Source organism: Capricornis sumatraensis, chromosome 3, assembly GCF_032405125.1.
Source record: "Capricornis sumatraensis isolate serow.1 chromosome 3, serow.2, whole genome shotgun sequence".
Taxonomy (NCBI): domain Eukaryota; kingdom Metazoa; phylum Chordata; class Mammalia; order Artiodactyla; family Bovidae; genus Capricornis; species Capricornis sumatraensis.
Genome location: NC_091071.1, coordinates 85,317,001 through 85,605,358, shown reverse-complemented (window position 1 = coordinate 85,605,358; position 288,358 = coordinate 85,317,001).

The window sequence follows — 288,358 nt, the reverse complement described above, 5'->3', positions numbered from 1 at the left end:
GATGCACGTGATTTTAACAGAGGAAGTTACCCTAAAGGGGGACAGCCATCATTAATGTTGTACTCCTGTTCCCATAAATTGTCCCCTGACTTCCCAAAATCATAGTAGTTTAGGTAATTTCTTTTATTTTCCCTCTTTCTGCTACATAGTGTAAAACATTTCTATTGCTAGCAGATAGAAGTAATTTGCCGAAGTAAAGGAGAGCTGAGATTCCTGAACTTCCAGCACGGGTATCAAACAGTATGATAGTTAACAGGAGAAACAACACTATGTGTATATATCTTTGATGGAGATTCAGTAATAAAGCCATGCACTTGACAGTTATAGAAAAATATTTAAGATTTTCAATCTTTTATATTTTTGCACTACTATGATACACACAAAAGTGTTTGAACCAAAAAGGATGATCCAGACAAGATAGGAATGGAAACATGTATGGTATTCATATATAAATAGTATAATAAGCCATTTCCAAAGTAGAAGAGATTAATAGAAACCAGAATGAATTTCATTTGTTCATGAAAGCTCAGATTAACTGGTATTTGTAGTCTAGCCACACCCTCACCCCCCATAAGTCATTAAAGCTAAAGGACAAGCAATGGTGGTCAGTGGTCTTGGTTTGAAACTAGGTCTCATTTGTCTTTTATCTCCCTACCTCCTGTTTTAGGAAAGCTATTCTATACATGATCTATGCAATTTTCCCAGGATTGCACGTTGGAATTTTAAGCCAAAGACCAGAATGATAAAATACATACTTTTATTGATCTGGGTCCATGCACACTTTGTACTTCAAAATGAGGGTAGTTGGTGGAGAACAGAGTGGAGATAACTAATGTTTTAAGCTTAATTCCTCAAAATAAGCATCACACCTTAAAGTTGCCTATTTTTATGTTTGTGAATCATTCTAACATAAACAACCTCATTTGGTCATCATGACAGTGTTTAATGGCAAATACTCTGAGCCAGGCCTTGTGATTAGTGTTGGAGATACAGTGTTTTGTTTTTTTCAAATGACATGGTTCTCAGACTCATGGACATTATAGTCCTATAAGAAAGCTAAAAAAAATTGTATACCTTTGAACTACAACAAGGTATGAAAAGAAAAGAAAAGGATTCCAAAAGAAAGAATACTAGGAGGGAACTAATTGATTTTGAAGAACCATGGAACCTCTCCTTGAGGAGGAGCTAATAAAGATGAAATAAAGAACAAGAAGGACCCAAACATATGAGAAGTTTGGGAAACAGTTTCTAGATATAGGCAGTCACTTTAAGGATGTTTCAAAGTCATGCACCTAACTAAGTAACAGAGTTGAAATTTAATAGAAATTTCTGAAAATTACAATTGACATTTGTTTAGCTCTTTTTCATAGTGCCTTTGGGTATATACTCTCATTCAATAAGCACACTATGAGGTGGGAAACAGGAAATGATTGATAGGTAGAAATTTTACCATCCTTCTTTTGACTTAAATTTTATTACTAATTGGGAAAGAAAAAAATCTGAGATTAAGTTAAAGGCATTCTGAGTGGCATATGAATTTTCTGTGGGTAAAATATTGAATAAGATATTTCCCTTTTGAACAATGATGAGAGTGAATGTGTCATCCAAATATTCAGAAGCATGTGATTAAATGCTAATCATTTACCTTAATTGAGCCTGCACTGTGTTTAGAGATTTGTGTGAGGTATTTTAAGAAGGAAAAAATGACTGTATGGAGAAATAAGTGAAGTTTTAAAACATTCTAAAAATCTTGGTGGACACACAAGTATATTTACATATTTCTAAGTAATGTGTCTCTGTGTACCAATATGTATATATACGTGGAAAATCCCATGGACAGAGGAGCCTGGTGGGCTATATAGTCCATGGGGTCACCAAAGAGTCAGGCATGACTTAGTAAATAAATGACAACAACATATATATGTAATAGTTTATATATATATATATACATTAGCCATAATATATTTTAATTCATATATAAATAGACATTTCTCCAAAGAAGAGATACAGATGGCTAACAAACACATGAAAAGATGCTCAACATCACTCATTATCAGAGAAATGCAAATCAAAACCACAATGAGGTACCATTTCACGCCAGTCAGAATGGCTGCGATACAGAAGTCTACAAGCAATAAATGCTGGAGAGGATGTGGAGAAAAGGGAACCCTCTTACACTGTTGGTGGGAATGCAAACTAGTACAACCACTATGAAGAACAGTGTGGAGATTCCTTAAAAAACTGGAAATAGAACTGCCTTATGACCCAGCAATCCCACTGCTGGGCATACACACTGAGGAAACCAGAATTGAAAGAGACATGTGTACCCCAATGTTCATCACAGCACTGTTTATAATAGCCAGGACATGGAAGCAACCTAGATGTCCATCAGCAGATGAAGGGATAAGAAAGCAGTGGTACATATACACAATGGAGTATTACTCAGCCATTAAAAAGAATACATTTGAATCAGTTCTAATGAGGTGGATGAAACTGGAGCTGATTATACAGAGTGAAGTAAGCCAGAAATAAAACACCAATACAGTATACTATCGCAAATATATGGAATTTAGAAAGATGGTAATGATAACCCTGTATGTGAGACAGCAAAAGACACACAAATGTATAGAACAGTCTTTTGGACTCCGAGGGAGAGGGCGAGGGTGGGATGATTTGGGAGAATGGCATTAAAACATGTATAATATCATATAAGAAATGAATTGCCAGTCCAGTTTCAATGCAGGATACAGGATGCTTGGGGCTGGTGCACTGAGGGATGATAGAGGGAGGGAGGTGGGAGGGGGTTCAGTATGGGGAACACGTGTACACCCATGGAGGATTCATATTGATGTATGGCAAAACCAATACAATATTGTAAAGTAATTAGCCTCCAATTAAAAAAACATTATACTGTCAAATATATATATATATATATATTAGTTCATATAGTATGCATCAAATTATTTTCCAATTAAAAATGACAATACATCTTAGCTTACTAAGTTCAGTTCAGTCACTCAGTCGTGTCTGACTCTTTGCGACCCCATGAATCGCAGCACACCAGGCCTCCCTGTCCATCACCAACTCCCAAAGTGTTGCTAATTAAATGAATGGATCTTAGCTGAAACTATGATTTTAAGAAAACATTGTTATTGTTCAGTCGGTAAGTCATGTCTGACTCTGTGACTCCATGGACTATAGCACGCCAGGCTCCCCTGTACTTCACTTTCTCCTGGAGTTTCAACCTCAGATTTACATCCATTGAGTTCAGTTCAATTCAGTTCAGTCGCTCAGTTGTGTCCGACTCTTTGCGACCCCATGAATCGCAGCACGCCAGGCCTCCCGGTCCATCACCAACTCCCTGAGTTCACTCAGACTCACGTCCATCGACTCAGTGATGCCATCCAGCCATCTCATCCTCTGTCGTCCCCTTCTCCTCCTGCCCCCAATCCCTCCCAGCATCAAAGTCTTTTCCAATGAGTCAACTCTTTGCATGAGGTGGCCAAAGTACTGGAGTAGGTGATGCTAACTAACCATCTCATCCTCTGCCACCCCCTTCTCCTTTTGCCTCTATTTTTTGCATCATCAGGGTGTTTTCCAGTAAATTATCTCTGACTTAGGCCAAAGTATTGGAGCTTCAACTTCATCATCAGCCCTTACAGTGAATATTATTAGGGTTGATTTCCTTTGGGAACAGCTGGTTTGATCTCCATGCTGTCCAAGGTATATTAAGAGTCTTTTCAAGCAGCCCAATTTGAAAGAGTCAATTTTTTGTGCTCAGCAGTTGTGATGGTCCAACTCTTACATCCATTCATGACTACTGGAAAAACCATAGCTTTGACTATATGCATCTATGTCAGTAAAGTACTGTCTCTGCTTTTTAATACATTGACTAGGTTGGTCATAGGTGTTCTTCCAAGGAACAGGCATCTTTTAATTTCATGGCTGCAGCCACTGTCAGCAGTGATTTTGGAGACCAAGAAAATAAAACCGGATCTTTCTTCCACTTTTACCGCTTCTATTTGCCATAAACTGATGGGACCAGATGCCATGATCTTAGTTTTTTAAATGTTGAATTTCAAGCCAGGTTTTTCACTCTCCTCTTTTACCCTCATGAAAAACACCACTATAAATACATTAATGTGTTGGGTCACATCCCAGTTGTGAATATGATGGGTGATGGTAGCAAGGTCCGATGCTTTAAAGAGCAATATTGTATAAGAATCTGGAATGTTAGGTTCATGAATCATGGCAAATTGGAAATGGTCAAAAGGAGATGGCAAGAGTGAACGTCAACATTTTAGAAATCAGTGAACTAAAATGGACCGGAATGGGTGAATTTAATTCAGATGACAATTATCTACTACTGTGTACAAGAATCCCTTCGAAGAAATGGAGTGGCCATCATAGTCAACAAAAGAGTCTGAAATGCAGTACTTGGATGCAATCTCAAAAACAACAGAATGATCTCTCTTCATTTCCAAAGCAAACCATTTAATATCATGGTAATCCAAGTCTGTGCCCTGACCAGTAATGCTGAAGAAGCTGAAGTTGAATGGCTCTATGAAGACTTACAAGACCTTTTAGAACTAACACCCAAAAAAGATGCCTTTTCATTATAGGGGACTGGAATGCAAAAGTAGGAAATCAAGAAACACCTGAAGTAACAGGCAAACTTCCTTGGAGGGCAAAATGAAGCAGGACAAAGGGTAACAGAGTTTTGGCAAGAGAACGCATGGTCATAGCAAACACCCTCTTCCAACAAAACGAGAAGACTCTACACATGGACACCACCAGATAGTCAACACCAAAATCAGATTGATTATATTCTTTGCAGCCAAAGATGGAGAAGCTCAATATAGTCAGGAAAAACAAGACCAGGAGCTGACTGTGGCTCAGATCATTAACTCCTCATTGCCAAATTCAGATTTAAATTGAAGAAAGTAGGGAAAAACCACTGGGCCATTCAGTTATGATATAAATCAAATCACTTATGATTATACAGTGGAAGTGACAAATAGGTTTAAGGGACTAGATCTGATAGACAGAGTACCTGATAAACTATGGACAGAGGTTCATGACATTGTACAGGAGACAGGGATCTAGGCCATCCCCAAGAAAAAGAAATGCCAAAAAGCAAAATGGAAGTCTGAGGAGGCCTTACAGATAGCTGTGGAAAGAAGAGAAGTGAACAGCAAAGGAGAAAAGGAAAGCTATAAGCATCTGAATGCAGAGTTTCAAAGAAAAGCAAGTAGAGATAAGAAAGCCTTCCTCAGTGATCAATGCAAAGAAATAGAGGAAAACACAGAATGGGAAAGACTAGAGATCTCTTCAAGAAAATTGGAGATACTAAAGGAACATTACAGGCAAGGGTGGACTCAATAAAGGACAGAAATGGTATGGACCTAACAGAAGCAGAAGATATTAAGAGGTGGCAAGAATGCACAGAAGAACTGTTAACAAAAGATGTTCATTACCCAGATAACCACAATGTTATGATCACTCACCTAGAGCCGGACATCCGGGAATGTGAAATCAAGTAGGCATTAGGAAGTGTCACAACGAACAAAGTTAGTGGAGATGTTGATATTCCAGTTGAGCTATTTCAAATCCTAAAAGATGAGGCTATGATGCCAGCAAATATGGAAAACTCGGCACTGGCCTCAGGACTGGAAAAGGTCAATTTTCATTCCTATCCCAAAGAAAGGCAATGGCAAAGAATGTTCAAACGACTGCACAGTTGCACTCATCTCACACACTAGTAAAGTAATGCTCAAAATTCTCCAAGCCAGGCTTCTCAATATGTGAATCTTGCACTTCGAGATGTTCAAGCTAGTTTTAGATTAGGCAGAGGAACCAGAGATCAAATTGCCAACATCCGTTGGATCATCCAAAAATAAGAGGGTTCCAGAAAAACATCTATTTCTGTTTTATTGACTATGCCCAAGCCTTTGACTGTGTGGATCACAACAAACTTTGGAATATTCTTCAAGAAATGGGAATACCAGACCACCTGTCCTGCTTCTTGAGAAACCTGTATGCAGATCAGGAAGCAAGAGTTAGAACTGGACATGGAACAACAGACTGGTTCCAAATAGGACAAGGAATACCTCAAGACTGTATATTGTCACCCTGCTTATTTAACCTATATGCAGGGTACATCATGAGAAACGCTGGACTGGATGAAGCACAAGCTGGGATCAAGGTTGCCAGGAGAAATATCAATAACCTCAGATTCGCAGATGACACCACCCTTTGTCAGAAAGTGAAAAAGAACTAAAGAGCTTCCTGATGATAGTGAAAGAGGAGAGTGAAATAGTTGGCTTAAAGCTCAACATTCAGAAAACTAAGATCATGGCATCTCGTCCCATCACTTCATGGCAAATGGATGGGGAAATAGTGGAAACAGTGACAGACTTTATTTTTGGAGGCTCCAAAATCACTGCAGATGGTGACTGCAGCCATGAAATTAGAAGAGGCTTGCTCCTGGGAAGAAAAGCTATGATCAACCTAGACAGCATATTAAAAAGCAGAGACATTTCTTTGCCGACTAATGTCCGTCTAGTCAAGGCTATGGTTTTTCCAGTAGTCATGTATGGATATGAGAATTGGACTATAAAGAAAGCTGAGTGCCAAAGAATTGATGCTTTTGATATGTGGTTTTGGAGAAAACTCTTGAGAGTTCCTCGGACTGCAAGGAGATCCAACCAGTCCATTCTGAAGGAGAGCAGTCCCGAATATTCATTGGAAGGATGTTGAAGCTGAAACTCCAATACTTTGGCCACCTGATGGGAAGAACTGACTCATTTGAAAAGACCCTGATGCTGGAAAAATTTAAAGGTGGGAGGAGAAGGGGTCGACAGAGGATGAGATAGTTGGATAGCATGACCGACTCAATGGACATGAGTTTGAGTAAACTCCAGAAGTTGGTGATGGACAAGGAGGCCTGGCGTGATGCAGTCCATGGGGTCGCCAAGAGTCACACATGACTGAGAGACTGAACTGAACTGAACTGAACTGAATATGTTGGAGCAATTGGAATGCATGTGTCCTAAACTGGCTCTTTGATATTTATTGAGATGAGTTGAAAACTTATGACAACATATAAACTTGCACATGGTGTTTGCAGCGTTTGTATTGATAATCTCCAAAACTTGAAAGCAACCATTAAGTCCCTCAATAATTGAACAGACAAATAGACTGTGATATATACAGGCAATGGAATATTATTTAGTGTTAAAAAGAAATGTGCTGCTAAGTCATGCAAAGACATAGAGGAACTTTAAGTGTATATTACTAAGTGAAAGAAGCCAATCTGAAAAAGATACAGAAGGCTCCATGGTTGTAACTATATGACAACCTAGAAAAGGAAAAACCATAGTAATAATAAAGAGATCTGTGGTTGCCAGGTTAGATGGTGAAGAGATGAATAGAGCACACAGGATTTTAGGGCAATGAAAGTACTCTGTATAATATTATAATGATAGATATGGCATCACCTATTTGTCCACACCCATAGAATGTGCAACACCAAGAGTGAACCCTAGGGTAAACTATGGATATTGGGTGATTATATGTGTCAATATAGATTTATCCCAGGTAAATAATGTACCATGCCGGTGAGGGAAACTATGCATGTGTGGAAAATCTCTAGGCCTTCCTAATTTTTGTAAACCTAAATCTTGTCTAAAAATTGCAGCACTGAATTTCAAAATCATCAGGCTGCATACTTATCCAAGGTAATTTATTCATATAGTTAAAATTGTAAAGTATTTGTGAGCATTTTGTGTGTTCTGTGTTCAAATACAGAAGAATGCATGTTACTGTCCCTCATATTCCACATATTCTTTGTATGTCATCTTAAATGTCCTTTTTATACTCTTGAGTCTTTACAGTCTTTTCTCCATTCACCAACTATAGTAATGCTTTTAAAGCATACTGAACACACACACACACACACACACACACACACACATATATATAATGAATTTAAAGAATACCTGTGTACATATGTGTAGAAATGTTGAGCATGATTGGTTAATTTCAGTTGTTTGTATAATATGTAATTACAAACTCAAAATACTGCCTTGGCAGCCCATCTCACTCAGAGTAAAATCCAAAGTATTTTAGGGACCGGGAGCCATATATTTTGTTTCCTTATTTCATCTCTTGTCACTTCCTACCTGCACATATGCTGTTCATGGGACACACAAAAATGCTCATGCCTCAATCTTTATACATTTTGTTGTCTCTGCCTGGCTTTCTCTTTCCTTTAGGAATCTGGTCAAATATCATCTTATCAGAGATTTCTTTCTTCAGCATAAAAATGGAACACAACTCTCTCAGTATTATTCTCTTCTTCAGTTGTGCTAGTCTTCATAAAATGCTTATCACCATCTGACAAATATATCACTCTTTCTATTATAATATAACCGTCCCCAAACAATGTCTTTGTCCATTTTGTTTCATGCTACAATCTTAGTCTAGGGAAAAGTCGGTCCCCAATAAATATTTGTTGAAGGATTAAAAGAATGAAATATGAAAACAATGTGTTATAAAGAGAAGTATTGATAAGTTTTTACTATCATGATTGATACTTCTTTACATAAATATGTTTTCTATGTAGAAGTAAAGCTATGCTACCTTTTTCTCCTTGAGGAACAGTGATAAAATCAGCATTTACAGTGAAGAAGCAAACAAGTAAAAAAGATTTTACCTATGGTTTTTCTTTTGGGTAATATCAGCTAATGGTATTGAGTCTTGGAAATTTACTTAGTGTTTTCTAAAGATGAAAACGATTCAACCTGTCTAAGTCATGAAAAAAAAATGAGTTTATTCAAGTTAAATAGAAGAAAAAGTGGACTTGATGGATAATATTTCAAATGATATAGAATAAACAGAAGCTACCAGCCTAGAGCAAAAATGAAACAGTCATTTGGCAAGGTGGAGATCTTTACTTAAACATCATTCATCTCTTGTAACAGGAGAGGCAAACAACAATGAATGCTACAGTAGGTAAAGCAGCCTGTCTTCAGAGATGTACACACACATTCATTTACCTTTTAATTCCCCAACAGGGGGAAAAGTTCATAGACTAATAGATCAGTTAAAAAAAAAAAAAAAAAAAACCTGAAATGCTGCCTGAAACTCCCTAATTATCAAGAGAAGAAACTGACACCTAGAAGAGAGAAGAATGACCCTTGGCTGATGAAAGGAGGAGCCAAGCCTTTCTTTCCTGGTCATCAATTCCAGCTTCACCACTGTACCTTCTTCATCATAAAGCAGAATAGAATGCAAAAGCAATCAAAATATATTTTGCAAGTGATAGATATGTAAGGGCAAGGACAAAGCAGTTTGTATCTAGCAATAAACAGATAAAACACAGTAAATCACAATAAACAATAATAAGAGCTGCTAGAAGGAATTGTAATACATTCACTTATTTAGAAGGGCCAAAAATGTTGTTAGGCCAAGTATTTGTTGATCTTAAACATGTGCCATCAAGAGGTACTGAATTTTAAGTTTTCACGTGGTCCAAAACTTTCTTCCTATTTGGATAGGCCTATTTGCTAAAAAGCTTTGGTTTTTATTTTGTTGTTTTGTTTGTTTAATGCTTCACAAGTTTCTCAAAGCCATCCTGGCCATCACAGTCCTATTTTTATGCTATGTGTAAAATTTGTCCATAATAACTGATGTAAATGTTTCTGCTGGAATTCACATTTATGGAAATGCCTCCAGTTTAGTTGGAGATAAAATTAAGAATGACAAGAATGTAAGGTCTATTTTTCAAAAGATCTTTTAACAGAAGAGCAAATAATTATTTCCTTGAGTGATTTACATTGAATATTTATGTTGATTCTAGCAGAAAATTGTGTCTAGATGTTTCTTCAAGGCTAATCATCTCTTATTTAAGAGGTTGGTATAGAGCAACAAATCCCTGTTTCTTCATGTTGAGCTGTTTGACCTCAGACAAGTTACCTAACTTCTCTGTAAATCAGTTTTCTCAATGGCAAATAGGTATAATGATAACATCTACCTCACAGAGTTGTGAGGATTAACTGATTTAATATAGGTAAAGTACTTAGGTCACGACTGGCACATGATAAATGAAAAACCTCTTCAGAGCTTTCCAAAGGGCAAAGGCTTTTATTGAGATCCCATCACCCTTCCCTCACTCTCCCTAAAGCACAGCAGTGATGCCCAGAAAGCTCTTCAGAAACCTCCTGACTGCTCATCTTTGTTACCAAGTCTGTTTCTCAGTGAAGCCAGCCTGAGCCATCCTCTCTCAATGATTTTTCTCTGGAGCCAAGAAAAATCATTACCTTTCAATCTTTTGACTATTAAACAAAGCTGTCTTCCTGTAATATGGGAGACCTGGGTTTGATCCCTGGGTCTGGAAGGAAATGGAAACCCACTCCAGTATTCTTGCTTGGAGAATTTTGTGGACAGAGGAACCTGGTGGGCTACAGTCCATGGGATTGCAAAGAGTCAAAGATGACTGAGCAACCAACACTTTTCACCTTCAAACAAGGCTATTAATTCCTAAATTCCTAAAATTTAAAATTTTATAACTCTCTCTTGGTTCTCTTTCTGTTTCTTGATCAACTTACATGAAATGGGGGGAGATACAGAATTCAAAAAAGTGGGGACAGAAAGAGCACAGACAGAAGCCAGAGTATGCCTTAGGAAGACAAGACTGAGCTCTAGGACAAATTTGTCTTTGCCTCCATATGCCCTTTTATTTGGAGGGGGGCTATGTTCTCCCTTTTTGAACCACTGCCTTCGACTTCAAAAAATCAAACACACCCCCACCCCCCAAAAGACAAAATCTGCTGCAACTTCTTGATTTATCAGTGTTGGAATTCTTGTTTTAGAAATTCACAGTACTGGGGAATATTTTGCTGGGGAATATTGAGACTTTTACTCAAAAGTTTTGTCACTCTACTATAGCTTACTTCTAAATCTTGATTCTCTATCACAACAAAGAAAGGGAACCACAAAAGAGAGAGAAGATATTAAGAGGTATAAAGAGAAGACAGAGAGAGAAACAAGGAAGAACAATTGGAAGAAGAATAAGAATCTAGGCAAGAATTTGGAAGAAAGGAGATGCAGATAGTTTGAAAAGGCAGGATGGTGAAAAACATAGCAAAGGTGTTTGGTGAATAGCTTTGTAGTTCTAATGTACAAGAAAAGTTTGACTTTCTGAAGTCCCAGTTGATGTAAATTCAAAAGAGGTTATCTGTTTTAGCAGCCAGATAATCCAGGAGCCCCCACAATTCTATCTGTAAATAAAGGCTGCAAAGTCGTCCAGTTTTTCATCCCTGGAGGAAGTGGTGCTAAACTATCACTTCCCAGGACTGCAAATGAGGCTACATGTCTTGCATGAATGTCAGCCTGGAGCATGAGGCTGGAGTACGTGTGTGTGTGTGTGTGTGTGTGTGTGTGTGTGTGTGTGTGTGTATGCTTGTGTGCTCAGTCATGTTCTACTCTTTGTAACCACCATGGATTGCAGCCTGCCAGGCTCCTCGGTCTATGAGATTTCCCAGGCAAGAATACTGGAGTGGATTGCCGTTTCCTTCTCATATATGTCTATATGTGCATGTATACACACACATATACATGCATACACCAACGGATCAAACTACCTGGTTAAACATTTTCCAAATTGTCATAAAAATGAGTATTATTTACTGGAATTATGTCAAAATTTCAAAATTGTTTTAAGTATGTAGGGAAAAATAGTGCATCAGAGATTGTGCTCCAGAATAACTGGAGCCATAGTTCTAAGAACTACTTGCAGAATGAATAAATATATTAGTTGGAGAAATGTCTGAAGCATCATAATTTTAAATAATTGCACTTAATCTGAATTATAAATATATAACACTGTAAAACAGAGGAACATCCACAAATCTTCAACAAGTGAATGAAAACAGAAAATCAAGTAGCTTATTTGTAGGCATAATGATTCATGAAGATAAACTACTGAAAATAATTACATAAAGTTGAGAAAAAAAACAAAGCATGCCTTTCTAGAAGTTAACATTTTGAGATAGACATACATTTTTAAAGATTGACATCTGTTGCTAATTAGATCCATACATGACTGATTTAAATTGATTTCAACAATATTTTGGCGCAAATAGGCCAAAAATTGAAGAAATAAAATGTTCCATTAAATTCAGAGCAAGATTTTTTTTAACTTTAAAATTTTTATTTTTATTTTTTCCAACTGAGAGTAGGAAACAAAATTGTAGTTCACTCTTAATTTTATAGGTGCATAAATAATGCTGTAATTAGAGCTGTGAAAATTGTCTGGTGGCACATTTTCTTTGTAGTTTGAAGGAGTGAAAAATCCTATTGGTAGTATTTGATATGCATTTCATCAAAGTGTGCTAAAGGGATACACTAAATTCTTAATATTTCTCCAATGCTTTGAATGTGACAACTGCTAGTTGTTATCATTTTAGAATGTGGTGCTGTTTAAAAATGTTCCGGTTTGCATTGATAAAAGGTTTACACTTTTATGTCTTTCATGTTTAGAAGATTAGAAAAGTGGATAGGATATGAGTACCAACTCAATACCTCAGTCAAAGCCTCTACTCCCTAATTTTTATATCACACCATAAGTTTTCTCTGCTTGTAGTAGACATTAAATGATTTGTGACTAGTTATGACTAGTTATCATATGATCCAATTCTCTAGTTTCAACAAAAAGATTACCTAAACTATGAAAGAAAAATGGCTACCTGGTGATCTAAAACAGAGGTCCCCAACATTTTTTGGCACCAGGAACCAATTTTGTGAAAGATGATTTTTCCATGAGCCAGGGAAGAAGGGAGATTCAAGTACATTTCGTATCTTCTGCACTTTATTTCTATTGTTATTACATGAGCTCCACCTCAGATCATCAGGCATTATATCCTGGAGGTTGGTGGCCCTGGTCTAAAAAAATTTAAGAATTGTGCATTAGTATTTATTAAGCAGATGGCTGATTATCTGGTGTGTTTTAATATTTACTGAGTCAACTAAGCAAAGCTCTTGAAATAAGATAATTTTGATTTTAAAATCAAATTTCTTGATTTGGTCTTTCTAAGTTTTATTAATTTAAACTTAAATGTACAGAGGACATATTTTGTAATATTTTCTTATTAAAAGTAATATAAGAGGAAAGACTGTTCTTAAACAAAATTAACTCGTGCTGTACTGGAAAGGATACATACTTATAAATTCTAACTGATCTTATCCTAGTCAAAGAAATATATGTATTTTAAGCAAAATGTCATTGTTTTTAAATACAAAAAAGGCAACCAGAGAAGACTTTAGCATACCTGTTAGAGGGAGATGGCCAAGATGGGGGAGGAGACAGGCTGAGTGCAAAAAGACAAGTAACAAGTTATGGTAAGGATATGGAGAAAGGGAACCTTCATGCACATGCATGTTCATTGGGAATGTTAACTGGTGCAGCCACAAAAAAACAAAGTAGAACTACCATAATAAGATCTAGCAATCCTGCTTCTGGATCTTCACCCAGAAAAAATAAAAACACTAATTCAAAATGATATATACATCCATATATTCAGTTCAGTTCAGTCGCTCAGTCGTGTCTGACTCTGTGACCCCATGAATTGCAAAACGCCAGGCCTTACTGTCCATCACCAACTCCCAGAGTTCACTCAAACTCATGTCCATCGAATCGGTGATGCCATCCAGCCATCTCATCCTCTGTCGTACCCTTCTCCTCTTGCCTCCAATCCCTCCCAGCATCAGGATCTTTTCTATGAGTCAACTTCTCGAATGAGGTGGCCAAAGTATTGGAGTTTTATCCTCAGCATCAGTCCTTCCAATGAACACCCAGGACTGGTCTCTTTAGGATGGATTGGATGGATCTCCTTGCAGTCCAAGGGACTCTCAAGAGTCTTTTCCAACAGCACAGTTCAAAAGTATCAATTCTTCAGTGCTCAGCTTTCTTCACAGTCCAACTCTCACATCCATACATGACCACTGGAAAAACCATAGCCTTGACTAGATGGACCTTTGCTGTCAAAGTAATATCTCTGCTTTTTAATATGCTGTCTAGTTTGGTTATAACTTTCCTTCCGAGGAGTAAGAGTCTTTTAATTTCATGGCTGCAGTCACCATCTGCAGTGATTTTGGAGCCCAAAAAAATAAAGTCTGACACTGTTTCCACTGTTTCTCCATCTATTTTCCATGAAGTGATGGGACCAGATGCAATGATCTTAGTTTTCTGAATGTTGAGCTTTAAGCCAACATTTTCATTCTCCTCTTTCACTTTCATCAAGAGGCCTTTTAGTTCCTCTTCACTATCTGCTGTAAGGGTGATGTCATCTGCATCAGTTCAGTTCAGTTCAGTCACTCAGTCATGTCTGACTCTTTGCGACCCCATGAATCGCAGCACGCCAGGCCTCCCTGTCCATCACCAACTCCCGGAGTTCACTCAGACGCCCGTCCATTGAGTCAGTGATGCCATCCAGCCATCTCATCCTCTGTTGTACCCTTCTCCTCCTGCCCCCAATCCCTCCCAGCATCACAGTCTTTTCCAGTGAGTCAACTCTTCGCATGAGGTGGCCCAAGTACTGGAGTTTCAGCTTTAGCATCATTCCTTCCAAAGAAATCCCAGGGCTGATCTCCTTCAGAATGGACTGGTTGGATCTCCTTGCAGTCCAAGGGACTCTCAAGAGTCTTCTCCAACACCACCGTTCAAAAGCATCAATTCTTCAGTGCTCAGCCTTCTTCACAGTCCAACGCTCACATCCATACATGACCACAGGAGAAACCATAGCCTTGACTAGACGGACCTTAGTCGGCAAAGTAATATCTCTGCTTTTGAATATGCTCTCTAGGTTGGTCATAACTTTTCTTCCAAGGAGTAAGCGTCTTTTAATATCTGATGTTATTGATATTTCTCCTGGCAATCTTGATTTCAGCTTATGCTTCATCCAGCCTAGCATTTCTCATAATGTACTCTGCATAGAAGTTAAATAAGCAGGGTGACAATGTACAGCCTTAACGTATTCCTTTTCCTATTTGGAACCAGTCTGTTGTTCCATGTCCAGTTCTAACTGTTGCTTCCTGACCTGCATATAGGTTTCTCAAGAGGCAGGTCAGGTGGTCTGGTATTCCCATCTCTTTCAGAATTTTCCACAGTTTATTGTGAGCCACACAGTCAAAGGCTTTGGCATAGACAATAAAGCAAAAATAGATGTTTTTCTAGAACTCTCTTGCTTTGTTGATGACCCATCAGATGTTGGCAATTTGATCTGTGGATCCTGTGTCTTTTCTAAAACCAGCTTGAACATCAGTAAGTTCACGGTTCACGTATTGCTGAAGTCTGACTTGGAGAATTTTGAGCATTACTTTACTAGTGTGTGAGATGAGTGCATTTGTGCAGTAGTTTGAGCATTCTTTGGCATTGCCTTTCTTTGGAATTGGAATGAAAACTGACCTTTTCCAGTCCTGTGGCCACTGCTGAGTTTTCCAAATTTGGTGGCATATTGAGTGCAGCACTTTCACAGCATCATCTTTCAGGATTTGAAATAGCTCAACTGGAATTCCATCACCTCCACTGTTTTGTTCATAGTGATGCTTTCTAAGGCCTACTTGACTTCACATTCCAGGATGTCTGGCTCTAGCTAAGTGATCACACCATCGTGATTATCTGGGTCATGAAGCTCTTTTTTGTACAGTTCTTCTGTGTATTCTTGCCACCTCTTCTTAATATCTTTTACTTCTGTTAGGTGGATACCATTTCTGTCCCTTTTCGAGCCCATCTTTGCATGAGATGTTCCCTTGGTATCTCCAATTTTCTTAAAGAGTTTTCTAGTCTTTCCTATTCTGTTGTTTTCCTCTATTTATTTGCATTGATTGTTGAGGAAGGCTTTCTTATCTCTCCTTGCTATTCTTTGGAACTCTGCATTCTGATGCTTATATCTTTCCTTGTCTCCTTTGCTGTTCGCTTCTCTTCTTTCCACAGCTATCTGTAAGGCCTCCTCAGACAGCAATTTTGCTTTTTTGCATTTCTTTTCCATGGGGATGATCTTGATCCTTGTCTCGTATACAATATCATGAACCTCCATCTGTAGTTCATCAGGTACTCTATCAGGTTTAGTCCCTTAAATCTATTTCTCACTTCCATTGTATAATCATAAGGGATATGATTTAGGTCATACCTAAATGGTCTAGTGGTTTTCCCTACTTTTTAAAATTTTCTGAATTTGGCAGTGAGTTCATGATCTGATTCAAAGTCAGTTCCTGGTCTTGTTTTTGCTGATTGTATACAGCTTCTCCATCTTTGGCTACAAAGAGTATAATCAATCTGATTTCGGCATTGACCATCTGGTGATGTCCATGTGTAGAGTCTTCTCTTGTGTTGCTGAAAGAGGGTGTTTGCTATGACCAGTGCATTCTCTTGGCAAAACTCTATTATCCTTTGCCCTGCTTCATTCCATATTCCAAGGCCCAATTTGCCTGTTATTCCAGGTGTTTCTTGACTTCCTACTTTTGCATTCCAGTCCCCTATAATGAAAAGGACATCTTTTCTGGGTGTTAGTTCTAAAAGGTCTTGAGGGTCTTCATAGAACCATTCAACTTCAGCTTCTCCAGCATTACTGGTTGGGGCATAGGCTTGGATCACTGTGATACTGAATGCCTTGGAAACGAACAGAGATCATTCTGTCGTTTTTGAGATTGCATCCAAGTACTGCATTTTGAACTCTTTTTGTTGACCATGATGGCTACTCCATTTCTTCTAAGGGATTCCTGTCCACAGTAGTAGATATAATTGTCATCTGAGTTAAATTCACCAATTCCAGTCCATTTTAGTTCACTGATTCCTAGAATGTCAAAGTTCACTGTTGCCATCTCCTGTTTGACCACTTCTTATTTGCCTTGATTTATTAGTCTTATTTAAATAGTCAAGATATAAAAGCAACCTAAATGTTCATCAGTGGAAGAATAAATAAAGGTATGGCATATGTGTGTATATGTATATATATAAATATATATACATATACAATGGAATATTCCTCAGCCATAAAAAATGAAATCTTGCCACCTGCTTCAACATGGATAGATATAGAGGGAAATAAGTCAGACAGAAAAAGACAGATACAATGTGATATCAATTATATGTAGGATCTAAAAAAGGAAACAAACAAATGAAGAACAAAAAAGTAAAACAGACTCATAGATACAGACAGCAAATGGGTGGTTGTCAGAGGGGAGGGAGTTGAAGAATAGGTGAAGGCAATAAGAGGTACAAACCTCCAGTTACAAAATAAGCCACAGAAATGTAATATACAAATAAGGTATATGGTCAACAACGTTGTAATGACCTTTTTATGGATAGATGATTAATAAACCTTACTGTGGTGATCTATTTCATAAAGTATGCAACTGTCAGATCTCTATGTGAATTACCTGAAACTAACATAATAGTGTTAGTCAACTATATTTCAATAAAAAGGAAAAATGACACCTGTTAGAAAATAAATATAGAAACATAGATTTAAGTAATTTTATATTAAACTATTCAATTAAAAATATACCCCAACATATACTTTATAATATTTACTTTTTTATTTATATAAATATAGGTATGCAGATTGCTGTGACCATTCTGTTTCTTCCTTGGGTGCTGGTTATATAAGAACTTTTTTTAACCCTGATAAAATTCATCAAGCTTATGATTATAAAATGTGTATTTTTCTAAATGTAGGTATATTTTAATGGTTTATTTTTAAAAATCTTAATAATGTTATACTTCTCTGCTTCTACATATTTCTAAGTGACTTTAGCCCTACTTCAAGTTATTTTCTTGAGGTAGTTTTTAAGCCTCCTTTATTTCCTTGCTTACTTTGTGTCATTGCCTCTCTCTGTCTGCTTAATGACACCTACTTTGAAACCATCTGAAAACATAGGATTGACTGGAAAGACTACTGGAAAGGCTACATTTTTTTTTTTTTCTTATCTCAAAGCTGAGGGCCTTTCTTTAGTCTCATTTGACTGTCCTTAAGACCCTTTGTTATTCAATGTCTTTTTCAGTCTCATTTTCTGCTTTTGAGTTGTAAGAACAGTTGACTTTTTTGAAACTGGGAAGAACTTAATGTCTGGATCCTCTATGTTATCTTCAATTTGTTTACAGACCAGCTATTTTATTCCCTCACCTTATTGCTTTCTGAAATACCTTGCTAAAAGCAGCAAAGGGAAGCCAACACTCCCCAAAAGGTTGACTTTTTAAAATTTTATTTTATTAAAAAAATTTTTTTATTGGCGTGTAGTTGCTTTATAATGTTGCTTAAGTTTCTGGTATATAGCAAAGTGAGTCAGTTACATGTATACATATATATCCTCTTTTTAAAATTTCCTTCCCATTTAGGTCACCACAGAGGATAGAGTAGAGTTCCCTGAGCTATACAGTAGGTTTTCATTAGTTACCTACTTTTATGTGTACTAGGATATATATGTCAGTCTCAATCTCACAATTCACTCCACTCCTCTCTTCCCCCCTTGATACCCATAAGTTTGTTCTCTAGGTCTCTATTTCTGCTTTGAAATGTGTTCATTTATATCATTTTTCTAGATTCCACATATAAGCAATATCGTACAGTGTTTGTGTTTCTCTTTCTGACTTCACTCTATGTATCAATCTCTGTCTGTGTGTGCTAAGTTGCTTCAGTCATGTCCAACACTTTGCAACCCTATGGACTGCAGCCCGCCAGGCTCCTCTGTCTAAGGAATTCTCCAGACAAGAATACTGGAGTGGGTTACCATTTCCTACTCCAGGGCATCTTTCCAACCCAGGGATCAAACCCACATCTCTTTATGTCTCCTGCATTGCCAGGTGAGACTTCACTACTAGTGCCACCTGGGAAGCCAAAAATAGCCTCTAGGTCTATGCAAATCACACTGTTTTGCTCCCTTTTATGGCTGAGTAATATTCCATTGTATATATGTACCACTTCTTCTTTATTCATTCTTCCATTGATGGACATTTAGGTTGCTTCAATGTTCTGGCTATTGCGAATAGTGTAATGAACATAGGGGTTCATGTGTCTTTTCAAATTATGGTTTTCTCCAAGTATATATCCAGGAGTGGGATTGCTGAATCATATGTTAGTTCTATTTTCAGTTTTTTGAGGAACATTCATACTGACCATAGTGACTGTTCAGTTCAGTTCAGTTGCTCAGTCTTATCCAACTCTGTGACCCCATGAACTGCAGCAGGCCAGGCTTCCCTGTCTATCTCCAACTCCCAGAGCTTCCTCAAACTCAGGTCCATCAAGTTAGGGATGCCGTCCAACCGTCTCATCCTCTGTCGTCCTCTTCTCCTACCAGCTTCAATCTTTCCCATCATCAGGGTTTTTTCAAATGAGTCAGCTCTTCCCATCAGGTGGCCAAAGATTGGACTTGACGCTTCAGCATCAGTCTTTCCAATGAATATTCAGGACTGATTTCCTTTAGGATAGACTGGTTGAATCTCCTTGCAATCCAAGGGACACTCAAGAGTCTTCTCCAAAACCACAGTTCAAAAGCATCAGTTTTTTTTGGTGCTCAGCTTTCTTTATAGTCCAACATCCACATCCATATGTGACTACTGGAAAAACCATAGCATTGACTAAAGGGACGTTTGTTGGCAAAGTAATGTCTCTGCATTGTAATATGCTGTCTAGTTTGTTCATCTTTTAATCTCATGGCTGCAGTCACCATCTGCAGTGATTTTGGAGTTCCAAAGAATAAAGTCTGTCACTGTTTGCACTGCTTCCCCTTCTATTTGCCATAAAGTGATGAGACCAGATACCATGATCTTAGTTTTCCAAATGCTGAGTTTTAAGCCAACTTTTTCACTCTCCTCTTTCACTTTCATCAAGAGGCTTTTTAGTACTTCTTCACTTTCTGCTATAAGGGTGGTGTCATCTGTGTATCTGAGGTTATTGATACTTCTCGTGGAAATCTTGATTCCAGCTCGTGCTTTATCCAGCCCAGCATTTCACATGATGTACTCTGCATAGAAGTTAAAAAAGCCGGGTGACAATATACAGCCTTGACACACTTCTTTCCCGATTTGGAACCATTCTGTTATTCCATGTCCAGTTCTAACTGTTGCTTCTTGACCTAGATACATATTTCTTAAGAAGTAGGTCAGGTCGTCTGGTATTCACATCTCTTTCAGAATTTTCCACAGTTTATTGTGATCCACACAGTTAAAGGCTTTGGTGTAGTCAATAAAGCAGAAGTAGATTTTTTCCTGGAACTCTCTTGCTTTTTTGATGGTCCAACAGATATTGGCAATTTGATCTCTGGATCCTTTGCCTTTTCTAAAACCAGCTTGAACATCTGGAAGTTCACAGTTCACGTATTGCTGAAGCCTGGCTTGGAGAATTGTGAGCATTACTTTGCTAGCATGTGAAATGAATGCAATTGTGTGGTAGTTTGAGCATTCTTTGGCATTGCCTTTCTTTGGCATTGGAATAAAACCTGACCTTTTCCAGTCCTGTGGCCACTGCTGAGTTTTCCAAATTTGCTGGCATATTGAGTGCAGCACTTTCACAGCATCATCTTCCAGGTTTTGAAATAGCTCAATTGGAATTCCATCACCTCCACTAGCTTTGTTTGTTGTGATGCTTTCTAAGGCCCACTTGACTTAACATTCCAGGATATCTGGCTTTAAGTGTGGGATCACACCACCATGGTTCTGGGTCATGAAGATCTTTTTTGTACAGTTCTTCTGTATATTTTTGCCACCTCTTCTTAATATCTTCTGCTTCTTTAGATCCATCTCACTTCTCTCCTTTATTGTGCCCATCTGTGCATTAAATATCCCTTGGTATCTTTAATTTGCTTGAAGAGATCTCTAGTCTTTACCATTCTATTGTTTTCCTCTTTGCCTTTCCATTGATCACTGAGGAAGACTTTCTTATCTCTCCTTGCTTTTCTTTGGAACTCTGCATTCAAATGAATATATCTTTCCTTTTCTCCTTTGCCTTTAGCTTCTCTTCTTTTCTCAGCTATTTGTAAGACTTCTTCAAACAACCTTTTTGCCTTTTTGCATTTCCTTTTCTTGGAGATGGTCTTGATCACTGCCTCCTGTACAATGCCAAGAACCTCTATCCATGGTTCTTCAGGCACTTTGTCTTTCAGATCTAATCCCTTGAATCTGTTTGTCATTTCCACTGTGTAATCATATGGGATTTGATTTAGGTCATATGAATGCTCTGGTGGTTTTCCCTACTTTCTTCAATTTAAGTCTGAATTTGGCAATAAGGAGTTCATGATCTGAGCCACAGTCAGCTCCTAGTTTTCTTTTTTGCTAACTGTATAGAGCTTCTACATCTTTGGCTGTGAAGAGTATAATCAATCTGATTTTGGTATTGACCATCTGGTAATGTTCGTAAGTAGAGTCTTCTCTTGTATTGTTGGAAGAGAGTGTTTTCTATGTTCAGTGCATTCTCTTGGCAAAACTCTGTTAGCCTTTGCCCTGCTTCATTTTGTCCTCCAAGGCCAAATTTGCCTGTTACTCTAGGTATCTCTTGACTTGCTGCTTTTGCATTCCAGCCCCCTATAATGAAAGAACATGTTTTTTGGGTGTTAGTTCTAGAAGGTCTTATGGGTCTTCATAGAACTATTCAATTTCAGCTTCTTCAACATTACTGGTTGGGGCATAGGATTGAATTACTGTGATATTGAATGGTTTGCCTTGTAAACAAACAGAGATCATTCTGTTGTTTTTGAGATTGCATCCAAGTACTTCATTTCGGACTCTTTTGTTGACAGTGATGGTTACTTCCATTTCTTCTAAGGGTTCTTGCCCCCCATAGTAGATATAATTGTCTTCTGACTTAAATTCACCCATTCCAGTCTATTTTAGTTTGTTGATTCCTAAAATGTTGATGTTCATTCTTGCCATCTCCTGTTTGACCACTTCCAATTTACCTTGATTCGTGGACCTAACATTCCAGGTTCCTATGAAATATTGCTCTTTACTTCCATTACCAGTCACATCCATAACTGGGTATTGTTTTTGCTTTGGCTCTGTTTCTTCATTCTTTTTGAAGTTATTTCTCCACAAATCTCCCATAGCATATTGGGTACCTACAGACCTGGGGAGTTCATCTTTCATTGTCCTATCTTTTTGTCTTTTCTTACTCTTCATGAGGGTTCTCAAGAGAAGAATACTGAAGTAGTTTGGCATTCTCTTCCCCACTGACCACGTTTTATCAGAACTTTCCACCATGATCTGTCCTTGGGTGGCCCTACATAGCATGGCAGATAGTGGCTATACCAGTTTACATACCCAACATCAGTTTAAGAAATTTCCTTTTCCTGCAAAAGCACTCCAGCATTTACGGTTTGTAGAATTTTTGATTATGGCCATTCTGACTGGTGTTTCCTCAATGTAATTTTGATTTGCATCTCAAATAATTAGTGATGGTGAACATATTTCATGTACTTTTTGTCTATCTGTATTTCTTTTTTTATAGAAATGTCTATTTATAACTTCTGTCAATTTTTTTATTGGGTTGTTTCCAACCAGTTCGCCTAGGACTATACACTCAGTAGGGACTTTTTGAGATTTGATTTGTCTCAGCTACTGTTTTTTTCAAATATTTTGCTGCTGTGAAAAGGATTTTATATTTCCTATTGGCTAAATTTGTTTTTGTTCTTGTTGTTGATGCCCTGTAACTGACAAATGAATCAGTGTTATGACTCTTGTTTATTCATTTTTGCCATATAAGTTTAACATTGTTTCAGACTTAAGTTTCCCTTGTAAAGTATTTTTCCTTTTATTCATTTTCCTAGTCAGTCAGTTCAGTTCAGTCGCTCAGTGGGGTCTGACTCATTGTAAACCCATGAATTGCAGCACACCAGACCTCCCTGTCCATTACCAACTCCCAGAGTTTACTCAAACTCATGTCCATCGAGTTGGTGATGTCATCCAGCCATCTCATTCTCTGTCATTCTCTTCTCCTCCTGCCCCCAATCCCTCCCAGGAACAGGGTCTTTTCCAGCGAGTCAACTCTTCGCATAGTATTGGAGTTTCAGGTTTAGCATCAGTCTTTCCAATGAACACCCAGGACTGATCTCCCTTAGGATGGACTGCTTGGATCGCCTGGAAGTCCAAGGGACTCTCAAGAGTCTTCTCCAACACCACAGTTCAAAACCATCAATTCTTCAGCACTCAGCTTTCTTCACAGTCTAAATCTCACATCCATACATGACCACTGGAAAAACCATAGCCTTGACTAGACGGACCTTAGTTGGCAAAGTAATGTCTCTGCTTTTAAATATGCTGTCTAGGTTGGTCGTAACTTTCCTTCCAAGGAGTAAGTGTCTTGTAATTTCATGGCTGCAGTCACCATCTGCAGTGATTTTGGAGCCCAGAAAAAATAAAGTCTGACACTGTTTCCACTGTTTCCCCATCTATTTCCCATGAAGTGATGAGACCTAATGCCGTGATCTTAGTTTTCTGAATTTAAGCTTTAAGCCAACTTTTTCACTCTCTTCTTTCACTTTCAACAAGAGGCTTTTTAGTTCCTTTTCACTTTCTGCCATAAGGGTGGTGTCATCTGCATATCTGAGATTATTGATATTTCTCCTGGTAATCTTGAATCCAGCTTGTGCTTCTTCCATCCCAGCATTTCTCATGATGTACTCTGCATAGAAGTTAAATAAGCATGGTGACAATATACAGCCTTGATGTACTCCTTTTCCTATTTGGAACCAGTCTGTTGTTCCATGTCCAGTTCTAACTGTTGCTTCCTGACCTGCATATAGGTTTCTCAAGAGGCAGGTCAGGTGGTCTGGTATTCCCATCTCCTTGAGAATTTTCCACAGTTTATTGTGATCCACACAGTCAAAGGCTTTGGCATAGTCGATACAGCAGAAATTGATGTGTTTTTCTGGAACTCTGTTGCTTTTTTTGATGATCCAACTGATGTTGGCAATTTGATCTCTGGTTCCTCTGCCTTTCTAAAACCAGCAAGAAATCTGGAAGTTCACTTTTCACGTATTGCTAAAGCCTGGCTTGGAGAATTTTGAGGATTACTTTACTAGTGTGTGAGATGAGTGCAATTGTGTAGTAGTTTGAGCATTCTTTGGCATTGCCTTTCTTTGAGATTGGAATGAAAACTGACCTTTTCCAGTCCTGTGGCCACTGCTGAATTTTCCAAATTTGCTGGCATAGTGATTGCAGCACTTTCACAACATAATCTCTTAGGATTTGAAATAGCCTAACTGGAATTCCATCACCTCCACTAGCTTTGTTCATAGTGATGCTTTCTAAGACCCACTTGACTTCACATTCCAGGATGTCTGGCTCTAGCTAAGTGATCACACCATTGTGATTATCTAGGTCATGAAGATCTTATTTGTACAGTTCTTCTGTGTATTCTAGCCATCTCTTCTTAATATCCTCTGATTCTGTTGGGTCCATACCATTTCTGTCCTTTATCGAGCCCATCTTTGCATGAAATATTTCCTTGGTATCTTTAATTTTCTTAAAGAGATTTCTAGTTTTCCCCATTCTGTTCTTTTCCTCTATTTCTTTGCATTGATCACTGAGGAAGGTTTTCTTATCTGTCCTTGCTATTCTTTGGAACTCTGCATTCAGATATCTTTCTTTTTCTCCTTTGCATTTTGCTTCTCTTCTTTCCACAGCTATTTGCAAGGCCTTCTCAGATAGCCATTCTGCTTTTTTGCATTTCTTTTCCATGTGGATGATCTTGATCCCTGTCTTCTGTACAATGTCACAAACCTCCATCTATAGTTCATCAGGTACTCTGTCTATCAGGTTTAGTCCCTTAAATCTATTTCTCACTTCCAGTGTATAATCATAAAGGATTTGGTTTAGGTCATACCTGAATGGTCTAGTGGTTTTCCCCACTTTCTTCAATTTCAGTCTGAATTTGGCAATAAGGAGTTCATGATCTGAGCCATAGTCAGCTCCTGGTCTTGGTTTTGATAACTGTATAGAGCTTCTCCATCTTTGGCTGCAAAGAATATAATCAATCTCAGTTCAGTGTTGACCATCTGGTGATGTCCATGTGTAGAGTCTTCTCTTGTGTTGTTGGAAGAGGGTGTTTGCTATGACCAGTGCATTCTCTTGGCAAAACTCTGTTAGCCTTTGCCCTGCTTCATTCTGTACTCTAAGGCCAAATTTGCCTGTTATTCCAGGTGTTTCTTGACTTCCTACTTTTGCATTCCAGTCCCCTTAATTAAAAAACATCTTTTTGGGGTGTTAGTTCTAAAAGGTCTTGTAGGTCTTCATAGAACCATTTAACGTCAGCTTCTTCAGCATTACTGGTTGGGACATAGGCTTGGATTACCGTGATATTGAATGGTTTTTTCCTAATACTTATCATCCAAAGTTAAATAGAACATCATTTATTATTCTAGCTTTTATATATAACTGTTGGCATAATGACATTTAAACCTTTTCAAAAGAAATGGTAATCCACTCCAATATTCTTGCCTGGGAAGTTCCGGGACTGAGGAGCCAGGTGGACTACATACAGTCCATGGAATAGCGAAAGAGTTGAACAGAACTTAGTGACTAAAAAACAACAGACAACAGCAACAGAGTATTAAAGCAGAAAAACACAAAGGAATTTTGAATCACATCATCTATTGTCCCACTCAGTATTCTTGCTTGGGAAATTCCATGGGCTGAAGAGCCCGGGGGGGCTACAGTCTATGGGGTTGCAAAGTGTCAGACAGGACTGAATGACAGAGCATGCAAATAGATTAGGAATGTATAAGATGTTTAAAGAGAACTTATTCATTTTTAGACAGTGGTGATTTACAGCATTTTGACATTATTTCTTAAAAACTTTTAATTGTAAAAACTCTTTATTTTCATCTTTCATGTTTAACAAAATTAAATTAGTCACAAATATTAGTTTATGTAAAACAAATTCAGAAATTTTTTAGATTTATCCACTTTGAAGTCAAGGTACATTTAGGCAGTTTAGAGGAAAGCCTGTGTACATTTTAGAAAGATAGCAATGACAACCCTGTATGCAAGACAGGAAAAAAGACACAGCGGTGTATAATGGACTTTTGGACTCAGAGGGAGAGGGAGAGGGTGGGATGATTTGGGAGAATGGCATTCTATCATGTATACTATCATGTAAGAACTGAATCGCCAGTCTATGTCTGACGCAGGATACAGCATGCTTGGAGCTGGTGCATGGGGATGACCCACAGAGATGTTATGGGGAGGGAGGTGGGAGGGGGGTTCATGTTTGGGAACACATGTAAGAATTAAAGATTTTAAAATAAAAAAAAAAGGAAATAGAATTAAGTCAATGAAGAAGGTGCTTCTGCAAAACTTATTCTACAGAGAGGCCTTTTCAAGTACATGTCAGAATTAGTTGACAGAACAAAGATGTCATAAAGGTGATCTGTTTTTCTTCTTCCCTATTATTAAAAATATCCCACCTAAAATTACTGGGTAAAGTAAGCATGTATATAATATTAAGTTCATTTTATAATTGATAAACCAAGATGGTTATTCTGCAGAGGTACTTTAGAAATGTTTCAAAATCAGTTTAAGTGCTCATTTTTCATGAAAAGAATTAGAATCTGTAGTTCAGTTCAGTCACTCAGTCATGCCCAACTCTTTGCGAACCCATGAACAGAGCATGCCAGGCCTCCCTGTCCATCACCAACTCCCAGAGTCCATCCAAACTCATGTCCATCGAGTTGGTGATGCCATCCAACCATCTCATCCTCTGTCATCCCCTTCTCCTCCTGCCCTCAATCTTTCCCAGCATCAGGGTCTTTTCAAATGAGTCAGCTCTTCTCATCAGGTGGCCAAAGTATTGGAGTTTCAGTTTCAACATCAGTCCTTCCAATGAACACCCAGGACTGCTCTCCTTCAGGATGGACTGGTTGGATCTCCTTGCAGTCCAAGGGACTCTCAAGAATCTTCTCCAAAACCACAGTTTAAAAGCATCAATTCTTCGGTGCTCAGCTTTCTTTATAGTCCAACTCTCACATCCATACCTGACCACTGGAAAAACCATAGCCTTGACTAGATGGATCTTTGTTGGCAAAGGAATGTCTCTGCTTTTCAATATGCTGTCTAGGTTGGTCATAACTTTCCTTCCAAGGAATAAGCGTCTTTTAATTTCATAGCTGCAGACACCATCTGCAGTGATTTTGGTGCCCAGAAGGATAAAGTCAGCCACTGTAGAGTAGCTTTAAAAATGCATTTATTGTAGAATTACTGAAATTCAGTGACTGTGAGGGCTACTTGATAATAATGACAGACCTAAGGCATAGAAAAGCAGAAAAGGGAAAAGCGTAAGAGAAATAGAGCTAAAAGGAGAAAAAAAGATTTTTAAAAGAAATTAAATATTAGCCACCAGAAGTTTCAAAAATGTTAGCAATATTTTGGATTGATGTCAGTTTTTCAAAATCCAGCTACCTAAGTTACGTTGGTCCCTAGGAAGCACCTTACATTTCAGTACCCAGAACACTGCCTTTCACCTATGTGCCCATTTCCAAATCTTTGTTTCCAAGAAAACCTTTTGTAGAAGTCAAGTGCACCTTGTGTGGATGAGAGCAGATGGGAATGCTCTAGGAACATATATGTATTGTCTTTTGTCACTTGTTTTGAATGAGAGACTTCCATTATAATAACCTTTGCAGTTTGGGGAGGAGAAGCAAAGAAACCTGAAAACTTTGTCTAGTGACAAGAAACTGTACCATTAATGCCCCACTCAATACAAACTATGTATGATATTATAGACTGAATATCATGTGGGAATCATCTCTTAGATACACAAGATCTTCAGTGAAAAGTATTTCATGGGGAGTTATATTAATAATGAGAAGATTTTTTTAAAAATATGAAGTTATTATATATACTATACAAAATGGAAAGGTATTTCTAAAAGTAAAATAAGTATAGTTAAAAAAGATAACTTTCTTTTTAGTTTAAATAAATTGAATTTTTAAAAAAGGGCAACATTAATTAAATGTAAATAGGCAAGGAGAAAGCAAAATATCTCAGATGTAATAACCGTAGTTAAGGAAAGAAATCATAAGCAATATATTTTAAATTTATTTTTAGTTTAAAATATATTATTTTTTTAAAAAATTAAGAACTAGACTTCAAAATATGACCACTATTCTTATACATACAAGGCTGAAAAAAAGGGATTTTCCAGTTGAGAGCAATAGTATTTAGTTTACTAAGGATCTTAAATCCAAATAGGCTTAATTTAAACAAGAAGCCATCCCCATGGTCTTTCCTCTCCTGCTGTAAAGTTCACAGAGGATGTGCAAGGATCTATGGCTTATCAACAGCCCTACTACATGACTGAGAAGGGTGCTCTTGGACTTTGCCTTTGAGATGTTTAACTGGAATGCTTTGACCATAAATTTACCAATCATCAGTTTTTCTCATGAACATATTAATGACTACATTACTGGGTGCTGCTGAGAATCAAAGAAATAACTTATCACTATCCCTAGAACATTCTAGGTATAACCAAACTAATAAACAAGTGAGATTAGTAAGATGAACAAAAAACATCTTTATTCTCTATCAATTCCAACACAATGTATCTTGATTTATGGGTGAAATCTAGGAAAGACCCCTGTCTTTTCTAGACATTCTCAAATAATGAAAAAAAAAAAATTCCCCTTCAGAATTTCACGATGAAAAGCTACTCTCATTTCCACATAAAACGTATGTTCCACATAATAGTCAAACTTTCAAAATTTATTTTAATTTAAAATCTTCCTTCTTTGTTAGCTCAGGCTTGCTTAAGGCAGGAACTTGGAAACATGGAAATAGGGGCAGGATGTCTTTTCACATTCTGTTAATTGGAGAGAATTACTTCTTTTTAACAGTTCTTCATTCTTTCTGCAGGCCATCTTCAAACTTCTTGCCCTTTAGAACTTTTCCTCAGGACTGAGGTAGACACAGATCTACTGTGACCATCTTACTGCTCCCTGCAAACTCCTAAGAATATTTACAAAGCCCTCTTCATGGCCTCTTTAGAATCTCCTTGATTAGGCCTGAGCTGAGGAGGAAACACCTTGACAAGCCTCTCTGCTGAAATTCGCTCCCTTGTTTGCTACTTCTTTCCAAGATCTTTACAAGTTGTTTTATAGGCTGGAGATGGGTAATTAGCTGCAGGTCACACAACTGTACATATTTGAAGAGACAATCTAGTTTCAGTTTGGAGGAAGGAAGTATGTTCTAGTTCCCTGAGAGTTTAATAAAACTTAGTGACAGCAACACTTTATTATTATCTCTCAGGATTCTGTAGCTTATGACTTAGCTACGGAATTCTTGCAGTCTCTTATAGGGTTGTGTAAAGTTGCAGTTCAGGCCAGAGTTGTCTGAAGGCTCCACTAGACAGGAAGCAGGAGCTTCCAGGGATGTTAAGGATCATATCTGGAACTGGTACCAAATCGTGAGAGAAATTGTGTTGTTTGCAGAAGTAACAGGGCCTGTTCATGACTTGGTTAAGGTAGTAGAGAAATGAACACCATCTTTTGATGGAAGAGTGGAAGGGTGACCTTGATAAGTACGTATGACATGGGAAATATCTTTATAGCCATTTTTGTTTGGAAAATTCAATCTTTCACAGAGTCCTTGCTGCCTATATAGTTGAAGCATTATTTGAAACTGAGAAACATTTTCATTTTAAGTTCCTGATATGTAGGCATTCAGAGGATGTTACCTCTTCTTACCCAGCTTCCATAAGTGTGTTCAATCACTCAGTCATTTCTGACTCTGTGACCCCATGGACTATAGCCCTCCAGGTTCCTCTGTTCATGGGATTTCCCAGGCAAAAGTACTGGAGTGTGTTGCCATTTCTTTCTCCAAAGGGTCTTCTGGATCCAGGAATCAAATTGCATCTCTTGTGTCTCCTGCAATGGCAGGCAAATTCTTTACTAGTCTGCCACTTGGGAAGCCTTCCACCTTCCATACATCCCTTTATTCCTTTCACAGTGCTAAAATGATTTGCTTATCTCCTTAGCTACCAACCTTAGGAGCATATCAAAGGATGAAAGTCAAACTGTTCACAGTCTTGGAATGGAAGAGAAGATAATTTTATTTTCCTTTCCCCTTAGAGTTTATTATAGTTTAATTTATTTTTAAGTTAACATTTTTTTGTGTGTGTGGAGTTTCATAAATTCTAACTTGTGTATAGGTCTGTGTGTGGTCATGACTATCACAATCAGAATTCAGAGCATTTCTACAGCTTCTGCAAAAACTCTCATTACCTCTTTGTAGTCATTTTCTCCCTTAAGATCTATCCAAGTTGTTGCTGGAGCCATAGTTCATTATTTTTTTTATTACAGAATCATAGTCTATCATAAATGTACCACAGCTTATCCACTTGCTTGTTAAGGACATTTGTACTTGTCCAGTTCTTAACATGGAGAAGGCAATGGCACCCCACTCCAGTACTCTTGCCTGGAAAATCCCATGAATGGAGGAGCCTGGTAGGCTGCAGTCCATGGGGTCGTGAAGAGTCAGACACGACTGAGTGACTTCACTTTCACTTTTCACTTTCCACTTTCATGCATTGGAGAAGGAAATGGCAACCCACTCCAGTGTTCTTACCAGGAGAATCCCAGGGACGGGGGAGCCTGGTGGGCTGCCGTCTATGGGGTCGCACAGAGTCGGACACGACTGAAGCGACTTAGCAGCAGTTCTTAACAATTGTGAATAGAGCTGTCATGAACCCAAATATATAGGTTTTGGTATGAGTATAATTGTTCATTCATTTTGAGTAAATTCTTAGAAGTGAGATATACGTTTAAATTCCTGGGACACTGACAACCTCCTTCCAGGGCAGCTGTATGATTCTCAATTTTGATACATCAATGTTCTGCATCCTCACTAGCACTTATTGTTGTCAGTAACATATTTTTAATAAACTTGGTTTGGATTTGCATTTATTGAATACCTAATAGTGATGAATATAACTGTAAGTGCTATTTTACATTCTTTTATGCACTTTGGTCACGTGTATTTTCAAAAATTTTGTCCATTTTTAAATTAAATTTTTTATATTCTTCCTGTGGAGTTTTGAGTGCTTTTTGTATATACTAAGTACACATTCTTTTTTCAGTATGTAATTTGCAAATATTTTCTCTCAGTCTGTGACTTATTCATTTTATTCTATTAACATCATATTTAGCAAAGCGACTTTCTTTTTTTCTTTTTTTTTTTTTTACACTTTGTCTTGTCTAAGAAGTTCTTGCCAATACCAAGGCATAAAGTTGCTTTTTCTACATATTTGTCTTTAGTTTTACATTTTAATTTAAAGTTTATGATTTATTTTGAGTTAATTTTTATATAAGGTAGGCAGTTTTAGGTTGAGATTCTATTTTTTGACATTTATTCAACTATTCAGGCATTCCAACAGTTCTTGAAAAGATGATCTTTTCTACCTATTTGCCTTTGTAGTTAAAAATAAATGGGCATGTTTGTTTAGGTCTGTTTCTGGACTCTATTCTGCTCTATTCATCTAGCTCTTTTCCAGTTCCATACTTTCATATTTATTGTAGATTTGCAGTAAGTCCTAAGTTTAGTTAGCCTAATGCCTCCAAACTGATCTTCCTTTGTTAAAATTTTTTGGCCAATTGACATCTTACTCTAGTTAATTTGTCTTCCCATATAAATTTTAAGGTGCATCTATCTACATCTATCAAATTCCTGCTAGGAGAGAATTGATCATAATTGTGACCTTCAGTTTGGAGAGAATTGATGGTTTTAAAATGCTTAGTCATTTGATACAGTTACAATATTTTCATTGTCAGCATAAGTAAATATATTTGCAATTTTGCTTAACTTATTCTAGTTGCTTTTAAGATTTTTTAGCTATCTTTAAAGCAGATACAAGAATTTGGGGAATTGGTTAGTTTCAATATCAATAAACATAGTCATCTTTTTCACCAGCAAAACTCAAGTAAAAAGTTACAACAGGAAAAATAATCACTTTCATAAATTCATGAAAATGTAGATATATAAGAATGATGAGTACATATAAAAATTTTATAAAAAAATTAAAATATTGAAAACATAATATATCTGAATGACTAATATCAATCAATGTAGTAGAACACTTGTTCCTTTAATGTATCCTAAAGATGTAATCCCAAGCAAAACTCCAAAGTTCATCTGGAGAAATAAAATTGCAATAATAGCCCTACAACTTTGAAAATTAAAAAAACAACAGATTTTCTCATCTATGTGTTAAAAGATATAAATATGTAAAAATTTAAGGTATATCTTACTGGTGTATTGATATAAATATGCAACACTGAGCCAGATGAAAGAATGAGAAAAAGGCTTATGTATCAAAGGGAATTTTCTGTTTTAAGTGGAGAAGTATATCTTTTGATTGTGTGTGCATGCTTTGTATATACACATTCATATGTGCATTCATCATATATCTCTATCTAAATATATTTCTATTTGTATCTGTATCTACATGTATATGCAATTTTCTTCCAAGACTTTTTCATGACAGTGAATAATTTAAAATAAAACAAATTTATTCAGTAAAGCAATAGTGAAATTAATGCTCTTATCTCTTTCATAAGAAATACTACACAGAACCTAAACAAATATCATAAATTTTTATGTGCTTATATTGTTGAGTAAAAACAGCAAGTCAAAGATAAGTATCTATAATACAACATTATTTATAGAAATGCCAAATTATGTTTGTATCTATTAATGTACAAATATAATTCAATTCTATTTCTGTGGGGGGAATAATGCATGTTCTTAAGCCAAAGTATATGTATAGAATGTATTTTTATGTATATGTAGATTACATAAGGAAAGGAGTAAGGCTTAGATTTATGTCATATGAAAGGGAGAAAAGGTAAATATTTACTTTTTCCTTTCTGTAAATTTTTTCATTATTGCAACATTTTATAATAAGCATGGATTCATAGTATAAATCTTAAAAAAATAATATCCTAAATGAAACAACTAGCAATAAATTTTGCGCTTTCCTCTAGTTTTAAACTTAAATATAGATAGATAGAGATTAGATGACCAGATATATTTTCTTCTTTTGATGATCTTCATTTCAAGGAGGATTGTATGAGCATTGGGCTTATTCATGTAAATTATGAAAGCAGATTCCCATGAAATTCTTATTAAAATTAATGCACTGTCATCTTGTCATAGTTTTATGATCAATGGGAACCTCTGACCTCTGTAAACAACATATCACTAGTAATTGTAGCCAGTAGAGTTGAGGCAGGCTTGGCTGTCTTCATTTTAATTTTACTTCTGAACTTTTATCATTATCTTTCATCATGTCTAGCAGGTGGAATGAATAACAGCTTCCATCTGTGACATTCAGTGGCTTATGAAATTCTGAGGCTGATTTAGAATGATGCTATTGGCCTACATCCCATATGTTATTGTGTTGCTCATAATAATAACAACTCTGGCTTATCATTTTTTATCCCCATACAAGATTCAATCTTATAAAATCATACTGCAGCTGTGCCATATGGACAATATAATTATACACATTTCCATTTTTAATTCCAATTTACAACTGTGAATATCCTAAATTATGTACCCTTCTAATCTGCATGTATATCTCAAATAACAGTATAGCTGTGTTTAAAGGTACATTTAATAATAACAGACTCATATCTTTAGTGATATTTTATAAGTTACTATTTGAATAAAGCTGGCATGATTTTGCTTTAGAGAAACTAACAACAGTTGGTAAGTTGATCAATTTCTGACTCCTGACATTTTGATCCATGATGTGAGCATGGAATGCTTATCATGTAAATCTCCTGGGGACCAAGAACAGTACTCATCAATGCATCATTTTGGTGGAAGGGAAAATGAAGCATCAGAGGAATAGAAAAAGTCAGTTAATTGTAGGCCCATGGAGAGGATTAAACTCTAAATTCTTGACAGGGAATTAGTAAGAGGAAAACAACCATGTATTTGTGTCCCTGAATAACCATGTTCTATTTATCTTGATTCAAATAATGCATAATTATGGGTTTCTTCTTTTTTTTTTAACCCACTTTCCTACTAAAATGTGAGCAAACTTATGTAAATGGATGCATCCGTAGATTAAAATCCTACAGATTTTTGGTATATTGATATTGATTATGTCTAATAACATATTGATTAAAGTATTTCATAATAGAATGAAGATCACAAGACTCAAAGTTTCTTCTTTCAGAATTAAAAAAATTAACTCTGTCTTTGTTATAGGTTATAAAACCTATGAAAATTCTATGGGTTTCACAGAGCTTGAAACACTGGTATTTTATGCTTTTCCACTAGAGCTTTCTTTGATGACTTTCATATCTGGGTTCACAAAGTGTTCCTGTTCAATTTCTTGCTTTAAACAAGAATTTTTCAGATTTGTCATGCAATTACTTTGGTAGAGAGAGAAGGAATAAAAGGTTGCAGTGAAAACTGTGATTTTGTCTTTAAATTTTTTTTTCTAATAAAATGTATATAGCTTAAAATTTCCAATATATTACTTTTTTCTTTTAAATTGATTTTTAACTTTTTCTTTTGATTTCCATGCCACTGTACTGACTAATGAACTAAAATTGATTTCCATATTATCTAACCATTAGTCTCTATTTATGGCTATCTGAAACTTAATTTTTACCTAATGCTGCTATTTTATTTTTGAGCAAGTTCCAGGAGTTGGTGATGGACAGGGAAGCCTGGCGTACTGCAGTCTATGGGGTTATAAAGAGTCGGACACAACTGAGTGACTGAACTGAACTGAACTGTTTATTCCCTAGGGGAATGAAGGATTTTGGCAATATTGATCAGAACTATGATATACCAATATTAAGATTGAGAAGCAGAATAAAAACAAAACTCTTAAAATACAGTCACAAAAATATAGATAAAAGCTTTTCCCAAATCTTGATAAATCATACAGGAAAGTAGAACAACTACTCAACTCTGGTATGGTAGTCAGATACAAGTTTTAAAGCCATTGAGGATTACTAAGAGAACAAAACACAATAATGCAATTTAAGACTTTTGGGAACAGCCCTAGTGACATTCCATAAATTTTCCAAGTAAGAAAAACATATTATTTTATAAATTTAGTTACAAAGGATCTGTCTACAAATCTTCCAAACCCTGGAAATTGCTCAAGTGGGATGAGACTGGAAACAGTGGCTGCAGCTGTGGGCACAGGTCACTAAACAGGTCTAGGATATTGTCAAAGCAGAGCCTGCTGTTATGCCAGTATTGGCCTGCCATATTGGCAATGCTTACAGAAGATCCAGTGTTAGAGAATAAGTGGTAACATGTGCTGGAGAGTTTCTCTTTCCTGATCACACTATATAAGGAAAATATGCTTCTGGTATATGTTCATGTGATGAGTGAGTCCTTGGGAAAAATTTCAGGGAACCCGTGACTATGGAGTGTGGAAATTAGCAAATAGGAGAGGGAAATATGAACCACAGAAAAGAGTTAAATCAATGGTGTAGACAGCTTTACAGTGTGAGACACCATGGTGTTTTACCACCGCTGTGTTATATAGTCTAATTAGTCTAATCAGTTTGTTTAATATTAGTCTAGTCCACTGATGTCCACAGTAACTCTTTACTCTCTAGATGAGTTATCTTCATTTAGTCTCTTCTGCTCTCTTGGTATTCTATATTCTATTCTGAAATATAACTAGATTTTTGCTGCCCCCTCCATGTTCCAGTCAGTTTGCTAGGCTTTCCCCAATACATTCTACCTTCTTTCGTTTCTCAAAATCGCTTAATCATGTTTCTGTATCTGCTATTATTCAAAACTGTTTAGCACAAATGTTATTTTTTTACTTCCCTATAGTGAATTGGAAATAATGAGAAAAAGGAATGTTAATTTCTTATTAGCCCCTTTCCTTTAAGAGGCCCCAAAGGAAAAGGATGCAAGGCATGCATGTATTATTTGGTCAAAGAAATATGGCAAATGAAACTAACTATTCTGCAAGTGTCAATGAATTGCTCTGTGACTTAAAATCCTTATCAGATGCTGAGACTCTTAATTTTCCTACTGAATGTCGAAAATATAAGACTGAAGATAATAAGTTAAAAAAAATCTATGTCTGAAATGTCTCCTTCAAGGTCAATTAGTTTCCCTGGCAGCTCAGACAGTAAAGAATCTGCCTGCAATGCAGGAGACCTGGATTCTATCCCTGGGACTGGAAGATCCCCTGAAGAAGGAAATGGAACCCCACTCCAGTATTCTTATCTGGAAAATCCCATAGACACAGGAGCCTGGCAGACTACAGTCCATGGGGTTGTAAAGAGTCAGATACGACCGAGTGACTAACATTTTCACTTCACCTTTCATTTCACTGAAAAATTGTTCACTGGACAGGGAGCCATCATGTAGCTCCTACTCCTTGTGTAGTTTTGGAAAATATTACAAACATTTTAAAACATAAAGGTACAAAATGATTGATATTGACAGTTACACTTCTAAGTGTGTATGTATGTGTTTGTGTTTGTGTGTGTGTTCAAATGAGATGTTTGACCCATGTGTGCCTCTTATGATAAGACCTTGCAAACATCAAGGTGTTTCACAGGGTGAAATTCCTCTCCCGGTATGGCCATTCCAGGAAGGATCAGAGACTATCCAGTTTGACTACACCTTACTGACTGAATTTTAAGAGAAACACCAGTATGGTATATTAACACATATATATGGAATTTAGAATGACAGTAACAATGATCCTATATGCAAGGCAGCAAAAGAGACATAGATGTAAAGAACAGACTTTTGGACTATGTGGGAGAAGGCAAGGGTGGGACGATTTGAGAGAATAGCATTGAAGCATGTATATTACCATATTTAAAATAGATGACCAGTACAAGTTCGATACATGAAATAGGGCAGTCAAAGCCAGTGCTCTGGGACAACCCAGAGGGATGGGGGAACACATATGACTGATTAATGTTGATGTATGGCAAAAACCACCATGATATTGTAAAGTAATTATCCTCCAATTAAGTTAATTTTAAAAACTCCCTTGTATAAAAATAAAAAAGTCTCCACCACATTGCGGTCTTTTTAAGACCTCCCACTTGAGGGGATATATGTATACCTATGGCTGATTCATGTTCAGATTTGACAGAAAACAACAAAGTTCTGTAAAGCAATTATCCTTCAATAAAAAAATAAATAAAAGACCCCCCCACTTGACTACTCTGACTGATAGTTCTGACATCCCTCAATATTCCCACAGCATTCCAGCTAATTCTTTAAAAGCAAATACACCCACCAAAAGCCAGCCAAGAAGTGTGAATGTGTTTGAGGAGTTATCTTATATTGGATTTCTCAAGGAGACACACAGACAAAGAAAAAAAGAAAACAAAAAAAAATACTGACTGTTTTTATACCAACCACCTTCCTTCTTCCCCTGCCCTTTTCTTGATCTTATGCTTTTCATGGTAAATTCACACTCCATGAAAGATATTAGTACATGTTCACTGTACAGGTATTTGGTTTCATGAAATGACTGAAGTTTAACAGAATCTAAAGAAATAATATTTATTATGAACTATTCAATTTATTTAAACTAAAACAAACAAAGAAAGCTGTTCACGTGTTTCTTCCACCCTTAACCTTTGGCAGCTACCAGTCTGTCTGTGAGGTTTGTTTGTTTTTGATTCAACATGTAAGGGAGATCATTCAATATTTTTTTCTTTTTAAAAAACTTTATTAGATTATAGTTGATTTATAATGTTGCATTAGTTTCAGCTGTATACAAAGTATATCAATTCTAGATGTACACATATCCACTGGTTTTAGTTTATTTTCTCATATAGGTCATTACAGAGTATTGAGTAGAATTCCTTGTGCTATGCATTAGTTATCTATTCTGTATATAGTAGTGTGTATATGTCAATTCAAGTCTCCCAATTTTTCCCTCCCCCAAGTGTTTGTCTTCATCAGACTTATTTCACCTAATATAATGCCCTTGCAGTCTGTCTATGTTGGCATATGGCAAGATTTCATTCTTTTTAAGGGTGAATAACATTCCATTATGTGCATATACTACAATTTCTTTATCCATTTATCCACTGATGGACAGGATTGAATATCTTGGCTATTGTGTAATAATTGCATGTAATGCTATCATGAACATGGGGACGCATGTATCTTTTCCATTTAGGTTTTTCATTTTATTCAGATAAATATTCAGAAGTGGAAATGCTAGATCTTATGGTAGCTCCATTTTTAATTTGTTAAGGAACCTCCATGCTGTTTTCCATAATGGTTCCAACAATTTACATTCTCTTCTACAGTACACAAGAGGTCCTTTCTCTTCATATCCTTGCCCACTTATTTACATGTTAAAACTTACAGAAAGAAAACCATCTCGTCCTATAATTTTATACCCAGCAAAACTGTAGTTTCTTATATCATCTAATATATGAGTTGGAGTATTTTTCCTAGATTTGGAATTATCTGGTTATTCTCCTTTCTTCAACATTAGGTCACTGAAGTAAATGACCATACTCCCACTGGGAAAGGAAAATAGAAATTGTTGTGATAAATAATTGGCATGTTGTCATAGTGTTCTTCCTCCTAGAGTTCTGGCTACCTCTTTAAATAATTGCTCTTGTTCTGAAGACTGACTCATATCCAGAAATGGAGCAAAAACCTCATGATTTTATTGAAGTGGCCACAATCAATCTCCAGTTTCTCCATTTTTATTCCATATAATTTTACATGCTAAACTGTACCTCTTATTTATTTAGCTGCCCACTGTCTTTGATCCTAAGGATATGGGGTTCTATTAACCATATCCTGTAACTACCTGTAGATCAAAACCCCTTGGGTACTTCTCTAAATTTTCTGGATATGAAGGTAATTGTTATTTATGGTTCTGGCTAAGTGGTACCTCTCATCCTCTATTTGGACCTTTGTCATCCCAATGTGTATTAATTAACATATATCTCTGATTGCCTTTCCATCATCAGCCCTTCCTAATGGAAAAGAGCAAACTCTAAATGTTTAGTGACATTGGTGCTTTACACATCATCACATTATTGATTGTAGTGGTGAATGGGTTGTCACTTTGACCCTTCCATGAAACATAATCCTCTGATGCATGTTGTGGATTTACATAATATAGCCAATTCAATATGTCTACTTTCTGTATCTTCTATTTCTTCCTCTGCTGGCTGCCAAAGCAATTCAGACACTTTCATTTTGCTGAATGTTTGCTATCACATTTTCCAAGCTTCTAAGTGCCGTCCAATAGCAACATTTGCCCCATCCTCCAGGACCCTTGCTATAATGGTAAAACTTACATACTAATACAATATTTCCAGTCAGTGGATTCTTATTTATACAGTAATACATCTAGTTTATTTACTGAAGTAACCTTCAAACTCTGGGAGTAATCCTTTGGCTAGGGTTTGTGCTAATTCTTGCTACACAATTGGTGTCTTTCCTCCCTTATCAGGCTCAGCACATCACCAGAAGTCAATGCCAGATCCCACTGATAAACCATTTAATAGAGTCCTCCACTGGGATCAAATAATTATTCCAAGGTATCCAGAAAACTCTAGCTCTAAAGGAAAACTCCCATTTCCTACTACTTCCATTTAACTGACCTGGTTTTGATTTTTATGTCTGACTCTTACAGGTGTCTGATCTTTGATAAAACATTTAAACAATATCATACTTAGTTTTTTATTTTATAAAATAGGACATTTCCTACTATGAAGAATATTATCTTAATTTAAATTTGAAAACAAAATATTTTGTAAACTTTTAAACTGTATGGTCTATTAGATAAAGTACCATATTGGATTCCATGTAAAGAAGAAATACATTTACAATGAAGAAATCTCATATAGAATGTTTCTATGCTTGTGGAATATGAGAATTTATTTAGAAGCAAGTCTTGTTAAGATTGAACATTAAGGAAAAAGCAAAATTTTAGAAAGTATATATAAAAGCCATCCTGCTTTGCAACCTTTATAAAGGTTAGTCTCACATATAATAATAATAATAATAATAATAATGCTTGACCATTTAACTGACATCTTAACTTCCTTTGTTAGTTCCTCCCAAACTAAACTAATGGCCGTAAGTTGGTCTCAACAGACCCTATATATTACTTCTCTGGTAACATTTTATTTATTTGTGCAATTCTATGATTTGGGACTTTTTTCCTTATCATTTAGTTGACTAGACCTGTCATGTGAGCTTCTCTATATTCAGCTTCAAACATAGACACAGAATGAATTAATTAATGAACTAACAAACTGGTAAAATCTTAATCCATGTGCTTAGAATAAAGTCATTATAAGGAAACTGAAAATAATTATCTAAATCCCCTATGTGCAAAGTTATACACAATAATCCAATGACTAAATAATTTTTATCAAAAGAATTTTAATAGCATTATGAAGATGCTTTACAAGTAAATTTTTATGTTGCCCTTGGAAGATTTTTACATCAAATTGCTAGATCTGACAGTCTAATTTAGTTTTGTAGAGATAATTTAAGTACATCATCTAGAAATATTTTAACTAGACTTTTAGAGAATAATATCAACAGATTAGTAGACATTATATGAGGAAATACTGCCAATCAGAAAATTATATATTAATTGGTAACTTTGTAACACATTCACTTTGTACTTTGAGCATAAAACGTTTATGCTTAACACATTTATCATCAGGCAGTTTGGTGATTCAGCTCATGACTGCAAATGAAAGAGAGCTGTTAAAACAACTTAATTAATTGAATGTTGGGAAAAAAGATAAGAGTCTTTGATTTTAATGAGATTATAATTATGTACCTCACACTGAAATATCTTTTTCATTTTTAATTAATATTTGAAGTTTCCAATAAGGACAGTTTGGGTTTGTGTTGGACTAAAAGTTATTACTATACAGTAAGATAAAATTTTAGACATATATGATCAGTGTCTTAGATTTTTAGGTTTTGGGTCACCTGTGTGGATCACAATAAACTGTGGAAAATTCTGAAAGAGATGGGAATACCAGACCACCTGACCTGCCTCTTGAGAAACCTATATGCAGGTCAGGAAGCAACAGTTAGAACTGGACATGGAACAACAGACTGGTTCCAAATAGGAAAAGGAGTAGGTCAAGGCTGTATATTGTCACCCTGCTTATTTAACTTCTATGCAGAGTACATCATGAGAAACGCTGGACTGGAAGAAACACAAGCTGGAATCAAGATTGCGGGGAGAAATATCAATCACCTCAGATATGCAGATGACACCACCCTTATGGCAGAAAGTGAAGAGGAACTAAATAGCCTCTTGATGAAAGTGAAAGAGGAGAGTAAAAAAGTTGGCTTAAAGCTCAACATTCAGAAAACGAAGATCATGGCATCCGGTCCCATCACTTCATGGGAAATAGATGGGGAAACAGTGGAAACAGTGTCAGACTTTATTTTGGGGGTTCCAAAATCACTGCAGATGGTGACTGCAGCTATGAAATCAAAAGACTCTTATTCCTTGGGAGAAAAGTTATGACCAACCTAGATAGCATATTGAAAAGCAGAACATTACTTTGCCAACAAAGGTCCATCTAGTCAAGTCTATGGTTTTTCCAGTGGTCATGTATGGATGTGAGAGTTAGATTGTGAAGAAAGCTGAGCGCCAAAGAATTGATGCTTTTGGACTGTGGTGTTGGAGAAGACTCTTGAGAGTCTCTTGGACTGCAAGGAGATCCAAGCAGTCCATTCTAAAGGAGATTAGCCCTGGGTGTTCTTTGGAAGAAATGATGCTAAAGCTGAAACTCCAATACTTTGGCCACCTCATGTGAAGAATTGAGTCATTGGGGATTGGAGGCAGGAGGAAAGGGGGACGACAGGGGATGAGATGGCTGGATGGCATCACTGACTCGATGGACGTGAGTGTGCGTGAACTCCAGAATTTGGTGATGGACAGGGAGGCCTGGCATGCTGAGATTCATGGGGTCGCAAAGAGTCAGACATGACTGGGCGACTGAACTGAACTGAACTGAATAATTAGTGATCGTTGATTTACATTTAATGGATGAAAATAGTCAAGTTACTGAATCAAATGGCTATACTTTTTTAAAATTCTATTTATTTTTAATTTAAGGATAATTGTTTACAGAATAGCATTCAGTTCACTTCAGTTCAGTCACTCAGTCATGTCTTGACTCTGCGACTCCATGAACCACAGCACACCAGGCCTCCCTGTCCATCACCAACTCCCAGAATCTACCCAAACCCATGTCCATTGAGTCAGTGATGCCATTCAACCATCTCATCCTCTGTTGTCCCCTTCTCCTCCTGCCCTCAATCTTTCCCAGCATCAGGGTCTTTTCAAATGAGTCAGGTCTCCGCATCATGTGGCCAAAGTATTGGAGTTTCAGCTTCAACATCAGACCTTCCAATGAACACCCAGGACTGATCTCCTTTAGGATGGACTGTTTGGATCTCCTTGCAGTCCAGGGACTCTCAAGAATCTTCCCCAACACCACAGTTAAAAAGCAACAATTCTTCAGCACTCAACTTTCTTTATAGTACAACTCTCACATCCATTAATGACTACTGGAAAAACCATCACCTTGACTAGACAGATCTTTGTGGACAAAATAATGTCTCTGCTTTTTAATATTCTATCTAGGTTGGTCATAACTTTTCTTCCAAGGAGTAAGTGTCTTTTAATTTCATGGCTGCAGTCACCATCTGCAGTGATTTTGGAGCCCCCCAAAATAAAGCAGCCACTGTGTCCACTGTTGCCCCATCTATTTGCCATGAAGTGATGGAACCTAATGCCATGATCTTAGTTTTCTGAATGTTGAGCTTTAAGCCAACTTTTTCACTCTCCTCTTTTACTTTCATCAAAGAGACTCTTTAGTTCTTCACTTTCTGCCCTAAGGGTGGTGTCATCTGCATATCTGAGGTTATTGATATTTCTCCTAGCAATCCTGATTCCAGCTGTGCTTCCTCCAGCCCAGCATTTCTCATGATGTGCTCTGTATATAAGAAGTTAAATAAGCAGGGTGACAATATACAGCCCTGACATACTCCTTTTCCTATGTGGAACTAGTCTGTTGTTCCATGTTCAGTTCTAACTGTTGCTTCCTGATCTGCATACAGGTATTTCATTGGTTTTTTACCAAATATCAACATGAATCAGCCATAGGTTTACCCAAGTTCCCTCCCACCGGAATATCCTCCCACCTCCTTCCCCATCTCACCCCTCTAGGTTGCTACCGAGTCCTGGTTTGTGTTCCTTGAGTCATACAGCAAATTCCCATTGCCTATCTATTTTACATATGGTAATATATGTTTCCATGTTACTCTCTCGATACCTCCCACATTATTTTTCCCTCCCCCGCTGTGTCCGTAAGTCTGTTCTCAGTTTCTGTGTCTCCATTTCTGCCCTGCAAGTAGGTTCATATGAAAATCTAGAATGTACCAATATTCTAGATTCCATATATATGTGTTAGTATATGATACTTATTTTTCTCTTTCTGACTTACTTCACTCTGTATAATAGGCTTTAGGTTCATCCACCTCATTAGGACTGACTCAAATACATTCCTTTTTTCACTGAGTAATATTCCATTGTGTATATTTCCCTCAGCTGCTTTATCCATTCATCTGTTGATAGACATCTAGATTGGTTCCATGTCCTAGCTATTGTAAATAGCACTGAAATGAACGTTGGGTTACATGTATCTTTTTCAATTTTGATTTTCTCAGGTTATATACCTAGTAGTAGGGTTGCTGGGTCATATGTCAGTTTTGTTCCTAGCTTTTTAAGGAATCTCCATACCGTTCTCCATAGTGGCTGTATCAAGTTGCATTCCCACCAACAGTGCAAGAGGGTTCCCTTTTCTCTACACCCTCTCCAGCATTTACTGTTTGTAGATGTTTTGGTAATGACCATTCTGACCTGTGTGAAGTGATATTTCATTGTAGTTTTGATTTGCATTTGTCTAATAATGAGTGATGGTGAGCATATTTTTCGGTTTATTAGCCATCTATTTGTCTTCTTTGGAGAAAAGTCTGTTCAGGTCTTTTGTACAATGACTATTCTTTAAATTCTATGTTTTTCGGTATAACAAAATCTAGATTATTTTCTCATAAATGCAATTCCATTCTTTGTCTTCCTATTGAAGTCACTGTCTATAAAGACCAACACATCATAGAATAGCAGTTAGTGCCCACTGACAAACCTTATAAATAATACTAACTAGCTACAGAAATGAAGATCCTTTGATAATAAAATTGCTAAGATCTTAATTTTTTCTCCATATGATACTGAATAATGCTTCAGAAAAATCTCATACTTTTTACCCTGTAATTAATGTAACAAATCTCCATTATTTCTGTTGGCTTTTCAATGCTACAATCCCTCTGCCACTCCCGATCCTGCTTGTTTTAATCATGCTTCCTAAATATTCTTTTCTCTACTTAGATAAAAGACATATCTTAATTCCCATCTTCTTTGTTGTGGTTTTACTGATTCCTTTCTTGAATAACCATTAATTTTGAGTTAGATTATGAGTTCTTAGGAAACATTGATTCCACATTATATAGTTTTCATGTACACCTGTCAGCTCAGCCTGGCTATTTATCCCTATATACATGAATGTTGGAAAAATTGGAGGAGAATAATGGTGTCAGAAAAGTCTGCCAGGAAGAGTGAGTGTTCTTGGCCAGGCCAGTGGCAGTTCAGTGACATGAGGTACTTTAAAACAGAGATTTAAAGAGAGTTAAAAGCATCAAAGAAAATGTTTTCTTGGATCAAATTTTTCTTAACGGGAAAGAAATGAAATACATTAATGTTAATAACATTGATTAAACAGTATGCTAAAATTACCTAATGGTTTTATTGAATTGTGCTTTATCAAAACTAAATAGAAAACTGAGTTCTTCTACTCCTTCCTTTTCATCAACCCCCTTCCACATCAGTGACTAATAGATATAAATAATAGGAATTTTAAAGTTTCTCTATTTTCTTGCATTATAGAATAAGTCTATAGAGTTAAGCAGTAGAGATATTGGAGAAATTACAAGGAAATTAATAAGTGACTCATGGTTATACTAAAAAAAAACCCCAATAACAACATTATTGATTCAAGAATAAAAATTTATTTTATTATATACTTTATTTTGCCCATCAGAAAGTACCTGTTATTATTAACTTATTGGTTCATTCATTTTGTTTTTTATTTCATAGATATATGTGCTGTTTTTAAAATTCAGGTATATTCAGGATTGTTTTATCTTCTTGGAGAACTGATCTCTTTGTCATCAATGGCTCTAGAGATCATGAGTGAGTACTCTAATCAATGCTTTATTTTTTTCTTTGTGTTTCAGTTTAGGAAATTTATATTATCTGTTTCACTCACTATTTTCTCTTGGCTGTATTGGTCTACTGATAAGCCCACTGAATGCATTCTACATGTCTGTTTCTATGTTTTATTTGTAGAATTTTTCTCTGATTCTTTCTTATATTTCCTATCTCTCTCTTGAAATAATACATATGGCTTTTCATGTTACACATTTTAAACATAAGAATCTTTAACACATTGTTATAGCTATTTCAAGATTTCCCCTTCTTGATAGTTCCAACATATTGGAGTTTAATTATGCTAGTTGCTTTATCTCTTAGCATTATGGTTCATTTTTCCACATTTTTTCTATTATTCAACATTTTGCTAAGAATTGCGTACCTTATGTAAAGCACCTATTGCAAGACAATGAAAAACCATAGGACATTTTTTGTTTGACAACTATACTTTATTTCATGAAATGGATTAGCTTTTCCTTCTATTAGACTTTTGGTGTTAAATTTGTCTCTATCCAAGGGTTTAGCTGTGTTTAGGGTTTGTTGTTGGTATGGTTCCTATAATGTATTTCAAGTCTTGAATTATTTTTGTGATACCTTGTGTTTGTCATGTGCATTAGTTTGACAAAGGATTTTTCTTAACATCTGCTTTCTAGTAAGCATTATATTTTTTCTTTGTGGTGCACTTTAAGAAAATTTACTTACTCTAGTAAGTCCCCCTGCAGTATTACATTGTTGCTTGTTATTCAGCGTCTTTACCCTAATGGTGAAGAGAAGTAGTTTCTATTGTGGCAAAGTTTCAGTCTTAATCAAGCATTGTGTTTCTGAGTGTACCTCCTCATAAGTGTGATCATTTCAGCATTTTTACCCATTGCTCAGCTGTAGTTCTGAAGTTAGCATACATTTCTTCATATTTACCAGATGTAGAGAATGGTTTTCTGTTACTTTTCCCCATATGCAAAGGATTTTTACCCGTACCTGTAGGGAAAAGTATTTCCTTCCCCCTTTCCTCTCTACATATTTGTCTCTAGGGGAGAAAAGGGAGAGAGAATGTGGGGAGTGGTATTGCTTTTCCATAGCTACAGGTACTCCTCTCCCAAGACATGAAGCACAAATGGCTCTATGTCACTCCTGTCACCAGTGTTCTTTTGTGAGCTCCTGTGAGTTTTGTGGAGTAGAATCTGAGTGTGTATTTCCCTTATATCTGTGGCCTCTGTGATTTCTGTATTCTTTTGTTGACTGACACTACATTTTTACCTGAATTCTTACTACTGTCTGGCCTCATTTTCCCAGGTGTGTAAATACTCACCTCTTTTCTTTTACTGCAGACACTTGTTTGTCCTTGGATTTCAGGTTAGTTGTTTTTCCTGTGACCTCCAACTTATGATGAATTGTAAAAACTTGTAAGAGTGCAGATTGTCCCAGTTGGTTGGTTTGATGAAGAATGCAAACAATGTTTTATTAATAAAACCAGCTTCCTGCAGTCTAAGAAGAAACTAAAAGTAACAACACTCTAATGAGGAGAACAGATATCAGTTTATTAACTGAAACATATATATAATAACAATACACATTAACAGCATAATAACCACAATTTCTTGCTACTAGTTCAGGAAGTATAATGATATAATCTATAAAGAGGTATATTAATCAATAAAAATATATCAGAAAATGATAGTCTCAAAATTAGCATAAAAGAACATTGAAACAGCTGTTATTAATATTATTTAAAGAAAATAATGTACATAATGTGTGAGTAAATGGAGAATACAAGTTCAAAAATATAGATATTGAAAAATGGAATAATTTAATTCAAAATAGAGTTTTTTGCCATAAAAGTTCCAATGGACTTAACAGCTTTGGGGCATCAGAAGTCATAGAGCTGACATTTTCTAGTCTTTAGCAATGGAATATAGTTTTCAATTTATAAATTGGATTTATTAATCAATCAACTAATGAATTATGTGTATTATTTTTCTAGCACAAGGATAATTTTAGTAGATATAGAAATGAAAGAAAATTTACTTAAAGTGCTAATAATATATTTGCATAAATAGTGATGAAATATATGAAACAATTAGCAAACCACTAAATACATGTGTGTGGTATTGTCAAAGTGCTTTAGAAATTCAGAAGTCAAAATCTGAATGGGCTAGAGTATTTAGACAAAAATATTTAATAGTTAACATTTGGAAGATAGATAATTTGCACTAATAATTGAATAAACTCTCATATAACATTTACAGTGTGTTATGTCTTATTTTAAAATGTTCTCATAGATTATATGATTTAGTTTTCATAGCAAATTTAAAAGAAAGTAATATTACTAACTCTGGATTGCAGATATGGAAGTCTCAAAACAGGTGACTGCCAAAATATGGTGAGTGACAGCCTTAAAGTTCAAATAAAGGCTGTCTGGATTAGGGGTGAATGCTGTTAAGTACATCAATACACTGTCTCTACACTAACCAAAAGTTAGACAAAGGGACGTTGGGACCCAGAAAAGTAGAAGAATAGGAATTTATCTGCCATTTGTAGGACAGCAAAGAGATCAGTCTGACTGTAATAAATTATTAAAGTGGGGACTTGTTGGGAACTACTGGCTAGGTAGGACAAGATCAGGCTATTGAATGCCTTCTTTACTGTTTGGCAAAACTGCTAAGAGGCTTCTATAGGCACAAATAGCATTTCCAGTCCCTTCAATCACTTTCAATTGATTTCTAGGCTCAGATAGAAAATGGAAACTGCATTGGTTTAAGAGATGAATGATCCTTAAGTGATTGACTGAGCTAAAAATATCAGCAGAGAAATTCAATTCACAAAGCACTACCTCACATGACACAGAGCAGGCTATTAGCCCAATTGGTATTTTTAATAGAGTTGCCTTCTGTGACTTCAGTATTGCTTTTCAGAGGTCATTGCCTGAAGAATCAAAATTATTTATTTTTATTTTAAGGCTAAACCAAAACACTCTGCCTTTGAGAAACTAAGCTTTCATAGGGAAGAGATGCTTTTATTGTTGTTGTTGCTCTCTATCTGTAATAATTTAAGAGCTCTAATTTTGCTTTAGTGCCCTAAAACCAGCATGGGGAAAGCACTGCTAATACACATTGCATTGATTTATTTCTAAAGGGTACGTATCCTATTATAGCCTAGCTTTTTGTGGCTACCAATTGTCTTTGACACAATGAAAACTTCAGCTCGTCTACAAGCACTATCTTTTTTGTGTCTATGTGTATAGCCATTAGCGTATATGTATGTGGTAATACTACTAAAAGGAATTATGATCATCATAAATGCTATGGATTTCTCAAGGAAATAATAATATGATTTCATTTTTGAGAAGCTGTAATATGTAGCCATGGCTCAGTAATTTGCTCAGTGACACACTGTACTCAGCAGTAAACATTTGTATTCATGTCAGTTATTTGAATTTGTGTGAGGAAAAATGGAAAACCATCCAAGATTCTGGGGTTTTCCAACTGTTTCTGAATGCTATTTTGGATAAATTAGAAGGTAAATATGGTTTCAATAGTTTGAGCTTAGAACTGATAACAGTAGTTAAAAAGAGTATCAAGTAAACATCTTAGGGAAGAATTTACCTCCCCTTGTCAAGATCAGTAAAGGTTTCTTAGCCTATACTATAAAACTAGGGTAATTTTACATTCTTAGCATAATGTCAGTCTTAGAATAGGAACATAGCAAATAATTATTGAATAAATGTATTAGTGGAAAAAGAATATGTGAAAATAATAGATGGATCTTCAGTTATATACATTCATACTGTAAGTATCAATTCTTAACAGGCCTCAGGGTTAGTAAAATTGCTTCTGTTACTAAACTGAAGGACATATGCTGTAGCAGCATCCAATTATTACTCAAAGCATATTTGTGATTATACTCAAGCATTTGTGCAAATATTGTGCAATCAAACTTTTTAAACACATATTTCAGGAAAATATCTTTTAACAAAGCTGAGATATTTCTTTTTGTTAGCATGTGTTGTTTGCCCTGCTATGTTTTTTTTTTTTAAATTGATGTATAATTGCTTTACAGAATTTTCTTGCTTTCTGTCAAACCTCAACAGGAATCAGCCATAGTCATACATATATCACAACCCTTTTGAACCTTCCTCCCATCTTCCTCCCCATGCTACACCTCTAGGTTGATACAGAGGCCCTGTTTGACTTTACTGAGACCTGCAGCAAATTCCCGTTGGCTATCTATTTTACATATGGTAATGTAAGATTCCATGTTACTCTTTCCGTACATTTCAACCTCTCCTCCCCTCTCCCCATCTCCAGAAGTCTATTCTCCATGTCTGTTTCTCCATTATATATAGTGATATAGTGAAGTCCCTCAGTTGTGTCTGACTCTTTGCAACTCCATGGACTGTAGGCCTAACCAGGCTCCTCTGTCCATGCGATTTTCCAGGCAATAGTCGTAGAATGGATTGCCATTTCCTTCTCTAGGGGATGTTCCCAACCCAGGGATCAAACTCAGGTGTCCCGCATTGTAGACGGACATTTTGCCATCTGAGCCACCAGGGAAGTTTCTCCATTGCTGCCCTGTAAATAAATTCTTCAGTACCATTTTTTTCCTAGATTCTGTATATATGCCTTCAGTTCAGTTCAGTTCAGTCACTCAGTCGTGTCCAACTCTTTGCGACCCCATGAACCACAGCACGCCAGCCTTCCCTACCCATCACCAACTGCTGGAGTCTACCCAAACCCATGTCAATTGATTGGTGATGCCATGCAACCATCTCATCCTCTGTCATCCCTTTCTCCTCCTACCCTTAATCTTCCCCAGCATAAGAGTCTTCTCAAATGAGTCAGCTCTTTGCATCAGGTGGCCAAAGTGTTGGAATTACAGCTTCAACATCAGTCCTTCCAATGAGCACCCAGGACTGATCTCCTTTAGGATGGACTGGTCGGATCTCCTTGCAGTCCAAGGGAATCTCAAGAGTCATCTCCAACGCCGCAGTTCAAAAGCATCAATTCTTTGGCACTCAGCTTTCTTTATAGTCCAACTCTTACATCCATACATGACTACTGGAAAAACCATAGCCTTGACGAGATGGACCTTTGTAGACAAAATAATGTCTCTGCTTTTTTTTTTTTTTTTTAAATATGCTGTGTATGTTGGTCATAACGCTCCTTCCAAGGAGTAAGTGTCTTTTAATTTCATAGCTGCAGTCACCATCTGCAGTGATTTTGAAGCCCTAAAAATAAAGTCAGCCACTGTTTCCGCTGCTTCTCAGTCTATTTGCCATGAAGTGATGGGACCGGATGCCATGATCTTAGTTTTTTGATGTTGAGATTTAAGCCAACTTTTTCACTCTCCTCTTTCACTTTAATCAAGCTCTTTAGTTCTTCTTCATTTTCTGCACTGAGGGTGGTGTCATCTGCATATCTGAGGTTATTGATATTTATCCCAGCAAACTTGATTCCAGCTTGTGCTTTCTCCAGCCCAGCATTTCTCATGATGTGCTCTGTATATAAGTTAAATAAGCAGGGTGACAATATACAGCCTTGACATACTCCTTTTCCTATTTGGAACCAGTCTGTTGTTCCATGTCCAGTTCTAACTGTTGCTTCCTGATCTGCATATAGGTTTCTCAAGAGGCAGGTCAGGTGGTCTGGTATTCCCATCTCTTTCAGAATTTTCCACCGTTTATTGTGATCCACACAGTCAAAGGCTTTGGCACAGTCAATAAAGCAGAAATAGATGTTTTTCTGGAACTCTTTTGCTTTTTTGATGATCCAGCAGATGTTGGCAATTTGATCTCTGGTTCCTCTGCCTTTTCTAAAACCTGCTTGAACATCTGGAAGTTCATAGTTCATATAATGCTGAAGCCTGGCATGGAGAATGTTGAGCATTACTTTACTAGCGTGTGAGATGAGTGCAATTGTGTGGTAGTTTGAACATGCTTTGGCCTTGCCTTTCTTTGGGATTGGAATGAAAACTGACCTTTTCCAGTCCTGTGGCCACTGTTGAGTTTTTCAAATTTGCTGGCATATTGATTGCAGCACTTTCACAGCATCATCTTTTAGGATTTGAAACAGCTCAACAGGAATTCCACCACCTCCACTAGCTTTGTTTGTAGTGATGCTTCCTAAGGCCCACTTGACTTCACATTCCAAGTGTCTGGCTCTAGATGAGTATGAGTGATTCATATATGCACTAGAATACGATATTTATCATTCTCTTTCTGACTTACTTCACTTTGTGTAATAGGTTCTAAGTTCATCCAACTCATTGGAACTGACTCAAATGTGTTCCTTTTTATGGATGAGTAATATTCCATTGTGTATGTGTACCAAAACATCTTTATCCATTTATCTGTCAATAGAAATCCAGGTTGCTTTCATGTTCTAGATGTTGTAAATAGTGCTGCAATGAACAATGGGATACATGTGTCTATTTCAATTTTAGCTTCCTCAGAGCATATGCATTGGAGTGGAATTGCTGGGTCAAATGGTGGTTTTATTCCTAGTTTTTTAAATGTATCTCCATACTATCTTCCATAGTGGCTGTATCAATTTACATTCCCACCAACAGTGCAAGAGTTTTCCCTTTTCTCCACACCCTCTCCAGCATTTATTGTTTGTAGACTTTTTGATGATGACCATGCTGACTGGTGTGAGGAGATATGTCATTCTAGTTTTGATTTGCTTTTCCCTAATAATAAGTGATGTTGAGCATCGTTTCATGTATTTGTTAGGCATCTGTATGTCTTCTCTGGAGAAATGTCTGTTTAGGTCTTTTTCCCGCTTTTTGTTTGGGCTGTTTGTTTTTCTGGTATTGAGTTGTATGAGCTACTTGTATATTTTGGAAATTATTCCTTTGTCTGTTGTTTCATTTGCACTTATTTTCTCCCATTCTGAGGGTTATCTTTTCACCTTGCTTATACTTTCCTTTGCTGTGCAAAAGCTTTTAAGTTTAATCAGGTCCCACTTCTTTACTCTTGTGTTTATTTCCATTAATCTAGGAGGTGGATCACAGAGAATCTTGCTTTGATTTGTGCCATGGAGTGTTCTGCCCATGTTTTCCTCTAAGAGGTTTACAGTTTCTTGTCTTACATTTAGGTCTTTAATCCATTTTGAATTTATCTTTGTGTATGGTGTTGGGAAGTGTTCTAATTTCATTCTTTGACATGTAGCTGTCCAGTTTTCCCAGCACGATTTATTTAAGAGACTGCCTTTGCCCCATTGTATATTCTTGCCTCCTTTGTCAAAAATAAGGTGCCCATAGGTGCATGGGTTTACTCATGGGCTTTTGATCTTGTTCCATTTTTCTATGTTTCTGTTTTTGTGCCAGTAGCATACTGTCTTGATGGCTGTAGCTTTGTAGTATAATCTGAAGTCAGGAAGGTTGATACCTCTAGCTCCATTCATCTTTCTCAAGACTTCTGAAAGGTTGTTGCTAAATGAAAAGATGCCAGGATTGTTGGCCTCCAGAAGAGAAGAATTCAATCCAGGGCCAGAGACAAGGCTTGATCGCTCAGAGCTTTTGTGTAATAAAGTTTTATTAAAGTATAAAGGAGATAGAGAAAGCTTCTGACATAGGCATCAAAAGGGGGCAGAAAGAGTACCCCCATGCTAGTCTTCAGCTGAATGTTATATAGTCTGTTAATGAAAGAAAAGAATGTCTTAAAACTCTGAATGGCCCTAGGCCCCTCATCCATAAGATGCATTTTGGGATAAGCTTGGCACCAGAGGATTCATCCCAGGCCATAACACTATTGACTTGAATCTTGTAGAAGGGCAGATTACCATACAAATAGTTTCATTTACATAAATTAGGGGAACAATATCTGAGTATAACATACTGGTTTGTCAAGTAGGTTCTGAGCTATTAGGTGGAACCAACCTGAAGACAGAGTCTGGGGTAAATGCATAGTACATTAACATAGCTTAAGACAAACATTTCCATAAGAAAAATGCATTGGTTAACTCAAGGTTTGAGAATAGTTAACTTCAGGTGAAACCAGTTGTCATTATGGGAACACAGTATTTTAAGAGAAACCTTTTAAATTTGTGTAGAGAAGGATAAAATATCGCTAGTTTGTTTCCTCCTGCTGCTTAAGAGAGAGAAAATTTCTGACACTTGCAGCCTATTTCTTCTGTTTGGAGACCCCTGGCCTTCCTACCTGTTACTCTCTCACTTCTTTGGCTATTCAGGGTCTTTTGTGTTTCCAAATGAATTGTGCAACTTTTTATTCTAGTTCTGTGAAAAGTGCCATTGGTCATTTGATAAGGATTGTATTGAATCTGTAGATTTCATTTGGTAGTATAGTCATTTTCACAATATTGATTCTTCCTACCCAGGAACATGGAATATCTCTCCATCTGTTTATGTCATCTTTGATTTCTTTTATTAGTGTCTTATAATTTTCAGTGTACAGTTCTTTAGTCTCTTTAGGTAAGTTTATTCCTAGATATGAATGTGATTCCTTAATTTCTTTTTCTGATTTTTCTTGTTAATATATAGAAATGCAAGTGGTTTCTGTGTATGGATTTGGTATCCTGCAACTTTGCTAAGTACACTCATTAGCTCTTGTGATTTTCTGATACTAGCTTTAGAGTTTTCTATGTACAATGTCATGTCATCTGCAAACAGTGAGAGCTTTACTTCTTTTCTGATCTGGATTCCTTTTATTTCTTTTTCTTCTCTGATTGCTATAGCTAGGACTTTCAGAACTATGTTGAATAATAGTGGCAAAAGTGGACACCTTTGTCTTGTTCCTGAACTTAGGGCAAGTGCTTTCAGTTTTTCACTTGAGAATAATGTTTCCTGTAGGCTTATCATATATGGCCTTTACCATGTTAGGTACGTTCCTTCTATGCCCATTTTTTGGAAGAGTTTTCATCATAAATGGGTGCTAAATTTTGTCAAAGGCTTTTTCTGCATCTATTGAGATGATCTTATGGTTTTTATCTTTCAATTTGTTAATATGGTATATCATATTAATTAATTTGCATATATTGAAGAATCCTTGCATCCCTGGAATAAACCTAAGTTGATCATGGTGTATGAGGTTTTTGATGTGTTGCTGAATTCTGTTGGCTAAAATTTTGTTGAGGATTTTTGCATCTATGTTCGTCACTGATATTGACCTATAGTTTTCATTTTTTGTGTTGTCTTTGTCTGGTTTTGGTATCAGGGTGATGGTGGCCTCACCGAATGAGTTTGGAAGTGTTCCTTCTTCTGTAATTTTTTGAAAGAGTTTTAGAAGGATAGACATTAGTTTTCTCTAACTATTTGATAGAATTCTCCTGTAAGGCATCTTGTCGTGGGCTTTTGTTTTTTTAGAGGTTTATGATTACAGCTTCAATTTCAGTGCCTGCAATTGGGTTGTTCATAATTTCTGTTTCTTCCTGGTTCAGTCTTGGAAGATTGAGCTTTTCTAAGACTCTGTCCATTTCTTCCAGGTTATCTATTTTATTGCCTATAGTTGTTCATAATAGTCTCTTATAACCCTTTGCATTTCTGCATTGTCTGTTGTAACCTCTCCTTTTTCATTTCTAATTTTGTTGATTTGATTCTTCTCTCCTTTTTACTTGAAGAGTCTGGCTAAAGGTTTGAAAAATTTTTTTACCTTCTCAAAGAATCAGCTTTTAGTTCTATTACTCTTTGCAATTGTCTCTTTCACTTCCTTTTCATTTATTTCTGCTTGGATCTTCATGATTTCTTTCCTTCTACTAATTTTTGTGTTGTTGTTCTTCTTTTTCCAGTTGTTTTAGGTGTACAGTTAGGTTGTCTATTTGATGTTTTTCTTGTTTCTTGCTTTCTTGAGGTAGGATTGTACTGCTATAAACATTCCTCTTAGAACTGCTTTTGCTGTGTCCCATACGTTTTGAGTTGTCATGTTTTCATTGTCATTTGTTTCCAGAAATGTTTTGATTTCCCTTTTGATTTCTTCAGTAACCTGTTGGTTATTTAGAAACATGTTTAATCTCCATGTGTTTGTGTTTCTTACACTTTTTGTATTGTAATTGATGTCTAGTCTCATAGTGTTATGGTTGGATAAGATGTGTGATACAATTTGAATTTTCTTAAATTTACTGAGATTTGATTTGTGACCCAAGATGTAATCTATCCTGGAGAATGTTCCATGTGCACTGAAAAGAAGGTGTATTCTGCATTTGGATGGAATGTCCTGATGATATCAATGAGATCCATCTTATCTAATATACATTTAAGACTTGCCTTTCCTTATTAATTTTTTGTTTTGATGATCTGTCCATTGGTATGAGTAGGGTGTTAAAGTCTCCTACTATATTAAATTAATGTCAATTTCTCCTTTTATGTCTGTTCAGTTCTGTTCAGTACAGTTGCTCAGTCGTGTCTCACTTTTTACAACCCCACGGACTGCAGCATGCCAGGCCTCCCTGTCCATCACCAATCCTGGAGTCTACCCAAACTCATGTCCATTGAGTCGGCGATGCCATCCAACTATCTCATCCTCTGTTGTCCCCTTCTCCTCCTGTCCTCAATCTTTCCCAGCATCAGGGTCTTTTCAAATGGATCACTTCTTCACATCAGGTGGCCAAAGTATTGGAGTTTCAGCTTCAACATAAGTCCTTCCAATGAACATTCAGAACTGATCTCCTTTAGGATAGACTGGTTGGATCTCCTTGCAGTCCAAGGGACTCTCAAGAGTCTTCTCCAACACCACAGTTCAAAAGCATCAATTTTTCAGCACTCAGCTTTCTTTATAGGCCAATTCTCACATCCATACATGACTACTGGAAAAACCATATCCTTGACTAGACAAACTTTTGTTGGAAAAGTAATATCTCTGCTCTTTCATATGCTGTCTAGGTTGGTCATAAATTTCCTTCCAAGGAGTAAGTGTCTTTTAATTGCATGGCTTCAGTCACCACCTACAGTGATTTTGGAGTCCAAAAAAAATAAAGTCTGCCACTGTTTCCACTGTTTTTCCATCTATTTGCCATGACATGATGTGACCAAATGCCATAATCTTAGTTGTCTGAATGTTGAGCTTTATGTCTGTTGTGTTTCTCTTATGTATTGAGGCATGCCGATGTTTGGGACATAGATATTTACAGTGTTATGTGTATTCTTGGTTTGACCCCTTGATCATTACATAGTGTCCTTCCTTATCTCTTGTAATCTTCTTTATTTTTTAGGTCGATTTTGTCTGGTATGAGGATGGCTACTGCAGCTTTCTTTTGCTTTCCATTTGCATGGAATATGTTTTTCCTTCCTCTCCCTTTCATTCTACATGTGTCTTTAGGTCTGAAGTGGGTTTCTTATAGACAGCATATATATGGATCTTGCTTTTGTATCCATTCAAACAGCCTGCTCCTTTGGTTGGAACATTTAATCCATTTACATTTAAAGTAATTATTGATATATTTTTCCTATTGCCATTTTCTTAATTGTTTGGGGTTTTGTATATCTTTTTCTTCTCTTCTATTTCTTGACTATATAAGTCCCTTTTACATTTGTTGCAAAGCTGGTTTGGTAGTACTGAATTCTCTTCACTTTTGCTTGTTGAAAAGCTTTTTATTTCTCCATTAATTTTCAATGAGATCTTTGCCAGGTACAGTAATCTTGGTTGTGGATTTTTTCCCTTTCAGTACTTTATAGACACCCTGTTATTCCCTTCTGGCCTGCAGAGTTTTTCCTGAAAGATCAGCTCTTATGTGTATGGAGTTTGCCTTGTATGTTGCTTGTTGATTCTCCCTTGCTGATTTTAATGTTCTTTCTTTGTGTTTGTCTCTGTCAGTTTGATTAGTATGTGTCTTGACATGTTTCTCCTTGGATTTATCCTGCATGGGATTCTTTTCGACTATTGGACTTGACAATTTCCTTTTCCATATTGGAGAAATTTTCAACTATAATCTCTTCAAAAAAATTTCTCATACCCTTTCATATTCTCTTCTTCTTCTGAGACCCCTATAATTTGAAGGGTGGTGTGTTTGATATTGTCCCAAAGGTCTCTGAAACTATCCTCATTTCTTTTCATTCTTTTTACTTTATTCTGCTCTTTAGAAATATTTTCCACCATTTTTTCTTCAAGCTCACTGAATCATTCTGCTTCAGATATTCTGCTATTGATTCCTTCTAGAGTATTTTTAATTTCAGTAATCGTGTTGTCTCTGTATGTTTATTCTGGAATTCTCCTAGATCTTTGTTAATTGATTCTTGCATTGTCTCCATTTTGTTTTCAAAGTTGTAATCGTCTTTACTATCGTTGTTCTGAATTCTTTTTTCAGGAAGTTTGCCTATTTCTTCTTCATTTATTTGAACTTCTGTGTTTCTAGTTTGTTCCTTTGTTTGTGTAGTATTCCTCTGCCTTTAATTTTTATTTTTAAAAACTTATTGTGTTTGGGGTGTTCTTTTCCCAGGCTCAAGGAAAGTAGAATTCTTTCCTTGAAGAAGGTTGAATTCTTTCTTCCTTTTGGTTTCTCCCCTCCTAAAGTTGGTCCAGTGGTTTGTGTTAACTTCCTACAGGATGACATTGGTGCTGAATTTTTGTTGTTTGTTTTTTCATTTGTTTGTGTTTCATCTGATGGGCAAGGCTGAGTGACGTGGTAATCCTGTCTGCTGATGATTTTGTTTGTATTTTTGTTTTGTCTGTTATTTAGATAAGGTGTCCTGTCCAGGGTGTTACTGGTGGTTGGGTGATGCTGGGTCTTGTATTCAAGTGGTTTCATTTGTGTGAGTTCTCACTATTTAATACTCTGTAGTGTTTGTTCTCCGGAGAAGGCAATGGCACCCCACTCCAGTACTCTTGCCTGGGAAATCCCATGATGGAGAAGCTTGGTAGGCTGCAGTCCATGGGGTTGCTAAGAGTCGGACACGACTGAACAACTTCACTTTCACTTTTCACTTTCATGCATTGGAGAAGGAAATGGCAACCCACTCCAGTTTTCTTGTCTGGAGAATCCCAGGGATGGGGGAGCCTGGTGGGCTGCCATCTATGGGGTCACACAGAGTCAGACACGACTGAATTGACTTAGCAGCAGTAGCAGTAGCAGTGTTTGTTCTCTGGTAGTCTAGGGTCTTGGAGTTAGTGCTCCCACTCCAAAGGCTTAGGGCTTGATCTCTGGTCATGAAAAAGATTCCATGAGTGGTTTGTTATGGCATTAAGTGAGATTAAAGCAAATATCCAAAAATGAGAAACAAAACATCCAGTTCCAGTTCAGTCACTCAGTCGTGTCCGACTCTTTGCAACCCCATGAATTGCAGCATGCCAGGGCTCCCTGTCCATCACCATCTCCCGGAGTTCACTCAGACTCACGTCCATCGAGTCAGTGATGCCATCCAGCCATCTCATCCTCGGTCATCCCCTTCTCCTCCTGCCCCTAATCCCTCCCAGCATCAAGAGTACTTTCCAATGAGTCAACTCTTCACATGAGGTGGCCAAAGTATTGGAGCTTCAGCTTTAGCATCATTCCTTCCAAAGAAATCCCAGGGTTGATCTCCTTCAGAATGGACTGGTTGGATCTCCCTGCAGTCCAAGGGACTCTCAAGAGTCTTCTACAACACCACAGTTCAAAACCATCAATTCTTCGGCACTCAGACTTCTTCACAGTCTAACTCTCACATCCATACATGACCACAGGAAAAACCATAGTCTTGACTAGACAGACCTTAGTTGGCAAAGTAATGTCTCTGCCTTTGAATATACTATCTAGGTTGGTCATCACTTTTCTTCCAAGGAGTAAGCGTCTTTTGATTTCATGGCTGCAGTCACCATCTGCAGTGATTTTGGAGCCCCAAAAAATAAAGTCTGACACTGTTTCCACTGTTTCCCCATCTATTTCCTATGAAGTGATGGGACCGGATGCCATGATCTTTGTTTTCTGAACGTTGAGCTTTAAGCCAACTTTTTCACTCTCCACTTTTACTTTCATCAAGAGGTTTTTTTAGCTCCTCTTCACTTTCTGCCATATGGGTGGTGTCATCTGCATATCTGAGGTTATTGATGTTTCTCCCGGCAATCTTGATTCCAGCTTGTGCTTCTTCCAGTCCAGCATTTCTCATGATGTACTCTGCATTTAAGTTAAATAAGCAGGGTGACAATATACAGCCTTGACGTACTCCTTTTCCTATTTGGAACCAGTCTGTTCCATGTCCAGTTCTAACTGTTGCTTCCTGACCTGCATACAGATTTCTCAAGAGACAGGCTAACATCAACCCCACACAAATGGAAGTTTAAAAATCTGGCAAATAATAATGAAAATAATGGCATATACACATATAGACCCATGAACAAAGACAAAGCTATCCAACAGAAATAAAATACAGTAGATTGACCTGGCAAACAAAGGAAATAAAAAATAATATTTACGAGTTAAGAAGAAAACTCACTGACGCACAAACTTGAAAACTAAAGTAAGATGCCAAGTGGGGGGTAAAACAATAAAAACAAAACTAAAATTAAGTTGAGAGGAAAGGAATGAAAGAAAAGACAGAAAGAATCAATATGCAAAGTTAAATAGAGGTAGATGAAGAAGATTTATATATGTTAAAGATTCACTGCAAGGGAAAAAGAAAAGTAGGAAAAGCAATGGAATAAATGTAGAAAAAGTATGAAAGTGAAAGAAAGTTAAGTCACTCAGTTGTGTCTGACTCTTTGTGAAAAAGTAAACAGGTTTTAAAGATTAAAATTTAAAAGAGAGAAAATTAAAAGAAAAAAAAGAAAGAAAACTCCATAGAACTGCAAAAGCCCAATGTAGAGGCAGAGGATTTAACAATAATAAATGTGACTGAGGGAAAAAAAAAAAGCTTTAAGCTTAATTAGATTTCATAGTGCCAATAAAATTGACAACTATAACAGAGGGGGCAAAAAGAGAAAAAAAGAATAAAAAATCCAAAAGAACCTACAGAACAAGTCAAAACATAAGAATAATAAATGCTTTTCTTGAGTCACTGCTGTCCGAATCCTTTCTCTCACTGGGAGTCACAGACCTCCTCACCTCCTTAGAATGCCCTGCAACAGTGTGCTGATCTCTGGACCTGCTGTGTAGGTATCTCAGATTGTAATCTGGTCCTGCTCCTGTGTGTTCTTGCCTCCAATGTCCACAGCTTCAGATCTAGTGCATTTTCTTTTATGGGAGCTCTCAATGACCTTTTATATATTCCATAGACAGAGTCTGCCTAGTTGATTGTGTAGATTTAATCTGCAGCTTGTACAGCTGGTGGGAAGGTTTTGGGTCTTCTTCCTTAGCCACACTGCCCCTGGGTTTCAATTGTGGTTTTGTTTCCACCTCTACATGTGGGTCACCCACTGGGGTTTTCTCTTGAGGCTGCCATGGAGTACTTGGGTTTGTCCTTGTGAGGGCCAAGTGTGGAAGTGGTGAAGCTGTTTGGGTCACAGGGGTTCTGGCAGCACCAGATACTCAGGGGAGTTGGTATCTAGGGCAGCAGAAAATATAGTGCTCTAGGAGGGTATGACAACCAGTATTGGTCAATATGCTCCAGTATTCTTACCTGGAGAAACCCTCTCCCTGACAGAGAACCCTGGCAAGCCACAGTCTACAGGGTTGCAAGGAGTCAGATGTGACCAAATCGACCCTGAGCACATAAATACAAGACTTTTTTTTGCCTGTGGCAGCTCTGCCCCAGTGAGAGTTGAGCATGGAGGTGGCACAGCTACTTGGCTTGCAGGGACCCTTGTGGTACCAAGTGTGCAGGGACATGGACTGCTTCCACTGCAGGAGTTATGGCTCTATCAGAGTCTTTTTTTGAGCCTCTTGTAGCTGGCGATCAGAAGGCCTCTTTGGTCAATCTTTCTTTATAGCTCCACCCCCATTTAGGCACTTAGAGTGTTCCCTTGCCTGAGTCAATCTCTATTGTTCAGGGAGTCAGGCACATAGAGGGGACCCCCTGGCTGGGGTCCTACTCTGTAGATTGGCATGTCAGGCACTTAAAGGGGCACCCTGGGTGGGGTCCTACTCTGAAGTTCAGTGCATGATGCATTTGATGAGCCAGTCTCTCCACTGTTTAGCTGCCAATGCTGGCATGTGGGAAGAGAGAGGCTATGGTGATGGCTCCACATCTTGCCCATGACTCAGCAGTATCACCTTGCTTCCATGGCTGCCTGGCTTTCACCGCTGGCATTTCCCACCATGATGCCCTCCTTCACATCCCCTCAATCTGCCTCTCCACAGTCACTAGCAGCCCTCACCCTGGGATTGCTCCACAGTCCTTAAACTCCACCTCCCAGCCACCGCAACTTCCACGGGACCAGTGTTCCCCTCCAAGGTATTATGGCTGTGGCAAGGACTGCCTGATTCTCATGCCATTTAGGCTGCCCCAGATCAGCTGTTTCACTCAGCTTTAAATGTTTCTCCTTTGACCCAGACAATTGCCCCAATATGGGGATCGGACGCCTGCTTCAATTCCCCCACCCACCGAGGGCAGGTCTAGTCTTATTAAGACTCCTCTTTTCCCACCCCATTCCTTCGTCTTACCAAGCTTTGCATGGTTTTGTATATTCTTTTCTGCTGGTCAGGTACTTCTGTCCACTCTCAGCTGGTGTTCCACATACACTTCTGTGTCTGAAGATGCAATCCTGATGTATCTGTGAAGAGAGACATACTCCACATCCACCTACTACTCCACCATCTTGTTTTATATGCCCTGTTATTTAAATTTTTCCTTTGACTCATAGCAATCACATTAATTTAAATAGTTAATTTATTTGTGTCCCCAGTCTATGCTATCTTTATTTATATATTTGCCTTGTGATTTAACTATTACTTCTATGTTTTTTTTTTTTATTATAAGCTGATTTAGCCAAATCTCACTGTCATATTATTTTGTCTAAGTTATTCATTATTTTATTCAAAAGCCCCTTGGGACATAGGTGGAAACTCGATTTATGAGAAATTCTGTATTATGTAGGTGATTAATTTTAGTCATTTTATGATTATCTTTTTCTATCTTATTCTAATAATTCTGAAAATTGATAGAAAAATCAGATTCAGAAATATAAAACTTCCAGTGAATATTGTCATCATATTTATAAGTCCTATTTGATTTTAGTCATAAAATGTTTTGTGTTATGACAGTGGAATTCAGTAGTTAGTAGTACTTAGTTGAAATTTGAGAACCTGAATTGTGGCAGGTACCCTGAGAAAGCCCTTTCAACTCAAAATTAATTATAAATGGTTTTAATAATAATAACCAAACAAATATACCCAATTCAACATCTTGGTTCAGTCTTTTTATTTTGTAGCTAAATGATGACTACCCATTGGTATGCATGCTGAGGATAATGCCCAGTCTATTAGAAATACACCTTTGCTGACTTTTCTCAGTCTTTCCAAATTTCATATAAAAGTCTCTATGTCTTTGTCTTCAGATGTTTAAAAATGTCATTTATACACATGAAATGAATGCTGGGTTTTTACAGCTCAAAGACAGGGTTTTTACAGCTCAAAGACTTTTCCTTATATTTGGAATACAGAGTAGTACTGAGTGGAGAAGGCAATGGCATCCCACTCCAGTACTCTTGCCTGGAAAATCCCATAGACAGAGGAGCCTGGTAGGCTACAGTCCATGGGGTCGCTAAGAGTCAGACACGACTGAGCAACTTCACTTTCTCTTTTCACCTTCATGCATTGAAGAAGGAAACGGCAACCCACTCCAGCGTTCTTGCCAGGAGAATTCCGTGGACATGGGAGCCTGGTGGGCTGCCGTCTATGGGGTCGCACAGAGTCAGACACGACTGAAGTGACTTAGCAGCAGCAGCAGCAGCAGCAGCAGCAGCAGCAGCAGTAGTACTGAAGTAAGGGTTGTTGTAATTAACAAGGGTTATGTGTAAACTTTTGGCAGTGATGGTTAATTCCATTATATTTATTGCAGTTATGTTTTATAAAATATCAAACTGTACCCTTTACATGTGGGAAATTTATTCAATTGTATCAATTATATCTCAAAGTGAAAGTGAAATCGTTCTGTCATGTCTGACTCTTAGCGACCCCATGGACTGTAGCCCACCAGGCTCCTCCATACATGGGATTTTCCAGGCAAGAGTACTGGAGTGAGTTGCCATTGCCTTCTCCAGGGGCATCTTCCCGACCCAGGGATTGAACCCAGGTTTCCTGCATTGCAGGCAGACGCTTTTACCATCTAAGCCACCAGAGAAGTCCAGTTATATGTCAATACAATTATAAATATATATTCTAGCAGTTTTTGCACAACAAGCTGATTATTCATAGATAAATATATATAGACCATTCTATCATCTAGATATATCTCTATCTGCTCATCTAGCTATCGTCTATCATCTAGAGAAAGACAAAAGAACTAGAATAGTCAAAACATTTTAAAATGAAATAAAAGGTTAGTGAACATTCATTAACCTAATTTCAGAACTTCCTATAAAGCTACAACAGAACATTTATGGCAGTGGTGAAATGATAGACATATACTTCACTATTAGAATCTTCTTTGCAATATATTGTTAGCTGTATGTCTGTGTGTGCACATATATTTGTGTGCATAGATATGGATGTTATAATTTTTTCTAAGAAATAATGCTTGTTCCATTCCTCAAATATTTCCTTAAAAATGGATCAAGTGTCTGTAATAGTAACTATTATTTTTATGACTCTTTCCTTGGAGAAAATAAATGGCTTTTTCTGATCAACTAGAAACTGACCATGCATAGACCAAAATTTCATCCTCCCTGGGGATAGAGCTGCTTACAGGACACAGCCATCTTCTCTACAACTCTTGGGGCAGGGTCCCACCTCGACAGGCATATCTTTACCTAGTATTACTTAAGACTGGATTGGTGGGTAAATTTAATTAACAATTAATGCTCCTTAACATCTAGCTTTTAACTGTAACGAAGATTATATTTTGATCTCTTCTTTGATTTTATCTTATGCAGTGGGTACAAAACTCAGATTGACAAATAGAATACTATTTGCATGTGTGTGTCCTTTTATAGAACCAAAAGTTTTATCCTCTAGCTTGGTGATCTACAAATAAGAAACCAGTTCTAAAGGCAGGGCATTTAGCTGGGACCAAAGAATTGCAATTTGGAATATGCAGATTTGGGTCCCCTGACTACAGGAGAGAAACTCAGGGTTTTGATGAGTAAAAGAGAGGAAGATGAGGTAAGTTGTTTTTAAGAAGAGTTCATTGGTACAAGATGAGGTGAAGTGTTGATTGGTAAAAGAGGAGAGAAAGCTAGACTTGTATTTCATGGATTGGTCAGGTGATGTGGTCATTAGATAAAAAGTTCATTTTTATCAGTCCTTTCAACAGGAAATTCTTATTCTTGTTGACTGTTTGGAATGTTGGTAATTTGGTCTCATCACAAGCAAGTTCTTCCAACTGTGCTCTTTGTAATGATAACTTTGGTAGCTTAAGTTCTGGTGAGATACAGTTAAGATAAGAACTAAAATATGACCCCAGAAAACATATTGACATGAAGAAAATTAAAACATCAGCCAGTAAGCAGTATCAATATGGTCTTTTTCCTTAAAGTACACACTTAAAATTCTATTTCTTTGATGGTACTTTTCATAATACTTGATAGCCTTTTATTTCTCTCCACATGGTAAAAGTGAATGGCATTTCACATCATTAGCACTCAGTCTGAATTAATGTTTTCCATTGTTATTCTTTTTGCTTTTTATTGCCAATGTTTCCATATAGAATTACATAAAATGCAGTGATTTTCTTTGAATAAACACAGCAATCACAAGCTTCTTAAGATAGAAAGGGCTCAACATTACTGCAGGGTCTCAGTGCAGAACTGCCTTAGAAAATATTTCTCATAAGAATTGATCTACTTTAAGTGATGAGATCTAATCATCCAGGAGGCTCTTCTTTAGGAAGCCCATTTTTCTATCAGCAGGTTAAACTAGTCAGAAATTGGTCTCCCGTAAACTGAACTAATCTTGAAAGAGACTTTCAATCCTATTACTGGCATAGAAGATTTTCTACTTTTTTTTTTTTGTCCAATTCTCATCTAGATCTGATCCAGAACTGCAACAGAATCCTCTATTTTCCTTGAAAAGAATTCTACTCTTTTGGACAGGGATTTAAGTAGTGTAGAAAGGCAAAAATTAAACTTTTAAGCGTTATAATACCTTTCTATAAATTAATGAAAAAATGCAAGGCACTGGTTGATATTATTTCTTCACAGTTACTTAGTACACAATTTTTCTAAAAGGACTCACTTTCACTTATATCTCATTTTGTCTTCATGACTGGCTCCACTCCCAGTATCATAGGGACACCTGGAAAACAAGGAGAACACATTTAGATTATCAGCAACCATTGAAATGTTAAGCCATCATATTTGTATTGTCCACAATTCAGGAAATAACAATCCACAGTAACCCTGTGGATACTTGTGTGTGATATGGAGGGCATGCAGGTGGAGGTAGAGAAGAGGTAAGATTAAAGAATAAGTCTTTTCTAAGTATATGCATTTAAAAAAGATTCATATATCTATTCTTTTCATTACTGATCTTTCCAGAATCCTAAACAAAATAAAAGGAGCTATAACCTCACTCTGATTTCTAAGTTTTGATAATTTATATTGGTGAGATTTATTGCTTTATAAATATATAGTAATAAGAAGAGAAAGTAAATTTTCCAAGTACATTGGGAAAATTCCTTAAATTAGTGTCTTTCTTAAACAGATTGCCAAAATTAAAATTAGCTTCCACTGATTACATTACATGAAGTTGATTCATATATATTTTAATAGGCTCAAACAGATATTCCCATAAAATTATATTATCCTGTGTTCTCTTGACAATATTACACACACACACACACACACACACACACACACAGACTTGTTTAGTATTTGGGAGAAAATTAATGCAGGGAACCCAAAGAGCCTGTTGTTGCTATTTTGGGTATTTCCTTCTGTCCCGATATTAGTGCCAACTCAAAACCACTAGAAAATATTGCAATCCTTTGAGGCAGTGACTCTGTTTTTGTTTTGATTTTATCAGTACACCTTTCACTAATAACTATGAAATATTTATAGCAGTATTTTTATTCAAATTAGCTGAGGGGGAAATATTTCTAATAGGACATTTTTTGTATAGGCAGCATCGCTTTTTACCAAAAACCTTCCTGGAAACTAAGTCATTATATGAACTGCCATGAACAAAGGAGAACTTTCTCTGAAGATGAATATTGTTATAAATATTTTGGACTAAGGCGGCTCAGACAGTAAAAAATCAGCCTGCAATGCAGACTGGGTTTGATCCCTGGGTTGGGAAGATCTGCTGGAGTAGGAAATGGCAACCCACTCCAGTATTCTTGCCTAGAGAATCCCTTGGACAGTGGAGCCTGGCAGGCTACAGTCCATTGGGTATCAAAGAGTCAGACATACCTGAAGCAATTTATCATGCAAATAATGAATCTAAATCCAGTAAATGAACTAAGATATTGATTTTAAAATAATATACACCAGTTCTATTAAATGAACCACACTGATTAATATCAAATTCAATGTCCTATGGATGACATCATTTACAATAAAAAACCTCTATTATTTAATATATGTAATATATGATAACACTGAAGTAGTGTTATCATGTTACTCTAGACAGAATAAACACTCAATATATATCTCTTTAAAAAATTAATTTATTTTAATTGGAGGCTAATTATAATATTGTAGTGGTTTTTGCCATACATCAACATGAATCGGCCTCAGCTGCATGTGTGTTCCCCATCCATAACCCCCCTCCTACCTCCCTCTCCATCGCAACCCCAGGGTCATCCCAGTGTACCAGCCCTGAGCATCCTGTCTCATGCATCGAACCTGGACTGGTGATCCACTTCACATATGATAATATACACGTTTCAATGCTACCCTCTCAAATTATCCCACCCTTGCCCTCTCCCACAGTCCAAAAGACTGTTCTTTACATCTGTGTCTCTTTTGCTCTCTTGCATATAGTGTCATCATTACCCTCTTTCTAAATTCCATATATATGCATTAGTATATCGTAATGGTTACTCCTTGGAAGGAAAGTTATGACCAATCTAGATAGCATATTCAAAAGCAGAGACATTACTTTGCCAGAAAAGGTCCGTCTAGTCAAGGCTATGGTTTTTCCAGTGGTCATGTATGGATGTAAGAGTTGGACTGTGAAGAAAGCTGAGTGCCGAAGAATTGATGCTTTTGAACTGCGGTGTTGAGGACTCTTGAGAGGCCCTTGGACTGCAAGGAGGTCCAACCAGTCCATCCTAAAGGAGATCAGTCCTGGGTATTCATTGGAAGGACTGATGTTAAAGCTGAAACTCCAATACTTTGGCCACCTCATGCAAAGAGTTGACTCATTGGAAAAGACCCTGATTCTGGGAGGAATTGGGGGCAGGAGGAGAAGGGGACGGCAGAGGATGAGATGGCTGGATGGCATCACTGACTCGATGGACATGAGTTAGAGTGAACTCCGGGAGTTGGTGATGGACAGGGAGGCCTGGAGTGCTGTGATTCATGGGGTCACAAAGAGTCGGACACGACTGAGTGACTGAACTGAACTGATACCATATTGGTGTTGTTCTCTCCGACTTACTTCACTCTGTATAATAGGCTCCAGTTTCATCCACCTCCTTAGAACTGATTCAAACACATTCTTTTTAATGGCTGAGTAATATTACATTGTGTATATGTACCACAGTTTTCTTGTCCGTTCATCTGCCGATGGACATCTAGGTTGCTTCCATGTCCTGACTATTGTTAACTGTGCAGCAATGAACATTGGGATACATGTCTCTCTTTCAATTCTGGTTTCCTCAGTGTGTATGCCCAGCAGTGGGATTGCTGTGTCGTACGGCAGTTCTATTTCCAGTTTTGTAAGGAATCTCCACACTGTTCTCCATAGTAACTGTACTAGTTTGCATTCCCACCAACAGTGTAAGAAGGTCCCTTGTTCTCTGCACCCTCTCCAGCATTTATTGTTTGTTGACTTTTTGATAGCAGCCATTCTGACTGACATGAGATGGTAACACATTGTGGTTTTGATTTGCATTTCTCTGATAATGAGTGATATTGAGCATCTTTTCATGTGTTTGTTAGCCATCTGTATGTCTTCTTTGGGGAAATGCCTGTTTAGGCCCACTTTTTGGGGTCCATTTTTGGATTGGGTTATTTACTTTTCTGGAATTGAGCTGAATGAGCTGCTTGCATATTTTTGAGATTAATTCTTTGTCAGTTGCTTCATTTGCTATTATTTTCTCCCATTCTGAAAGCTGTCTTTTCACCTTTCTTATAGTTTCCTTCATTGTGCAAAAACTTTTAAGTTTAATTAGATCCCATTTGTTTATTTTTGCTTTTATTTCCATTACTCTGAGAGGTGGGTCATACAGGCTCATGCTATGATTTTTTGTCAGATTTTTGTTTTGCCTATGTTTTCCTCTAGGAGTTTTATAGTTTCTGGTCTTACATTTAGATCTTTAATTAATTTTGAGTTTATTTTTGTGTATGGTGTTAGAAAGTGTTCTAGTTTCATTTTTTAACAAGTGGTTGACCAGTTTTCCCAGCACCCCTTGTTAAAGAGATTGTCTTTTCTCCATTGTATATTCTTGCCTCCTTTGTCAACGATAAGGTGTCCATAGGTGTGTGGATTTGTCTCTGGGCTTTCTATTTTGTTCCATTGATCTATATTCTGTCTTTGTGCCAGTACCATACTATCTTGATGACTGTGGCTTTGTAGTATAGCCTGAAGTCAGGCAGGTTAATTTTTCCAGTTCCATTCTTCTTTCTCAAGATTGCTTTGGCTATTCGAGGTTTTTTGTATTTCCATACAAATTGTGAAATTATTTGTTCTAGTTCTCTGAAAAATACCATTTGTAGCTTAATAGGGATTGCATTGAATCTATAGATTGCTTTTCATAGTATACTTATTTTCACTATATTGGTTCTTCTGATCCATGAACATGGTATATTTCTCCATCTATTTGTGTCATCTTTGATTTCTTTCATCAGTGTTTTATAATTTTCTATATATAGGTCTTTTGTTTCTTTAGGTAGATATATCCCTAAGTATTTTATTCTTTTCATTGCAATGGTGAATGGAATTGTTTCCTTACTTTCTCTTTCTGTTTTCTCATTGTTAGTGTATAGGATTGCAAGGGATTTCTCTGTGTTAATTTTATATCCTGCAACTTTACTCTATTCATTGATTAGCTCTAGTAATTTTCTGGTAGTGTCTTTGTAGAGGGTTTTCTATGTGGAGGATCATGTCATCTGCAAACGCTGAGAGGTTTACTTCTTTTTTTTTTTTTTCCAATCTGGATTCCTTTTTCCATTTTCTTCTCTGACTGCTGTAGTGAAAACTTCCAAAACTATGTTGAATACTAGTGGTGAGACTGGGCACCCTGTCTTGTTCTTGACTTCATGAGAAATTTCAGTTTTTCACCATTGAGGATAATGTATGCTAGGTTTATCATATGTGGCTTTTATTATGTTAAGGTTCAGTTCAGTTCAATTCAGTCACTCAGTCGTGCATATGTTCCTTCTATTCCTGCTTTCTGGAGGGTTTTTTTTTAATCATAAATGGGTGTGGAATTTTGTCAAAGACTTTCTCTGCATCTATTGAGATAATCATATGTTTTTTATCTTTCAGTTTGTTAATGTGGTGTATCACATTGATTGACTTTGATATTGAAGAATCCTTGCATCCCTGGGATAAAGCCCACTTGGTCATCATGTATGATCTTTTTAATATGTTGTTGGATTCTGTTTGCTAGAATTTTGTTAAGGATTTTTGCATTTATCTTCCTCAGTGATATTGACCTGTAGTTTCCTTTTTTGTGGAATCTTTGTCTGGTCTTGGTATTAGGTTGATGATGGCCTCATAGAATGAGTTTGGAACTTTAGCTTCCTCTGCAATTTTCTGGAAGAGTTTGAGTAGGATAGGTGTTAGCTCTTCTTTAAATTTTTGGTAGAATTCAGCTGTGAAGCCATCTGGTCCCGGGCTTTTGTTTGCTGAACGTTTTCTGATTACAGTTTTGATTTCCATGCTTTTGATAGATCTGTTAAGATATTCTATTTCTTCCTGGTTATGAAAAGTTTGGGAAAGTTATACTTTTCTAAGAATTTGTCAATTTCTTCCAAATTGTCCATTTTATTGGCATGTAGTTGCCAATAGTAGTCTCTTATGATCCTTTGTATTTCATGTTGTCTGTTGTGTTTTCTACATTTTTATTTCTAATTTTATTAATTTGATTCTTCTCCCTTTGTTTCTTGATGAGTCTGGCTAATGGTTTGTCTATTTTATTTATCTTCTCAAAGAGCCAGCTTTTGGCTTTGTTGATTTTTGCTATGGTCTCCTTTGTTTCTTTTTCATTTATTTCTGCTCTAATTTTTATGATTTCTTTCCTTCTACTAACCCTGGGCTTCTTCACTTCTTCCTTTTCTTGTTGCTTTAGGGATAGAGTTAGGTTATTTGTTTGACTTTTCTCTTGTTTTTTGAGGTAAGCTTGTATTGCTATGAACCTTCCCCTTAGCATTGCTTTTACTGAGTCCCATAGGTTTTGAGTTGTTTTGTTTTCATTTTCATTTGTTTCTATGCCTATTTTGATTTCTTTTCTTCTGTAATTGGTTGGTTATTCAGAAGTGTGTTTTTTAGCCTCCGTATGTTTGTATTTTTAATAGTTTTTCCCTGTAGTTTATATCTAATTTTACCACATTATGATCAGAAAAGATGCTTGGAATGATTTCAGTATTTTTGAACTTACTAAGGCTAGACTTATGGCCCAGGATGTGTTCTATCCTGGAGAAGGTTTCATGTGCACTTGAGAAAATGGTGAAATTCATTGTTTTGGGGTGAAATGTCCTTTAGATATCAATTAGGTCTAACTCGTCCATTGTATCATTTAAAGTTTGTGTTTCCTTGCTAATTTTCTGTTTAGTTGATCTATCCATAGGTGTGAGTGGAGTATTAAAGTCTCCCACTATTATTGTGTTACTGTTAATTTCCCCTTTCATACTTGTTAGCATTTGCCTTACATATTGTGGTGCTCCTCTGTTGGATGCATATATATTTATAATTGTTATATCTTCTTCTTGGATTGATCCTTTGGTCATTATGCAGTATCCTTCTTTGTCTCTTTTCATGACCTTTATTTCAATCTGTTTTATCTGATATGAGTATTGTTACTCCTGCTTTCTTTTGGTCTCCATTTGTGTGAAATATCTTTTTTAAGCCCTTCACTCTCAGTGTCAAGAGACACTGTATGTGTCTCTTGTTTTGAAGTGGGTCTCTTGTAGGCAGCATATAGTGGTCTTGTTTTGTATCCATTCAGTCAGTCTTTGTCTTTTGGTTGGGGCATTCAACCCATTTACCTTTAAAGAAATTATTGATAAGTTTGACCCCATTGCCATTTACTTTGTTGTTTTGGGTTCAAATTTATAAATATTTTCTGTGTTTACTGTCTCAAGAAGATCCTTTAGCATTTGTTGAAGAGATGGTTTGGTGGTGCTGAATTCTCTGAGCTTTTTCTTGCCTGTAAAACTTTTGATTTCTCCTTCATATTTGAATGAGATCCTTGCTGGGTACAGTAATCTGGGCTGTAAGTTTTTCTCTTTCATGACTTTAAGTATGTCCTGCTATTCCCTTCTGGCCTGAAGAGTTTCTATTGAAAGATCAGCTATTATCCTTATGGGAATCCCCTTATGAGTTATTTGTTTTGTTGTTGTTTTTTTTTTTCCCTTGCTGCTTTTAATATTTTTTCTTTGTGTTTGATCTTTGTTAATTTGATTAATATGTGTCTTGGAGTGTTTTGTCTTGAGTTTATCCTGTTTGGGACTCTCTGGGTTTCGTGGACTTGGGTGGCTATTTCCTTCCCCATTTTAGGGAAGTTTTCAACTATTATCTCCTCAAGTATTTTCTCATGGCCTTTCTTTTTGTATTCTTCTCTGGGACTCCTATGATGCGAATGTTGGGGGATTTGACATTGTCCCAGAGGTCTGAGGTTGTCCTCATTTCTTTTCATTCTTTTTTCCTCTCTGCTTAATTTATTTCCACTGTTCTATCTTTCACCTCACTTTATCTTCTGCCTCAGTTATTCTATTGTTGGTTCCCTGTAGAGTGTTTCTGATCTCATTTATTGCATTATTCATTATTGATTGGCTCTTTTTTATTTCTTCTTGGTCCTTGTTAAACACTTCTTTAATCTTCTCAATTCTTGTCTCCAGACTTTATCTGCTACTCCGTTTGGTTTTCAAGATTTTAGATCATTTTTAGTATCATTCTGAATTCTTTTTCAGTTAGACTCCCTATCTCCCTCTCTTTTATTTGGTTTGGTGGGCATTTATCGTGTTCCTTTACCTGCTGAATATTTCTCTGCCTTTTCATCTTGTTTAGACTACTGTGTTTGGGGTGGCCTTTCTGTATGCTGGAAGTTTGTGGTTCCTCTTTATTGTGTAGGTTCCTCCCTGTGGGTGGAGTTGGACGAGTGGCTTGTCAAGGTTTTCTGGTTAGGGAAGCTTGTGTTGGTGTTCTGGTGAGTGGAGCAGGATCTCTTCTCTCTTGAGTGTAATGAAGTGTCCAGTAATGAGTTTTGATGTGTTTGTGGGCTTGGTGTGACTTTGGGCAGCTTGTATATTAATGCTCAGGGCTATGTTCCTATGTTGCTGGAGAATTAGCATGGGATGTCTTGCTCTGGAACTTGTTGGCTCTTGGGTGGAGCTTGGTTTCAGTGTAGGTATGGAGTCTTTTGGATGAGCTCTTGTTGGTTAATGTTCCCTGGAGTCAGGAGTTTTCTGTTGTTCTCAAGTTTTGGATTTGAGCCTCTTGCCTCTGGTTTTCAGTCTTATTCTTACAGTAGCCTCAGGACTTCTCCATCCATACCACATTGATGATAAAACATCTAGGTTAATGGAGAAAAGATTCCATAGTGAGTGACACCCAGAGAGGTTTGCAGAGTTACATGGAGAAGAGAAGAGGGAGGAGGGAGATAGAGGTGGCCAGGAGGAGAAGCAGGGGAGTCAAAAGGAGAGAGACAGATCTAGCCAGTAATCAGTTCCCTAAGTGTTCTCCACAGCCCGGAGTACCTAAAGAGATTCACAGCATTGGGTAGAGAAGAGAAGGGGGAGGGAGGAAATAGAGGTGACCTGGGGGAGAAAAAGAAGAGTCAAAAGGGAAAGAGGGCAATCAAGCCAGTAGTCACACTCCTAAGTAAAAATGGGTACTGAAGATTAGATTCTGAAAGGTACAAAATTGATAACAAATACCAAAAAGCAAAGACTAAAAATCTAGAGGTTAGATTCTCAAAAATACAATGTTAAAAAAAAAATCACAAAATTATAAAAAGTATATATGAATTTTTTAAAAAATAGGGTCTTTTTTTGCAAGGTAATAGTAGGTTATAAAAATGAAAATTAAAGGACTAATAAAGGACTTAAAAATAAAAAAGATTAAAAATATGATAATACTAAAATATATCTAGGAGTTTTTCTGAAGCTGTCACTGGCAGTGTGAGGTCAGTTCAGTTTCAGATAGTTCCTTGTTCCAGCTTATACTTCTTCTTGAGGTTCCTTCCGATGTAGTTGGTGCTAAGTACAGGGTTTTAATCTGTTGCATCTGTTAATTCCAAAATGGTTCCCTCTGTTTATTTTGGCTTCTTCTGTCTGCAAGTCTCTTCAGTGTCTAATTTCTGTCCTGACACAAGGGTGCGGAGGTGGTCACTTATTTAGGCTTACTTGTTTAGTTGTGCTGTGGGGAGGGAGAAACACTGCAAACAAATATCACTGGCATGTGTGGGGAGTGCTCTCAGTGTCTGGGCCACACTGCATTTGCCACCACTCATGGTGTGTGTGCTTTTTGGTCTACACTGCTTAAGCTCCAGATTGCTCTGCAGGGGAAGTTTCTAAAGTGGGCCCTGGGTTATGTGCAATTCCCAGGTCTAAGCTGCTCAGGTTCAGGTTCTTGGGTACTCCACAAAGGTACAGACTCAATTGGGCCTGTGTTTTGTCCCCTTCCCAGGTTCAAGCAGCTCAGGTGACCAGGTGCTTGGCAAGTGCACTCTACCTTGGTGGGACGGTGTGTCTTATCACCTCCCTCGTCCCAGCCACTCGGTTTCCTGGGTGCACAGTGGGAGTGCCGTCTTAGGTGTGCCATGTGTCTACTCTGGGGAGCTGATCTCTGGCTGTGACCCTCCTGGTGGATGTCAGTCATCCATGACCCCAGGAAGACTTGGTTAGCAACTGGGAGCCTGCTTGCAGTCCTTTGTTCTGTGAGTGGGCCAAGCAGTGCCTTAGGTTAGAGCTTTTTGTGGGAAAGTTCTCTCTCTTTTTTTTGTTTTTTCTGTCTATCCCACAGTTTGGGTTGCTATCTCATGTTAGCTTCCTCAGATTGTCCTCAGGGCATTCAGGCCTGATCCTTACCCTAAGCATTGCAGCCTGCACCTCCCTGTTCAGCCCCCGCTTGCTGGTGGGGGACACAAGTGCCTGGGCTACTTCTCCACTGGGAGTTGTGATTAAGTGTATAATCTGTGGGTTTTATTTATTAATTTTTTCCTCCTGGTTATGTTGCCCTCTGAGATTCTAAAACTCCCCACAGACTCTCCAGTGAGGGGGTTTGGAAACTTCTCCTCCTTCATGACTCCCTCCTTGGGATGGGTCTCCATCCCTAACTCTTTTGTCTCTCTTTTTGTCTTTAATATCTTGTCCTACCTCCTTTCAAAGACAATGGGCTGCCTTTCTGGGTGCCTGGTGTCCTCCGCCAGCATTCAGAAGTTGCTTTGTGGAATTTGCTCAGTGTTCAAATGATCTCCTGATGAATTTGCAGGGGAGAAATTGGTCTTCCCATCCCATTCGTCTGCCATTTTAGGACCACCTCCCAGTAAATATCTTTTAATAGTATTAAGAGATTTAAAGAATACTTTTGCCATCTCAAAATTTAGACAGAATTCCAAGTTGGTTTTGGTGATAGATTTTTATTAAAATTCTGTCCAATTAAGTCAGAATTGATGGTTTCATTTTCTATAGGTGTATTTCCTTAGGTTCTTTGAACTTACACAATACAGCCAATTTATCTGCTCACAGATTACACACATTTTTGCACTCAACACATGTGAGCACTTGACAAAAGATCTTTTTTTAAAATCCAATCCATTTTTTAAATTGATGTGTTTAAATTATTTACATTTAATATCATTTTGACAAGATTTAATTTAGTTTTATAATTTTATTTGTTACCTATTTTTGCTCCTCTTTTCCTCTCTTCTCTTTCCCCTTTTGAGATATTTGGACAATTTTAAACATTCCCTTTTAATTTGACTATTTTACTTTTGGTTACATCTCTTTGTATATTTTTAATGGCATCTTTATAGGTTAAATTATAAATAGTTAATTTTTACAGCCCAATTAGAGTCAATATTCATCTCTTCAAGTATAATGCAGCAGTCTGAGCCACCATACAGGTCTCTACCCTCTCCTGATTACCTCATAGTTTCTTACATATTACATCTACAAACACTGAAAATCCTTTCAAGCCATATTATACATGATGCATTTAGCACCCAAATATATTTTTAAAGAATTCAAGAGCGACCTATTATATTTACCCAAACATATCATTGGGTTTTTCCTTTGTTCTTAATTTTCAAGTATCTTTCTGGAGACATTTCCATTTTTATGTGAAACTTTCTTTTTTAAATTTGTTTTTTTCTTTTTTGGCATGATAAAGACTAGAGATCTCTTCAAGAAAATTAGAGACATAAAGAATTATTCCATGTAATGATGAGCACAAAAAAGTACAGAAATGGTAATGACCTAACAGATGCAGAAGAGATTAAGAGAAAGTGGCAAGAATACACAAAAGAACTATACAAGGAAAGTTTTAATGACCAGGATAACCACAGTTGTGAGGTCACTTACCTAGAGCTGGACTTCCTGGAGTGTGAAGTCAAGTGGGCCTTAGGAAGCATTACTACAACAAAGCTGGTGGAAGTGATGGAATTCCAGCTGAGCTATTTCACATCCTAAAAGATGATGCTATTAAAGTGCTATACTCAATATGCCAGCAAATTTGGAAAACTCAGCAGTGGGCACAGGACAGGAAAAGATCAGTTTTCATTCCAATCCCAAATAAGGGCAATGCCAAAAAATGTTCAAACTACAGTACAATTGCCCTCATTTCACATGCCATTAAAGTTATGCTCAAATCCTTCAAGCTAGCCTTCAGCAATTTGTGAATTGAAAACTTCCAGATGTTCAAGATGGATTTAAAAGAGACAGAAACCAGAGATCAAATTTCCAACATCCATTTGATCATAGAGAAAGCAAGGGAATTCCAGAAAAACATCTACTTCACTGACTACACTAAAGCCTTTGTGGGGATCACAACAAACTGGAAAATTATTAAAGGGATAAGAATACCAGACCACCTTAATTGTCTTCTGAGAAACCTGTTTGCAGGTCAAGAAGAAACGGTTAGAACAGGACATGGTTCAAAATTGGGAAAAGAGTATGACAAGGCTGTATATTGTCACCTTGCTTATATATCTTACATGCAGTGTACATCATGTGAAATGCTGGATAACTCACAAGCTAGAATCAAGACCTCTGGGAGAAATATCAACAACCTCAGATATGCAGATGATGCCAGTTTAATGGCAGAAAGTGATGAGGAACTAAGAGCCTCTTGATGAAGGTGAAAGAAGTGAGTAAAAATGCTGGTGTAAAACTCAACATCATAAAAGTAAAGATCATGGCATCCAGTCTCATCACTTCCTGGCAAATAGAAGGGGAAAGAGTGGACGTAGAACAGATTTTCTCTTCTTGGGCTCCAAAATCACCGTGGATTGTGATTGCAGCCATGAACTTAAAAGATATTTGCTCTTTGAAGCAAAGCTATGAAAAAATTAGACAGCATATTAAAAAGCAGAGATATCACTTTTCTGACAAAAATCTATATAGTTAAAGCTATGGTTTTTGCAGTAGTTATGTGTGGATGTGAGAGTTGAACCATAAAGAAGGCTGAGCACTGAAGAATTGATGCTTTTGAACTGTGGTATTGAAGAAGAACTGCAAGGAGTTCAAACCAGTCAATCCTAAAGGAAATCAACTCTGAGTACACATTGGAAGGACTATTGCTAAATCTGAAGCTCCAGTACTTCGCCACCTAAGGGGAAGAACTGACTCATTGGAAAAGACCCTGATTCTGGGAAAGATTGAAGGCAAAGGAGAACGGACAGCAGAGGATGGGATTATTAGAAAGTATCACTGACTCAGTGGACATGAATTTGAGCAAACTCTGGAAGACAGTGACAGATAGAGGAGGCTGGCATGCCTCAGTCCGTGGGGTTGCAGATTAGGATATGACTTAATGACTGAACAAAAACAAACGTATGTATATATGTATTTTGGCTATGCTGGGTCTTCATTGCTGAATGCAGGTTTTTTCTATTTTCAGTTCTCGGACTTCTCATTTCAGTGGCTTCTCTTGTTGTAGAGCACAGGCTTTATAGCAGACAGGCTTCAGTAGCTGTGGTGTGTGGACTCCGTATTTGTGGCACATCGATTTAGTTGCCTAGTGGCATGTGGAATCTTCCCAGACCAGGATTGAACTCAACCCTGCATGGCACTGATATCCTAAACTACTGGACGAACAGGGAAGCCTTGCAAACCTTTCTTTACCAACTGAGAGCAGATCTGCTGGCAGAAATGTTCCCTTAGCTTTATCTTCTCAGAGAATATCTTTTTGTCATTTCATTCATGAAATTCAATTTCACTATATATAGAATATTGCATCAAAAGTTCCTTTTAATTTTAGCCGTTTTCAAATATTCTATCACTTCCTTCAGGCCTCTATAGTTTTGCAATGGAAATCCATAATTACTCAAATTACAGTTCCTGTGTAGCAGCTTTCTCAGTTTTGAATTTTTGATATTTTGGATTAGATAATTCTTTATTATGTGGGTGCGTGTGTTTGTGTGTGTGTTTGTTTGTGTGTGTGTGTGTGTGCTTATGTGTGTGTGGTGGGGTGGGGAGGAATGGGGGCCTGTGCATTGTAAGATATTAAATGGCATCTCCATCAGATAGGTGATTTAGAGTTGTGGGAGTTGAATGATATCCATCTTGCTTTACTGTGAAGAAGTTGGACTGTGTTTAAAATTGTAATCTAAAGAACTCTAGTTAAATATATATCATATTTCCTCTCTTGGAACAAGCTCAGTCCACAAAAGGGTCTAGAAAATCATCCTGTCACCATTGATGTTCCTTTAATCTGTCAGAAGCTGCCTCAAAATAATTAAGTTTTTTGAGAGAGGATGGGGAATCAATAAGACGTTCCAAATGTTTTGTTTGAGCCATAAAAAATCCACATGAAGGTGCCAGGCTCTTTAAATGTTAGGAGTTTTGTTGCCTCCTTAAGACAATCCATAGGAGCTTTCCTGCAGCTGTCTCTGTCTCTACCTGGTGCCTAATCTGGGGTTGGAGAGTCGTGTGAACCCTTCAGGTTCTCAGTCTACAAAATCAAATCAACGTGAAATAACAAAAGCATTGGAAAAAGTATTCCAGAAAAATATTTGCAACAAAAGCACCTATTAAATTCTCTACATTCATTCAGTTAACTTCCTTTGGGGTAACACATCTATATTACTTGATTACTGCTTATTCAAACAAATCTAACTTTAAACATGCTTGACATTTTCCAAGTGTAGATAACATATGAGTTGAACTTTCAGTCACATTTATATTTTTCAGTTTCTCTTGTATTAAACATTTGACTCTAAGCAGATCATGTTTAAGAGCAAAGAGAGATTTTCTCACAATGGGCTCCTTTTCTGTACTTCTTTTGTTTATTTTACTGTAAATGGAAAAAATAAACAGAAATCTAGTGTCAGTATGAGCAAAATTTAAAATATGATAAAAATTTAAAAGTCAATAATGTTATATTAAGTCTAAACATAATCCATAAACTCTACTAATATGTATGTTTACAGCTATAGAATGTTTATTATCAGGGTATTCTAGAATTTTTTCATTGTTTGCTATTGTTAATACATAGTGAGATTTCAATTTCTTATCATGTCCCCTAGGAATCACCAGATAGGGATCAAGGACAAGCAGCACAGTGCCTAACATATAATAGACACTAAGTAAATGTCAAACCTACATCAATATGAATCAATTAAATGGAGGATTATATTGATATCAGCAAAAATAAGTTTAGAAATAATAGATCATATACATTTATGAAAGCATCCTCTCCTGCTTGTTGCTATGTCACATTAGCTTTGATGGATACTGAGAGGAAATTTTGAGGGTATAAGCACTACAGCTGAGTTGTTACATGAATTACTCTGCAATTTCTCTATCACTGATTTAAAATTTGACTTTTATGAAAGTAAGTTTAGATAAAAACAGTTCAGATAAAGACAGAATTACTTGTACCCAATTCAGGAAGTGAATTCTTACAGAAACAAATATGCTATAGTGAATTAGCAGGAAGGTCGGTTAAATTGTTAATTATTAATAAATCAGTTTATTTAGCAAATGTATTAAAAACCTGCATATGCTTTAGACAAATAAGATATAACTTTCCCTAGAGGAACTTAATTGTCAGGTAATTAAACACACAACTGCAATTAATGGGATAAACACTAAAGAAACAATAAATAGAATGATGCATTTTCATTTCAAAGGTCATGAAAAATCTTACAAATATAAACTTTCCAACAGGGTCTTCAGTGAGATACAGAAGTTTTCTAGGAATTTCTATGGTAAGGGAGGAAAATATGGAGTTCATTCCAGGTAATATGTCAAAGAAACATGACACATTTGAGGTATCACAAATTGTTCAGTGTGTTCAAAGGATAAACTGCAGGAGGGGAACAGAGAGAGAAACAGGCATGGCCCAAATAATGAAGATTTGCTGATATGGCATACTGGGGGAAAAAGAAAAGAAAACTCTGATAGCTTCATAAACATAATTCTCAAATATTTATCTGTAGGCTTGGACTCTGTCTTGATTTTCAGGTACATGTTTTCAATGGCTTTCCAAGCATAAATTTCAACTGGAACTCATTCTCTCTCTCCCTCTCTTCCTATACCAGATTTTTCCAAATCATAAACCAACTCACATAATTGCAATTGAAGATTTTAACAGGTAAGGCTCTTATCATAAACATTCATGTATTTGTGTATGTATTCAGTTCAGCTGCTCAGTCATGTCCAACTCTTTGCGACCCCATAGACTGCAGCACGCCAGGCTTCCCTATCACCAACTCCCAGAACTTGCTCAAACTTAGGTCCATTGAGTCTGTGATGACATTCAACCATCTCATCCACTGTCATCCCCTTCTCCTCTTGCCTTGAATCTTTCCCAGAAGCAGGGTATTTCTAATGAGTCAGTTCTTTGCATCAGGTGGCCAAAGTATTGGAACTTCAGCTTTAGCATCAGTCCTTCCAATGAATATTCAGGACTAATTTCCTTTAGGATTGACTGGTTTGATCTCCTTGCAGTCCAAGGGACCCTCAAGAGTTTCTCCAACACCACAGTTCAAAAGCATCAGCTCTTTGGTGCTCAGCTTTCTTTATGGTCCAAATCTCACATCCATACATGACTACTGGAAAAAACCATAGCTTTGATTATATGGACCTTTGTTGGCAAAGTAATGTCTCTGCTTTTTAGTATGCTGTCTAGGTTGGTCATAGCTTTTCTTCCAAGGAGCAAGCGTCTTTTAATTTCATGGCTGCAGTCACCATCTGCAGTGATTTTGGAGACCCCCCCCACCACCAAATTAAAGTCTCTCACTGTTTCCCCATCTATTTGCCATGAAATGATGGGACCATGATCTTAGTTGTCTGAATGTTGAGCTTCAAGCCAACTTTTTCACTCTCCTCTTTCACTTTTATCAAGAGGCTCTTTAGTTCTTCACTTTCTGCCATAAGTGCATTGTCATCTGCATATCTGTGGTTATTGATATTTTTTCTGGCAATCTTGATTCCAGCTTGTGCTTCATTCAGCCTGGCATTTTGCATGATGTTCCATGCATATAAGTTAATAAACAGGGTGACAATATATGCTCTTGACGGACTCCTTTTCCAATTTGGAACCAGGTATGTATTAGTAGCCTATTTTGTTGTTATTTTCAAGTGTTCCAGCTTCAAAAAAAAATATTTCACAACATAATTTTCATAAAACCTTGGGTTTGAAAATCTGTGAGAGAGAAATACTAGGAGACTGTGGTGATAACATATTGGATCAGGAAGGCATTTCTGCCTAGCAATGATAAGATTTATTCTGTGCAATGAGTTTTAATTTTAGAAAAGGGAAACTGGTTACATCCTTTCATAGAAGCTTTGGTGGACTGTTCCAAATCTAAAGTTTCCAAGTATATGAATGCTTCTCCTTCCTTGAAACCTGGGCAAACTTCTCTAACAAAAAGCAAGCAAGCAAAAACAAATAAGGGGCAATTGTAGACTTAGCCTGAGTTACAATGGATTTAGGGCAATTTCGATTATATTCAGAAACTAAATTATGAACCATAAGAGCATGTTGGAGTTCTGTTTCTATTGAACAGTGCCACTGTGATGCTAACATATTTTCCAACATAAAAGTTTTGTCCTAAAAATGCTAGATAGCTTTTATCATCAGATAGATTAGAGGAAAGAGATACTGCCTCATTTTGGGTAATCCATGCTGAGAGGAAAATAGACAAACTCACCAGGTCTTGTGTGATAGAGTCATGAATTTTCATCTTTGCACTTTCAGTGTGGTACGGTAGTGTAAATGTTTGTTGGAAATAATAACTCTATAAGAAAATTTTATTTTCTTGAATATATTTTGAAGACAAGAATCTGATTACTTCCAAAAAGTTTAAAATGCTAAAATTTAAAAAATACATATAAAGTAGTTTTCAGTGGCATATGTTGTGTTTTCTTACACTTCAAGGTATCTTTTAAGAGATAAAAAGTAACTAAACTAAATGTTTTCAGAGTTTTCAATATTTGTTTCACTCCATAACATGTTTAAAGCTAACTGGTATATTCTTTTATATACTAAGCATCTATGAGAATGTTCTGCATGTTCCAGATACTTTGTCACAGAATAATGATTTTATGAAGCAAGAGATTTTCAATATTTAGATTTTTTATAGGTTTTGCTTTTCATGAAGCCACAATATTTTTTGTGTAAATTATAAGTTTTCCTTATGATTAGTATATTATTGCTAATGATTTTAAGTTTGCATAAGTATTACCATTTTGATGAATTTTTTCCACATTAGATATAATTTGAGTTGAACGATAAATCTTTGTTTTGATTGTATTTAGTTTTGAATCCCAGCCTTTATTAAATAAACTATAGGCATAATTCACTTTCTTTCTATTAAATCATTATTTTCTAGATCATGAAGTCTATGGTCACTAAGGCCACAACAATGTTATCTTTATAAGTTTTTTTTTTTTATTGTTTCACATAAGCAATATCTGCTTAAACTATTACTAGGTGAGGAATGACTTTTGTTCACTCTTCCCCCTAATACTCCTTGTATGTAATGTTGATTTATCTTAGTTTGATTTATCATTTTTATTATTGCTGATTAATTATTTTTATTATTTTATAGTTATGTTATCTCTTCAGTTCAATTGAATTATCAAATGCAATGATGGTATTGAGTCTGAATTGTTATCTTGGCAATTGTAAGTGGACATTTTAACATTTAGCTAGAAAATACCAAGCATGGTCTTAATATGTATTTAAAAGAAGTATTATATCTCTATCTAACTATAGTAAACTTAAAGTTATATAATATTTTACATATATCAGCATGTTTGATGTTAAAAGATTACCTTATTATGAATTATAGAGCAATAGTGCTCTTATTTCTGTATTGATAATCAGCAAAAGAAGTAACAAGAAGACTGAGTGACTTACTAAGTGACTTGCTTGTTTATCTAATAGTAAACAAGTCAGAGAAAGAGTCAGTTTTAACAAAGCTAAAATAAGAGCTCATAGGGCCACAATGTTAAGGAAACTTAAAGAAATTTACAGATTGGAAGAAAACTAGGCAGTATACACTTTTAAGAACTAGAGAGCATCTAGTTACTCCCCTTCTGAGAGACAACATTAACTGAGTTCTGAAAAATTATTGTCATGTCACTCCATTGTTATTGGATATACGTTTTTTTCTGAGATGATAGATATTTGTACTTTTACATGAAATTCCCTGACTGTTAATTATTGGTTCAAATACCATTAAGACCTGAAACAGTGGAAACAGTGTCAGACATTATTTTTTTTGGCTCCAGAATCACTGCAGATGGTGACTGCAGCCATGAAATTAAAAGAGGCTTACTCCTTGGAAGAAAAGTGATGACCAACCTAGATAGTATATTCAAAAGCAGAGACATTACTTTGCCAATTAAGGTCCGTCTAGTCAAGGCTATGGTTTTTCCAGTGGTCATGTATGGATGTGAGAGTTGGACTGTGAAGAAGGCTGAGCGCCGAAGAATTGATGCTTTTGAACTGTAGTGCTGGAGAAGACTCTTGAGAGTCCCTTGGACTGCAGGGAGATCCAACCAGTCCATTCTGAAGGAGATCAACCCTGGGATTTCTTTGGAAGGAATGATGCTAAAGCTGAAGCTCCAATACTTTGGCCACCTCATGCGAAGAGTTGACTCATTGGAGAAGACTCTGATGCTGGGAGGGATTGGGGGCAGGAGGAGAAGGGGACGACCGAGGATGAGATGGCTAGATGGCATCACGGACTCGATGGATGTGAGTCTGAGTGAACTCCGGGAGTTGGTGATGGACAGGGAGGCCTGGCGTGCTGTGATTCATGGGGTCGCAAAGAGTCGGACATGATTGAGCTGACTCAACTGAAGACACATGAACCTTACCTACCCAGAGGTAAATAATCTGTACACTCTGAGAAATGCTCCATTGAAATAAAGTTGCTATGCTATCACAAGAACAAGTAAGGATTTCCAACCAGTCAGCAGACAGATTGTAGGGGTGATATCCCAGAAGAGGCAAAGCTGAGTTGCCTTTAAGGAATGAAGAGTAGTTTAATTAGGGGAAAAGAAAATGAAATGTCATTCCCGATGAGAAAGAACTACAATTGTAAAATAATAGAAGTAGAAAGATTATGATATTCAAAAAGTCTAGAACTTGTAGACTGAAAGCACTGAGTATAGTTAGCAACAACAAGAGATTATCAGGAACAGAGGCTTTCTATTGTTTATACTATACATGCTAGGCCTCAGCATAGTCCTGTGTAAAGGGAGCTATCTGAAGCACTCTCTGTTTCATAGGAGGCCATATTCCATTCACTTAGCCCTGACTCTGAACCTGTCAGGCTGAGCATCTGAACAAAGGGAACTAATTTATAAGACTTATAACCTTTTTGGATTTTTGTATATAGCCTTTCTGGATCTATGGAAAATTAATAGATCCTGTGTCCTTTTATTGAAATACTTAGTTAGAAATTATGACCATATAGACTTGCTAGGGAATTATGAGTATATTGGCCATATACAGAAACTCTAAGACTGAAAATAAATGGCACAGTAAGAAGAATGTAAATGTGCATATAATGGAGAAAGTAATATGTGACACAGTACAAAAAAAAAAAAAAATTAAGTGTATTGTAAGTAATAAGCCGAAAGGAATATTTTCTACCATATAGTCCTAAAAAACTAAAGATGTAATTTACTTTATATAACTACTATATTCATGAAATCTTGACAGCTAATTAAATTTCGATTAAATCATATGATGGATAGACTTAGGTTGGTACTACAAAACTTTTGAGTGAGTCTGCTTCTAAGACAACTCCATTTAAAACTTTGATAGTCAATCCTTACTTCTTTGGTTTAATTAGTTTTAATTAATTAGCTAATTAGTGTATAATTACTACATGGACTTCAGAAAATTCTTTTTAGAAGATTTGTATATATTTTACTCAAGAATTAAGCTATTTGACTGTTAGTGGTACATTTTTCTAATGAACAGAAAAATTATAACACTCCAGGAGAGAAGTGGTATTCACAATGTACCTACTAAATTATTTAATTGTTAGCTTAAATTAATTTTCTAGATGACTATAGGGCATTTTTCTAATTTATAAAGAAATCAAGGACAAGGGAAAGCAAGCAATTGATTCAATATTAAGCAACAGAGGGTTTCTAAGTGGTCTGACTTAAAGATAATGCTTTTCAGATCATTCTGTGTCATATTTCATTGGTAGAAATAAGCATTTGTGCCCTTAGAAAGAAATGCACTTTTAACATGGTGTGGTTTTTCAACTTTTTTGGAAAGTATTTATCTTCATTTAGAGTTACTTCTGACAGAATTGAGCTCTTTCTTTCTGCTGAATTTGAAATGCTGAATTGATATCATAGCTACAGTAATATTCTGTGTGTGGGGGGTGTCTAACAATAGTATATGTAATAACTTCTAATGTTATTAAAAATATGTTAAACGTAAACACATGGGTGACTCTTAAGGTAATGCTGCTCAACTCTGCCTATGTTTTATACTCATGGTGTTATTATAAAAATATACCCTTGCCCAGGCACCACTCCAGAACATTTATATCCAATTCCTGAAAAAAATAACCCAGGAATCAGAAGTTTTAATTGTCTTGATGATTTAATGTATCAGCCAAAACTGAGAATATCTTCTTTTCCATCTGAGTCTGAGTAACATTGTCCAAAAACTTACATGAGATAATAATGTAGGCAATTGGTAATTTCCTTTTATTTTTGAGAACTCATTGTGTTGTGCAACAGTAAATTGAAATTTGATGGAGTTATCATTTGTTATAATCTATTGGGTTACTAGAGTCCCCTGAAGGGGAAAATATTTCAAATTGTGTTACTTATCCATCCAGTATGTGACTTTCCAAATGACTTATGAAATTTTGTCATTTTAAAGCAAATTAAGTGACAGACAATTCATTTCATTATGATATAGGCATTTTCAATTGTTTAAATTATAAGTATGCATAGTTAAATGAATTCTTTCTAGTTTTTTAATACATTTATAATATGAATCTGATATAATACAAATATATTTTATTATATAACATTATTTCAAAAACATTAATTTTAATGGGTAGTTGAATCTATTGTTAAAAATGCATATGTACTTACAAACAGAATTTTAAGAAATGATGTATGAACAATCTTATTTTCTCCCTGCAGGGAAAATAAAATCCTCCTGTGAAAATACACAAATGAATTAGGAAAAACAAATATAATTGAAAGAGAAAAAAATGACTAGGTCAGATCTGTAATAAGTGGAAATCTGTAATAAATAGATTTGAAATCAGAATGTGGGTTTAAAAAAAAGAAAGAGATTTGGAATCTTATTAGTTTGCATACAAAATTTACACAAATGTAGATAAAGCATATTTGGAATTCACAAAATAAATCATTTTTATTCTTATTTATGCATTTAGAAGTTCCTAAATAGAGTTTAACTTCAATTTTATGATGCAGTATTTAATATCTATACTGTTTACCATTAATATTTTCCCAAATTCAGTAAGAGATATAATTTAAAACTTAATGATTTATAGCCTCTGATATTCTAATAATAGAACAAGGTCCACAGATTCAGTATTTATGATTATTTCAATGCATAAAATTCAATATCAAACAGTATTTCTGATTAGCTGAATGCTGCTGCTGCTGCTGTTGCTAAGTCGCTTCAGTCGTGTCCTACTCTGTGCGATCCCATAGAGGGCAGCCTGCAAGGCTCCTCTGTCCCTAGGATTCTCCAGGCAAGAACATTGGAGTGAGTTGCCATTTCCTTCTCCAATGCATGAAAGTGAAAAGTGAAAGTGAAGTCACTCAGTCGTGTCCGACTCTTCCCGACCCCATGGACTGCAGTCTACCAGGCTCCTCCATCCATGGGATTTTCCAGGCAAGAGTACTGGAGTGGGGTGCTATTGTCTTCTCCAATTAGCTGAATAAATTTTGTAAAAATAATGTATTTATTAAATACTATATGTTACTCTAATATCATGCATTATTAACATATTTCTCCTGAGTTATTTCCTATATATCATTTGCTGTTTGTCATGATTGCTGTATATATTTTTTCATGAAACATAGATTTTAAAAATGGGAGATAAGCATTTTTGCTTTGGAAAAGTCAAATAAACTTATTATTTTCTTATTAAAATGGTAACATTTTAGAGACATATACTAAATATTCTGTAGGAGATTGATTTTAAACATTTGACTGTTAATGAGAGACTGACATTTTCATGGCAGAATATGAGTTTTCTAGCATTTTAAAAGAACATCCAGTTACACAGTACCCCATGAATAAGAGAGAATTTGTAGAAGTCCAGGAGTCTAGCAAAGAAATTCCAGCACGCCTTTGGGGTAAGAAAAAGATCCAAGATTGGATGCAAATTGAAGAGAATAAGAGGAACTATTTCACTTTACCTATGTCACCTCTCACCCATAGTGACACAGCTCAGTGCCAAGAGAGACCTCCTTGACCTGTGGTTTTACTTGCAGGGGAAAGTAAGAGAGTGTGAGTGAGTGCTTGGCTTTCCCAGCTGAGTGGGACAATGCCAAAGAGACCAACTTTTTTCTCACAGAATCCAGAAAATCCAGGTGTGCTACAGGGCACAGCTAGGAGAACAGTAGAACAGGTTCTTGATGGGCGTCAAAGGAATGCTAATCCTACTAGCTGTGTAAAGTACTTCATAAGAAAGCCTGCCCACAAGTCACAAAGGACCTCTTTGCCTACAGTGCCTCTTTCCCCCAAGTGACCCACAGGATCCCTCAATATACCATGTGCCTTATTCACATATTCCACCACCTCATGGTAAGTTCCCCATATGTGCTGCCAACAGGAATGAGAGCGCCTTTACAGATGACTAGTGAGCATGTGTAGAAAGCTGGCCTGATTCTGCAGAGTTAAGAGAAACCACACACAAATTTGATCGAGCATTCAGTGGGTAACAAAATGAAGAACATCAGCACCCAGGATGCCCTTGAAGAATTGAGAGAAGTCATGCAATCTTAAGAACTTCTTCAAAGAAGGAAAAATAAATAGGAGCAAGAGAATCCATTAAAAAGATTTGAGAAAGCCTCAGTAGTCTAACAGGGCTGATGGAAAGCATTTCTTTCACAAAGCCTTTCAGTAAACACTGAAGATGGTTACTGCTTCTTTACATGTAATAAAAAACAGTGAAAGTCTTCAAGGAGCATGAAAAATCAAAGAAATATGATATCACCAGAGATATATAGTAATTTTCTATTAACTGACTCCAAGAAAATGAAGATTTGATATTTGCCCCCAAATAATTCAAAATTGTTGTTTCAAGGAAAGTCAGTGAGCTATGAAACACCACAGGAAAACTTTTGGTAAAATCAAGAAAGCAATATATGAACAAAATGAGAAGCTGAATGAGAGATGAAAATCATGAAAAACAACCAAACAAAAATTGTGGAATTAAAGAATACAGCTAATGAAATTAAAAAATACAGTAGAAGGCATCTGTGGTTGTCCAGTGTTTAAGAATCTGCCTGCTACTGCAGGGATCATGGTTTCAGTCGCTGGTCTGGGAAGATTTCACAATCCACAGGGCAACTAAGCCCATGTGCCCCAACTCTTGAGACCAAGCTCTAGAGCCTGAAAACTGCAACTATGAGCTCATGCGCCTCAACTACTAAAGCCTGTGTGCTCTAGAGTCAGCACACAACTACTGAAGCCCATGTGTTGAGAGCCAGTGCTGTGCAACAAGAAAAGTAACCAGAACAGAAACCCACAAGCCAGAACTAGAGTAGCCCCTGCTGGTTGCAACTAGAGAAAAGCCTGTGCATGACAGTGAGATTCAGTACAGCCAAACATAAACAATAAAACAAGTACTTTATATAAAAATAAATAGAAAGCACAAACAACAGATGCAATCAAGTAGTAGAAAAATTCTGTGAAGTAGAAGACAGGTCCTTGGAGATTATCCAATCACAGGAGAACAAGCAGAAAAACAAAAAAGAGTGAAAGCTGGTTAAGAAAACCTCTGTGAAATTTGGAAGAAGAAAAGAGAAAAAGAAAGGCCAGAAAAGATGTTTAAAGAAATAATGGCTGAGAACTTCCCAAATCTGGGGAAAGTCTTAGGTATCTAAGTTCATGGAACTCACAGATTCACTAACAGCTTCAACTCAAAGCAGTCTCCTCTAAGGCACATCATAATAAAATTGTCTACAATCAAAGACAAAAATAGAATTCTAAAAGCAGCAATGCAAAAACAAAACAAACAAACAAACAAACAAAAAACGATAGCCTCACAAGGCTCGAAATCTGATCAATTATATTCTTTGCAGCCAACGATGGAAAAGCTCAATACAGTCAGCAAAAACAAGACTGGGAGCTGACTGTGAATCAGATCATTAATTCCTTATTGACAAATTCAGAATTATATTGAAGAAAGTAGGGAAAACCACTAGATCATTCAGGTATGACCTAAATCAAATCCCTTATGATTATACAGTGGAAGTGACAAATAGATTCAAGGGATTAGATCTGATAGACAGAGTGAGTGATGAACTATGGATGGAGGTTCATGACATATAGGAGAAAGTGATCAAAACCATCCCCCAAAAAAGAAATGTAAAAAGGCAAAATGGTTGTCTGAGGAGGCCTTACAAATAGCTGGCAGATTGATGCTTTTGAACTGTGGTGTTGGAGAAGACTCTTGAGAGTCCCTTGGACTGTAAGGAGATCCAACCAATCCATTCTGAAGATCAGCCCTGGGATGTCTTTGGAAGGAATGATGCTAAAACTGAAACTCCAGTACTTTGGCCACCTCATGCGAAGAGCTGACTCATTGGAAAAGACTCTGATGCTGGGAGGGATTGGGGGCAGGAGGAGAAGGGGACGACAGAGGATGAGATGGCTGGACGGCATCACTGACTCAATGGACGTGAGTCTGAGTGAACTCTGGGAGTTGGTGATGGACAGGAAGGCCTGTTGTCCTGTGATTCATGGGGTCTCAAAGAGTCGGACACGACTGAGTGACTGAACTGAATTGAAAGGCAAAGGAGAAAAGTAAAGATATACCCATTTGAATTCAGAGTTCCAAACAATAGCAAGGAGAGATAAGAAAAGCTTCCTCAGTGATCAATGCAAAGAAAGAGAGGAAAACAATAGAATGGGAAAGACTAGAGATCTCTTCAAGAAAATTAAAGATGCCAAGGGAACATTTCATGCAAAGATGGGCTCAATAAAGGACAGAAATGGTATGGTCCTAACAGAAGCAGAAGATATTAAGAAGAGGTGGTAAGAATACACAGAAGAACTGTACAAAAAAGATCTTCATGACCCAGCAAATCATGAAGGTGTGATCACTCACCTAGAGCCAGACATCCTGGAATGTGAAGTCAAGTTGGCCTTAGGAAGCATCACTAGGAACAAAGCTAGTGGAAGTGATGGAATTCCAATTGAGCTATTCAAAGCTATTTCCTGGAAGATGATGCTGTGAAAGTGCTACACTCAATATGCCAGCAAATTTGGAAAACTCAGCAGTGGTCACAACTTGGAAAATGTCAGATTTCATTCCAATCCCAAAGAAGGGCAATGCCAAAGAATGTTCAAACTACCACACAGTTGCACTCATCTCACATGCTAGTAAAGTGATGCTCAAAATTCTCCAAGCCAGGCTTCAACAGTACATGAACTGTGAACTTCTAGATGTTTAAAGAATTTAGAAAAGGCAGAGGAACCAGAAATCAAATTGCCAACATCCATTGGATCATAGAAAAAGCAAGAGTTCCAGAAAAACATTTATTTCTGCTTTATTGGTTATGCCAAAGACTTTGACTATGTAGATCACAACAAACTGTGGAAAATTCTCCAAGACATGGAAATAGTAGACCACATTACCTGCCTCCTGAGAAATCTGTATATAAGTCAAAAGCAACTGTTAGAACTGGACATGGAACAACAGACTGGTTCCAAATTGGGAAAGGAGTATGTCAAGGCTGTATATTGTCACCCTGCTTATTTAACTTATATTCACAGTACATCATGTGAAATTCTGGGCTGGATGAAACAAAGCTGAAATCAAGATTGCTGGGAGAAATATCAATAACCTCACATATGCAGATGACATCACGTTTATGGAAGAAAGCAAGGAGTAAGAGCCTTTTGATTAAACTGAAAGAGGAGAATGATAAGGCTGGCTTAAAACTCAACATTCAGAAAACTAAGATCATGACATCCAGTCACATTATTTCATGGCCAACAGATGGGGAAACAATGGAAATAATGACAGACATTTATTTATTTATTTATGGCTCTAAAATCACTGCAGATGCTGACTGCAGCCACAAAATTAAAAGATGCTTGCTCCTTGGAAGAAAAGCTATGACCAACCTAGATAGCATATTAAAAAGCAGAAACATTACTTTGTCAAAAAATGTCCATCTAGTCAAAGCTATTGTTTTTCCAGTAGTCGTGTATGAATGTGAGAGTTGGACTATAAAGTCCAACTGTATAGCTCAGCTCACTGTAAAGCTGAACGCTAAAGAATTGATGCTTTTGAACTGTGATGTTGGAGAAGATTCTTGAGAGTCTGTTGGACTGCAAGGGGATCAAACCAGAAAATCCTAACGGAAATCAGTCCTGACTATTCATTGGAAGGGCTGGTGAGGAAACTGAAACCCCAATACTTTGGAAACCTGAGACGAAGAACTGACTCATTGGAAAAGGCCCTCATGCTGGGAAAGATTGAAGACGGGAGGAGAAGGGGACAACAGAGGATGAGATGGTTGGGTGGCATCACCAACTCGATGGACATGAATTTGAATAAGCTCTTGGAGTATGTGATGGACAGGGAAGCCTCGTGTGCTGCTATCCATGGGGTCACAAAGTTGGACACGACTGAGCGACTGAACTGACTGACTGACTGACTGCCTTCATAAGGCTATCAATGTATTTCTCAGCAGAAACTTGCAGGCCTGGAGAGACTAGTTTGGTATATTCAAAGTGCTAAAAGAAAACAAAAACAAAAAAAACCTGCCAACAATAATTCACATGGCAGGTTTTCCTTCAGAAAGTATTTTCTCAACCTAACAAAAGCCAAGGGAGTCCATCACCACTAGATCTGCCTTATCAGAAGTGCTGAAAAGAGTTTTTGAGCTGAAATGAAAGAGTGCCACTTAGTAATATGAGAACATATGAAAATATAAAACACACTGGTAAATTTAAAAATATAATCAGATTCAGATAACTCTGATAATATAATACAGTGTTATGTTAACCACTATATTATAAAGGTTATAGGATAAAAGTATTAAATATAACTATAGTTATAATAATTGTCAATAGATACACAATATTAAAGGATGTAAACATAAAATGTTGGAGGGGAGAAAGTATAAACTTTCTGAATGTAATCTTAAACTGTTAATGTAAAATAATAAACTCATATCTATAAGATGTTTCATTCAAAGCACAAAACAGAAACCTATAGTAGATAAACAAAAGATAAAGAGAAGGGAATCAAAGCATACCACTACAGACAGTTACTATTTCACAAAAGAAGATAGCAAGAGAGGAAGACAGGAACTACAAAACAGTCAGAAATCAAGTATTACGATGGCATTAGTAAGTCCTTACCTATTAATAATTGCTTTCAATGTAAGTGGATTAGAATCCCCAATCAAAGGGGGAGAGTGATTGGATGGATTAAAAAAATCAAGACCTATCTGATGTTGGCCAGGTGGTTTCTGTTCAGTTGCTGTTGTGTCAGATTCTTTGTGACCCCATGGACTGCAGCATGCCAGGCTTCCCTGTCCTTCACGATCTCCCGGAAATTATCCAGGTTATCAGGTAGCTGAAGATAATGTTTTTTTTAGATTAAGAGTTAAGAGTAACTTGAGAATCACAGAAACTTTCAAATCAGGACAAGTGAATTTTATTATAAGGTCGGGCCTGCATTTAATTGTCATATACAGAAGTAGAGTTTTACCAACATAAATAATTCTCTTTTTGTTACTAATAGTTAAAAGAAAAAAAAATAGTTATTTATTTATTTTTTACCCAAAATGCCTGGCATAGAAAGAAATTTAACCATGAGTCTCACCAAAATTGAATATTGCTCAATAAAGTTAGTGAATAAACTGTCAAGTAAATAGAACCATCTATGTGTGCAAGTGCCATTCAGCAAAATTTCACATGAACATACTTGAAATTAGGAAAATTGATTTTATTACTTGTTTCAGTGACAGTGCAAACAAGGGAAAACATGAATATCTTATTAAAGACAGAAGCTTTCATAGGATATAGAAATTGTGAGGTGATTTGGTGAGTGTCTAAGCAGGTAGAGGTTTCCTTTTGATTGAAATCTGTCATGTATCAGGGGTAATTTTATCATTCAGCATTTCCGTAATGAAAATAAATAATTGGTTCAGAAGTAGCAATTACTCATTTTAGCCAAGAGAGGGCATTGTTTGACATTTTGAAGATAGTACAGTGACCTTGATTTTGTCTGTGATTAGACAAAATAGTGAAATGACTTTGTTTCATCTCCTTAGGTTCATAGTTTCAGAGTACCCTTGTAAGATTGTTTATGTCCAAATAGAGAACAAACTGGCCAGCTTGTAGTACAATTGGCATTTAACTGTGAAGATTAGATCAGTTCCAGATATCAGATCTAATTTTATCTTTCTCATTAATAACAAGTCTTCATTTTCTTAACACCATGATATGAGAACAGCTAAGAAAGGTCATGTCACTGGCCTCACAAATTACCACTGTAGTTGCTATTTGGTGGATTCTAGTCTTCAGCAGTGGACTCATTGATTGCTATTATTATCTATATTACAGTGGGTTGGTATTTGCTTTCTGTTTATTGGTAATTAATTTTTCTTCAAAAAAGTAATTTTAATCTTCCCACTTCATAAGCAATTCTCTTTGATTGTTAAACATCTAGAAAATATAAACAATGGATAATAAAAACCATCTCTTAATTCCACTGTGCAGAAAATTGTTACTATTTTCATGTGCATAGTAACTCAAAAATTAATAGTGACTCAACTATGGAGTTTTAAACTTGGCTTGATAGGGGATCCTCTAGAAAAAACTCCCGCTTATGATGAGGTGTAGGCTGGTAGATTTTTCTCATGTTTATGCATATATGCATGCATGCATGTACACAAGTTTTTGTCAAAGTATCTATAGAGTTGAATAACTTTTCACCAAGTGAACATCCCTATGTAATCACCAAATAGATCAAGACATAATACAGTACGCCTAAGTAATATTCTTTATGCCTCTTTTGAGTCCCTCCATCACAACCTTTCAGCTCTTCCACAAATGTAACCTTAAACTGACTGCTAATGCTACAGAATTTTCTTTTCTGCTTTTGTGTATGTGCTGTCACTTCAGTCATGTCTGACTCTGTGATTTCATGGACTATAGCCCACCAGGCTCCTCTGTTCACAGGATTCTCCGGGCAAGAATACTGGAGTGAGTTGCCATTCCCTTCACCAAGGGATCTTCCTGACCCAGGGATCAAACCCATGTCTCATGTCTCCTACATTGGCTAGCGGGTTCTTTATTACTAGTGCCATGGTCAGATCATGCTTTTAATTTCATATTCCTGCTTTTAATTTCATATAAATGTATTTGTGAATAATGACTTTTATTTTTTTCTTTTTGTCTGTTGTACCAAATAGACCTCTGGTACAATGTGAAATAGAACTGACAGTGGCAGGCAGCCTAGTCTTACTCTTAATTTCAGGGAAGGGAAGAATGTTTTTAATTGTTCACCAGTAATTACAATGTTAATTATGTTTCCATCTGTGGTCCTTTTCTTTCTAACTTAATGACTTCCTTCAATATTTATTCATTGAAGTTTTCGGTGATAATTTCTCTGTCTTTATTTGCCTGTATTTTGCCTTCAGTTTTGAAGGGTATTTTTTATGAATACACAATCAGGGTTGTCAGTTATTTTAGTCATTCCTTTGAAAATGTCATTCTTCTCTCTTCGTTTTATCTGGCTCTTTGTGTGTGTGTGTGTGTGTGGTTGTTTTTTTTTTTTTTTCTTTTCTTTTGTTTTTGCTTTCTTTTCTTTTGCCTATAGGCTTGATTTTCAAGTTTCTTCATGCTTACCCTACTGAAAGTTTATAGTAAATCTTAAAATTGTGGCTTGATTTTTTTTATTAGTTTCAAAATTTGCCTTACTACTATTTCTTAATGTATTTTTTGTGCCTCATTTGCTCTCTGCTCTCCTCCCTGGAGCCTAAGTTTATGTATTTTAGCTACATATGCTTTGTTATATATGTATACTTTATGTTGTTTCATATTTTTAACTTTATTTTTAGTGTGCATACTTTTCCATGACCTACAGAGTTGGACATAACTGAAGTGACTTAGCAACAGCAGCAGCAGCACTTTTAATTTTTGTAATGTAACCTTAATATTACAGAATTTTCAATAGAGTCTATTATGTCCTTAATTTCAATTTCTGTATTTTTAAGTTCTAGAGCTTTCATTTGATTGGTCTTTATGATTTTCATGTTTCTGCTGGTAGTCTGCCTTTTCATATTTAATTTGTGAATATTAATCATAATTATTTTAATGCTCTTCATTAATACCAATATAATTGAGTCTCCAGCTAAGTCTATTTGGTTGGGTTTTTTCCCCCAAGATATTGACCCATTCTTGAATTTTTGAATGCTTGTTTTTTTAAATCACATACCTTTTTTTTTTTTTTAAGCATGTAAAGGCAACTCAAACTTTACTGAATTTTATCTTTCCCCAGAAACTACTAATCTTTATTTTTTCAAACTTTGGACGGTGAAATCAGGTGTTTGCTTAAGCCATGACAGGAGGAAAGGGTTCCTCTTTCTTTGTGTGGTTTTGAGTCCCAGTTTTGCCCTTCAGCCTCACAAACTGTCAGTTTCTGCTATTATTTCCTTTAGCTTCCCAGGATCTTGACTAAGAGGTTGTGACTACATTTGGAATCAACACATATCTTGAAGAGATAGCAGTATCAATGTAAGGCTCTTCTCTATGAATTTTCTTTGTCTTTTGGAAAATATTATTGTTTCTTTGCTATCTCCTTCTTGATTCTGCAACTCTCAAATGCCTTAATTTTTAAAAATTAATTAATTTTTTTATTGAAGAATATTTGCTTTAGAGAATTTTGTTGTTTTCTGTCAAACCTCAACATGAATTAGCCATAAGTATACATATATTCAATCCCTTTAGAACCTCTCTCCCATCACCCACCCATTCCACCCCTCTAGGCTGATACAGAGCCCTGTTTGAGTTTCCTGAGCCATAGAGCAAATTCTCATTGGCTATCTATTTTACACATGGTAATGTAAGTTTCCATGTTACTGTTTCCCTATATCTCACCCTCTCCTCCCCTCTCCACATGTTCATAAGTCTATTCTCTATGTCTGTTTCTCATTGTTGCCCCATAAATAAATTCTTCAGTACCATTTTTCTAGATCCCGTATATATGTGTTAGAATATGGTATTTACTGTTCTCTTTCTGACTTGCTTCACTCTGTATAATAGGTTCTAGGTTCATCCACCTCATTAGAACTGACTCAAATGCATTTTTTTATGGCTGAGTAATATTCCATTGTGTATATGTAATACAACATCTTTATCCATTCATCTGTCAATGGACATCCAGGTTGATTTCATGTTCTACATATTGTAAATAGTGCTGCAATAAACAATGTGATACCTGTGTCTTTTTCACTTTTGGTTTCCTTAGGGTATATATATATAGGAATGAAATTGCTGGGTCATATGGTGGTTTTCCTGGGCTTTCCTGGTGGCTCAGAGGTTAAAGCATCTGCCTGCAATGCAGGAGACCTGGATTCGATCCCTGGGTTGGGAAGATCCCCTCGAGAAGGAAATGGCAATCCACTCCAGTATTCTTGCCTGGAGAATCCCATGGATGGAGGAGCCTCGTGCGCTACAGTCCACAGGGTCACAAAGAATCGGACATGACTGAGCGACTTCACTTTCATGATGGTTTTATTCCTAGTTTTTAAGGAATCTCCAAACCTACTTCCATAGTGGCTGTATCAATTTGCATTCCCACCAACAGTGCAAGAGTTTTCCCTTTTCTGCACATCCTCTCCAGCATTTACTGTCTGTAGACTTTTTGATGATGGCCATTCTGGCAGTGTGAGGTGATATGTCATTGCAGTTTTGATTTGCATTTCTCTAATAATGAGCTATGTACATCATGAGAAACACTGGGCAGGAGGAACTACAAGCTGTAATCAATTGCCAGGAGAAATATCAATAATCTCAGATATGTAGATGACACCACTCTTATGGCAGAAAGTGAAGAAGAAATAAAGAGCCTCTTGATGGAAGTGAAAGAGGAGAGTGAAAAAGTTGGCTTTAAACTCAACATTCAGAAAACTAAGATCATGACATCTGGTCCCATCACTTCATGGCAAATAGATGGGAAACAGTAGAAACAGTGTCAGACTTTATTTTTCTGGGCTACAAAATTACTGCAGATGGTGATTGCAGCAATGAAATGAAAAGACAGCTTACTCCTTGGAAGGAAAGTTATGACCAACCTAGACAGCATATTAAAAAGCAAAGCCATTACTTTGCCAACAAAGGTCAAGGCTATGGTTTTTCCAGTGGTCATATAAGGATGTGGACTATAAAGAAAGCTGAGTGCTGAAGAATTGATGCTTTTGAACTGTGGTGTGGGAGAAGACTCTTGAGAGTCCCTTGGACTGCAAGGAGATCCAGCCAGCCCATCCTAAAAGAGATCAGTCCTGAGTGTTCATTGGAAGGACTGATGTTGAAGCTGAAACTCCAATAGTTGGTCACCTGATGTGGAGACCTGACTCATTTGAAAAGACCCTGATGCTGGGAAAGATTGAGGGCAGGAGGAGAAGGGGACAACAGAGGATGAGATGGTTGGATGTCATCACCGACTCGATGGACATGGGTTTGGGTGGACTCCTGGAGTTGGTGATGGACAGGGAGGCCTGGAGTGCTGCGATTCATGAGGTCACAAAGAGTCAGACACAACAGAGCAACTGAACTGAACTGAACTGTTGAGCATCTTTTCATGTATTTGTTAGGCATCTATATGTCTTCTTTGGAGAAATGTCTGTTTAGGTCTTTTCCCATTTTTGATTGGGCTGTTTGTTTTTCTGGTACTGAGTTGTATGAGCTACTTGTATATTTTGGAAATTAATCCTTTGTCTGTTGTTTCATTTGCTCTTATTTTCTCCCATTCTGAGGGTTTTCTTTTCACCTTGCTTATACTTTCCTTTCCTGTGCAAAAGTTTTTAAGTTTAATCAGGTCCCACTTCTTTACTCTTGTTTTTATTTCCATTACTCTAGAAGGTGGGTCACAGAGAATCTTTGATTTATGCCATCGAGTGTTCTGGCCATGTTTTCCTCTAAGAGATTTACAGTTTCTTGTCTTACATTTAGGTCTTTAATCCATTTTCAGTTTATCTTTGTGTATGGTGTTAGGAAGTGTTCTAATTTCATTCTTTGACATGTAGCTGTCCAGTTTTCCCAGCACCATTTATTTTAGAGACTGTCTTTGCCCCATTGTATATTCTTGCCTCCCTTGTCAAAAATAAAGTGCCCATAGGTGCATGAGTTTACTTCTGGGCTTTTGATCTTGTTACATTGTTCTATATTTCTGTTTTTGTGCCAGTAGCATACTGTCTTGATGACTGTAGCTTTGTAGTATAATCTGAAGTCAGGAAGCTTGATTCCTCTAGCTTCATTCTTCTTTCTCAAGACTGCTTTGGCTATTCGGGGTCTTTTGTGTTTCCAAATGAATTGTGAAATTTTTTATTCTAGTTCTGTGGAAAGTGCCATTGGTCATTTGATAGGGATTGCATTGAATCTGTCGATTGCATTTGGCAGTATAGTCATTTTCACAATATTTATTCCTCCTACCCAGGAATTGGAATATCTCTCCATCTGTTTATGTCATCTTTGATTTCTTTCTTTAGTGTCTTATAATTTTCTGTGTACAGTTCTTTAGTCTCCTTACATAAGTTTATTCCTAGATATTTAATTCTTTTTCTTGCAATGGTGAATGGAATTGATTCCTTAATTTCTCTTTCTGATATTTCATTGTCACTATATAGAAATGGAAGTGATTTATGTGTATTGATTTTGTGTCCTGCAACTTTGCTAAGTATACTCATTAGCTCTAGTAATTTTATGATACTATCTTTAGGGTTTTCTATGTACAGTATCATGTCATCTGCAAACAGTGAGAGCTTTACTTCTTCTTTTCTGATCTGGATTCTTTTTGTTTGTTTTTCTTCTCTGATTGCTATAGGTAGGACTTTCAGAGCTATGTTGAATAATAGTGGTGAAAGTGGACAACCTTGTTTTGTTCCTGATGTTAGGGGGACTGCTTTCAGTTTCTCAACACTGAAAATAATGTTTGCTGTAGGCTTATCATATATGGCCTTTACTATGTTGAGATAGGTTCGTCTATGCCCATTTTGAAGGGTTTTAATCATAGATGAGTGCTGAATTTTGTCAAAGGCTTTGTTCTGCACCTATGGAAGAATCCTTGCATCCCTGGAATAAACCAAACATGATCTGGTGTATGAGTTTTTTGATGTGCTTTTGAATTCTCTTAGCTAAAATTTTGTTGAGGATTTTTGCATCTATGTTCATCAGTGATGTTGGCATATAGTTTTAATTTTTTGTGTTGTCTTTGTCTGGTTTTGGTTTCAGGGTGATGGTGGCCTCACAGATTGAGTTTGGAAGTGTTCCTTTCTCTGCAAATTTTTGAAAGAGTTTTAGAATGATAGGCATTAGTTCTCTAAATATTTGATAGAATTCTCCTGTGAAGCCATCTGGTCCTGGGCTTTTGTTTTCTGGGAGATTTTTTATTACAGTTTCAATTTCAGTGTTTGTAATTTGGTTGTTCATAATTTCTATTTCTTCCTGGTTCAGTCTTGGAAGATTGAACTTTTCTAAAAATCTCTTTCTTCCAGGTTATCCATTTTATTGCCATGTAGTTTTTCATAATAGTCTTTTATAATCCTCTGTATTTCTTCATTGTCTGTTGTAACCTCTCCTTTTTCGTTTCTAATTTTGTTGATTTGATTCTTCTCTTTTTTTTCTTGGTGAATCTGGCTGAAAATTTATCAGTTTTATCTTCTCAAAGAATCAGCTTTTAGTTTTCTTAATCTTTACTATTGTTTCTGTCATTTCTTTTTCATTTATTTCTTCTCGGATCTCTATGACTTCGTTCCTTCTACTAATTTTCGGTGTTTTTTTTTCATTTGTTTCTGTTTCCAGTTGTCTTAGGTGTAAAGTAAGGCTGTCTATTTGATGTTTTTATTGTTTCTTGAGGTAGTATTGTATTGTTATAAACTTCCTTCTTATATTTGCTTAGGCTGCATCTCATAGGTTTTGTTTGTTTGTTTGTTTATGCTGCATGGTTTTCTTTTTTTTCTCATTCTTTTTTTTTTTTCTTTTGCTCTTTATTTATTTTTTTTTACTCTACAATACTGTATTTGTTTTGCCATACATTGACATGAATCTGCCACGGGTGTACATGAGTTCCCAATCCTGAACCCCCTCCCACTACCCTCCTCATATCATCTCTCTGGGTCATCCCAGTGAAAGTGTTTTCATTGTCATTTATTACAAGAGATCTTTTGATTTCCCTTTTGATTTTTTTCAATAACCTGTTGGTTATTTAGAAACGTGTAGCTTAATTTCCATGGGTTTGTGTTTCTTACATTTTTTTCCCATATAATTGATATCTAGTCTCATAGTGTTGTGGTTGGAGAAGATGTTTGATATGATTTGAATTTTCTTAAATTTGCTGAGATTTGATTTGTGACCCAAGATGTGGGCTATCCTGGAGAATGCTCCATGTGCATTTGAAAAGAAGGTGTATTCTTCTGCCTTTGGATGGAATGTCCTGCAGATATTGATGAGATCCATTTCATCTAATGTACATTTAAGACTTGTGTTTCCTTATTAATTTTTTGTTTTTATGATCTGTCCATTGGTGTGAATGTGGTGTTAAAGTCTCCTACTAGTATTATGTTACTGTTAATTTCTCCTTTTATGTCTGTTAGTGTTTGTCTTATGTACTGAGTGCTCCTATATTGGGTGCATATATATTTACAATTGTTATGACTTCCACTTGGATTAATCTCTTGATCATTATGTATTGTCCTTCCTTATCTCTTGTCATCTTCTTCATTTTAAGGTCTGTTTTGTTTGATATGAGGATGGCCACTTCAGCTTTCTTTTGCTTCCCATTTGCATGGAATATATTTTTCCACCCTCTCACTTTCAGTCTATATGTGTCTTTAGGTCTGAAGTGGGTTTCTTGTAGACAGCACATATATGGGTCTTGTTTTTGTTTCCATTCAACCAGCTTGTGTCTTTTGGTTGGAGCATTTAATCCATTTACATTTAAAGGAATTATTGTTATATGTGTTCCTATTGCCATTTTCTTAATTGTTTGGGGTTGATTTTGTAGATCTTCTTTCTTCTCATGTATCTCTTGACTATATGAGTCCCTTTTACATTTGTTGTAAACCTGGTTTGGTGGTACTGCATTCTCTTCACTTTTGCTTGTCTGCAAAGCTTTTTATTTCTCCATCAATATTCAATGACATCCTTACCAGATACAGTAATCTTGGTTGTAGATTTTTCCCTTTTAATACTTTATAGACATCCTGCCATTCCCTTCTGGCCTGCAGAGTTTCTCCTGAAAGATCAGCCATTAAGCGTATGGAGTTTCCCTTGTATGTTAATTGTTGCTTCATTTTTGCTGCTTTTAATGTTCTTTCTTTGTGTTTAGTCTTTGTTAGTTTGATTAGTATGTGTCTTGGCTTGTTTCTCCTTGGGTTTATCCTGTTTGGGACCCTTTGTGCCTCTTGGACTTGATTGACTATTTTCTTTCCATGTTGAGATACTTTTCAACTATAATCTCTTCAAAAATTTTCTCATACCCTTTCTTTTTCTCTTCTTCTTCTGGGACCCCTATAATTTGAAGGGTGGTGCATTTGACATTGTTCCAAAGGTCTCTGAGACTATCCTCAGTTCTTTTCATTCTTTTTAATTTATTCTGCTCCTTAGGAGTTATTTCCACGTTTTTATATTCCAGTTCACTGATTCTTTTTTCTGCTTCAGATATTCTGTTATTGATTTCTTCTAGCATATTTTTAATTTCAGTAATTGGATTGTTTGTTTGTCTCTGTATATTTATTATTTAATTCTCCTAAGTCTTTGTTAATTTATTCTTTCATTGTCTCCATGTTGTTTCCATGGTTATTGATCATCTTTACTATCATTATTCTGAATTCTTTTTCAGATAGTTTACTTATTTTCTCTTCATTTATTTGGACTTCTGTGTTTCTAGATTTTTCCTTCATTTGTGTAGTATTCTTTACCTTTTCATTATTTTTTTTAACTTATTGTGTTTGAGGTCTCCTTTTCCCAGGCTTCAAGGGACATTGAATTCTTTCCTTGAAGAAGGTTGAATACTTTCTTCCTTTTGGTTCTGCCCTTCTAAGGTTGGTTCAGTGGTTTGTGTAAGGTTTGTCTACGTTATGATTTTTGCTGATTTTTGTTTGTTTGTTTGTTTGTTCCTTTTTCCTCTGATGGGCATGGCTGAGGAGTGAGGTGGTAATCCTGTATGCTGATGGGTGGGTTGGTAGTTTTGCTTTGTTTTGTTTTAGATGAGGCATCCTGCACAGGGTGCTACTGGAGGTTTAGTGATGCTGGGTCTTGTATTCAAGTGGTGTCATTTGTATGAGTTCTCACTATTTGATATTCCTTAGGGATAGTTCTCTGGTAGTCTAGGGTCTTGGAGTCAGTGCTCCCACTCCAAAGGCTCAGGGCTTGATCTCTGGTCATGAATGAAGATTCCACAAGTGGCTTGTAATGGCATTAAGTGAGATAAAACAAATATCCCAAAACAAGAAACCAAAATCAAGCCGAGACAAATGGCAGTTACAAAATCAGGCAAATAATAATTAAAATGATGGAATATACACATATACATATACACCCATGAACAAAGTCAAAACAGTCCAACAAAAATAAAGTACAGTAGATTGACCCAGTGAACAAAGGAAATCAAAAGTTATTTTTACCAGTTAAGAACAAAACTAACTAAAGCACAAACTGGAAAATAAAACTAAAGCAAGGTGCCAAGTGGGGAATAAAGCAATAAAAACAAAACTAACAAATATTTTGAGAAGACAGGAAAGGAAAAGAATAGATATGCAAAATTAAATAGAGGTAGATGAAAAAGATTTATATACATTAAAGATTAACTGCAATGGGAAAAGAATAGTAGGAAAGGCAAACAAAACAATAAATGTAGAAAAAATATTATCAGTTCAGTTCAGTTGCTCATTCTTGTCTTACTCTTTGAGCCCCTATGGACTACACCGTGCCAGGCTTCCCTGTACATCACCAATTCCCAGAGCTTAGTCAAACTCATGTCCATTGAGTTGGTGATGCCACCCAACCATCTCATCCTTTGTCATCCCCTTCTCCTCCTGCCTTCAATCTTTCCCAGCATCAGGGTCTTTTCCAATGAGTCAGTTCTTCACTTCAGGTGGCCAAAGTATTGAAGTATTGGCTTCAACAACAGTCCTTCCAATGAATATTTAGGACTGATTTCCTTTAGGATGGATTGGTTGGATCTCCTTGCAGTCCAGGAGACTCTCAAGAATCTTCTCCAACACCACATTTCAAAAGCATCAATTCTTCAGCCTTCAGCTTTCTTTATAGTCCAACTGTCACATCAATATATGACTACTGGAAAAACCATAGCTTTTGACAAAGTAATGTCTCTGCTTTTTAATATTCTGTCTAGGTTGGTCATAATGTTTTTTCTAAGGAGCAAGCATCTTTTAATTTCATGGCTGCAGTTACCATCTGCAGTGATTTTGGAGCCCAAGAAAATAAAGTTTGTCACTCTTTCCAATGCTTCCCCATCTATTTCCCATGAAGTGATGGGACCAGATGCCATTATCTTAGTTTTCTGAATGTTGAATAATTCACAAAAGTTCTGAATTAACTTTTTACTCTCACTTGATGAAAAACTATAACAGGTTTAAAAAATTAAAAATTAAATTATAAAAAAGAGAAAAGAAAAAAACAGAAGAAGAAGAAAAAAAGAAAACTCCACAGAACTGCAAAAGCCCAAGATAGAGGCAGAGGTTTATAAGAATAATATTGTGACTGAATATACACATATTATATACCCCCATAAGCAAAGTCAAAATAGTTCAACAAAAGTAAAGTACAATAGGTTGACACAGCAAACATAGAAAACCAAGAATTATATCTACTGAACAAAACTAATTAAAGCACAAATTGGAAAACAAAGTAAAGCAAGGTGCCAATTGGGGAATAAAGGAATGAAGATAAAACTAACAAATATGTTGTGAGAAAAAGAGAGAAAGAAAAGAAAGAAAGAATAGATATGCAAACTACATACAGGTAGCTAAAGAAGATTTATATACATTAAAATTTAACTGCAAGGGGAAAAGAACAGTAGTATAAGTAAACAAAAGAATACATGTAGAAAAAATAATAATATATTTAAAAAATTAAAATTAAAAAAAGAGAAAAGAAAAAAAAGGAAAACTCTACAGGTTTGCAAAAGCCCACCATAGAGGCAGAGGTTTATAACAACAATAAAAAATGTGAATTAGGAAATAAAAAAAGCTCAAAGCTAATTAGATTTCATAGTGCCAACTACAATAGAGGGAGGGAAAATGGAAAAATAAAATCCAAAAGAATCTACAGTATAAGTCAAAACATAAGAATAACAAAAGTTTCCCTTGAGTCACTGCTGTCAGAGTCCTTTACCTCTGGGAGTCACTGTTCACTTCACCTCCCTAGGATACCCTCCAACACTATGCTGATTTCTGGACCTACTGTGGAGGCAGCTGACTCTAATCTGGTCCTACTCCTGTGTGTTTTTGCCTCCAATGTCCACAGCTATCAGAACTAGTGTGTTTTCTTTTGTGGGAACTCTCAGTGTTCATAGACACAGAGTCTGCCTAGTTGATTGTGTGGATTTAATCTGAAGCTTTTACAGCTGGTGGAAAGGTTTTGGGTCTTCTTCCTTAGCCACACTGCCCCTGGGTTTCATTTGTGGTTTTATTTCCACCTCTACATGTGGGTCATCTACTGTCACTTGCTCCTGATGCTGCCCTGGAGGACTTGGGTTTTCCTCTGTGGGGGTCAGGTGTGGAGGTGGTGCAGCTTCTTTGGTTTCAGGGATTCTGGCAGCACCAGGCACTCAGGGGAGTTGGCATCTAGGGCAGCAGGAAATATAGTGCTCTAGAAGGGTATGTCAATCAGTATTGACCAATGTGCAACAGTATTCTTGCCTGAGGAATACCCTCTGACAGAGAAGCCTGACAGGCCATAATCTTCAGGGCCGCAAGACCCTGAGTTGGATACAACTGAAGCCACCATGAGTGCACAGATGCAAGACTTTTTTTTGCCTGTGGCATCTCTGCCCCAGTGAGAGTTGAACATGAAGGTGGCACAGCTGCTTGGTTTGCAAGGACTCTGGTGGTGCCAAGTGTGCAGGGTCACAAACTGCCTCCACTGCAGGATTTATAGCTCTATCAGAGTCTTTTTTTTTTTTTTTTTTTTTTGAGCCTTTCGTAGCTGGCAATCAGAAGGCCTCTTTGGCCAGTGTTTCTCCATAACTCCGCCTATTCAGGCACTTAGAAGACTCCCTCGCCTGGGGTCCTTCTTTGTTGTTGGGTGCCTCAGGCACATAGAGGGGCCCCCCTGGCTGGGGTCCTACTCTATAGATCAGCATGTCAGGCACTTAAAGGGGCACCCTGAATGTGGTCCAACCCTGTAGTTCAGTGTGTTTGATGGGCCAGCCTCTCTATTGTTCAGCTGCCAATGGTGGCATGTGGGGAAAGGGAGGCTATGGTGATGACTCCACTCACTACACGTGACTCAGCAGTATCTCCTTGCTTCCATGGCTGCACGACTTTCTTCCACAGGCATTTCCCACCACAGTCTCCTCCGTCACATCCCTTTGATCTGTCTCTCTCCTTCACCAGCAGCCCTCGCTTGGGATTGCTCCACAATCCCTAAACTCCAGCTCCCAGCCACTGTGCCTTCCAGGGAACCTGTGTCCCTGTCTGGGTTGTGTATGGCTGTGGCAAGGACTGTCTGAGTCTCATTCCATTTAGGCTGCCCCACATCAACTGTTTCACTCTCCGCCTTAAATGTTTCTCCTCTGACTGAGACAATTGCCCTGCTGTGGGGGTCGGACCCCTGCTTCATTTCCCCCGCCCACCAAGGGCAGGTCCAGCCTTACTAACACTCCTGTTTTTAACCCTAGTTCCTTCCTCTGACTGAGTTTTGTGTGGCTTTATATCTTCTTTTCCTCTGGTCAGGTACTCCTGTCTGCTCTCAGCTGGTGTTCCACATGCATTTCTGTGTCTGAAGGTGTATTTCTGGTGTATCCACAGAGAGAGATGTACTCCATGTCCACCTACTCCTCTGCCATCTTGATTTCCATTTTTTTTTTTTTAAATTTGTCGTCGTCAGTAGTCATTTTCAGTGAGAAGGTGGCTTAAAGAAAACTCTTCTACCATTGCCTCAAGCAGTAATCTACTGGGTTGATACTTAATTCCTTCCTTCAGAATCTTCAATTTCAATAGATTCCAAATTTAGTAAAATTTGATATGTTAATCATTATAATAAAAACAGCAGAAAACAATCTCTATTCAGAAAGTCCACAAAGTCCATGCCTAAATTTAGTACTTTATTATACAGTGCTCAGTAGGGTCTAGAGCTGTAGAAATGGTGAGACAAAGAAACAAATCATTAATAGCTTACATCTGAGCTATTTTTGAAAACTCAAATGTCTCTGTCATAAGCCCAAAGATCCCTATAATAACAATGATATCAAGGACAATTCTTTCCTGGAAAGGAGAAGATTTACAAAGAACTTTAAAAGGCACAGCTGGCATTTATAAGCTGGTCCAGTCAAACTGTAAAGTAAGATATATTTTTGTGTATATGGTAAAGGCTTATGGATAAAAAATATTAAATATGTATCTTCCTTCTAGAAGTTTATAATTTACTTGGTGAGCATAGAGTAAAATAAATATTAATAACAAATATAAGATAATAAAAGATAAAATAATTAAGAACATGTAAGAGCAATAAAGATTACGTACTCTTGCCTGGAAAATCCCATGGATGGAGGAGCCTGGTAGACTGCAGTCCATGGGATCCCGAAGAGTTGGATACAACTGAGCGACTTCACTTTCACTTTTCACTTTCATGCCTTGGAGAAGGAAATAGCAACCGATTCCAGTGTTCTTGCCTGGAGAATCCCAGGGATGGGGGAGCCTGGTGGGCTGCCGTCTATGGGTTCACACAGAGTCGGACATGACTGAAGCGACTTAGCAGTAGCAGCAGCAGGGATGGATTCATAGTAGAAGGCTTTAAAGATTAGGCAGGATTTAAGTTCAATTTTAAAAACCTGTAGGATTTATTTTGAGATGAATAAAAGTATCATTTGACCATTCAGTTCAGTTCAGTTCAGTCGCTCAGTCATGTCCAACTCTTTGCGACCCCATGAATCAGAGCACACCAGGCCTCCCTGTCCACCACCAATTCTTGGAGCTTACTCAAACTCATGTCCATCGAGTCCATGATGCCATCCAGCCATCTCATCCTCTGTCGTCCCCTTCTCCTCCTGCCCCCAATCCCTCCCAGCATCAGTCTTTTCCAATGAGTCAACTCTTTGCATGAGGTGGCCAAAGTATTGGAATTTCAGCTTTAGCATCAGTACTTCCAATGAACAACGAGGAGTGATCTCCTTTAGGATGGACTGGCTGAATCTCCTTGCAGTCCAAGGGACTCTCAAGAGTCTTCTCCAACACCACACTTCAAAAGCATCAATTCTTTGGCGCTCAGCTTTCTTCACAGTCCAACTCTCACATCCATACATGACCACTGGAAAAACCATAGCCTTGACTAGGTAGATCTTTGTTGGCAAAGTAATGTCTCTGCTTTTAAATATGCTATCTAGGTTGGTCATAACTTTCCTTCCAAGGAGTAAGCGTCTTTGAATTTCATGGCTGCAGACACCATCTGCAGTGATTTTGGAGCCCCAAAATATAAAGTCTGACACTGTTTCCACTGTTTCTCCATCTATTTCCCATGAAGTGTTGGGACCAGATGCCATGATCTTCGTTTTCTGAATGTTGATCTTTAAGCCAACTTTTTCACTCTCCTCTTTCACTTTCAACAAGAGGTTTTTTAGTACCTCTTCACTTTCTGCCATAAGGGTGGTGTCATCTGCATATCTGAGGTGATTGATATTTCTCCTGGCAATCTTGATTCCAGCTTGTGTTTCTTCCAGCCCAGCTTTTCTCGTGATATAGTCTACATAGAAGTTAAATAAGCAGGGTGACAATATGCAGTCTTGACATACTCCTTTTCCTATTTGGAACGAGTCTGTTGTTCCATACACAGTTCTAACTGTTGTTTCCTGACCATTCAGTTCAGTTCAGTTCAGTCACTCAGTCGTGTCCAATTCTTTGTGATCCCATGAATCACAGCATGCCAGGCTTCCCTGTCCATCACCATCTCCTGGAGTTTACTCAAACTCATGTCTATGGAGTCGGTGATGCCATGGAGCCATCTCATCCTCTGTCATCCCCTTCTCCTCCTGCCCACAATCCCTCCCAGCATCAGGGTCTTTTCCAATGAGTCAACTCTTCACATCAGGTGGCCAAAGTATTGGAGTTTCAGCTTTAGCATCAGTCCTTTCAATGAACACCCAGGAGAGGTCTCCTTTAGGATGGACTGGTTGGATCTCCTTGCAGTCCAAGGAACTCTCAAGAGTCTTCTCCAACACCACAGTTCAAAAGCATCAATTCTTCAGCGCTCAGCTTTCTTCACAGTCCAACTCTCACATCCATTCCTGACCACTGGAAAAACCATAGACTTGACAAGATGGACCTTTGTTAGCAAACTAATGTCTCTGTTTTTAATACGCTATCTAGGTTGATCATAACTTTCCTTCCAAGGAGTAAGCATCTTTTGATTTCATGGCTGCAATCACCATCAACAGTGATTTTGGAGCCCCCCAAAATAAAGTCTGCCACTGTTTCCCCACCTATTTCTCATGAATTGATGGGACCAGATGCCATGATCTTAGTTTTATGAATGATGAGTTTTAAGCCAACTTTCCTACCATTACCTGGACTTTAATGCTAGAGTCTATAAGATAGCAGAAGTAAATTCACATTCTGAAAATTTACTCTCAAACTGGTTTACTTTCAACTGAAAAGAAGTGACAGGGATTAAGGAACTCTGTAACAGAAAATCTGTTATTCATTTCTCCTTGCTTCTCCCCACTAATTATGACTATACTCTCTGGAAATAATTCAAGAGCCAACCCAAGAAGAACCATGATAGATGAAAGGTGGAAGCCTAAATGTTTAGGGCACCTAAGACTAGAAGAACAGTATAAATGCAGGACATCTAATGACCCCTACCCAGCAGAAAAAATTACCTAGGCCAACATTATCTCAACCTTCAATCTAGTAAAGATTTTTTTTTTTTAAGTGTCCCAGAATCTAGCTGTTTTCCTCCAGGTTGAAAGAAATTTCCACCAACAACACTAAATGATTCTAGCATTACTGACAAGGGAAGTACATTAGGAATTCATTGAGAAACATCCAGAGATAAAACTGTCCTTTCCTGCTGAGGCTGAGACATCCCTCATACGCTGAGAGGGATCTCTTGGTCCTGTTGGATCTGAAGCACTAGGGACCCCAGCATGAGGAAATTTTTCAGCTTGTTCAGGCAGCACCAGCAGATGGCAGAGGGAACCCTAGAGGTACCAAATAAGACCAAAAAGCTCTAAATATGTTTTAATAATTAAATTATCACAAGAACCATAACCCACAAAAGTATGTACAGACTTGCTTTCTAAGACTATGGTTTCTGCTGTTGTTTAGTCTCTCAGTTGTGTCTAACTCTATTGCAACTTCATGGATTATCAAAGAGATTTTTCAGGCATGCCTGTTGGAGTGGATTGCCATTTTATGGTTATCTGCTGAAATAAAAAAATCAGATAGGACTCTGGCCACAGGATTGAAAAGGTCAGTTTTCATTCCCAAGGAAGGTCATTGCCAAAGAATGTTTACACTACTACACAGTTGCACACATTTCACATGCTAGCAAGTTAATTCTCAAAATCTTTCAAGCTAGGCTTCAACAGTATGTGAACTGAGAACTTCCAGAGGTACAAACTGAATTTAGAAAGAGCAGAGGAACCAGAAATCAAATTGCCAACATCTGTTGGATTAGAGAATTCCAGAAAAACATCTACTTCTGCTTCATTGACTGTGCTAAAGCCATTGACTGTGTAGATCACAATAAACTGTGGAAAATTCTTCAAGAGATGGGAATACCAGACCACCTTAACTGCCTCCTGAGAAATGTGTATGCAGGTCAAGAAGCAACAATTAGAACCAAACATGGAACAAAGGACAGGTTCAAAATTGGGAAAGGAGTACATCAAGGTTGTATATTGTCATCCTGCTTATTTAACTTCTGTGTGGAGTACATCATACAAATTGCCAGGTTAGATGAAGCACAAGCTGGGATCAAGATTGCCAGAAAAAATATCAATAACCTCAGATACGCGGATGACACCACCGTTATGGCAGAATGCAAAGAAGAACTAAAGAGCCTCTTGAAAGTGAAAGAGGAGAGGGAAAAATCAGGCTTAAACTCAACTTTCAAAAAACTAATATCATGGCTTCTGGTCCTAACACTTCATGGCAAGTGATGGAGAAACAATGGAAACAGTGACAGACTTTATTTATCGGGCTCCAAAATCACTGCAGATGGTGACTGCAGCCATGAAATTAAAAGACAGTTGTTTCTTGGAAGAAAAGCTGTGATCAACCTAGATAGCATATTAAAAAGCAGAGACATCACTTTGATGGCAAACGTTCATATAGTCAAAGCTATGGTTTTTCCACTAGTTATATACGGTTGTGAGAATTGGACCATAAAGAAGGTTGAAAACCAAAAATTGATTGTTTTGAATGGTAGTATTGGAGAAGACTGAGAGTCCCTTGAATTGCAAGGAGATCAACCCTGAATTATTCATTGAAAAGACTGATGCTGAAGTAGAAGCTCCAATACTTTGATCACCTGATGTGAAGAGCTGACTCATTAGAAAAGACCCTGAATCTGGGAAAGATTGAAGGCAGAAGGAGAAGGGGACAACAGTGGGTAAGATGCTTGTATGGCATCACCAACACAATAAACATGAATTTGACCAAGCTCCTGGAGATGATGAAGAGCAGGGTAGCCTGGCATACTGCATTCCATGAGGTCTCAAAGAGTTGGACACAACTCAGTGACTGAACAATAAACAACAGAATTTTCTGTTAGCAAACATGTCCAGCATACAATCAATACTAATTCATATCAACAACCAAGAAAACACAAATTGGATCAGAAAGGCAATCATATTATGTCAATAGAAAATACTTTATATGTTGGGATTGGTGGTGGTGGTTTAGACAGTAAGTCATGTCTGACTCTTGTGACTCCACGGACTGTAGCCCACCAGGTTCCTCTGTCCATGGAATTTTCCAGGCAAGAATACTAAAGTGGGTTGCCATTTCCTTCTCCATGTTGGGATTATCAACAAATATTTTTAAATATTCATTTAAAAACTACTTGCACTAGCAATTATAATTTAAAAAAAAGGATTTCACTGAATAAATATATTATAAGAAAGAATCCATTGGCAATTATGACACATGAACAATACAATAATCAGAATAAAAACAGTTGAATGAACTCAAGAGTAGAATGGAGATGGTAGAAGATACAGTAATTAAAGTTGGGGATGGACTGATAAAATTTATCTAATCTGAACAGCAAGAGAAAACAGACCAGTAAGGACCTGTGGAATAAAAAAAAAAAAAAAAGAAAAAAATCCAATATTCATATCACAGTCTTAGACATGAGAAAGTAAGGTTGAAAGAGTAATCAAAGAAATAATTACTGATTCCTTTCCTAAACTGATGAGTGATATAAAAGTGCTGATTCAAGAAGATCTGATAACCCAAAATATAATAAACCCAAAGAAATTAATTTTAAGACACATCATAATTAAACATCTGAAAACTAAAAATAAAAGGAAAAGCTCTTAAAAGCATCCAGAAATAAATAACAAATTGCCTATGGAGGATCACAAATTCAAATTACAGGTTTCTTATCTGAAATCAGAAGAAAGTTGAATATAATATTTCAAGTGCTGAAAGAAAAGAATTCTATCAATCTGTCTATCTCAAATTCTGTATCTGGTAAAACTATCCTTTAGAAATGAAGGATAAATAAAAGACATTTTCAGATTAAGGAAAACACAAATAATTGATCTTCACTAGATCTACCCTTAAAGTCGGGCTAAAATATTCCCTCAAACAGAAATGAAATTAAAAAAAAACATCTTGCAACATCAAGATGAGGAACAATGATAACAAAAATACAGGTGTGTACAGTAGAACATCTTTAAATCAAATTTTGTGATTCAAAGTAATAATGGCATCTAATATTCAAGACAATGATATATATATAGATTTGGGGGGGGGCTTAAGGCAATGGTGTTCAAGTATTTTTCTTTGTTGTTGTTGTTTATTTCCTTTTTTAAAAAATATAAATTTATTTTAATTGGAAGTTAATTACTTTACAATATTGTATTGGTTTTGCATGATCAACATGAATCTGCCACGGGTGTACACGTGTTCCCCATCCTGAACCCTCCTCCCACCTCCCTCCCCATGCTATCCTTCTGGGTCGTTGCAGTGCACCAGGCCCGAGTATCCTGTATCATGCATTGAACCTGGACTGGTGCTTCATTTCACATATGATATTATACATGTTTCAATGCCATTCTCCCAAATCATCCCGCCCTCACCCTCTCCCACAGAATCCAAAAGACTGTTCTATACATCTGTGTCTCTTTTGCTATCTCACGTACAGGGTTATCGTTACCATCTTTCTAAATTCCATATATGCGCGTTAGTATACAAGATTGTCGGGAGAAATATCAGTAACCTCAGATATGCAAATGACGCCACCCTTATGGCAGAAAGTGAAGAGGAGCTAAAAAGCCTCTTGATGAAAGTGAAAGTGGAGAGTGAAACAGTTGGCCTAAAGCTCAACATTCAGAAAACGAAGATCATGGCATCTGGTCCCATCACTTCATGGGAAATAGATGGGGAAACAGTGGAAACAGTGTCAGACTTTATTTTTGGGGGCTCCAAAATCACTGCAGATGGTGATTGCAGCCATGAAATTAAAATATGCTTACTCCTTGGAAGAAAAGTTATGACCAACCTAGATAGTATATTCAAAAGCAGAGACGTTACTTTGCTGAATAAGTTTCGTCTAGTCAAGGCTATGGTTTTTCCAGTGGTCATGTATGGATGTGAGAGTTGGACTGTGAAGAAAGCTGAGTGCCAAAGAATTGATACTTTTGAACTGAGGTGTTGGAGAAGACTCTTGAGAGTCCCTTGAACTTCAAGGAGATCCAACCAGTCCATTCTGAAGGAGATCAGCCCTGGGATTTCTTTGGATGGAATGATGCTAAAGCTGAAACTCCAATACTTTGGCCACCTCATGCAAAGAGTTGACTCATTGGAAAAGACTCCGATGCTGGGAGGGATTGGGGGCAGGAGGAGAAGGGGACGACAGAGGATGAGATGGCTGGATGGCATCACGGACTCGATGGACATGAGTCTGAATGAACTCCAGGAGATGGTGATGGACAGGGAGGCCTGGCATGGTGCGATTCATGGGGTTGCAAAGAGTCGGACACGACTGAGAGACTGAACTGAACTGAACTGACTGATACTGTTTTGGTGTTTTTCTTTCTGGCTTACTTCACTCTGTATAATAGGCTCCAGTCTCATCCACCTCATTAGAACTGATTCAAATATGTTCTTTTTATTGGTTGAGTAATACTCCATTGTGTATATGTACCACAGCTTTCTTATCCATTAGTCTGAGGATGGACATCTAGGTTGCTTCCATGTCCTGGCTATTATAAACAGTGCTGCGGTGAACATTGGGGTATGTGTCTCTTTCAATTCTGGTTTCTTTTGTGTGTATGCCCAGCAGTGGGATTGCTGGGTCATATGGCAGTAAAAGAGAATAAAGGAAACAAAATGCCAGTCAGATTTACACACTTTTCTTGAAGTAGTAAAAGGTTGACACCAGTAGACTATAATGAATTACATATATATTTGGCAATACTCAGACAGGCCATTAGTAAAAATATAGAAAGAAACAAGATAAATTATTTAATAAGAAAGCCTTTAAAATTTTCACACAATCCGCAGGAAGACAAAAGAGTAAGAGGGGAATGAGAACCAGGAAAAACAAACAGAACACAAATAACAAAATGGCAAACTTTGTAAGCTCCACAATCTGAAAATAATGCAGATATCCTTCAATCGATAAAAGGTTGATTAAACAAGCTGTGGTATATCCATACTATTTAACACTAATAAGCAATTAAAAAATAGTGAATGGAAGAACTTAGATGAATCTCAAGGGAAATGTATTAAATTAAAAAAATTCTATCCCCACATACTTACTGTGTGTGATACCATTTATATAGAGTTATTAAAATTATAAAACAATAGAAAAAGAGAATAGATTAGTCCTCACTATGGATTACAACTGAGGGTATTTGAAGGAAGAAGTGTGTGGCTGTAAAAGTGAATGTAAGGGATCCTTGTGGTAAAATAATTCTTCTGTATCTTGACTGTGGTGATGAATACATGATTTTACACTTATGGGAGAAAACTGCATGGAAGTAAATATGTACAGATACAAATGAATATAAATAGAACTGAGGAAATTTGAATTGGATTGGTGATTATATCAATGTCAATATCCTGTTTGTGATGGTGTTCCATAGTTCTCAAAGATATTATTGTTTGGGGAAATGGGATAAAAGGTACACAGCATTCCTGTGAATTATATTCCTCATCTTACTTGCTGAGTTCATCCTGCACTTATTTGGAAGCAAAGGATTGATGCAGGCTCATGAATTTAAACACATGATTGAAAGATGTTTGCTTCACATAAATACATTTTCAAAGTATATTGAATCTCTAGTTGCAATAGCTGAAATGTTTTAATGTAAACTCTGTTTGTTCTGAAAATAATTATAAGGTATGTATTTATGTCCATCTCTTAATAGTACATATAAGTTTTAAGTTATGTTCCAGAATTTTGAAATAACTCCAAATATCTGCAATAGTAGCATATTTGTTAGGAATTTACATGCAAACAATTGATATTTTATGTGAATAGTTTTGGGCTTCCCTGATAGTTCCGTTGCTAAAGAATCTGCCTGCAATGCAGGAGACCCTGGTTTGATATTCTTGGGCTTCCCTTGTAGCTCAGCTGGTAAAGAAACTGCCTGCAGTGAGGGAGACCTGGGTTTGATCCCTGGGTTGGGAAGATCCACTGGAGAAGGGAGAGGCTATCCACTTCGGTATTCTGGGGCTTCCCTTGTGGCTCAGCTGGTAAAGAAACTGCCTAAAGTGAGGAAGACCTGGGTTTAATCCCTGGGTTGGGAAGATGCCCTGGTGAAGGAATAGGCCACTCACTCCAGTACTGTGGACTGTATAGCGCATGGGATCGCAAAGAATCTGACACGACTGAGTGACTTTCACTTTTTTTCTTTCAAAATATTAATTGGGTTTCCCAGATGGCACTAGTAGTAAAGAACCCACCTGCTAGTGCAGGAGATGCAAGAGAGGAGGGTTCAATCCATGGGTCAGGAAGATCCGGTGGAGAAGGGAATGGCTACCTATTCCAGTATTCTGGCCTGGAGAAATCTATGAACAGAGGAGCCTGGCAGGCTACAGGCCAATGGCTTACAAACAGTTAGATATGCTGGAGTGACTAAACACATGAATAGAATTATAATTAAGTTTTCTGATTAGCATGATTTATTTGAATTTTATTTATTTCTCTTCAGAAGTAATAAATTTTGAATCTACATATATAACCAAGGAATGTGTTAAAAATCTTAGAATTTGAGATCAGTCCCTTTAAGACTGGGATCCTTTTTATTTTTTTATGTAAAAATATTCATGCTCCAGTATACATGATCAATATTTAACTTATAAATCTAATTCAGAAAGGAAATCATATTAAACATCACATTAGTCGAGACATGTGTGTTAGGCTAAGCAAACTTGGATCTTTTGGTATGAACTTTTAAACTAAGAGAAAAAAATCAATATGGACAATTACTCATCAAATCTAATCAGAGAAAAAACTTAAAAGCCTGTTGACATCCTTTTTTTTCTCTTTATCTTAAATTCATTTATTTACAATGAGTGTTATATGCATTTCTTTTTCAGTTACTTCCTCTACAATTCATATTTTTCTTTCTCCCTGTGACACACTTTTCACAACACCATATGTTTCCCATTAATTTACTAACAATACCTTCCTTCAAAGCTCTGATGTCTAGTTATTCCTTAGTAATAGTAATTGGAATAATATTTGGTTTGCTATATATTTACATGCTATTATTTAGCAAATCTAACCAGTGAATTTGGGAATTGACACTGTCATGATGATATCAGTAACAAGATGAGACCAACTATTGCAAGCTTTGAAAGGATGATGATCCTTTCAATCATTTGACAACCCTTAACTTAGTAGCATGTTAATGTTTTTAAACCCAAGTTGAGAGAAAAGACTAAAATATTTGGGTAAAATTTTAGGAGGAAAAATGGCTCATATACATTGAGTCATGTATATGACAGTATTCTATAAAGAACAAATGTTACAAACATGGAAGGTATTATTTGAATCTATATATTAATATAAATCTTTGGCCAAGAAACATACTCTTTTGATGAAAAAGCCTAAAATATTAAATACCATTTCAATCTGCTGAATTCTTAGACTTTTCTTCATTATAATGAATTAAGATTCACAACTTGAATTTTCTAATCCTTCCTCTGCAATTCTGCTCAGAAAACTCTTTGCAATAATCAACCAGAATTACTCAATTTTCCCCTAAGATCTCATTAATTTTTACTTGAATAATAAAGAAGTGCTGAACTGTTAGAAAGAGACTGAATGTGATGAGTTGTGAAGTGAAGTGAAGTTACTCAGTCTGTCCAACTTTTTGCAACCCCATGGACTGTAGCCCACCAGGCTCCTCTGTCCATGGAATTTTCCAGGCAAGAATACTCCGAGTGGGTTGCCATTTCCTTCTCCAGATCCAGGGATCTAACCCAGGCTTCCCACATTGCAGACAGACGCTTTACCTTCTGAGCCACCAGGGAAGCCCTAAGAAATAATGCTTGGCCCATGGAAGAACGATTTGGGGAACTATGAAAACATTACTTTCTTTTCAGTGCATTGAATTTTAAACTTGACACACTACCTTATTTAACTCATTTTTTCTCTCTATCAAATTTTAAAGTAAATCTTTTCTACCTTTTTCATTTTTTGATTTCTCTTTTAGGAAATTATATATCATTATTAGAACTATAATCAATATGTATGATGCTGAAGACAAAAGATACATTTTTCCACAACAGAAATAATAAAACTCTTTCTATACTCATAACTATCACTACTTGGAAATGCTCATTCTATGCCACAAATTTCTGTGATCAGAGATCTGATCTTTCAGCCTGTTACATTAAAATCATTGCTTCAGTGAGAAAAGGACAAAAGATAGCCAGCCATGGTGAGATTATGAGAACATGAATCCCTGGTAAAATATGCTGCTTTATAGTGTAACTTTCCTGGGTAAGAAAAACTGCTAACTAAGCATTGCCTAAAAGCTTTGTATCTCAAAATGTAAAGAATACAGGTAGAGAACATGAGTTAATAGAGTACTACATGGAGCTGGAAAAAGAAAAACTCACCTTCTTGAGTAAAAAATCACACACTCTTTATCCAAACTAATGAAAATAATGAAAAAGATTTTAAAAAATGACAAAATCAGCTCAACCATGTTGATAATTTATGACAAAAAGAGGATGTTGATTCTGCGCAATGTATTTCACAGGTAATCAAAAAACAGTGAAAAGCACTACATGAAAATTAGTGTAAGACAACCAGATGGTGCAAAAGTGAACATGTGTTATGTCTGTGCCTTGGTCCTTGTCTCTTACATGTGCACAGAACCGGGATGGAAAGAATTGGATGAAGTTGATGCTGAAGTTTGACTCAATGGACATGAGTTGGGGTAGGCTTTGGGAGATGGTGATGGACAGGGAGGCCTGGCGTGCTGCAGCTCATGGGGTTGCAAGAATTGAACATGGCTGAGCGACTGAACTGAACTGATGCTGAGCATGACGAACAGGCATCTAATTAAACGTAATATTATTATATTCCATTGCCATTCCAACTTTTCTTTTTTAATATGTCCTCTTTTATATATCCATCTTTTTAATTATAGTTGAAAAATTATAATATGAAGACTAATTAATTTTTAACTTTAGGATGTACATTTTTAAAAAGAAAAGCAAGATACTGATTAACAGTAAGTTTTAAGTGAATATTTCATTTATTGGTATATTTTGAAATATGTATGCTTTTATATCACTTATATTCTTTTATCTTTTTGATATAAACTTTAAAATAATATATAGAATAAAGAATATAGAATCATTTTTTTATTTTTATTTGACTCATACATATTGTTAATCCATTTTAAGGAGTAAATTTATGAGCAAACATAAAAGGTAATTCCTATGTACTTCCATAAGAAGCATAAAATTATGTTTCTAATTATTTTATATGTTCTCTGCATAGTTTCATTATGACTTAACTGAAGGAATATTCTTTTTCAAAATGTTCTTTGAAAGTGTAATATATTGATTCTCTAAAAATCCATAGAAAAGTTCAAAAATTTTCTCAAATGTCTGCTTTCAAATTGCTAACAATGCATGTCTCTAGGGAGGAAAATTATCCCAGAGGTAGTGGGGGCAGGAAAACTTTCTTTTCATTTTGTGTCTTTTGCTGCCTTTCTAATTTTGTACTGAGTGCATGCACAGCCTTACAACTTTAAAAAATAGTAATTAGGCTAATCAATCCTGGAAAAATTCCATTTTCACTGTATAATAACTAAGTAAAATGTTTAGCTTTACTAACGAGTCAGGGAAGAAAGGGGAGGGGGATTTTAAGAGAGGAAATAGAACACAGTGAATTGTGATAGAAGAAGGAGGAAACAGCAAGATGGTAAGAAGCTAGAAGTTAAGATGATCTCTGAGATAAATAGTGGTAAAATGATATTTTATAAAGAGATATTTTGTGTGCAGTATTCCCCTCCTCCTCAGCCTACACTGTATCAGATAGTCTTTTTCTAATTGTAGATGCTATGACTTTTTCTGCTAAGAGGGAAGATGGGGCTTGTTTCAGCTTCTTTCTGCTTTGTTACTTTTAACCTGATTAGTCTGAACAGTATCAGACACTCAGAGATGGAATATTAAGCTTGGTTAACTGAGGCCTCATAATTAGCCTTTGGACCTAGGCTAGAGTGAGCTTTACTAAAGTATACTGTATAAATACTGAAGTTGCTGTATTTAGATATTATTCCCCTCAAAGGGAATTGAAATGCTGGGCAAGAAACATAGTGAAAAATCTACTTTATTTAATACATTTGAACTACAAATCATTGACTTGTATAAAATGTTTTTCGTGAAACTACAGAGAACATGGGTTTGTACAACTTGAGCTTGGAAAGAGAAGGAATCAGTTCAGTTCAGTTCAGTCGCTCAGTCATGTCTGCTGACTATTTGCAACCCCATGGATTGCAGCATGCCAGGCCTCCCTGTCTATCACCAACTCCCGGAGTTCACTCAAACTCATGTCCATTGAGTCAGTGATGCTATCCAGCCATCTCATCCTCTGTCATCCCCTTCTCCTCCTGCCCCCAATCCCTCCCAGCATCAGGGTCTTTTCCAAGAGTCAACTCTTCACATGAGGTGGCCAAAGTATTGGAGTTTCAGCTTTAGCATCAGTCTTTCCAAAAAACACCCAGGGGTGATTTCCTTTAGAATGGATTGGTTGGATCTCCTTGCAGTCCAAGGGACTCTCAAGAGTCTTCTCCAACACCACAGTTCAAAAGCACCAATTCTTCAGCACTCAGCTTTCTTCACAGTCCAACTCTCACATTCATACATGACCACTGGAAAAACTATAGCCTTGACTAGATGGATCTTTGTTGGCAAAGTAATGTCTCTGCTTTCCAGTATGCTATCTAGGATAGTCATAACTTTCCTTCCAAGGAGTAAGCGTCTTTTCATTTCATGGCTGCAATTACTATCAACAGTGAGTTTGGAGCCCCCCAAAATGAAGTCTGCCACTGTTTCCACTGTTTCTACATCTATTTCCCATGAAGTGATGGGACCGGATGCCATGATCTTAGTTTTCTGAAGAGAAGGAATACCTATATGTAAAATGAGAGAGTGTACCAATTTAGCAACAGTTAGAAATTAGAAAAGAAACAACAAAATCCAGAGGAAGACTAACTTTGTAAGAAGAAACTTGAGGATTTGGGCCACAAATATATCCCACGTACACAAAGCTTTTCTATAATAAAGCATGTAGATATCACAAGACTGCATACCATACCTTCAGTAATTCAGGAGACATAATTAAGAGACTCATGAAATCCATGACTAAAATAATTTAAACTTAAGGTTTCTATATTAGGTTTAACATTTTGGGAGTAGAATATTCAGATTTAATTCTGCTAAATATAGCTTAGTGTTTTTGGAAAATAGAGGCTATGTGCAAATAACCTCAGCCAAATACATCATAGACCTGAAAGTGGAAAAGAAAAACAAAAAACAGATCAATGTGTATATAATCCTTTCCCAAAACACAGTTTACCTAGGTAAACACCTTGATGAGTAACTTTCTATTCAGAACACATGTAAGAATTAAAGATTTTAAAATTAAAAAAATAATAATAAAATTAAAAAAAAAAGAGATCAGCTATCTAGAGTCTAACAAATGAACTTTAAATTTAGGATAATCTTCATATCTTTCACTTTTCTCTAAATGCTCTTTTTTAACTTTTAATTTTATATCACAATATAGTTGATTAGCAATGTTGTTGCTAGTTTCAGGTGTACAGCAAAGTGACTCAGTTATACACATACATGTATCTACTCTTTTCAAATTCTTATAAGTAGCTTTTATTCACTTTCCTATTTATAAAATGAATTAACCATAGTGCAACTACTTCAAATAGAAAAAACTGATTGCCTATCAAGAAATCAAAACTAGTGAAGAAAGTTATCATTTTAATTAACCCTGAAAATTAACTAGTAGTAAGAAAGAGGAGAGTGAAAAGGTTGGCTTAAAGCTCAACATTCAGAAAACAAAGATCATGGCATCTGGTCCCATCACTTCGTGGGAAATAGATGGGGAAACAGTGGAAACAGTGTCAGACATTATTTTTGAGGGCTCCAAAATCACTGCTGATGGTGACTGCAGCCATGAAATTAAAAGACGCTTACTCCTTGGGAGAAAAGTTATGACCAACCTAGAGAGCATATTCAAAAGCAGAGACGTTACTTTGCCAACAAAGGTCCATCTAGTCAAGGCCATGGTTTTTCCTGTGGTCATGTATGGATGTGAGAGTTGGACTTTGAAGAAAGCTGAGCCCCGAAGAATTGATGCTTTTGAATTGTGGTGTTGGAGAAGACTCTTGAGAGTCCCTTGGACTGCGAGGAGATCCAACCAGTCCATTCTGAAGGAGATCAGCCCTGGGTGTTCTTTGGAAAGAATGATGCTAAAGCTGAAACTCCAATACTTTGGCCACCTCATGCGAAGAGTTGACTCATTGGAAAAGACTCTGATGCTGGGAGGGATTGGGGGCAGGAGGAGAAGGGGACAATAGAGGATGAGATGGCTGGATAGCATCACCAAGTCGATGGACGTGAGTTTGTGTGAATTCCAGGAGATGGTGAGGGACAGGGAGGCCTGGCGTGCTGTGATTCATAGGGTCACAAAGAGTCAGACACGACTGAGCAACTGAAGTGAACTGAATTGAACTGAACTGAAGGAAGCATAGTTAAACCATATCCATAATTGGAACCATAGACTTTTGTATTTGCTGTCTATAATGGGTGATCCAATTGTCATTGCCCTATTTCATTTCCCTATTTCAGTTTCTACAAATTTGCAGAGTCAAGCAATCAGGCCTCAGAGTACATTTGGGTTTAAGATCACCAGCATATGCTGTCAGTTTTGGCAAGTTCTCCCAATGTATTTTGAGTCTCTATTTTTTTTTTCTTGGCAATTGCACTAATTTTAACCAATACAGAAGTTGCCTGGTGGTATTTGAGTCCTTTACAATTTTTGCATTTTAGAACAACTTTGCTTAACAGGAGAACAGTGAAGATACTACAAAGTTCTCATATTTAACACAGAGAGCAAATTTTCCTTTCCAATTGAATATTCGGGCCAGGAAGTGTTTAATAAGTATCTTTTGCTGAGTCTACATTTCCATGGTAGATTACCTTGTACTGAAGGGTTTTGTAGATCCAATTCACAGTGATTTATGCACATTGCACCTTCAACAGGGGAGACTATCACTTCTAGCTACTCTGTCACTGGGAGAATCATGCAGACTCTGCAGCAAATTGGTTTCAGTATAATCTATAGATCATTTTGATTCTGCTGCACACATACAGAGTCAGCCTGAATCTTAAACCTCTATTTACCTTTTATTTTGTGTGTGTGTGTGACATAAATCTACTTTTTGTCACTTTTGTGTCAGGAAAAAAATAATGGAAACTCTAGGAATAGAAGGAAAATGGCATTCTAATTAAAAGTTATTTCAGAATGAAGGAAATATATTAAGTTACTTTGGAACAGATGCAACTGAGTCTTTGAAAAAGATTTTTGTGTTTGCTTTTTGGTATTTGAGCTTTGGGGCAAAATGTATTCCCTAAAGATTTTAATGCAAGAATATTTTCTTTACACCTTAATGTTATCTATTTGTAGATTTAATTAGGTGAATAATATTTTTGGCATGCTGCTGCTGCTGCTGCTAAGTCACTACAGTCGTGTCCAACTCTGTGTGACCCCATAGACGGCAGCCCACCAGGCTCCCGCATCCCTGGGATTCTCCAGGCAAGAACACTGGAGTGGGTTGCCATTTCCTTCTCCAATGCATGAAAGTGAAAAGTGAAAGAGAAGTCGCTCAGTCGTGTCCGACTCTTCGCGACCCCGTGGACTGCAGCCTACCAGGCTCCTCTGTCCATGGGATTTTCCAGGCAAGAGTACTGGAGTGGGGTGCCATCACCTTCTCCGATTTGTGGCATAGAATGATAATTTATTTTGTGAAATGTTAGAAATTTATTTCTAGTGACTAAAAATTCTGGACATACTTAATATGGATAAATCATTTAAAAGAAGTTCACTTAATATGCAAATCAAAGTAGAGATAACCAGAAATACAGCCTAGAATAGCATAAATGCTAGATAAATAAAAGAAAAGCTTTTCACAATGAGTAAATTTTTTCACTAACTGAAGCATTAAGGTAGTCTCCTCGTAGAGATAAGTTGAGCTGAGTTTTGGACCTAGAGGATGGAGAATACTGGCCACCAGAACAAGGACTCTGAAGGCTGACTTTTGTAAATTTGAATCGAGTAGTGACGAGATCGATATGATGCTTTAGGAGGCACACAGGATAAGTTGAGAAGTCAGTAACAATTCCTGTAGGCAATGCAATTCCAAGAGGACATAATCTGAATTTGCCATCCCCCCCCCCTTTTTTTTTTCAGTAATAGGATGATGATGCTACCATATGTAGGTAAGTGCCAAAGATACAAGACTTTCTGTCATGGAGAGCTTCAAACAAGAAATAATGGTTTCATATCCCACACAAATCTCAAATGCTTTGATGGATAATGTTTTAAAATGTAAATCCACACATACATACATTTCCCTGGCTTTAATGACATTGGATTTTTTACAAGTAAATATAAAAAGCAAATTGAAGAAGGATTAGTCACCTGACATATGACTATATTAACATTTGAAAACATTTATTTCTTATAGATTTAGTACTTAATCTGGCATATTAGCCACAAATAATATATTTCAACAATACTCAGTGGTATATTTCATACTGGGTTTTAAATATATGCCATGCTGCTGCTGCTACTGCTAAGTTGCTTCAGTCGTGTTCGACTCTGTGCGACCCCATAAACGGGGGTTCTCTGAAATAAATGCCATAAATAACATTTATCAACCTATATAACCTGCTAATGTTATTTTTATTCTATGTCATTTAAACAATGAAATGTTAAGTTAAATAGAATATTTTACAACAAAATATACTGATGTAGTTAGCAAAAAGTAACACACTTCCAAGGTTTAGAAACAAGTTTTGGAAACTCTGTACCATGATTTTAATGTTAAAAGAAAAATAATGTTAACATTAGGGCATCTTAACATTAATGAAGAAAAAAAAGAGACTGTTGTTTATTTTAGTATAGCACAAATGACCACAGGATATGCTAAGCTACATACTATTAAAAAGATTAAACGTGTCAGCTATGAGATGTTTTGAGATTGAAAGGAAAATCCGAACAATGCATTTTCTCACACTTTGTTATGAAATAATAGTGTTTCAAGAAAGACTGATGCAATGGCAAAAGATGTGACAAGTCACGTGTATGATGAATTGCCATTAAGCACATTTTTGTTACAATCACATGAGAATGTCATGTGTCAATACGAAGCTTTACCACTCACATATGTTGTCTCCACAAAATGAAAGTATTAAAATGGTATTAAAATGTTTTTTTAAAAATATTGAGAATGATCACCAAATGTCTGCCAATATTTGTGACTTATGGACAACATATTTGATTTTCCAAATGTCACTCCTTGCACAAACTGTTAGAGCACCTGCTGTGGCTCAGAGAAGTCATAGAAAAGTAAAAACTGGTATTCTAACCATTTATCTACATATCTTAGAAAGAGAGATTCTGACATCAATATCACAAATCACAAATGTTGTTGTTATTAATAAAAGTAAGAGTAGAGGTGGAAACAATGGAAAGAGTGACAAACTCTATTTTTTTTGGCTCCAAAATCACTGCAGGTGGTGACTGCAGCCATGAAATTAAAAGACGCTTGCTCCTTGGAGGAAAAGCTATGAAAAACCTAGACAGCATATTAAAAAGCAGAGACACTACTTTGCCAACAAAGGTCTGTATAGTCAAAGCTATGGTTTCTCCAGTAGTCATGTATGGATGTGAGAGTTGGACCATAAAGAAAGCTAAGCACTGAAGAATTGATGCTTTTGAAGTGTGATGTTGGAGAAGACTCTTGAGAGTCCCTTGGATAGCAAGGAATCAAACCAGTCAATCCCAAAGGAAATCAGTCTTGAATATTCATTGGAAGGACTGATGCTGAAGCTGAAACTCCAATACTTTGGCTATCTGATGCAAAGAACTGACTCATTGGAAACGATTCTGATGCTGAGAAAGACTGAAGGCAGGAGAAGAAGAGGACGACAGAGGATGAGATGGTTGGATGGCATCACTGACTCCATGAACATGAATTTGAGCAAGCTCTGGGAGTTGGTGATGGACAGGGAAGCCTGGCATGCTGCAGTCCATGGGGTCACAAAGAGTCGAACGCAACTGATTGACTGAACTATGCTGATAAGCAATAGATTAATTCATAAATGTTAAAATAGCACAAGAATGTCTCTGAACATCTTTCTTACCCAAAAGTTAGAAAGAAATGAATTGTTTTAAAAAATCATTTCACTATTTGAGATGTGTATAATATATTCTGATATAATTAATGCAAAATTAAATATCAAAATTAGGGAATTTTGATCTGATGTGACATCTTTAAGAATTCTTAAAAATATGATTCTAAAATTGTAAAATGATGTAATCAATATTAGAAAAGGTCATTATTATTGAGCTAACATCATAATATTGTAGGTTAACTTTGCTCAGACTTCCCTGGTGGCTCAGACGGTAAAGCATCTGTCTACAATGTGGGAAACCTGTGTTCAATCCCTGGGTTGGGACTGAAAATGGTCACAAGTTATTATCTTCACATAAATTAAATACGGAATTGAAACTATTGTTTTTCCTTACATACTATTAAAATGTATGATGATTGATTTTTAAATTTTGTATGAAATTTCAATACATATTTACTACATTTGAAATATTGCATAACATTCTAATAAACATTCTAATATTTTGGAAAGATATAAATTGTTTAAAAAATTTAAAATTTTAAGGCTGAACCCAATTGGACCCATCAAACTACAATGTTTTAGGATCAATTCAGACACAAGCACATTTTGCGAAATAAGGTAAATTACTTAATTTGAGCAAAAGCAGCTAAAATAATTGCAAATAGAAAGCTCATTTTAAATAATATTTCATTATAAGTTTGTTAAAAGGGGGATTCATCATCTCCCTTTGTTGTGTGTATCAATTACTCATTACTTTTTATTGCTGAGTACTACTTCATAATATGTTTGTACCACAGTTTTTTGTTTGTTTGTTTGTTTGGCTTTGTTTTTAAATACATTCTCACTTTAGAGGATAGTCAAGTTATTTGACTACAGGATAGTCAAATTATGAACAAGCTTATAAGTATTCTGACAGGCTTCTCTGTGATCATGAGACTTTATATTTTTGGGGTAAGTACTTAAGAATGATATTGATGGATCTTATAGTAAATATATGTTTAGTTTCATAAGAAATTGCCAAAATATTTTCCAAAGTGAGTATACCATTTTTTTTCCACTAGTAGTGTATGTAAATTCCATCTGCTCAGCATCCTCATCATATTTGAAATATTTTAGGTTTTTATTTAATGGAGTATCATGTAATTCTATCATGATTTAATTTGCACACCCCTAATAAGTAATGATGCTGAGCATCTTTTCATGTGCATATTTGCCATAAAGGTATCTTTGGTGAATTATTTTTTCCTCAAGTGATTTTTTTAAACATCTATACAACATCCTGCTGATAATTTTATTGGAATTATGTTGACTATATAAATAACTGAAAAGTATCAGCCTCTTAGCAAATATTGATTTTTATTTGACCGCAGGATTGCTAGTGCTGTTTTCTCCACTAATTGTATTAATTGCTGCTGCTGCTGCTAAGTCACTTCAGTCGTGTCCGACTCTGTGTGACCCCATAGACGGCAGCCCACCAGGCTCCCCCATCCCTGGGATTCTCCAGGCAAGAACACTGGAGTGGGTTGCCATTTCCTTCTCCAATGCATGAAAGTGAAAAGTGAAAGAGAAGTCGCTCAGTCGTGTCCGACTCTTCGCGACCCCGTGGACTGCAGCCTACCAGGCTCCTCTGTCCATGGGATTTTCCAGGCAAGAGTACTGGAGTGGGGTGGCATTGCCTTCTCCACTTTCAATGATTAGCCATTGGTAAAAATTAAAAATATTTACTATAAAAATAGTGATATGTTTCTGCGAAATCAATTACACCTTGATGTGCCAGGTGTCTGGCCATTTTTCTTGTTTTACTTTTATGAATGGAGTGTGTCCCCATTTTTAATAGTTAGCCCCACATTAAGACTATTAAGTGCTTATAATGCTATATTCAAACTTTTAGGTTGCTTATTATTTTTATTTAGAGGATTCTAAGATTCATCAGGGGCTCTGAAAACAGTAATGAAATCAGGTCTTTTTAAATATTAAGAAATTCAGGTTTTCATTATTTGTTTTTCAGTTTTCAAATGGGAAGGAATTATTTAGCTGAAATATAAGATTCATAATCTGAACAAGCAGTTATGAATGTTTCTGGGTACATTAGTACATATCTATTAATAGTAATTTTAAACCACATAAAAGGAACAATTATAAAAACAAAAAGTATGATGAATAACAAAACTGTTCCTTTTATGGTTTGCAATTTATCAAAACAAAAGGATATACACCCTTCGTTTTTTTTTTAATTTAGATATGGTCAGATTTAATAAGAATTAGTTCAGTATGGATGCTACTGTGTCTGGAGAAGACAATGGCAACCCACTCCAATACTCTTGCCTGGAAAATCCCATGGACAGAGGAGCCTGGTAGGCTGCAGTCCATGGGGTCGCGAAGAGTCAGACACGACTGAGCAACTTCACTTTCATGCATTGGAGAAGGAAATGGCAACCCACTCCAGTGTTCTTGCCTGGAGAATCCCAGGAACAGGGGTGAGCTGCTGTCTATGGGGTCGTACAGAATCGGACACTACTGAAGTGACTTAGGAGCAGTAGCAACAGAAGCTACTGAGTCCAGGCTTACTCTGCTCCCCACATGATAGGCCAATAAATTTGGGAGACAAGGTGTTGAGGCAAGGAATATGACTTGATTTGGAGAGCCCACTGACTGAGAAGATGGCAGACTAACATCTCAAAATAACCAAGTTGGGGTCTGATGCCAGACTTTTTTTAGATCAGAGATGGGGGGATTTGAGGAAGCAAAGTAAAAAGACCATTGAATTCTTGCAAATATTTCCTAGAATAGCAAACTTCAGATAGGGACATGTGTTAGTTTCAGATCCTTACAGTCATTTCACAGGTGTTGTGATGCTGGAGTCCAGCTCCAGCAGCTAAGGAATCAGCCTGAAGGGGTGAGCGGTGTCGGCGGACAATGATGTAGCCTCTGACTCATAGTAAGGAACTACATGTTTATTTCAAGCTTCAAGTTCTCTTTTATACTTTGACAAAAGCATTAGGTCAGAGGTTTGACATTTTTAGTTTCCCCCACCCAGATTTACTGTCTCCAGAAATCACTGTTGTCCTTCAAACAGAGTTCCTGCTTCAACAACTCTCTCAGAATTGGCTTCACTATCTATTGTCTACTTTCTCTTATGTGTCCTATACTTAACTTGTGATTACATTGTAACTGATGCCACATTCCTCAGTTATTTCTTATCTTTCTAAATCCTGTTTGCCTCTAGCATCTTAAGATCACTATCTCCTAAAAAGTCTTCTAGCTTTTCTTAATTATTCCTAAACCCAAAACTCAGCAAACTTCTTTTGCCATAAATATTTCCCCCACAAACAGGTCTCAGAAAACAATCCTTCCCATGGCCTCAAGCTGAGGCCTATGTGCTCATCCTGGGACATTCTTTGTAAAGATCCTTGAACAAATGTCAATGGTTACTTTATACATTATTTTCTGGGCGCAACTGTAGAAGGCTTTGTGCTTTCTCATGCTTCTCTCAAGCACCTTAACATTCTTTCCAGCCAATTCAACCGAAAAAAGGAAAGAACAAGTCAGAATCACAAGGCCTAATTCTTTCATCTCAGGACCTTGCCTGCGAGATGAGGAGAGGGTGTTGGGGCCATGCCTCCATTTTGTCAGTAATGCCTAACGCAGCTCCTGACAGTGTGAAATAGAACATCTATCATATCAAGTAAACCATGATGCCACTGGTATCAGCGATACCTGTTCCCCCAAATGTAAATATCCGAGTCACCCCATTTAGCAGATGAGGGGTGCCATTTCCCATACAAAGAACTCAAGAATGTCACAGTCCTTCACAAGTGGGCAAGTTAAGGTTATCTCCTTGTAATTTAAACAAAAGCACTTTAGTTTAAGGGTCATCTAGATTTGTCTTTTAGATGCTGGGAGGGCAAAATCATTACTTATCTTCTGTGTTCCTAAAACAGATGCCTTTGGAGAGACTCTCTTGCCAAGGAATTGTTTTCTATGTTACATAAATCATTGTTTCATCATCTCCTTTACAATTGTTTGAGATGGTAGACACTTCTAGAAAGTTGATCAAAATGAGATTGTAACATAAAAGTAATTTTTAAATCAAGCCAGTTTTCAAGATTTCAACAACTCACAGCAATATTTTAAATCTCTTAATCAGCATTTATACTGGAAATTCTTCTGGAAGGATGTAACTTACGTTGTAAGCAAATAAATACAAGAGAAGATACCTTTCATGAATAAGACTCATAATGTAAGGAACAGTTGTTAGATGTCACAAAAGCCATGCAACAAGGAAGGGTTAATTTTGACTCCATACTTGATCTGCTTCTGTGAATTTAACCCTTATTTTGCTGCTTTTGTTATAATGTGTGCTGTTCTTAGTTGCTCAGTCATGTCTGACTCTTTACAACCCCATGGAATGCAGCCTGCCAGGCTCCTCTGTCCATGGGGATTCTCCAGGCAAGGATACTGGAGTGGGTTGCCCTGCCCTCCTCCAGGGGATCTTTCCAACCCAGGGATCGAACCCAGGTCTCCCACATTGCGTGAAGATTCTTTACTGTCTGAGCCATTAGGGAAACCCAGTAATACCGCATTGGGAAGTCTATCCCTTTTCCCGACCCAGAAATCAAACCAGGGTCTCCTGCATTGCAGGCAGACCAGTTGAACTACCAAGAAAGTCATACATAATGGCCTGCCTTGTATTCCTATACACCAACAATGAAAAATCAGAAAGAGAAATTAAAGAAATAATCCCATTCACTGGTGCAATGAAAGAATGAAATACTTAAGAATAAATCTACCTAAAGATACAAGAGACCCGTATATAGAAAACTATAAAACACTCATGAAAGAAATCAAAGATGACACAAATAGATGGAGAAACATGCCATGTTTATGGATTGGAAGAATCAATATGTGAAAATGAGTATACTAACTAAAGCAATCTATGGATTCAACACAATCCATCCCTCTCAAACTACCAACAGTATTTTTCATAGAACTAGAACAAATAATTTCACAATTTTCACAAGAAATCTCGAATAGCCAAAGCAATCTTGAGAAAGAAGAATGGAATTGGAGGACTCAATCTCCATGACTTCAGACTAAACTACAAAGCTACAGTCATCTAGACAGTATCAGTTCAGTTCAATTCAGTTCAGTTGCTCAGTCATGTCTGACTCTTTGCGACCCCATGAATTGCAGTACACCAGGCCTCCCTGTCCAGCACTAGCTCCTGGAGTTCACTCAGACTCACGTGCATCGAGTCAGTGATGGCATCACTGAGCCATCTCATCCTCTGTCGTCCCCTTCTCCTCTTGCCCCCAATCCCTCCCAGCATCAGAGTCTTCTCCAATGAGTCAACTCTTTGCATGAGGTGGCCAAAGTACTGGAGTTTCAGCTTTAGCATCATTCCCTCCAAAGAAACTACAGGGCTGATCTCCTTCAGAATGGACTGGTTGGATCTCCTTGCAGTCCAAGGGACTCTCAAGAGTCTTCTTCAACACCACAGTTCAAAAGCATCAATTCTTTGGCACTCAGCTTTCTTCACAGTCCAGCTCTCACATCCATACATGACCACAGGAAAAACCATAGCCTTGACTAGATGGACCTTTGTTGGCAAGTAATGTCTCTACTTTTCAATATGCTATCTAGGTTGGTCATAACTTTCCTTCCAAGGAGTAAGTGTCTTTTAAATGCATGGCTGCTGTCATCATCTGCAGTGATTTTGGAGTCCCAAAAAATAAAACCTGAGACTGTTTCCACTATTTCCCCATCTACTTGCCATGAAGTGATGGGACCAGATGCCATGATCTTCGTTTTCTGAATGTTGGGCTTTAAGCCAACTTTTTCACTCTCCTCTTTCACTTTCATCAAGAGGGTTTTTAGTTTCTCTTCACTTTCTGCCATAAGGGTGGTGTCATCTGCATATCTGAGGTTATTGATATTTCCCCTAGCAATCTTGATTCCAGCTTGTGCTTCTTCCAAACCCAGCGTTTCTCATGATGTACTCTGCATATAAGTTAAATAAGCAGCATACAATATACAATCTTGACATACTTATTTTCCTATTTGGAACCAGTCTGTTGTTTCATGTCCAGTTCTAACTGTTGCTTCCTGACCTGCATATAAGTTTCTCAAGAAGCAGGTCAGGTGGTCTGGTATTCCCATCTCTTGGAATTTTCCACAGTTGATTGTGATCCACACAGTCAAAGGCTTTGACATAGTCAATAAAACAGAAATAGATGTTTTTCTGGAACTCTCTTGCTTTTTTGATGATCCAGCGGATGTTGGCAATTAGATCTCTGGTTCCTCTACCTTTTCTGAAACCAGCTTGAACATCTGGAAGTTCACGGTTCATGTATTGCTGAAGCCTGGCTTGGAGAATTTTGAGCATTACTTTGCTAGCATGTGAGATGAGTGCAATTGTGCGGTAGTTTGAGCATTCTTTTGCATTGCCTTTCTTTGGGATTGGAATGAAAACTGACCTTTTCCAGTCCTGTGGCCACTGCTGAGTTTTCCAAATTTGCTGGCATATTGAGTGCAGCACTTTCACAGCATCATCTTTCAAGATTTGAAATAGCTCAACTGGAATTCCACCACTTCCACTAGCTTTGTTCGTAGTGATGCTTTCTAAGGCCCACTTGACTTCACATTCCAGGATGTCTGGCTCTAGGTGAGTGATCACACCATCGTTATTATCTTGGTCATGAAGATCTTTTTTGTACAGTTCTTTTGTGTATTCTTGCCACCTCTTCCTAATATCTTCTGCTTCTGTTAGGTCCATACCATTTCTGTCCTTTATCGAGCCCATCTTTGCATGAAATGTTCCCTTGATATCTCTAATTTTCTTGAAGAGCTCTCTAGTCCTTCTCATTTTGTTGTTTTTCTCTATTTCTTTGCATTTTTGCTGAGGAAGGCTTTCTATCTCTTCTGCTATTCGTTGGAACTCTGCATTCAACTGCTTATATCTTTTCTTTTCTCCTTTGCTTTTTGTTTCTCTTCTTTTCCCAGCTATTTGTAAGGCTTCCCTGGACAGCCATTTTGCTTTTTTGCATTTCCTTTCCATGGGGATGGTCTCGATCCCTGTCTTCTGTGCAATCTCATGAACCTCATTCCACAGTTCATCAGACACTCTATCTATCAGATCTAGTCCCTTAAATATATTTCTCACTTCCACTGTATAATCATAAGGGATTTTATTTAGGTCATATCTGAATGGTCTAGTGGTTTTCCCTATTTCTTCAATTTGAGTCTGAATTTGGCAATAAGGAGTTCATGATCTGAGCCACAGTCAGCTCCCGGTATTGTTTTTGTTGACTGTATAGAGCTTCTCCATCTTTGGCTGCAAAGAATATAATCAATCTGATTTCAGTATTGACCATCTGGTGATGTCCATGTGTAGAGTCTTCTCTTGTGTTGTTGGAAGAGGATGTTTGCTATGACCAGTGCATTTTCTTGGCAAAACTCTCTTAGTCTTTTGCCCTGCTTCACTGCACATTCCAAGGCCAAATTTGCCTGTTACTCCAGGTGTTTCTTGACTTCATACTGCAGAAAGACAGAATTATAGATCAATGGAACAAAATAGAAAGTTCAGTGATAAATCCATGCACCTATGGACACCTTATCTTTGACAATGAAGGCAAAAATATACAATAGAGAAAAGATAGTCTCCTAACACGTGGTGCTGGGAATACTGGTCAACTGCATGTAAAAGAATGACACTAGAACACTTTCTAACACCATACACAAAAAATATGCAAAAGATTTTATTGTGTCACTCTAAGTAAAGAAATTATAACTGAAGTATTTGATAAAATTTTATAAAGTTTTTATGTGAGCAATAGATTTACGTGATTAATGTGGATTCAAGTGACTATATATAATGAAAGGAACCAAATATTAATAATTTGGAAGGAATTTTGAAGGAAAAAATAAGGTTGTTGCTTGTCAAGTACAAATTGGCACTTGCCCTGGGCCCTTACCATCTATTTCCATAAGGTTAAATCATGAACTACTGCAGCCACTGACCTTCAACACCCCCTGAAAGAAGTTTAGGGTAGAGATCAGAAGTGAGCCACTCTACACTAGGGAAAAACTGTCAGGATAGGTCTTCAGATAGTTAGATAGTTTCAGGAGCTGATATTATTTGACTGATTCTTGTATTTCCTCACATCTAGAAAGACTAAAATCTTTCATGAGGAACAGTGACTAGCAAAAGCTTCATGAGACTAGCAGAAACCTTCTGGGAAAATATGTGCTTGATTGCATGTATTCTCCCCTCCCCAAACTCTCATAAATACTGACTTCCCCCATGCTTCTTTGGAGCAGTTTTTCAGAGCTAACTGAAGTGTTGTCTCCCAGGCTATAGTCCTCATTTTGCCTCAACTACAGCTTAGCTTGAAACTTTCACACTGTGCATTTTTTAAAATGACTTCCTGTAATGGTACACTCACTGTTAACATTGGAAATAAAATGTTAAATCCTGAATTCCAAAGTCAGTTAACTACTTTTCCCAATTACTATTCTTATTATTTTATCAAATCACTATTTTCATAGTGTTAGTATTTTCTCATCCAATGTAAAAGTTCTAGAAATTATTATTTGGTCTTATCCATACTATTTGCTTTAGGGTTACTGTTCTTGGGCTTAAATGGTTTCACAGTGATACTTTAAAATTTCTAAATAGTTCAAACAACAGCAAGTACAGGAAAAAGAAACAGTCCAACTGAATGCAGCAAAGCCATTAGAAAGAAAGAAAAATAAAAATGAGGGAATCTAGCAACTGTTAAAATTGTAGGTAAAAAAAAAATGATACTTTTATTTCACTGCATGAATACTTCTTACTGGGAGAAAATAAATAAATGTTGTATGCTAATTCACAAATTAAAATACTCTATTAGTATTTTCTTTGAATTTAGCATAATAGACTGTAACTTAGTGAGAAATAGGTACCCTCAAAATAAATACAATTATAAATGCATATGCTTCACTGAGCTGTTGAACTTTTCTCACGATGAGAAGTAGAAATACTACTTAAAAGATGGAAATCCAGTTGCTTTCATTCTTACAATAAAGCAGTTTTTATGATGATTCAGAATGATTTACAAATCACAGCAAGTCAAGAGCATAGAGCTCCAAATGAGGCTATCAACTTTTAAGATTATTTGAAATTCAGACTGTGGAGAGGAGGAGTAGGTCAAACTTCCAGCAAATTGGATGTGCCTCATACAAATGTATTCAGTGTTTTTATTCTTAATGCCTAAAGATCCAAATAGACACTGTGGTTTTGGGAAAAGCACAGGATGGGAATAGCACATTATTAAAATGCACTGCAACTAACCATGTTAAGAAACTCTCACAGGGCTTTCTCTCTTTTTGATTCTCTTTGTTACAAATATATAAACTACTCCCTGTAGCTGGGTTGCATATTTAATACACATTAAAGATTATGTGAAATATCTTAATTTTCACTCTTTCCACTAAAGTCAGGAATCTTTATTGTTCTTTAAAACAGTCAGCACTAACCTTAGCTTCTTTTTTTTTAATCAAAATATACAATTCAAGTATTTAATTTGCAATGTGTTAGATTCTGGTGTATAACAATGAAATTTGGATATATCTATTAATATCTATCTATAGATTAATATATGTATTTTTTTCTATTCTTTTCACTTGTAGGTTAGTATAAGATATTAAATATAGTCACTGTGCTATAAAGCAGGACCTTGTTGGCTGTCTATTGTATGTATGTGTATATATACATATATATATATATATATATGGTCTTTTATATTATCCAAGTCCTAATTTATCCTTCTCCTCACTTTCCCCTTTGGTAACTGTAAAGTTGTTTTCTATGTGCCCGAGTCTGTTTCTGTTTTATAAATAAGTCTATTTGTATCATATTTTAAATTCCACATAAAATCAATGTCACGTATTTGTCTTTCTCTCTCTGATTTACTTCACTTGGTATGACAGTCTCTAGTTCTATCCATGTTGCTTCCAATGGCATTATTTCATTCTTTTTTTAACAGCTGAGTAATATTTCATAGTATATATATGTACCACATCTTCTTTATACACCTAATGATCAACATTTAGATTGCTTCTATGTCTTACCTATTGTGAGTACTGCTTTGAACATTGAGGTGCATGTTAGCTTTTCAAATTGGAGTTTTCTCCAGATATATGCCTAGGGGTAGGAGTACTGGATCATATGGTAACTTTATTTTTTTAAAGGAACCTGCAAAATGTTTTCCATAATTGCTACACCAGTTTGCATTCCCACCATCAGTGTAGAAGGGTTCTCTTTATTGCCACACCTTCTCCAGCATTTATTTGTGGACTTTATAATGATGGCCCTTTTGACTGGTGTGAGGTGATACTTATAGTTTTGGTTTGGATTTCTCTGATAATTAGAAATGTTGAGCATCTTTTCATGTGCCTATTCGCCATCTGTATGCCTTCTTGAACACTAACCATGGTTTTTAACATCTTCATCAATCTTTTCAATTTTTTTTTCTGTTGTTGTTTGCCTGAAAAAAGATAAATAAATACATCTCAGTTTGGTGATATTTTGAACATTCAAATCATTGATTGCTACAAAGAGACTTGGGGGATATGTGTAGTGGCCTGTGGTGTAGGAAAATTTTCTACTGTCCACATCCTCCTCTAAATCAATGCAGAGACCCAGACAGAGAGAGAGCTCAGTAATCACCACATTTATAGTCCTCTAAACACAAAAGTAAAAACTGTCTTTAAAAAATACAGAATCCATGGCACCACTTCCTAAAATTTCAACTTAATAGTATTCAAATGAGGGGGTCTATTTTTCTGAAAGGCACCCATGTTAATTCTGATATACAACCACATATGAAAAACAGTAGTTTATTTTAGGACTAAATATTTTTCTATTTTTATTACAGTATAGCATGAACAAATATTGTACAATGGCATAAACACTTTTCATTTTATCTTCCAAATCCATTCCTAAACTATGGGTATTTACTTATTTTCATTATAAATAGACAACAAAATTGTGCTTTTAAATTTAACAATCAATCAGAAGCACTTTAGGTAAAAAAAAATTTTTTTTAATAACAAAGTGTATGTGCAATGAATTTCTATGATTGTAATGTTTATGTAAATGCATATACATATTTTCATCATATAATAATATGTATGATACTTTGAGAAAATTCTTTATACAAATCATATCAGTATCATATTTTATCTTTACAATGACTTATGTATTTTTAAGAACATTGAGTTCCGAGCTGGCAACAAATAGTTAAAAGTATCATTTTTGTGACATTAATAGAGGGTTTTTTTCAACAATTCCAGCTATAGCTAGTGATCCATTTGATTTTTGCTTCTCAAGGGAAGGAAAAAAAATGAAGATGTTTAGTTTAAAATGCTTTCTTTTATAATATAAAAAAGATTTGTTCCTATAAATCCATCGAATGATCTTATATAATCCTTTTAAACAGCTACCTCTGAGTCTTTATTGCTTATACTTCTTTACCAAATGCTGGTAAAATAAATTTGAAAACTACTTATTTAGTGTTTGAAACTATGAATTTATTTGGGGCCACTGTATTTGGACCACCTCATTCCATAAGCAACTTACTCTACTAATTCTAGGGTTAATAAAAAAAAGTGACTTGTCCATCTTATAAGTCTTTTATCAGTAATGCCTCTCAATATTTTATTATACATTTAATAATACTTGATATATGAGTATTGGAGGTTATGGTTACAAATCACAGCAAAAATTAGGATAAGCATTTAGAATCTATTTAACTAGTAGAAAGAAAAAGTAAGTGAAGTTGCTCAGTCGTGTCTGATTCTTTGCAACCCCATGGACTGTAGCCCACCAGATTCAACCATCCATGGGATTTTCCAGGCAAGAGTACTGTAGTGGGTTGCCATTTCGTTCTCCAGGGATCTTCATGACCCAGGAATAGAACCTGGCTCTCCTGCATTGTAGGCAGACGCTTTACCGTCTGAGCCACCAGGGAAGTCACATTTAACTAATAAGGGATTCATTATTGTTATGAATGAATAGTAAGTGCTCATTCATAGTAAAGTATGCTAAAAATTTAGAACATGTTATCTGTTCTCTCAGTTAATTTTCCATAGCCAAGAAGAATAAAGGTGGATTTTCCAGCATCTTGTTATTTATGTAATTTTTCTTATAATTTTCTAATTTAGGACTGTGATTTTGGTAACAAAATGAATTGAAGCTAGCAGGAGATTCATGTTTTCATGTTACAGTATTTGTTCTGCTATTAACTCCCAATATGATATATATGTGTGATTTTACTTCTTTCAGCTATAATTTTTTCATTATAAAAAATGAGCTGTTGGACTGGATTCTGTCTACCATTTCATCCATCACTGAGATTTTATGATTCTATAGCTGTATATTATTTTGCTAAGCAAATCAGAAAATTATGTAATATTCAGCAAGTGGGATGTGGTAATATATTAATATTTTCTATTGAATTTGCTTTCCTATTATGATGATTTTCATACTTTCAATCATATTAGTCATCTCCAGACCATTCTTAAAAACAGAACCCTTACTAAAACAGAATTCTCATGGGAGTTATCTGGAGATATACATTTTAATGAATACCAACTTATTCTTATAATTACCCAAGTTTAAAAAACACTGAGTTATTATATTGGAAAACAGAAGGAATTATATCATATATTAGGAAAATTTTAAATGCAAATGACAGAAAATCCAACTTAAATTGGTTTAAGCATTCTATAATAAGAAGCATTTATTGGACTTAACAGAAACCCTGGAATTAAATATTCTTTAGTCTGTAGGAAATTCAGAGCTCATGTGATATCATCTGGGACTTTCTCTCCATGTGTATATCTGGGGGATCACTTATGATTCTAAATTCCTCTGTGATTTATTCACACTCATGTATACACTGCACTTGAGAACACCAATCACAGTCTCACAAATCTCTAGGTTGCTTTCATACTGCTTTAGGAAACTGAAACAAACAAACATCTTTACTGGGTGCTCCACAAAATCCCTAGCTCTGATTGCCTTTGATTGATTCACATTCCTGTCTGGGTAGAGTAAAATGCAATGCTTTATTGGCCAGGTCTGCATTGCATACTCATCCCTGAAACATCTGCTCCACATAAATAAAACAGGATTAAATGGGAGAAAAGAATATTTCCTGGGGGAAAATCAGGTGTTTACAGTTGAATTGATCTTGGGCAAGAAGACATTAACTATTCACTATGTGGATAGATTGGGCTTCACAGGTGATTCAATGATAAAGAATCCTCCTGCCAAGCAGGAAACACTAGGTTCGATTCCTGGGTGGACAAGATTCCCTGGAGAAGGAAATGACAACCTGCTCTGGTATTCTTGCCTGGGAAATCTGAAGTGCAGAGGAGCCTGACAGGCTACAGTCCATGGGGTATCTCTCTCAGTCTCTCTCTCTCTCTCTCACACACACAGATAAACACACAGTGTCAGATATGACTTAAAGACTAAACAACAACAATGGGGATAGATAGATTGCTCAGAGAAGTCTCAATTGCTCTGGGAAACACATGGATCAAAGTTTCTTCAATCAGATACATGGGAATATATCTGTCCCATGTAAGATATCATTTACAGCTTCTTATCAATACACTTTTATTCTGTTAGTCCAAGTTCAGTGAAAATTATTCCGAGTCTCCTGTTTCTTCTTTCCAGTGTTGCAAATTTGACTGAAGAAGAAGAAGAAGAAAAAGTGAAATAAAAAACTTTGCTCAATAAATCATTGGAAAACACCTATATTTTGCTCTCAAATTTTTGAAGATAAAAGGTAAAATGTAAAAGCATGTGGCATTGTCATTATATCCTAAAAAACAGGAGCTTTAACTTCACTTTCAAAGTTTACTTCAAAGAAAAAGCTATAAACTTTTTAAAATTAAAAATTCATGTGTTTAACAGTGGGAATTAAAAATAATTATGTATTAAGATATTTATATTTCCGGACATCTTTCATACTGTGATGTCCTCTTAACATTGAAAGTATATCTTTTATTTTGATTTCCAAACATATTTCCTTCATAGAAACATTTTAAAGTATTAATATTTATAAGTACATAAACATAACTTATTTATTATGCTAACATGGCAAATAACCCATCTATATATTTCTTATTTAATTTCATTATACTTTGATAGTACATTTCTGTTCATAGGAAATTGGATATCTAGCTTTAAGAGGAACTGCTGTAAACAATTCTCTATGAGACGTGATAACAGTGTGTTTGGAGAATCCTAGATTTGCCTATGATGGAGTAAGCACAAGCTTACTCCTATCTCTCCACAGATTCCAACTTGAAATGCTGGGCACAACACAGAAAACAAATACCTGAGGACCCTGTAAAGAATGGATGAGATGGTTGAATGGCGTCACCGACATGATAGACATGAGTTTGAGCACACTCCCAGAGTCGGTGATGGACAGGGAAGCCTGGCATGCTGCAGTCCATGGGGTCAAAAAGAGCTGCACACAACTGAGCAATTGAACTGACTGTCAAGAAAATAAGAGCAGGTGGGTTAGAGAGGGAAGTCAAAACTCAAGGAATGACCAAGGCAGCTATGTTTTTTCCCCCTTCTCCCTCCCATACCCTAGCTTAGACTTTGCTGCTGCTATTTAATCACTAAGTCGTGTCTGACTCTTCACTGCCCCATAGTCTGTAGCCCACCAGGCTCCTCTGTCTATGGGATTTCCAAGGCAAGGGTACTGGAGTGGGTTGCCATTTCCTTCTCCAGGGGATCTCCCAACCCAGGGATTGAACCCATCTCCTGCTTGTTGGGCAGATTCTTTACCACTGAGCCACCTGGGAAACCAAAGCCTAAATTCCAGAAACGTGTGGACACAGAAAGCTCCAAGAACCTTCTGTGTTTGACCAAAAAATTGAGAAACAAATGACTGAGGAAATCCTTGATTTCTCTTATTCTTTTCTTTTTACTTAAAAAAACAAAAACAAAAACAAACAAAAAACTTTCCTGTTCTTAGTGAAAGCAACTTCCGTCAAAAGCTACACTCTTACAACTGTAGTGGTGGCAGTACCAGCAGCACTGGCCACATAGGGCACCCAAAACACTAGAGGAAAATATGCCTCTCTGTTTGGAAGGACTGGGAAAAGGGACATCTGTTGTCCCTAAAACTGTGAAAAGAGCCCCTGTTATTTTTTTCTCTCTTTGATTTTATCACTAGGCCCCAAGTTGGACTCAGTCCCAGAAAATACATGACAGTGTTAGGAGACATGGTGCTATTCAGAGCATCAGGGAAGCATGCTCCTCTGTATGGCAGAGTGGGTGTCTTCGTGAACCAGAGAGAAGATGGCAAGTGGGTCATAGACAGGTTGGGAGGACCTTCTGAATGGCCTCAAACAGCACGGCCACTGCATTCAAATGAGGAGGTTATGGTTCTGGAAAACCACAATTTGTGACCACTGCAGTCAACAGCAGCTCAAGAAGGACTGCTTTTATTTATCACTTGCCAAAAGATTAAGGAAGATATAACATTGGTTCTATAGAGTCTCTTCCAAGAAATTGAAGAGAAGGGAACTCTTTCTTTATAAAGCTAATATTACCCTGATTCAACTTTTAAAAAAGACAGAAATGCACAATAAAAGAAACTTACAAACTAATATCCTTCATGAAGACATATTTATAAAGTTTTAACAAGATATTAACAAATTAAATCAACAATATAGAAAAAGAATTTATTTATAAATTCCAAGTGGACTTTATCTCAGGAATGCAAAGCTGGATTAATATAAAAAAAAATCAATGACTATAATCCCCAGAAAAATACACATGATCATACCAATTGATGAAGAGAAAGAGTTTGACAATATTCAATATACATTTATGATTAAACTTCTCAGCAGTCTAGGAATAAAAGGAAACTTCCTTAATCTGATAGCATGTATCAACTAAAAAAAATATAGCTAATTTTATACCTCATGGTGAAACACTGAATCCTTTCCTCCTAAGATAAGGAACAAAACAAGACTGCCCACTCTGACTAGTGTAATAAGTTAAGAAAAATAATTAAAAAGCTGTAACATTAGAAAGAAAGAAATACAACCTTCTGTATTTAGAGATGAAACAATTTCCTACATGGAATAGTCCCCAAAATTATATCCAAAAGACTTCACCTAAAACTAATGAAATTATTAAAAATTCATTATCTTTCCATATTCTAAAAATAAGTATTAAGAAACTGAAGCTTAAAAAAAATCATCCAGAGTGGCTCTAAACATGCAGTTCTCATGTGTATATCTTGTATACATGAGATAATACATGCAAGAATTTTATGCTAAAAGTGTTCATTGACAGATGAATGGATCAAGAAAATGTGATATTATATTATATATTTATATATTATAAATTAATACATAGTATGCATTATATATATTAAATGTGATGTATATAATTTGAGATATATATTAATGTATAATGTATTATATATACAAAATATATATAATGCGGTATATATATGTGTGTGTGTATGTATGTATATATATATATATATATATAATGGTACATTTTAGCCTTAAAAAGAAGGAAACCTTGTTATTTGCAACCACAGGGATGATCCTGGAGGATATGATGCTAAGTGAAATAAGTCAGGTGAAGAAAGAGAAATACTGCACAATGTTGTTTAAAGGTGGAATCTAAAACCATTGAACTCATAAAGGCAGAGTTGGATAGTGGTTACCAGGTGCTGGGATAAAGGATATAAGGAAATGTTAGTCAAAAGTTAGAAAGTTATAGTTTTGCAAAGTGACTAAGTTCAGGACCAGAAACGCTGAAGAAACTGAAGTTGAACGGTTCTATGAAGACCTGCAAGACCTTTTAGAACTAACACCCAAAAAAGATGTTCTTTTCATTATAGGGGACCAGAATGCAAAAGTAGGAAGTTGAGAAATACCTGGAGTAACAGGCAAATTTTACCTTGGAGTACAGAATGAATCAGGGCAAAGGCTAATAGAGTTTTGCCAAGAGAACGCACTGGTCATAGCAAGCACCCTCTTCCAACAACACAAGAGAAGATTCTACACATGGACATCACCAGATGGTCAACACCAAAATCAGATTGATTCTATTCTTTGCAGCAAAAGATGGAGATGCTCTATACAGTCAGCAAAATCAAGACAGGGAACTGACTGTGGTTCAGATCATGAAGTCCTTATTGCCAAATTCAGACTTAAATTGCAGACAGTGGGGAAAACCACTAGACCATTCAGGTATGACCTAAATCAGATCCTTTATGACTATACAGTGGAAGTGAGAAATAGATTTAAGAGACTAGATCTGATAGACAGAGTGCCTGATGAATATTGATGGAGGTTCATGACATTGTACAGAGACAGGAATCAAGACCATCCCCAAGAAAAAGTAATGCAAAAAAGCAAAATGGCTGTCTAAGAAGGCCTTATAAATAGCCATGAAAAGAAGAGAAGCAAAAAACAAAGGAAAAAAGGAAAGATATACCCATTTGAATGCAGAGTTCCAAAGAAGAGCAAGGAGAGATAAGAAAGTCTTCCTAAGCGACCAATGCAAAGAAATAGAGGAAAACAATAGAATGGTAAAGACTAGAGATCTCTAAGAACCAAGAGAACATTTCATGCAAAGATGGACCAAAAAAAAAAAAAAAAAAAGACAGAAATGGTATGGGCCTAAGAGAAGCAGAAGATATTAAGAAGAGGTGTCAAGAATACACAGAATTGTACAAAAAAGATCTTCATGACCCAGATAATCACGATGGTGTGAAAATTCTCCAAGCCAGGTTTCAGCAATACATGAACTGTGAACTTCCAGATGTTCAAGCTGGTTTTAGAAAAGGCAGAGGAACCAGAGATCAAACTGCTAACATCTGTTAGATTATTGAAAAAGCAAGAGAGTTCCAGAAAAACATCTGCTTCTGCTTTATTGACTACACCAAAGCCTTTGACTGTGTGGATCACAATAAACTGTGGAAAATTCTGAAAGAGATGGGAATACCAGACCACTTGACCTTTCTCTTGAGAAATCTGTATGAAGGTCAAGAAGCAACAGTGTGAACTGAACATGGAACAACAGACTGGTTCCAAATAGGAAAAGGAGTACGTCAAGGTTGTATATTGTCACCCTGCTTGTTTAACTTACATGCAGAGTACATCATGAGAAATGCTGGGCTGGATGAAGAGTTCCACAAGCTGGAATTAAGATTGCTGGGAGAAATATCAATAACCTTGATATGCAGATGACATCACCCTTATGGTAGCAAGGGAAGAACTAAAGAGCCTCTTGATGAAAGTGAAAGAGGAGAGTGAAAAAGTTGGCTTAAAGCTCAACATTCAGAAAACGAAGATCATGGCATCTGGTCCCATCACTTCATGGCAAATAGATGGGGAAACAGTGACAGACTATTATTTTGGGCTCCATAATCACTGCATATGGTGACTGCAGTCATGAAATTAAAAGACGCTTCCTCCTTGGAAGGAAAATTATAACAAATATAGACAGCATATTAAGAAGCAGACCAATTACTTTGTCAACAAAGGTCTGTCTAGTCAAAGCTATCCTTTTTCCAGTAGTCGTGTAGGGATGTTAGAGTTGGACTATAAGGAAAGCTGAGCATTGAAGAACTGATGTTTTTGAACTGTGGTATTGGAGTAGATGCTTGCGAGTCCCTTGGACTGCAAGGATATCCAACCAGTCAATACTAAAGGAAATCAATCCTGAATATTCATTGGTAGGACTGATGTTGAAGCAGAAATTCCAATACTTTGGCCAACTGATGCAAAGAATTGACTCATTTGAAAAGATCCTGATGCTGAGAAAGTTTGAAAGGAAGAGAAGGGGACAACAGAGGATGAGATGGTTCGATGGCATCACCGACCCAATGGGCATGAGTTTGAGTAAACTCCAGGAGTTGATGATGAACAAGGAGGCCTGGCGTGCTGCGATCCATGGGTCACACAGAGTTGGACACGACTGAGCAACTGAACGGAAATGAAAGTTCAGGACATTCAATATATAGCATCGTGACTGTAATTTATTGTGCTATATACTTGAAATTTGCTAAGTGTATATCTTATGTAGATCTTTTTCCCACTAATAGAAAAATGATAACTATGTGAGATGATGGATATGTTAATTAATTTGAATGTTACGGTCATTTCACAAAGTGTACATATTTCAAAATATTTTATTGTGCACCTTAAATATATATGATTCTTATTTGTCAATATATTTTAATAGTTGGAAAAAATAAATGGTAAAAATTCACAAAAGTGAACAATTAGCAAGGAAACAACTTACTTTTAAAAATAAGTTTTGATATGAAATTCTAAAAATGAGTCATTTCAGTTCAGTCACTCAGTCGTGTCCAACTCTTTGCAACCCCATGGACTTCAGCACAACAGGCTTCCCTGTCCATCACCAACTCCCAGAGCTTGCTCAAATCATGTCCATTGAATCAGTGATGCCATCCAATCCTCTCATCCTCTGTCGTCCCCTTCTCCTCCTGCCTTCAATCTTTCCCAGCATCAGAGTCTTTTCCAATAAGTGAGTTCTTTGCATCAAATGGCCAAGTATTGGAGTTTCAGTTTCAGCATCAGTCCTTACAATGAATATTTAGGACTGATCTCCTTCAGGATTGACTGGTTTGGTCTCCTTGCAGTCCAAGGGAACATCAAAAATCTTCTTTAACGCCACATTTCAAAAGAATCAGTTCTTCAGCACTCAGCTTTCATTATAGTCCAACTCTCACATGCATACATAACTACTGGAAAAACCATACTTCTGACTAGATGGACCTTTGTTGACAAAGTAATGTATCTGCTTTTTAATATGCTGTCTAGGTTGGTCATAGCTTTTCTTCCAAGGAGCAAGCATCTTTTAATTTCACCACTGCATTTACCATCTACAGTGATTTTGCAGCCCAAGAAAATTGTTTGTCACTGTTTCCATTGTTTCCCCATCTATTTGCCATGAAATGATGGGACCAGATGCCATGATTTTAGTTTTTCAAATGTTGAGTTTTAAGCCAACTTTTTAACCCTCCTCCTTCACTTTCATCAAGATGCTTTTCAGTTCCTATTCACTTTCTGCCATAATGGTGTGTCATCTACATATCTGAGGTTATTGATATTTCTCCCGGCAATCCTGATTCCAGCTTATGCTTCATCCATCCTGGCATTTTGCATGATATACTCTGCATATAAGTTAAATAGGCTGGGTGACAATATACCGCCTTGACATACCCCTTTCCCAATTTCCCAAGCCACTCAAAAATGAGTGGATATATGTATAAATCACTTTTCTATACAGTAGAAACTAACACAGCATTATAAATCAACTATAAAGTGTGTTACTCACTTAGTCGTGTCCAACTCTGCGAATCCATGAACTCTAACCCACCAGGCTCCTCTGTCCATGGAATTCTCCAGGCAAGAATACTGGAGTGGGTTGCTAAATCAACTATACTCCTATAAAAATTTAAAATTAAAATAAGATTTGAAGAAACGTGTACCAAAGATGATTATAGGTATAGTTGCTAAATTGAGTTCCAACTATTGCAACCCCGTGGACTGTAGTCTACATCTGTCCATGGAATTTCCCAGGCAAGAGTACTGGTGGGTTGCTGTTTCCTTCTCTAGAGGATCGTCCCAATCCAGTGATTGAACCCGGGTCTCCTGCATTGCAGGAAGACTCTTTACTAACTGAACCATCAGGGAAGTCCTTCCCTTCACTCCATCCCCACATGCAGAAAGACTGGCTTTACTGAGCTTTTACAACCACTAGTAAATCCACAACTTCAACTTTTAATATTATTCAGTGAAAACACGAGGATTTTAAAAAGTCAAATTTCATTTTATAGCAGTTTATAACATTTAAAAAACCTCATCATCTAGAATATTTCCATTTTGTTGCCCTTAAAATTTGGTTCCGGTGTTTTTGGCTCCCGCTAAAAGCAGGTTAATTTTTTCCCCCCAGTTAGTTCCACTGACAAAGATTCTGAGTCAACGGGGCACAGACGTGTATCTTTTATAGAGTTCAAAAATCATGATGCACATCACAGTTTGGAAACGTTTTAGTTAAAACTTTAAGTTTTAGTTATGAAGCCAAATTGTCTAATATTGATTCATTACAATATAATTTATATACAACATGTTTGTGATAAGATTGAGATGATGTACTAAGCTTTAATTATCAAACAATTAACTTCAAAGAAGAAAGATGAGCATCTATTAAGAAAACCACTTTACTGTACTCTTGTCTCAACTACCTTCTCCCGAAATCTCATTTATCTTTATCATTCAAGAATATGTTGTTATAATGAGTAGGGATTTTGTCTCTCATTTATAATCACTGGTAGCTTATTAAATTTGGTTTTAGGAAAATTACAAAATTTGGGTCAAAACTATTTGTGAGCAAAGAATTCAAATAGCCTTTAAAATTGCTTTCTTTATAAACTTTTATTTGTCACCTGACCTAAGTATTCATAAGGTAAATGCTCAGATAGTCACAGATTTCCTCATGGAAAACTTGGGTAATGAGGCTTCAGAAATCTGTGAGATACCTACATAGTCTCAAAAAGAGAAATTCCTGAGAGCTTTGAACTGTGGGCTTTACATTACATTTTATTTGATAATTAGAATGATGTATATAATAATAAATAGGTAATTTGGGAAGTGATTATGTAGAAATACATTAATAAGTAAAGAAAAATGAGGTTGCATTTGAAAATTGTTCCCCATCTACTGGGGAACAATCTCAACACTCTTATTCACCCCAGCTCACTGATCAAGCATCATACTGAGCACAAATGCAAATCTCAGAAAATCACTGAAATGTCTAAACAAGTAGTAAATTCTGATTACTTATTTACTTTTCCTTTATATACACTGTTGCCATGTATGTTATGTTACTTTATTTGAATAAGTGTCTTTTCAGCTAGCATCAACACAAAAAGTTTTTTTTTTTTGAGAAAAATCAGCAAATTATCAGACACAAAATTTCTCTATAGAATTAGAATTAATTCATTTAAAGAGAAAAAATATATTTTGAAATTATCAGTTTGGATTGTTATGGTTTATTGATTCTCTCTTCTCCCTTTTTTTCTATCTTCACATACACAGATATAAACACATGTATACAATCTCAGCTGCTAATTGTTAAGTATATTCTTGAAAATCTATTTTACCCACATAAGATTGAATTTTCTCATAGCAAAAATAATTTCACTTAAAGCAGCCCAAATTTAGGCATGTCAGACTGAATGACTTACACTCATTTTTTTTCAATTTTCTTTTATGTATTCTAAACTTGATATATAGCTCTGCCTAAATTTGTACTCATCTTTGAAGCACATATTCTCTGACTTATTATTTTATTTTGTTTTTCAATTTCATTTATAAAGAAGACAAAAGTAGATATAATCTCTTGACAAAGTGAGAGTTTTCCACTCCTTTCATCCTAGTCTTTCCTTAGGTCCTTCACATTCTTCAGTGAAATATTAGTTGCTATCTGCCAGATATTTGCAATCATATTTTTCATCTGCCTGAAAATTTAGAATTTGAAAGGACTTCTAAAGAGTTGTGCTGGTTATTTAACATTCTCAGAGCAACTTCAATTTTTTTAATGCTCATTTTATCACTGTCAGTTATTGATTTAGGTATCATTTTTCCTAAAAAGATATACAAGCTGACCACAGACATTATCTATCTCTATAATATTATATACAATATAATGCTTTGAGCATGAAAATCTCTCCAACATTAGAAATCTTACATCTAATTTCCTGTATGACATGGTAACTTATAATTCCAACAGGTATCACATTCTAAACATTCCTGAACTCCGTTCTTTAGCCTTTCCTACAAAACTGTTCCATAGGCAGCACTCTGAATTCAGATACTGACAACAGTTCTAATGATCAAGTCAAATCCTTGAAACTGTCTGGATTCTATTTTCTTTTCCCCCTCACATTTCAGAGCTATTTTTTCAGAACATTTTATTAGCTTTTCCCCAAATATCTCAAGTTCAGCCACTTCTCATCATTTGCATTGCTACTTCATGCTCCGAATCATCACCAAAATTTGCCTGAATAACTGCAATAGCCAGTTAGTTTGCCTTCTCCAACACATAAATAAAGCAATTCTTCAAAATATGGATTCTTAAATTGTTTTGCTTATTGCTAAGTAACTTATGAGGCTTTCTATTTCATGCGCAGGAAAGTCAAGATCCTTGTTGTGAATGTGTTGCCGGCCATTTGGGTGAGTGAGTGCTGCCCACCATCAGGCCATCAGCCATTGCAGTCAATAATCTGGTGAGTCCTAGGGGAATTCAGGGCTGAGAAAAACAGGGTATTGGCCCGAGATAGGGTGCATGTCAAAGGAATAATTTCAATGAGTGAAACTCTTTGCATCTTATACATAAAAAGTGCTAAATTCATTGACTTGAGTTTGTGTGTGTGTGTGATTAGAAGTAAACTTTTGATGTTCAACTACCCTTTTTTTTTTTTTTTAAGGAATTTCTTTTATGTATCCTGACTCCTCCTCTGCCTCTTTGGAACAATTCACCTGAGAGGCTGCCTTCCAGGCTATAGAACTCAGTACAGTCATCTAATAAAACATAACTTTCAGCTATTAGGTTGTATTTTTCTTATATTCCTGCTTCCCTTTCTCTTTCTGAGACTACAGTTATATGTATTTTGCATTTTTTGGCATTGTCAGCCAGGTCATTGAAGCTCTGTTCATTTTTTTAAACTTTTTTATTTTTGCAGTACTTCAATTTTGGTAGATATTTTTTTCTGTATACATGTTCAATGATCTAGTCTTATTTTGAACCCACTTTCTGAATTTTCATTTCAGATATATTTTTCTAATCTTGAAATCTATTTATTTTTATAGTTTATTTCTTTTATATATTTATGCTTTCATTAATGTTTTATTCAAAACTGAGAGGGAGAAAGAAAGAGAGAGTATGCTATGTTTATGAAAATGAAGACGCTCATTAGGCTGTATGTGTAAATATCATTTGAAGCAAAATTATTTTCCTTTGAAGCTCTATTGGTCTGCATTTATTTATTGGTGTTTTATATAATTACATTTTTCTCAGAATATTAGAGTAATATATGTAAATTATTGAAACTTTAAAAATACATTCCAATCAAATATAAAAATCAATACTAAAGCTACCATTTAGATATCTAATAATTATATGCATTTCTTTAATGCATGTGAATAAAACATGCTGTTCAAGAGATGTAATAGGATCAATATTTATCTTTTTCTTCTTTTTCTTACACTTCAAAATATTTAAAGATCTGTTTAAATAACTTAGGGCCATACTGCATATTATGGAATATTATATCTGGTCATATAAATATTGTGCCATTAGATAAGTATGACGTTCTGATAGCAACTGAGGTATTAATTTTATTCAATTGAAATTTATTAACCACTTAGATAAGTATATTATGGAAATAGAATACTTCAATTATCAAGTGTGATGTTGTATTAATTCACTTAGCAAATACACATGGGCTAGTTTGTGACAACTTGTCTTTTGGTATTTTGTCTTTAATGTGAATATGTTTTTAAAGTGAAATGTTTTCCACTCAATTATAAATTTGAAAGTCTTGGGCAGTACAGTCTACATCATTATATTTTTCATAATGTCAAATTCATGTTTTTCACTCATTAAGCATTTTATAAACATTTGGAAATTAGCAGGGAATAATTTATTTGCACTTGGCGTAATCCTTCCAATTCATTTTACAAATATTTTCATCTCAAAATATTGATGTGATCACAGAAATGAATTGGGCATAATTATTGAACGTATTTCTATTAGTTGAGATGAGTATTATTCTAGTAATCTATAAAGATGACTGAAGTGTGGATGAAAACATAAAAGTCATTTTTATATATAGATACAATTTTAAGTAAAATAACTCTTTCTTTTTAATATTTCAATAAGGGATAGGCAAAAGCAGTTTTTTTCTTTTCCTTTCACTTATACTGACACTTACTATAGCTCTTTAAACTTACTGCCCACGCAACACCTGCCATTTCATATGTATTTTGCAGTGCACAGAATTATTCAGTCATGATTTCTTGAAACTGTTACACATTGCTAACATTTATTGGAAATTGTAATTTGTCTTTGCTGCTCCATAGGCCTGCATAAAAATGAATCAATTAGACCTAAATAAAGCTTCCTTCATTTTTTCAATTTGCCTAATAATTTGTTTTTCTGTGGAAGTGTGTATCTATCTACAATAAGATCATTAAATAGCTTTTCAAATTACTAACCATAGACCTGCTGACTTATTAAAAATGTTTTTGAGAAATTTTCAATGTTAAAACAACTACAGTCTTTATAAATGTCTTTCTCCACTATATAGTTCATGGCTTCTTACCAAGATTTTTGCAGAAAGGAAAAAATAGTAAGAATATGGAACATAAAGAGGAACATCAGGATAAATTTTGGCAAGAAAATGTTTCTGGAGCCATTCAAGACTTGGAATATTTTTTTATACAAGACAGACATTTGTGTCTTAAAATATGATATGTACCTTACCACAATGCATATTTGTGATTTAAATCCATGCAAATTTACTAAATAAACGGATCTGTTTGGCTAACATAATATGATTAGAAGAGTTGTATCCTTTCTACAAATTTCTAGGTAAGAATATTGCCCTACTTTTTCTAGTTTCTGGAGACTGCCCACATTTCTTTATTTGTGGTCCCCTTTCATCTTTCAGCACTGATTACATTTATCTCACCTAGATGATTCTGTGGTAATATCCTTCAAATCTGAGTCTGAGTCTGTGGTAATATCCTTCAAATCTTTATTCTGGTTGTTGCTTATGACCACATTTTGTAAATTCAAATGTTCATAAAATTATCTTTTATTTTTTCTTTCTTTAGTTGCACTTGGCTTATAAGTAGAGCATAAGTATAATCTAGATGATAGGGATTGAATACTTGTTTAAACAGGACCAGAAAAATAATGCTTTGTGATAGTGAATGTTATAGATTATTATGCTATTAATACCTTGAATCCAAGTTACCTATCAAGAAGATGAAAATTTTAAATATATCACAATTTATTGCCTTATAGCATAATAATATTTTCATTAAACAGTGAATCTTTTTTAATACAAAAGACTTGAACATGCACAGGTGCACCACTGTATAAAATGTTGCAAATTGTTTAGTAGAACCATGAATCTCCTAAAGTAAATCTCTAGATACTCTAGGTGTCTTGAAAACTCAATTAGATCTTTGAATTAGGATATGCAATCCAGCATCAGGCTATACTTCTGGCTGGAAGGGAAGCTGGGATACATTTAAATAGGGAACTATTTGATTGGTAAGGCAGTGACCTAAGAGTCATTTAATGACAATTTGAAGGGTGGCACATTCTTTTAAGTTCTAGGCAAGATATAGAGATACAAAGCTAGTATGATTCAGGAAACAAGAGGACTTGGTTAAATAAATGAGAAAGAGAAATAAGTCAGGCAGAACTAAAGCTGATCTTGGAATTCTGTTCGACCAAAGACAATAGACAATGAGAAGAATTCAATATTCAGGAAATAGAACTGACAAGAATAAGCTGAGAAGAAATTAACTCTCCTTCCCATGACACCATTGCTAAAGCAGTTCTACTCATAACAAAGGCTACAAATCAGTCCCTGTAGGTAAAGTATCAGCAGCAAAGGGATGAATGCCATAACGCAAGTTTGGAAATTTTACACCATAAAGTTATGGGTATTGAGTCCAATAATGGAAAAGTTTTGCTTGTGTTTGTGTGAATTTTTCTAGTTGTTTGTTTTATTTTATGGGAGTCTCAATATACAAAACCAATGCATTCAGTTCAGCTCAGTTCAGTTCATTCGCTCAGTCGTGTCCGACTCTTTGCGACCCCATGAATCGCAGCACGCCAGGCCTCCCTGTCCATCACCAACTCCCGGAATTCACTCAGACTCATGTTCATCGAGTCCGTGATGCCATCCAGCCATCTCATCCTCGGTCGTCCCCTTCTCCTCCTGCCCCCAATCCCTCCCAGCATCAGAGTCTTTTCCAATGAGTCACCTCTTCACATGAGGTGGCCAAAGTACTGGAGCTTCAGCTTTAGCATCATTCCTTCCAAAGAAATCCCAGGGCTGATCTCCTTCAGAATGGACTGCTTGGATCTCTTTGCAGTCCAAGGGACTCTCAAGAGTCTTCTCCAACACCACAGTTCAAAAGCATCAATTCTTTGGTGCTCAGCCTTCATCACAGTCCAACTCTCACATCCATGCATGACCACAGGAAAAACCATAGCCTTGACTAGACAGACCTTAGTCGGCAAAGTAATGTCTCTGCTTTTGAATAACTTTCCTCCCAAGGAGTAAGCGTCTTTTAATTTCATGGCTGCTGTCACCATCTGCAGTGATTTTGGAGCCTCCCAAAATAAAGTCTGACACTGTTTCCACTGTTTCGCCATCTATTTCCCATGAAGTGATTGGACCAGATGCCATGATCTTCATTTTCTGAATGTTGAGCTTTAAGCCAACTTTTTCACTCTTCTCTTTCACTTTCGTCAAGAGGCTTTTTAGCTCCTCTTCACTTTCTGCCATAAGGGTGGTGTCATCTGCACATCTGAGGTTATTGAGATTTCTCCCTGCAATCTTGATTCCAGCTTGTGTTTCTTCCAGTCCAGCGTTTCTCATGATATACTCTGCATATAAGTTAATTAAGCAGGGTGACAATATACAGCCTTGAAGTACTCCTTTTCCTATTTGGAACCAGTCTGTTGTTCCATGTCCAGTTCTAACTGTTGCTTCCTGACCTGCATACAGATTTCTCAAGAGGCAGGTTAGGTGGTCTAGTATTCCCATCTCTTTCAGAATTTTCCACTTTTTATTGTGATCCACACAGTCAAAGGCTTTGGCATAGTCAATAAAGCAGAAATAGATGTTTTTCTGGAACTCTCTTGCTTTTTCAATGATCCAGCAGATGTTGGCAATTTGATCTCTGGTTCCCCTGCCTTTTCTAAAACCAATACATTAGAAATTAATAACAAAAAGAAAGGCATTTTTCTACCAGATAGCTTGAATAGCACCCATCCAAAAGGAACTGAGAAATTCTCAGCACCTAGAATGTCAAGGGAATAGGGCTTATGTCTCTACTGAAATTGCTCATGGGAGATAATTGGCAATGAGAAAAGTGCCTAGTCATGTCTACTTCAGGTGCAGAACAACTGAATGAATATATGCTTAAATCTTTTGCCATTCAGGCCAAATGTTCCATTAATCCTTCAATTAATTCAATCTAAGAAGCAGGCTTTCTGCATGCAATCCTTGGCCATTATAAACAACTTGGAGAAACAATTAATATTGGAGCATTAATTGATAGAAAATTTTCTGCTGACCTCTTTGCTTGATATCTTACCCTAAGATTTAATTTCTTCTAGCATGGTTCACAAACATTTTCCAAACTGAAGATCGCCTGACAAAACATAGATTTTTTTCCCCCAAATCTCAATTCCTATGAACTCACATAACAAATGGAAAGAGTTGCTAATTCATTGAAAATTAGATATTACTTCAGTATGTTCAGCTTTGTGTCCCTCATTTCTGAACACTACTAGATTTTCAGATAAGGATTTTAAAATATTTTATTAGGTAGGAGATCATCATTGTTTCCTCTCAGATAAACACATGATTTTAGTCAGAATCTTTATCATCAAAATTATTTTAGGTAGCACATATTTTATATAATGAAAATGTATTTAGAAGTTCTTGAAAGTCTGAGATCATTAGCAACAGACCAATTGGGTTAATAGAATGGGAAAGACTAGAGAACTCTTCAAGAAAATTAGAGATACCAAGGGACCATTTCGTGCAAAGATAGGCACAATAAAGGACAGAAATGGTATGGACCTACCAGAAGCAGAAGATATTAAGAAGAGGTGGCAAGATACACAGGAGAACTATACAAAAGAGATCTTAATGACCCAGATAATCACAATGGTGTGAACACTCACCTAGAGCCAGACATCCTGAAATGCAAAGTCAAATGGGCCTCCACACAGCTAGTGGAAGTAATGGGATTCCAGCTGAGCTATTTCAAATCTTGAAAGTTGATGCTGTGAAAGTGCTGCACTCAACATGCCAGCAAATTTGGAAAACTCAGCAGTGGCCACAGGACTGGAAAAGGTCAGTTTTCATTCCAATCCCAAAGAAAGGCAATGCCAAAGAATGTTCAAACTACCACACAATTGCACTCATTTCACACACTAACAAAGAAATGCTCAAAATTTGCCAAGCTAGACTTCTACAGTATGTGAACGGAAAACTTCCAGATGTTCAAGCTGGATTTAGAAAAGGCAGAAGAACCAGAGATCAAAATGACAACATCCATTGGGTTAGAGAATTCCAGAAAAACATCTACTTTTGCTTCATTGACTGCGTTGAAGTCTTTGAATGTGTGGATCACAACAAACTGAGGAAAATTCTTCAAGAGATAGGAATTCCAGAGCACCTTATCCTCCCTCCTGAGAAACCTGTATGCAGGTCAAGAAGCAACAGTTAGAACCAGACATGGAAAAACAGACTGGTTCCAAATTGGGAAAGGAGTATCAAGGCTGTATATTGTGTCCCTGCTTATGTAACTTAAATACAGAGTACATCATGCAAAATGCTGGACTGGATGAAGCACAAGCTGGCATCAAGAGTGCCAGGAGAAGTATCAATAACCTCAGATATGCAGATGACACCACCCTTATGGCAGAAAACGAAGAGTAACTAAAGTTACACGTGTATTTACATGTTGCTATGTATTTGTAAAAATTTAATATTGGAAAGGATGTACCAATTCCATTCACTTACACTTTTACATTTCTCCTAATTTACTGTAAATTTAAAACAGCTCTGTGAGCAATTTGCTGTCTGATTGAAGAATATCTTTTTGGAGTAAAGTCTAGTAAAGTAAGGTTTTCTCTACATATTTCTACATGTAATTCTATATATGAAGCATTCTTGAATTATTTCAATTGCATTAGCTTTAAAATTAACTAAAAAATACTCTGTTTAATTTCAATAGAGATTTTTCCACTGAAGGCAATGGTATAGAAATGAATGTAGATTTTGGAATTACTTAATGTATCTCTATATGATGCTTTTGGGGTTACCCATTTTTCATTTGGCCTCTGACATAATTTCACTATTTGTGTTACCCTGCTGTAGTATCAAGAAACTTGTATTATTTCTCTTTGAAATATGAGAATTTATAAAATATTATATGTAAAGGTTAAAAAATGAGAATCATTAATTTAGCTTGTATATACATATATAAATGAGTATTTACACACATACTTATATGCATAATCATAGAATTTAGAGCTTTTTAATTCACTGTGAGTCAAGCTATTGATGTTAACATTTAAAAAATCTCTAAGGTATGGAGAATTTGGAACCATTTTGTGACTAATATCTTTTGCTCATTTAGGGAATTCTTGCTGGTAAATACTTCAGGCTGGTCTATAAGAATGACTTAAAATTAGAATTCATGGCTTTAAAAATTTAAATACAGTATTATCTTATATTTTCTAATATAAAATTCCTTTTAAGTGAAAGTTAATGCCCAGTTTTAAAGAAATATATCTACAACTACACCTAACACTTAACAGGACCTTTATTTGTCTTCATTTTCCACACATGTATATAGAAATTTTTATTTAACAAAAGGCTAGGTTCAATCAATTTATTGCAAGGTATACTTTTGAGAAACAACTGAATGGTATTTCATTTGGGTTTTTAGCCAAGGGATCTATTTTTAATGCTTGCCATTATATGATTATGATTTTTTTTTCCTTCAGGTCCCCTTACTTCACTTTTGTATTTTGAATATCTTTCTAAGCCTTTTAGTCCTGTCCACACTCATTATTTGTGCATCTCCATTTTAATGTTCTGTGTGAATTTTTAAAACAAGAAAGTTGACAATAAACCCTCTGAGCATGCTTCTATGTTTCGATCAAATTTTTATATTTCAAGAACTCTTAACTTTTTGTGGAATACTTTCCCCTAAGCAACACTTACAACTGTATTTTAATATATCATGTCAAACCATAAGAGCCGAAGTGTTCTTAGATGAATATAATACTGCCTTTTGCCATTTTTTCCCCTTCAATTTATCTAATGATCATCACTCCTTTGAATAACTAGGGAATGATCAACAAAGCAAGAGAAATTTTGTTGCCACCACAGGAAGGAGAAACCGACAGAATATATTCTGCAGTATGAAGACTTTAAATTCAACTCAGTCCATGATCTAAAGTCACTCTCCTCTAGCAGCTGTTTTTTTTGATAGCTATCTCTAGAGACAGGAGGCAGAAAGTGTTATGACAAAGCTGGGGATCTGAGCTATAAATAATTAAGAACCAACAGAAGTGTGAGAAAAATTCCTCAATGTAATTATTAATTGTTAAAACAGAAAATAGCACCTGATGCCTACACTTCCTACTGCCCAGTCCCCAATAAAGCTGGTACAGATAACATGCATGTATTTGGACATCTCTGTCTACCTATCTATTGTAACTTTTCAGAACCAGTTTCTTACATTTGACACTCACCTGTTTTCAGTTTCCTCACTGAAACCCACAAAAGTCTTTGCTGTCAATGAGATTTGCAGAAATGTTCCCCTCACTGGACACCTCAAAAGGAAAGGATGAGAAGGAAATGGCATACAGGTCTTTGAGGATCCAGAGCAGACTAGGTGTAGAAAAATTAGGATAATTTCTGTGGCCAGGGAATGAGAAGGACCTGCAGTGGTCCACATTCTAGGTATGTAATGACTATTTGATTGGAAAGGAGCCTGAGAAAGTAACAGATAGAAAAGAACTGTATCTTTTGGATCGCAGCCATTCTGACTGGCCTGAAATGGTACCTCATTGTAGTTTTGATTTGCATTTCTCTGATAATGAGTGATGTTGAGCATCTTTTCATGTGTTTGTTAGCCATCTGTATGTCTTCTTTGGAGAAATATCTATTTCGTTCTTTGGCCCATTTTTTGATTGGGTCATTTATTTTTCTGGAATTGAGCTGCAGGAGTTGCTTGTATATTTTTGAGATTAGTTGTTTACCAGAATTGAAAGAGACACGTGTACCCCAATGTTCATCACAGCACTGTTTATAATAGCCAGGACATGGAAGCAACCTAGATGTCCATCAGCAGATGAATGGACAAGAAAGCTGTGGTACATATACACAATGGAGTATTACTCGATCATTAAAAAGAATACATCTGAATCAATTCTAATGAGGTGGATGAAACTGGAGCCGATTATACAGAGTGAAGTAAGCCAGAAAGAAAAACACCAATACAGTATGCTAACACATATATATGGAATTTAGAAAGATGGTAACGATAACCCTGTATGCAAGACAGCAAAAGAGACACAGATGTATAGAACAGTCTTTTGGACTCTGTGGGAGAGGGAGAGGCTGGGATGATTTTGGAGAATGGCATTGAAACATGTATACTATCTATAAGAAATGAATCACCAGTCTAGGTTTGAAATAGGATACAGTATGCTTGGGGCTGGTGCACTGGGATGACCCAGAGAGATGGTATGTGGAGGGGGGAAGGGAGGTGGGAGAGGGTTTCAGGATTGGGAACATGTGTACACCTGTGGCGGATTCATGTTGATGTATGGCAAACCAATACAGTATTGTAAAGTAAAATTAAAAAAAAAATAAAATAAAAGAATGAACCAGAAAAAAAAAAAAAACACATACACACAAATGACTATCTTTGGGTGTGTGTGTGTATTCCAAAAGAAAAGAAAAGAAAAGAATTGTGTCATAGAGAAAGAAGTAACTTAAAAAAAGAAAACTCAAGACAGTGGCCAGATTAGGAAAGGAATAGGGTGTGTCTAGACTTCCAAATCAACCATCAGCCTATAGAGAGTGGTTATACCTCAACAAAATAAAACAAAAAAAAAACCAAAATGTGTAGAGGAAGTCCAATGAAAAAATGAAAAATGGAATCCTCTAGGTCAGCTGCTGGAGGCTGAAAACAAGGAAACCGCAACAAAAACCTAATTTTTCTAATTTCAGGCTTTCAGGATCAACATTTCTCAAGTCCCTACCCATACATTTGTGGCTGTGGCTTTGATATTTTCTTTTATAAACTATGGCTTCACTTGTAGCTCCGCTGGTAAGGAATCCACCTGCAATGCAGGAGACCTACATTCTATCCCTGGGTTGGAAAGATCCCCTGGAGAAGGGAAAGCCTATACACTCCAGTATTCTGGCCTAAAGAATTTCATGGACTATATAGTCCATGGGGTCTCAAAGAGTTGGACACAACTGAGCAACTTTCACTTTATAAACTATAACACTTTGATGCTACCAATGGGAAAAAAGTCTAAATTTTCCATATTTTTGTAGCCTAGGTTTGAAAGAAGTGAAAGATATACAATCAAATCAACTATGAATACTAATTAAAGTTAATCTTCTATAAGTATGGGGAAGCAAGGATGGAGGAAGCAGGTTTGAAAAGATATGGATACCATTCTATGCACTTAGAGTAGACGGACTTCAATGAAAGAGAATCTCTGTAGGAAAAGATTAAGGATTATTTTACATGAGTTAGATAAAAGCAGACTTTCATGATACAAGAGAAATGATTTAAAGAATGATGATAATGAGAGAGAAATAGAAAAATAAGATTGCTAGAATATAATGGTAGTATATAGCCCAGTGAGTACTTAGGGAAGCATGTTACTTACTTAGACTCTTGAACACATTATTTCAGAACTAAGAGCAAAAGGAGATGGAAAGATATAAATTAGGAAATTAAACATAAGTGACACGAGAATTTGATATATCCAATATAAGTATAATGAGTTTTCCGTACATACAGATCGCAGAATTAGTCAGATAGAGAAAAGGATATAACCGAAGCCATTTAGGGAGAAAAGTTTTTGCTCTGAAGAAGGACTTGAGCAATAGTGCAGCATCAGCGCTGATGGTGCTTCATGTCTTCTCACTCTCAGGCTCCCTCCTTTTACTACTGATGCTCCTCTATGTCCCTTTGTACTCAGCTACATTTTATTTCTGCTCTTCTACTGACACTGATGCTAATGCCTAATCCAAAAGCTGTCTGGTGTTTGTAGGAAGCAGGATACTCCTTTAGCAATGTCTTCAATGTCTTAACTGAATAACGTTTGAGGTTCATTGTTTTATATATTGAAGCTTTTACCTGTAGTTCCTTACCTCACTGGTCTGGGTAAGAAGAAAAATCTGTTTAATATACACCAAGGTTTGTTGAGAATTAGTGTTTCTATTTGTAATTTTGTTGGTATTGTTAAAGGGCTAAGTCTGTAAGGGGCAGGTCTTAATTGTCTTAGGATGGAATTTTCTTTTTCTTTCTATTCAGAGGAGACCTCAACACCTCCTTTTTTGTGCAAATAAACTATTGTCTGCTTAGCTAACTAATCTGATTGATAGAATATTTATATTCCATTATTCCTTGGTATTCTCAGCTTCTGCCTCTTCAGATTCAACCAACTGTGAATGAAAAATATTTGAAAAATATTTCTAGAAAGTTCCAAGATGAGAAATTCGGATTTTATGTGTGCTGGCAACTGTTTATATATTATTTATATTATATTAGATGTTATAAGTTATCTAGAAATGATTTAAAGATTATGGGAAGATGTGAGCTGGTGATATACAAACTCTGTGGCCTTTTGTGTAAGGGACTTGAGCACCCACGGACTCTGGAATGCCAAGGGGACATGGAACTAGTCCCCGGCAGATACCTAAGGATGGCTGTGTTTGAAACTCTATACACCATTTCTTTCCAAGGGTGAACTGTGTCCACTTGCAAATAAGCATCTAGTGGTCCCTTGTTTACAAGATACGCTCAGTAAAATCTGGATCTTAATTTATCTCAGAGAACACATATATGGATATGTGTATACATATGCTTATATGTATGTATATATATGTACATATATTAATATATGTGTATACACTCATACACACACACACACATATAGCTAACAATTTTTCCCCTTGACTTTTATGTTACTACTTTATTTTTTTTTTAATTTTTATTTTTACTTTATTTTACTTTACAATACTGTATTGGTTTTGCCATACATTGACATGAATCTGCCACGGGTGTACATGAGTCCCCAATCCTGAACCCCCCTCCCACCTCTCACCCCATATCATCTCTCTGGATCATCCCGGTGCACCAGCCCCAAGCATCCTGTATCCTGCATCGAACATAGACTGGCAATTTGTTTCTTACATGAAAATATATATGTTTCAGTGCCATTCTCCCAAATCATTACTTCTTTAGGCTATACACTTGAGTAGAATGATTTAACTTTAAAAGTAAAAATATTACTTCTAGAGCTTGGTTTCCTATTTCATGAAAAATTTTTATATTTAGCATCAAAATACTATATTAGTATATATTACAAGTTATAGTTTCAAAATGGAAAGTGTTTTGGTTCTGGCAGAATAATGATGAAGTCACTAAAAATAAGTTCTTACTGTCTTGCATCCTAAATAATTTCAGATAATACTCAATTTATCAAATTGTTAACATACAGTCTGTGTTGTCTTCAAGAAGACCAATAGAATAATTTATAAACTTTGAAAGAAATTTATAACACAGGGTATACTAAAGGATTATAATTGGAATTATCTTGGTTAATTAGTTATTTTTCAGTTTGAAAATACAGTCAGATGTATTTTTTTTTCTGGAAACAGCATTGTGACAATTGCAGCTTAATTGCATGGATCTGTGGTATTTAATTGGATTTACAGGAATAACTAAAAATTGTAATGTCTGCTACTTAAAATATTTGTTCTGACATTCCTTCAAGCATTTTTATTTAGTAGGTCAAATAATGATCAATTGCAATTTGTATGAAGAAGGAAAAAAATAAAATTTAAAATATAAAATTAAATAAAATCACACATTTGATCCACAGGTTGTTTTGTTTAATAACACATTTCTGCACGCTCCTTACTCAAAAATGACCACCCACCAGCCCCTTAATTTCTGTTTTTTTCATTTTTTCCTCTGATCACATTATATGCTCTTCTTTCTCCTAAGAAAGTAGCCACCTTCCTTCAAAGATATTCCCCCAACCCCATATCACATGTTATCTCTTCCATAGAGCATTTCAGATACAAGTGAATCCATACATGATTATACATGTGTCATCTAACACAAAACTTTTCCATAGGCATACGTATGTGATAAATTCAGGAGGGAATATGGTGTAATTGCTTGGGAATTTCAGTGTAGTTGCTGATTTCTTCATGAGGTAGCATGTTTCACTCCAAAACTTTATAATGTTTATTTCTTCAACTTTTAAATAATTTTTGAAAACTTACCAAAAACTCCAAATCCCTGAATCAGTTCAGTTCAGTCATTCAGTTGTGTCCAATTCTGCAACCCCATGGACTGCAGCATATCAGACTTCCCTGTCTATCACCAACTCCCAGAGCTTGCTCAAACTCATGTCCATGGAGTCGGTGATGCCTGGACACATTTTGTTAATCCCTGGATATTTGTTAATTAGCAGAAGCCCCTTGTTAATTAGCAGAAGACCAATTGGCAAAATCCTAGATTTTAAGTACTTTACATGATATATACCTTAGATCAGAACTGCATATCAAAAACTTGTTTTTAGCCTTTGTAATTTGACATCCCTGAGGATATCAAAATTCTTTCAGTGTGGGGGAAATAGAGCAGCTATGTTTCACTCTGTCATGAGAATGTATATGTTTGCATGCAAGATTGCTTCAGGCGTGTCCTACTCTGTACGACCCTATGGACCTTAGCTTGCCAGACTCCCCTGTCCATGGGATTCTCCAGGCAGGAATACTGGAGTGGGTTGCCATGCCCTCGGCCAGGAGACCTTTCTAACCCAGGGATGGAACGTGCATGTCTTACATCTCTTGCATTGTCAGATAGGTTCTTTACCACTAGCACCACCTGGAAACCCTATGTGTATGTTTATATCCACCCAAAGCTTTATTCAGCAAGACCACAAATGGATAGTCATTTATATGAGGACAATCAGTAACTGCACCTTTGATTGTTATTCTTTATGGCAACACATTTTATAAATTTAACTTCATAAATATATGAACTGTTTGTCTTACAAATTAACATTGAAAAATTTTGCTGTCAATTTCCACATAAGAGTTGTGTTCTTATAGTCTTAGATCTATCTACTCCATCAAAAGAGAAAATAAAAACTCTTACTCTTGATTCTACTTCTGGGTAGATTCACCTTCTACTCACTTATCGGATCACCCATATGTGATTCTAGTTGCAGACGAGGTTACAGAAGCAACATTTTCTACCGTTTTCCTAGAACTTATGCTTATAGGCATCGTATAATGAGCTACATACATAACCTTTCAAATACATGATTCTGTCTTGCCTGTTTTTATCTATGTCAGCTGACTCTTGAAACCCAGAGTTTGTTTTTGACTTCTGATATCTCTCTCATCTTTATCTATATTTCTCTATCTATCCATTCATCTATCTACCAGCTCCCTATATCTGGCATTTTCTTAAATCTTGGTTTTCAGTCTCTGATAATATTTCCCTAGAGCATCTTGAAACTAAATATGTCAGTCTCAATGTGAGATATTCTCTGGCTCATGAATACACTTGGCCAATCCCTTAGTAGTCCCTCAGCAGGTCAGAGCTTTTATGAAATCACTGACTGACCTCTAGGCATTTCTAATATAGTTAAATGTAAACTTCTACCATGTATCATGATGGCTTGTTTTTGGTGCTAAATTCTATATACATAGATTCCAATTTACTCACCCATTGTTAGTCATTGTACTAGTATGAAAAAATGCATGGGTTAAAAATAAGTAAATTTTTGCCTTAAGGAGCTTAGATCTTAGTGTGGAGGAAATGCAATAATATCATTTAATGTGAAATTAATGTGATTATCATTTAATGTGAATATCATTTAATGTGATTAATATGCAATAATATCACAATGTGAAGTGCTGTTCAGTAGTACCTATGAGCTACCTAGGAAAAAAAATTCTGTATTACGCACTTATTAGTGAATGACTTTAAGCATATTAAATTCTATACATATTTACTGATACATAGTAGGGATTCAGTGAATATCTATGGCTGCAGTTGTAGAAATCCTTAATGTACAATGAAATCCCAAATTTGAGGGAATAAGGGTATGTTGACATAACTTGTTAGATTGATATATCTTTTTATTATCTTTGTAACTAGAAGTTTTATTCTCAGTATGAACTATCTATACTTTGATTTGTTGATTACTCCTTTAATTGAAACTATCTTATCACCTAGATTTATGATATTGCCTCATTCTTCTTTTATAGACTGATATTATTTTCTTTATTTCTTTATATTTACATGATTTATTTTCTGTAATGACTCTTATGAATAGGATCAGATATCATTTTCCAGAATAAAATTTTATAATACTGTTATTAAATATCCTTATAGTATTGATAAAGCCATAAATTAATAACCTGAAACACTATCTAGAAATTTCACTAGAATGATTGTTAATGAAAAATAAGTTTGCAATTAATAGATCATAGTTGGCAGTTTCATTCAATTACAATTTAAAATGAGAAAATAAAAAGGAAAACTACTTAGCTGAATGATCTGACATGTTAAAAATACTGAATTTACTTCTGAGTTCTTGGAATACGCAATCACATTTAGGATTTAGGTAGCTGTAGCTCCACATTTATGCAAACATGATACTATCAAATTAGAATACTTCATGTGTTGTTTTAGAATAATGGTTTAACATTTTTCTTTTCTCTGATGAGAAAATAGGGTTTATAAGGCACTAAGGATAGAATCTATTATTAAAACCTTTTCCAGTAAAAAAGAAAAAGGAAAACAAATGAGAAAAATGGTGTTCCTCAACTCAAGCTAATGTTTCATTTTAATAATAAATTCTTTTTTTTCAAAGCTCTATTCTCCTTTATTTTTTCTTTTTTAAATGTAAATTTATTTATTTTAATTGGTAGAAAACTGTTTATATAATACAGTTTAGATTTCTTCAACTTTGAATAAAATCTCAGCCTTTTGTAGTTTTTGAACTCCAAATCTTTTGAAAATTTTTAATACTTTTCTCATAGTCGAAACTCAAAGGTCAATTTTCAGTTTTGATTCTCTTTGTCTTCCATATTTAGGACACTGTTGAGTGGCACTACTGTAAACGTCCTTTATTGGTTTCCATGGTGATGATCTATCATTCTCTTTCATACACACATCTATCTATCATCTATCTATCTATCATCTATCTATATCTATCATCTCCCATTTTACAAGCATCATTTTTCTATAAGACCCAACTCAGTGCTGGTAGAATTTTACTGCTTCCGTTATCTTTATTTTCTGGAATTCCTCTCCTTTTGGAAATGTTTCTGAAATAGCAGTTGCAATGTTGTTATTAATATAATGCTATATTGCTCTGTTTTATCTAACATAATACCTGTCACATAAAAATGTTTGCTGGAGGAATGAGTAGAGTCAACCAGCTCACCTTGCTTTGTGGTCCATGTGACCTCATGGTTAGGCTCTCTAAACCCGAATTTTAGCAGGATATGGCAGGCAAATGAGGGAGACCGGAGAGCATGATCAGGATGTTTATTCTCCCAACATCTACCCCACTGTAGTTTCCTTCTATCCTTGCCTTGGTCTGAAGGTATTTCTCTTAATGAACACTAAATCCCTCTTAGGGGTCAATTCCATAAGTTTGGTATGAGAGATTTTAGGATATATAGATTTGCTAATCCACCTTACTCAGAGGAAGAAGAAATATTTTAATATCTTTACAGCAAGAGCTAGTATTATAATCTGGAGCAAGATTTCCACTGAGTGAGGCTCCTACCTCACACAGAGCCTGGAAGATAGTGGTTCTATCTTCCTTGGTGATTACATTTCCAAGAGATGGCTTCCAGGTTCTTGAGTAAAACTGTCCTGTGATATAAAACTGGTAAAAGGCTTTTTGAAAGATTTATACCTCAAAGGGGAAGAAAAAGAAATTTCAGTTACCAATTTTTTAAAGCAAATGCTTTAAGGAAAAGGAGGTAATGGACTTCTGTGATTAGGCTATCTGGATGTAAAGGAGGGTGATCAGGGGCTTAGAGGTGGAAGAAAGCCTGTTTAAAGTTTAGTCAAGCTGAGGGAAACATTAAAGTAATCTTGCTGAATATAATTTAGAAGGAAAATACTAAGAACCCCTTAGAAAGGATGGCTCATACATATGTAATGTAGAGGCAAGTGAAACAAACTCAGTAAGTCTGATGCATATAATGTGAAATCTAGACTTTTTAGAGAGGAATCCATAAGAGTTACAATATGACAACTCTTACAAATACATTGAAATATAATCTGGTTCAGCTAAATAAAAAGTATTTTTTTAAAAAAATGAAGGTAAAAATATATGACACAGAAATGAAACCAGAAAAAAAAAAGTGATGCCACTGATTCCAAGAGGGAACAGCATTTCGTTAATAAAAGTGTGAGTTCAGTTCAGTTCAGTTCAGTTGCTCAGTCATGTCCGACTCTTCGTGACCCCATGAATTGCAGCACGCCAGGCCTCCCTGTCCATCATCAACTCCCAGAGATCACCCAAACTCATGTGCATCGAGTAGGTGATGCCATCCAGCCATCTCATACTCTGTCGAACCCTTCTCCTCCGACCCCCAATCCCTCCCAGCATCAGTCTTTTCCAATGAGTCAACTCTTCACATAAGATGGCCAAAGTATTGGAGTTTCAGCTTTAGCATCAGTCCTTCCAAAGAATACCCAGGACTGATCTCCTTTAGAACGGACTGGTTGTATCTCCTTGCAGTCCAAGGGACTCTCAAGAGTCTTCTCCAACACCACACTTCAAAAGCATCAATTCTTCAGTGCTCAGCTTTCTTCACAGTCCAAGTTTCACATCCATACATGACCACTGAAAAAATAATAGCCTTAACTAGATGGGCCTTTGTTGGCAAAGTAATGTCTCTGCTTTTGAATACGCTATCTAGGTTGGTCATAACTTTCCTTCAAAGGAGTAAGCGTCTTTTAATTTCATGGCTGCAGTCACCATCTGCAGTGATTTTCGAGCCCGAAAAAATAAAGTCTGACACTGTTTCCACTGTTTTGCCATCTATTTCCCATGAAGTGATGGGACCAGATGCCATGATCTTAGTTTTTGAAACTTAGTTTTTGATCTTAGTTGAGATTTAAGCCCACTTTTTCACTCTCCTCTTTCACTTTCATCAAGAGGCTTTTTAGTTCCTCTTCACTTTCTGCCATAAGGGTGGTGTCATCTGCATATCTGAGGTTATTGATATTTCCCTCAGCAATCTTGATTCCAGCTTGTGCTTCCTCCAGCCCAGCGTTTTTCATGATATACTCTGCATATAAGTTAAATAAGCAAGGTGACAATATACAGCCTTGACCTACTCCTTTTCCTATTTGGAACCAGTCTGTTGTTCCATGTCCAGTTCTAACTGTTACTTCCTGACCTGCATACAGGTTTCTCAAGAGATAGGTCAGGTGGCCTGGTATTCCCATCTCTTTCAGAATTTTCCACAGTTTATTGTGATCCACACAGTCAAAGGCTTTGGCATAGTCAATAAAGCAGAAATAGATGTTTTTCTGGAACTCTCTTGCTTTTTTGATGATCCAGCAGATGTTGGCAATTTGATCTCTGGTTCCTCTGCCTTTTCTAAAACCAGCTTGAACATCTGGAAATTCACAGTTCATGTACTGCTGAAGGCTGGCTTGGAGAATTTTAAGTATTAGTTTACTAGTGAATAATGCTAAATGTTATAACTTTGAAACAGCTTATGGAGTTAGCAATTAGAAGTCTGATGTAAGATTTCTGGCTTTACACCAGAAATATTAATAAAATAGTGGAGAAAGGAATTAGATGTAAAAGATTGAGGAAGTAGTTGGTGAATAGAAGTTTAAAATATAAAGGATAGTAATTTTATAGACCTTTCATGGAATCTGTCAGTAAAGAGAAAGAAAGGTAAAAACATTGTGATTCTTCTTATTGAGCAAAGTTTTTAGAAATATTTCTGTACTTGTATGTATAAGGATAGTTTCAGTGGGTTAGCTATTTGGGATTTTTCCTCTTTGTTTAATCAATCTACCTGATGGATCCAAAATTTGCCTGGTAGAGAAAGGCAAATGTCTCATCCAGGCATATGTCTGCCTCCGATGGATTTATCCCAAACTGATCCTCAATTGTTTGGATTAACCATCTATAGACTCATTTGTCATATGTCCTGATATTTGACCTGCCTCACACCACTGATTTAACTGATTATATTTTCAACATCTGTTCAGGTATCTGTGAACTGATTGGGAACTTCCCAATTAATACTATAACTCAATCCTATCCAGGGGTGAAATTTATTTAGATCCTTTTATAGTGCTCAAGACTGCAGCATTGGTAAGACACACTAAAATTCAAGTTTGCCACAGGAAATATGGAAATATTATTTCCATTAAACTACACTCACTATAGGATTAATTCATTTGAATGTCTTGAACATAATGGTAATTGATAGGTGAAAGGAACAAGTTGGAGATGCAAAAAAATGTATTGTGCAGTGGGGTATTAGTCAGTGAGACAGGAGCTAGTAGAGGGGGAAAAAACAGAGTACCCGAGTCGGGGATATACGGAGATAGAGTATGTAACAGGTAGGTGATTGTTTTGAACATTTCAGGGTCTTTCATGTGCTGCTGCTGTTCTGGAAGCTTCAAGGCAAAATATGTACATGAGAAATGTGTTCCTCACAGACAGTTACTAAGACAAATCATTATCTTTTTATTTTTAGGATTATCATTTATTCATTGTGCATCTATGTTAGAGAAGAACAGTATAGTATGCTTGTCTAAGAAGTATTACTTTAAATAGTTTATCTCGAAAGCTACTTTTTGTAGTTTTGCACATTGACTTGTAGTCATTTTTCAAGGAATTGTTATATTATATGATAACTGTATATATAACATTATATATAACACTTTGTTCCCAATTTTTTGATTAAATAAATATGCTAACATTTTATTCCATTTATTAAAATTGATTAGAACTGAATAATATAATACAGTTACAAGCAATGAAATTGAGTTTTTAGTTTGAAAACTACCATATACCTAAGATCTCCAGTAGCATATTGGGTACCTACTGACCTGGGGAGTTCCTCTTTCAGTATCCTATCATTTTGCCTTTTCATGCTGTTCATGGGGTTCTCAAGGCAAGAATACTGAAGTGGTTTGCCATTCCCTTCTCCAGTGGACCACATTCTGTCAGACCTCTCCACCATGACCTGCCCGTCTTGGGTGGCCCCACAGGGCATGGCTTAGTTTCATTGAGTTAGACAAGGCTGTGGTCCTAGTGTGATTAGATTGACTAGTTTTCTGTGATTATGGTTTCAGTGTGTCTGGCCTCTGATGCCCTCTTGCAACACCTACCACCGTACTTGGGTTTCTCTTACCTTGGCTGTGGGGTATCTCTTCACGGCTGCTCCAGCAAAGTGCAGCCGTTGCTCCTTACCTTGGACGAGGGGTATCTCCTCACCGCCACCCTTCCTGATCTTGAATGTGGAGTAGCTCCTCTAGGCCTTCCTGCACCCAAGCAGCCACCGCTCCTTACTACTGGAGATCAGTGGAGAAATAACTCCAGCAAGAATGAAGGGATGGAACCAAAGCAAAAAACAATACCCAGCTGTGGATGTGACTGGTGATAGAAGCAAGGTCCGATGCTGTAAAGAGCAATATTGCATAGGAACCTGGAATGTTAGGTCCATGAATCAAGGCAAATTGGAAGTGGTCAAACAGGAGATGGCACGAGTGAACGTTGACATTCTAGGAATCAGTGAACTAAAATGGACTGAAATGGGTGAATTTAACTCAGAGGACCATTATATCTACTACTGTGGGCAAGAATCCCTTAGAAGAAATGGAGCAGCCATCATGGTCAACAAAAGAGTCCAAAATGCAGTACTTGGATGCAATCTCAAAAACGACAGAATGATCTCTGTTCATTTCCAAGGCAAACCATTCAATATTACATTAATCCAAATCTATGCCCCAACCAGTAATGCTGAAGAAGCTGAAGTTGAACAGTTCTATGAAGACCTACAAGAACTTTTAGAACTAACACCCAAAAAAGATGTCCTTTTCATTATAGGGGACTGGAATGCAAAAGTAGGAAGTCAAGAAACACCTGGAATAACAGGCAAATTTGGCCTTGGAATACAGAATGAAGCAGGGCAAATGCTAATACAGGTTTGCCAAGAGAATGCACCGGTCATAGCAAACACCCTCTCCAAGAACACAAGAGAAGACTCTACACATGGACATCACCAGATGGTCAATACTGAAATCAGATTGATTATATTCTTTGCAGCCAAAGATGGAGAAGCTCTATACAGTCAACAAAAACAAGACCAGGAGCTGACTGTGGCTCAGATCATGAGCTCCTTATTGCCAAATTCAGACTTAAATTGAAGAAAGTAGGGAAAATCACTAGACCATTCAGATATGACCTAAATCAAACCCCTTATGATTATACAGTGGAATTGAGAAATAGATTTAAGGGACTAGATCTGATAGATAGAGTGCCTGATGAACTATGGACAGAGGTTCGTGACATTGTACAGGAGACAGGGATCAAGACCATCCCCATGGAAAAGAAATGCAAAAAAGCAAAATGGCTGTCTAGGGAGGCCTTACAAATAGCTGTGAAAAGAAGAGAAGTGAAAAGAAAAGGAGAAAAGGAAAGATATAAGCATCTGAATGCAGAATTCCAAAGAATAACAAGGAGAGATAAGAAAGCCTTCCTCAGCAATGAAAAGAAATAGAGGAAGATGACAGAATGGGAAAGACTAGAGATCTCTTCAAGAAAATTAGAGATACCAAGGGAACATTTCATGCAAAGATGGGCTCAATAAAGAACAGAAATTGTATGGACCTAACAGAGGTAGAAGATATTAAGAAGTGGCAAGACTACACAGAAGAACTGTACAAAAAAAGATCTTCATGACCCAGATAACCATGATGGTGTGATCACTCACCTAGAGCCAGACATCCTGGAATGTGAAGTCAAGTGGGCCTTAGAAAGACCCAAATCTAGTTGAGGCAATGCAATTCCAGTGAAGCTATTTCAAATCCTAAGAGATGATGCTGTGAATGTGCTACAATCAATATGGCAGCGAATTTGGAAAACTCAGCAGTGGCCACAGGACTGGAAAAGGTCAGTTTTCATTCCAATTCCAAAGAAAGGCAATGCCAAAGAATGCTCAAACTACTTCACAACTCACTTACCTCACATGCTAGTAAAGTAATGCTCAAAATTCTCCAAGCCAGGCTTCAGTAATATGTGAACCATGAACTTCCAGATGTTCAAGCTGGTTTTAGAAAAGGGAGAGGAACCAGAGATCAAATTGCCAACATCTGATGGATCATCAACAAAGCAAGAGAGTTCAAAAAAACATCTCTTTCTGCTTAATTGACAATGCCAAAGCCTTTGACTGTGTGGATCACAATAAACTGTGGAAAATTCTGAAAGAGATGGGAATACCAGACCACCCGACCTGCCTTTTGAGAAACCTATATGCAGGTCAGGAAGCAATAGTTAGAACTGGACATGGAACAACAGACTGGTTCCAAATAGGAAAAGGATTACATCAAGGCTGTATATTGTCACCCTGCTTATTTATGCAGAATACATCATGAGAAACACTGGGCTTGAAGAAGCACATGCAGGAATCAAGATTGCTGGGAGAAATATCAATAACCTCAGATATGCAGATGACACCACCCTTAGGGCAGAAAGTGAAGAGGAGCTAAAAAGCCTCTTGATGAAAGTGAAAGAGGAGAGTGAAAAAGTGGGCTTAAAGCTCAACATTCAGAAAACGAAGATCATGGCATCTGGTCCCATCACTTCATGGGAAATAGATGGAGAAACAGTGGAAACAGTGTCGGACTTTATTTTGGGGGACTCCAAAATCCCTGCAGATGGTGACTGCAGCCATGAAATTAAAAGACGCTTACTCCTTGGAAGAAAAGTTTTGACCAACCTAGATAGCATATTCAAAAGCAGAGATGTTACTTTGCCAACTAAGGTCCATCTAGTCAAGGCTATGGTTTTTCCAGTAGCCATGTATGGATGTGAAAGTTGGACTGTGAAGAAGGCTGAGCGCCAAAGAATTGATGCTTTTGAACTGGGGTGTTGGAGAAGACTCTTGAGAGTTCCTTGGACTGCAAGGAGATCCAACCAGTGCATTCTAGAGGAGATCAGACCTGGGTGTTCTTTGGAAGGACTGATGCTGAAGCTGAAACTCCAATAATTTGGCCACTTCATGTGAAGAGCTGACTCACTGGAGAAGACTCTGATGCTGGGAGGGATTGGGGGCAGGAGGAGAAGGGGACAACAGAGGATGAGATGGCTGGATGGCATCACCGACTCAATGGACGTGAGTTTGCGTAAACTCCGGGAGCTGGTGATGGACAGGGAGGCCTGGCTTGCTGTGATTCATGAGGTCCCAAGAGTCAGATACGACTGAGCCACTGAACTGAACTGAACTGATATTACTAAGAATAACAGTTACTGTACTACTTGTTGATAATTACATGCTTGTCCTTAATATACTCATTTAGAGCCCTTATGTTTTCTAAAAAGAAAGATTTATATGTTTCTTTGTAGCTATCAAACCAAGCTTGGGTCCGCTACAAACTTGCAAATAGAATGATATTATCTCCTTAAAGTTATCTGCTCATTTTATGTTTTGTAATGTATAGGGCTATGATAAAATTTGAAAGTTCTAAAAGAATTATGCACTTTTCTTGATTTTTAATATACTATATTTCAGTTCTTGTGTTTGATGTTTCTCATTTATAGTCTACTATATCTATTAACTGTCTACCTTCATTACCAAAAACAAGAGCAATATTGGTAATAAAGGGAACGTTGCTAGGGTAAGAAAGTTAATATAGATCAGTTATTTTCTTAGAAATATGGGTACAGCATGCTTAAATATCCACTTCACTAGTATTAGTCAGAGTAGGGTAATTGAGGGAATAAATGTTTCCCCAGATCTCCTGGACTAACACAATAAACTGTTTTTTCTCATTCACGTGCAGTCCAGTGCATTTGGTCATTGTTAGAGAAGTCTTGAAGACAACTCTTTTCCAAGCTCCAACTCAGGTATACCCTACCCTGTAAGGTGTCTGACACTTTCTAGAGTTTAGGAGAACAGAGAGGGAGATTGTGTTTTTGTAAGTTTGGGGAGAAGTTTACAGTCTGTCATATATATTTCATCAGTCAGAATTTTGTCTCTTTTTCCCATTCATAAGCAAGAGGCTAGTGAATGCCTTTAGCTATGTCCAGTAAGCAGAGAAGGACAAGATATTGAAAAATAGTATCAACCTTTACCACAGTTAGGAAATAGCATTCTTATTAAGATTTTATAAATGTGAATGATTTTATGTTGAGATTTATGGTTGTTGTAAACAATATTGAAGTTATTTTTGTCTACTACCAGCGAAGAACGTAGAGTAAAATTAATTTAGATACAATAATATTGCCAGTTAACTTAGATTAACACTTAAACCCAACAAGGCTCATGCTATATTCTAAATCATTATTTTAAGCTTTTAGAAAAATAGAATGGAGACTAAAATGCAAGTGTATATATATATTTTGGTCACCAGGAATATTCATATAATTCATATCATAGGTAACATACTTTTAAATAATATGAAATAGTCAGATCCAATATAAATATTTTATAATGTAATAATAGAATAAAGAATTCAAATATTTTAAAATTTTTCTTAAAAACAAAATTGATACACATTACTACCCAATTTATCTTATTCTACGTGATTTTTGATCATTAGATTTATGTTAGACTAATAGAACATTAAATCATGTATATCTTTAAAAATGCTTAAGAACAGTGCACTCATTATTATTCATCTGATTGATAATAGCTTTAATATTCCGTTCTCCCAAGATAAATTCCTCACTGACCACTACTCACTATTTAATCATACTTTCAGTGTTAGTAATATGTTGTCGAAATGTTTCATGTTGAGCTATTATTATACCTGGGCTTTCTTTTCTCTTGCCCACTAAGCCTGTCAAAATGCAAATTGCTTTCTCTGACCAAAATTAGAGCAGAAGCAAGCCTGCTTCCTTTTTGCACACATCCACCAACAGGTTTGTTAACAGCTGCTCTTAGGGTCTGTATAAAAATGGAAACTTCAGAATCTTGCAGGACCCAGAGTTTCTCTGACTGCAGCCCAGGAATCATTTAACAGTAGATGACATTTTTGGCAAGGTATAATTAAAGGGGTTGTTTTAGCAAAATTATACACTGTGAAACACATAATAAAAAAGAGGTGGGGAGACAGTAACATGCATGAGTGTACAATTTAGATTGTGGCAGAGAATGAGAGCACAGCTGGGAGCTTGACAGTTTTGGCTGTGGTCCCTGAGATCAGATTTAGTAAAACAAACCACTGTATGTTTCAACATTATCCAGGTGACGAATGAATCAATAAGCTAATTAAAAATATCTTTCCTTCCTTATTCTGCTAATTGAGACTGAGGAAGATTATAAACAGGTCTACAACATGACGAGCCAGAGGTCATCATTTAATTTGGATACAAGCATCACCTTTCAAAGGTATTGATCTTTGACTTATAGGGGAATAAAATAAGGAGAATTTAAGGAGAATTTGACTTGCTTTATTCTGAGCACATATGATGCTTCAATTCAGATTAAATGGGGTGTAATAAATCTTTTAAACAGGACATCTTTGGATCAATAGGGCTAGCATATTCGGTTATGTTCATTTTGGATTCTACTTGTTAAGTGTTCATCATTCGCTAATAAAAGCAAAGGTAATCCTGTAATTTAGAAACTTGATTTAAAAAGTAAATTGGAAACTAAAGAGGAGAAATGTATTCTGTTTCATTCCTGACAATTGTTTATCTCACAGCTCATTAATAACTTAACATGATTAAATGTGTTTCACCATCACTGGATGACCTCTTTCTCCACATCTGTTATTGATTACATTTGCCTAAGTCTAAAATGTATAAATGAAATTATACTATATATGCACATTTTGATCTAGCTTTTTTAACTTATTAAATTATATGTGAGATTTATCAAAGTTGTTACACATAATTGCAGTTTAGTCATTCTCATTGACATAAGGCTTTCCACATCTTGCTATATATGAATAATATTGATGGACATTTTACTTATTATAAATGATAGTGGTTTAAAGATTGTTTTACATGTATCTTGAACATGTGTAAGCATCCTGATAGACATATACATGAATATAGAATTGCTGCTTTACAAAGTTTCCCTTATATCACCAAACAATTTTCCAAAGGGAATGTAACAAGTTACACTCCCACCATCAATAAATAAGAATTTCATATCTTCCCCAAAGATTAGAAGTCTCAGTATTTTTTTTGTTATATTTTAGTAATTCTAGTGAGTATAGAGTGGCATTCAGTATTTCATTGTTTTATTTTCATTTTCCTGATGGTGAAAAACATTGAGCATCTTTTCATGTTATAAATCATTAAGATGACCTTTATTGAAAGTACCTGTCTGAGTCTTTAGCCTCTTTTTTTATTGGGTTGTCTATCTTGATGTCATTGGTATGAAATATTTCTTTTTGTATTCTCAATATCATGCATGTATGTGTGTGTACAGACATACGTATACATTGCCATAAACTCTTCTCCCTATGACGTGCCTTTTCTAACTCTAAATAGTGTCTTGAGAGAAACAGAATGTCTTAATTTTTTCTTGTATCATACTCAGCTGACTGTTTATTTGTGGGTGTGCCTATATATGTACTCTATACTCTGTTCCACTAAACAGTGTATATTCATGCCCATACTTCATTATTTATTCACACTGGAATTTCATGAAAATTAAGTATCTGGTGTTGTAAGAGCTCCAGTACCACAATTGTCTTCATTATTGTTAGTAATTTTTATTTACATGTATCTTGAGCATGTGTATGGTAGAATCAGTATGCAATTTTTATAAAACAACCTACTGGGAATTCATTGTGAATCACATCAAATCTTTAGGTTCTCGGACAAAAATTAAAACTTTACAATATTGCATTCAAACTCATGAATCCACGATCCTGATTAGTCTTTAATTTCTCTCAAACATGTTTAGATTTTTGTTTTGTTTTTTAGAGATCTTATACAACTTTAATTATATTTCCAGATGTTTAATATCTTTGTATTTTTGTAATTAGTAACATTTTAGAATTTTTATCATCAATTTGTTCCATATAGTTCTGTTCTCTTTGATTTGTTTTCTCTCTCTGATCATTCTTGTAAGATATTAATCATTGTTTATACTCAGCTTTATAATTTCTGTATTTCTCTGTTTTATATTTGTTTTCTACTTCTTTGTTTACTCTTCTTTTTAACCACTTCAATTTCCACATTCACTATGTTTGATTTTTCCCTTTTATTTCTAACTCTTTGAAATGGATTTTTAATAAATCAGTTTTTCAACCATCTTTTTTATATTCATTTAATTCTATATTTATTTCTTTTTCAAATTTAGATTTTATTTCAACTTCTTATGCTTTGGAATAAAATAAAACAGTTTTTATTTTTTTGTAGTTGAGAATCTGCATAGCTTCTACCCAATCCCAATACATTTATAATTCATATAGACTGTAAAAGGATTTTGAGAGGCCAGAAATCATAATATAGCAGGCAAAAATCATACAGAATATATCTGAGTAATTAAATTCTAACTAGTGCTTCATAATACTTATATTAGATGAGAAAGAACTATAAAATTATATAATTTAACTCCTTAAAATTTACAAAGTCTTATGGAAAAAATAAGAATTTTAAAGTATTATTGATTTATCATATTTACATGTTTAATTATTTAATGAAAATATAATTTTTACATTGTATATATATATATTGAAAATTTACTAATTTTTCAGTGATTAAAATAAATTACGATTATTGAAAAAGTATTAGACTTAAAGTTTTAAGGTAAGATTAATGATAGTTTTCAATTACTGGAAGAGGCTCAAATAAGTAATGAACAGTTGGTCACTGTTAATCTACTTGCAAACTCTGTCCTAAACACTTTGCATACCAAATCTTGCTCAATCCTTGTAAGTATTCTATGAGGTGGGTACTTTATCATCCCCATTTGATAAAGTCAGATTTCTGATTTGCTAGTTCAGTTCAGTTCAGTCGCTCAGTCATGTCCGACTCTTTGCAACACCATGAATTGCAGCACGCCAGGCCTCCCTGTCCATCACCAACCCCCGGAGTCCACTCAGACTCACATCCATCGAGTCAGTGATGCCATCCAGCCATCTCACCCTCTGTCGTCCCCTTCTCCTCCTGCCCGCAATCCCTCCCAGCATCAGAGTCTTTTCCAATGAGTCAACTCTTTGCATGAGGTGGCCAAGTACTGGAGTTTCAGCTTTAGCATCTTTCCTTCCAAAGAAATCCCAGGGCTGATCTCCTTCAGAATGGACTGGTTGGATGTCCTTGCAGTCCAAGGGACTCTCAAGAGTCTTCTCCAACACCACAGTTCAAAAGCATCAATTCTTCGGCGCTCAGCCTTCTTCACAGTTCAACTCTCACATCCATACATGACCACAGGAAAAACCATAGCCTTGACTAGATGGACCTTAGTTGGCAAAGTTATGTCTCTACTTTTGAATATACTATCTAGGTTGGTCATAACTTTCCTCCCAAGGAGTAAGCGTCTTTTAATTTCATGGCTGCAGTCACCATCTGCAGTGATTTTGGAGCCCCCAAAATAAAGTCTGACACTGTTTCCACTGTTTCCCCATCTATTTCACATGAAGTGATGGGACCAGATGCCATGATCTTCGTTTTCTGAATGTTGAGCTTTAAGCCCACTTTTTCACTCTCCTCTTTCACTTTCATCAAGAGGCTATTTAGTTCCTCTTCACTTTCTGCCATAAGGGTGGTGTCATCTGCATATCTGAGGTGATTGATGTTTCTCCCAGCAATCTTGATTCCAGCTTGTGTTTCTTCCAGTCCAGAGTTTCTCATGATGTACTCTGCATATAAGTTAAATAAGCAGGGTGACAATATACAGCCTTGACCTACTCCTTTTCCTATTTGAAACCAGTCTGTTGTTCCATATCCAGTTCTAACTATTGCTTTCTGACCTGCATATAGGTTTCTCAAGGGGCAGGTCAGGTGGTCTGGTATTCCCATCTCTTTCAGAATTATCCACAGTTTATTGTGATCCACACAGTCAAAGGCTTTGGCATAGTCAATAAAGTAGAAATAGATGTGTTTCTGGAACTCTCTTGCTTTGTTGACGATCCAGCAGATGTTGGCAATTTGATCTCTGGTTCCTCTCCCTTTTCTAAAACCAACTTGACCGTCAGGAAGTTCACGGTTCACATATTACTGAAGCCTGGCTTGGAGAATTTTGAGCATTACTTTACTAGCATGTGAGATGAGTGCAATTGTGCGGTATTTTGAGCGTTCTTCTGCATTGTCTTTCTTTGGAATTGGAATGAAAACTGACCTTTTCCTGTCCTGTGGCCACTGCTGAGTTTTCCAAATTTGCTGACATGTTAAGTGCAGCACTTTCACAGCATCATCTTTCAGGATTTTAAATAGCTCAACTGAAATGCCATCACCTCCACTAGCTTTGTTCGTAGTGATGCTTTTAAGGTCCACTTCACATTCCAGGATGTCTGGCTCTAGATGAGTGATCACACCATCATGATTATCTGGGTCGTGAAGATCTTTTTTGTACAGTTCTTCTGTGTATTCCTGCCACCTCTTCTTAATATCTTCTGCTTCTGTTAGGTCCATACCATTTCTGTCCTTCATTGAGCCCATCTTTGCATGAAATGTTCCCTTGGTATCTCTAATTTTCTTGAAGAGATCTGTAGTGTTTCCCATTCTGTTCTTTTCCTCTATTTCTTTGCAGTGATCGCTGAAGAAGGCTTTCTTATCTCTCCTTGCTATTCTTTGGAATTCTGCATTCAGATGCTTATATCTTTCCTTTTCTCCTTTGTTTTTCACCTCTCTTCTTTTCACAGCTATTTGTAAGGGCTCCCCAGACAGCCATTTTGCTTTTTTGCATTTCTTTGCTAAGGGACTTCCAAATTAATAGATCTGATAGATGGAGCAGCTAGAACTTAATACTTTTCTGTCTGTCCTGGGAACACAGTATCTATCAACTCAGGTTAAGTTTTTCTTAAGAACAAGAGCATTATTTATTCTTAGATTATATACACATTTTACTATAATCTTTATCTCTTCTTTTTATAATTCTTTTCATTTTATAGACAGTAGTAATATAGGTACCCAAAAATAAACTCTGAAGTTGCTTTCAAATCACAGGAGTATTCTTAGTCGCTCAGTTGTGTCTGACTCTTTGCGACCCCAGTGACTGTAGCCCACTAGGCTCCTCTGTCTGCTGGGTTCTCCAGACAAGAATACTGGAGGGGGTAGCCATTTCCTTCTCCAGGGGATCTTCCCAACCCAGAGATAGAACCCAGGTCTCATACATTGCAGGCTAATTGCCTTCTTTATGGTCCGAGCCCCCAGAGAGTTTTAGCCCAAGAGGCTGCAAATAACTAGATCAAACTGTCAGAAAAAAAATTATATATATATATATATATGTTAAATTTCATGAGGCTACCAAGGAGTTAAGAGCTGGGTCTCAATCTTTATTCTCAAGGTTTTGTTTCCCTGTCAAACACTTTGCACTAAGCTCATGATCTATCAGCGTTGCTTTTTAAATTATGGGCTTCTTTTTTCCTTCAGGTAAATATGCAGGCTTAAACCTCTTTTAGAACAAAATATATCTAGCTGTTAGGCAGTGAAGAACCACTTTATTGTCTTTGTCATTCTTTTTCCTTGTTACTCCTTCTTACTCTAGTTGGTTGTCCAGGAATGCAATTCTTTCTCTGCTACAAAAGTATATCCATACATTTTATTATCTAGTGTATTGCTTTCAGTGTAATCTGTACTTACATGTCCCTGGTGTTGCTGTTTAGATAGAGTGGTAATCCAAATCTCCTCCTGACAATAAACTAATGAAAACTTTTGAACTACTGTGTTTACTATGCTCAAGAGCATATTACAAATAGTGACTTTTTGTGTGATTTCTAGAAACATTGTTAGGGTAACAGGGAAAGGGAAGCCTTCTTATATCAGTTTCACTTGAATAAATATGAAAAGACTTTATTGACTTAACTGTCTGTACTTATTAACATTTAAAAATTGTTAGAAATAGTAGAGCTTTCAGAAATGTTTCCTATTAGAAATGCATTACTTTATATGATTACCCTCAATTATTTCTGTCATGAATCCTCCATTTCATATTTGTATAGCTTTTTCTATCTCACTATTCACTTACAAAATAAATAAACAAGATAGAGGTTTGTGGATACATTGTGATTGTAATATATATATATGTATATGCACTTTGAGTTATTACTGAATCTTTTGTCACAACTTTTTTGGTGATGTGTGTTGGTTGCTTTCCCTAGGGAAACAGACTATAAATCAGATTTGCAAGCAAGAGTTTTAATAGGGTGTTTCTTCAAGCCCACGTGAGGAAAGGGAAGCAGGACAGGCAAGACACTGACAACAAAAGCCTCCATTACTCATTCAGGGAACCGTGGAGCTGTAGCACCTTTAAGATTTGTCATTTTTGACAGCAGGGGGCCTGGGAATTTTAATTATAGTTGATTTACAATGTTCCATTTGCTGTTACAGTGTACAGCAAAGTGGTTCGGTTATATGTTTCTTTTCAGATTCTTTTCCACTATAAGTTATTACAAGATATTGAATATAGCTCACTGTCTGTTTATCCATTTTATATACAGTAGTGTGTATCTGTTGATCCCAAATCCCTAGTTGATTCCTCCCTGACCTTTCTCCTTGGAAGCCATAAGTTTGTTTTTTGTGTCTGTATGTTTCTGCTTTGTAAATAAGTTTATTTTATATTAAGATCATTTTTAAGATATAAGTGATACCATATTGTGTGTTTGTGTGTGTGTGTGTGTACGGGTGTGTGTGAGTCACTCAGTCATGTCCGACTCTTTGCGACCCCAAGGACTGTACCCCACCAGGCTCTTCTGTCCATGGGATTCTCAAGGCAAGAGTACTGGAGTGGATTGCCATTTCCTCTTCCAATATCATATTATATTTATCTTTTTCTGATTTACTTCACTTAGTATGATAATCTCTAGGTCCATCTACATTGCTGCAAATGGCAATATTTCTTTTTTATGTCTAAGTAATATTGCATTGTCGGAGAAGGCAATGGCACCCCACTCCAGTACTCTTGCCTGGAAAATCCCATGGATGGAGGAGCCTGGTGGACTACAGTCCATGGGGTCGCTGAGTCAGACATGACTGAGTGACTTCACTTTCACTTTTCGCTTTCGTGCATTAGAAAAGGAAATGGCAACCCACTCCAGTGTTCTTGCCTGGAGAATCCTAGGGATGGGGGAGCCTGATGGGCTGTCATCTATGGGGTCACACAGAGTTGGACAAGACTGAAGCGATTTAGCAGCAGCAGCAGCAGTATTGCATTGTATATATATACACCACATCTTCATTATCCATTCGCTGTCAATGGAAACTTAGGTTGCTTCCATGTCTTGACTATTGTAACTAGCGTTGCTATGAACATTAGGGTTCATGTATCTTTTTGAATTAGAATTTTTATCTTTTTTCAGATATATGGGCCCAGGCCTTTTGAAATCCTCATAAGAACTATCTTTGAATGCTGCTTGCCTTCAAAAGAGCATGTCACCATGATGAGGCAGGTTCCTTTGGCTGTGGGGAATTCCTGGACAAAGATTAGGCTGTGAACTGTCAGGTAAGGCCTCAGTTCTGAAAGAGGATATGAATATTGGGCCTCAGTATATATGAATCTTTAAAAGATGTGTTTGAAATCAACATGCTAACTACCCCTATTTACTTATATATCCTATGTTCTGAATGGGGTTTCCATTTTTTTTAAACTCAAACGTTTTCACAGCTTTCTTTATGTTTCAATATTCATTATTTAGGGGTTTCCCAGGTGGTGCTAGTGGCAAAGAATTCACCTGCCACTGCAAGAGGCACAAGAGACATGGGTGCTTACTCCAGGTCAGAAAGATCTCCTGGAGTAGGAAATGGCAACTTGCTCTAGTAGTCTTGCTGTGTAAAATCCCCTGGACAGAGGAGCCTGTTGGGCTACAGTCCATGGGGTCACAAAGAATCAGACATGATTGAGCGACTAAAAGCAATTCATTATGTTTTCTCAAAACATGTAAAAAATGTTCTCTTATTTTGAATATAATTGTGGATTTTTAATTAACTAGGTGTCTAGATATATCTGAAGGAAACAGTACCATATAAAATATAAGCTCACATGTATTCAAGATTAGCATTAGAATAATTTCAATTTAAAAACTTAATAATCCCTTAAGTATAATATTAAACAATAAAATCATGAAAATAAATATTCTGACAGTGTATGTAAGCTTTCTTCCAAGTGTTCCTTGATTTTTTGACTCAAAAGTAGATGCAAAGGAATGTTGATATACCTTTATCAACAGTAATTATATTAAATAACTTTATATAATATAGGCATACTCTTTTTTGAGTATTAAACTTAACTGAAAACTTAACTAAGCCTTTAGGTAAATATACCACAAAAGGACATTTAAAAGTCAAGTGTTAATTTCCTCACATATGAAGCAAGTCAGAATCCATGATTTTCAATTCTGTGATGTGCTCAGAAAGAATTGTAAATAAATACTGTACAGAATAATGACTTTCTGAAAGTATTCAGAACTGGCTCTTGGAACTGCTAGCATTTATTAAATGCTATGTTCTAGGAACTAAACTCTGTACCTAATGTATCTTATTTAATTCTCTGCAGGACAAGAAGGTAAGTCCATTAAGGCTCTTTTCCAGATGAGAAATCTGAGACTCAGAGAATTTAATGAAACTGCCTAAGGCTACAAAGATAGGAAATAAAGAAGTCAAGAAATAGATCTGTCTTTATTTGGATCCAACACAGGTTCTTTCTACTATTACCAAGCTATAGAGTTCAACAAAATTGGTAGTCAGTGAATTGGAAGTTGAGTACAAAGCAGAGTGAATATGATAAGCAGTCAAAGTTTTTGAAACAGTACTGAGTCCATTTCTAACCATTTCTAGAATAAGTGATAACAAAGAGAGGAAATCAACATGAATAAAGAAACAATTTTTCCAAAGTTTATTATGCATACCAGTATAGTACCTATTGCACAGTCCCACAAAAAAGAATAGGCTGGTTCCTTTCCAAAATCTCCTAAATAATTTTGAGAGATGACGGTTTAAACGAACATAATTTTTTTATACAGCAGAATCTTAATATAATAATGTGCTTGTAAATATTTCCCAAAAGAGTGGGATGTATGAATCATAATTCCAAGTACTTTTGTCAAAAAAATTTATTTTTTCCTTTTTTAAATTGGCTATCTCTCAGCACTCATTTCTTCAGGATACATTTCAGTTCTTTCTGTGATATTGTGTTAAACATAAATATCCACTACAGAAGAGCAAGTACACCAAAACTGTAGCTACAGGATGACTATCGTGTCATTACATTGAACTACATGAACTAAAATAAAATCAAACACAAACAGTTTGGAAATTTTTAGGTTAGGAATCTGGGCAGAATTTCATTTAGGAAACCCGCTTAATGTATAGTTAGCTCAGTCTTAACTGAATTACTCTGAGCAGATCCAAACATCTTGATTCTTTTCCATGCCAGCCCTGCTTACAATTTAGATACTCTTCACGAAAGTGATCTACAGATTTTGTCAAGCTGGGACTTGGGAGGCTGGACTGCTGGGGATTTGAGGGATAGAAATGGGGACCAAAGCCTAAGTTCAGCCACATAGAAGTGGGCAGGAGTTTCTCAAGATAAGAATGGCAAGTGTGTGGGCAGCAAAAAGGAGAGAAAAGGAGAGGAGTTGCAGATGAATTTTATACAACTGGGCAAATGAAGGGCAGGTCTGAGAAGTCAGCTGGAATAATGGTCTATGGCACAAATTTTAGTACAGATAACCACATTCCTGGTAATCAGAGAAAAAAAATTGGTTTAAAAAAAGAACCACAGAAAATGGAAGAATTCAGGCTAATCACAAGCTATTTGTCAGGACATGGGTCAGACACAGGGCACTAGAAGCAACTTGGGATCAATTCAGTGACTTTCTGAGAGGGGTGGGTCTTCTCATTTCTTTCTGTCCAGAATCAGCTTCTCTGAAGTGCTACACAAAGGGAGATATTAAGCACCTGAAGCTGAGGAATTGAGATTAGGGGATGAAAGCAGATGGTACAACATTTCTTTCTGTACTTAGAAGGATGTCTTAGAGGGGTGCAAGGGTTATCTAAACAATATAGTTGAACTGTGGCTACATGCACAAAGTCAGATTCCTTCATTTTTTTCCTATTAATTTCTGAAAACTGTTCACAAATTATTTCATATTTTTCCAGTTCTAAGAAAAATATTAAAATTACATGAAATTTTGGAAAAAATTACTGAAGGCATCTACTAGCTCTTTTCAATGATACAGAATTAATAACTGGGAGAGTTGATGTACTAGCTATTTCCCCATTATCCTATTCACTTTTCACTTAAGATCACTGCAAAAAATAAATGTATTAATTAGTGGATATAGACTTTCTCTGAAAAAAATGTTTGAAGTTCTTATAAGCAAATATTGCTTATTATTTCTAGAAGCATAATGTTTTAATTTAAGTACCCCATTATGAGGTTTTTCTCTAACACAAATATTTTGGATTTTCAGGCTATGACCAAAGTCATGTTCAGTTCAGTTCAGTTTAGTCATTCAATCGTGACTGACTCTTTGCGACCCCATGAGCTGCAGCACACCAGGCCTCCCTGTCTAACACCAACTTCCGGAGCCCACCCAAACTCATATCCATTGAGTCAGTGATGCCCTCCAGCCATCTCATCCTCTGTCATCCTTTCTCCTCCTGCCCTCAATCTTTCCCAGCATCAGAGTCTTTTCAAATAAGTCAGCTCTTTGCATCAGGTGGCCAAAGCACTGGAGTTTCCGCTTCAACATGAGACCTTCCAATGAACACCCAGGACTGATCTCTTTTAGGAAGAACTGGTTGGATCTCCTTGCAGTCCAAGGGACTCTCAAGAGTCTTATCCAACAACACAGTTCGAAAGCATCAATTCTTCAGTGCTCAGCTTTCTTTATAGTCCAACTCTCACATCCATACATGACTACTAGAAAAACCATAACCTTGATTAGATGGACCTTTGTCTGCTTTTTAATATGCTGTGTACGTTGGTCATAACTTTCCTTCCAAGGAGTAAGTGTCTTTTAATTTCATGGCTGCAGTCACCATCTGAAGTGATTTTGCAGCCCAGAAAATTAAAGTCGCTCACTGTTTCCCCATCTATTTGCCATGAAGTAATGGGACCAGATGCCATGATCTTAGTTTTCTGAATGTTGAGCTTTAAGCCAATTTGTTCACTCTCCTCTTTCACTTTCATCAAGAGGCTCTTTAGTTCTTCTTCACTTTCTGCCACAAGGGTGGTGTCATCTGCATATCTGAGGTTATTTATATTTCTCCCAGCAATCTTGATTCCAGTATGTGCTTCCTCCAGCCCAGCGTTTCTCATGATGTACTTTGCATTTAAGTTAAATAAGCATGTGGACAATATAGAGCCTTGATGTACTCCTTTTCCTATTTGGAACCAGTCTGTTGTTCCATGTCCAGTTCTAACTGTTACTTCCTGACCTGCATACAGGTTTCTCAAGAGGTAGGTCAGGTGGTCTGGTATTCCCATCTCTTTCAGAGTTTTCCACAGTTTATTGTGATCCACAAAATCAAAGGCTTTGGCATAGTCAATAAAGCAGAAATAGATGTTTTTCTGGAACTCTCTTACTTTTTCAATGATCCAGTAGATGTTGGCAATTTGATCTCTGTTTCCTCTGCCTTTTCTAAAACCAGCTTGAACATCTGGAAGTTTCGGTACACATATTGCTGAAGCCTTGGCTTGGAGAATTTTGAGCATTACTAGCATGTGAGATGAGTACAATTGTGCGTTATTTTGAGCATTCTTTGGCATTGCCTTTCTTTTGGAATAGAATGAAAAATTGACCTTTTCCAGTCCTGTGGCCACTGCTGAACTTTCCAAATTTGATGACATATTGAATGCAGCACCCTCACAGCATCATCTTGCAGGATTTGAAACAGCTCAACTGGAACTCCATCACCTCCACTAGCTTTGTTTGTAGTGATGCTTCCTAAGGCCCACTTGACTTCACATTCCAGGATGTTGGCTTTAGGTGAGTGATCACATCATCATGATTGGCTGGGTCATGAAGATCTTTTTTGCACAGTTCTTCTGTATATTCTTGCCACCTCTTCTTAATATCTTCTGCTTCTGTTAGGTCCATACCATTTCTGTCCTTTATTGAGCCCATCTTTGCATGAAATATTCCCTATGTGTCTCTGATTTTCTTGTAGATATCTAGTCTTTCCCATTCTATTGTTTTCCTCTACTTCTTTGCTTTGATCACTGAGAAAGGCTTTATTATCTGTCCTTGCTCTTCGTTGGAGCTCTGCGTTCAAATAAGTATGTCTTTCCTTTTCTCCTTTGCTTTTCGCTTCTCTTCTTTTGACAGCTATTTGTAAGTCCTCCTCAGGCAGCCATTTTGCTTTTTTGCATTTGTTTTTTCCTGAGGATTGTCTTGATTCCTGTCTCTTGTACAAGGTCATGAACCTCTGTCCATAGTTCATCAGGCACTCTATCATATCTAGTCCCTTAAATCTATTTCTCTCTTTATAATCATAAGGGATTTTATTTAGGTCATACCTGAGTGGTTTAGTGGTTTTCCCCTCTTTGTTCAATTTATGTTTGAATTTGGCAATAAGGAGTTCATGATCTGAGCCACAGTTAGCTCCCAGTCTTGTTTTTGCTGACTGTGTAGAACTTCTCCATCTTTGGCTGCAAAGAATATAGTCATGTTACAAATGTATTAAAAAGAGTATGATTTTTTAATAGGACAATATTTTGCTTAAAACTTTGTCATTCCTGTGATTACTGGGTATGCACAAAGATTAAATAACATATCATTCATTAACTAACCCTGGGGAACAAATACATCTGGTGTAATATTTTAGATATATAAGCTATATAAACAAACAAAAACCTTTGCCTAGATTGTGTGTGGTTGTGCATGTTAACGTATTAACTAAGAGATTAGCTGAAATAATCTGGTTTTGGTCGATGGATTAAATTCTAAGTCTTTGTTAAAGAGACTAAGCCTAGTGCCAGTGGGAGCAGTGATCAGTTCATGACATTGGGAAATATGGTTATGATGGATTTTATGAAGTGAATGTGAATTTTATAGTGTATTTACCTTTGAAAGCACTTTTAAAGTTTTATTGCTGTAATACCCAGTTAAAGATTCAAGCCAAAGCACTCCCTTTGTGCATTATAGCATATGTTGTAAATGGCTCTTGGCTGACTTTGCTGAAGTTTATAAAGTTGTTGCAGTACATTCTCCTTGCCAAAAGATAAAATAAATAATGCTTCTGGATATGTTTTAGGGACATCATTTTACAGTTAGAACCATTCCTGATGGAAAACCTTTACATTTCAACAGTGGCAACATTGAGATAAGGCTAAAAATACCAAGTTGAAAGAATAAAGATAATTTGTGAAACATTTCAAAACGTAAAAAAATGTATTTTTGGAAATAGCTCTATAAAATTTACTCTGTGGGGAAATGACCAGATGGTAAGAAGATGAAAGGGTATAATTATGAAATGTCATAAATTATTATGTGATATAGAGGTTAGATGCTGTTTGCATAAATCAAGGATATATCACCTTCTAACTCAAGTCAAGCTTCAATATTATAAGTTAAGCCAAGTTAAAAGTAAATTATTATTATTCATAGATTGAAAAGGATAATTATTCATAGAAGGCAAAGTCCCCTCCTCTTTTTCTATCAGCTATCACAAAGAAACTTTTTTGAACTCTGTTCTCTATTAGTAAGTATAAGTGAGTTGTATATTACATTAATAGGTACAAATGGTTTTGAACTGAGAAAAGTAGCCAAGTCTATGCAAGTCAGTCATGTTTTAAAATATACAAAAGCATATTTGTATGCAGTCCCTGGCAGTCCAGTGGTTAAGACTTCATCTTCCAATGCAGAGGGTGCAGGTACAACCACTGGTCTGGGAACTAAGACCCCACATGCCTCTGGACCAAGAAACCAAAATATAAAAGGGAAGCAGTGTTACTTCAAATTCAATAAGGTCTTTAAAAATGGTCCATATCAAAAAAATCTTAAATATATATATGCATACAAAACCGGGTACTAATGTCTGCCCTATTTAATATGTAGAATTTGTATGTAGTTATAACATCCAATGAGAATATGTATATGAAAATGATTTCTTACTGAGCTATTACAGATATAAGTAGTAGGATAGGAGATGAGTGACTCAGACCTTGAGAAGATACATTTACTAGGTCTTAAGGCAACTTTATTGAGAAATAATTCACCCAAAATAAAATTCGCAGATTTAAGTTACCCTACTCTCATCAAAATATAGAACATTTCTATCTTTGCAGTTGATTCCCCCACTTCCACTCCACACCCCAGGCTATCATTGATCTGATTTATATCACCATAACTTTATTTTGCCTGCTTAAGAATTTCATAGAAATGAAACTATACATTGCATATTCTCTTGTGTCTAACTTTCTTTATCAGCATAAAATGCATGTTACTGCAATTTCAAAACTTTGTTTATTTTTATTTCTGAGTTGATTCCTACTATTTGAATGGACTACATTTTTTGAAATCCATTCTCTGATCAGGGTATACTTGCGTTGTTTCTAGTTTTTTTTTTGTATATTTTTTATTATGATGAATAAAACTTTCATGAACATTCATATAGAAGTCTGTCTGTAAGCATATGTTTTCATTTCTCTTGGGTAAGTACCTAGGAATAAAATTACAGAGTTGCCTACCTGGTATTTACTCATGAGAAATGAAATCATATGTCCACCCACCCACACACACACATACACACAAAACCATGCAAATGTTCATGGCAGCTAGTTTATTTATATTTTAAGAATCTCCTGGATGATAAATAAGATTGAGTATGAATGGATAAGGCATATATTCTTTTTTCCTTGTTAAGGTGTTCAATTATTCTGTAGTCACTGTGAACTAGTTAATTCTGGGGAGAGTAATGTAACTGATATGATTGAGAAGTGGATTTCTATCTGTCTCTAGGATTTTAAGGTATCAGTTTAGGCTCTGAGACATGAAAAACCTGGGTGTACCTGGAGTGGGGCTAAAAGAAGAAACAGTAAGTTATTATTATATTGGCGTGGAAGTAGACTAGGCATAATCAGCAGCATAATCAAAGAGTAGCAATGGGCATGACAGCAGCATCTCAGATACCAGCTCTGAGTCCTGGAGGCAAAAGCAAGAATACGGGTGGTGCTGATGAGCTGAGGACAAATCTGCTCAGTATAGTGGTCATGGGATGAGAGTCAGCATATACAGCACAACAGGCCCAGAACAAAAGAATCTATTCAGAGAGCTATATCTTAAAAAGATTCCAGAAATAACCTGAGAAATGGCACTTTGTAGGATGTTAATATCTGGCAAGTAAGTTTTGAAGGCTCAAATTCTAATAATGTGAATATAAAAAACACGTTTTATTTTGTTCTCACTGATTCAGTGAAACAGTGGAAATGGGTTTTGTTTTTGTTAAATCATGTAATTCATAAGTTTAACTTATAGTATGTGACTTTATAGACATTCATTTCAGTTCAGTTCAGTCGCTCAGTTGTGTCCCCATGAATCGCAGCATGCCAGGCCTCCCTGTCCATCACCAACTCCCGGAGTTCACTCAGACTCATGTCTATCGAGTCAATGATGCCATCCAGCCATCTCATCCTCTGTCATCCCCTAATCCTCATGACGCCAGTCCCTTCCAGCATCAGAGTTTTTTTCCAATGAATCAACTCTTCGCATGAGGTGGCCCAAGTACTGGAGTTTCAGCTTTAGCATCATTCCTTCCAAAGAAATCCCAGGGTTGATCTCCTTCAGAATGGACTGGTTGGATCTCCTTGCAGTCCAAGGGACTCTCAAGAGTCTTCTCTAACACCACAGTTCAAAAGCATCAATTCTTCGGCATTCAGCTTTCTTCACAGTCCAGCTCTCACATCCATATATGACCACTGGAAAAACCATCGCCTTGACTAGATGGACAGCTAATGATTGATTCAGATCATATTTTTATTGAATAATGCTAAGCCCATTCAACTTTGTAAATGCTCAGAAAATTAGTGGTAAAACTCCACTGGAATATTTCTACCATGGAGACTTGGATAATTATATGAGGCTGTACTCACCAGTTTTAAAAATTATTTCCTTTTGTCTGTTTACACCATTACACTGATTAAAAATATTGACATTGTCCACTGATCACTGCAATTAATGTTTCTTCTGGAAAAGTCCAAAAGTTTTCCTCCTGTTTTTCCTGGTCTTAAGGAACCTTCACACATTTCTTCATTATGAATTTCAACTGTAATGAATGCTTATTACTTATGTAGAATTAAAGTACTACAAGACAGACATTACAGTTATAAATTTTCAGTTGGTTTTAACCATGCTATTACACCCACAAGGTAACTGAGAATAAGAAAACCATTGTTGAGTATATCTGAACTTGTATGCTAAATTATAGATGTAGAATGTAAAAAGAACATGGTTCCATCTTTTTCCTTTAAGCAGGTATAATTTAATTTTAATTTTGGATTTTCCCCTGTCATATAAAGATCACCATAACTTAAAATGTTAGTCTCCTCTATAATTACAATTCAGTACATTCGAAATCACTAAACTATAACAAAGAACATCTTTCTAAAAGCCTCCATAGAGTACAGGCTATCACTGGCCATGCAGGCTAACCTCCCACTCTCATCACAAAGTTATGAATAACTAAAAATAATCCTCTAATATGTGGCTGCTGTACTAATGTGTGCACATGGGTATTTTTGACTTTTGGTTTGAGAACTGGCCAGAAATGATTACTCGAAATAAAGCACTTTCTTTCCAATTACTGGTTGCCAGGTGCAGTTGTCTGTAGTTCTTATCAAGGTCCCTCTGTGTTACATTTGAGATAGGATAAAACTTCCTCTTTTATCCATACTTGTTCCTCTTCCACTCATGTAAGTTCCTTGACTATAAACCTTTCACCCAGTAATAAGAAAATTAACTATGAGACCATAATTTTTTTTACCTTCTTACTAGGTATCATAAAATCTCATATATTTAGTACAAATTATTACCTTTCTAAGTAAGGCAAGTTTCATTCTCCATCTCCATTTCTATTGAAAGCAGATGTCACATCAACTCTATGTACTTATTCATTAATTATATTTCTGAGATAATATTTGTTTCTTATTTCCCTTATTTCAAGTTTATAAGGGGATTTGTATTTTCTTCCTTTCTTTCTTTTTCTTTTTTTTTTTTTTTTACTTTATTTTACTTTACAATACTGTATTGGTTTTGCCATACATTGACATGAATCCACCACGGGTGTACATGAGTTCCCAATCCTGAACTCCTCTCCCACCTCCCACCCCCTATCATCTCTCTGGATCATCCCCATGCACCAGCCCCAAGCATCCTGTATCCTGTATCGAACATAGACTGGCGATTCATTTCTTATATGATAACACATGTTTCAGTGCCATTCTCCCAAATCATCCCATCCTCTCCCTCTCCCTCAGAGTCCAAAAGTCTGTTCTATACATCTGTATCTCTTTTGCTGTCTCGCATACAAGGTTATCATTACCATCTTTCTAAATTCCATATATATGTGTTAGTATACTATATTGGTGTTTTTCTTTCTGGCTTACTTCACTCTGTGTAATCGGCTCCAGTTTCACCCATCTCATTAGAACTGATTCAAATATATTCTTTTTAATGGCTGAGTAATACTCCACTGTGTATATGTACCATGGCATTCTTATCCATTCATCTGCTGATGGACATCTAAGTTGTTTCCATGTCCTGGCTATTATAAACAGTGCTGTGATGAACATTGGGGTACATGTGTCTCTTTCAATTCTGGTTTCCTTGGTGTGTATGCCCAGCAGTGGGATTGCTGGCTTATATGGCAGTTCTATTTGCAATTTTTTAAGGAATCTCCACACTGTTCTCCATAGTGGCTGTACTAGTTTGCATTCCCACCAACAGTGTAAGAGGGTTCCCTCTTCTCCACACCCTCTCCAGCATTTATTGCTTGTGGACTTTTGGATCGCAGCCATTCTGACTGGTGTGAAATGGTATCTCATTGTGGTCTTGAATTGCATTTCTCTGATAATGAGTGATGTTGAGCATCTTTTCATGTGTTTGTTAGCCATCCGTATGTCTTCTTTGGAGAAATGTCTATTTAGTTCTTTGGCCCATTTTTTGATTGGGTCGTTTATTTTTCTGGAATGGAGCTACATACATTGCTTGTATATTTTTGAGATTAGTTGTTTGTCAGTTGCTTCATTTGCTATTATTTTCTCCCATTCGGAAGGCTGTTTTTTCACCTTGCTTATAGTTTCCTTTGTTGTGCAGAAGCTTTTAATTTTAATTAGATCCCATTTGTTTATTTTTGCTTTTATTTCCAGTATTCTGGGAGTTGGATCATAGAGGATCCTGCTGTGATTTATGTCAGAGAGTGTTTTACCTATGTTCTCCTCTAGGAGTTTTATAGTTTCTGGTCTTACATTTAGATCTTTAATCCATTTTGAGTTTATTTTTGTGTGTAGTGTTAGAAAGTGATCTAGTTTAGCTCTTTTACAAGTGGTTGACCAGTTTTCCCAGCACCACTTGTTAAAGAGATTGTCTTTACTCTATTGTATATTCTTACCTCCTTTGTCAAAGATAAGGTGTCCATAGGTGTGTGGATTTGTCTCTGGGCTTTCTATTTTGTTCCGTTGATCTATATTTCTGTCTTTGTGCCAGTACCATACTGTCTTGATGACTGTGACTTTGTAGTAGAGCCTGAAGTCAGGCAAGTTGATTCCTCCAGTTCCATTCTTCTTTCTCAAGATTGCTTTGGCTATTCAAGGTTTTTTGTATTTCCATACAAATCTTGAAATTATTTGTTCTAGTTCTGTGGAAAATACCGCTGGTAGCTTGATAGGGATTGCATTGAATCTGTAGATTGCATTGGGTAGTATACTCATTTTCACTATGTTGATTTTTCCGATCCATGAACATGGTATATTTCACCATCTATTAGTGTCCTCTTTGATTTCTTTCACCAGTGTTTTATAGTTTTCTATATATAGGTCTTTAGTTTCTTTAGGTAGATATATTCCTAAGTATTTTATTCTTTTCATTGCAATGGTGAATGGAATTGTTTCCTTAATTTCTTTTTCTATTTTCTCATTATTAGTGTATAGGAATGCAAGGGATTTCTGTGTGTTAATTTTATATCCTGCAACTTTACTATATTCATTGATTAGCTCTAGTAATTTTCTGGTGGAGTCTTTAGGGTTTTCTATGTAGAGGATCATGTCATCCGCAAACAGTGAGAGTTTTACTTCTTCTTTTCCAGTTTGGATTCCTTTTATTTCTTTTTCTGCTTTGATTGCTGTGGCCAAAACTTCCAGAACTATGTTAAATAGTAGCGGTGAAAGTGGGCACCCTTGTCTTGTTCCTGACTTTAGGGGAAACACTTTCAATTTTTCACCATTGAGGATAATGTTTGCTGTGGGTTTGTCATATTTAGCTTTTATTATGTTGAGGCATATTCCTTCTATTCCTGCTTTCTGGAGGGTTTTTATCATAAATGGATGTTGAATTTTGTCAAAGGCCTTCTCTGCATCTTTTGAGATAATCATATGGTTTTTATTTTTCAATTTGTTAATGTGGTGAATTACATTGATTGATTTGCAGATATTGAAGAATCCTTGCATCCCTGGGATAAAGCCCACTTGGTCATGGTGTATGATCTTTTTATTGTGTTGTTAGATTCTGATTGCTAGAATTTTGTTGAGGATTTTTGCATCTATGTTCATCAGTGATATTGGCCTGTAGTTTTTTTTTTTTTTTTTTATGGCATCTTTGTCAGGTTTTGGTATTAGGGTGATTGTGGCCTCATAGAATGAGTTTAAGAGTTTACCTTCCTCTGCAATTTTCTGGAAGAGTTTGAGTAGGATAGGTGTTAGCTCTTCTCGAAATTTTTGGTAGAATTCAGCTGTGAAGCCATCTGGACCTAGACTTTTGTTTGCTGGAAGATTTCTGTTTACAGTTTCAAATTCCGTGCTTGTGATGGGTCTGCTAAGATTTTCTATTTCTTCCTGGTTCAGTTTGGAAAGTTGTAATTTTCTAAGAATTTGTCCATTTCTTCCACCTTGTCAGTTTTATTGGTATATAATTGCTGATGGTAGTCTCTTATGATCCTTTGTATTTCTGTGTTGTCTGTTGTTATCTCTCCATTTTCACTTCTAATTTTATTGATTTGATTTTTCTCTCTTTTTTTCTTGATGAGTCTGGCTAATGGTTTGTCAATTTTATTTATCCTTTCAAAGAACCAGCTTTTGGCTCTGTTGATTTTTGCTATGGTCTCTTTTGTTTCTTTTGCATTTATTTCTGCCCTAATTTTTAAGATTTCTTTCCTTCTACTAACTCTGGGGTTCTCCATTTCTTCCTTTTCTAGTTGCTTTAGGTGTAGAGTTAGGTTATTTATTTGACTTTTTTCTTGTTTCTTGAGGTATGCCTGTATTGCTATGAACTTTCCTCTTAGCACTGCTTTTATAGTGTCCCACAGGTTTTGGGTTGTTGTGTTTTCATTTTCATTAGTTTCTATGCATATTTTGATTTCTTTTTTGATTTCTTCTGTGATTTGTTGGATATTCAGAAGCATGTTGTTCATCCTCCATATGTTGGAATTTTTAATACTTTTTCTCCTGTAATTGAGATCTAATCTTAATGCATTATGGTCAGAAAAGATGCTTGGAATGATTTCGATTTTTTTGAATTTATCAAGGTTAGATTTATGGCCCAGGATGTGATCTATCCTGGAGAAGGTTCTATGTGCACTTGAAAAAAAGGTGAAATTCATTGTTTTGTGGTGAAATGTCCTATAGGTATCAATTAGGTCTAACTGGTCTATTGCATCATTTAAAGCTTGCATTTCTTTGTTAATTTTCTGCTTAGTTGATCTGTCCATAGGTGTGAGTGGGGTATTAAAGTCTCCCACTATTATTGTGTTATTGTTAATTTCCCCTTTCATGCTTGTTAGCACTTGTCTTACATATTGCGGTACTCCTATGTTGGGTGCATGTATATTTATAATTGTTATATCTTCTTCTTGGATTGATCCTTTGATCATTATGTAGTGGCCTTCTTTGTCTCTTTTCACAGCCTTTGTTTTAAAGTCTATTTTATCGGATATGAGTATTGCTACTCCTGCTTTCTTTTGGTCTCTATTTGCGTGGAATATCATTTTCCAGCCCTTTACTTTCAGTCTGTATGTGTCCCTTGTTTTGAGGTGGGTCTCTTGTAGGCAGCATATATAAGGATCATGTTTTTGTATCCATTCAGCCGGTCTTTGCCTTCTGGTTGGGGCATTCAACCCATTTACGTTTAAGGTAATTATTGATAAGTATGACCCCATTGCCATTTACTTTGCTGTTTTGGGTTCGGGTTTATATGCCATTTTTGTGTTTCCTGTCTAGATAATATCCTTTAGCATTTATTGGAGAGCTGGTTTGGTGGTGCTGAATTCTCTCAGCTTGTTTGTCTGTAAAGCTTTTGATTTCTCCTTCATATTTGAATGAGATCCTTGCTGGGTACAGTAATCTGGGCTGTAGGTTATTTTCTTTCATCACTTTAAGTATGTTTTGCCATTCTCTCCTGGCCTGAAGAGTTTCTATTGAAAGATCTGCAGTTATCCTTATGGGAATCCCCTTGTGTGTTATTTGTTGTTTTTCCCTTGTTGCTTTTAATATTTGTTCTTTGTGTTTGATCTTTGTTAATTTGATTAATATGTGTCTTGGGGTGTTTCGCCTTGGGTTTATCCTATTTGGAACTCTCTGGGTTTCTTGGACTTGGGTGATTATTTCCTTCCCCATTTTAGGGAAGTTTTCAACTATTATCTCCTCAAGGATTTTCTCATGGTCTTTCTTTTTGTCTTCTTCTTCTGGGACTCCTATAATTTGAATGTTGGGCATTTAATGTTGTCCTGGAGGTCTCTGAGATTGTCCTCATTTCTTTTAATTCGTTTTTCTTTTTTCCTCTCTGATTCATTTATTTCTACCATTCTATCTTCTATTTCACTAATCCTATCTTCGGCCTCCGTTATTTTACTATTTGTTGCCTCCAAAGTGTTTCTGATCTCATTTATTGTGTTATTCATTATATATTGACTCTTTTTTATTTCTTCTAGGTCCTTGTTAAACCTTTCTTGCATCTTCTCAATCCTGGTCTCCAGGCTATTTATCTGTGATTCCATTTTGATTTCAAGATTTTGGATCATTTTCACTATCAATATTCGGAATTCTTTCTCAGGTAGATTCCCTATCTCTTCCTCTTTGGTTTGGTTTGGTGGGTATTTCTCCTGTTCCTTTACCTGCTGAGTATTCCTCTGTCTCTTCATCTTGGTTATATTGCTGTGTTTGGGATGGCCTTTCTATATTCTGGGAATTTGTAGAGTTCTCTTTATTATGGAACTTCCTCACTGTGGGCAGGGTTATATCAGTGGCTTGTCAAGATTTCTTGGTTAAGGAGGCTTGTGTTGGAGTTCTGGTGGTGGAGCTGGATTTTTTCTCTCTGGAGTGCAATGAAGTGATCAGTAATGGGTTATGAGACGTCAATGGTTTTGGAGTAACTTTGAGCTGCTTGTATATTGAAGCTCAGGGGTGTGTTCCTGTGTTGCTGGAGAATTTGCGTGGTATGTCTTGCTCTGGAACTTGTTGGCCCTTGGGTGGTGCTTGGATTCAGTATAGGTATGGAGGTGTTTGATGAGCTCCTATCGATTAATGTTCCCTGGATTCAGGAGTTCTCTGATGTTCTCAGGATTTGGACTTAAGCCTCCTACTTCTGGTTTTCAGCTTTATTTTTACAGTAGCCTCAAGACTTCTCCATCTATACAGCACCAATGATAAAATATCTAGGTTAAAGATGAAAAGTTTCTCCACATTGAGGGACACCCAGAGAGGTTCACTGAGTTACATGAAGAAGAGAAGAGGGAGGGGGTAGTTAGAGGTGACTGGAATGAGATGAGGTGGGATCAAAAGAGGAGAGAGCAAGCTAGCCAGTAACCACTTCCTTACGTGCACTCCTCAGTCTGGACTGCTCAGAGGTGTTCACGGAGTTATACAGGGAAGAGGAGAGGGAGGAAGTCGACAGAGGTGGCCAGGAGGATAAAAGAGGGAAATGAAAAGGTGAGAGACAGATGCAACGAATAACCAGTTCCCTAAATGTTCTCCACCGTCTGGAACACACAGAGATTCACAGAGAGAAGAGAAGGGGGAGGGAAGAGACAAAGGCCACCTGGTGGGGAAAAAAGAGAGTCCAAAGGAGAAGAGAGTGGTCAAACCAGTAATCTCACTCTCAGGTAAAATTGGATACTGAAGATTGGGTTTTTAAATGTAAAAAATTGACAACAAATATCAAAAAGCAAAGATTAAAAATCTAGAGTAGAGGTTGGATTTTCAAAAATACAATATTAAAGAGAAGAAGAAGAAGGAAAAGAAAGAAAAAAAAAGGAAAAAAAAATCCAAAAGAATTATTAAACAACAACAACAAAAACCACAAAAAGAGTATATACGGTATTTGCTTTAAAAATAGAGTTATTATTTTTTTTGAAAAGTAATAGTAGGTTATAAAAATAAAAATTAAAGGAGAAATAGGGGACATAAAAATTTAAAAATGTTAAAAAAAGAAGAGGAAAAATAAAAGAAAAAACAATCACATAACAATATCAACAACAACAAAAAAGAATGATCATAAAAATAGTAAAGATATATCTGGCCCTTTCTCTGGTGTTGTGGGCAGTGTGGGGTCACTTCCAAGGTGGTTCCCTCTGTTTAACTTCTTCTGTTTGCTGGTCTCTTCAGTGTCTGATTTCTGCCCAGTCACAGGAGAGGCGGTGGTGGACACATTTTTTTTTTTATTTCTTTAGGCTCACTTGTTCAGTTGCACTGTGGGGAGGGAGGGATGCTGCAAACGAGTAACACTGGCATGTGCTTGCAGTGTCTCAGCCCCCCTGGGCCTGCCCCTGCTTGCGGCACACACCGCTCAGGCTCTACGTTGCTCTGCTGGGAACCATCTGAGGCCAGCCCTAGGCTGCATGCACCTCCCTGGTCTAAGCTGCTCAGGCTTGGCATTCAGGTAGCCCTCAGAGGCGCAGATCTGGTTGGGCCTGTATTTTGTGCCCTTCCCAGGTTTGAGTAGCTCAGGTGTTTGGGGAGTGCAGTCGCTGTGACTTATCACCTTTCCCATCTCTGTTGCTCAGTTTTCTGGGTGTATCACTGGCGTCCCTTCTCTGGTGGTTGATGACTGTCCAGAACCCCCAGAAGTCTTAGTTAGCAAAGAAGCCTGCTTGCATTTTGGTAGGTAATGTCTCTCTTGGGCTGTGATTGCCACCTTCCAGCCCTTCTGGCTCTGGCTGCCTGTCACCGGAGGGGGATGGTCTGCAGCCAGCTATTTATGTTCCATCCTTTGTTCTGTGTGCGGTCCTGGCAGTGTCTTATGTTCGAGCTTTTCGCGTGGTAGCTGTCCCACAGTCTGGTTTGCTAGCCCAAGTTAGTTCGCTCTGGTTACCCGCAGGGCTTTCCGGCCCGAATCTTACAAAGCACTGCAGCCCGCGCCTCCCGTGCCTCCCTGCCCAGCCCCCACTTGCTAGTGGCGGATGCAGGCATCTGCGCTGCTTCTCCGCTGGGGGAGTTACTGTTTGGCTCATAATTTGTTGGTTTTATTTATTTATTTTTCCTTCCTATTATGTTGCCCTCTGTACTTCCAAGGCTCGCCACAGACTCGGCAGTGAGAGTGTTTCCTGGTGTTTGGAAACCTCTCTTCTTAAGATTCCCTTCCTGGGATGGAGCTCCCACCCTACCTCCTTTGTCTCCTTTTTCATCTTTTATATTTTTTCCTACCTGTTTTTGAAGACAATGATCTGCTTTTCTGGGTGCCTGATGTCCTCTGCCAGCATTCAGAAGTTGTTTTGTGGAATTTACTCAGCGTTGAAATGTTCTTTTTTTGTGAGGGAAAAAGTGGTATCCCCGTCCTATTCCTCCACCATCTTAGGACCGTGTCCCCGGATTTGCAGTTTCTAATAGTGCATTGGAACCAGTCTGTTGTTCCATATCCAGTTCTAACTGTTTCCTCCTGACCTGCATATAGGTTTCTCAAGAGGCAGGTCAGGTGGTCTGGTATTCCCATCTCTTTCACAATTCTCCACAGTTTATTGTGATTCACATAGTCAAAGGCTTTGGCATAGTCAATAAAGCAGAAATAGATGTTTTTTCTGGAACTCTCTTACGTTTTGATGATCCAGCGGATGTTGGCGATTTGATCTCTGGTTCCTCTGCCTTTTCTAAAACCAGCTTGAACATCAGGAAGTTCATAGTTCAGGTATTGCTGAAGCGTGGCTTGGAGAATTTTGAGCATTACTTGATAGCTTGTGAGATGAGTGAAATTGTGTGGTATTTTGAGCATTCTTTGGCCGTTGCCTTTCTCTGGGACTGGAATGAAAACTAACCTTTTCCAGTCCTATGGCCACTGCTGAGTTTTCCAAATTTGCTGGCATATTGAGTGCAGCACATTTACAGCAGCATCTTTCAGGATTTTAAAAAGCTCAACTGGAATTCCATCACCTCCGCTAGCTTTGTTTGTAGTGATGCTTTCTAAGGCCACTTGACTTCACATTCCAGGATGTCTGGCTCTAGGTGAGTGATCACACCACGGTGATTATCTGGGTTGTGAAGATCTTTTCTTGTACAGTTCTTCTGTGTATTCTTGCCACCTCTTGGTTCCAAACAGGAAAAGGAGTACGTCAAGGCTATATATTGTCACCCTGCTTATTTAACTTATATGAAGAGTACATCCTGAGAAACGCTGTGCTGGAAGTAGCACAAGCAGGAATCAAGACTGGTGGGAGAAATAACAATAGCCTCAGATATGCAGATGACACCACCCTTATTGCAGAAAGTAAAAAGGAACTAAGAAGCCTCTTGATGAAAGTGAAAGAGGAAATTGAAAGGGTTGGCTTAAAGCTCAGCATTCAGAAAACAAAGATCATGGCATCTGGTCCCATCACTTCATGGGAAATAGATGAGGAAACAGTGGAAACAGCATCAGACTTCATATTTTTGGGCTCTAAAATTACTGCAGATGGTGATTGCAGCAATGAAATTAAAAGAAACCTCCTCCTTTGAATAAAAGTTATAAACAAGCTAGACAGCATATTAAAAAGCAGAGACATTACTTTGCCAACAAAGGTCTGTCTAGTCAAGGCTATGGTTTTTTCTGTGGTCATGTATGGATGTGAGAGTTGGACTGTGAAGAAAGCTGAACACCAAAGATTTGATGCTTTTGAACTGTGGTGTTGGAGAAGACTCTTGAGAGTCCCTTGGACTGCAAGGAGATCCAACCAGTCCATTCTAAAGGAGATCAGTCCTGGGTGTTCATTGGAAGGACTGATGCTAAAGCTGAAACTCCAATACTTTGGCCACCTCATGAGAAGTGTTGACTCATTGGAAAAGACTCTGACACTGGGAGGGATTGGGGGCAGGAGGAGAAGGGGATGACAGAGGATGAGATGGCTGGATGGCATCACCGACTTGATGGACATGAGTTTGAGTGAATTCCGGGAAATGGTGATGGACAGGGAGGCCTGGCGTGCTGCGATTCATGGGGTCACAAAGAGTCGGACATGACTGAGCGACTGAACTGAATTGTACTGAATAGTACATTGAAGTTGAAGGAAAGAAAATCCTTAGAAGTCCAGATGTTACATATGGATCATACAAAAGATTTCTTCAGAATCCAGAAGCTAAGAGGAGTACTCAGTATCAATATCAGATATAAAGTCAGATCCTTAGAGAAGAAGGCATCAGAAATATATAATACTGCCAGAATTTCCCTATACAAAGCAGCTATATATATTATTTGTATAGCTTCTTTTCCCAAGTAACGAATATTAGCTAAAATATATGAGCATATTATATAAAATATAATTGACAAAAACTCAGGAGACCAAACATCTTGTATGTAATAGATTATTTCATATCCAGTTTAGATCAGATCAGTTGCTGTTCATGTCCGACTCTTTGTGATCCCATGGACTCCAGTGCACCAGGCCTCCCTGTCCATCACCAACTACTGGAATTTATTCAAACTCATGTCCATTGAGTTGGTGATGCCATCCAACCATCTCATCCTCTGTAATCCCCTTCTCCTCCCACCTTCAATCTTTCCCAACATCAGGGTCTTTTCAAATGAATCAGCTATTTGCATCAGGTGGCCAAATTATTAGAGTTTCAGCTTCAACATCAGTCCTTCCAATGAATATTCCAGACTGATTTCCTTTAGTATAGACTGGTTGGATCTTTTTGCAGTCCAAGGGACCCTCAAGAGTCTTCTCCAACACCACAGTTCAAGGGCATCAGTTCTTTGGTAGTCAGCTTTCTTTATAGTTCTACTCTCACATCTGTACATGACTACTGGAAAAACCATAGCTTTGACTAGATGGATCTTTGTTGGCAAAGTAATGTCTCTGCTTTTTACTATGCTGTCTAGGTAGGTCATAACTAACTTTTCTTCCAAGGAGCAAACATCTTTTAGTTTCATGGCTGCACTCACCATCCATAGTGATTTTGGAGACAAAAATAAATAAATAAATAAATAAAGTCTCTCACTGTATCCACTATTTCCCCACCTATTTCCCATGAAGTGATGGGACCAGATGCCAGGATCTTAGTTTTCTGAATGTGGAGCTTAAGTCAACTTTTTCACTCTCCTCGTTCACTTTCATCAAGAGGCTCTTTAGTTTTTCTTCACTTTCTACCATAAGGATGGTGTCATCTGCATATATAAGGTTATTGATATTTCTCCCGGCAATCTTGATTCCAGCTTGTGCTTCATCCAGCCCAGTATTTTCCATGATGTACTCTGCATGTAAGGTAAATAAGCATGGTGACAGTATACAGCCTTAACATACTCTTTTCCTGATTTGGAACCAATCTTTTGTTCATGTATATTTCTAACTGTTGCTTCTTTACCTACATATAGATTTCTCAAGAGGCAGGTCAGGTGGTCTGGTATCCCCATCTCTTGAAGAATTTTCAACAGTTTGTTGTGATAAACACAAAGGCTTTGGCATAGTCAATAAAACAGAAGTAGATGTTTTTCTGAAACTCTTTTGCTTTTTCAATGATCCAACATTAGGAATAAAATTATCATGAGTACCAATAAACTTTTGAAAACTTGAGTTAAAAAAAAGAAGCTTTATCAACCTTAGAGTTGTGTGAAAAGCTGTTGATTAATTTCTATCTTCTGCTTCATCTCCAGCATCACTAAAATGAGCTCTTCAAGCAGTGTACAACATGTGGATGCCTGGTCCTTCTCATGGCTCCATAGATTGACAAATGAAGTTACATTGCTCTGCAATGCCCTTTCCAGTCCCATCTATCTCACATCCTCTCAGTCCTGACATCATTCTACTGACGATTCCATTATATAATGCAGATCAAGTATACTCCTTCCCTCTGTTGTTTGTTTGTTCTTTTTTGGGGGGGGCTCTTATGATTTCTAGACAATAGTCCACAATAGAACTTCTCACAGAGTATGCTAACTGTCCATTGGGCTGTTCCTCTTAGCAGGCTGGAAGAATTTTTCATGCAAAGCTAGACCTTATATGAACAGTAATATTCAATACCTGACATATTTATGACACTCAGGCAATCAGTAATTATTTGTTGATTGTATGGAATTATGCCACCAATTCCTTGGGCAGAGTGATAGAATGTATTTCTTTAAATTGAGTTCGTCTTCAGGGCTAGCAGTTCAAATTCGTGTTATCACAACAACCTTGGTTCAATCTAAAGAACTTTTTGGTGTGTTTGTTTTTTGGTGTTAGTATGATTCAGATGTTACTAAGCTACAAGCCATTTGCTTAATACCACATAAGAAGGGGCTTCCCTTGTAGCTCAGTTGGCAAAGAATCTGCCTGCAGTGCAGGAGACCTAGGTTCAATCCCTGGGTTGGGAAGATCCGCTGGAGAAGGAAATGGCAACCCACTCCAGTATCCTTGCCTGAAAAATATCATGGACAGAGGAGCCTGGTGGGCTACAGTCCATGGGGTCGCAAAGAGTCAGGTGCAACTGAGTGGCTAACACTTACTTTCTTACACTTACATAGGAGGGAATGCTATGTTCTGATCTGTGATTAAGAAACATGATTTAGAAACATTGTGAGGGAAAGAGCAAAGTGGTAAGATTAGACCCTTTACATTGGTGTTAAACTATCACAAATCTACATATCAAAGATTTGGAACACTTGCTGCTCTTCTTTTTCTAACAACATATGACAGAGGCTTGGTGATATTTTGACAATATCTGTTCCTTTAGGAATCAGATAAAGTACACTGCTTTTTAACTTAATAGACCTTCATACTATAATATTTGAAAATCTATATTTGAAGAAAATAAATTCCAAAAATAAGGCTTTACATAACGCTAAAATATTTTACAAATACTAAAGAATAGAGGCTTCAGGAGACATAAGAGATGCAAGTTCAATCTCCAAGACTGGAAGATCCACAGGAGGTGGGCATGGCAACCCACTCCAGTATTCTTGCCTGGAGAATCCCATGGACAGAGGAGCCTGGTGGCCTACAGTCCATAGGGTCACATAGAATTGGACATAACTCTCTTGATAAATCTGTATGCAGGTCAGGAAGCAACAGTTAGAACCGGGCATGGAACAACAGACAGGTTTCAAATAGGAAAAGGAGTACATCAAGGCTGTATATTGTCACTGTGCTTATTTAACTTATATGCAGAGTACATCATGAGAAACGCTGGACTGGAAGAAACACAAGCTGGAATCAAGATTTCCAGGAGAACTATCAATAACCTCAGATATGCAGATGACACCACCCTTAGGGCAGAAAGTAAAAAGGAACTAAAAAGCCTCTTGATGAAAGTGAAAGAGGAGATTGAAAATTTGGCTTAAAGCTCAACATTCAGAAAACGAAGATCATGGCATCCAGTCCCATCACTTCATGTGAAATAGATGGGGAAACAGTGGAAACTGTGTCAGACTTTATTTTGGGGGGCTCCAAAATCACTGTAGATGGTGATTGCAGCCATGAAATTAAAAGACGCTTACTCCTTGGAAGGAAATTTATGACTAACCTAGATAGCATATTCAAAAGCAGAGACATTACTTTGCCGAATAAGGTCTGTCTAGTCAAGGCTATGGTTTTTCCAGTGGTCATGTATGGATGTGAGAGTTGGACTGTGAAGAAAGCTGAGCACCAAAGAATTGATGCTTTTGAAGTGTGGTGTTGGAGAAGACTCTTGAGAGTCCCTTGGACTGCAAGGAGATCCAACCTGTCCATCCTAAAGGAGATCAGTCCTGGTTGTTCTTTGGAAGGAATGATGCTAAAGCTGCAACTACAGTATCTTGGCCACCTCATGCAAAGAGTTAACTCATTGGAAAAGACTCTGATGCTGGGAGGGATTGGGGCAGGAGGAGAAGGGAACAGCAGAGAATGAGATGGCTGGATGGCATTACTGACTCGATGGACGTGAGTTTGCCTGAATTCCGGGTGTTGGTGATGGACAGGGAGGCCTGGCATGCTGCGATTCATGGGGTCGCAAAGAGTCGGACATGACTGAGTGACTGAACTGAACTGAACTGATCTGAAGGCTTGAAATGCCCCTTTGGGACTCTCAGGGAAGACAGTCTAGTGAGAAATCTCAAAGTTTCTGCTCTCCTGACTTCTTGCAGAACTTACGGGCTCATTTGCTGATCTAATCCTTGGATGTGGTGAGCGATCTCCACACTACCATCCTGCCACTCTTTACCTAAAAAAGCTCTCGTTTCCTACAAAATTCCTCAAAAACACACTTTTTCATTTCATTCTGTTGCTATTATGCTTTTTATTGTTGTTCAGTCACCAAGCCCTGTCCAACTGTTCCACTAAATTTCACTAAACTTCAAATTGCTTGAGAGCATGAACTACGATTTGACTTTGTATCCCTGGGATCTAATCAGCACCATTACATTTTAAGATAATTGATGCAAATTACACTTTAAATAGATAACTTGATGTGCCTTTCCTGAATGGATGATATATCAGTAGAAGCGTAAGAATATTTCAGTAGACTAAGGTATTTTTCTGGATATGCCTAGCATGTTCAAGCTTCTTTTATTTTGCTCTCTGATTACTTTATCATCTCTACCATTACGTTTTCTCTCTATCTCTGTATCCAATATAAAACTTCTATTCAGTTTTAAGGTCAAGCTTAATCATGATATATAGCACTTACTGAGTATGTGCTATATACTTGTCCTTTGGCCTAATTTTATGTAGTTCTCCATGTAAGCATGCTATGATTATGGAGTTTTATTATTACAGTCAGCAATTTATCCTCTATCTTCTATAGAAGAACATCTCAGTCCACCTGGGTTATATAGGATTTTGAGAACCTCCACACAAGGAAAAACTGTTATTCATATTTTCAGTGTAATTTCTTTTGGACTTTGTCTTAAACACAATTAGATTCCTCTACTTAAAGAAATTTTGAGGATAAAATTTTGCCCCCAATATTGAGAAGAAATAATCTTAACTTTAGAGGAAGAATTAAAATATAACCATTTGAAGCCAGTGTACTATGAATATATTTCACATGAATAGCTGTTTTGTTTTTGTTTTTTGGTTTTGTGGTTTTCCTTCATTCTATTTTATTTATTTGTGGTCAATTAAATTCAATGCTATTCTAATTTTGTATATAAATTTTGTGAAAAATTTCTGTGCCCAGTTTCTATTAATAGATCTCAGTGTTTTACATTTCAGAGGCAGCAATTCAAGCCTCAGGAGTTTTGGTCCATTACTTCTCTGAAACTACTCTTGCCAAAGTACCTGGAACACCTTTGTTACTAAAGACAAAGGACACATTTTTTTACTCATACTGTAACTTTTGAAAATGTATTGCCTGGTAACTACTTCTGTTCTCCAGAGTGCACAGTGTTTAGCTTATAGGGGGCAGCTACCTTAGATTTTCTCCTACATTGTCCTCAACTGTTTTCTAATCTCTTAAACAGCCTTGTTCATTGGTATTCCATGATAGCTCTTCTCTCTCTTTACATTCTCACCAAGGTTGGCTTCATCCAAACCAGTTTTCTGATTATTTAAATGTTTATGTCTCCATCTGGCATTTATTTCACAATGGAAATTGACTGTCAATGTCAACATCTAAGTTTATGGCATCAAATTTCTTTTCAGTACTCTGTAGCACTTGTCATTAGAGTTTGTATGTAATAAAAATGGTAATTTAAAAATGTGGAAAATAGATTGCTCAAAATATAGGATAATTCAGTTCAGTTCAGTTCAGTTCAGGCACTCAGTCATGTCCAACTCTTTGCGACCCCGTGAATCACAGCATGCCAGGCTTCCCTGTGCATCACCAACTCCCGGAATTCATGCAAACTCACATCCATTGAATCGGTGATGCTATCCAGCCATCTCATCCTCTGTCATTCCCTTCTCCTCCTGCCCCAATCCCTCCCAGCATTAAGGTGTTTTCCAATGAGTCAACTCTTCGCATGAGGTGGCCAGCGTATTGGAGTTTCAGCTTCATCATCAGTCCTTCCAATGAACACCCAGGACTGATCTCCTTTAGGACGGACTGGTTGGATCTCCTTGCAGTCCAAGGGACTCTCAAGAGTCTTCTCCAACACCACAGTTCAAAAGCATCAATTCTTCGGTGCTCAGCTTTCTTCACAGTCCAACTCTCACATCCATACATGACCATAGGAAAAACCATAGTCTTGACTGAACCATAAAGAAGGCTGAGAGCCAGTGGATTTATGCTTTTGAACTATGGTGTTGGAGAAGACTCTTGAGAGTCCCTTGAACATAAATGAGATCAAACAAGTCAATCCTGAAAGAAATTAATCCTGAAAGAAATTAATCCTGAATATTCATTGGAAGGACTGATGCTGAAGCCAAAGATCTAATACTTTGGCCACCTGATGCAAAGAGCCAACTTATTGTAGAAGACCGTGATGCTGAAAAAGATTGAAGGCTGGAGGAGAAGGAGATGACAATGGCTGAGATTGTTGAATGGCATCACCCACTCGGTGGACATGAGTTGAGCAAACTCCAGGAGACAGGGGAGGACAGAGGAATCTGGAGTGCTGCAGTCCATGGGGTCATGTAAAGTTGGAATTGACTTGCCAACTGAACAACAACACTATACAAAATATTATCTTTAAGAGTCTAAAAAGTCACCATTGTCCTAAGCTACTTTGTATAACTTACAGCATTCAATACCAAATATCCAGTTTAACAATTTAACTTCAAATATAATATAAAGTTTAAGTATAGCTTTATAATATTATAACATAAATATAGTATATAACTTTAAATATAATAGTGTAAACTGGCATTTTAATCATGAGTTTACAGTCTGGAGAAAAAAATGACAACTTGTTTTTATTTCAATAATTTTATTTGCCATTTAAAAAATTGTTTCCTTTACTATTTCTCTTTATTTATTTTTAAGTGAAGGATGATTACAATATTGTATTGCTCTTTGCCATACATCAACATGGATCAGCCATGGGTATACATCTGTTCCCTCCATCTTTAGCTCCCCCCCCACCTCCCACAGTCTCAGTTGATACTTTTGATCAAAACCAAAATTGTTTCTGTCTCCATGGCTTAAATTCGGATCTGCCATGGATATGAAATGTACACTGAAGTGATTATTATGATGTCTGCTTTGACATAGTATTTCTGTCATATAGCAATGGTGTTAAAAATTCAGAAATATGAAAATTAATGCCACAGACTGATAAAATAGTATGTGGTAGAAGTCTATTTGTGCTTCTATAGTCTCAGTCTATAGGAACTGAGAGTTTTCAAAATCAAAACTGATTTGGAGCTCATAGGCATGCTATTATAGGATGGCTTATAAGATGAAAGTGAAAAAGTTTTTTAACCTTTATAATGACTGGTTATTACAATAGGGGTTTCTAGATGCCAGGAGATTGTTTGAAAGGAATATCTCATACCATTTTAGGATGTGAAATAAGCTGTTTTTATGATTATCAGAGGCATTTATGAGAAATAACCTAAGTTAAATGTCATCTATGTTCACGAAATAAGCTAGATTTAGTTCTGGTTATATGGTGTTAGTGGTTTTGTCTGCTGAGGACAAGTTTGGTCTCCATATTGTGTTTAATTTCTACAATATTGACACTTGAAAAATAATTATTTAATAGGAAAAAATTATAATAATCTGTGTCTATTATACTTCCTGATGTTAATCAGGCACTTTGATCAATGAAACTTTTCAGGAAATTGATAAATTAGTTACCAGGAATTTAATAAATAAGTGAACAGGGAGTCTGTTAAGTAACTTAGTAATTATCCCTGGTATACTCTGGCAGTAGTTATTAAGTTGGCTTAAAATAGCAATAGAGAATTTATAAATGTCCCAAGAAATTTTCTCAAATGTATTCATTTGATATATTTTAAATGACTATTTCTTGCATTATATATGTAATTAATATCCAATTAATTATTTTGCTTTTAAATTTCATGTTCAAAGTTTTAATATTAGTAGTTTCTCTATTACTTGAAGAAAATTATTTAATGTAACAATAGTAGATGAATGATGATAGTTATTTATATATAAAGGACATAGAATATACCAAGGACTTTTAAAACAATATCCATTGTCTCCTAACATGTGATTAAGTGGTGGTAGTGAATGAAGTATATTTATATGTTGTGAGTAAGAGAAAAAGATGTTAATTGCCAAACAGATAGTTTGAGTTCTACAAATTAATGCTTCAAATTGCAGAACTAAGTATAATCTCTTCCCACAAATAGCTTTTATGTCACAACTAAAAGAGATCAAATTTAATGCAAAGCCAGACACAATTAATAAGAATACAGTTCAAATCAACACATTGTCATATGATAAGTGTTGTTTTGATAAAGGTAAATTACTGTCCCCAACAATTATGATATTCACTGCTGTGGCAGAAGTACTTTGGAGTTTGCCCTGACCCCAACAAATGATGTGTAAAAATTTAATTTTCTTTTTCCTTTCCACTTAATTGAACTACGCAGGCATCACGGATGCTCTATAAAGTAGAAAAATTAGTTGTAGTCTGGGAGTGGGTTGGAAAAGAATTTCTAGACATGAGACAGGATGAAAGGAAAATAGAGTTTATTAGAGTGGGAGATGCTGTTAGAATAGCAGTCAAGCTCCAGGGAAAGCTGACATTGAATAGGGGTCCTTGGTCCATTTTTATATCCAGAGTCCAAGGAGCGGGATAGGGGTCTTGTGGGTCATTTGCTGATTAGATGAGGCATGTATACTGGGTGGGGGCAAAGTAAGGCAAATACCTTATCCCTGTGAGGTAGGAGGGGAGACAGGTTATACTGCTCAGGAGGACCTGAAATTCCTTACTGGTTATAACATGGGGGTGGGAAGGATAATAAGGATCTGGTTTTGGGCATTCCTGCATTTCAAGGCCCTTGGTTTTTTTCTGTTTTTTCATCTTTGAGACACCACAAGATTCACAATTTCAACTTATAAAGATGGGAATTTTGCTATTATAAGGATAATAGAAGGAGATGCAGTGATATCACAATGAGATTTAATTTTATTTTGATTTTCAGTAGGTGACTAGACTTGGTTATGCTGACATATGTCTTAAGTCTAATGAGTAATTTAGTAAATGCATATTATTCTTATTAGGTATAAATATAATTTACTAAAGCAATTAGTAAACTGATAAATTATATTTACTCCCTAATTTCTAAGACTGATTTTAAAATGAATAGTTTTTATTTACAAAAGAATTAAATCAGTAACTAAACATTTAGATTGAAAATAATCATGATGGCTAGAATAAATTAAGGCAAGTCAAAAATGGATATTTAGCAGGACATATGGACAGAAGTGAATGATTTTAGAAATTTATTTCAACCTTTGGCTTGTATAATGTATAAAAATTCTAGCTATATTTTAATTATCTAAGCAGTGATTTGTAAAGAAAATCAGGAAATTTCTTGAAAAAAAAAAAACAGAGCAGATATTGGCTATAATTCAATCTTCTTTCATTATAGAGAAGCTTCCATAGTTGAAAATGATTAGATTCTGAAAGACTGTTGATAAGAGTGTTAGATAGTTAAAATAGGAAAAAGGAGTCCAGAATGGCAATGACTAAAAGACAAAGAAGGGAAAGACTGCAAAAATAGAAGAGGATGGTCCAAGGACCAGAGTGAGAACCTCAGATGAAAAAAACAGCCCTCCTGGCTGGAGCAATTTGCATAAGGCAGTCTCAAGGGGAGGAAAAAAAAAAAAAAACATAAAAAGAGGACACAAAATTGAGGCCTTCTCTTCGATTCTTTTGGGTTGGCTTCCCCACATGCCTTGAGGATGTATTTTCCTTGCTTGCCAAATAAAACTGAGCTGTAACTGAGCTGTAACACCAAGCTGTAACAGTGGTCCGTCCATTGCTTCAAATTTTTTGCAGTGAGACAGAACCAAGGAAATTACACACTCCCCTGACAAGATGATTCCTTCATAAACACATAGTAAAACTATATAGGAATAAGTTTGAATCTCCAAATTGAATAGATTTGCCTCTTTATTTTTGACTCATTGAAAGTTGGTAAATTGAGAATCTTGATTATATAAATATACAGAAATTCATTCTTTGTCCAAACATTCTCACTATTTTGAGATAGTTAAGATAGTTATACTCTGCTCACTTAAAATTTTATGCATATTTATATTTACAACATGTTTAAATATAACTATATTTCCAAATTCCATAATAGAAACTTTTCAAAACCCTTTAAAAAGAACTTGGTTATCTAGTAATAAAAATTAGCTTTGCTATTATTAAACTATAAAAATTATTTTTACCCTATTCTATTATCTGTAACTCTTATCTGTAATGGGAAAGCATTTCCATTTTACTTCTAAAGCAGTATATCTTCCAGTGGTATAACTAGAAGCTATTACCTTTAAAATCTCAGAAATAAAGGTGATTCATAAAAATCACTGTCAGATAAATTTATGCAAATTAATTATTTTAAATAAAATCACCTAAGACCTTCAGGAATTTGTATATAGATTAGCAATGCTATTCCAGAGTCTCTACAGACCATTCTTCTAAGTCCTCTATTTTTCATGTTTTTTTGTGTGTGTCTTTGAAGACTCTAGCTCAGTCTAGTCCTCCTTTTCATTGACTCCTTGCATTTGAGAGACTTCAGATGGTACTCCTTCTAATGTTTTTTCACCTCTGAAAAGATATTCAATAAGCTTTAATTGCTGTCTATGTGATTGTCTGGTCAGCAGGAGAGCTAATTATGAGTTGAACATTACCAAACAACCATATATCCTAATTTGTTCATAAAAGAAAAAGCACATTTTACTTCTTACCCATTAAAATTGCATCTAGGTCAACATTACTACACCCACTCCAGCGCTCTTGCCTGGAGAATCCCAGGGATGGGAGAGCCTGGTGGGCTGCCATCGATGGGGTCACACAGAGTTGGACATGATTGAAGTGACTTAGCAGCAGCAGCAACAACATTACTACGAAACTTGTTTTTGTATTTGGTATTATGGACCATAGGCCAGTAACTTACCACTTTTAAATGTAAATCTTCAGAGCTAACAGTATCTAGCTATCAGAATTATTGCAAAGTTTAAAGACATCCATGTGAAATTTCTTTGACAATATCTATGTGTTATACAAAATATTTTTCTAAATATAAATAAGATGAAATCAGACATCTGTGCTCTAAGGAAATTCAATGCATGAAAATTCAAATATATGAAACATAGACTACCAACAAAAAATTTATAGGCATAGCAGTTTTCAATTTTAAGATGGTTCATATTAAGAGAAAGATGAGACAAATATTTTTGTTTGCTTTTTAAGCCTTCATTTTTTAGCTGCCCAAGTGACAACTTCAGATTAAGTTATTTATTAAAGGCCACAAGTGCGCTAAGTACAAGGGCTACAACTATGATTTAAGTGTTAATAGCATTTGACCATTTCCTTTTCCTTCACAAGAAGAATTTATATAAATGTTCATGCACAGTATAACATTTAAATGAATTGAAATAAAGTTGGAGTTGTTATAAGGGAATTGTTACTGTACTTTCTTCTCACAAACCTCACCCTATCTAAAAAAAGATAAATTCCATCCAAGGAAAAATAAACTGTAATAAATAAATAAATAAACTTAAAAACACAAACAATGAAGGACATCTTTATGACACTGTAAAATCTATATACACAGAAGGAAAGCAAATTAGAGCCAATTGATAGCCCCTCATCTCTGATACTGGCCCAGAACTCAAAGTTATTTATTAGATTTGCCTTTAAAATGACAAATTTGGGAGCATAAAGAAAACCATGGGAGGAGTGAGCATGTCCCCACAGGCCCCAGTTTCATAATGCAGAACAAAAAAGAAGACAGAGTTGAAAAAAGAAATGTGATATCACCTATGTATTCTGGAATTTAACCATCTAATCCAGTGTGTGATGAAAGCTGAGAGAAGATGAAGTGGAGATGAAACATATGGAACAGAAGGAAAGAGAAGATGCTGCAGAGAGTAGGTGCAGAAGACAGTAGCAAAGAAAAGCAAACCTCAAGAAGCAAGTCTTAAAAAGTGAAAACAATAAGCTGAGACTGGCTAACAGTAGGGAAGCAACAAAAGAGATAGATAAAGTACCAGAAAAGGGAAAGTGAAGTCACTCAATCGTGTCCAACTCTTTGCAACCCCATGGACTGTAGCCTACCAGGCTTCTCCGTCCATGGGCTTTTCCAGGCAAGAGTATCAAGTGGTTTGCCATTTCCTTCTCTGGGGATCTTCCTGACCCAGGGATCAAACATGGGTCTCCCACACTGCAGGCAGACACTTTAACCTCTGAGCCACCAGGGAAGACCAGAGGTAATCCCAATGCCCTAAGAATGATATGGCAAAAGAAAATATTTCTACTACCTCTGAAGACACAAAAGTTATTCAAGGCTTAGAAAATTCAAAATTTAGGCAAGGCTCAGAGTTTTTGAAGAGGGCACTACAGAAGTGTTTTTCCTAGTGTCCTAGGTACATGGGCTTCATATGCTCAGAGAGCAGCTTCATTCAAACATCTGTTCAAAGTGATTATCTGGCTGAAACAAGCAAGGCCACAGCAAGAGAAGAGTGAAAGAGACATAGTTCATTCTTCATGCAGACCAGTTAGCTCAGAACATAGGTCTTAAAAGGAAAACACATATTTATTGTGTGACATGGAGATGGAAGTCAGCTTCAAATGATGCCTGATAATGTTGCCAGGTGCTGTATTGAATTTTAAGTTCCACGTAGAAAGGGTGGTAAATTCCCTTTGTTGATAAGAAATGCTGTATGCATGAGTAGCTTTCCTTTCCCCTTCCAGATATGGAAATTTCAGTTGCTTTATTAACACTGTATATGCCAAATTTCCAGAGAACTGAATCTAAGATTTTTCTTTTTCTCTCTTATACTATCTTTCTCCATTTTCTGTTTCAAGATGTCTCTGAGTCTCTCTTTTGTTCTTGGGAAACAATTCATGGGCCTGGATTGTATAAAAATCAACCCAGGGTTCTGGAAGCATATTTTTGCTTTTAATAAATACTTTAGGTGTTTGGATATGTTTGCATTTTCTCAACTTTTGTGTGTTTAATGCTGTGTTAATGTTAAAACTGAGAAATATGATATGTGGGGTTGATTTAATTCAACCTCAAAGGACCTAAAGAAATTAACACTTGTTTTGGTAGAAGGTAGCCAACATATTTGCTTTAGGAACCTTGTCCTTACTCTCCCTAGGTGCATGGATAAAACTTCACTTGTTGGAGATGAAAAAGAATAACAAATTGGCTAAGAAAATATATTGGTTTATGATTACTTTGAACTAAACCTTAATGAATTTGAACTCCCTATTTTAGTTGTAAAATTCAAGGGAAATACAATTATAGCAGTCTTGATTACTCTGATATTTGGATAGTTAGAGGGGCTCATATTATTTATATGTGGAATGTATTACATTTTGACTTACTGTGTAAAATGCATTGAAGCTATTATTTGTAGGTTCTAGTGAAATGTGTTGAACATGGCTTGGATATTTTGAATGCGAAATGGAACAGATTGTAAAGTTTGGACTTAGGAAGCAGCATAGTCTTAGAGTTAACTGTTGGACCCATTTCAGAGCCTTCTTTTGTTAAAGGCTAATTCACCCACCTTGGATTCAGAGAACTCAGAAGAGCAACAGATAATTGGAAAGAGTATCATGAAGGTGATACAGTGCTATCCCTTCTTTTTTCCTGAATAGATAGACAATGGGATTAAATGTTGAAACAAATAAGAAAATGAAAATCTGAAAAACATTAGCCCCATCCATCACTTATATTATGTGTCCATGAAGAAATTTCCTTTCCCTTGCAATTAGAAAAGAATAGTAATAAAAAAGTTATTTCTGTTTTCTCAAAACTTTTTCTTACTTGAATATCCCCTAAGTAGGACTGGCTTCCTAGTGGTGAACTTGAGGAAATAACCTGGACATGGGTAGTTCAACTATTTCCTCTCTAATTCTTTGAGTTCTAGTATCCTGTAGCAGGGTAGGCAGGCACCTACTACTACTCCATGTCCCCCAGTGAGAGATACCTAAATGTATCTATATACAGCCTGCTGAGTCAGTTTAGAATGGGGATGTTTAATAAAGCTGATGTATTCATCTTCATCTGTCAGATTACCAAAGAACTGAATCTAAGATTTCTCTTTTTCTCTCTTATACTATCTTTCTCCATTTTCTGTTTCAAGATGTCTCTGAGTGTCTCTTTTGTTCTTGGGAAACAATACATGGGCCTGGATTGTATAAAAATCAACCCAGGGTTCTGGAAGCATACTTTTGCTTTTAATAAATGCTGTATGTGTTTGGATATGGTTGCATTTTCTCAGTTGTTGTGTGTTTAATGCTGTGTTAATGTTAATTGTGCAGAAGCCACATAAATAAATTGATGTGACAAATTTTTACCTTTAAACTCTATCAACAATGCATTTATTCTATTTTCAATGCCCAATATCCTTTCTTGCTCATTTTCAATGAGCAGATACTGAACATAGTGACCAAAAGGGTTACAAGTTAGTCATGTCAGCTTCTTTCACTTTTCATTTATTATTTATCAATTCAACAAACATTTTCTAGATGCTCAGATATGCAGATGACACCAACCTTATGACAGAAAACAATGAAGAACTAAAGGGCCTCTTGATGAAAGTGAAAGAAGAGAGTGAAAAAGTTGGCTTTAAACTCAACATTCAGAAAACTAAGATCATGGCATCTGGTTCCATCACTTCATGGCCAATAGATGAGGAAACAATGGAAACAGTGGCACACCTTATTTTGGGGGGCACCAAAATCACTGCAGGTGGTGACTGCAGCCATGAAATTAAGATACTTGTTTCTTGGGAGAAAAGTTATGACCAACCTAGACAGCATATTGAAAAGCAGAAACATTATTTCCCAACAAAAGTCCATCTAGTCAAAGCTATGGTTTTTCCAGTAGTCATGTATGGATGTGAAAGTTGGACTATAAGGAAAGATGAGGCCAAAGAATTCATGATTTTGAACTCTGGTGTTGGAGGAGACTCTTGAAAGTCTCTTGAACTGCAAGGAGATCCAACCAGTCCATCCTAAAGGAGATCAGTCCTGCAAGTTCATTGGAAGGACTGATGCTGAAGCTGAAACTCCAATATTTTGACCACCTGATGTGAAGGACTGACTTATTTGAAAAGACCCTGATGCTGGGAAAGATTGAAGTAGGAGGAGAAGGGGACGACAGAGGATGAGATGGTTAGATGGCATCACCGACTCAATGGACATGAGTATGTGTAGACTCCGGGAGTTGGTGCTGGACACTGGAGAGCTGCAGTACATGGGGTCGCAAAGAGTTAGACACAACTGAGTGACTGAACTAAACTGAACCGTGGGAAGACACTGCTAAGAGCTGGAGAGGTATGTTAAGCAAAACTGTAGTCTTTCCTGGCTCTCTTGGCATTCATTTAAAGCCTTGGGGAAACTGGCGAATGTCACAGACTTATCCTTCATAATCAAGAATCATACAGGCTCTTGTTTGATAAACGCGCAGACAAGTCATTAAAAACTGTGTAATTAGCAGTTGTGAAAAATGCATTGAAGCAGTATAAAGACACATAAACACGTTACAGTGATGTCTTTTCTGGAATGGGCTTCTTTGAGAAGGTAACATGAATTGAGATCTGAAGAATGACTAGCAATCGTTAATTGGAATTGGGAGGTAGTCAGCCTTGAAGAAGAAAAAAAACAGCTTATATAAAGGCACAAAGTGGAAAGATAACATGACGTTTGCTTGAAATTGTAATCAGAAGGTGTTAAGCAGAATTTTATTCTGTAGCTTTTTTAAAAAGTTAATTTCATTAAGAGTGCATTAAAGAATTTTAAGGAGGGGAATTATATAATGTATTTAAAAAAATAAAACATCACTCCACCCACACTTGGAAATGCATTGGGCTACTGGGAATCTGCTGTAAAGCGGGGAGCTCAGCTCGGTGCTCTGTGGTGTCTTAGAGGTATAGGGTGAGGCAGGGGGTGGAAGGGAGGAAGGCCCAAAAGAGAGGGAATATATGTACACATTTAGCTGATTCACTTCATTGTACTGCAAACACTAACACAACAAGATAAAGCAACTATGCCCCAATTGAAAGATAAATAAATAAATGGAGGAATTGGAAGTACAGTAGGAGTAATGAAGCGAACCTGAGTAAGAGACCTGTGTAATAAACAGGCAGGAAATGATAGCATCTTAGAATCAAATGGTGGTAATGGAGAAAAATACCCTGAATTCAAAGATATTTAGGAAAAGGAATAGCTGGAAGTTGATTGATATAGCATGGCAAGTTCTAAAATCTGAGATCATTGGTACATTTTCCATATTCTGAATCAAGAATTAACCAATGTTCAAATTTATCTAACATTTCAGCTCTCACTTGTAGAGTAAGTTTTGCATTGTCTAGAGAACTAACTGAAACAGTTTCATAAAATATGAAATATGGTAGACTTGCACAAGTCATAAATTTGGTTCATTACTGAATTCAGTCTTCTAAACATTAATTTAACTAAAATTTCCATTTTCTGGATAAGAACCGTTTTACCGATTATAGTCCTTTTCCAATTCTGTCCAAATAAATGGACAATGTCTAATCTAACAAAAAATTAGGATGTATCACTTCAGGGAATACTTTCCATACACACAGATAGAGAACACTAGATAACATTCTGGGTTGTTAGTTAATCTGTCTTACAAGCCCAATTCTGCAGTTAAATCTCAAACCAATAAACACAGTGTTCAGAATTACATCACAACAGATTGATAGATCACCACTTTTCATGGATTCAGAGTCACTCTTGAATAATTGTTCTAACCTTGCCCAAGTAGAGCCTACAAAGCTCTACCTTTTCTACTTCCTACCCACCTTCATGAGTTCTGCCTTTGCTTACTTTGCTCTTTGTGCTGATTCATGTACATGGCTAGTTTGCCCAAATTAGGCTGCCTGTAGAGGATATTCCCTCTTTTGAAAGTGCTGCGAGATCCTCTATTGCTTCTCTCCCTGCTTTATTCATATTTCTGCACAATATTCCTCTTCCTTTCTCTGTTGATACTTTTCTGGCTTCTGTTATTCAGTATCCTCTTACCTTGCTTATTTTTCATTCATACCTTTTATTTTCTTTTGATTGTGTTGGGTCTTCACTGCTGCGAGAACTTTTCTCTAGTTACGGTTGCAGGCTTCTCATTATGGTGGCTTCTCTTGATGCAGAAGGCATGATTTCTAGGCACACAGACTTTAGAACTTGCACTTATGGGCTCAGTAGTTGCAGTTCCCGGGTTCTAGAGCAGAGGCTGAATAGCTGTGGTGCACAGGCTTAGTTACTCCATGGCACGTGTAGTTTCCCAGACCAAGGATCAAACCTATGTCTCCTGTATTGGCAGGCAGATTCTTTACAACTGAGCCTCCAGGGGATCACTCATTCATAGCTTTAACTAATATCTGATATTGATCCCTGGGTTGAGAATGTCCCCTGGAGGAGGAAATGGCACCCTACTCCAGTATTCTTGTTGGAAGAATCCCATGGACAGAAGAGACTGGTGGGCTCCAATCTATGGGGTCACAAAGAAATGGGCATGATGGAGCATCTGAGCCACGCACATTACTTAGTATTTCAAAACTCGTGCTTGCTTACTGTGGTAGACTGAATAATGGCACCTTTCCACCTCTTGAAGATGTTCATGTCCCAATCTCTTTCATCATAGTAAGGACTTTACAGAATGATTAAATTAAAGGTTTTGAGATTACAAGATTATTCTAAATTATCTAGGTGGGCCTAAAGTTATCACAAGAGTCCTTGTAAAGTGGAGGCAGAGGGATCAGATGAGTAGAACACATGGTAATGGAAACAGAGATTGGAGTCATGTGGGGAAGAGGTCATGCACTAAGGAGTGTAATCAGGCTCTGAAAACTGAAAAAGGCAAAGAAAAAGGTCTACCTTGATTTTTGACTTAAGAACTCTAAAATTATAAGAGTTATTATTTTAAGCCATTAAATTTGTGGCAACTTGTTATAGAAGCCATAGGAAACTAATACAGTTAGTTTCTACCTTCTCCATCTGAATGCAATCTTCAAGAAATTAGAAACTTAATCTTTTTTACCATTATATTACTATGTGTAGAACACTGCAACATAATTAATAATCTTTTCTAAAGCAAATAAACTATATTAGGAAATAAAATTTATAAATACACACAATCTAATATACACACAATAATGCATAAACATACATGTATACCACAAATGCTACAAGAATATATACTCACATCTAAAAAATACTATACTGCTCTTGGTTAATTAAATATATGCCTATGCACATATTTCAAAAACAGTTGACTAAAACATCTTTTAGTTCTCATAAATGTACACAGAATGCAGGCAAGGTAAAAAATCCTATTTTAAGTATAACAACCATACCCTAGTATATTAGATGAATCATTTTAATCAAGGAGATGAGCTTCTATATTAATGCCTGGTCCCTTCTGTTGCATGCAGTTGGATAACAGTAACATGGCTATTACAGTTTACAGTGTATATTCTTTCCTGAAACAAAATTGAAATAAATAAAAAGCTTATTATTATTATCACAACTCAGCTAGCTCTTCAGCACCAGGTTTCTCAGCAATAGCAAGGGTATGACTTTTAGGGAGGAACAGTGAAAAACATACTTTAGCGCTGAGCAAAACAAAACAAAACAAAACAAAAAAACCTCTATTACTGAATTTGAAGGCTGATTTTTCTGCCCTTTGTGTGAGTAAGATTAACATTGGAGCCAGCCAGGGGCTCAACAAACTACTGTAGACTGCCCTAGAAGCCACCTACAGTGGTATCCTGGCAACCCTGGATATTTCATTCAAGCCGGAAACCTTATAATAGTTCTACTTTAGTCTTAAGAGTGAGATTGTGATATACAGTTTGCTTGGAATTAAAATAAAATCTCCATAATCAAATGTAATTCAGATGCTTATATCAATAAGTGGTTTTATCTGGCTAGTTACACACTGCAACTCCCTTTGTGCACTTGTTACATAAGGAGGATAATCTTCAGCTTCTTCCTTTGCCAAATAAATTCCTTACCTACACTGATGATGCGATTTCCTAGTCCTCCAATGTATTCAGCTATTAAAATAGAATTGCGAATGTTGGAAATTTACATAGGAGCCGATCAGCAGTGTTCATTTTTAGAATAGCTAGAATTCCAAATAGAGATGCTAGGGAGCTGCAATCTGCCATTTTTATATTTGAAAGAAAGGCCTGTTCATTCAAAGAGCAGAAATGAGAAATCACAGAGCAATCATTTTTCTTTAAAATTCCTGGTCGATATATAATTGCTATGTGTGCTTTATTTTATGGAAACAATGAGCAATTAAAATCCCTTTGTTTGTATATTTAGTTATAACATTTTTAGCAAAGCTGATCCAGCTAGAACTCAGAACATTTATTTTAAAGATCTAAGATATATCAAATTACAATTTATCCAGCCAATATTGCCAAGAAACTGAAATCATAGTATAGTTAATAAGCAGTTGGGGAAACATAGCATAAAAATTCAATCTTGAGCCTGATTTAGATTTGGCTTGATTTAAGATATTTCCAATTTTATTCACTTACTTCTAAAATTGAAACCTATCTCAATTTAGAAACTATCACATAACAACCAAATTACTTATAATTCTAGTAGCCATTTTTATATTTAGATCTAGTTATCTCTTCAGAATTAAATATTGGATTTAAATTCCCATGTAGTAAATGTTTTTCCAAATTCAATTTAAATATACATTAGTTATGGACTCATTTTGATTTCCTGTTTTCCTATTTGACTTTTCATAAAATGCATAGGTGTTAATGTTTACTAAAGACTGATCTTTTAATAAACACATTTAAAGATACAACATAATTATTAATTTAAATATTCAAGCTGATCACCTTTCCATTTTATAGGTTAACAATTGGGTAAAGAGTGTTGTCAGCAGGAAAGTTTCAGGAAAAAGCCTTGAGAATTCACCTTTGAAAAAGTAATGAGAACACTGTCAAAATTTTCCAAATATCACTTTTTTTCATGACCTTGGGAATAAACCAAATGCTTGCAACAATTCTGGGGAGCACTAATTAAGGAAGGAAAAGGAAAAAAAAAAGGCAAATCTCAGTAAGAACAGTAAGATTTGTGTTGTTTTAAATTGCTCTATTTCCATCACCCTCTTCCCAGCTCCATAGTAGCCTTGAAAATTAACTTCATAATCATAGTTAAAACCCACCAGTCTAAGACTTCATATTAGGCCATAAAAAGTGGTTCTTCATAAATTTTTGAAAGATGGAAATCATGCAAAGTGTCTTCTCTAATAAAAGTGGAATGAAAACAGAAATCAATTGCAGAAGGAAATCTAGAAAATTCATGACCATGTGGAAATGAACATACTTCTAATTAATTAGAAAGTAAAAGAAGAAATCACAAAGGGATAAGAATATACTTTGAGATGAATGGAATAAAGACACAACATGTAAAAATCTGTGGGATACAGCTAAAGTAGTGCTTAGTAAGAAATCTATAACTCTATATGTCTCTATTAAAAAAAGAGGAAAGTTGGTTAATCAATAACATAATCTGCTTTAAAACACTAAAATTAGAAGAGCAAACTGAAGTCAAATCGAATTGAAATAAGGCAATTAGTAAAACAGAGAATAGAAAAGCAATAGTGAAAATCAACAAAAAATAGTAGGATAGAATTGAGAGTTCAGAAATAAGCAGAAACATTGTGGTCAACTGATTTTTTAAAAGGGTACCAAGATCTTGAACAATCATTTAATAATTTCTTAAATAAATGGTACTGATACAAATGTATAGTGACTGCTACTTCGTATCATATACAAACAAAACAAAATAAGACAAAACAAAACAAAAATTTTCAAAATGGATCTAAGAACTAAATGTAAACTGTAAAAATCCTAGAAAGAAGTGTAAATCTTTTGGAATAAGCAACAGTTTTTTAAAGATGAAATCAAAAGATAAAGGAAAACAAGAAAAAAGTACAGCTTGGTTTTTCCATAATAAATCAAAAAAAATAATTGTACAAGATTTATTTTTTGGATTAATGAGAACAGTCTGTAATTATATATGAAGACAATCACACAACTTTTTGAGTATACTGCAAACTGTGAGCATACTACAAATCACTGAATTTTATACTTTGAAATTTATAACATGAATTCTATCTAAATTTAAAATAAACAGAAAATGTTCACTCTGATTAAATCTTAAAATAATTTATTATTTAGCAGTATTAAAATTTATTTTCAAAATTGAATAATGAGAAAAATGAAATTTAAGCTCAAAATTTCCCAAAGAAGATAAAACAATGCAGCACTAATCAAGTTTTTATTTATCTTTAGAAATGCTACTGTGCCTATTAGAGAAATTTTGGAACCAGATATAATTTGCTAGGAATTATGTTTTGACAACTGAAAAAATCATCAGATATTACTATTTTTCAATTACTATTAAAATTGGAATCTATTTACTTTACAGAGATTTTTCTTTTTTTAAGATATGAGGACAGCACATTTAATGTGCTTAACATAGTATAGAGGAAGTTAAAGTTAGTTACTTTTATTATTATTATTACTATCACTATTATTCTTTTTTTTTGTCTTATCTCAATAATTTAATAAATGTTCTTGGCTAATTAAGTCTTTACTTGGAGGATTAGAAATAATATTATGTAACCTTAATCAATTGTGATTGATTCATTATGCAACACAATTGTTTGATCCTTAATAGTGAAGGGAGAATATCCCATGATTTCATTTTCAATCTCACAAAATAAAAAGGAGTGAGATGAAAAGCAATTAAAGTATTGTATTTCACCTTACTCTTGAGAAATCTGTATGCAGTTCAGGAAGCAACAGTTAGAACTGGACATGGAACAGTAGACTGGTTCCAAATAGGAAAAGGAGTACATCAAGGCTGTATACTGTCACCCTGCTTATTTAACTTATATTTCATGAGAAACACTGGGCTGGATGAAGCACAAGCTGGGAGAAATATCAATAACCTCAGATATGCAGATAATACCACCTTTATGGCAGAAAGTGAAGAACTAAAAAGCCTCTTGATGAAAGTGAAAAAGGAGAGTGAAAAAGTTGGCTTAAAGCTCCACATTCAGAAAACTAAGATCATGGTATCTGGTCCCACCACTTCATGGGAAATAGATGGAGAAACAGTGGAAACAGTGGCTGACTTTATTTTGGGGGGGGCTCCAAAGTCGCTGCAGATGGTGACTGCAGCCATGAAGTGAAAAGACACTCCTTGGAAGAAAGTTATAACCAGCCTAGACAGCTTCCCTGGTGGCTCAGAGGTTAAAGAGTCTGCCTCCAATGTGGGAGACCCAGGTTTGATCCCTGGGTTGGGAAGATCCCCTGGAGAAGGAAATGGTAACCCACTCCAGTATTCTTGCCTGGAGAATCCCATGGACGGAGAAGCCTGGTAAGCTACAGTCCATGGGGTCGCAAAGAGTCGGACATGACTGAGTGACTTCACTCACTTCACTCAGACAGCATATTAAAAAGCAGAGACATTACTTTGTCAACAAAGGTCCATCTACTCAAGGCTATGGTTTTTCCAGTGGTCATGTATGGATGTGAGAGTTGGACTATAAAGAAAGCTGAGGCCAAATAATTGATGCTTTTGAACTGGGGTGTTGGAGAAGACTCTTGAGAGTCCCTTGGGCTGCAAGCAGATCCAACCAGTCCATCCTAAAGGAGATCAGTCCTGAGTGTTCATTGGAGGGCCTTATGTTGAAGCTGAAACTCCAATACTTTGGCTACCTGATGTGAAGGGTCGACTCAGTAGAAAAGACTATGATGCTGGGAAAGACTGAAGGTGGGAGGAGACGGGAACGACAGAGGATGAGATGGTTCGATGGCATCACCAAATGAATGGACATGAGTTTGAGTAAACTCTGGGAGTTGGTGATGAATAGGGAGGCTTGACATGCTGCAGTCCATGGGTTTGCAAAGAGTCAGACACGACTGAGCAACTGAACTGAACTGAATTCATGTTTTAATAGAAATACTTCATACTAATAAATCAAAATAGTTTGGGGTCCAGAATTTTTTTAATTATCCTATTAAAATCAAATAACACTGTGTTTCATTTCTATGCCTAATTTACAGAAGTGCAAAATCATAATACTATGATTATTTTGTTCTCTGCATTGGAAGTAAGGATTTGGTACTCTGAAAGAGCTATTATAATGTTTATCTGAATTGCAATGTATACACTGTAGCTTCAATTTTTTATGACTAGGGATATGTTTTTCTCAAATATTAATATTTCCCCAAATAGATTAGCCAATAAAAATGTAAAAACCACAATAATGAGTGCCTTCTGATTAAGTAGCTTTATTTGTACTAACAGTACAAGCAAACTGATTTAAGGTATTACCATATTCTACAGATTTTCACGTGATAATATGAGATAATCCATGCATGTATGCCTTCTCTCAAGACTGTAAGACTTAAAAGGTCATGTCAAGATTGTAAACAACTGGTGAATCTGCAAAATTATATGCAAAATATGAGCTTAGACAATTTTCAGAGAGATGTTTTACATTTAACCAGACTATTGAAAAACTTAACATAATCAGTCTAATGCTCACTTTAGTGTTAAATAGTTCCCAAGTCTACAGTAAATATTCATGACTGTGTTTACCTATATATATCAAAAGCATGCAAGAAACAACAGATATCAATTAAATTAAAATGAAAATTTTCCTTTTCTGGTTATAAATTTTAAATTTTAGAAACAAGTTTGATAGTTCCGATTTAATAAATATGTGTAAGGTTTACTTAATTTATTCATTTGGTTATTCATACTGTTTTATTAAATAATATTCATGTATTTGATAAATATTTAAACTACTGTATTCATAATAAATACATTAATAACATAAAACAAAATATTTATAACTTTTGCAAAGTTATGACTTTAAAAATTTTCAGTCTGTAGGCTAATGTACATTCCCAGAGGGATTGCATTAAGTAAAACTGGGTTACTAGAAAGTTAAGCTTATTAACATCATCCATTTTATTTCAAATTAAGCTATGCTGGCTGCACTTACTGAGGATTAACTCATTGCAACTCTGGCAGTATTCTATGTTTACCAGGAATACATCATGTAAAACAGAAATGATCAAAGATCTGAGACTGGAGCATCCCATTCTAATAGGGGCACCTTAGTCAAACTTTTCTCAAAAACACTTCACTATTAATGAATCTGTGGGAGGAGAGGAAATCCAAACTGTGTTGCAGACACCCCTACTTGGGTGCCGTGACTATGGCCTTTTATAAGGTGGAAAAATGTAGCTTGGGAAGTAGAGGTTCAGTTTGCAACTTCTTGGTGAATGTTGTCAACTGAAAACATTCTGAAGGTAATGGTTGGGCAACAATGTGATTGAAATTAATGCTTTTAAACTATACACTTAAAAATGATTGCAATGTTAAATCTTATATATTATACCAAAATAAAAAATATGAAAATAATAATTTATTTTTTTTAAAGAGGAAAAGGAGTGGACAGATTTGTTCTACCTTGTTCTATCTATACTGTAAGAAAAGTTTCCCTACAGTTTCACATTACTGGTAAGCTAAGAATTGGAAGAACCAGGCAAGGAACAAGATACTTAGGAGATATAAGGTATCTAAAAGTAATATAATGAATGATTCTGACAAAATTTTATACTGGATATATATGGATAGAAGTAATTATTCAACATCTGGCTGGCTGTGATTCCTTGGTAATTACTGTGGATACTAGAAAAAACCCATTTCTAGGGCTGAAGGAGAGTACCCAAGAAAGGACAAATTTGAAAGAGGAATCTCCCCGCCATGTCCTGGAGTTCAGACATTGGAGAGGGATAGCTGTAGTCAACTGTATAGTTGCCATGGTCAGAAAAAGCAGAAAATAACACTTTATAAAGAATAGGCAAGCTACAGCCAGAGGACGATGGCTACAGGAGGTGATAGCCAGGCCAGCCAGGTCTGCAGGTTTGCTTTAGGGGCCTTGCATTGTATGTGTGTGACTAGGGGAAAGCTCAAACAAATGTCCTCATTTCACATTACTGACCAGGTCTGCCGTGCCACAACCTAGAGAAAGCCCTCTTCCTTCAGTGTTCTTTCAGACCCCCTCTTGAGAAAGCAGCATCAGGCTCACTCAAAAGGAGAAAAGCTTTACAGAATTCTCTCATGATCACAGAACAGGTATTAAAGAATGGATTTGAGCTGAGAGACAAAACAATGATACTGTCATTTCTCTTTAAAGTGTTTTGGGTGCAATCCTATTTTTATTTCATCATGTTTCAAATACTTCTTGCAGAAAAGTAAAGGTTTTGCATCCAGGAGTAAAAACTAATATTATTTAAAAGGGCACTGGTTCTGTATCTCTCCAAATGGAAGTCTGAGATGGAGACTTCACAACTGTTTTGTTTCATTTCTCAATTTGGTTCTTCTTCATTTTTAGTTTTTTTCATATTCAATTGCAAAAGAAAAAAAATGTCGATGTAAAAAGCAAATGGTAATACTCTTTCCACAAAGCTGGGTCCCCTTCATTCATGGTAGTCAATAGGTGTTTATTGTATGGCACTTGCTGGGTAATGGATGAAAATAAACATAACTTTTGCTCTCAAGGAATTTACTGTTATAGCAGAAACGTTTCTTCTTGATGAAGAATTCTTCAATTTTCTTGGCTGTCATACCTTTGCAGTAGATCAGTGTAGTACTTGGAGTTGTATACTTCAAAAAATGATACATTTTTTATTTGTTAAGAGAGGATGGAAACAAAGACAAAAGTAGAGGGACAGTGATCATGAAAAAGAGACAATTCCAAAATGATATTTCAAGACTGATCCATACTGAGAGACAGATTTCGTAATTGTCAGAGGGAAGAAACTGAAGTTATCTTGGGAGGAATTTTAGGACATTTTACTATGTTCATATGTGTTATTTTTCTTTTGAAACTTGTAAACTTTTTTTTGTGTGTGTGTTGATGCTAGTCTAATGGTAAATATAGCTAACTCAAGATCATTCAGGTGTATTTCAGGTGCCCATAGTGGAGGAGGGCGTCAATAGTCTATGTCACATAAATAAAGATACAAGCAGAAGCATGACTGTGATAAAGAAATATTTGTGATGTTAAGAGTAAATTATAAGTTATGACCTCCTTTGGATACTAAAAAAAATTGTTTCCTTGAAGTTTTCTTTAATAAAAATGCAATGAGCTTAGAAGTAAAAATAGATGGGGAAACAATGGAAACAGTGGCAGACTTAGTTTTTGGGGGAGGCTCCAAAATCACTGAAGATGGTGACTGTAGCCATGAATTTTAAAAGATGCTGGCTCCCTGGAAGAAAAGCTATGACCATCCTAGTTCAGTTCAGTTAAGTTCAGTCACTCAGTCATGTCCGACTCTGCAACCCATGGATTGCAGCACGCCAGGCCTCCCTGTCCATTTCCAACTCCGGAGTCCACCCAAACCCATGTTTATCATGTCAGTAATCCCATCTAACCATCTCATCCTCTGTCGTCCCCTTCTCCTCCTGACCTCAATTTTTCCCAGCATCAGGGTCTTTTCAAATGAGCTCTCCACATCAGGTGGCCAAAGTACTGGAGTTTCAGCTTCAACATTAGGCCCTCCAATGAACACCCAGGACTGATCTCCTTTAGGATGGATTGGTTGGATCTCCTTGCAGTCCAGGGGACTCTCAAGAGTCTTCTCCAACACCACAGTTCAAAAGCATCAATTCTTCGATGCTCAGCTTTCTTTATAGTCCAACTCTCACATCCATACATGACTACTGGAAAAACCATAACCTTGACTAGATGGACCTTTGTTGGCAAAGTAATGGCTCTGCTTCTTAATATGCTGTCTAGGTTGGTCATAACTTTCCTTCCAAGGAGCAAGTGTCTTTTAATTTCATGGCTGCAATCACCATCTGCAGTGATTTTGGGGCCCAGAAAAATAAAGTCAGCCACTGTTTCCCCATCTATTTCCCATGAAGTGATGGGACCAGATGTCATGATCTTGGTTTGCTGAACGTTGAGCTTTAAGCCAACTTTTTCACTCTCCACTTTCACTTTCATCAAGAGGCTCTTTAGTTCTTCAATTTCTGCCATAGCGGTGGTGTCATCTGCATATCTGAGGTTATTGATATTTCTACCGGCAATTTTGATTCCAGCTTGTGCTTCCTCCAGCCCAGCATTTCTCATGATGTACTCTACGTATAAGTTAGAACTGGACACGGAACAACAGACTGGTTCTAGATAGAAAAAGGAGTACATCAAGGCTGTATACTGTCACCCTGCTTATTTAACATATGCAAAGTACATTATGAGACCAACCTAGACAGCATATTAAAAAGCAGAGACATTACTTTGTCAGCAAAGGTCCATCTAGTCAAAGTTATGGTTTTTCCAGTAGTCACATATGGATGTGAGAGTGGACTATAAAGAAAGCTGAGTGCTGGAGAATTGATGTTTTTGAACTGTGGTGTTGGAAAAGACTCTTGAGAACGCCTTGGATTGCAAGGAGATCCAACGAGTCCATCCTAAAGGAAATCAGTCCTGAATATTCATTGGAAGGACTGATGCTGAAGCTGAAACTCTGATTCTTTGGCCACCGGATGCGAAGAACTAACTATTTAGAAAAGATCCTGAGGCTGGGAAAGATTGAAGGCAGGAGGAGAAGAGGATGACAGAGGATAAGATGGTTGGATGGACATCACCAGCTCGATGGACATGAGTTTGAATAAGCTCCAGGAGTTGGTGATGGACAGGGAAGCCTGATATGCTGCAGTCCATGGGGTCACAAAGGGTCGGACATGACTGAGTGGCTGAACTGAATTGAGCTTAGGAATAAATTAGGAAAAGACATGGGTAGGCTGGCTGATGGTATTGTTAGGGACAGAAATTGAAGTATAGGAAATAGCTAGATGGTGCTAAAAATATATATATTTCTGCATGGAAATGTTCATTTGTAAATTTCCTTTCTGTATTAATTTGTACCCTTCCATCATAAAAGCTCAATCTCTATAGAGGACACTTACATAATCAGTATATGGTTAGTGTAATAAGACAGAGTCTCTCAGCTGTGTAGCTTTATTATTTTTCACCTTAATCTTCTTTTATATATGCAATTTATTTTCCTTAGAGTAGACATGTGTGTTAAATCTGAAAAATTTACAACTGGATTTTCCCAAAAGGAAATTAGATTTAAAACACAATAATGGTCAGCTTTCCTCACACTGTCTGTATATTATTTCTAATTCTTTAACTATGCTTTGTTTTTCCTATATTAAATTCCAAATATAGGCTCAATTAAATGATTTAGTAAATTTTTTTTAATGATACATGATTTTTTCCAAGTTACTCTCTATTTCATTAAACTACACTATATTTTTTCACAATCATTGTTAAACAAAATTTATTTAGTGAACTAATTTCTGTCTTTAAGTTGACTGCCTCCTCAACACTAGTAAATTCCACCAAAGCAGGGACCCTCCTGTCTTATTCACCAGTGTCCCATCACTGAAAATAGTCCTGGTTCAATAAGTATCTGTTAAAATAATGAATGAATGATTCATATATTGGCAAATATATGCATAAAAGATCTATAAATATTGTTATCACCCTGGCTATCACATATTGCTGAAGCCTGGCTTGGAGAATTTTGAGCATTACTTTGCTAGCTTGTGAGATGAGTGCAATTGTGCAGTAGTTAGAGCATTCTTTGGCATTACCTTTCTTTGGGATTGGAATGAAAACTGACCTTTTCCAGTCCTGTGGCCACTGCTGAGTTTTCCAAATTTGCTGACATATTGAGTGCAGTACTTTCACAGCATCATCTTTTAGGATTTGAAATAGTTCAACTGGAATTCCATCACCTCCACTAGCTTTGTTCATAGTGATGCTTCCTAAGGCCCACTTGATTTCACATTCCACGATGTCTGGTTGTAGGTGAGTGATCACACCATGATTCTCTGGGTCATGAACAACTTTTTTTGTAGAGTTCTTCTGTGTATTTTTGCCACCTCTTTTTAATATCTTCTGCTTCTTTTAGGTCCATACCATTTCTGTCCTTTATTTAGCCCATCTTTGGATGAAATGTTCCCTTGGTATCTATAATTTTTTTGACGAGATCTCTAGTTTTTCTCATTCTATTGTTTTCCTCTATTTCTTGGCATTGATTGCTGAGGAAGGCTTTATTTCTCCTTGCTATTCTTTGGAACTCTGCACTCAAATGTGTATAGCTTTCCTTTTCTCCTTTGCTTTTCACTTTTCTTCTTTTCACAGCTATTTGTAAGGGCTCCTCGGACAGCCATTTTGCTTTTTTGCATTTCTTTTTTCTTGGGGATAGTCTTGCTCCTTGTCTCCTGTACCATGTCACAAACCTCCATCCATACTTCAACAGGCACTCTGTCTATCAGATCTAGTCCCTTAAATCTATTTCTCACTTCCACTCTATAGTCATAAGGGTTTTGATTTAGGTCATACCTGAATGGTCTTGTGGTTTTCTCCACTTTCTTCAATTTAAGTCTAAATTTGGCAATAAAGAGTTAATGATCTGAGCCACAGTCAGCTCGGGGTCTTGTTTTTGCAGACTGTATAGAAATTCTCCATCTTTGGCTGCAAAGAATATAATCAATCTGCTTTTGGTGTTAACCGTCTGGTGATTTCTCACTTTAGTTCCTCATTAAACTGAAACAGAAATTCACATTAATTTACCAAAATTACATGTCATGTTACTATGTTTGTTAATAATGAAGTTAACTTTCCAGCTCATATAATATTTAAGAAAAATGTTACAATTTCTCAGCAAACTTTTTATCATGAAGAACAATTTCTGAAAAATTATTTCTGTAACAGTTAATATTAGTAAGTTACAATATTTGCTTTAGCAACTTACCCCTCATGAACCATGAATTAAGCCTAACATTTATAAGAAAATATCATTGAATAAGCAAACTATTATATTTAGCAATATCTCAAAATACGCCTAGAATAAATAGACTTTAGAATTTCATCTCTGTTTCCAGGTCACTCTTTTAATTTAAAATATTTGTATGTTCAATCTGATATTCTTGTGTGGGAAATCCAATGAACAGAGGAGCCTGGCATAGGATCACAAGAGTTGGACATAGCGACTAAACAACAAAAACAATTGTGTTAACTATAAAACCACTATAGGATTTAGGGCTTTGTAATAGTGTTGTTTAGTCACCTAGTAGAAACATTAAAAATAACATTTAAGACAGTGATTGTCATAGAGGGCAATTATGGTTCTTAAGGAGTATCTGGCAATATCTGGAGACATTTGAGGTCCCTACTGAAGGTACTACTGATATCTACTTGGTAGAAGAAAGGAATGCTAATAACCTCCTTGATAGGATATTCCCCATAACAAATACATTTCTGGTTCAAAATAATACCAAGATTGAGGAAAGTGAAAGTGAAAGTTGCTCAGTCTTGTCCAACTTTTTGCAACCCCATAGACTATACAGTCCATGGAATTCTCCAAGCCAGAATACTGGAGTGGATAGTCTTTAGAAGCTTAATATAAATGTCTTGATTTGATTTTAAAAAGTATAATTTCAAATGAAATAAATGACCTTTAGAGCAACCCATTCAATTCAGTTCAGTTCAGTTCAGTTGCTCAGTCGTGTCCGACTCTTTGTGACCCCATGAAGCGCAGCATGCCAGGCCTCCCTGTCCATTACCAACGCCCAAAGTTCACTCAAACTCATATCCATTGTGTCAGTGATGCTATCCAACTATCCCATCCTCTGCCATCCCCTTCTCCTCCTGCCCTCAATCTTTCCCAGCAACAGGGTCTTTTCAAATGAGTCAGCTCTTTACATCAGGTGGCCAAAGTATTGGAGTTTCAGCTTCAACATCAGTGCTTCCAATGAATATTCAGGACTGATTTCCTTTAGGATGGACTGGCTGGATCTCCTTGCAGTCCAAGGGACTCTCAAGAGTCTTCTCCAACACCACAGTTCAAAAGCATCAATTCTCCAGCACTCAGCTTTCTTTATAGTCCAACTTTCACATCCATACATGAATACTGGAAAAACCATGTCTTTGACTCAAAGGACTTGTTAGCAAAGTAATGTCTTTGCTTTTTAATATACTATCTAGGTTGGTCATAACGTTCCTTCCAAGGAGTAAGTATCTTTTAATAACCCATTCAGTTGAACTTAAAAATTAGAAACTTGTAGAGACAAGCTGTGCATTTGTTTTTTATACTTGGCAAAAACTCACACTCAAATAGAGGAAAATTTTCAAGCCAAATTGATAAATTAAAGTGGTGAATTCCGGTAATGTATATTTGTAACTATTTTCCTAAAATAGATCATAAGGAATAGCCTAGAAGATACCTGAAAAGAATAGGCTTTCTATTCTGTTTTAGAAAATAAACAGAATAGCTGAAGAGAAATACATTTCCATAATTTCATCATTACACCAAGTAATAGCACCTCAAAAATGTGCAGTGTCTGAGGCATACAGTAAAACTTGAACTAAACTGAAGGAAGATATTAGACTTTAACAGTAACTATCTTTCCACAGACCAGAAGAGTGTTATTGAAAGTATGTTGTAGAAAATCTTGGAAACCATGACTATATTTCTTATTATAGATTAACACAGGAGAGCCAGAGCCACAGAGTATGACATATTCAATATTCTATCTTATCCATCATCCATTCCAATCTCCTTCCTCTTCCTGTATTGTAGCAATTAGAAAGCAAAGAAATATATTTCCTAAGTTCACAGCAACAGCTAGGGTTCTATGTGTGGTTTAGATTTCTATAATCAAATGTATTCATATGAGTTCTGAATTGAAACTAAATTAAAACAGAGAAAAAAGATCAGAGAAACAGAAAGAGAAGAGAATACAAGAACAAGGCAGCCACTTAGTGGGAGAATGTGCAGTGACTTTGCAACCAACAGTTCTGATGGTTTCTTCTTGATCTTCAGATTACAGAGGTCAGGTTAAGTGATAACAACCTGTGACTGCCAGTTGATGCACAAGCTGCCTCAATCTCAGTACCTAGTATTGACTAAATAAAGTATGTAAAGTGTCCTTTATCATGATTGTACTTAAAATAGGCAAAATATGGAAACAACCTAAATGTTCCACAAGAGTGGATCACTTAGATAAGTAAATATACATAAATAGAATTTATTTAAATACACTTATAAAAGTAATATAGATCCATGTTAATTGTCAAAGAAAGGTGATGTTATACATAATTAAGCATTCATTTTTTAGCAAATATTAATATTTATGGCATACCTACTATATATTTGGTAATAAAATTGATACAACAACGAAAAACTAGAAGTATTTCCAAAAATTAGATAATTTAATATTTTTAAATTCATAAGATATCTTTAAATGAAAATGATGTGAAACATTATAAGCAACAGTAATCTACCATTTAAAACATTTATATGTTTGCATATTCATAGAAATTCCCGAGGAGGTCACATAGTAATATTAAGAGTGGATATTTCTGAACCATATGGAAAAAGCTACTACCTTATTTCTTCACATACTGTTTGAATTTTTTTACATCACGTTTTCATTGTTTGTATATATAGAGAAAATGAATTATTTTCATTTTAAATAATTACTTAGGTATTTGTGATATACCTATAAATCTCCTTTATCTAAAAGGCACTATTTAATCTCAAGTTCAACTTACTAAATATGTGAATGTTAGTCTTTATACACACATATGCATATACTTGTTCCATATGTGTGTCATGTTTTATATATCTGTATTGATGAAATTAATATGCATTCTTAAATTGCATTAGAAATAAAAATAATTAGGCAAATACAGTTCTAAATATGCTGTAAATATGCCAGTATGCATTTCTTCCAAAGGGCTATATCTAAATGAGCATTTATAATTTGCAAGACTTGGTTCTAAGTACTTTAGATGAATTCCCCTAATTAATCCTTATTACAACCCAATGGAATAGACCCAAAACCTAACACCCTTTTGTTGTTATTATTGTCAGATATTATTTTTCTTTTTTTCTTCATTTATTATTATTATTATTTTACTTCACAATACTGTATTGGTTTTGCCACACATCAACATGAATCCACCACAGGTGTACATGTGTTCCCAATCCTGAATCCCCCTCCCAGCTCCCCCCCCCCCGCCCCCACAACACCATCCCTCTGGGTCATCTCAGTGCAGCAGCCCCAAACATCCTGCACCCTGCATCGAGCCTAGACTGGCGATTCATTTCTTATATGATAGTATATATGTTTCAATGCCATTCTCCCAAATCATCCCAGCCTCTCCCTCTCCCACAGAGTCCAAAAGACTGTTCTATACATCTGTGTCTCTTTTGCTGTCTCGCATGCAGGGTTATCGTTACCATCTTTCTAAATTCCATTTATATGAGTTAGTATACTGTATTGGTGTTTTTCCTTCTGGCTTACTTCACTCTGTATAATTGGCTCCAGTTTCATCCAACTCATTAAAACTGATTCAAATGTATTCTTTTTAATGGCTGAGTAATACTCCACTGTGTATATGTACCACAGCTTTCTTATTCATTCATCTGCTGATGAACATCTAGGTTGCTTCCATGTCCTGGCTGCAATGAACATTGGACTACACGTGTCTCTTTCAATTCTGGTTTCCTCAGTGTGTATGCCCAGCAGTGGGATTGCTGGGTCATAAGGCAGTTCTATTTGCAATTTTTTAAGGAATTTCCACACTATTCTCCGTAGTGCTTGTACTAGTTTGCATTTCCACCAGCAATATAAGAGGGTTCCTTTTTCTCCACACCCTCTCCAGCATTTATTGCTTGTAGACTTTTGGATCACAGCCATTCTGTCTGGCATGAAATGGTACCTCATTGTGGTTTTGATTTGCATTTCTCTGATAATGAGTGATGTTAAGAATCTTTTCATGTGTTTGTTAGCCATCCGTATGTCTTCTTTGGAGAAATGTCTATTTAGTTCTTTGGCCCATTTTTTTTTTTAATTGGGTCGTTTATTTTTCTGGAATTGAGCTGCATAAGTTGCTTGTATATTTTTGAGAGTAGTTGTCAGTTGCTTCATTTGCTATTATTTTCTCCAATTCTGAAGGCTGTCTTTTCACCTTGCTTATAGTTTCCTTTGTCGTGCAGAAGCTTTTAATTTTGATTAGGTCCCATTTGTTAATTTTTGCTTCTATTTCCAGTATTCTGGGAGGTGAGTCATAGAGGATCCTGCTGTGATTTATGTTAGAGAGTCTTTTGCCTATGTTCTCCTCTAGGAGTTTTATAGTTTCTGGTCTTACATTTAGATCTTTAATCCATTTTGAGTGTAGTTTTGTGTATGGTGTTAGAAAGTGATCTAGTTTCATTCTTTTACAAGTGGTTGACCAGTTTTCCCAGCACCGCTTGTTAAAGAGATTGTTTTTAATCCCTTGTATATCCTTGCCTCCTTTGTCGAAAATAAGGATAAATAAAATCAACAAACAATTAGCCAGACTCATCAAGAAACAAAGGGGGAAAAATCAAATCAATAAAATTAGAAATGAAAATGGAGAGATAACAACAGACAACACAGAAATACAAAGGATCATAAAAGACTACTATCAGCAATTATATGCCAATAAAATGGACAATGTGGAAGAAATGGACAAATTCTTAGAGAAGTACAACTTTCCAAAACTGAACCAGGAAGAAATAGAAAACCTTAACAGACCCATCACAAGCACAGAAATTGAGACTGGAATCAGAAATCTTTGCAAACAAAAGCCCAGGTCCAGACAGGTTCACAGCTGAATTCTACCAAAAAATTTAGAGAAGAGCTAACACCTATCCTACTCAAACTCTTCCAGAAAATTGCAGAGGAAGGTAAACTTCTAAACTCATTCTATAAGATCACCATCACCCTAATACCAAAACCTGACAAAGATGTCACAAAAAAAGAAAACTACAGGCCAATATCACTGATGAACATAGAGGCAAAACTCCTTAACAAAATTCTAGCAATCAGAATCCAACAACACGTTAAAAAGATCATACACCATGACCAAGTGGGCTTTATCCAAGGGATGCAAGGATTCTTCAATATCCACAAATCAGTCAATGTAATACACCACATTAACAAGTTGAAAAATAAAACCATATGATTATCTCAATAGATTCAGAGAAACCCTTCGACAAAATTCAACATCCATTTATGATAAAAAATAAACTCTCCAGAAAGCAGGAATAGAAGGAACATACCTCAACATAATAAAAACTATATATGACAAACCCACAGCAAACATTATCCCCAATGGTGAAAAATTGAAAGCATTTCCCCTAAAGTCAGGAACAAGACAAGAGTGCCCACTTTCACTGCTACTCTTCAACATAGTTCTGGAAGTTTTGGCCACAGCAATCAAAGCAGAAAAAGAAATAAAAGGAATCCAAACTGGAAAGAAGAAGTAAAACTCTCACTGTTTGCAGATGACATGGTCCTCTACATAGAAAACCCTAAAGACTCCACCAGAAAATTACTAGAGCTAATCAATGAATATAGTAAAGTTGCAGGATATAAAATCAACACAGAAATCCCTTGCATTCCTATACACTAATAATGAGAAAATAGAAAAAGAAATTAAGGAAACACTTCCATTCACCATTGCAATGAAAAGAATAAAATACTTAGGAATATATCTACCTAAAGAAACTAAAGACCTATATATAGAAAACCATAAAACACTGGTGAAATAAATAAAAGAGGACACTAATAGATGGTGAAATATACCATGTTCATGGATCGGAAGAATCAATATAGTGAAAATGAGTATACTACCCAAAGCAATCTACAGATTCAACACAATCCCTATCAAGCTACCAGCAGTATTTTTCACAGAGCTAGAACAAATATTTTCACAATTTGTATGGAAATACAAAGAACCTCGAATAGCCAAAGCAATCTTGAGAAAGAAGAAGGGAACTGGAGGAATCAACCTGCCTGACTTCAGGCTCTACTACAAAGCCACAGTGATCAAGACAGTATGGTACTGGCACAAAGACAGAAATATAGATCAATGGAACAAAATAGAAAGCCCAGAGATAAATCCACACACCTATTGTCAGTTATTAAGTCATGCCCCACTCTTTGTGACCAAATGGATTGCGCCATGCCATGCTCCTCTGTCTCACTATCTCCCAGAATTTGCTCAATTTCATGTCCTGTGAGTTGGTGATGTTATCTAAATATCTCATCCTCTGCTGTCCTCTTCTCCTTTTGCCTTCAATCTTTCCCATCATCAAGGTATTTTCCAATGAGGGCTCTTCCCATTAGGTGGCTAAAATGTTGGAGCTTCAGCTTCCGCATCAGTCCTTACAAAGAATATTCAGTGTTGGTTTCTTTTAGGATTGGCTGGTTTAATCTCCTTGCAGTCCAGGGACCTCTGAAGAGTCTTCTCCAGTGCCACAATTTGAAAGCATCAATTCTCAGTGCTCAGCCTTCTTTATGGTCCAACTTTCACATCCATACATGACTACTGGAAAACAATAACTTGATTATACAGATCTTTGTTGGCAAACTGATGTCTCTGCTTTTTAATACATGGTGCATGTTTGTCATAGCTTTCCCTTTTATGTAATATCACTCAGACAAGCTAAGTGCCTTACCCAGTATATATGACCAGTACATGATAGAGCTTGTTTATCTGAAAAGAAAAAAAATCTCACAATGTAAGGGCTATGAGTTGAGTTTATTCAGTGTCTTACTGAGAACTGTAGCTTGAGAGACAGCTTCTCAGCTAGTTTCAAGAAGCTCTCCTAAAGAAGAAAGAGAGGAGCCAGTGTAAATATGAATTGTTTTGCTGGGAAAAACATGAGCACTACTAATCACAAAGAACAGACATCTCAAGCAAATCATTTTAGTGCTTTTCTATGTATGGGAAGATGCATGGATCTAGGATATTTAAAATTTTCTTTAGATATATATTTTATCTTTCTAGGGGTTAGTATGACTTCCCTGGTGGCTCAGATGGTAAAGTGTCCACCTACGTTGTGGGAGACCGGGGTTCAATCCCTGGGTTGGGAAGATCTTCTGGAGAAGGGAATGGCAACTCACTCCAGTATTCTTGCCTGGAAAATCCCATGGATGGAGGAGCCTGGTAGGCTACAGTCCATGGGGTCACAATGAGTTGGACACGACTGAGCAGCTTCACTCAGGGGTTAGTATATCTAAAGCTTAAGTGCTTCCTATTTTTCTCCATCCTGAATTCCCCTCAGGCACACTATCAGAAGGCAACTTCAGTGGCTAATAGCTTGATCCTTATAGAACTGGAATGGTCGGGAATTTTTTATAGGGCATGGAATTGAAGAGAGTTTTCTACAACCTCTGAGTTCATGTTTTAAAATACTGTATCTTTTTACTTACCTATTATTTTATTTCTGATAACCAAAATTATCTTCCAAATGATTTTTCTCTCATCCTGGAAGGATGATGATTATCTCACCATGATTTTAATGCCAGGCTATATGCTAGTATAGTGTAAGTCCTGAAAGTTTGGTTTTCTTTTTGTAATGCAAGTGCTTGAGTTAAGCTTTGATTGCCCAGGAATTCACTTCAAAGAAGAATCTGCTTCAAAGATAGCTGTCTCCAATAAACATGACACCAGGTATAGGGCTAGTTAAAGAGCCAGGCTGCTTTGCTTTAAAGATCTTGGTTCCTTTTGATAACTGACTTTGGATCACTTTTTTTCCTCTTTCCATGTTTTAAATTCCCATTGTTTTAAATTTACCAAAAAAGAATGAGCTCTTGAAAACCTAGGCCTTCACCATTGACCCCAATAAAAGTAGACTCTCAGACTCATGACTCGCTCTCTTTCTTTGTACATGTGATCTCTCAATGGGACCCTAGATGTGCCATGTAATAGCCAAGATTTGTAAGTAATAATCTACTCTTTTTTCAAGTTTCCTGATGGTCATTGTGAAGGACATCTTACAAAAGTAAGAACCTCAAGGGTGGGTTTAGCCACAACATTAGTTATTGACAACTAATGGCTGAGACCTGCACAGAACAAATATGCTTTGTGAACTTCTGTTTGTCTTCTCATAGCACGATGAAGCATAAGCTCATTGTGTACAACTTCACATTATGTGTACAGCTACACATAAGCTTATTGTGTGCAACTTCACATAAGCATGTTGTGTAAACCCACATTAACCTCATAATTGCAGTGAAATTCAGCTGCTTGTCATTTATGTTGCTATGTAAACATATCTATTTGTTTCATAATTATTTCTTTCTGCCTTAAAAAATATCTTTGCTTTGGAGTATCTTATTTTTCCATTTTGGTAGCTAAAATTTAGAAACAAAGGAGCATATCACAATGGCCACAGAAGGTTATTAAATAACTTTATAGCAATAGCTCACTGTACTTCAAAAGACTTCTTAAGAATAATGGATAAATTTGTGAATCTTGGGAAGAAATTAACATACATCCTAAATCTGTGCAGTAAAGATTTGTCTCTCTTTTCTGTACAACTTTTAATCAGCATTCTTGTCTCTAATTGTCTGTGTGATTCTTAGGAAGTCATATCCTTTCAAAGAAAGAGTTAATGATTGGAAGTTACCATCCTATTAGTCAAGTGACTGATGCTAGATAATTGTATTATGAAACATAACAGCTAGAAATAAGAGCTTCTTGTTTTTACCAGCTTAGCACTCTTTCTTAATAAAGCACCAAAATATTATCTTCCAAATGTTATTATTCACACTTTGTTCTATAAACAAACACCACATAATAAAACAACAAAGGTGACAGTAGAGTATGAAGAACACTAGTGTTAAACATGAATGTGATTGTATTTTTTCCCTGAATTTGCAAAAATGCTAAGTATATTATTGTGGACCTAAGGTAAATGCTTCCCTGGTGGCTCAGAGGTTAAAGCATCTGCCTGCAATGAGGGAGACCTGAGTTCGATCCCTGGGTCAGGAAGATCTCCTGGAGGAGGAAATGGCAATCCATCCAGTATTCTTGCCTGGAGAATCCCATGGATGGAGGAGCCTTGTGGGCTACAGTCCACAGGGTTGTAAAGAGTCGGACATGACTGAGTGAGTGACTTAAGGTAAATGCAAACACATGAACTTTAAGCATAATGTACAGAAAAAATCTCACAACCAACAAGAATATGTTCATTACTATGGTTAATTAAATATGGTGTTCTGTGATTTCTAAATTGTGCAACTCAAATAATTTAAAAATCCATATGATAAACTATACATTATATTAAGTACTTGGGAATTAAAACTGAAGAGATCAAATCTCTGCCCTTGACGAAGGAAATGTGCCATCTAACAGATAAGAGAGTCAATGCAATGAGCCATGATCCTGCAAGAAAATTCTTTTTATTTTTTGAAAGAATGTACTCATATGTTTCACTTTATTTATTTATTTTTTTTACTTTACAATATTGTATTGGTTTTGCCATACATCAACATGAATCTGCCACAGGTGTACACATGTTCCTCATCCTGAACCCCCCTTCCACCTCCCTCCCCATACCATCCCTCTGGTTCATCCCAGGGCACCAGCCCCGAGCACCCTGTATCATGCATTGAACCTGGACTGGCGATTTGTTTCACATATGATAATATACTTGTTTCAATGCCATTCTCCCAAATCATCCCACCCTCACCCTCTCCCACAGAGTCCAAAAGACTGTTCTATACATCTGTGTCTCTTTTGCTGTCTCGAATACAGGGTTATTGTTACCATACAAACTCTGAGTAAAAAAATATCAGAGAAGGTGCTATAAGAGCTAAACTCTATAAATCAATAGGATTTCATCAAACCAAGAAGGAAAAAAAAAGAGATTGATTCCAGGTATAGAAAATAATATAAAAGAAGCATGCTTAGTCATGCCCGACCCTTTGGTTGCACCAGGCTCTTATGTCCACGGGATTTTTCAGACAAGAATACTGGAATGGGTAACCATTTCCTTCTCCAGGCGTTCTTCTGGACCCAGGGATTGACCCCACATCTCCTGTATCTCCTACATTGCAGGCAGATTGTTTGCCTGCTGAGCTACTAGGGAAGCCCCATAAAAGAAGCAGACATGGTGAAACTACGTGGGGCAATCACATAAGAATTTGAAAATCAGTGCAACAAACATGGGCAGTGCATGGCAGGAAGTGGAAAATCAAATTAAATATTAGAGATATGTTATGCAATTTAAATTACCAGCTCTCTTTTAGAAATGTAACTCCAGTAGTCACTGTGCAATGTGGGGGCATGATAAGTACAAAGTCCAAGGATTATTTTCAAGTCTATTGTAGGTATCTAAATGAGAGAGCCTGAGAATGTGGAGGTTGAATGGGGGGAGGGGGTGCAGAAGAAGATCTACAGCAGAGCAGTATGGAGGTAAGTAAGGTCAACATCAAGGTAGTCAGCTTCACAAGGACATTTGGAAGGAATCAGGAAAACTTCAGCCTTAAAAACTGTGCCATTGTTTGAAAACGCATTCATTTCCTTTTATAACATCTGCATTAAACAGTCAGCATGCCTAACTTGTAGATAAAACACAAGTGAAATCCTGATGTCAAGTAGTTTATCTAGTTCACAAAGAAGATTCCAATCTAAAAGCAATAGCTTTCCTGACTATTCATAAAATAGTTATTTTATTCCTGACTTTTCATAACATAGCTTAAGTAATTTTTATGTAACCATGAAGATTTCTAGAAAATACTGGTTTCCCATTTGAAAATATATCTGTATCTAGCTACATCCACATCTATACCTATAATTGTCAACCATCTATTTATCTTTAGCATAATCCTTAAGAATAGAAGAAACTGTGGTTTTAAATTCTGCAATAAATTACTTCTAATTATTATTATTATATATATACTTATTCTCACAGTGGGAGTCCTGATTTCTTCTGTATGACCAATTGCCCAGCCTAGTCAACCATGTTCAGCAACTTCTAGAATGTCTTGACAAAAATTCCATATATCCTAATTCCAGCACTATCTACTGCCACTCTAAACTAAAATTACCAAAATACACTTCTTCTTCCATTTATAGAGTTGTCAAGCAACAAAAAACAGTTCAGACTCAGTCCACTAAAACACATAACATTTCAGTTCAATCCTATATATCCTTGCCATGGTTTGGAAATGCTTATAGTCATCAATCAAAGTATCTAAAATAATTTTAAAGCTAAAATATAAAATGAACTTTTAAAGTTATTGCATTACTTAAATTATTAATAATAATGAACTAGAATTTGCTGAGTATTTTCAAACTATCATAGGTAATATGTATGCATTATCCTATTTAACCCTCATGATGGCTATATTATTATTATTATCATTTTTATTATTATGCAACTAGATCTAGAGAGGTTTAGAAATATTAAACAAATATGTCAAGGTCAGAGGACTAGTAGCTGTCAAAACTAGAACTCAAATCCTCTTCTTTTTGAGCTTAAAGTTAATTGTTATATTATATTACACTGATATTATTGTCTATCAATGGTCCTCATTCAAAGTCCCTACTATAGTCCATAGTAAAACATGGTCACTAAAACTAGCTTTTATTGAATGTCACAGTTGCTTAAATGAGAGAATAAATTTATTGAAAGAGACAAAAATATTGAAAAAACAATGCAAGAGGTTTAGTAAAAGTATTATTGAGAGATGCATGCGCAAAAATTAACTTTTTAATTTAAATTTTTTTGTTTTAATTGGAGGCTAATTACAATATTGTATTGGTTTTGCCATACATCAACGTGAATCCACCACGGATGTACACACGTTCCCCATCCTGAACCCCCCTCCCACCTCCCTCCCCATACCTTCCCTCTGGGTCATCCCAGTGCACCAGCCCCAAGCATCCTGTATCATGCTTTGAACCTGGACTGGCAATTTGTTTCTTATATGATATTATACATGTTTCAATGCCATTCTCCCAAATCATCCCATCCTCTCCCTCTCCCACAGAGTCCAAAAGACTGTCCTATACATCTGTGTGTCTTTTGTTCTCTTGCATACAGGGTTATTGTTACCATCTTTCTAAATTCCACATATATGTGTTAGTATACTGTATTGGAAGAACATCAGTTCTTCCAATGAACATTCAGCACTGATTTCCTTTAGGACAGACTAGTTGGATCTCCTTGCAGTCTAAGGGACTCTCAAGAGTCTTCTCCAACACCACAGTTCAAAAGCACCAATTCTTCAATTCTCAGCTTTCTTTATAGTCCAGCTCTCATATCCATGCATGACTACTGGAAAAACCGTAGCCTTCACTAGATGGACCTTTGCTGGCAAAGGAACGTCTCTGCTTTTTAATATGCTGTGTATGTTGGTCATAACTTTCCTTCCAAGGAGTAAGCATCTTAATTTCATGGCTGCAGTCACCATCTGCAGAGATGATTTTGGAACGCAAAAAGACAAAAGCACTACATCAAAATAATGGGTTTAAAGAAAATATGTATTCAGTATATTCAATAAAAGTGAAAGTGAAGTTGCTCAGTCGTGTCAGACTCTTTGCGACCCATGGACTGTAGCCCACCAAGCTCCTCCGTCCATGGGATTCTCCAGGCAAGAATACTGGAGTGGGTTGCCATTTCCTTCTCCAGGGGATTTTCCCGACCCAGGGATTGAACCCAGGTCTCCCACATTGCATGCAGACGCTTTAACCTCTGCACCACCAGGGAAGCCCTCAATAAAAGTGGACAGCTAAAAAATAAAACAAATATAAAGCTCCTTTTTAAGAGAAATTAAGATTATACATTTAAAAATAAACAAAATAAACATGACTGGATATTAACTTAGTAAACTGGAAAATATAATTGAGAATTTCCATCTGAATGCTGAGCCAAGGACAAAGTGATAGAATTTATGGGGAAACTTAGAAAAAAATGTGAAGATGTATTCATGTGTTCCAAAATGTATCTAAAGGAAATAAGTAAAAAGAGAGTACTAAAAGAATGAACTGAGGAAAATAATAACATGGCTGAATAAATTTCCCAGAGTCTTCTTTAAATTGAGAGGGCTCACAGCACTCTAATTAGAAAAAAAATTTTTTTAAGGGGGAAAAAACAATAACAATGTATTTTAACAAGACAAATTTAGTCATATCTTTGTCAAGTTTTAGAACTCCAAAAGTAAATAATTTAAAAAATCTTTGGCATATTTTTTTTCTGTTATTTTTTTTAAAAACCATGGCTAAGAGACAATGACAGCTTGAAAGGAAATTATTTTAAACCTATCATCTTATGCCAGGAAAAACTAGCATTCCAATATAAAGACTAAATAAAGGTATTCAAAAAATTTTGGTAAAATTCAAAGATGATAAATTTAGCAAAACAGAAAACAAATCCCCTACCAAAAATGCAGCACACAAGACATATTATTGGGGGAAATAAAGTAAAATATAGCTATAGATAAACAACTGTTTGTAGAAATATACATTAAGAAAAATGATGATATGATATTGGAGATAACACTATCTTGGAGCTAGATACGGGGAGAAAATAACATATAATGATACATTTATCAAAGCATTCTGATCTATATGTTAAAAAATTTAAAACTTAAGTCCAGAAGTTATTAGAATTTATGTTTACCTGAAACTAATGAATTAATTAACTATTTTTCCATTTTGGCTAAACAGTAAAGAGTTTGTCATGAGAGTTATTGAATTAAATGTCTTTTATGTGTATAATATTTTGCAAAGCTCACATTTTTTGACAAAACTTATGATTGACTTTCCTTTGGTTGGAATTACAAATGGAAGTAAATGCTTCCCTGATGTTAATATGCACTAATAAATCTCTTGATTGCTTTGTCTCATGATCTCTTAATAACCCATTAATGTAGCAGATATTTTTGACTGTCTTCTGAGAGACATGAGAAAAACAAGTGATGAAAATGTGTTGCTTAAACATTGTTTTTATTACTCTTCATCCAGTTTGTTGAAACACATTCACATTTTATTGGGAATGAAATTCTACCAAAAACATTTCTTCTTACATTTTTATTAATTTATTAATAAAAATATGTTTTTAATAATAAAAGGTTACAAAAATTATCTGCATGTTTGATGCAATCATATTTTAAAGCTATATTCTATACACTCTTTATATTTAGTTCTTGTCCTACAGAGATTGTGGATAGAGAGGGATAGCTCTATCCAAAATCCCTAGCAGTGTCAGGGAAATGCATGAGTGTTGAATTAGAAAAAGTCTAGGGAAGTTACTGACAACAGTATACAGGTTTAGTAGCTCTTTCTCCTCTGAGTATCTCTGTAGGATATCAAAAAACTTCAAGCAAACACTTCTATGAAGAATATGGCTGCCTTGTACCCATACTGTCCTTATCATTCAGAGAATTTAGAAATGTTCAAATGTGTTTAAATGAATAAAGAAATAAGTATTTGCCTAAATGATTTAATAAATGCATTGTAATCTAGAACAGAGAAAAAATAACTTACCTTTAAGTACACTTATATTCAATGAAGTAATTATTTAGAAAAGGTTCATTACATTTAATATACTAAATATAGTACTAAATATTGGGACAGAACACTGAATAAGGCAAAATCATCCTTGCCTTCAAAATTTAAATATCTGAGAGAAAAATTAAACCAAAAAAGAATTGAACAATAAGCTAAGTATTAGGATAAGTGAAGGCTAGTTTAGATGCAGAGAGGGAGTACAGAACACGGAGAAATCTGAAGGATAAGTATGAGTTACCAAGGACAAAAAGGATGAGGAACGACTAATGTGTATACATACTGGTTTAGAGAAACACTGTTGACCCTTGAAAAACATGGATTTATTTAAACTGTGTTGGTCCACTTACACATGAATTTTTTCAATAGTAAATATTACAGTACTACATGATCTGAGGATGGTGAAATCAGTGGATGCAAAAACATGGATATGGAAGAACTACAGATATAGAGGAACAACTATAAGTTATGCACGAGTTTTTAACTGGGTGGAAGGTCAGTACCCCAACCCTTTATGTTGCCCATATGTCAACTGTATGTCCTTTAAAGTCATCTGGATCTTCTCAGATGCACAGAATACATTTCTGGATTTTTTTCTCCTAATACAGGAACTAAAATGTCAGCCAGGAAGTTGAATTTATTTCTTTGTGATGTGAATTGAATGTAACACAACTTCTAAAAATATTTATCCTGATTTTGCCCTAATTTTGACACTTGACTATATGTCTTGGATTATTGACATAGTTTTTAATCTCATTTTCCACTCTAACATGTAACTTTTTTAGGGTTTCCTTTCCATTAATGATTGATATTCTCCTACAAGAGCATGCTGATCTTAAAACATCTGGCTTTCAGATAGTGTTAGGGATCCACACATTAACATTCTTATGATGGCAAACAGGTGCTATTATGCAACATTAATCAACTTTTCTATTGTGTTTTTGAACCAACCTCTCCATGAAATCTCCATTGCAATTACAGTAAAAGCGAACCTATTGGTACTGGCATAAAAAAGCATGCATGGAAGTAAATCCATGTGTACATAGTTAGTTCATCTACAACAAAGGAGGTAAGGAAATACAGAGGGAAAATACAACCTCTTCAATAAATGGTATGGGAAAACTGGACAACCACATGCGAAAGAATCACCCTGGACTATCTTCTCACACCATATACAAAAAATAACTTAAAATGAATTAAGACTTAAAGACCTGAAATAATAAAACTCCTAGAAGAAAACTTAAATTTATCTTTTGACATAGGTCACAGCAATATTTTTTGGATGTCTCCTCAGGCAATAGAAGCAAAAGCAAAAATAAATCAACTTCAATAAACATCAATAAGCATCAAACTTAAAAGCTTTTGCACAGAGAAGGAAACAATCAACAAAATATAAAGGCAACCTACTGAATGGGAGAAGATATTTTCAAGCAATATATACAGTAAGGGGTTAATATCCAAAAAATACAAAGAACTCAAATATCGAAAAAAAAATAACCCTGATTTAAAAATCAGCAGAGGATCTGAATAGATATTTTTCCAATACCTGGTGAACAGGCACATGAAAGGATGCTCAGCATCACTAATCAGCAAGGAAATACAAATTGAAACCAAAATGAAACAGGTAAGTTCATTTGTAAACTTTTTTGGTTCCGTATATAAGCAATATCGTATTTTTCTTTTTCTGACTCACTTCACTCAGTATAAGAATCTCTAGGTCCTTATCTGCAAAACAGAAATAGAGTTACAGAAGTAAAAAATAAACTTATGATTACCAGGGGGTAAGGGATGAGGTGTGATAAACCGGAAGAATGGAATTGACATATACACACTACTATATATAAAATAGATAACTAGTAAGGCCTTACGATATAGTACAGGGAACTTTATTCAATAATCTGTAATTGCCTATATGGGAAAATAATCTAAAAAAAGAGTGGACATGATTATATGTATAACTGATTCACTTTGCTGTACACCTAAAACTAAACAAGACTGTAAATTAAATATATTCCAATTTAAATATAACAAAAAGAAAAACACACACACAAAAAAACACACAGTACTGCAGTGAAATACCTCTTCACTCTTATCACAGTGTCTATCATCAAAAAGACAGCAAATAAGAAGTGTTGACAAGGCTGTGGAAAATAAGGAACTCTGTGTACTTTTTGTGGGGTTGTAAGTTGGTATAGTTGCAATGAAAAACAATGCGGACATTCCTCAAAAAAGTAGAAATAGAGCTGTCATATGATCCAGCAGTTTCACTTCAAGTATTTACCCTAAGAAAATAAAATTGCTAATTCGAAAAGATAAGTGCACTAGAAAGTCCTATGCAACATTGTTTGCAGTAACCAAGAATGGAAGCAACCTAAGTGTCCATCTAAAGACAGATATATAAGGATGTGGTATATTATACTGTGGAATAATACTCAGCCATTGAAAAACAAAATCTCTCCATTTTATTCAATATGGATGGATGTAGACAGTGAAATAAGTCAGGGAAAAACAAATACTGCATAACATTACTTATATGTGGAATCTGGGGGGAAAAAACACTCAAACAAAACAAAATAAAACAGACTCACAGATACAAAGAATAAATGAGTTATTGCTAAAAGTGGGGACAGGGGGAGTTAGAGGGTGATCAAACCATCAAACTCATTGAATAGGATTAAATGTAATCCTCCAGTTATATAATAAATAGGTCATGGGGATGTAATATACAGCATAGGGAGGATGGTCAGTAATACTGCAATAACTTTGTATGAGACAGATGGTTACTAGAATTTTCATGATGATCATTATATGATCACAAGTGCAATATGAAATCATTATGTGGTGCAGCTGAAATTAACATAATATTGTAGGTCAAATATATTTTAATTAAATTTTTTTTCTTTTATATAAGATCTTGTTTATACCTTCATTAGAATATCTATTTAATTCTTTACATTGTGATCAGTTCATTTATTCAGTATTTAGATGTTTCCTGTGTGCCCTCTACTGGCTTATAAATTCTTTTAGAATAAATTATATGTTCTCTTATTATTTCATCAGTGTCTAGAAAGGTATATTCTAAGGAATATATGTAATATTCTGTTTTATAATTTAAAAATAAGTAAACTACATAAGTATAGTTCTGGGAGATGATTTTCTGATTTAAGAAGTTTAGATAAGACAGCTTATCTTAAATAAGAGCAAATTCTATGTTAAACTGTCTCCCTTAAGGTATCTTAAACAAGAGCAAATTCTAGGTTAAATTATCTTTTTAAAAGCATATTTTAAAAAACATATGTTCATGCACTACTGTCTCTTAATCAGTCATCTGATGTATTATACTTAATTTTGTATTATACTTAATACTTAATTTTGTATTATACTTAGTTTTGCAATTGAAGAGTCCTATTAAAAAATTAAGTTTATGCAATGACATGTAAACAAAAGGATGAAGTTTTGGGATATTAGGTTATGGGAGAAGAGTTGAAAAGCTAGAGAAATGGGACATATCTGTTAAAAATTAATTATAGTGAGGAGAGGGTAAGAAGACTATTATTAAATTCTATATCCACCCAGACATCAGGTCTAGAACTAATGCAAAATATATAATGGAGAGATGAAGTCAGATTTTGATATAAAAATTTGCAAAGTTACTTGATAAGAGAGAGTTCTTGGGAGCATAGCAGAGATTGAATAATTCTTGAATTGGGACTCCATAATATGAAAGCTGTAGTGTAAGCAGAACTTTGAACCAGATAATTTCTAAGACTCCTTTTGTAAGTCAAGGATACTACACATATCCAGGCATATTCCAATTTTCTATTTTTTTAATTTATTTTAGGATTCCATGGTTTTCACTGTAGCCAGAAAGAATGGCATGTAAGTGAATATAAGTAATAAACATTTGTGCTAAGTAATGCTTTAGAAAGTAAAAATATTTCTGAAGCATAGACTTCCAGAGATTTAAAAAATTTTTTTCAAATACTCATAAATTATTAAGCCATCAAGAATTTGAATACCTTTACAGCATTCAAAAGTTCATTTTGGTTTCACATACAACTATCTTTTTAAAATTTATTTTTCTTTTTTTAACAGAAATACAGTTGATTTGAAGTACTGTTTTAGTTTCATGTGCACAGCAAAGTGATTCAGCTATATATACATATTTTCAGATTCTTTTACCTTATAGGTTGTTACGAAGCATTGAGTACAGATCTTTGTGTTATATAGTAGGTCCTTGTTGTCTGTTTTATGTTTAGTAGTGGATACATAAGTTTAGAATTAACACATATGACTTTCTTAATAGAAATACATTTCTATAATATTTGTGAAGATTAAGCATATTTAACAGAGATAATTGATAAAGCTATGTCTATGTTCAAATACTTTATTCATTTGATTATTTTTTTGGTATTTTCTCAACTCTTAGACAAAATATTTATACACTGTTTATAAGATGCCAAAACAAGCCCTATTTTTAAAAAATTACTATAAAACTATAAAATTTATTTTAATGTGACATGTGATATTAATATGTTTAATAAAGAAAATTAATATAAGGCCTCAAAGAGCAAAGAAAAATGCAAGCAGTAAAAAAAAAAAAGTATAATTAAAGACATCTGTTAAAAAAGAGTAAGTTGACACATGTTTTAAAAGTCCAGAGAAGGAGCAATGTATCCAGTCACTTTGCTGCTTACCTTCATTGTAAGAAGCACACATAACCACAATGAATCTCAGTTTTCTCGTCTCTTTAGTGAGGATATTGGTGCAGATCATCTATATCTTCATACATATAACTTAATAAAACTCCTCATGTACTCATTATCAAATAAAGTGCATTTTAAATGCTTTGGGAAACAGGTAGGCTTTCTTTTAATGAAAGGAAACATATAGTTGCAGCTTTTGGAATATTTGTTAACTCTCAAATATCTAGTTTTGGAACTACCATTTTCATTATCTCTTGTCTTTCTATTGCACACTTTTCAGTCAGTTTGCTACTTATTCATACCAGAGGGCTTGTGAGGAGTTGGGAAACTTAAATAAGCAAATACTAGCTTACTCCTCGGAAGGAAAGTTATGACCAACCTAGATAGCATATTCAAAAGCAGAGACATTACTTTGCCAACAAAGGTCCATCTAGTCAAGGCTATGGTTTTTCCTGTGGTCATGTATGGATGTGAAAATTGGACTGTGAATAAAGCTGAGCACCGAAGAATTGATGCTTTTGAGCTGTGGTGTTGGAGAAGACTCTTGAGAGTCCCTTGGGCTGCAAGGAAATCCAACCAGTAAAGGAGATCAGTCCTGGGTGTTCTTTGGAAGGACTGATGCTAAAGCTGAAACTCCAATACTTTGGCCACCTCATGTGAAGAGTTGACTCATTGGAAAAGACTCTGATGCTGGGAGGGATTGGTGGCAGGAGGAAAAAGGGACAACAGAGGATGAGATGGCTGGATGGCATCACCGCCTCCATGGACATGAGTTTGGGTGAACTCTGGTAGTTGGTGATGGACAGGGAGGCCTGGAGTGCTGCAGTTCATGAGGTCTCAAAGAGTTGGACATGACTGAGCAACTGAACTGAACTGAACTGAACTGAGCTATTATATAATCGTTTTAAAAACATAGGAGCAAAAATGAATTAAAATGAGGCCTTTGATTTAACCATGGATTGAAGAATTCTCATTACAGCAGATCATCAGGACTTTGCTATTAAGACTATGAAACATCTTGATGAGAATTTCATTCTCAACACCTAAGGATAATGTCAATAATTATTCAATTATTAATAGATTAAGTGATTAGAAACCTATCTAATAGAAATATTAGTGCATGCATGTGTGCTGAGTTGTTTCAGTCATGTCAGACTTGTAGCCAGGCTCCTCTGTCAATAGAATTCTCCAGGCAAGAACACTGGAGTGGTTTGCCATGCCCTTCTCCAGGGGATCTTCCCAGCTCAGGGACTGAATCCACATCTCTTATGTCTCCTATATTAGCAGGCATATTCTTAATAGAAATATTAGTATTGGCCCCTAAAGATTAATTGTAATTGAATCCTGAGGCTGGAACAAAGTAATCCTGAATAATAAAAGAATTTATTTTAAGGAAATGATTTTATCTGAATGTAAGATAGTACAAAATATAGAGATATGTTACATAAATATCCAAATTTATTAGTGATTAATGTATTCATAAATTCAATTAATATGTATAATACAATTATATCTGAATGTAATAGTAGAAAAACAAAATATAATATTCTAACATAGACTTGTATATAGAGGAAGCTGTAATACTAATTTTAGATAGTTTCTTTTTATAAAGTAAGATTTTCAATGGCAAAATATTTCATGTTTATATCATTTGAATGACTGCTAGTCACAAAAAAAAAATAAAAAGAACTATTGAGTTTTCAAACAGTCAGAAAAATGTTTGCTAATTTTTGTGTGACACATTAGCATCTAAAATCTGTGTAAAAATAGAAGACACTCTTAATAGTTCCTCCATTGGTGTGCAGTGGTTGTATAAACCCTATGTCTAATCAATATCTGATCTTCCCTGGTAGCTCAGCAGTAATGAATCTGCCTGCCAGAATAGGAGACACCCATTTGATACCTGAGTCTAGAATATGCCCTGGAAAGGAAATGTGACTTTTCCACTGCAGTATTTTTGCCTGGGAAATCCCATGTACAGAGGAGCCTGGTGGGCTCCACAGGGTCACAGAAGAGTCATACACAACTTAGCAACTAAGCAAAAACAAACAACATCTACATAGGTTTATTTGTTCTTTCATTACTATTTAACCAATATTTTCAAAATCATAAATGGGTATTTATTTTTGCCAGATGCTTTTCTTTTACACTGAAGTTTTGCAAAATGTGTTTTGCATCTTCTAAAAATGGCTGCAGAAACATTTACCACCCAACATGATTTCTACAGTGTGATCTTGCCAAATAGAGATTATCTCTCTAGTCCCTTGAATGTGAGCAGAATTTGGTACCACTTTGTGTAATAAGATGTGGTGGTAATAATGGCTGATTATGAAGGTAGCCATTTAACTGTCAGTAGTTTCTTCTACTCGACTCTTGGAAGACAACCACAAAGGCATCTGGATATCAGACATATGAGTGATGATGCCATCATGGTAGTGGATTTTCCAGCCTCAACCACCTCAACTGAAGCCAAATAAATAAAAGAATCACCCAATTAAATCTTTGTTGAGTTCATGAACTGAAGAACAGGGACCAAATGAAGTATTGCTTTAAGCAACTAAAGCACAGAGTAGCTGGCAACGTAGCAGTAAGTAACCAAATATATACCTCTTGAGCAGATGATAATAGAATTTTCTCTGTTTATTTAGTTAATGTGGTCAAAAATTATATTGCTTGAATTACAGATATTGAAATTACTTTATATTCCTGAAATATACAGGAGGTCATTTGTGGGCAGATGTTTACTACGAGAAGAAATTAAGCGGCTCCTTCTGGTAACCACAAGTTGATTCTCTAAGCATGATAATTCATTCTTTTATGGTTACCAATAAGAAAGGATTGGCAGGGCGTGTAGAGGTGAAATTTGGAAAACTCAGCAGTGGCCACAAGATGGGGAAAAGTCAGCTTTCATTCTAATCCCAAAGAAAGGCAATGCCAAAGAATGCTCAAATTACTACACAATTGAACTCATCTCACATGGTAGGAAAGTAATGGTCAAAATTCTCCAAGCCAGGCTTCAGCAATACGTGAGCTGTGAACTTCCAGATGTTCAAGTTGATTGTAGAAAAGGCAGAGGAAGTAAAGATCAAATTGTCAACATCTGTTGCATCATCAAAAAAGCTAGAGAGTTTGAGAAAAACTCTAATTCTTCTTTATTGATTACGCCAAAGCCTTTGACTGTGTGGATTACAACAAACTGGAAAATTGTTAAAGAGATGGGAATACCAGACCACTTGACCTACCTCCTGAGAAATCTGCATGCAGGTCAAGAAGCAACAGGTAGAACTGCACATGGAACAACAGACTGGTTCCAAATAGGAAAAGGAGTACGTCAGGGCTATATATTGCCACCCTGCTTATTTAACTTATATGCAGAGTGCATCATGAGAAATGCTAGGCTGGAAGAAGCACAAGCTGGAATCAAGATTGCCGGGAGAAATATCAATAACCTCAGATACGCAGATGACACCCCCTTATGGCAGAAAGCAAAGAACTAAAGAGCCTCTTGATGAAAGTGAAAGAGGAGAGTGAAAAAGTCAGCTTAAAACTCAATATCCAGAAAGCAAAGATCATGGGATCTGGTCCCATCACTTCATAGCAAATAGATAGGGAAACAGTGAAAGCAGTGAGATATTTATTTATTTATTTTTGCTCCAAAATCACTGCAGATGGTCACTGCAGCCATGAAATTAAAAGATGCTTGCTCCTTGAAAGAAAAGTTATGGCCAAACTAAACAGCAGATTAAAAAGCAGTGACATTGTTTTGCCAACAAAGGTCCATCTAGTCAAAGCTATGGTTTTTCCACTAGTCATTAATGGATAAAAGCTGGTCTATAAAGAAAGCTGAGCACCAAAGAATTGATGCTTCTGAGCTGTGGTGTTGGAGAAGACTCTTGGGAGTCCCTTGGACAGCAAGGAGATCCAACCAGTCCATCCTAAAGGAAATCAGTCCTGAATGTTCATTTGGAAGATTGATACTGAAGCTGAAACTCCAATATTTGACCACCTGATGTAAAGAACTGACTCATTGGGAAAAATCCTGATGCTGGGAAAGATTGAAGGCAGGAGGAGAAGGGGATGACAGAGGGTGAGATGGTTGGATGACATCACCATGTCCAACATGAGCTGGACATCACAACACATGTCCATGACTCAATGGACATGAGTTTTAGTAAGTTCTGGGAGTTGGTGATGGACAGGGAAGCCTGGCGCCTGCAGTCCATGGGATCGCAAAAGTGGGACATGACTGAGCGACTGAACTGAACTGAATTGACCTGTAGAGGTGAAAGGGTAGTTATGGATTCATGTACACACTGCTATATTTAAAATGGGTCACCAACATAGACCCACTGTATAGCACAGGTAACAGTGCTTAATATTATGTAACAACTTAAATGGGAAAACATTTGTAAAAGAATAGATACGCATATATGTATAACCAAATTCCTTTCTGTACACCTGAAACTAACACAACATTGTTAATCAACTATACTCTAATATGTAATTAAAAAGTTAAAAGAGAGGGAAGGGACTCTTACTGAAGGTAGGCAGGTGCAAGATATCAAGGGTTGTGGGGAGTGGTGGATGAGGAATTTGATCAGATGTCCAGGGAGATAAAATATCCAAGGAGGGAAATTTTCTCTAGACTGACTTAGCAGGATTCTTGCTAGAAGTGGAAAATGCAGACTTATCAAGGAAAGGGGCCAAAGTTACGGCCGGGTTGAGAAGAGGGTTCAGACGAGTCTGACTAATGTTTGGTTAAAGAGAGAGTATTGCTGGTAGTTCAAATGGTAGAGAATCTGCCTGCGATTCAGGAAACACAGATTGGATACCTGGGTTGGGAAGATCTACTTGAGAAGGCCATGGCAACCCACTCCATTATTCTTGCCTGGAAAATCCCATGGACAGAGGAGCCTGATGAGCTAAAGTCCGTGGGGTCACAGAGTCGGACACAACTAAGTGACTAACATTTTCATTTTTTTCAGATTTTAGAAACATGTTACAAGCTTGATCATTATCTCTTTGATTTTATTTTGTTCAGTATTATGTTATTTCTGGTGATATCTCTTACAGTTTAACATTTTCAGAGTTACAGCTAAACACTGAAGAATATGTTTAATGTTATAGTCTTTCTTTTCCTGAAAAAGATAACATCACAATATGTTATAAATGAATATATTTTTAAAATAAGAATATATGATACCTATCAGGTTTCATAATTTCCTTATTCTCCATTGAGATGTAAAATAACCCTAAGAAATTAGAAAGCTCACCATTTAATGTAAATATAGATATTTTGGTATTCAACAAAATGATTTTTTAAATAAATCCAAGGTCACATTCTTTCTTCAAGGGAGAATAGTAAACACAGTAAGTAGTTAAGAATATTGTCTTTAGAGTCTAAAGAGTAAGTTTGAAAACCTTCATCTGACAAGTGTCTCTGCTGCTGCTGCTGCTGCTAAGTCGCGTCAGTCGTGTCTGACTCTGTGTGACCCCATAGACGGAAGCCCACCAGGCTCCTCTGTACCTGGGATTCTGCAGGTAAGAACACTGGAGTGGGTTGCCATTTCCTTCTCCAAGACAAAGACGTGGAAATAGCCATGTTAGAAAGGTTCCTCAACCATTCTTAGTATCATATATAGAGATAATAACATATTTTATCATGAAATTATGGTAAAATTAAACATTATTTTCCCTCCAAATCAGCATAGTATGTAGTTAATAATAGAAATTCAACATATGTTGAATTATTAAGATCCAGCTTTGACACTATGTTTTGACAGTGTTAAAATGCATGGCCTTAAACTTCTAAAGGATCATTGTAATACAGAGTGAAGTAAGCCAGAAAGAAAAACACCAATACAGTATACTAATGCATATAAATGGAATTTAGAAAGATGGTAACGATAACCCTGTATGCAAGACAGCAAAAGAGACACAGATGTATAGAACAGTCTTTTGGACTCTGTGGGTGAGGGAGAGGCTGGGATGATTTGGGAGAATGGCATTGAAACATGTATAATATCATATACAAAATGAATCGCTAGTCCAGGTTTGATGCAGGATACAGGATGCTTCGGGCTGGTGCACTGGGATGACCCAAGGGATGGTATGGGGAGGGAGGTGGGAAGGGGGTTCAGGATGGAGAACACGTGTATACCTGCGGTGGATTCATGTTGATGTATGGCAAAACCAATACAATATTGTAAAGTAATTAACCTCCAATTAAAATAAATAAATTTATATTTAAAAAAAGAAATTAACTCTTGCTTCATGTCTGTGTCTATGGGAGAAAAATAAAGCAATAACATAATCTGAATCCAGAAATAGTAGAATATACTGACAGACTGATTAAACATTGAAAAACTAACTCATCACCTCTTCCTGTAAAAACTGTTTACATTAAAAGATATTCCTCTGTCTAGACAGATTATTTCTGTACATTTTAAAATGGGTGCCTAGACCAGCGCTTTGCATTTTCTTTCTGCTAAGCGTGCAAAATACCTGGTATCCTCATCTGAGTGAGGATGAGTAAGCATGAAGTGGAAGATGGCTCTGGTCTGTAATATGATGTACTGCAGATGCAAAAGTTGGCTAATATATAAAGGAGTGTACAAAAAATAAATCAATCCAAAGAAGTAAAGCCAAGTTCAGCAGCTGGAAATAAGTTCTGAAGCAAGTAGGACCTGGAAAAATTTCCCAAGGAAATGTTACAAGATACAGGTTTGGAGTAGAGAGTCTTATAAAATGCCAGTAGAGGAGCTCTTGGTCAGAAACAGAGTCCTAAGGGGACTGAACTGGTCCAACAAATGAAATAAGTGTTAGTGTTAGCAAAAGAGTATAAGAATTAGAAATCAAAGTACTGAGAAATGTTTCACTCGTTATTTAACAGAGGAGACTTTAAAAACAGGAAACAGTTATAAAGCTACAATTTGTGAGTCCAATAAGAAACAGCAAGGAGAGGTATTTGTGTCTTAAGCAAAAAATTAAGGAAGAAAACCTTGCCTTGTATAAGTTGATAAGATCAAAATTAAGAAGAAAGCATTGATATTGCTAAAGCGTAGTTACAATTTTTGATAATTTATAGAAAAAGTGAAAGTTGCTTAGTTGTGTCCGACTCTTTGCAACCCCATAGACTGATGGAATTCTCCAGGCCAGAATACAGGAATGGGTAACTGTTCCCTTCTCCAGGGTATCTTCCCAACTCAGGGATTGAACCCAGGTTTCCCACATTACAGGTGAATTCTTTATGAGTGAGCCATCAGGGAAGCCCAAGAATATTGGACTAGGTAGCCTATCCCTTCTCCAGCAGATCTTCCCAACCTAGGAATTGAACTGAAATATAGAAAGCTTTTGTTTAAAAGAAGAGAGGCTAGTTTTATTTTCATTTTAAAACTTCAGTTGTGCACCTGAATCTCCCCTTGCCTATACTTACTCTTATTTTTTAAGTTAGATAATGAATGGGTTTCTCACTTTAACTCTATCCCTGCTACCCATGTTAATTCATATTCCTAACTTGTCACTTACATTGATTTAATTTAATTTTAGATAATTTTACTAAAGTATAACTCACATGCCAAAAATGGACCAATGTAAAGAATTTGATGAGTGTGGAGATATACAAACACAGATGAATCCGTCACCACAACATAGCCAACACCTCCAAAAGTATTCTGCTACTCTTTAGATGTTTTTGTTTATTTTTTGTTGTCATTTTTATGTGGTAAGAGCCTTTAGCATGAGATCTTAATTTTCAAGAATACAATACTGAATTGTTAACTACAGACATACCTCAGAGATACAGCTCAGATTCAGTTCCAGATGATCACAGTGAAATGAACATCACAATAAAGTAAGTTAAATGAACTTCTTCGTTTTCTTGTGCACATGTAAGTATGCTTTGTACTATGCTATAGTCTACTAGAGTTTCCCGTATGCTAGTGGTAAATAACCTACCTACCAATGCAGGAGACTTAAGAGACCTGGTTTGATCCCTGGGAAGATCTCCTGGAGAAGGAAATGGCAGCCAACTTCAGTATTATTGCCCGGAGAATCCCCATAGACAGAGGTTCCTGGTGGACTACAGTCCATGGTGTCACAAGGAGTTGGACATGAGTGAAGCAACTTAGCACACATGCAGTCTCTTAAGTGTGCGATAGCATTCTATACAAAAAAAAAATACCTTTATTGAAAAGTACTTTATTGCTTAAAGACCACTATCATAGTCTATAACAAATATAATAATAATTAAATGGTTTGAAACGTTGCAAGAATTACTAAAATCTGATAAAGAAAAATTAAGTGACCAAACACTGTTAGAAAAATAGTGCCAATAGATTTGCTTGAGGTGGGATTGTCACAACCCTTCAATTTCTGATGAACACAGTATCTGCATAGGGCAAAAAAGTAAAGTACAATTAAAAAAAAAAGTATGCCTATATGACATTGTTTTTCAGCAAATCTGTGGAATTTATTCATTTAGAATAACTGAAACTTCATACCCACTGAACAACTCCCCATTCTCCTCTGTCCCCAGACCCTGGCAACCACCATTCTATTCTCTATGTGTTTGATAATTTTTAGATACCTCATGCAATGACTCATTCAGTATTTGTCCTTTTGTGATTAATTTATTTCACTTAACATAATGTCCTTCAGTTTGACTCATGTTGCTACATATTGCAGGAATTCCTTTTTTTCATAGCTGGATGACACACCATTTGTGTAAATACCATATTTTATTCATCAGTCAATAAAAATTTTGATTGATTGCATATCTTGGCTATTGCACATAATGCTGGAATGAATGTGGGAGTGCAAATAGTTCTTCAAGATTCTGGCATCAGTTCTTTAGGATAAATATCCAGAAGTGGAATTGCTGGTTCATTTGATGGCTTTATTTTAGTTTATTGAGAAACTATCATACTCTTTTCCAAGTGTCTATATTTTATCTTCTCACTCACAGTGTACAAGGGTTCCAATTTCTCTATATCTTTACCAGAACTTTTTATCCTTTGTTTTTTGTTTTTTATAACAAAGATCCTAACAGATATAAGGTTTTATCTCCTAGTGGTTTTCATTTACATTTTCCTGATAATTAATGATATTGAACATCTCTTCACAAACTTGTTGTCCACTTGTATATCTATTTAAATTCTTTGCTCATTTTCTTTTAAAAAAGAAGATCATTTGATTTTTTTGCTATTGAGGTGTATAAATTTTTTCCATATTTTGAATATTGACTAATTATTAGATATATTAATTTTAGTAGTTACACATGTTATTGTATGGCTCCTATTACCTTCTAATGATTCCATCTTCCTATCCATCCTTCATAAGCACTTGGTTCTTTTCCTTCCTCCTGGACTTCTCTGGTCTCTCAGCTGGTAAAGAATCTGTCTGCAATGCAGGAGACCCCAGTTCGATTCCTGGGTTGGGAAGATCCCCTGGAGAAGGAATAGGCTACCCACTCCAGTATTCTTGGACTTCTCTGGTGGCTCAGCTGGTAAAGACTCCACCTGCAATGCTGGAGACCTGGGTTTGGTGCCTGCATTGGAAAGATCCCCTGGAGAAGGGAATGTCTACCCACCCCAGCATTCTGGCCTAGAGAATTCCATGGACCTTTCCTTGGGGTCATAAAGAGTCAGACACAACTGAGCAACTTTACTCACTAATAGTATCCCTGACCATAACTTCTTCAATAAATTACATTTTTAAAAGCAAAAACAAAGCAAGATTCATTTTTGTTTTCTTGTGTGCTGTGTTTATTTTGTTTTGATTTTCCCCAGACAATTTCTGTGTTAGGCGTGATTACACAGAACCAGCCAGCGGCAAAGATAAGTCATTTCTTGTGATAAAAGAGAGGGGAAAACACATGAAAACAGAATAGAAATTAGTATCTCAGTATTATACTGGCTTTCACATTTGCTTTAGTTTCCATTAAAGCACGGAGATAACTTTGACTCAAATTAACAAATACTTCTCTTAGTAACTACTAGACACTCATGATCTAAGGACCTAGATCTTTCTTTACTTCTTATTCGTCTATGTTTCTTCTTCTGATCCATTTTTCTCCTGCATTTGTATTACAAGTTTATTAAATATATGTTAGATAGATGGTAAATTACCTCCACAAGATAGAAAAAAGATAAAGATGAAACTAAGAATAAGATATTTCATTTGTTGTTGTTGTTGTTGGTTTTTTTGGATAGCTAAACAAATAATGGAATCTTTTTCAGTAAATTTGGCATGTGAAAATGATTAATTCAATATTTGGCACAGTTAATCTGATTATATAGCAAGATAAACATTGAGAAAAATTATAATTTTAGGACTAGATCTCAGTAGCAATCGAAAGTTCATTTGTAAAACTTAGTTATGAGAATATGTCTGTTAATTCTAATATCTTACATTAACAGTGGATGTAGAGTTATTTGATATTATGAAAACATGGAAAATCTAATATAGTAAGAAGAGAAATCTATTTTAACTTAATCTATTTACATACTCATATAGCAATCAGCTGTCAGTTTATGAACTTGCAAATTTTCATTTCCTTTCAAGATAAAATGAATTTTGCATGTATAAATTATCTCTAATTTTATCACATACTGTTATTCTAAGGAAATGCAACAGATCTATTTTTGTCAAAATATCATCATAATTTTAGAACTTGTTTGAAAATTAACTTCAACATCTATAAATTTACATTGAAATTGTCATGATTAATTCCTCCTAGCATTTTTTAAAGAAGTCATTCATTCCCCCAAAATATGCAATGTAAATTCTATGTTAATTGATTCCAAAAACTGATGATTATCACTCACTACTTAAATACTCTGCAGATTTTTTTTCTTTTTTACACTTTCAGATACTATAACTTTCTGAATTCCCAATTGAAAATCTAATATTAGTTTCCTATCTTCCTCTTTTGATAGTCTATCTGTACTTCTCTCTAGTACCACTAGTATCTAATACAATATATTACTATGCATGTATCATCTTTTAGAAAAATAATCCTCATTATCATAGATAATATTTATGAGCACTTGCAATGCCCTAAATGCTGCTCTTGAGAAACCTGTATGCAGGTCAGGAAGCAACAGTTAGAACTGGACATGGAACAACAGACTGGTTCCAAATAGGGAAAGGAGTACATCAAGGCTGTATATTGTCACCCTGCTTATTTAACTTATATGCAGAGTACATCATGAGAAACACTGGGCTGGATGAAGCACAAGCTGAAATCAAGATTGCCAGGAGAAATATCAATAACCTCAGATATGCAGGTGACACCACCCTTATGGCAGAAAGTGAAGAAGAACCAAAGAGCCTCTTGATGAAAGTGAAAGAGGAGAGTGAAAAAGTTGGCTTAAAGCTCAACATTCAGAAAACTAAGATCATGGCATCCGGTCCCATCACTTCATGGCAAATAGATGGGGAAAGAGTGAAAACAGTGAAAGACTTAAATTTTTTTTTTGTTCCAAAATCACTGCAGATGATGACTGCAGCCATGAAATTAAAAGATGGTTGCTCCTTGAAAGAAAAGTTATGACCATCCTAGACAGCATATTAAAAAACAGCGGCATTGCTTTGCCAACAAAGGTCCATCTAGTCAAAGCTATGGTTTTTCCAGTAGTCATGTACGGATGTGAGAGTTGGTCTATAAAGAAAGCTGAGCACTGAAGAATTGATGCTTTTGAACTGTGGTGTTGGAGAAGACTCTTGAGAGTCCCTGGACTGCAAGGAGATCCAACCAGTCCATCCTAAAGGAAATCAGTCCTGGGTATTCACTGGAAGGACTGATGTTGAAGCTGAAACTCCAATATTTTGGCCACCTGATGCAAAGAGCTGATTCATTTGAAAAGACCCTGATGTTGGGAAAGATTGACAGCAGGAAAAGAAGGGGACGACAGGGGATGAGATGGTTAGATGGCATCACCGACTTAATGGACACGAGTTTGGGTAAACTCCAGGTGTTGCTGATGGACAGGGAGGCCTGGCATGCTGCGGTTCATGGGGTCGCAAAGAGTTGGACGTGACTGAGCGACTGAACTGAACTGAAATGTTCCCCAATGTAGGTAATCATTTAAACAGATAGGAAACATAATATTAGTTTCCTATTACTTCTGAAACAAGCCACCACAAACTTAGTGCCTTGAAAAATGCAAATTTATTGATTTACATTTTGGAAGTTAGAAGTCTTCTATTAAAAAATGAAATGGTCTTGGCAGAGTTGTCTTCCTTCCTGAGGCTTTATGGGAGAATATACTTCCTTCCAGCTTCTAATGGCTATTCACATTCCTGGATTATTCCTCCATCTTCAAAGAGCATTATTTCAACCACTGCTTTCCTTGTCTCAACTCCATCTTCTGCCTTTGGCATTCTCACCTCCTTCAATTAAGAGTTTTCTGAATGTATTAAGCACACTCAAATCCAGGGTAATTTCCTTGCCTCAAAAGTCTTAATCACATGATCAAAGATACTTTTGCCATATAAAGTTATAGACTCAGGTTTTGGGGATAAGGAAGTGAGCATTTTGGGGAAGCCATTATTCTCTCTACCACTAATGATTAAAAGAGATAAATATTTTTCCATTGTCATTCAGCTTGTTAGATAGCAGAGGTCAGAATAAACCCAGAATTTTCTGACACCAAATGCAATCCCTGCTCTACTACTTTGCTTTCCCAAGTAATGCTTACACCCTTCATCCTTTTTAACCCTCTTATCTACTTAATTTCCAACATGAATACCAAGAAGCACACATACTTTGCATATTAAAAACTGTGGAAATGTAATCATCATAAGGTTGTCTGTATTGTTATTGTTTGGTTGCTATGTCATGTCTGACTCTTTAAAACCCCATGAAGAGCATGCCAAGGTCCCCTGTCCTAAAGTATCTCTTGGAGTTTGTTCAAACTCATGTCCTTGAGTTGGTGATGCCATCCAACCATCTCATCTTCTGTTATCCTCTTCTCCTGCCTTCAATCTTTCTCAGCATCAAGTGAGTAGGCTCTTCTCATCAGGTAGCCAAATTATCAGAGCTTCAGCTTCAGGATCAGTCCTTCCAGTGACTATTCAGGGTTGATTTCCTTTAGGATTGACTGGGTTGATCTCCTTGCAGTCCAAGGGACTCAAGAGTCTTCCCCAATACCACAGTTCAAAAGCATTAATTTTTCAGTGTCAGCCTTCTTTATGGTCCGACTCTCACATCCATACAGGACTACTGGAAAAATAGCTTTGCCCATAGGGACCTCTATCAGGAAAGTGATATCTCTGCTTCTTGATACATTGTCTAGGTTTCTCATAGCTATTCTTCCAGTGATATCTATATTACCCCTCCAAAATAACATGGGCACATATTACTTCTCTTCAAACCTTGGTAAGATTTTTATATTTAATTTTTTTCAGTTAGACAAAATAAAATTTATAGAATTTTACTGCTTGATTTTTATTCTAAAAGTAATCTCTCTGTCACATGTTCTCCCTACCTGTATTTCTACCTAAAGTCAATATGCTGTATCTCTTTATATGCCATACTCATGTAACTGTCTTAAAAATATATATACTATTTCAGAGTGATGGATAGTCACTTTAATATGATTGAATGAGAATCCTTAAAGAGTTGATTTAAATACCAAAGCAAATACAATAAACAATTCTAGAAGTCCAGTCCACAGTAGAGTACATCTCATTATTATAGCTGATCTTTTTGTTTAAGGGAATATTTTAAAAATTTTTCTGTGATTTTAGATCGACAAACAGGTTGCAAAAAATGGTACAAGAACCCTCATTCAACAAAAGCAGTGATCTGTCTCTGGCATTCAGCAAATCATTGTACCATGTTTGTTACAGGGTGTAAGCTCAAGAAATGTATGAATCAACAATGAATTTGAAATGTAAATGGTTATTCAGTTCTCAATTTAGGACTGATTTTCAACTAATTTGATGTTTGTCCCCTAGAAGACATTTGGCATTGTCTGCAACAATGGTTTTATCACAACTTCAAGAGAGGGAAGTTGCTACTGTCATCTAGAGGCTAGCTACTGACATGTAGCAAATAAAAGCCAGGACTACCACTAACCATCCCATGATGCTTAGGCTGCACCCTGTCTACAAAGAACTACCTAGACTAAGATGTTGAAACTGCAAAGGTTCAGAAACAGTTTTAGACCAATACAGTTGTAGTCAATACAATGGATTGATGAGAATCTATACATTTCCAATATGAAAATGAAAAAAGTCTGTGTTCAAGATACTCCATAAATTTAATATAAACACATGCAAGTGTTAGCACAAAAACTATTTATATAACATCTAGAGAACAATAGTAATTACACTGATTTTGAACAAATGGAAAACAATTCCTTTTCTGTTGTTTCAATGTTTTGGAGAAAATCACAGATATTAAATCAGGTTTGCCCAACATTTGATCAGAGAGCTATATGCTCTCTTTTGGGAAGTTAAAATATCTTTAAAACAACTCATCAAACACTCTAATTACCCTATTCTTTGTTCTGCACAAAAATTAGCAGCAGCTTCCTACAGAAGACAAGGATGCAAATGTTGCTTTTACACTCAGCCAGAAGATTTCATTAAAACCAAATTGTAAGTTCAAATATATACTTCAATCTCTTCTTTCTTATGGCTGCATCATTTTAAGACCTAGATTATCAATTTTGTGTAAATATAGGCTAAGAAGAAGTGTTCTTGAGGTATGAAATTAAAATCATTTTGAAGAAAACATAATTTTCATGTTTTTAAATCTATTTTTTGTATATTATACTATAAGTATAACAGTATAATGTATATAGTCAAAGCTATGGTTTTTCCAGTAGTCATGTATGGATGCAAGAGTTGGATCATAAAGAAGGCTGACAGCCAAAGAATTGATGTTTTTGAAGTGTGGTTTTGGAGAAGACTCTTGAGAGTCCTTTGGACTGTAAGAAGATCAAACTAGTCGATTCTAAAGGAAATCAATCCTGAACATACATTGAAGAGACTGATGCTGAGGCTGAAGCTCCAATACTTTGGCTACCTGTAGTGAAGAGCCAACTCACTGGAAAAGATCCTGATGCTGGGAAAGATTGAAAGCAGGAAGAGAAGGGGACGGCAGGGTGAGATTGTTGGATGCATCAATGGACATGAGTTTGCAAACTCCAGGAGATGGTAAAGGGCAAGGAAGCCTGGTGTGCTGCAGTCCATGGGGGTGACAAAGAGTTGAACATGACTGAATGACTGAACAATGACAACAGTACTATTAAGTATAATTCTCAAGTGGAATTTATGAAAGTTCTGAGGACTTTACTAAATTCAGAGAGTTCAACATGACACTACTTTTTAAATCTTTTCCTATACCAAGAAAGCCCAATTCATTTCCTGGCAGAAATTTTTACCTTTCACCATCTTATTGTGTTATACAACCTTGTATATTGTGTGAATCAGTGAATTCTTTACACTTCAGTTTCAGTATCTCTTTTTAAAAATTTTATTTATTTTTAATTGAAAGATAATTGCTTTATAGTATTGCATTGTTTTTTAACAAACATCAACATGAATCATCTGTAGTTTTACCCAAGCCCCCTCCCACTTGAACATCCCTACCACCTCCCTCCCCATCCACCCCTCTAGGTTGTTACCAAGCCCAGTTTGAGTTCCCTGAGTTATACAGCAAATTCCCATTGGCTATCTAGTTTACATAGTTTTAGTATATCATATCTCATATCTCATGTCAACTGTATATTTTATACTCTCCCTAAGTGATATAAAAATAACCTATTATTACTGTTTGCTTTTTTAAATTAATTTATTTGTTTCAATTGGAGGCTTATTAACTGATGTGGGATGGTACCTCATTGTGGTTTTGGTTTTCATTTCTCTAATAATGAGCAATGTTGAGCATCTTTTCATGTGTTTGTTAGCCATCTGTATGTCTTCTTTGGAGAAGTGTCTGTTTAGTTCTTTGGCCCACTTTTTGATTGGGTCGTTTATTTTTTTTGATATTGAGCTAAATGAGCTGCTTGTATATTTTGAAGATTAATTCTTCGTCAGTTGTTTCATTTGCTGTTATTTTTCTTCCATTCTGAAGGCTGCCTTTTCACCTTGTTTATAGTTTCTTTTATTGTGCAAAAGCTTTCAAGTTTAATTAGATCTCATTTGTTTATTTTTTATTTTATTTCCATTACTCTGGGAGGTGGGTCATAGCCCTCTTATGCTTTTCATGGGAATGCAAACTAGTACAGCCACTATGGAAGACAGTGTGGAGATTCCTTAAAAAGCTGGAAATAGAACTGCCATATGATCCAGCAATCCCACTGCTGGGCATAAGCACCGAGGAAACCAGATTTGAAAGAGATACATGTACCCCAGTGTTCACTGAAGCACTGTTTACAATAACTAGGACATGAAAGCAAACCTAGATGTCCATCGGCAGATGAATGGATAAGGAAGTTGTGGTACATATACACAGTGGGATATTGCTGCTGCTGCTGCTAAGTCACTTCAGTCGTGTCTGACTCTGTGCGACCCCATAGATGGCAGCCCGCCAGGCTTTCCCATCCCTGGGATTCTCCAGGCAAGAACACTGGAGTAGGTTGCCATTTCCTTCTCCAATGCATGAAAGTGAAAAGTGAAAGGGAAGTCGTTCAGTCATGTCCGACTCAGCGACCCCATGGACTGCAGCCTACCAGACTCCTCCATCCATGGGATTTTCCAGGCAAGAGTACTGGAGTGGGGTGCCATTGCCTTATCTGGGAATATTACTCAGCTATAAAAAGAACACATTTGAGTTAATTTTAATGAGGTAGATGAAACTGGAGCCTATTATACTATTTGCTTTTAAACATAAAATGATTGTGAGTTTTCCAGAATTTTCAAGTAACTTAGTCGTTTGAGAGAGACTCTGAGACACATTCACCTAGGCAATGCATATGATTTAAGCTCAAATGAATTGTTCACTTAATAGTAAGTAAATATACTGTATGTTAAAACAAATGACTTAAAAAAAAATCAAGATCACTCTCCTTTAGTAGCCTTTCCCTCCTTGCTCACTTCTTAAATATGAGAGCTCACTAACTCTCTTAACTACTGTACACTGTGATTTCTGTTATATCTTAGAAAGTGATGCCCCCCCAAACAGATCAGTATTCTCTTATTTTCATTCCTGTGTTGCAACCATTGCCATCCATGTGTATTCAAAACCCATAACATTTGATTATTTCAAAAATTATTCCATGTGTTTTTACTAGCAGGCATGAGAAATCATCTAATATTCACAGAAAAATAAGGAGGTCTACATGACCAGCACCTCCTCCAACAGGCTTCAGTACCTGATGCCTGAGCACGGTCATAAAACTAACTTTCCTAAATCCCTACAGCTATACAGACACCAAAAATGTAGAGCTGACAACTCTACTTCTACACCACTTCTAAACATTTCTCAAACCTGTACCAACTGCCATAGTGCTGGACCATATAATTTCTTGCCTCAGTTATTTCCTTTCTTCTATTCCTTTACCCTTTTCCAGTTCTTAACTCTGCACTAGACTGATATTTCTAAATTGAGATCTATTTAGTCATTCACTTAAAATTTGTTAAATGGTCCTGTTAGGTAGGTAGAATAGAGAAAAGGAGTCCAAAAGGGTGGTGGCTAAAACACAAGGAGGGGGAAAGCCCGCGAAAATAGAACAAAAGAAGGTCTGAGAACCAGAGTGAGGACCTCAGGTAAAACAAACAACACTCCTGGCTGGCCCAATTTACCTAGGACAGGCCCAGGGAGAGATAAACATATAAATAGAGGAGCCAAAGCTAGTTCTCTCTCTCTCCCCCACCCTCTGGGGCACTCTTCTCCTCGTGTCTTTGGATCGACGTGCCTTCACGCCTCAGAGATGGATTTCCCTCAGTTCAATTCAGTCACTCAGTCATGTCCGACTCTTTGTGACCCTATGAATCGCAGCAACCAGGCCTCCCTGTCCATCACCAACTCCCGGAGTTCACTCAGATTCACATCCATCAAGTCCGTGATGCCATCCAGCCATCTCATCCTCTGTCGTCCCCTTCTCCTCCTGCCCGCAATCCCTCCCAGCATCAGAGTCTTTTCCAATGAGTCAGCTCTTCTCATGAGGTGGCCAAAGTACTGGAGTTTCAGCTTTAGCATCAGTCCTTCCAAAGAAATCTCAGGGTTGATCTCCTTCAGAATGGACTGGTTGGATCTCCTTGCAGTCCAAGGGACTCTCAAGAGTCTTCTACAACACCACAGTTCAAATGCATCAATTCTTCGGTGCTCAGCCTTCTTCACAGTCCAACTCTCACATCCATATATGACCACTGGAAAAACCATAGCCTTGACTAGACAGACCTTATTTGGCAAAGTAATGTCTCTGCTTTTGAATATACTATCTAGGTTGGTCACAACTTTTCTTCCAAGGAGTAAGCCTCTTTTAATTTCATGGCTGCAATCACCATCTGCAGTGATTTTGGAGCCCCCCCAAAATTAAGTCTGACACTATTTTGACTGTTTCCCCATCTATTTCCCATGAAGTGATGGGACCAGATGCCATGATCTTAGTTTTCTGAATGTTGAGCTTTAAGCCCACTTTTTCAGTCTCCTCTTTCACTTTTGTCAAGAGGCTTTTTAGTTCCTCTTCACTTTCTGCCATAAGGGTGGTGTCATCTGCATATCTGAGGTGATTGATATTTCTCCCAGCAATCTTGAGTCCAGCTTGTGTTTCTTCCAGTCCAGCATTTCTCATGATGTACTCTGCATATAAGTTAAATAAGCAGGGTGACAATATACAGCCTTGACTTACTCCTTTTCCTATTTGGAACCAGTCTCTTGTTCCATGTCCAGTTCTAACTGTTGCTTCCTGGCCTGCATACAGATTTCTCAAGAGTCAGGTCAGGTGGTCTAGTATTCTCATCTCTTTCAGAATTTTCCACATTTTTATTGTGATCCACATAGTCAAAGGCTTTGGCATAGTCAATTAAGCAGAAATAGATGTTTTTCTGGAACTCTCTTGCTTTTTCCATGATCCAGCAGATGTTGGCAATTTGATCTCTGGTTCCTCTGCATTTTCTAAAACCAACTTGAACATCAGGGAGTTCACGGTTCACATATGCTGAAGCCTGGCTTGGAGAATTTTGAGCATTACTTTACTAGCATGTGAGATGAGTGCAATTGTGCAGTAGTTTGAGCATTCTTTGGCATTGCCTTTCTTAGGGATTGGAATGAAAACTGACCTTTTCCAGTCCTATGGCCACTGCTGAGTTTTCCACATTTGCTGGCATATTGAGTGCAGCACTTTCACGGCATCATCTTTCAGGATTTGAAATAGCTTAACTGGAATTCCATCACCTCCACTAGCTTTGTTCGTAGTGATGCTCTCTAAGGCTTGACTTGACTTCACATTCCAGGATGTCTGGCTCTAGATGAGTGATCACACCATCGTGATTATCCGGGTCGTGAAGATCTTTTTTGTACAGTTCTTTTGTGTATTCTTGCCGCCTCTTCTTAATATCTTCTGCTTCTGTTAGGTCCATACCATTTCTGTCCTTTATCAAGCCCATCTTTGCATGAAATGGTCCCTTGGTATCTCTAATTTTCTTGAAGAGATCTCTAGCCTTTCCCAATCTGTTCTTTTCCTCTATTTCTTTGCATTGATCCCTGAAGAAGGCTTTCTTATCTCTCCTTGCTATTCTTTGGAACTCTGCATTCAGATGCTTATATCTTCCCTTTTCTCCTTTGCTTTTCACTTCTCTTCTTTTCACAGCTATTTGTAAGGCCTCCCCAGACAGCCATTTTGCTTTTTTTGCATTTCTTTCCATGGGGATGGTCTTGATTCCTGTCTCCTGTACAATGTCACGAACCTCATTCCATAGTTCATCAGGCACGCTGTCTATCAGATCTAGTCCCTTAAGTCGATTTCTCACTTTCACTGTATAATCATAAGGGATTTGATTTAGGTCATGCCTGAATGGTCTAGCAGTTTTCCCTACTTTCTTCTATTTAAGTCTGAATTTGGCAATAAGGAGTTCATGATCTGAGCCACAGTCAGCTCCCCATCTTGTTTTTGTTGACTGTATAGAGCTTCTCCATCTTTGGCTGCAAAGAATATAATCAATCTGATTTCGGTGTTAACCATCTGGTGATGTCCATGTGTAGAGTCCTCTCGTGTTGTTGGAAGAGGGTGTTTGCTATGGCCAGTGTGTTCTCTTGGCAAAACTCTATTAGTCTTTGCCCTGCTTTCTTCCGCATTCCAAGGCCAAATTTGCCTGTTACTCCAGGTGTTTCTTGACTTCCTACTTTTGCATTCCAGTCCCCTATAATGAAAAGGACATCTTTTTTGGATGTTAGTTCTAAAAGGTCTTGTAGGTCTTCATAGAACCGTTCAACTTCAGTTTCTTCAGCATTACTGGTTGGGGCATAGACTTGGATTACCGTGATATTGAATGGTTTGCCTTGGAAACGAACAGAGATCCTTCTGTCGTTTTTGAGATTGCATCCAAGTACTGCATTTTGGACTCTTTTGTTGACCGTGATGGCTACTCCATTTCATTTGAGGGATTCCTGCCTGCAGTAGTAGCTATAATGGTCCTCTGAGTTAAATTCACCCATTCCAGTCCATTTTAGTTCACTGATTCCTAGAATGTCAACGTTCACTCTGGCCATCTCCTGTTTGACCACTTCCAATTTGCCTTGATTCATGGACCTGACATTTCAGATTCCTATGCAATATTGCTCTTTACAGCATTGGATCTTGCTTCTATCACCAGTCACATCCACAGCTGGGTATTGTTTTTGCTTTGGCTCCATCGCTTCACTCTTTCTGGAGTTATTTCTCCACTGATCTCCAGTAGCATATTGGGCACCTACTGACCTGGGGAGTTCCTCTTTCAGTATCCTATCATTTTGCCTTTTCATACTGTTCATGGGGTTCTCAAGACAAGAATACTGAAGCTGGTTTGCCATTCCCTTCTCCAGTGGACCACATTCTGTCAGACCTCTCCACCATGACCTGCCCTTCTTGGGTTGCCCCACGTTCATGGCTTAGTTTCATTGAGTTAGACAAGGCTGTGGTTCTAGTGTGATTAGATTGACTAGTTTTCTGTGAGTATGGTTTCATTGTGTCTGCCCTCTGATGCCCTCTTGCAACACCTACCATCTTACTTGGGTTTCTCTTATCTTGGGTGTGTGGTATCTCTTTACGGCTGCTCCAGCAAAGCACAGCCGCTGCTCCTTATCTTGGATGAAGGGTTTCTCCTCACCACCACCCTTCCTGACCTTCAACATGGGATAGCTCCTCTAGGCCCTCCTGCACCTGCACAGCCACTGCTCCTTGGACGTGGGGTAGCTCCTCCTTCTATATTCTAAATAAAATAGAGCTGTAACACTGAGCTGTAACACTGATTTGTCTAAGAGCTATAACATGGTCCATTCGAGACCTGAGAGCTATAACACGGTCTACCCAAGACCTGAGAGCTGTGACACGCCAAGGGGGCTTTAATGTCTGTCACTCCAAATCCTTGTTGTGACGAGGCAAAGAACTGAGGAACATACACTCTCGTGACAGTCCCAATCATAGTCAAGATAAAACCCTAAATGGGATATAATGTAAAGGACTTCTTTATTTATATCCCCCACTAATCTTTCTGATTCTCCTTTCTGATTTTGGCCTTATGTAATAGTCTGACAAAATTACTTTAAAATCCTTAATGAATGCTTATGTTTTTGTTCTATTGTTTCTTTGCCAATTAAGTTCCTCTCAGCCTGTGTTTTCATTCTCCCTCCACCTGAAAAGTTCTACTCATTTGTCAAATGTTAGCTTAAGAATAACGGAGAAGGCAATGGCACCCCACTCCAGTACTCTTGCCTGGAAAATCCCATGGATGGAGGAGCCTGGTAGGCTGCAGTCCATGGGGTCGCGAAGAGTCAGACACGAGTGAGCCACTTCACTTTCACTTTTCATTTTCATGCATTAGAGAAGGAAATGGCAACCCAGTCCAGTGTTCTTGCCTGGAAAATCCTGAGGACGGGGGAGCCTGGTGGGCTGCAGTCTATGGGGTCGCACAGAGTTGGACATGACTGAAACAGTTTAGCAGTAGCTTAAGAATAATCCATCTAAAGTTTTTTTGGAATCCTAGTATTTCCATTATTCTTAGATTCTATTTTTATCTTGATGAGATCATAACTTGTATCATATTGTTTTAATGCAGTTTGCTGTTTTAACATCATTCTCCCTTCACTCTCCTATAAACTTCTAGGAGTAGTGACTATTTTAGGGAAATCAGTGACATTCAGTTTCTGTTGAATAATATGGAATGATACTAGTATAGGTGTGTCTAGTTGAATAGTCGGCTGACTGGAGTAGAAAGTTAGTGAACATGCTTTGTCTTTAGGCAAAGACATGCAATGCAGTCATCCAACCATTTTATTTTCTGTTTTACAGCTCCCTTGCATCTAAATGTTGCCTTTAATTCTGTCCAGTAGTATGTGGGCACTAGCAATGGGATGTAAAATCTTCTGCTAGGTCTGCAGTTTATTCTCTCTTTGCCCATTTCTGGCTAAATTTGGACTATCAGATCAAGAATTCTGATAACCTAGAAATAGTACTGGGTACCCGCAGAACTGTAACGTGAAAAATGAAAACTATTGTATCTAGAATAGTCGTCAGTGTATACAAAATGTGTTTCTTGAGGGCTATTGACTTTTAGAGAGTTTAATCTTCCTTTTTGTTTTCTCCACTTCCTGAGTAGGGATTAACAAAATAAATCAAATCCAGGTGTATTCATTCTAAAACCTTTCCTCTACCCCCCTAATAAATCAAGCAGAAGACAGAAGGAGCCTTGGAAGAGAAAAGGTGTGGAATGATGGTTTAAATCATGAGTTACAGAGATATCTGCCTCCTATGCTGGGTTCTCTTTTCCATGCCAATTGTGAGTTAAAACAATCAGGATGAATTCCCAAAGGAATTTCTCAACTTGCTATCGTAAATCCTGGGTCTTTGGTCGCCTTTGCAAAAGAAGTCAATTGTAAGCCCAAGTGTGCTAGTCTGACTTGTGATACAAGTCAAGAGTCTTATTAAAATAAGCAGAATTATTTAATATGGAAAATCTGTTCTGCACTTTTTCTTTGTGAATCTGTGGAAGTGATATGCAGGAGGTTAGGAAAATACCAGTTGTAATAGAGATAAACAGATTCCTGGATACTGTATTTGCTTCTTATTCTGTATTAAAAAATGTGGATGAAATAAATACTGCTGATGACCTTTATATATTCCTCCTTATCAGCACCCAGATATTGGATAGATATTTAATTAATCAATTAAGACTAGGTATCAACAACCAAGAAATATTTTTAAGCCTTTTTGTAAATGCAAAGAAAAAATTTTGAAAGTAAAACACTATTTAAAGACCCCCAGGATACATGCTGCATGATGCAATTTCCCTAGCCTTCTGCGTGATAATCCATGCCACAGGGAAATATTTATCTACAATGTTGTATCAATACCAAAATGTCAGTAGAAAGACCACCAAAGTTCGCAATTCCTCTATAATATCTCAAATGGAAAATAATGATCTGGACATTGCCTATAAAAGTGGCAGATTATATATCAAATTTTTCAGGAGCCAATGGCCACTTGGAAAATAAATTATAAAATATATTATACATATATATATATAATATGTAAAATATATTACCTATACTGCATTTAAAAAAAGGCAGAATAATAATTACCCAGTAAAGAACTACAAAGTTTTAATTGCTTGGCAGCAAACTCCATCCTTCATAGAAAGTTAAAACAGGATTTATGCAAGGTGCTCTTCATTTAAATATTTGAGTATTATTTGATATTAAAAACAGATAAAAGTAAAATATATTATTGTTTTTTATAGATATGAAATACCAGACCAGGTCCTTAGACGTCATAGGTAGAAAACACTCTTTGAAAAATATAGACAGTGAGAAGAAGAGGAAAAAAAAATATATATATAATATAAATTCTCAAAGTCACATTGAAGATTAACTTAGAGTAGGAGAGTTCTAAAATATATATTGGTGAGCACACACACAAATCATCAAAGTTGTCTCAGTTCAAAGCATATTTTCATGAAACTGTAAATTGTCTTACATAAAAGTGATTCTTGAAATGAATGTAACCAATTTATTCATGATTGAAAAGAAATAGGGGAGCAAGAAAGTGGGAAAAAAACTTATTAAAGTGTGCTAATTTTAGATTTGCAACATTGAATAGTTACCAGATTATTTATAATCATAAAATAGCTAGTTTGTTGAAATCATATAACACAATAAAAATCACTTTGAGTGAATAATGAGGCTCATGGAATAAGAATCACAAAGTATAACCATAATTTACCATGTAAGGATAATGGTAAAGACAGGGCCTACAAAATAAAAGTACACATATGATTCTTTGGATTATTTTTCAGAAAAATTTCAACATTTTTGGAAATATGAGTGAAGAATAATTCATCCTTACATTAATGTTAGTCTTAGCCATGTAATTTTGCCTAATAGGGTGTAATAATGCTGCAGTAAGTAAAGGTTTGGCTTTAATTTTATGATATGATGGTCTATTCATGGGAATAATATGTTCCAGATAGCCAAGGCCTCAGGATGAGACAAGTAGAGCAGACCATAAGCCCTATAGCTGCTAGTTCAAGCAAGGTGAGATAAATGTGAAACTAACTTGAATTTATATCTGCAGCCTGAGGCCCAGAAACTGATGTCTAAAATCTAGGCTAACCCAGATGATTTGCAGCCAGTCCTCATACCCATAAGCATGATAATAAATGGTAGCTTTTAAACTTCAAATAATTTGAAACTGAAGCTCCAATACTTTGGCCACCTGATGTGAAGAACTAACTCATTAGAAAAGACCCTGATGCTTGGAAAGATTGAAGTCAGGAGGAGAAGGGGATGACAGAGGATGAGATGGTTGGATAGCAACACCGACTCGATTGGCATGATTTTGAGCAAGCCTGGGAGTTGCTGATGGACGGGGAAGCCTGGCATGCTCAGTCAGTCCATGGGGTCGCTAAGAGTTGGACATGACTGAGTGACTGAACTGAATTTGTCTCTTAAGAATTACAAAGAAAAAAAAAAAAAGAGTTAGAAAATGATATACTGGGATCTCATGCAGAAAATCATTGTTACAATTTATTGTATTTGTACTTTGTTCACATTGAGTATTCCGCACTTGGCAGGTTAAAAAAAAAAATCATATCTGAGTATGGTTGTTCATCCATGTTCTATTGCAAAGAATCTTGAATTTATGTGAACAGAGAGACAATAGCTATAGGATGCAAAGGATTATGAATAATGACCCACTATTCTTCACTGATAGGCTTTTAAGTTTGTAGAAGGTAATCCATTCTGATATTTTAAAAGTGTTTAGATTTGTTACTGAGGTTTATGAATAACTGAATTAAGAAAATACAACCTTTTAGGAATGAATGACAAAAAATAAAATAAAAATATGTCAGAAATGAAAGTCAGTGACTGATTTAAACATGGACTTGCATACATACTCAGTTGCTGAGCCATGCCTGACTCTTGTGACTCTGTGAACTATACAGCCCACCAGGCTCCTCTGTCCATGGGATTTTCCAGGCAAGAATGCTGAAGTGAAGTGGGTTGCCATTTCCTTCTCCAGGGGATCTTTCCGAACCACAGACTGAACAGATTGTGCTGTATTGGTAAGTGGATTCTTTACCACTGAGCCACCTGGGAAACCCTAAGATGTGTACAATTGACTATTAAAAAGTCTACCATTCATTTGTGGTTTTATTGAAATTCTATTTTCTTAGGCTTTGCTCTGTTACATGAAACTCTGAATGTGATGGTCACTGGGGTACCATATAAAATCCTCCTTGTCAAAAAAAGTGTACTTTCATCCTAAATTAATGAAAGATTTCCAGGTTAAATATGAAAAAGGGAAATGTTTCCTGGCTATCTTGTAATCAAATCCAAAGAGATTTGCTTGTCTTCCACACATGTTGTTTTATATTTTGAGTTACAATCTATAATTAAATCCAGAGGGAATGAATTGTAATTCTTTCTGATAATCCATCTTCCCATATTTTCACATAAATTTGGGGGATGTCTTCATATAATAAAGCTAATTGGTCTCTGTGGGAAATACAAAATTGCATTTTGAAGCAGTTCGCTTTCATCTGACTATGAGCTCTCTTTGGCATATTATTAATATGTGAAATAAAAAGTAAATATCTAAGCATATGTAAAATTATGCCTACAATCCATATAATAGATTGTGCTACATGAGACCTGTTTAAGTCAGTTCTTTAGGACACAGATTGAATTTTTTTTCAGAAAAATAATGGTTTCTACAAAAATTAGGGTTTCAGATAAGACTGAAAATAACTATGTAAAAATGAATTTCAGTTCTCTCTGGAGTAAGGCAAGAGTACATTAAATACATAAGAGAAAATGAATTTTAATGTAATTAATGTATAGGTGGTGGTTGTTGTTGCTTTCGTTGTTGAGTCCCTAAATCCTGCCTGATTGTCTCCAACTCCATGAACTCTGTCCATATACTGGAGTGGGTTGCTGTTTTTCTTCTCCAGGGGATCTTCCTGGCCCAGGGATTGAATCAATGTCTCCTGTTTGGCAGGCAGATTGTTTACCACTGAGCCTCCTGGGAAGCCTTCAGTCCCTCAAGTGTTTGACTCTTTCGTGACACAATGGGCTGTAGCCTGCCTCTCTCTGTGGGATTTCCCAGGCAAGAATACTGGAGAGGGTTGCCATTTCCTCCTCCAGGGGATCTTCCGGACCCAGGGATCAAACCTGCATCTCTTGCATTGCAGGCGGATTCTTTACCACTAGGGAAGCCCTGTACAGATAGCATATTAACAATATCAGCATGGAAAATAATTCAGAATTTCACATTAGTTTCCAGTAAATTAATTACTTATACTCTACTCCAGGCATAAAGAAAATGGACTCTAGTTATAGTACACATTTAAAATATGTTAGAGAAAATCTAGGATTCCAGAGAGTAAAGTTATGTGTGTGTAGGGAAAGGATGAGATTCATGTTTTGGGTGGTTCTGTTCTATAGAATGTTATATATTTATATACACATATATAAAATATTTATAATTTATATATAATGTGTTATATAATACATACATATTTATTGGCAGGACAAGCTGATCACCAGTATTGACAGCAAAATTGGTATCCACAGTGGTTGTAAGATGGAGCTCAAAAGCAATTTGAACAAGGAAGGTAACCAGTGTGGTAGATTATATACACAGGTATTTTACCTTTGAGTTTCATATTGCCTTGGTTTGGTGAATGGGTCACTGAATTGTATTGCATGTTGAGAGATGTGAGTGTTGTTGCCTATTCTCCAAATTATTTGACTTACTATTAATAACCCTGACTCATATTTACTTAAGTATGTAAAGAAAGCACCTCACAGGATGATAGCCACTGTTTCTTGTATTTGGAGACTTCTAAAAACTAAGGTTTAAGGAAAAAAAAATGGTTGCACTAAATGGAGAGCTAGATCTTCCCTCTTCCCTACCTAAAATATTGTGAGCTCAGTTTTAAAAAAATGCTGATGAAGATCGAAAAAATCAACTTTTGTAGATTATTTCCAAGTTTTAGCTCATAAAGCTACAGTACAACACAACTATGACTACTATACTTTTGAAGAATTGTGTTTAATAATTTTCATATTGCTATAACAAGTGAGGCATTGACCTGGATATCATAATAAAAAGAAAAGATATTTTCTCACTGAAGATTATATGCATGAAGATGAATATAAGCTCAAAGTTGTTTTAGAATCTAAACCAGTGCACTTTATTCTTTCATAATCTCTAGGCCCTCTTATTTCAGAAACCCTATGCCACATATGACCATAGCATTCAATTAAAGTGAATCCACATTCCATATCGAAGCAATTTTTCCACAATATTTTTGAAAGAGTTTTGGAAATTTTGTCCTTTATTTATCAATGTGAATAATCCATTTACTTGATAATTGACCATGATTTGCCAGCAGCTCATATGTACCTAGAAATTCTGGCAAAAATGAGACATCTCACAAATAATTTTCAAATGCAATTGCTCCTAATGAAGTTCCTATAACATTAATTTAACAGTTGATAATATTCACACATGTTATGATTTTATAGATATTATCTTATTTCCCAATAATCACTTTGTTCCTTTTAAGTCAAAAACAATTTTTTTAGCTTCAAAATTCCCGAGTCCTTGAAAAACTTAAAGACTTTAAGCATTGTTTATTTAATGACTGCTGGGAAAAAAAAATCCCTAGGCATAGTTACGTGCTACAGTTTTACTCTTATTCAGCTAGCCTGCTATATTTAACTCAGCAAAGGTGTGCAATCCAGTCCACATGTTACCTAGAGTTCTAGTACTCAAATATATTTTTCAGGAATATCAAGGTGGATTTCTTCATGTCTCTCAGTCAGTTCAGTCACTCAGACATGTCGAACTCTTTGCGACCCCATGGACTACAGCACACCAGGCCTCCCTGTCCATCATCAACTCCTGGAGTTTACTCAAACTCATGTTCACTGAGTGGGTGATGCTATCCAACCATCTCATCCTCTGTCATCCCCATCTCTTCTTGCCTGCAATCTTTTCCAGCATCAGGATCTTTTCCAATGAGTCAGTTCTTCGCATCAGGTGGCCAAAGTATTGGCACTTCAGCTTCAGCATCAGTCCTTCCAAAAAATATTCAGGACCGATTTCCTTTAGGATGGATTGGTTGGATCCCCTTTCAGTCCAAGGGACTCTCAAGAGTCTTCTCCAACACCACAGTTCAAAAGAATCAGTTCTTCGGCACTCAGCTTTCTTTACGGTCCAACTCTCACATCCATACATGACTACTGGAAAAACCATAGCTTTATTTAGATGGACCTTTGATGGCAAAGTAATGTCTTTGCTTTTTAATATACTGTCTAGGTTGGTCATAACTTTTCTTCCAAGGAGAAAGTGTCTTTTAATTTCATGTCTGCAATCACCATCTGCAGTGATTTTGGAGCCGCCCAAAATAAAGTCTGTCACTATTTCCACTGTTTTCCCATCTATTTGCCATGAAATGATGGGACTAGATGCCATGATCTTAGTTTTCATGTCTCTAGGTTCTAATATTTTCTTTATCATCATCCAAGTTAAACCCACAGAACTCAGTAAAAGTTAAATATATATATATATACATGCATATACTAATATGTGTATATGTAAATATACACACACAAATCCAATTTTTAACTTTAAATATTTCTTTGCACATGATTTTCATATTATTTTAACTTTAGTATTTTTCATTTTTTTAGTATGAAATTCTCTCAGAGCTCTCAGAATTGGATTTCACTGTTAATTTTTCTCCCTTTCCTCTGGTGAAGGCTATGTATGCAGTGTCAATAAGAAAACTGACAATATAATCAATATTGTAGCTGAAAAATAATTTACTAAATGAGAAGTTTATAAAATAGGAAAATAAAAGCATTGCATGAGATTGACGTTGGCAAAGACACAATCTTTCTGAAAAAGACTCTGAAAGCAAGGGACAGAATTAGCAATCATCTTAACACAGTAATGGACAGACTAAATCCAGTTACTGAACTGGAATATCAGAAGCAAATTCTGATATTCATACTTTTATATGTGACCTCCCATTAGAATTTTCCAAAGTTGTTCTGGGTGGGAATGTGTAACAAACCACACAGGGGAAGAAATTGTATGTGTTTTGTTAATTTATCCATCACTTAATTTCAGTGTTCTATAACATGTCTGTTAAACATTAAATGGTAAAAATAAATATAAATATGTCAGAAATTGCAATATGTGTAAATGAACTCAATGTCCTGGGTAAAAGATTAACATATTACTATGGATTGCAAAAAATATACAGTCATATCCAATTTACCAGAGACAGGGCTTGAACCTAAGGACACAGAAGTCAAAGAACTGAACTAGGTACACCTAGTAATACTAATGAAAAGAAAGCCTGAAGTAGTATATTCAAACTGGAGTAATTTAGATGTTAGGGAAAAATGTTGATGAAGATAAAGATCTCTATATACTATCATGTAAGAATCGAATTGCCAGTCTATGTCCAATGCAGGATACAGCATGCTTGGGGCTGGTGCATGGGGATGACCCAGAGAGATGTTATGGGGAGGGAGGTGGGAGGGGGGTTCATGTTTGGGAACGCATGTACACCCGTGGTGGATTCATGTCAATGTATGGCAAAACCAATACAGAATTGTAAAGTAAAATAAAGTAAAAGTAAAAATATAAATAAAATAAAATAAATAAATAAAAACTATAAAACAACATTGAAACTAAATAAACCAAGTAAATGGAGGTATAAATCATATTAATGGATTGAATGATTCAGTAAACTATTGTGAAACATTCTCCCCTAGATTGTTCAGTGTAATCCCACTGAAACCTCAGAATTTTTGTGTAGATTGGTGTGTGTGTGTGAGTGTGTGTATTAACAAGTTATTCTAATGTTCACAATAATTTTTTAGAAATAAAGTTGTCTTACTCTTAAAAAAAATCTATATAACAATAAAAACATTAATCCACCTTAATACACACACACGTATATATATATATATACACACTAAATATTTTCAAGGAAATATCTAGTGTTTACATATGTAAAACAAACACAAAGAAACTAAGAGCAACAGACATACTCATCATAACAATGAGAGGTTTACCACACATTTATTATTTGCAGGCAGATTTTTTTACTGTCTGATCCACCAGTTAATTGTTTTAAGTTTAAGAAATTCTGTTTATCAAAACACAAGAAAATTTTTTTAAAAAAGCCATTTATCAGGAAAACACTTTCAGACATACAAGATATGTAACTCGTATATCTACACATCCTATTTCATATATCATCTGTGTTGTGCTGTGCTTAGTTGCTCAGGCGTATCTGACTCTTTGTGGCCCCATGGACTGGAGCCTGTCAGGCTCCTCTGTCCATGGAGATTCTCCACCAACAATACTGGAGTGGGTTGCCATGCCCTTCTCCAGTGATTCTTCCCAACCCAGGGATCGAATCCAGATTTCACGCATTGAAGGCAGATTCCTTACCAGCTGATCTACCAGGAAAATGCCATAATTTACTACATATTATATAAAAAAAAGAGCTTCTATGAATCAACAAGAAAAAGATAAGCAATTCTGTTTAAAAAAACAGGAAAAACCTTCCAGATACATTATATAGGGGGCTATGTGCTGTGCTTAGTTGCTTAGTTGTGTCTGACTCTTTGCAAAACCACGGACTGTAGCCAGCCAGGCTCCTCTGTCCATGGAGATTCTCCAGGCAAGAGTACTGAAGTGGATTGCCATCTCCTCCTCGAGGGGATCCTCCCAACCCAGGGATCAAACCTAGGTCTTCTGCATTGCAGGCATATTCTTTACCATCTGAGCTACCAGGGAATCAAGTAACAAATACATGAAGTTTTGCGTTATCTTGTTTGAAATCAGAGGAATTCAAAATAAAATCATGAGATTTATTTAACAAATATACTGGATAGGTAAGAATTTTAACATCTGAAAATGTCAAGTACTAGAAAATGTGTAGAACAGTTATAGGCTAATAACTGATTGTGATAATGTAACATGACATAGTAAGCCTAGAAAACAATTGGCATTATCTAATATATTTTAAGATGTGCAAAACATTTAGAAATTCTACTCCTGGGAATACATCCTAAAGCAGGTCTTGCTATTTATAAGCTCCAGGAGACCTCTTCAAGAATATCAATGGGCTTACATTAGCAGACACCTGGGAAGAGCATTATCACCCATTAAAAGAAGAGTGAATTAAATGCCCCTCTCATATTTATAGGTTAGAGTATGGGTTGAAAAGGAGTATGTTGCAACTAATGTACTCACAACAACATGAGCTTATTTTTAAAAACTTAATTGTGATTGAGAAATACAAGTCATGTAGGCAGCATAATTGTACCATAAACAGATAAAATTGAACTACATATAGTTTAGGAATGAAAATGTAAAATTATGACAAAAGAAGGAAATTATAAGCACAAATTCAGGATAATGGTTTTTAATTTGACCAAAAACAAGGCACAGACAATGCAAGAAACAAAGGGACTTCAAAATTATGGTAGGTAATATTTTACTTCTTACTTTGGATGATGGTAACCAAGTCACTACTCCTTACACCATTTAAATTTGACAGCCTTTTATTTCTATAATAATAATAATTTTAAAAAATAGAATTTAATACTGTCATCTCACACCTCAAAGGACTGTCTGTCATATAGCCACCTGGAGGCCACCTATTCCTTATGGCTCCCTAAAGACATATTTTTAATGTCCTATTGGGTTTATAGCATTATAAACTTTCATACTCTATTTCTTTAGATAATTAATTCATTCTGTTTAATCCTCCTTCAAAGGTACTTCTTGATTTCTTTTCCTTTATTTTCCTTCTCTTTAGCTATCCTAAAGCACACAAGCTGGCATGAACACACAAATGTGCTCTTGGCCCTGATCCATTATTTCTCTCATATAATTCCTTTGCATTTTATTTTTCTAAGTTTTGTTCACTTCCTTATAATTATCACCCTCTTTAAATGTGGTTTATAAAAAATACAGGCTTAAAGCAATTCAGTGGATTTTCAGTAGAGATTAGCCTTTTCTATATATCGTACCAAGTAGTTAACATCTATAGGGGAAAAAAAAAAGTGGGGGATTTAAATATAAAGCAAAACACTAGAGCAATTTTGAGGAAAAAAAGAGGAGATGATCTTCTAGATTTGGAGCTAGGCAAAAGGTTCTTAGACATGACACTAAAAACATGGACCATAAAAGAAAACATTTGATAAATTAAAACTTCATCAAAATTAAAACCTTTGCCTTATGAGAGATCCTGTTAAGAAAATAAAAAGATAAAATAGAGTGAGAGAAAATATTTACCTCATATTCAACATTTCTTGGGCTCCAAAGTCACTGCTGATGGTGACTGCAGGCACAAAAATAAGATACTTACTCCTTGGAAGAAAAGCTATGACCAACCTAGAGAGCATATTAAAAAACAGAGACCTTTCTGTCTTTCTTTTGTCTCTGTCTGACAAAAGTGTCTATAGTCAAAGCTATGGTTTTTCCAGCAGTCATGTATGGATGTGAAAGTTGGACCATAAAGAAGGCTGAGCACTGAAGAATTTATGCTTTGGATTGTGGAGAAGACTTTTCAGAGTCCCTTGGACAGCAAGGAGATCAAACCAGTCAACCCAACTCTGAATATTCATTGGAAGGACTGATTGTTGAAGCTGAAGCTTCAATACTTTGGCCACCTGGAAAAGACCCTGATGCTGGGAAAGACAGGGCAGGAGGAGAAGGGTGAAACAGAAGGTGAGATGGTTAGATGGCATCACTGACTCAATGGACATGAGTTTGAGCAAACTTCAGGAGATGGTTAAGGACAGGGAAGCCTGGCATGCTGTAGGTCATGTGGTCACAAAGAGTCAAACATAGTGACTGAACAACAATAACAGTCAAAATATATACATGGGATATTAAAACACCTTCTTATTGAGTGAATAGTCTTATCTCTTTATGCCTCTGAAGTATTAAAATATAACTTCATGATAAAATTAAATCACTTAACTTCACTTATTCATCCTCATATTTCAATTGCATGTATGCATGCCTGCTAAGTTGATTCACTTGCATCCGACTTTCTGTGACCCTATGGACTGTAGCTCTCCAGGCTCCTCTGTCGATGGAATTCTCCAAGCAAGAATACTGGAATGGGTTGCCATACCCTCATCCAGGGGATCTTCCAATCCAGATATGGAACCCACATGTCTTATGTCTCCTGCATTGACAGACAGGTTCTTTACCACTAGTGCCACATGGAAAGCCCTTCATTTATCGGTTACTCACTTATAATTAACAAGCCATTTAACTTAACTGTTTGAAGTAACTTCAGCCAGGAATGTAGTCTAACCCCTTATTTCCAGTGGGAAATTTAAGGCAGAGCTTCTCAAATTTTAGTGGGTGTTAAAATTATCCAGAGAGAATGTTAGCTCAGATTGCTAAGTCTCATCCACAGAAAGTCTAATTCAAAAGTTCTGGGCTTTGCCTCAGGCTTTATTTCTAATAAGTTTCCAAAGGTTGCTTGTGTTGTGATCCAGGCCTTGGACAATAGGCTGTATTTGAATAGTACTCTCCTTAACGCCAAATTGTTCTCTTAAAAACCATCTAATTCCCCAGAGTCAAGTGCTATTTCCAGTTAAATTACATTCTGCACCACCACACTATTCTTGAATTTAATATTGTTGCTTTATTGTTATTTTTAAAGTAAATATGTAAAAGAAGATTTTTCATCTCTACTGAGTGGTATGCTGCTGCTGCTGCTAAGTTGCTTCAATCATGTCCAACTCTGTGCGACCCCATAGATGGCAGCCCACTAGGCTCCCCCGTCCCTGGGATTCTCCAGGCAAGAACACTGGAGTGGGTTGCCATTCCCTTCTCTAATGCATGAAAGTGAAAAGTGAACGTGAAGTCACTCAGTCATGTCCAACTCCTAGAGACCCCATGGACTGCAGCCTATCAGGCTCCTCCGTCCATGGGATTTGCCAGGCAAGAGTACTGGAGTGGGTTGCCATTGCCTTCTCCAGTAAGCCATAAAATAGAATTTCCACTTCTGTTGCTTATATATTTCCATGAGCTCATCAGATTTTATGAAAAAATATCAAAATTGAGTTCAGCATTTTAATTTTAGTTTTAAAAGTTTGAATTATTTGAGGTGTTGGGGGAGTGTGTAGTTTCCTTGGTTCTGTCTCGTCACAACAAAAATTTGAAGCAACAGACCAGCATTACAGCTTTCAGATGGATCAGTGTTACAGCTCTGTATTACAGGTCAGTTTTATTTAGAAAATAAAGGAAAATACATCCTCAAGGCGTGAGGGCATGCCGAACCAAAAGACAGGAAGAAAAGAGAGGGAGAGACCCCCAGCCCTTTGGCTCCTCTTTTTCATATGTTTTCTCTCCTCCCCCTGGGCCTGCCCTATGTAAATTGGGCTAGCCAGGAGTATTGTTTGTTCTAGCTGAGGTCCTTACTCAGATCCTGGGACCTTCCTTTGTTCCATTTTCACAGGCTTTTCCCTTCCTTGTCTTTTAGCCATGGCCATTCTGGACTCCATTTTCCTATTCTAACCACCTAACAGAGGCTCTGTGTAAGAAGTGTAAACTTGTCACAAGATGATTTTCAAACACTGCATGCATGCAGTACCCACACAGGAGCAAACTCTTGAATACAATGGCACAGAATCATTGCATGATAGATCTTATTTTTTTGAACTGTGAAAATAAAAAAAGAAACATGCTCTGCAGCATTATTTAGAAGGAGATTTTTAAACTCCAGATGACAACATTGCCATTTAATGTGTAATCCACAAGGAAATTTTACAGTTCATAATTAAAGGCACTGCTACAATCAAGGTACTGCTTTGAATCCAGAGAAAATCTCAGGTCGCAACATCTGAAAATTTCTAAAAAATAGGACGCTATTTTTTTTTCCCCTGATACAGCAAACAGTGACATAGTATATCACAAACTACTGAATTTGTTCCAACATTTCCCTTCATTTTTTTCTGACAGAGCTAAATTTTCCTTTTTTCACAGGAAACAAAGGGAAGCAACATTCATACTTTTTTTTATGTCTAAAAACTAAATGACCTTTCTCAGTCAAAATATTTAAGCACAGATCACATTTTGTAGTGAACAAAAGTAGTCTATTTAAAAAAAAAAATTGGGACAATCATCAGAAATGGGGAAGAAGGTTTACAAAGATTGCTGTGGTGTAGAAGTTGTGTTAAAATAGGAAAGGAATGGGAATCCTAGTAAAGTTGTCAGAGACCTGGTGAAGAGCACAAGCCAGCTGACAGTGTGCTCTGACTTAATAAAAATGATTACAGCTTCATGGTTCACAAAATTAAAAAATTGAGATCCAATGGTCTTTTAGTTACCTTCTTGATTTAACATTCTTAAATGTCTTTCTGAGGTGCAATTCCTTTCCTTACTGAGGATAAAAATTGATTTCAATTAGGAAATTTCTTTTCAAGAAAATGCTGAACCCATAGTCACATCTTTCTCTGGGATTTCCTAGATGCTTTCCAAGACACCCAGTTTAACTGTTCTCCTTCATTTTTCACAATCCCAAGTTTTACCAAATGCTTCAGGTATCATAAAAACACATTTTCCCCACAATACTCTATCTTAAGAAAGATTCACCTCAACTTTAGGGAAAAAAAATGTCTACCAAGTATTCATCTTTCTTTTTATATATTTTCAACAACATATATAAAGATAAAAGCAGAGTAATATACTTTAATCTGATAACCATCTGTAGAGATGGAGAACACCACCATTCTTGAATCCTTGTGCCTGGACTAATACATAAGATAGAGTAATGGGAAAAAAATCAGTTTAATTCTGTGTGCACAAGAGATCATAATATGAGGCTCAGAGTGTGGCCAAAAGCAATAAGCTTTTATATCTTTTTATACAAAGAAACAATAAATATATGAAGATTTGACAGGACAAAGAAACTTAGGTTTGAATGTATAAGGAATTTAAGCAACATTTGGGCTTGGGTAGTTAAATTAGTAAGAAATAACATTGTTTATATCAGCTGCTTTGCCCTGAATTCTGTCTCTGGTGATGAGTGTCTTTCTTCCTCCCAGGACAAGGAAGGCATCTTTCACATAGGAGATTTATTTTCTACTTTCAGAGAGACAAGAGAGAAGAGTCAAATCATCTCTCTTGCATCAGCCATTTCTTAAGTAAATTTATTTATTTTTTTTACTCTTTAATTGAATTGTTTATTTTTTATTGAAGTATAGTTGATATATAATATATATTTCAGGTGTAAAATATAGTGACTTACAATTTTTAAAGTTTGTATTCTCTTTGTTATTTCAAAATAATTGCTATACTGTTGGTGTTGCACAATATAGCCTTGTAGCTTATTTTATGCCTAATGATTTGCGCCACTTAATACCCTACCCTGATACTGACACTTGTCCCTTCCCCACTGGGTAATCACTAACTTGCTCTCTATATCTGTGGCTTCTTTTTCATTATATTCATTGAAAGTGAAAGTTGCTCAGCTGTGTCTAACTCTTTGTGACCCCATAGACTATACAGTCCATGGAATACTCCAGGCCAGAATACCGGAGTGGGAAGCCTTTCCCTTCTTCAAGGGATCTTCCCAACCCAAGGATTGAACCCAGGTCTCCTGCATTGCAGGCAGATTCTTTACCAACTGAGCCATTATATTCACTAGTTTATTGTATTTTTGGACTCCACATATAGCTTATATCATATGTAACTTTTAAGTGCTAAAGTAATTTTTTAAGGTATATACCTAATTCCAGTATTCTGCAAGGGAAAAAAGTATGAGCATTTGTGATGCTTCATGAAGCTAAAATTCCAATTTTATTTCCAAATTTCAATTCCAAGCCAAAATTAGCAACACGTTCCTTCTTGCCTTCAGAATAAAGAGTGATCCAATTCTAGATTTCCAACCAGACTGCTCACTAAGTTCTCCTAGAGGCATTCAAGTTCATTCAACACTCCCATCCATTATTGTTGATTCTGAACACTAATTATGTCTTCCCTCTCAAACCCTCCAGCCAGCTCCTGGCTCTGGCTGGGCATTCTTTTACAAACAGAGAATCCTCTTATGCAGGAAGATATAGGAAGCTATTGGAGCATTCAGGAACTGTCTCCTGATAACCTCCAGGTGGGTTGAGCTGATCCATGAAGGGACTGATAGGGTCTGTTACAAACTT